Below are 268534 nucleotides of genomic sequence, written 5' to 3'. Positions count from 1 at the left end.
CAGCCCTGAGCAGAGTGACCGTCCTCTATTGACCAATCAACAGACTGCAGTGTTCACAGCTCCACCTTTTAGTACCAGATCTGTGTGCTAGGTACCCCAACAGAGGGGGGACCAAAAATGGGGACGGTATGGAACGGTTCAATTGGTACCATCCACAACTTTTCACAGTGGAAACGGAAAAAATGCATACTGAACTATACTATACTGCTTGGTGGAAACAGGGCTTTACAGCACAAACACACTGGGGAACAAACAATATACCAAGCAGCCAAGAATGGAGTCTATTACACGTCTACTCAGTGTGTGAAAAATGTGAGAATCAACATCCTTAATGAGCTGTAATGAATTGATTAGTGGGCATCAGTTCTCGCTGACCTCATGGTTTCCTCACTGACAGCAGAGCAGTCAGTGAGGAATGACTGCGCTTGACCGCAGACTGTTTTGAATCAAGTTATATCCTTCTTACTACTACAAACAAATTGTACAGGGCCACATGTTGGTCATGTCTGTCTGTTGTGGAACCTGAAATCCAGCTGGTTGATCAAAGCTGGCTGTCATGACTTTCATGGTGTTGGAAGGAAACTCATTAACATGTTACAGCAGTTTCAATTATTCCCTCTGTAATGAACAGAGTTGCACTATTACAAGTCTTTTGCTTTAAACCCCCCTTGATTTTAGTGGCTCCAAACGGTACAACAGTACAAACATATGCTGTTTGTGTGTGCAGAGAAAGATTGCCTTGCCTGCACTAAACTTTGACAGCCCCTTTGAATCTACTGAGAAAAAAAGATGACAAAACCTTCAGAGATATGACCACACAGAGGCAATTTTGGGCATGTGACAGGAAAGTAATATAAGACGCTGCTGCGCCTATCGGGTGAGAAGAAAAAAAGATATCTTAACTCTTTAAATGAGCAGCAAGTAATGACTTCAAACCTCAGGGATTTTAAACCCTATGGTGAAGCAGCACACATAGGGAGCTGGAGGAAGTCGAGACTGCAGTACAAACACAAACTCCCAAGAAGTTTAAAGTTTGAGGAAAACAGTCGGAGACAAACCTAAAGCTGGAGGGAGGGGGAGTTTCTCTCATCTCTGCCCCTAGTCGTCTCCCTCTGGGTTGCGGCATGAGTTACTGTATAGCTTCTGCTCTCTTGGTGTTCCCCCAGTGTCAGTATGGACCCAAGTTTACCATGCTGCAGCCGGCATAAATGCTTTTCTTCTTCATATATAAAGTTTGCAAATCTATCTCTGGAAAAACATTTTAATGGCCAGATCAGGGGTAGGAAACCCATTGCTCAGGAGCCACATGCAGCCCTTTGGCCCTTCTCCAGTGGCTCCCTGCGGTACTGACGAAAAATTATATGGAAATGAAAAGAGTTATTTTTTAACATTTTAATTTTCATTTATCACTGTTGGAGCCCTAAAGTGATTCTTACATTTTCCAGTTGTGTAAATGTGTAGCCTATTAAAAAAATGTTTCATCATATGGTCAACTATGTGCGCCATACATCTACAGCCTGGCGCCTTTTCCTAAAATCTGCTGAATTTCAATAGCGATGGCGAGTCTTCAGTCGACTCAAGACTTGATCGACTTCTAGGGCTGCCCCCTAAAAGTCGACCAAATGTTAATCGACCAAAAAGGTCATTAGTCAGCAAGATGTCATCGCTTGATCGCAGAAAAAACAAACAAACGTGAAACTCTATTAGGAGCTGCGCCTTGTAATAATAAAATCTAAACCTACATGACTGGACCATGTGGGAATTTAATTTGAAAGGATAGAAACAGGAAGTGGCCACGCTCAGCAGTCAGACAGGAGTCAGGTTAATTTCCAGGGCTGGTACCTGCGGTTATTCCACAGGCTAGTTAATAACATGTCGGGCAGGAAATCCAAAGTGTGGGATCATTTTGAGAAGGTGAAGGATGAACCCAAGGTGATATGTAAACTCATCTTCATTGGTCGACTACAAACATGACTGCCCAATCCCAAACCACTCCCTACCCACTACCACTTCACTACCGAGTGTCACTCCAAATCAAGTTACACTTGTAGCTGTGGAGGGCACTCCTGATTAAGGGGAAGTGTATGAAGAAGCCAAACCATGGGACACCCTCGCCACTCTACTGGAAGAATGAAGCAGATGTAACCATGGATACCGACAGATGCTTTGTGAAAGCAAAATAGAGCAACAAGCTATAAAAAAAACATTTAAATCTTAATTAAAATGAGTTATATTAAAAATAAACTTGAATAAGTCAGATAAGAGATACAGTGCAGTGTAATCAAAGTAATTAACTTGTTCATATTTTCTAGACACAGTTTACACATTTACAGATTAATTCATCTGGGCAATCTTACCTCCATCCCTGCTTTGCAGCATTCCTCTTTTTAGTGAAGAGACTCTGATTTTTAATCCATAGATCGATTAACTGCTTTGTTTTTTCTTCTGTCCCTGTGAACACAGAATTATATATATTTTTTTAAAAATCATGAGAATAGGATGAGGAATTTCTTAGACAGTTTTAAATAATTTATTTAAAGGGGCAAAAAGCGAAATTGTTTCACCGCTAGGTTCGCTGTTGTGCACTGCCTGTAGAGCAAAACAAAGTGTGTCATGAGCCATTCCTCCCTCTACCTCTGCTCTCCAACACCCCCACCCCCCCCACTCGCCTTGTCTGTGCCGGCGAGCACCGCAGCATCTCCACAGACTATCACATCCAGACGGTTCTGGTGTTTCTTCCGCAGGCTCCACTTCACTCAGCTTCACTCAGCTGCCCGATATACCCGCTGCTTCTTCCCACATTAACCTGAATAACAAACCAGGGCTTGGTGCTCCGGTTGGATCCAAACGGAGAGCAGCTACCGGAGGCTAACTGGCTGTGTTAGCAGCTGAGTGAAGTGGAGCATGAGGAGGAAGCACCGGTTATTCCCACTTTCACTTCAGGCAGATTCACTCGCCACAGGGGCAAGGAAATAAAACCTAAACAGCCAACTTAGTTTAGCAGTTAGCGATGTCTTTCACTCACTCTTGGTCTCTGCTGTGTTTAGCTATTTCCCAGCTTTCCTGTTAGCATTGACACTAGGCCACGCTAACGTCCCTACTCTTCTCCGTGAGCCGGAGCCATGAGCCCACGAGTCTGCGGAAGAGAAGAGTAGGGACGTTAGCGTTAGCACTAGTCGGCTGCCACGCTAACGTTCCTACTCTTCTCTGTGAGCCTGTGAGCCCGCGGCTCATGGCTCCGGCTCACGCAGAGTAGAGACGTTAGCGTTAGCTCCCAGAGTTAGCCCTAGAGCTACTACGGCTACTGGAGTAACTTACAGCTATGGAGCGCTTCTACCAGCTCTTCTAGTCAAAATAGCTAAACACAGCCCGCCAGGCTGCCCACCGGGCTACATTTTACAATGCTAATTGCTGCTAATGTTAGCTGGGCTGCCGGGCTACTCACCTAACACAACCGTAACGCCTGACCCATTGCTGGGACAGAGCCGCTAATAACTCAAGCTCCTGAGGATCTAAATGATGACTTTTGGTCAACTAGGAATATTCTTAGTCAGGGGCAACCCTACTAGATTGTTTACATCCACATTTGCTTTCTTTTTTTCAGGCTTTTTGTTGGCACATTTCTTTAAATGCTGCTGCCACCAACTGTCAGTGGAATAGTGTGAAACCGTTGTCAGGAAGGTGTATTATGTCATCTGTGAGCACATGCATGTAGATGTGGATGTTTGTGTGCATTGAAGCATGAGATACAATGAATGCGGATATTGATCCCAACCCTGGATCAAATGGTCAAAAACTTTTGCTGCATCTGGAATGACAGCACTGCCTCAATGGCTTCTCCCACAAAATCTTATTGTTGAAAACTGCAAGCAGCGACCAACATGTGACTGATGTAAGACAGTGAATGAATTTAAAATATTGTTTTTCTTTTTCAAACTATTGATGTCACTCTCATGTTTGTGTTTGCTTGGATTTGGGCTGTCTCCAATCATTTGACCGAAGCTTTACCAGCAAGCATTGTTCCCCTTATTCACCTTGTAATAAACAGCATCATTAAAAAGGTGGCAGCCATCCCACCACATCTGGACTTTGAATGATCTTGCTCTGACGCAACATGAAGTCACAGCCACATCTTAACACTGAATAATAAAACAGTTATACAGGAATGTTTTGTATGAACTTCCTTTTCGCATATATTGTATATTATTGTAAAATTTTGACACCTTTATTGATGCTGCATCTGCTGCTCAATTGATCAGATATAATCTGAAAGAATAATGCTCAGACACCTGAGTCATGAATCAAACTGACTCACTGATGTTAAAATATTTAAACATTATTTGTATTCCAGCGTTTGTTCGCTGCATTCAGTGCTGTCTGCCAGCAGAGGCAGGTGAGCAAACTGATTTGTTTGGAGACTAAATCTCTGTGTGTAAGTGTGTGTATGTGTGTGTGTGTGTGTGTGTAGAGACAATAACTGCTGTGATAGAGTCCCTCATCCCTTGTTCCCTCTGCCTCTTTCACTTTTCAACTTTCAGAGAATCCCTTCTTTTCTTTGTCTCACCTCCCATTACTCTTCTCCTCTGTCATCTTTAAACACTACACACACACACACACACATCCCAACCCCAGCACTGCAATGCTAACAGTCTGTCTTCCTTATTCCTTACTTAAGTGATACTGGATTGTTGTGTTACAACATCATCACTCACACAGTAACACACACACACACACACACACACACACACAAACCAGGCATAACAGCAATCCTCTTCTCAAGCCTCTGCCAATCACAGGTTGGTATCTCACACAGGTCACTATCATAGGTGCCAGTATTGATTGACAGGCTTCACAGCATCTAAAACACATGACTTGTTGCTGTAGCTGAACACATTTTTAACAGTAACAGAATCCATTCCTATAAAGTCACATCACCCTGTCTGTTACACTATCCATCAATCTGTGCATACCCCCTATTATAAAGAAAACCACATCAATCAATGAAATCTGAGCAAAATCCAACCTCCAACAGGTAGCCTGACAGTGAACACAATATGGCCTGGCAGGCTGATGTTAGGCAGCCTGCTGTCATAAGTCACCGTCCGATCCTTTTCATCTAGTGATTGCACATCATAGACATCATAAAGTTTTTCAAGAAAACACCATCTGTCATGTCGTTAGCAGCCGATGCATTCAGTGATCTGCCGGACACTATTTCAGGTGGGGGACTGATTTAAAAGCTGACTTCTTTGGCCTGGCCTGCCCTGGCTAACCATGATGACTCAAAACCATTGCCCTCGCGTAGGCTAACAAACTGCAAACAAGCTGCCAACAAGGCTATAGGCTAGCATAAGTTGTCACAAGAACTTATTAAATATCTCTTGATGTGAAACTGAAACCTCATCTAGCAACATTAGATCAGAAAAGTCACCATTATTAGCCATTTTCTGGCATAGACATCTTTGTCTTATAGCGTTGATGTTGCAAATAGTCTACAAAAGCATGACATTACCTGACGTTATGTCCACCAAAGATTTTAGAAATCCAAGAGTAACTTAAGAAAAAAAAAAAAATCCCTGGTTGACATGCTGTGTTAACTCAGATTTTACTGAAGTAGAATAGAAAGGTTACATTTGCTACGTTCTCATTACAAGTTTGTCTGCTTCCATCCTCTACCATCTGAAGGTTAGCGTTAGCAACGTAGCAAGTGGCTTGTGTCACGTTCTCAATCAATCAATCAATCAATTTTATTTATAAAGCCCAATATCACAAATCACAATTTGCCTCACAGGGCTTTACAGCATACGACATCCCTCTGTCCTTATGACCCTCGCAGCGGATAAGGAAAAACTCCCCAAAAAAACCCCTTTAACGGGGAAAAAAACGGTAGAAACCTCAGGAAGAGCAACTGAGGAGGGATCCCTCTTCCAGGACGGACAGACATGCAATAGATGTCGTACAGAACAGATCAGCATAATAAATTAACAGTAATCCGCATGACACAATGAGACAGAGAGAGAGACAGAGAGACAGAGAGAGAGAGAGAGAGAGAGATGCAGGTAATGACAGTAGGTTACAACAACATTATTGAAAGTAATAATATTATAGTTATAGTTCTGGCTACTGTGGTACAATATGTTGAAAGTATGTATCAATATCTGGCAGTATACATGTGTGACAATAGTCATATGTGTATAATAACAGTAGAAGTATGACTAATGACTAATGATGGCAGCAGCAGCAGGAGGCATCTGGCAGGACCACGGCAGCAGCACAACCACACACGTCACGCTGTCCAGGCACCGCTGCGATATGAGTTAATCTGAGAGACAGTGGAGCACAAAGGCTCCGGAGAAGAAGCCGAGTTAGTGACATCCAGAATGGCCGAGTTAGCAAGATGCAGTAATAGAATACGAGAGAGAGAGAGAGAGAGAGAGAAGGTGCCCGGTGTATTATAGGGGGTCCTCCGGCAGACTAGGCCTAAGTCAGCCTAACTAGGGGCTGGTACAGGGCAAGCCTGAGCCAGCCCTAACTATAAGCTTTATCAAAGAGGAAAGTCTTAAGTCTAGTCTTAAATGTGGAGACGGTGTCTGCCTCCCGGACCGTAACAGGAAGATGATTCCACAGGAGAGGAGCCTGATAGCTGAAGGCTCTGGCTCCTGATCTACTTTTGGAGACTTTAGGGACCACGAGTAACCCTGCGTTCTCAGAGCGCAGTGTTCTGGTGGGATAATATGGCACTATTAGCTCACTAAGATATGACGGAGCTTGACCATTTAGAGCTTTATAAGTTAACAGTAGGATTTTAAATTCAATTCTGGATTTTACAGGGAGCCAGTGCAGAGAAGCTAAAACAGGAGAAATATGATCTCGTTTCTTAGTTCCTGTTAGTACACGTGCTGCTGCATTCTGAATTAGCTGGAGAGTTTTTCAGGACTTAAGCTGTTCTGTAAGCCCCTGTTCCACGGCTGATTAAACTTTGACCCCTTTCTTTCTGTCACTCAACCACATCCAACATAAAGATGCAAACAAAGTATTAACAATGCATTGGTTAGTAATATGTTTGCATTGTGTTGATTTAATAGGCTTCTTTCAACATTCTTATTTTCCATAATTCAACCTAGTCTATACAAGAGGTCTAGGGTCTAGACAGATGCGCTGGACAGAGTAGGCGAACACTATGGCAGTGTGGTTCTGTGAAACACAACTTAGCAGTACAATATATATTAATCACTAAATGAAACTCACATGAAACTAGGGTTACTTGCAAGGCATATAAATAAAAATGCGTTTAAATTAGGTAACTAACTCCTTTACATCATAATCCAGATTATCAACAAAGGAGAAATATCAACTGTGCAAACAATGTAAAATGAGGAGCACATGTCTAGCCTAGCTAGTACATGCAAGCTAACATAGCTAATGTAGCAAATTCACTGTAACTAATTTACTGTTACTGAAACTCCTGCAGATACAGATTAACATCTACATTAAGCTGTAGTACTTAAATAAAGCAGTTTAAACATAAATACTCACATTAGTCAGGTACACACACTTCCCCAAACAGGAGAAATCCACACAGCTCTACACAGCTTCTCAGCAGACAGACTGATCAGCCTTCACAAGGGAAGTCAGGGAAGAGGAAGAAGATGATTCACAGCAAGGGGCAGCAGGTTGAGTATACAGTAACTTGAATCTATTGTAGGTCAGTCTCATATTTTAAGTCTAAATTTTGCCATTATAATTCCCTTAAAAGTCACCGGAAGCCATCATTTAAGGGTTTGTTTTTCAAAATTTTCTCCTGGGGCGGCATCAATCAATCAATCAATCAATTTTATTTATAAAGCCCAATATCACAAATCACAATTTGCCTCACAGGGCTTTACAGCATACGACATCCCTCTGTCCTTAAGACCCTCACAGCGGATAAGGAAAAACTCCCCAAAAAAAACCCTTTAACGGGGAAAAAAAACCGGTAGAAACCTCAGGAAGAGCAACTGAGGAGGGATCCCTCTTCCAGGACGGACAGACGTGCAATAGATGTCGTACAGAACAGATCAGCATAATAAATTAACGGTAATCCGTATGACACAATGAGACAGAAGGGGAGACAGACAGAGACAGAGAGAGAGAGAGAGAGAGAGAGATGCAGGACAGACGGTAATGGCAGTAGCCTACAACAACATTAATGAAAGTAATGATATAATAATATTATAATTATAATTCTGGTTATTGTGGTACAATGGGTTGAAAGTATGTATCAATATCTGGCAGTATACATGTGTGACAATAATCATATGTGTATAATAACAGTAGAAGTATGACTAATGACTAATGATGGCAGCAGCAGCAGGAGGCATCTGGCAGGACCACGGCAGCAGCACAACCACACACGTCACACTATCCAGGCACCGCTGCGATATGAGTTAACCTGCGAGACAGTGGAGCACAAAGTCTCCAGACCCCCCTAGTTAGACCACACTTAAGCCCCGGATGTCTACAATGTCTGACACTGCCTCTGACTGCCAGTCAGCTCTCTGTTGTGAGTTTACCTGTTCTGCTGCCTGTGATTTCTTGCACTGTGGATTACCTTACAGCATGGCTGCACATTCTGCCTTTGTATGTCCACCACAGAATCCACTCATTATCACCGCTGGTTCCTCAATGGTTACGACCTACCTACAGTCGGCTCCTCACAGGTGTGTTGGCTTCCCTTGTGTGTTCCCCTTGTATCGAACCCTCTGCTCATCTGATGCCACTTCCTGTCTGCTTCTTAAGTGTACCGCTGCACACCTCTGAACTGTTTGTAAGCATTCAGCAGACACCAGTGACTCACCAGCTCTCTGTTCCAGCATGCAGAGTATTGGACTGAACCTGTGCCCCTTTAATGCAGAGAATTCTCTGAATCTTTTGATGATGTTATAGATTGTTGATGGTGAAATCCCTAAATGCTCTGTAATTGTGCATTGAGAATAGCTGTTCTCAAACTGTTTGCCCACACAGTTTTTCAAAAACTCCATCCTTGCTTGTGAACACCTGAGCCTTTTTAAGATGCCCCCTGTACCTGTTGGTAAATGATACTATCATTTACCAATTAGCCTTATTACCTGTGGAATGTTCCAACAGGTGTTTTTTGAGCATTCAACAACTTCCCTGGTCTTTAGTTGCTCCTGTCCCAACTTTTTTGGAACGTGTGCAGTCATTAACATCAGAATAAGTGTATATTTTACAAAAACCAATACGTTTATCATTTTGAACATTACATATCTTGTCTTTGGACTTTATTCATTTTGAATATAAGTCAAAAAGGATTTGACTGTTATTATTTACATTTTACACAGTGTTCCAACTTTTTTGGAATTGGCGCTGTATTATGCAGCTATAAAAACTCCCACTGACAAATGCATTAAAATACAACCAACAAAATCTTAAAGTCCAATAGTATTTATTTTCTTTGATTTTCTTTTTGTAGTTCTCCCCAGAGAGCAAGCCATACTCTGGCACAATGCAGGACCATCTCCACAACTGTGGTGTCAATGCTGAGGAGATGAATTGGGTCTGTCCTGCTGTCCAGTGACTGTGAGGCGACAGTGGCAAGGAAAAACTCCCCACAAGAGGAAGAAACCTTGGGAGGAACCAGGCTCTCTGGGGGGGCCCATCCTCCTAAGGGCAAGGGAACCGTCAGCTGCTCCTGGCCACGGGACATCTTCTTCATTCATCCTCCAGTCGTCTTTCCTGGTCATCTGTTGTCCACCGTCACGTTGAACAACTGCACCAAGAAAACAGACAAGATTAGGAACTCACTTACCTTCCTTGTCCCGCGGCGGGTCTCCTGGCTCCATGATGGTCATCCTGTCTCCGTGTGGTGTATCCAGGTCCCTTAGTCCGACATCACGTCTTGACTGTGGCAGGTCCCTCAGTCCGACATCACGTCTTGACTGTGTCCAGGTGTCTTAGTCCGACATCACGTCGTCAGTTGGGTTACACTACTGAGAATGAAGACAACACACTTTATATAAACACTATGTTGGCGCATTTAAAAATCTCTCTCTTCTTCAGGACTTGAGTTAAGGATGTGACGGTGTTGTCCTCTTACTTCTCTTGTAGAACAGGATGTAAGCACCCCTCTTCTGCTGCTCACAGACTAACTTGCCGGACGTCTTAAAGACCATTGAATCATTGTAGGTGAGCCAATGATCACCTGGTTTGTCTGGATTGTGGTCTGGGTGGATGCCTTGGCTGATGTAGTGTCCTATTAAGAGAGAGATCTTGATTAATATCTTGAAACATAGTGGAGGTTATGAAGGTTAACTGATAACAGACAAAGGGGAATTTTCAGAATCACGACAGCTCGGCGTATAACTCACCTATAAAGCATTATTATTTATTTCTTAACCATTCATAAAACCATTAGTTACAACTTAGAGAGTGGTATCAAAAAGATTCTGAATATGACATGATGTTTAAAACTTTTATGGTTTTCTACATAAAACATAAGAAGGTAGCAGAAAAGAGTTCCAAATAAAGCAGAGCGCTAATAACTAAATTCATCAATCAAAATAGGAAAAAATAACCATCAATTTCACACAGAAAAGGATAAAGTTCCACTAAAACTACTCAGAATAAATAAAGTGAATAATTATAATTGGTTAATTCCATCAGGACCTGAAACGTTTCTATCTACAGCATGACAGAGGACGACAGACGGTCACATTCAGCCTTCAGTGTGTGCTTCTCTTACCCATTTCTGTGGAGCCAAAATGGCTGATGGCGCTGACCAAGCTGTAGCAGCCTCCATCCTGTGAAGGAACACAGTTCATAAGAGTTAGTTTCACACGTACACACAAAACAACAGCACACACTGTACACATGTTTACTTTCACGTGAGCCTGATTTTTGTGTTTCTGTTGTTCTTTACCTGTGTGGAGGAGACCAGCAGGTCCCTTGTCAGCCTGACAGGGTCATGAACCTTCTCAAGCTCAAAGAAGGGAGAGTAACGAAACCTCTTCAGCTGCAGGATGAGCACTCTGAAGGAGAAGGTATGAAAATATGAAAGGATTAATGTAGAGCCTAAAGACAAAGTGGAGCAACACATTCTCATCCTAACTCATCAGATACTGACGCTTTGTCAGTGGACCTACACCAAAATATGACACCCTAGGTACCCCCCTGCATCAGCTTTGGATATTCAGGGACGACACGATAATCTACGCTCCTTAGATGCATTGTGTCTTTTCAAAATACGCTTCTGTTTTCACAGGAAATGTGCAGTTTCTGCTCGTTACGTGCATATGTTCTCTCTCAAAATAAACTTGAAACGTAGGTAAAAGACTTAATTTTTATGTTTACTTCCTTTCTATTTCAGGTTTAGGCAACTAAAGTTAGATGTAGACAAAAACCAACATGGTTTGGCTTAAAATAGGTTCAGTCGTTACCAATGTCGTTATGTTACATACGTCACGTGACATACTTCAGTAGCGTAGCGTGCTACACACGTTAGCACACTATGTTATTATCAGAATAACTCCACTGATTTTGGTTTCACACTGAAAGTGAACAGTTGGCTCAGAGCTTAAAGTGACCCATTCACCTCCCCTCCTGTCTGCCCTATACAGACTTTCTTTCCCTTTATACTACAGTTGTTGCAGGCAGCGTCACAAACTGCTGCTGCCCGCTGCGTGTCATACTGCCACAAAGGGTGTCTCTGTGCGTCGGTGTCTGACGCTGAGATCAACTGACTCTCAACGGTCCCTCAGGGTCAGTGGACCCCAGTTTGGGAACCACCCAGGTCAGGTGACGATTTTATGTCAGATGTGATGTCACTTACTGTGGCAGAGTGAGGAAGGATGATCTGCAGCTCGACTTGTTCCCTCCGCAGTCACACCTGAACTCCACCTCCGTCTCCTGCAGAGCAGCACAGAGAAACAGGCTGTGTGTTATGAACACAACTACAACACGTCCACATGCTCAGACAGAGGCAGTGTGTGTGTGTGTGTGTGTGTGTGTGTGTTGCATGATGTTTTAGATCAGTCAGTGATCATGTGACTGAAGGAGGATTTGTGGATCTTACCTTAAGGTACTCCTGGAGCATCTCCTCCACAGAGCCTCCAGGGAGGAGGTCTAGAGACAGGTTTGTGGATTCCTGCTGTCTCACTGACTGTGCTCCACAGCTGCACATTAGAGACAATACACATTAATATTGGCTGCAGTGGTCACAACAAATTTTGTTTCATAACAGGACAAGAGCAGGGCTTATTCAAGACCAGATCATTAAGGTGGCACCATTAAAAATTGACTGTGTGTGACCCTGAACTGTGGCGTCTCACCTTTTGCATGTCCTGGTGTTCTCTATTGTGATCACCAGGTGATCCTCTACAGGGCAGGTATAATGTGTGCCCATGAAAGCTGCTGTCTCCTGCAGCAGAGGGGCCAGACCTCTCATCTGTTCCAGGACTGTAGTCAGGAACTCATGAGCGTCCTGAATACACAGAGAAGAGTTTAAACACAGAGCCCAGACAGTCAGGAGGTGAAACAACAGAATGTAAAGGCTGCTGACTCACCTTTTGCAGAGTGTCCCAGAACTCAGGTGCCTGGGCAGAGACCACATCCTTAAAGGACTTCAGGAGGGAGATTTTAAGTCGTGCGTCTATGGACGAATGAACGTCCCTGACATCCATCAAGCTTCTGCAGAAGGCGAGAGGAAAAAAAGAGACATTTTTGCATGTGTTTCATTTTGGTACTCAGGTTTGTGGAAAAACTTGAGAATGACGTAAGTGTGAATGTGTGTGTGTGGCTGCTGTACCTCATCAGTTGAGCCTCAGGTACTGAGCTCCAGACCTGCTCCATGCGACTGATGCCCCCAATGAAGTCCTTTAATGTTAGGAGACTCTGCAGGCTTGCGTTCATATAGCAGGTCTGCCCAATGTTTGGAAATCTGACACAGAAACACAGCGAGTCAAAACACACGTCAGTATTCATTCTTCACTGACCAATCACAAACAGGTATTTCAGTTTGATTTGACGGATTCATCTCTCGTTACAACTTTGATTCATGTGCAGATGTACTCACCCGAAGCACTTGATGGGGCTATCCAGAGACCTATCAGTGTCCCAGATGACATTTGTTAGGTTGCTATGGAGATAAAAACAACAACACACAAACACATGGTTAATAAACAAGCAAGAGGCTGACAGAGCAGAGTGTGTGTTTATAAGCTGCTGCCTATGTGACAAAGTTGGTTAAGTAAGCTACGCAAGAGGCAGAGCATACACAAAAAGACTCCCAGGTAAAATTAATAACGTAAAATATTTTAAGAATACTTTCGCTACAGAATATCACTGCAAGATTTAAGAATATTAGTCAGTGAATATAAGAGGAATTAAGAAAAATTATCAACTGTTTATGTTCCTGACAGACACTGAAAGCAGCATGGAATGAATGTCACTACCTCCTCTCAGGGTTTGGTGAGTCCATCTTTTTGTCGTTGGTGATGTTGACTGGTGAGACGCGATGTTTTCTCTGTTGGAGGAAAAACAAACTTGAATTGTTCAATAATGCAAACATAACAATTAACTATATCAGTACTCTCACTGAGTCCTGGCTGGTGAATATCTGGTGACATTGGCTCTTTACTGTGAAACATACCCCGCCGTTGATCAACAGCCAACGCCAAAAATTCCTCATGGCTTGCTTTTGTGACGCAGTTTGAGCGGCTGAGGCGGTGACAGTAGGTCTAAAGAGAAACATGGTTGGTTATTTTACAGAGATAAATCATACAGACACTCTGTGTCCTTGTGCTCATCTCTGGAGTATTGTGGGGAAAATTAAAGAGTTAGCAAACAACATGTCTGTAGAAACAAAAACGCACTCTGAATGAGCGTCTTACCTTTCCTGTGGGGCTGAAGGCCTCCTACCAGGAACACTTTTCTTCTGTAGAGTGAAAACCAAAGCAACATTATGAGGAAACTGTTTTAAACTTCTTTTTTTCGCAGCCATTTCCAACTAAAATGTTTAAATATAAATGTTACAGTCTACTAAAATGAGATTAATGTGAAGCTCTGACACTCTGACGTCAAACATACGTCAAGGTAACCGAAGAGGCGATTCCACCAGCTCTTCTTCTTTGGCTGTCGGTCCTCCCAAGCTGGCTTTGCTGAGACTGGAGCAGCAGGTACATCCTGGACACCTCCACTGGTGGTTAAGAGAGACACAGTTAGTTTTTCTACTTTCGAGGCCAGATAAATGAATCATAAATCATTTGCAAGAATTGTTTCCAGAAAAAAATCACTCTCAGTTAAATACAATCAGAAACAATTTGCATCAAACTTAAACACTTGACACTAAAAACACTAATCTCAGACAGTTTGTACATGTTGCCTGTATATTTATTATTTTATTTTTTTAGCGCTCCAAGATTTTACCAGTTAAAAAACAATGAGAATTTTGCTTTCAAATCTCAGGTCTGCAGCTCTGGCACTAACTCTTAAAGGTTTGGATTACTACCAAGAAACTACATACTAAAACATGTAAATACTTGTATTAATACTACTTTATTTCTGGTAAAATCCTTCTAAACCCTTAATAAAGGCAGCGAATGAAACAGACCACTGAAGTGTATTTTGTATTGAAGTGTATGTCCTTACCTTGTCTGATGGCTGGAGTGCTGTTTCTTCTCATCAGCCACAGTCTTCTTATGAGATCCTTGTTTCTTCTGTTAAGAATAAAGAAAAATAAGATCAACATTGACTGAAAATTAAAATGCCTTTATAGAGTAGTCTGGGAATGAGTCCTAAACCCTGAAAATGAGTTTGCATTTTTGCACACTTGGTTTCCTTGTCTTGAAGTCAATGCAGTTTTTGAATCTGGTTTTGGTTAGGTGCCTGAAATAAGGTCTGTGCTTAACACCACACCACATTTTGTTCTAGGACATAAGATATGTCAGCAAATATCCCACTTGTGAAATTTTAAGCCTTTAGGTGTCTTACAAAGGTGGTTGCTAACGAGTGATTAAATGAGACTACAGAGTGTCATCACGTTGACAGCTTCACAGCCTTGTTGGGGTAGTGAATGAAGTAATTCAGATAACATTAGCTTTTTAAATTCCGCTGATTACATTTACACTTCAAAAATCATAACAGTGGTGTAAGTATTTGAAGATTATTTGCTGTATAAAACACACAAGTATCATAAACTGTTGTTTTCCTGCAATAATCGAATATAAGGGGAAAATCCCCTCTGCTTTTGTCGAGGGAATCAGGGTAACACTAGCATCTGTGCTGAACTACAAAAAAACCTCTAGATAGACTATAATTTGACTGCAAGTATCGAAAAACACACTGAAGTCATGGAAACTTTTTCATTTCACAAGGTCACGTTAAAAGCCATGGATCTACAGAAAGAGAGATAGAGACAAACCTTTCGGCCAAAAATACGTTGTCCGAGCATCTTCGCGGTGTTGTGGATCTCTTTTGAAATTCGAGTCAAGTTGTGATGTCCGTCTGCACTGTTTGACTGCTGTAGTCAAACTGTCTGTTGCAACATTCCACTTGTACTTACCAACTTTTGGCCCCACAAAGAGGTTCTACAGAACATGACACTACGTTCTGTTCCGGAACACATTCTGCATCTTTTAATTTTCATAATGTCAGCATCTCTGTAATATATTCAAACAAAAACAAACCACAAGCTACAACAGTTTCAGTCTTCTTCACACTGACACAAGGAGTTGGCGACATGGAGTTTAAACAATGTACAAAAAATGTCAGGTATAAACCAGAACACAACAACACATGAGATACACGTCAAATATGTTGATACCACTCAAAATCAATGCAAATGGAGCCTCTTTGATTTTTCCTTCACCAAAACATAACTGCTCTGTAATAAGATTGATTAAACCAGAAGGAACGGCATTGATTGCAGAATTGTATTCATATAATGCGACTGGCCAGAACCTTTCATGGTGTTATGATAAGCCACCGGTCAGCCGCATGACACCTGTCACAGCAGAATGATATGTGGACAGGCGCCGTCCGATGGAAGTGTAGTTTGAAAAGACACAGTACATTTAACAGGCGTAAAATGACCCATCCCGAGATGCCAAGGCAGCTATGAACTTCATTAGAAGTGAACTATCCCAGTTGGCCGGAGACATAGAGTAATCCGGCACCTTCCCGCTTCGTCTCTGTGGGAATTGATGTTCCCGTTTTCTCCTTTTCTCCTTTTCCTTCTCCATTCACGGGGTAACGTGAGTTAAATGACCACTTGACCACTGATCTCCCCTGTAGTTTGCAGATGCTGTTGAGAGTTGAAAAGGACTTGAAGTAGTATTTTCTCTACACATTTAGTCTAGTGCACATTTATGCACTCACCAGATATGGTACCGTCTGTATAAAAAGAATGAGTAGGCTATCTGCTCAGGTCATACTTAAGGTGCCTACATATGTCAGTGGCATTACTTTTGGTAGGCTGCTACGGTTCGACTTAGTTTTGTCAGCAACTTTACTGACAGTTACGGACTATTAAGATTCACAGTGCGCAGTGTTCAGGGTTTGCGCAGGTTGGTAACGGTTATGCATCTCAGTTTTATTTGTGATTATTGCTATTATTATTTTTGTCTGGTTTTTGCTTTTCTTTTTTGTACGTCCAAGACAGTTTCGATCCCGAAAACAAGACATGGAACCTGCTCACTACCACAGTTATACATTTCTGTGCAATATAACAATGTCTACTCATAATAATAATTTGCGCCTAGCCACCTGGAATGTCAATGGTTTAGGAAACCCCATCAAGAGGAAAAAGGTCCTTTTCAGTTTGAAATCAATCAGGTATGATGTAGTTTTTTTGCAAGAATGCCATATGTCTGTGAAAGACTCCAAAAAATTACGGAGAGGATGGGTGGGATATGTTTTCTGTAGTCCCGGAATGAGCCAAAGCAGAGGTGTTATCACTTTAGTGAATAAGCATTTACAGTTTAAATGCATAAAAGAGGTAAAGGATGAGGAGGGGCGGTGTCTTATTATTTTAGCTGAAGTTCAAGGGAGAAAATTAATACTGGCTAATTCTTATGCCCCTAATGCTGATGACCCTTTGTTTTTTGCTAACCTTGAATGTAAATTTGCAATTGCAATTTTAGACAGAAGTGTCCCTAATAAGACTAGACCCCCAAAGTCACTTCTCACAGTTAAGAAACTGTGCTCAGCCCTAGGCCTTGTGGATGTGTGGCGTCTACTTAATCCCACGGGGAGGGATTATACCTTTTTTTCAGCAGTTCGTGGTGTATTCACCAGAATCGATTATTTTTTTATTTCAAAACAAATACTTCCATCTATAATGTCATGTGTAATTGGCAACATACTAATATCAGACCATACAATAGTAACGCTTGACCTGGTCCCTATTAATGATATGATGAAATCCCCAAGATGGAGATTCAACTCCTCCCTCTTGCAAGATGACGCCTTTAAGGCTACGCTGAAAACACAAATAGAGTTGTTTATCAAAACAAATATTGCCTCCGTCTCATCAGTAGGCACAGTTTGGGAGGCCTTGAAAGCCTTTGTAAGGGGTCATGTTATTCAATTTTCATCGCACGGGAAAAAACAAAACACAAGGAAACTTGCAGACTTGGAGAAGAAAGTGAGAGAGGCAGAAGACAAATTAAAGCAAAACTATTCCCCACACAACTTAAAAACAGTCACACAGCTTAAATATGAATATAATCGGATAATATCACAGAAGGTCGAGTTTGGACTCTTTAGGGCGAGACAAAGGTATTTTGAGTCCGGGGACAAAGCCGGGAAACTCTTGGCACGATATATTAAGCAACAGGAGTCCATGGTTATGATACCTGCTGTCCAGTCTCAAAGGGGGGGTCTTGTGACAAAATTGTCAGATATAAATGAGGCCTTTAGAAATTTTTACGTGGAACTGTACACCCCCACGTCCTCTTGCCAAAAGGAAGATATTCTTTCATTTTTAGCAGGGTTAGACCTTCCAGCTTTGAATATAGAACACCGCGAGATGCTGGATGCTGCAATCATGGCAGAAGAAATAAAGGAAGTTATCCGAAAGCTGCGTGCTGGTAAATCACCCGGACCTGACGGGTTGACCTCAGAATTTTATAAATGTTTTATGGATGAGCTCACTCCACTTTTGTTAAAAATGTATAACGAAGCTTTTGAAAGAGGAGTGTTACCCCCCACTTTATCTCAGGCTCTAATATCTTTGATTTTAAAGAAAGGCAAAGAGCCCACCGACTGTAAAAACTATCGTCCAATTTCTTTGATATCAATAGATACTAAAATACTTTCCAAAATCCTTGCAAATCATCTCAGCACTGTTATAACTACGCTAATACATACAGACCAGGTTGGGTTTATATGTAATAGATTTGCCTCGGATAACATTCGACGTCTGATTAATGTTATGTGGATGGTTAGGAATAACAATACACCTACTGCAGCCATCTCACTCGATGCTGAAAAAGCATTTGATTGCGTAGAGTGGCAATACCTTTTTCAAGTGCTGGAGATTTATGGTGTTGGGCAGACATTTCTAAAGTGGGTGAAACTGTTATATAATGAGCCTCAAGCAGCTGTACAGACTAATGGCATAATTTCTCCATATTTCAAACTAGGTCGCGGAACCCGACAAGGTTCACCTCTCTCCCTATTACTGTTTTGTTTAGCATTGGAACCTTTGGCTGCAGCAATTTGTAAAGACCCTAATATCCCTGGAGTCCCGATTGCGGGGACCACACACAAGCTTATGCTATATGCTGATGACATTTTAATATTCATTACAGACCCAGGCAAATCTATTCCCACGTTGCTTAAAATTATAAGATCTTTTTCTGGTTTTTCAGGCTATAGAGTGAATTGGACTAAGTCTGAGGCTCTTCCTTTGACAACGTATTGCCCAAAAACATTATTTTAAGCCGGATCACTTCAGTGGCCTACTAAGGGAATAAAATATTTAGGAATATTATTTCCTAGGCAATTAGACAAAATAGTGCAATGTAATTTCGAACCTCTCCTGGACAAAATTAACAGATTTGGAAAGGTGGTCGCCGCTTTATCTCTCACTATGGGGAAAAGTCAATATTATAAAGATGAACTGTTCTGCTAAAGTTAATTATCTACTTCAGTCTCTCTCACTGAATATCCCTGTAAAATACTTCAAACAATTTGATGCTCTGTGTAACTAGTTTTTTTGGAACGGTAAAAGGCCAAGAATACATCTGCGTAAATTGCAGAAGCCTGTAATGAAAGGTGGCCTGGGAATGCCAAATCTTTTGTTTTATTATTATGCATTCAATCTGAAGCATGTGGCACATTGGGCATTACCCCCGGAGAGAGCGCCACCTTGGTATGCAATAGAGCGGTCACTGTGTATTTCAATACCTCCATTGCTGTTCTTGTCGGCCAGAATGCCCCCAAATGCTCGATCCCATCCTATTATCTCTCATTTACAGGGACTATGGAGAAAGGTGTCTCGTATATTTAAGATTAACCCCTTTTTAAGTTTATTCTCTGGTCTATGGGACAACCCAAAACTCCTTAATGGTAAATCATCTCCTATATGGAAGGAATGGGTGATTAAGGGGGTAAATACTCTGGGTGATCTGTATAAACATGGTGTCCTTAAATCATTTGACAATCTGGTTGAACAATTTAAGCTAGCCAACAATCAATTCTGGAGATATCTTCAGCTGAGACACCTCCTCGTCACTACTTTTGGCTCTACACACACACCACCCCAGGGCATGGACTTCATTAAAGAGATTTTACGGATTGCAGGGATTAGGCATGGGGCCTCCCATTATTATTCTATGATTATGAGTAACTCTGGTTATCCATCCAATACAGCTCTGAAAACCTTATGGGAAAGGGATCTGAACATAACATTTACAGAAAACGATTGGGATACAATTGTTGGAATCACTAAACAAGTCTCCAGGGATATCAAAATAAGGTTAATTCAATTTAAAATCCTTCATCGATTCTATTGGTACCCAAATAGGTTATTCAGGCTAGGGATGAAAGAAACACTGGACTGTTGGAGATGTGTAGGCAAGTTGGGTACCCTAACACATGCCCTATGGTCGTGCCCAAAGATTCAGACATTTTGGAAAAGGGTTCATGAGATTATCACAGAGGTCATAAGAGCGGATTTTGAGTTCTGCCCCAGTCTTTACATATTAGGTAACCCTAAACCCATGGCCCATATTGTAAAACCCTTAACCAACTGGATTCAGACAAGTATTATGATTGGTAAACAGATGATAATGAGAAAGTGGAAAGATGCAGAGGGACTGGTGTTTCAAGACTGGCTCACAGAGTCAGGCAAAGTAGCTGCCTTTGAAAGAATATCCTATAGCATAACAAATGACATTGATAAATATAATGAGAAATGGGGAATGTTTTTAAGACTATACTCTTTACAGGGTAGCTAAAATATATCTGCGTACACTGATCATTATGGGCTGTTTTTGGGGGGCTGGCATGGAAATGAAGGTGAAGGTGGACTAGGTGTAATACAGGGATCTGTTTATTGGAAGACTGCCTGTGGGCAGTAATTTTCACATGGGACAAGGAATGGACATGTAACAGTGTGGTGGTTGTCTCCTGGTAACTGGACTGGTTAACATATTGAGCATGGACTAATTTACCTGTTTTTGGACTTCTTATGTACTTATTTTATTTATTGTTTTTACTTTTATGTTTTACTGTCATAATAAGAGTGTGTATCTTAATTTTGCCTTATTTTTTTATTTATTTGTTTTTTTTACTGGTTTTTAGTTTGGTCTTGTAAAAAATTTAAAAAACTCAATAAAAGTTGAATCATAAAAAAATAAAGAGATTCATGGGGTTGTTTGTTTCGTTTCCCTGGCCTGCATGTCTTTTGAAGCACTGGTCAGGAATAGCACTCCTGTTTCATTGTTTTCATTTAGTTTTTAATGAAATAAAGGCTCTTTCATATTCTGTTCTCCTCTGTATTTTATTTATTTTTCTACCTTTATATAATCATGCAGTGAATGAGGTTAAGGTCTCTTTTCTAAGAGAGACCTGAATAAGAAATAATTAACAAATAGCAACGAGAGAAGGCTGTGAGTGGCTCAAATATTGCTGCGGAGGAAGAGAATGTTGCTGACTGACTGCGGTCCCAATCCCGTGCGTCTCTCTTCCAAGATGCGCCCACAGACACTTAAGGGTCCGCTCTGAAGGCGCACTGGATGCGGGAATACTGAAGATGAAACGCGCCAGCTTTGAGAGCGCTGGGAAGTAGAGGGCTCAGTGCGCCTTCACACCTTGTTTGAGCTTCTTTTCCACATCATTTGTCAACTCCATCCTGTCGCTATAGGCTACATCCCGATCCGGCAGTGTGTTTTTTTAGCTGCCCGTTCCCGCCTGCAACAAAGTTCAAACCGCCCGCTCCCGCAAGATTTGAATCCCAATGCAGCTGCTCCTCTAATCCCAGCTGGCACCAGATGTCAAAAAGACGTCATAAAAATGTTGGTCAGACAGATGTTAAATTTTGGTTGGAATGAAAATCAGGTTGACAATATTTATGAGGTCTAATGTCTAATGACATTTCACACAATTTCATGTTGTGTGGACGTTAATATTATGTTGTTTTCCTGACGCTGGGTTTTGTTCTCCATACCTTACGACTAATGTCATCATTCTATGTCAGGATGACGTTGGCATGAGATATTTGGAGCATGTTGGATTTTGGTTACTTAACAACACAACGTAAAACAAAATATCACTGTCATCTGTTGTCAGTATTCTACATCAAATTGGCACATTACAACCTAAATTCAACCAAATATCAAGTCTAACAACGTTGGCGGCCAGCTGGGATCCATCAGTCTAATCTGATCAGCTCTGATCGATTCTACCACAAGCTGATTGAAAGGAAGTCTTAAATGTTAATAATCAGTTTGTCCTTCAATTCTCCACACATGCATCTTAAACTCAACAAATTGCTGCCAAGGAAAAAGAAAAGGTCATGAAAAGTTCTGCTTGTGCTGCGTTCATTGACCTGTAAAATCCTCCAAATTCAGAGAAGGGAAACAGAAGGGTCACAAAGGAAAACACACACACTCAAAAAAAGGAAAAGAAAAGAAAAAACAACTGAGAAGTTTGCTGACCCCCCCCCAGCTACCGCTACACATAGAATCTATTTCCGTGGGAAACACTGCAGTATATATATTTATCAGGTGATGATTTCTTTAGGGACACATTTGTTCTTAGCTTGCAAACTGGTCCCCTCTCCTAGACAATTTTACTGCTTAATTTCAGCTGGCATCTACATCTCATCCCCCGGCAGGAAATGATGAAATGGGATGCTTATCAGAGGAACACATTGCAGAAGTCGACACCAGACATCCCAACTCTGCAATCTTCATTCTCGCTGATTTGTGCTGGAACTGGTTACTTTTCTAACCCATGAGGACAAAATATTCAATCAATTTTTTTTTCTTTGCGTATTTTGCTTTATTAAGGGCACACCTTGCCTGAAGCAGTTCTGACCAGGCAGTTATTCAGATTGTGCCATCAGAATTTCAATCAAGCCAAACCGAAGTGAACCCCAGAGGAGAATGAACAGCTCGGAGACTGCAAACTAAGTGGGCTTCGCATTCCTGCACGGACACTCTCTGTGCTGGAAAACCCATCTTAATGTGCCCCTAGCATCTTATGCAATAGTCTTCCATCAACAGCTGCCATCACTTCACCCTCATCATCACTGAGGACAGCACAGCATCAGGAATGCAGGAAGCCTCGAATGCAACACCGACCACCATCTCCACTGTCTCCTGCCCACTAGCTCCTATTTAGTTTTACTGGAACAGTTGGAGGCTAGCTGAGCTAACCTCAGTTAAAATGAAGACAGAAAGAGCCCAACATTCTCCCGTCTGCTGAAACAGGTGATAGGTCAATCTCTACAATTTGCCCACATGGCAAAATTGTCAGTGGCTGTACCTGTCAAAATGGGTCATCACTTTACTGTGGAGTAACTGTTTCCTCCTGCATGTCTGAATCCTGCTTGTTGACTACACTGACGACACCTTCCATTATATCCCAGCTGATAAGGTACTGTACATTCTGGCAGATGGGAGGCAGTTTCGTCACCAGGAGCCACTCTGACCCCAAAGGTTTTTGGGTTCCAATCATTTCCTCCAAACACCAAGGTGTGTATCACCTGCCACTGAAGCAGTTTGACGGACAGTGACTTTCAGTAGACAAAAACACTTACCACAAAAAGATGACAAAATATCCACACACTGCTGTCTTGTTCCCAAATCCTCTTCTACTTCCCATGGCCATGGCTATGGAAGCAATTACGAGACATGAGTATTTGAATTTTAACAGCCACTGAATACTTAATATTGAAATTCAAACATCACTGAATTCATAGCATTCAAATATTTTACTTTGAGAATCATGTATTTTAATTAATTTTGTTTGAATTGGCTTCTTTGAAATTACCATAAAACTTCAATTAAGAGCCCGGGCTAATATTTGCTTAAATCACTGAAATCAACAGGCCCATATTGGGACAGGTCTTTAATTCCTTTCACACAAAACTGTTGCTCAGCAAAGATGGAAAATACAATCAAAGTGTTTATTTGAACCAGTATGAATATTACGTGTATAAAAATTAGGCTTCAGATAATATATCAGTTATGAATAACTCATAACTCATGATCTAGCTCCGACAGAGCGCATCAGAGAGAGTTACGACACTCGAGGGTTATGGCACCAGGCATACCGACACAACACCACTTTATACTGTTAAAACAACACTCGCAATTTGGATTATTTCTATGGAAAACCCGTTTGATTCTTTTGACCTGAGGACCCTTACAGTCTAAATAAATATGAATAACTTACAGGGTAATCAAGGAATGGACACTTAATTCGAGATCGCCAACAACCTGCTTTTATACATCCATTGAACCTCTATTAAAAGAAATGAACTGCTTGGCAACCAGAACAAGCTTCTAATAGAGAGGTGTTTATTTGTCAAAATGTGTAGCCACACCAGACTAGTAAAAGGGGCTGGGCCTTTAATTGAAGTTTTACAGTAAAATATAGATTTCTTGATTTGCATTAACAAAAGCAAAATTTAATTTATTTTTTCAGTGTTCACAGATTCTGATCCAAAACTACACGTTTCAGAATAAAAAACGAAAAAAAAAAAAAAAAAAAAAAAAATATATATATATATATATATATACATACATATATATATTCAGGCTGCTCAAATTGCATTCATCAAATTCAGACCCAAGAACTCATGCTGAAAAACGTTCAGCTTTTCAAACTGCAAATCAAGAAATGTAATATTTCAATTTAAAAGATGTGAATTCAAAACAAAAGTCCAGTCTCAATTAAACGCCCCTTTTCTTAGCCTGGTGTGGCGACACATTTTGACAAAACCCCCCAAAAAAGTCTGTCTCAATAATCCGTTGGAGCTATTTTGCCAACAACTCCTCGGGTCAAGTTGAGGATGGAACACACATGTATATGAGATGAGCTGTTACAACACATTAGACATTCTCTGTAAACTGGGGAATACACAGGTGAGGACAATATACCCAATCATTCACACAATACCTATGTGGAAACAGCACAGAGTCAAACAGCTGAATCTTTGCCAAGCTCTGTCGGCTTTGGTGAATTGGTTGAAAACGTCATTCCCAGCTGACTTATTGTTTCCTGCTGTCTCATTGTGAAACTACAACCCTGCCAAAGGTTCTTCAATATACAGTTGATGGATACATTATGATACTGTGCTGAAAGACTGAAGTTGAAGCTCAGTGTCCCAGGCAAAAAGTCAGCTTTTAATTAGTTGATGATTCATGAAAAAGACAAGACAAAAGAAAAAAGCAGCAACACTGTTCTTGCAGTTCAAGGAAGATCCAGTTAGCCAAAGAATTACAGTATTATAAATGAAAATGGAAATAAAATGTGATTTTGTTCCAACATAACACTGTCTGGATGCTTACTGTAGAAAAATACTATAGTGTTTGGTGGAAACGGGGCGCTCAAACATTACAGTAGTTACCTAATGATATACTGCATGGCCTTGGAAGTAACAAGCTTGTTAGCTAGGCATGCTAATGTTTGCAGGTTTTACCAGAGTAGACAAATACATTATTAGTAGGGGTGTAACGGTACACAAAAATCACGGTTCGGTACGTACCTCGGTACACAAGTCACGGTTCGGTTTTTTTTCAGTACAGTAATGAAAAAAATAGACAACTATTAAATATCTTTTACTTATTGGTAACCTTATTAAAACATACCACCACAGCAGTTAACTCTTTTTACACAATTTTTGAATGAAACAAATATATATAAAATCCTGCTTTTTCACATTGTTTGAATGAAAATAGAAATATAAATTTCTGCTTAAACAGTTTTACTCAATTAAAGTATAGTGCAGCTGGTCAGCTTTAAAGCCTGCTCAGATTCAGTTTTACTAGGAACTTACTTAGCTTTCCCACTTTGTTAAAGTGCAGTAAACAAAACATGCTTCAATATCTAAAGTGCAGCTTAAACAATTTTACTCAACTCCAATGGCGTTGGTTATTTCTTTAGTGCGATGGTCAGGGAAACGCTCTTTCTTTTTAAACGACGACGATATCGTAGTTTGCACCAGATTGCTTTTTCTAGTCGTGCCGGTTAACGTTCAAACTCGGGTGGTGTCGCTTTAGATGCGTTAGAGATACCTGTATTACAGTAGAACCTCATGCACACCGCTCGGCATGTGGAGCTTGACAGGTCCGCGAGCCACAGCTCAGCTATGATTGGACAATTGCTGTACAGGGAAGAGACTTACCAAACGGTCAGTCATTACCGAGCCCTGGCAAAGAATTTATGGGTGTCTGTGTGCACCCTGATGATTGCCTAAACAACTCACCACTCTTGATGACTGAGTGGATCACTTGTGTAGCTAGTTGTTCAAAGGCTAGTTTTATTATCACTGAGACCCTCTTTTCGACAGTAAAAAAGCTTTTAAATTATATTCTGCTTCAGGAATGATGGACATCCTAAACTCCTCAGTCACAGTCTGATTCACCGTCCTCCTCCTACTCCAACAATAAAAACTTTTTATGCTTACTTCTGATTTCAATCAACAACACAGCAGCACTGACATACCACAAATTAAAACAGCACTGTAGAGACGTACGTGTGTGTGTGTGTGTATGTGTGTGCGTGAATGCATTTATATGAGTTCCTCCCAATTATAAGCTGCAAAGCAGATAGCTGTATTTTAAAATGCAGTTATGGCCAAGTAGGTGATAACTAAATGTTACATTTTTATTTTATTTTTTTCAAATTTGCACAGTGGAGCTGTTTGTGTGAGTTTATGCCTGCTCTGAAAACATTATTAGGATGCACTGTGCTGCTGATCTCTGCTCTTATCTCTGGGTAAAAGCTGTGCTGCTGAATTGTGAAATAGTTGCAGATGAGAAAGCAGTTGGTGTTTATATTTGAAGCATGAAAGTATGGTCCTTACAAAAGGATTTGGAGAGGAGGGCGATGCAAGTGCCACAGCAACACTTTGGGCTTGATTCTTGAAATTCTGATGATGATCTCTTTTCCCTGTCAAACTTTTAATTAACATATTGAAAAAGTTAAACGGTAACAACCTGGTTTAACCCAATGTTCCTCTATTTTGTGTCTAACTGACTCATTGGAACAATCATTTTTTCCCCCAGTAATGACAGTGAGAGAGCTGCAGCAGTGAAACATTTTGCAATGTAGACCCTGCAGGCAATTCAGCACTGTCAATTTATTTCCACTGAAAGTGCTTGTTTTGGCTACTGACAGACTCATATTGTTACACAAAGTGTCTGACAACATTATTAAAAGGATCCCTACAGAGACAGACCTTTTTGTTATAGAGTAAGATCCTTTTTTGTTTAACCACCAACAGCCCTGAAATAGCCACCGTCAAACCCACCAGACTCCATTTAAATAAAAAGTAGTTTTAAAACCCACCTCAAAGTCAACAGAAACAAAATGAAACTCACAAAAGCTGTCTTGGTTCATCTGTCTACATTCACCCAGTTTGATGGGAAAATATCATAGACTGTATAAAATAATGGACATAGAGTCGCTGACCCACTGGTTTGAAGGCTCCCATTTCATCCTTAGGCTGGAGGGGAGAGTGGAGCTGTGGAGGAGTGAGGGGTGGATCTGATTCATAGACTGTGGTGATGCCTGTCACTCAAAGTGGCTCCGCCCTTAAATATGCATAACTTTGGACCTTATTCAAATGTAAAAGTTAAGTTATATAAACATTCACCCCTTGTACAGTTGCTGCTGTTTGTTGTCATTGTAATTGTTTGCTGCAAAGTTGGGCACTTTAACATGGGGGTCTATGAGGATTGACTGGCTTTGGACCCAAGTGGACATTAGAGGAACTGCAGTTTTTGGTACTTCATTTTTCAGCCCTCCAGATTGAGTAGTGTAGATGACCTGACATATGTGTGTAAAACAACACATACAACTGCATTAAATACAATGTAACATGATATATCAGTGGACTATATTTTGCCCAATATTTTGCTGTGATTTTTTTGGTATTATCATTTAATCACTTAGTGCAAAAGTACTAGCATTATTTATAATCATATACTGTGACGTATACACAGTTTCTAGGTGGTTATGATATTTCATGTATTCAATCCATCATATTTTAAGCAACTAAAGGATTGTATTTCTGACTTTTATTCACATTTATAAGCATATTTAGATTTCATGTTTTAAATTAAACAAAACTGCATCAAGCGAGTGCTAATGTTTGGTCAGGTTATATTTATAAATTGTTTTGAATAACCTATGTTAATTATAGAATGTGTTATACAGTCAGTAAATACAATATATTGAAACATATTAAGGAAGCCGTCCCAACAAATGAATGAATGATTAACATAGTAATATATAGTCAAGATTACATGACATTGGTAATGGTAAATGGACCTGCTGTAGTCCGACCACTCAAAGCGCTTTTTACACTAGTAAAAACACTAGTGAGTCACATTCACCCATTCACACACACAAACACATTCATACACTGGTGGCCAAGGCTACCATACAAGGTGCAACCTTTTTTAACACACTCAAACACCGATGGAACAGACATCGGGAGCAATTTGGGGTTCTGTGTCTTGCTCAAGGATACTTCTTCGACTTTGACTGAAAGGATACTTTGAGTTCATGCAGACTGGAGGAGCTGCGGATTGAACCGCTGATCTTCCGATTGGTGGATGGCCCGCTCTCCAAATCTACCTCTGAGCCACAAGTAGTATAGTGTAGATGTAGATAGTGTAGATGACCTGATATGACTTCAGTCGGATGATCTGACATGACTCTGACTGAATTTTGGTAGGTGAGCAGAAGCAATTGTTCGTAAAAACAACTTATCTAAGTAACAGGAAACAGCAGCTTAAGTGACAGGAAACACCTTTTAATGTGCATGGGAAAGCTTATAGGTGTGCCAACTGATACTGCTTGTTTGTCAGACACTATTAATTGTCATGATGTACCAATTATTTGTCTTTCTCTTGAGTAAACCCTAAAATGTCCAATACTATGTTTTGATTCGTGCTATTCCACAACGACTGCTGCATGAAAAGTCTGCTGGCTCTGTGAATGCTTAAATTATTGTTTATTTAAATGGAGTCTGATGTGTTAAACAATGGCAATATTCGGTCTGTTTATGATTAAACAAAATAAATCTTACACCTTAACAAAAAGGTCTATCTCCATAGGGATTCCTTTCGATAAGTTTTCAGACACTTAGGGCCCATCCCAATACCCCCCCTTAGCCCTACCCCTACATTTGTGCGTTCCCGCGAGGGGTAGTTGTGTCCCAATTCCTTTTTGCATGTAGGGGTAGGGGGCATAACGAGGGGTAGTGGGTATGAAACTAGCCCTTCGGAACGAGGGATTTCAGATGCTGACTTGCCAGCGAAGAGTAGACGTCGCCATGGCTACCACCGAGCAAGAGACGGGGAAAAAAGTTCATACATAGTTCACGTTACCGTCGTCTGGTTGCTTGTTAGCTAGCTAGTTAGGTAGCTCGCACTATCTGGGGTCTGTCATCTGTCCTGTTCTGCAAAACTGTTGGACTTTTCACATTACGATAACACGCCAACTAGTATAACTATGTTGCCTTGTAATGTTAGCTGGTTAGCTAGCTAGCAGAAGTCCCCTGTCGTCTGCCGTTCATCAAACGAAGCATGATGAATGCGGCAAACTCCATTGTAGATGCCGGTTGGAAATGTAGATGGCTCGCAACTTCCTGTTTAAAATAGTTACGTATGCGTGAACATAACTGTCGTGGTGACGTAGTGAGTCGTGTCCCAATTCCTAGGGAAAGATTTCTACCCCTACCCCTCGTTGCTTCATTTTGAGGGCTAAGGGGTAGTGGGCAAGGGGGGGTATTGGGATTGAGCCTTAGAATAACAATCTGAGCCTGTCAGTGGCAAAAAAAACCAACTTAAATTGATGTAATCTGATGGTGCTTGATTGCCTGAAGAGATTAAATTGCAGCCTGTTTGGTCTCACTTAGCACCAGACAAATTTCAAAAACAGTTGTGCCCATGAGTTATAAAAGACACATGAGACACAGAAACATGGGAAAATAAGATCAAGGTTGGAAAATACTGAAGGTATCCTTTTAAATGAATTCTGTAAATTGCAGCTGGTAGCTATACTTTTACATTATTTATTTATTTATACAACATTTAAGTATCTCAAGACAACTTTTATTAAGTTCTGTTCGGTGTTTACCATATGGTACACTAGGCCACTAAACAGAAGTTTATGAAACTTTAATTGCAACACTGAATTTAGAATTTATTTGCTTTATATTGAAATACAACAAAAGTCACTGTGTTCTCTGCTCAGAACATCTTTGTTCATATCTCTTTCCCACTGTTCAGTCTGATCAGTTTGAGGTGACCTCCATCTGCTCTGCGTTAGACTGTATGTGTTCCACTACGTCACCCCTGTTACAGATGTCTTCATTACTGCGCTTTGGAAAAACACATTTTGCACACATGTGCACACCTACATCCAGCTGATCCATGATGCTGATACTGTTGGACCATTCTAACACAGAATGAATGCTGCTGATACAGAATGAGCTTTTCTTCAAACTTTAAATTGCTCCTTTTTCTTGTGAATGTGATATGTAAATTCTTATTAACCCCAAATGACTCTTTCAGCCATTGTATCGCAGTGAATAAAAACCTCAAAACGAGAACAAAGCTAATAAAAAAAATTGCCTCAGTGCTGTGGCGGATCTGCATTGGCCTGTTTCTGCTCTGCCATCTGTCCATTTATTTCTGTCATGAACAGTGGAGTACAGAACAAAGCAGAACTGCGCAGCCTGCAGACTCGGGCTGACCTGGGCCCAGTTTCTCATGTTTAAGCACTGAGATTATCAAAGCTGCTCCAAGGGCACCAGATAAAGCAGATTTTTAGCTCTCACGAACTACAGAAGAGGGCAACAGAACAGAAAGTAGTCTACACATGGCCTGAGCTTCATTTTATGGTCATAAAGTAAATGTAACACAATATAGATTTTCACCAGAATATAATCAGAGCAGGAACAGCAATACCCTCAGAGATTAGTAGTACGCTACAGAAAATTATGACAATTAACTGTCTCATTTCCCACCTTGGGTACCTCATAATAATAATAAGAGATGCACAACTATAATGCGGTTATTTCCCATGCCAAAACTGATATCTGCACCTTTTTTTCGCATAACTGCAGAGAACATCGAGTGAATTAAACAAATTAAACAATTTGCACGAGTGACTTACAGGTAAAGTCAAAGGAAAGACCCGAAAAGATGCACATTGTCACTGGGTAGCATGATGTATGCCATGTACACGACGCAAAACACGCGAATCAAGCAACTACCACGATTCCGTGTCATACGCTCTGTTGCAAGAGTTGAAGAATCTGAACTTCAGTGACCGCACCGCGATAGCCAATCAGCATGAGATCCTCTGGGGATGTATGACACCGAGGACATATTGACAGAAGTTAATTCATCGATTCAGCAATTGCATGCACCACTAACACGAGTCAACGAATCAACAAAAATATTCTAGTGTTAAAACTCGCCCAAGTAATGCAGTAAAACATGGAAATTTGAATCACGTTTGAGCACAAATGAAACAATTTGCACGAGTGAATTACATGTAAAGTCAATGTAAAGACAAAATCAGATGCCAATTCCCACTGGGTGGCGCTACAGATGCAATGGACCCAACGCAAATGACGTGAAATATGCAAATTAAGCGGGGTGAAGCAAATGAAGCAAGTAACTCAATTTTGCTAATACATATCATATGCTTTTTCTGCGACAGCTGAAAATTCTGAACTTCAGTTGACGCCTAGGACGTACCGGTGGACATTCACCCTTTGATTCAGCGATTTCTCGCACAAATGAAGCAAGTGAGTTCAAACTTGAAGCGCATGGTGTTTGGCGCGAATAAAACAATTTGCATGAGTGAATTACAAGTAAAGCTAACATAAGGACGCAATTAGACGTGAATTTCCACTGGGCAGCAGAATGGACGCGATGGACTTGACGCGAATGACACGAACTACACAAATTAAGCAGTGTGAACAATTATTATTCATATGCTTTTTTCAAGAAGGACATATGGACTACCTTGCTTTGCTTGCTGCCACTCGGACTGGATGGATGGATGGATGAGGCCTCCAGTTTCATGCTTGTAAACAGGCTGTAACAGCCATTAACATCACAGCAGTGCATTTTCCTCTGTTTACACTGGACCACGTCACTTGGCTGGCTGTGTTGATCCTGATATTAGTGTGTTATAGATATTTCACCTGCTCTCGCTCTTATCTGAAGAGCCTCTTGATAGGACAGGCAGTCCTGATCAATACCATAACAAATCCCTGCTGCTTTAATGACAGAGAAACACAATAATCAATGACAATTTCACATTCAAGCTAATTGCCATTTTGTAATAACACAGATATTGGACTGGGTTGAAAAATGAAATGATGAAAATAAGTTTGATGGCCAGGGTTTTATAGTGAACATTTTAAACCAAGAAACTGAAGGCAACATGAGCATATTTTCTGCTGAATATTGGGGAGTACACAGAATGAAGCAGATGGTAGTTGTTAAGCATTGCTTTCTTCAGATACAGTAGATTGAGCAGTAGATTTCTAGCAACAACGAATGAAATCCCACGAACCAATCAAGCAACTCCCCATCCAACCCGGTTAAACAGAGCAGAACAGATAGAATTTGACACACTGTAAAACTCATATCTGCAATTACTAGTCTCCACACCATCCCGTTCTCATCTGAAAAGAAAACATAATTTAACTTTCTCAAACAATTACACTCGGGGGAACTTTGACAATGGAGAGCGAAGAACAGGCCTCGGGGACTGATGCAGCAGTTTTAGGTTTGTTTATCTACGCCATGCTTTATCACAGTATACATCACATTGTTGCAGCAGTATTTCACTTTGGTTGCCTGCAGCGCACATACAGTCTGCAAAAAAATATTGGTCGCCTGCAGAGATGCCATCGCTTTTAATTTGAAATCACTCTGCAAAAAAGACATTTTATCACACACATAAACTACACAGGTGTGGACTTTAAGTCTGACTGTTTTCTGTATTTATGGCTGTTATTGTACATTTCCTGTAACTGATAAGACCGCCTCGCTTCCAGCAGTGGAGGCTTTATATTACTGAAGCAGCCAAGCTGCTCTTTGCCTCCTTTTGGAGGACTGTTAGGAGCATGGACTGTTCATATGAAGGAAAAATACACCATAAAGCTGAAACAAAAGCTGTGAATCAACACGTTGTATCAATAAAACTTTAAATTCACTCTTGATGAACACTGCCAGGGCGATGAGGGCAATTAGGTTCCTGACAGTACTTGCAGTAAAAACCAGAACTAACAGATATCACCTGCTGTGCGCCCAGCATGCTGCCTTGCCCATGGGGCTCTGGTATCGATCAGTCTCTCTGTTTGACCACGCTACTCAAACCTCAATCATCTGTCTCTTCCTCCGTGTGTCTCCCTCCCTCTCTCAATGCCCCATTAGTGCTGTGAACAGCCGTCAGGGACGCCCGGGGCTGCTGGGTAAAACACTGCACAGAGCTGACAGCGGAGAGGGAGGAGAGGGCAGGAGAAGTAATGTAGCAGAGTGGTGAGAGCAGAGAGAGGAGTCAGGTAAACTGGATGGAGGCATCGTCTTGCCATGAGGATGTTGAAAGTGGTGAAGCAATATATCAACACAAGCTCACTATAGTCTACACTGTATCTATAGGTAGAGATAGGGAGCTGGAGCTCTCTGGGAAATTTTGGATCCTAATGTACTTTCTCTGCAACTTTTTGTGCTAGGACGCCTTCACTTTTTCAGTTTTTACTCAGACAACTCACTCATACTTGTCTAAATTGATGGAGTGAGTTAGACAAGTCAGGAAGAGTTTGTCAATGTGGTTCTGCTTTTTGTAAGACAAATTTGACTTTTCCCCCTTTTATTTCACCTCTCCATCCTGTTCTCTTCCACAGGTCGTCAATACTGACGCTGAGCTTACACACCTGTAGTTCGGTTCATTTGATCGCACCAGAAGGAAAAATGATCCATTGCTGCAGTTTAGTTTTGGTTTGGTTCCTGTTCACACTGACTTTTTGCAAACAAACCAAAAGGAGTAAGCATAAAGTTCTACCGACTGACAGGTAACTCTAGACTGCAAATCAATGGCATGTTATGAATAATGACTAACACAGAGATGGGATGAAAAGAAAACGTCTTGTACAGTAATGATTCAGGGCTTAATACTGTGGGATCACTTTAACAGCAAAATTCAGGCTGCAGATGACCATTCAAAAAAATATATGATGGAATATACTGCAGTAGGCTCAGATATTTACTCTCCTGTAGATCAAAGTTTCATATTTACAGTTATTCCTGCTGACTCAACATGTTTTGATGTGTAAAAATGAGGGACTGTGTGAGGTTGAAATGGTTCTGGATGTACAGAGTAGAAGCTGCTCTGACACACAGACTCTGAGGAAGAATTTGCAAACAATGACGTTTATATTTAAGAGAAAACCGCTGTGATTTCATTAAACAGTCGCACACACACACACACTAATTCTTATAATTATCCGCTAAAAACACTTTAAATATTTTTAAAGAATCCCACAGAGAACAGACGCCTGCAGAGGCTCCAGCTCCGCGTTCCTTCGCTCCTCCTCTGCACTCTTTGTGCACAGTGTGTGCAGCACCAAACCGCACATAAGATTTGTTTAAATGATTATCGGAAGTGCGGCGTGGAAGACTTAAACCTTATTTCAAGTTAAGGTTGGTCTCTAAAGATAAGTGGAAGTGTGAAAGTATTTTGGCATTTGTCTCCGCTCACACCGTGCAGTTAGTGAGCCCAAACTGACAGAAAGTCAGAGGAAGACAGTGTGATTTTACGCTAGACTAGCTTATGTGCGGTTAGGCTTAATGGTGGGTTATTGCCTAAATTTGTCTAACTGTACTAAGATGTTTTATTAACTGTTTAATCTCAAAACAGTGACAAACAACGCCGAGGCTTAAGGTAAACACTGTTGTTACTTCGCTGTCAATGAAGACAGGTAATGGAGATGTGATGCTGCTCAGCAGGGCGCTCGATTTGCATGTGTTAACTTGGTTGTGAAGTCGGTTGGGTGGAATTTAAAAACTAAAATGTAAAATTAGAAAAAGAAACAGGAAAAAAAATATCTTGGAAAAAGGACACTTATCTAGTCAGAGGGCAAAAGGGCAGGTGCTTGGGCACCACCTGGGGTCTATCTGTGTAGTGCGTGGTCAGAGTATTAACCAAAGGACAAAGTTTTCAGCTGCTGTTCAAGGTATGCTTTGGAGTTTTTGACCATTAGTAGCATCTTGGACTGTTTTTACAAGCGGGCTCTGCTAGGAAATGCTGCAACGTTCTAATAAGGCACAGAAGAAGACTGACAGCAAGTACACATGGGTGTAAACAAAGCAGGTTATAAATCTTTTTAAAAAATCCCCTTTGCAAATGTTTTATGAGAGAGCAAATACATTCAACAGATTTGTTAGACCTCAGTGATAAACGCATTTTGGTGAGTACCACTGAAAGTGAACAGAACTTTTGTTTTGTGTCTGTAGCTACAGTATGTGTTATTGTAGGTATGCTGGAACAGGAATATGTGCGTGTTTGTGGCTGTGACAGAAACCTAACAGAACTAATTTTTTTTTTTTTACCAGCCATCTGAAAATATCCCATCCTCGGCTGAACTTCAAATCAAAGCCTTACTAATGTTATCTATATGTATACTGTACACACAGGGGCTGCCTTAAGCATTAGAAAAAAACTATATGTGACATTTAATAACCCTACCTTCCCCTTCAGATGGAAGCTGGATGTGTATTTCTGGAAGTGTATATTGTCTGCACGTACTGTACTGTACGTGCTGCTGCAGCAGAGAGTGGATTGATAGGGCAGGCTCTGAAGGGAATACCGTTCCTCTCCTTTCTTCCTCTTTCCTTGCCTTTACCGTCCTTTCCTCAGTCCATGTTTGGCCTATCTTGTATTGTCAAGTTAAATGTCAGGTTAATAGCTGTTAAGTGTTGCTAAGGCTAGATAGCATGTAAATGATTTTTCTTTGACCTAGGGACTTTCTGCTGCCTGTGACCACTATTTCCTGTCTGAAAGACGGAGAGACACTCGTGGAGCAACATTTCGTCCACCACATATCCAGCCACAAGCTTCATAACTTTTTTGTAGCTGCAGCTGCCCACGATTAAGACCCAGTATTGGTTGTTTAGCCAGTGCAGGACTACAGCTGACCTCTGCGACTGAGGACGGCTCACCTTTGGTGGGGTGCATTACCTGGAGCTTCACATTGTTGTGCTGTCAGTTGTAGGTTTGAGGACATGTTTTTCACAGTGGAAAGAGTTTTAGTCTGACTACCTGCAGCAGCAATGTTCTTGTCATCTTTCCTCCCAGCAAAATCAAAGTCATGGGAATATTTCCAGCCACTAAGGTATGCGTTTCCATTTTCCAAACTGGCTTGCTGCTTTGTGACTTCCCTGCACAGTGTGACAAATATGAAAATGAGTGCGCTGATGTGATTGTTGTATTTCATGTCAGTAGTGATGTGATAACAAAAGTAAAGTTGTATCGAGTTGTTTGGTTTTGGGCTAACTGTAATATTATTGCTGAACTTTTATTAGTAATTAGTTACACTATTGGTTACTGGAAAAAGTAATATTATTACAGTAACGTGTTACTGTCCAACACTGGTCACATGTGCTCCTTACACATTAAACTGAACCTAACATCTGTCATGTGGTTCAACACACCCTCAGCAAGGACTCAAACAACTGATAAATGAGAAGCAGATACCAGATAAAGAGAGCTGACATGCTACAGGCAACAGTAAAGTAATAAAGACTGCTCATTAACAAGGGGTTAGATGACCTGCAGATTAATCAGTCATTCCTCTCAGGAAGCCCTCAGAACAGACTGTTAGCACTGACTGGATTAAAAGAACCAGAGGCTCTCGCTGTCTCAGTCTCATGATAGATATTGAGTTTGTAAAAGGCCTTGAAGGAGACACGTGTTTTTACGTTTTACGTTCAGTTGGTGTTTTGTAATATGTCGTAGAGAGCACTCAGAGTTAGCTGGTGAATGGTGAAGTACCAGAGCTGGCGAGCTAACCACTAACACCCTTGCATGCTCCCAGTAGAGTACACACCCAGGTTCACTCTATTTTGTCTGTGCTGGGCTGTGTGCTCTGCTGCTGAGTGTTATTGTTAGGATTGTACTTCATTTCATTCAATAAGGACTTACTGAAGAGGGTTAAAAAAGCTCTCCATGCTAACGAGCATGCTAACAAGTAGATTCTAGCCTTCAATTCCAGTTAGTGAGCTTTCTTGCTGGTGTTCAAGCTTGTTAGCTTATTGGACAATGTTCACACAGTTATTCAAAAGAAACATCCAAACTATCAACTTTTATTAACTGTCACCAAACTTCTTCTTATTTGTGAAGCAGTTTATACTCCAACAGAGGAGGTTAGGTAAAAGTGGACGTTGTAGCTGAGTCCATTTTGGACTCTCCAGCCAGCCAAGACGGCTTGCTATTGGGCAATGGTGTAAATTTCCATGTCAAATTTTACCAAAGCTGAACTTGATCAGTGCAGATGATTTTGCAGCAAACCTTCTCTTTTTTAAATACTGTTTCTGAATAATTTATCTGACATAGCCTTACCTTTTATCATCACTGTTGGCAGAAATCAGAATGTGTCCATATTTCGTCTTTTTAAAAAAAACTTTTAGGAATGAATGGTATTGATCATTACATCTGTCTGTGGGTTTTTTGTTTTTTTTTTTACAAATATAGATGTGGAAGTAAGCATCACACTGGTTTCACCATCAAAAACCCAATGGCACTTTTTCCATTGGATATTGGATTATTGCCAATAATAATATCTGTGGCAAACAAACATTCCTGATACTTACACATTTTATTCAGCAAGATAAGTGTCAGAAATAAACATAATTTTCATGATTATTGAAGCCTAAATGCAATCGGCAGAAGTAAAAAGCTAACGTTAGGCTATAAACAAACTACACAACTGTCACGTGACTTCACACGACATCGCCACTATAACAAGACTGTAAAGCTGCGTTCGGCGCAGCATGGCGTGATGATGTTCTGTAGTCCCATTTAGCCACCTGTCAGCAACCGCCTTTTTTAAGACACGTAGAAGCTTCAAAGTTAACGAGTGGGGTATTAACTGACGTATTTCATGTCAGAGAACAAAACATTAAGTCTCTTAAGCTTGCGTTAACCAAAGAATTTATTTTAGGCATCTAACCAAAAACCCATTGACTTTGAGACCTGGGAACCAGGAGTGGTAAAATGCTAACTTCTATCCGGGTTTTAGGACTCATTCCTGGCGGACTCTATTGGATCCACTGAATGAAGTGGAGAATTAGAGCCTCTTTGGTGCCGCACATAGCTGAGTTAGAGGTAAACAGTGACAAGGTGAATTTGTCGGACTTTTAAATAACAGACTGGTTGTTTGAATGTGTAGCCTACTCTATGAAGACTACTGTTACTAACTGCCACCAGCCTGCTGTGACCTCTGGCACTGGGGTTTAGTCTAGCTAAAACTTACTACAGCTGCTGCTTGGTCTGTCACCAGAGCTTCCACCCACTGTCCTGCCCAGCGAATAGTCTCCTAGCAGCGAGGAGTTATGCTGGGTTCACACTACATGACATTTTTGTCTGTTCTGACAGTCACTATTAGGTGATTGTGGAGTCATAAAATCTTCATTAATATAGGCCCATATTTTATCTACAAGTGCACGTCACACACTGAGCGAACCGCCTGTTAATGACGCTGTCGGCAAAGCAGTAATGATTGTGCTAAGTGGCTAATGGGCATGTAGCTACTTCCATGTTTCAGATGATACGTCATGTTTGTAGTCGACCAATGAAGATGAGTTTACATATCACCTTGGGTTCGTCCTTCACCTTCTCAAAATGATGCCACACTTTGGATTTCCTGCCCGAAACCCTGTGACTCCATTTGAGGTTGATTTTGGTAAAACATATTATAATGACGGGCGGCACGGTGGTGCAGTGGTTAGCACTGTCGCCTCACAGCAAGAGGGTTGTCGGTTCGATCCTGGGTGTGGGAGCCCTTCTGTGCGGAGTTTGCATGTTCTCCCCGTGTCAGCGTGGGTTCTCTCCGGGCACTCCGGCTTCCTCCCACAGTCCAAAGACATGCAGATTGGGGACTAGGTTAATTGGTAACTCTAAATTGTCCGTAGGTGTGAATGTGAGTGTGAATGGTTGTTTGTCTCTATGTGTCAGCCCTGCGATAGTCTGGTGACCTGTCCAGGGTGTACCCTGCCTCTCGCCCGATGTCAGCTGGGATAGGCTCCAGCCCCCCCACGACCCTCAAGAGGATGAAGTGGTTAGAAGAAGATATTATAATGACACATGCAAGTATCTGATTACATATACGGACTCAATACCAATTTTGACTGTTTCCTGAAAAGCTGTAGTTTTGGACATACAAGGTTTCCGACTGACAGAGACGATATATATCTAGGGGTGGCTGGACTGACCTCTCCGGGAGAGTAGGAGGAAAAGGACACCTCAAGAGATGCAAGGTTGATGAATATTACCTGAGTCTGTGTCCATGGCCATGTATTTGCATGCTAATAAGAAATGCTCATGTGCATATTTGATGTGTCACCTGATTCAACTTTCTCACCTTTGAACGTTAATCTTATTTTTTTTCACTGGTATCGCTTCAAATGCAAATGTCATTTTTGCTGCTCGCTGACTTTCAAGTTTGAAAAAAAAAAAAAAGAACGACTGGAAGAGAAAATAATTAAATAAGCGTGACTGAAATTTTAGTCTGACAGTTTTCTTCTCACTCTTTGGCCTTTTGCGTCCTCCCAACATGAAAGACTTCCATTTCACCCATGAAAGATCAACAATTTGAAAGAGATAGCTTATTCATTTTCCATTACGTAGTTCAACATTCAGTGCAGACAGCTCACCTTTCCCATCAAAGGGAAAGGGATGCATACAGCCACCTTTGACAAAAATCTGGTCAGTAATGAGTTTGCACATAAGGACAGAGTGTCAGAGACTGACCTCTCTCAGCACTACACACAGATGCTGCACTGTCTGACCAAGAGGGAAACTGTTGCTGGTTCCATCTTCAGCACAAATAGGAAGAGACTGGTAACTCATCTGGAGATAGTGCCCACCACAACCAGTGAAGTGCCCTTGAGCAACATATTGTTCTTCAGGGGTGTTATAGTCCACAATGTGCTCTGATTCCAAGTGTGGCTGACAAATAAGTTTCATTTGCCAAGTGCCAAGCAAAAGTAATGTTCTTAGCAGCCTATCAGCAGTACATCAAGTCTCTGTTTAGCTGCCTTACTTGCAAAGTGGTGTCATGGTGCATATTAACATCTAAAAACAGCTATCAGTCAACCTGGTTATGTTCTGTTCTCTACGTGAGTCTGGTGTTTCATAACAAAGGGGAAATGAAACAATACATCTCCCCCTCATATACATAAAGCCTGCATAACCATGGGTGCAGTTACCTTTGGAACTTCAATCGTGACTGACATTTCCCATGTGTACCTGCATGAATATTTCAGTGATTCTCATGCAGGTGTACCCCAGTGTAATACCAATACCTGTAGTCTCTCCGTCACAGTCAAGACGGATGCACTGGAGCAGGAGACATCGCATGTAGGGATCTACCACTTGCTTTGGCTCAGCGGCACGAGCAGTAGGTTCATAATCTGTCCCACAACTCTTCATACACCCACACTGACATACATACACATGCATGTGTTGCATGTGTTGCATGTGCACATGTGAGGCAACAGCTACTACACAATCTTTCCAAGTACCCCTGACAACTGCAGGAAGATCCCCTGTGGCACAGGTACCCCTGGATGAGGATCACTGAGAGGTAACACACGTGTGCTATTTCAGGGAAGTACACATGAGAAGCTCCAAAGGCAGTGATGTTGACAGGTACACGTCTTGCATTTGACACATTTAAATCTGTAGGGCTGCCCCCGACTAAGAATTTTCCCAGTCGACCAATAGTCGTCATTCAAGGCCATTAGTGGACTAGTTGCCCGCTTGTTTATTATATTAATTTAAATACATTTTTGGTGGGGCAACACAATGGTTTGAGTTGAAGGTGTGAGAAAGAATAGTATCAGTAACATTGTTAACACTGTGCTACATTACAGAGAAACACAAAACCGTACTAATGAACCTTCATTAATATAGGCCTATATTTTATCTACAAGTGCACGTCACACACTGAGCGAGCCGCCTGTTAATGACGCTGTCGGCAAAGCAGTAATGATTGTGCTAAGTGGCTAATGGGCATGTAGCTACTTCCATGTTTCAGATGATACGTCATGTTTGTAGTCGACCAATGAAGAGGAGTTTACATATCACCTTGGGTTCGTCCTTCACCTTCTCAAAATGATCCCACTTTGGATTTCCTGCCCGACATGTTATTAACTAGCCTGTGGAATAACCGCAGGTACCAGCCCTGGAAATTAACGTGAGAACTTGCCAACTAATGACCTTTCTGGTTGACTATCATTTGGTCAACTATTAGGGGGCAGACCTCACTATCAACATGTCCAGATGCAACAAATCTCTGTTAAATTCATAAAAATAAACCAGGGATGCATCAATTTATCAGCTTCACATTAGTATCAGCCGATATTCGCCTTGCTGACTGCCATTGGCCAATCGGCAAAAAGGTGACCTTCACTGATGTCAGTGGACGATGTTTTTCTCTTGTGTCACATCAATTTTTCCGCAGGCTAAAAGCAGGGCTCGAGACTAATGGTGTCCTGTCGTCCTGGGGACAATAGAAAATGTATCTGAGATGAAGACAGATTTTCCCCGGGACACCTTTGGGATGGAAGGACGCAGTGAACTCTTGTCACATCAGAGGATGCATCCTATTGCTTCCGCACAGGAAGCTCCATACAAGCTCCAACATATCACAAAAACTGAGGATTCCTAAATAACAGTTAGATCATCACATGACTGTGGAGACCCAGATTAATGACGTTCTTCTAAGGTAAACTGTCCTTCTGAAATGGAGTGACCTGACTTTGCTCCTTTTCAATGGCACAAAAAGTAGTCCGGCCTCTTGGGTGAAAGTCGGTGGTTGTTGTACCCATCCGCCACCCCTCGTCCTACCGTGTTTCCCCTTGATGCTCGCGGGTGCCTTTAAGCAATAACGGCAACTAGCTGCGTACTATGTAAAACGTAAAAGGATGGCTTTTCGTCGGTGTCTGGCGCCGGAAGTAACTGACCAAGAGTGGGATTTTGACAACTTCGGAATGAGACCTAACCATTGCCAGCAGACAAGAGTTGTGTACAAAATTCTGCTGAAGATGAGCATGCCTTGTTTTTTTTTTTTTTGTTTTTTTTACTGGTGCGTCATGTTCAACATCACAGATGGGCCGGAAAACAGGTTAGTAAACACTAGAAAACAGCATGGAGGTCAGTGAATATGTTTTGGTGGTTACTTCTTTTTATGTATCTCTTATTTATTCAGTCTCTCTTTTAAACTCGGTGCAGACTGATTCAGATCGATGTTTGAGCACGGTATTTTGTGGTGGCACGGTGTTGAATCTCGCTGATAAAGGGGCTAAAATGAGTGTATAAACCCAGGTGCTCGATCACTGCCGATTGGAGCCAGAGATGCAAAATACCCATGACTACAACAGACTCATTTGATGTGGGTGTGAATGCTGCTTATAACCTTTCCCATTAAATAAAAAAGCCAGATGTTAGGTGTTAGTGGGGTTTTTGTGGTGTTAAAGGGGCTCTATTTAATGTCCCTTTAAGTGAATTTTAGCTGTTTACCTGAGGAAATCATTGTTATATTCCCTTTTGTGTTGTTCTGTTAAAATAGATAATAATAATTATGGCCTGTTTAACCATAATAATGTTCAGAAAATGATGCCATCCATAACCTTTCTCCTTAATTTCACACACCCTCTCCCTCCTCGAGTACAAACAGTCTCTCATTATAGAGGAAGAGGACACTGAGTGACACACTGTAAGAGGGAATCAGCTCTTAAAAAACACATTATCTTTTTATTATTGTACAGTAAGGGCACATTTCCATTTGAGACTATCTGTGCTCTTGGGCTATAAGCAGAGAGTGGGGTAATAAAAATGATAAAGTTGCTGCAGTGAAGCAGCTGTTGTGAGAACAGTTTTTTTCTCTCTCTCTCTCTGGAAAATAAGCTTTGAATTTTCAACAATAAGTCCCTCAAATAAAAACAAAAACCCAAAGGATTTCAAACACAGAGCTGTGTGTGGATAAAATCTGAATCATGTTTGCTCCGTTCATAAAATTTTTGCAACTTTAATTGTGCCATTGCAATTACTCTCCATGTAATTTCCTCACAAAGGCTCATAGCTTGTTAGTGTGAATGTTATTTCCTCAACAACTTTTGAAGAACAGCTCTCTGACACCTGGAGCACATTTCCGTGGCTAATGGTTAGATAGCTGATGCATGATTCAATATACTCACACCGTATGAGATGTAATTTAAAATTAAGCCATTCTTGAGGGCTCAGCCTCCATGTGGAGAAATGTACACCGTTAATGATCCCTTATGCACTTTGCAACATGGGTGATTCTGCGGAAAAAAAAAAAAAAAAAGAAGAGAGATATATAATTAACGTTTGGTTGTGTCAAGCCTTCTGCAGAATGAAGCTTGTGTTTATCGTGGATGCAGTGAATTCACATGTAGCGTTATTCAAACTATATCCTAATCATGTTGGGCTGCCTTCCGCAGAATGAAGGGCCTCTTCATCTCTCACACACACACTCTCACACACACACACACACACACACACACACACACACACACACACACACTTAACCTAACAGTGCCAGACCTCGCAGACAAGCGAGAGCCAGGGTAAACATGTGAAATAGAATTCTAATTCAAGAGGTTTTTACCCAGGAGTCCTCCCCACATGCTTCCCACTGACACCATGATGAATGGCTTTGTGCTGGCTGGATGCGGTTGTCTATGTGTGTGTGTAATTGTGCGTCTGTAGCAAGGTTCAAGGAGGTTGTCACCCCTCAGAAAAAAACAGCCCCCTCCTCCCATTAAGCTGCCTGTGGATAATTAAACCTAGTTTTGAAGAGTGGCCGTTGCTATTATTTATTTACTTGTTTGTCTCAGATGATACATGAGAAGAGAGAAAATAAGAAGAGGCTCGGGGTGGATTTTGCCAAGCGTGGCATATTCAGGGCCATGCTCCCAGTTAATGGAATAAGAGAACAAGCAGAAGTCGTGCACTCTCGTATGTTCTGTGTTTGTACATCGCCGCTGCACTTCCAGCTGTGTACAAACAATACGTACTGGTGTGTTGGGAGTTTTGGACATTGATTAATTCTTCTCTGTAAGTAATATTAAAACCTCCAACTTGCTGTTATCCTGATAAACAACAATGATGGCCTTGATTCAAATCTGAAGCAGAAATGAATTTGGCCTGCAGGCCTGACTGCGGCAAAGAACCTGCTAGCTTAGCATTGTTAACCTCCACTCTCCTCAGATATCAGACACTAGCTCATGTCTTTCTGAGAAATTGTCTCTCTAGGGTCGACAGGAAGGATCCTGCCAAGACACATTTGATTTTTTAAAGGAATGAAAAGCTACAGTCTGTTGCTCAGATGACTCATACACTTCTTTTTAGCCGTATTTTTCTTCATCTCGTTTGACCCACTGTCTCCTGCTGAGGTGCATTTTTGATATCCTGTTTGAGGTTACAACACATTCTCACTCCCAACTCGTCACATATTGTTGCTTCTTCAGTGGACCTTTGACGTCGACGTATCATGCGCTGATATCCAAAGTGCGTCAGTTGTTGATGCTCTGGGACATTGTGCCAATTTACGCCTGTTACATGCATTGTGTCTTTCAAAACACACTTCCTTTCCCACAGGCAATGTACAGTTCTTGCTCATTAGACGAATACAGTCTTTGACTGAAACACCTTGTATGTCAGTGTTTTTCCTTGTACAACAAATGCACATGGTTAGGTTTAGAAAAAAACATCATGATTTGGCTCAACACTCATACAGGAAGCCAACAGCAGGCTCCTGGGTGAAAGTCTTGTGTTTGTTGGACCCCTTACGCCCGCTCTATAGGGACTTTCCAGCTCCTTAAGTTATGTCGTTTTCCAGCAGTGTTTCAAATTGACGCCATATGGCAGCATTATAAATTGTGCCCCCGTGGCATGACGTGGCATGGCTTTTCTCGTTGGTGTCTGACGTGGAAATCACTGACTTCATTATCTGACGACTTTGGAATGAGAACGGGTACAAAAAGGTGAAATGGACAAATGATAAACTTTGCATATGAACATGTATTTTGTGTATTATGAGCCACTTTCAACAGCATATATTTATAATATTATGAGACCGTACTCCCAAGAAAAACGACAGCACCCGCCGTTTCAGCAGATGCCCCAAAAAGACGTGTGTACACTCAGGTGAAAAAGCCTTTTCCCTCAGTAGTTGTGCCTCATGTCCTTTAGGAGCAAAGGAGGAAGTTGTGGAACATTACTTCAGCAGGGTTCTTACAGTTTAGGGCCAGTTAGACTTCAGACTTTTTAAATTGTACATGAAATGAAATTTAAAGAATTACTTCACCCCTCAAACGACCATCTGTATATCAATTACTCACCCTGTGTAAAACTGAGTTGGTGAAGAAACTGTTTTTCTCAGAGAAACAAAGAATCTAAAAACGGAGAGAATTCTTGATGAACTGAAGTCATAGGGGTCCACATTTAACAACAGCAATATATACATAATATATTTCAAACATCTGTTTACAAACTCTCACACAACTTCTGTAGTTAAATCCAATTTTCAGTTATTTGGTCGTCTGCTAAGCACTCCCCAAACAGACAACCCTTTCCGAAGGTAAACTGAAGTTAAAGTAAAACTTATTTATCCTCTCTTCAAAGTCAGACCCCTGTGATAAAAACAGCAATTTTACCTTGCTGAACACAGGAGCTGCTGGTCACCCGCTGCCTTGATCAGTTAGTTGGTTTGTGTTATTGTGTGACTTTGGTGTTTTAAAGAGTTAGTTCAGATCCACCAAAGTCACACAATGATACACACAAACTAACTGATCGAGGCAGCGGGTGACCAGCAGCTCCTGTGTTCAGCAAGTTAAAATTGCTGTTTTTGTCAATGAAGTCTGGCTTTGAAGAGAGGATAGATAAGTTTCACTTTTAGTTCAGTCCCCAGTCAGACAGAGCTGTCCGTACTGAGCATACAACTGGATAAATGAGACTTGGATTATACTGCACCAGTTGTGTGAGAGTCTGTAAACGTATGTTTTGATATGCAGCAGTTTATATTTCAAATGTATTTAAAAGGCTTAGTCACTTGAACGTGACTTTGTTCTTTGTACGTATGTGCAGCAGAGGATGCCATCAGAGGCGGTCCAGTACTCAGAAAGTAAGAGAACCACTTTCTTATGTGCTATTAGAGTGTGTAACATAATAAACATGTGACAAAATACATAGCATCTTAAAGGAAGTGCCAATTACCATATATGATATTTGTCCACATTACATAATTTGATGAAAAATATAAATTTCATCACCAGGTAACTGCACAAGCACAATCCCATTCTCCAATCACGATGCTCGTCGGAGCCGAGCCCACCAACCAAAGGTCACGGTGCTGTCAGGGACATTTTCATTTTCATTGACTTTCTTATTGATTTTCATGAGATTACATAACAGCACAGAGAACAGTGTGGAAAATAAACCAAGTACAGCTCATTATCAAACCCATTACTGTAACAAAAACTATTATGAAAACTGACTTTGATTCCTGGAGGCCAACGTAAGTCCACCTCATCAATTCACTTGTGTCAATTCCTCTGAGCGTAACAGAAGCTCATAGATTGATAAAACCTCCAACATACAGCAGATTCATTACTGTGACCCCAGACTGTAAATACAGAGTGATTAGTTGATGTTGTGTGCACACTGGGCATCCATAAGGGACAGCCATGCGCCTTAGGCACTCTATATGCTGAAGTGTTCCTTTGTGGCTCTACTGAACTGTATGTTTAATGCACAGCTCCCATGGTAAACCATTACTGTGTCTGCCTTCAGACACAGCTCCCACCCTGGGGAGAGCTGCAACCAATTAAAAGAACCCTCGAATGGGAGTTGCTCTCAGGGAGGAGTGCACGTCAGTCTGTGATGGGTGGACAAGGGTGCCATGTTGGGCTTCAGTACATGTGTGTGTGTGTTTTCTGGCGGAAAAGTGCTATAAAGAGAGAGGTTATTGTGTCGGAGTGTTTGCACATGGGATCTTTCGTTGTATCTGTGCCAGCTGTTCAGACAAAAGGAGCACGATCTGAGCGGTGGGGTGGAAAAAACATGAAATGGGACATCAACTTCAAGCTCCTGTCACTGTTATTTAAAAATAGCTTGCTGTGTGCATTTTCAAGGCTGATGTACCTGTCAGTCGCTCTGTGACAGTGAGTAATGAGCTCTACTCACCTCTGCATTTCATTTACTGGACAGACCTTCTTTCAATCCCATTGGAAGTTTCACAGTTGTTCCATATTGGTTTTATGACTAGTTAAAGCTCTTGGTTCTACGCTACAATAATGGCCACGAGTCTCTGCCATGTTTGTGCACATTTACTTGTTGGCTGTTTTGCATTTTTATGTTTAAATCCCTCAGGACATTCAGCAACAATGTATAAATATAAAAGATTACTCAAACGGTGTGTGTCCCAAGTGATGAGGCGGTGCAGGTCTTAAGCTTTGGATTGCTCCATATTTATTTAAAAAGATTGAAGAGTTATATCTTTTTTAAGCTTAACCAAAAGCATAAAAAGCAATTGCGTAAGTGTAATCTGGACTCGTAACCAAAGCAAACAGTGCATCATTATTGACAATGTAATGTTTTGGGTGACAGGTTACATTAACAATATGTATTTTACTTCCTCACTTTGTGGAAGCAGGTCTTGAATGCTCTCAAAATTTAGGCTAACATTAGTGTTTCCGTCCTGCTCTTTACTCAATTTGGAGAACTGCACTTTACCATCCCCACATGTGACCCAACCTTTCATCTGCCAAACACAATGGTTAGTCTTTATCCTAAAAGCCTTTTCTCTTATAATGTTAGAAGTGAAAAAAAAAAAATCTATTTGGTCCCATTGTTTCAAAATTACTAACAACTCTGAATCTGCCCTGACATTCTTGTAACTAAGAGGGCTTTCACAACAGGGACCTGGGTCTGGACCTGAATACAATTAACCTCAAAATCCAGTTTGTTTGATTAGTGTGAATACTGTTTAGAGTACCTGGGCATGGTCAGTGGACTCGGTCAGTGCTTGAGGCCACTTGAAAGGGTGGTCTCAAGTATAGTTCATGTGTACTCCAGTACAGTATGCATCAGCTGTGAACAAACTGTACCAAAACACGGACATGGACTGCTATTTATCACTACTACAAGGAGCATTTAACCAGTCAGGAGACACCCTCAGTTTAATACTCAGTATGTTTATATGACATCAGACAAAAATGATTTATTGTGTCAGTCCGACCAAAACCGGACTTTTAAAATACACGTTAACATGTTAGACCAACTGAAATCGTACCAAATGTGATTGGGAGTCAGAATACTCTCCGCCTATTCCACAGAAGCATAACAGAAGAAGAGAAGAAAAAGAAAATGTAAAGCGCACAGCACGTACGATGGTACAGAGATGTAAAGTTGTTCACAATGGTACCACTTTCCTGCTAGCTAAGCATAGCCAACTTGTATGACAATTGTGTGGTCTGTGACGCAACAGGTCACCCAGAAAAAGGTCCGATACTAACATATCGCCACCTATTGTTGTGGAGTCAGATATGCTTCTGTCAATAAATGGATTCCCCTCCTGTGCTTGTATAATGGGACAAGGACAGTAGTCCAATTAAATGGCCTAGTCGAGTTATGACCGTAGCTGTACTAACTGTGCATGTAAACGCACTGACTGACGCCTCTATATCAGATGGCAGCGCAGTCTGCTGCAAACAGACCCAGATCCAGCTTCGGTACTGCCCTCCACCTGCAGTTGGAGCTCCAGCGGGAGACAAAGAGCTCCACGCTCGACAGCAGCAGCTCCTCCTCTGGCCAGGAGCAGAGCTTTGCTCGGGCAGAAGTGTCTGTCTGCGGTGTAGTTTCCACCCTTTAGCACAACATAAATGTCTCATAGATGATGAAACAAGTGTACTCTGGTGTGGAAAAACAATACTAATGTGAAAGCTGAGGGACTTGGAAGTGGAGAGGGGGGACAAGGGCAAGGTACGAAGGCAAGGGTAGCAGGGCTGAACCAGCCAGTCCAATACATACTCGGTATCAAACAAGGATTGAAGTATAAACTGTCTTCACACTGAAAAAGTGAGAAAACCAAGTATATTCAAAGTTATCAGTGTGTGCGTTAAATTGTTAAAAATGTTACAAAGACAGGAAATAGAGAAGCTGCTCATTGCTGGGTAACTGTAATGTAGAAATTAAATATGAAATCTTCAAGAAAAGCTTTTAAAGGAAAGTACATTATATTCATGTAAAAACAGTCATTAAAAGGACACTAAAGATTTGTGTATAAACTACTACTGTGAAAATGCAGGTAAAATGTGTGCAGTACAAAGAGTTGCAACATGCACACGTTCATCACGTTGTAATAAAACGGGGGACTAAATCATTCAATCCCCCTGGAGGAAGCTATCGACACAAACATACATGTAAAGTTCATCATCGCATTGATGTTCCCTGCAGCACACACGCATCATGTATCAAATCCCCTCATGACCAGCTGCAACTTCCCCTTTAACTGGGGGGTTGTCTCACTCAGATAGCAGGTTTTGGTTGATTACTGAGAGAATATCAGTATCAGAGGATTTCAAAATACTGTAGATCAATGGTCAGCAACACACACATGCACAATTTGATGATTCACTGGGACCAGATGCTTCTGTTTATATCATTATCAGAATTCATCAAACATTCATATCGACTTGCACTCAAGTTAAATGATCAATTTTGTCCCAGGTGCCTAATATCTCACTGTTTGTCCAATTTGCCTCCTGCAAAACCTTAATTGATTTCATAGAAACCTACGGGGTTAACAGTTGGTGAGCGTTTAGTGTCAGGGTCAAGATAAAGTAACAGTTATGGTGTGAAACAGTTATATTGGTGATACACCAGAAGGTTTTTAGGATCTGTGAATCGTCCTTTAACACACTGGACCAGCCAAAGGGTCCAAATTTCTCCTTAGTCTTAGTTCAAGGTCCACACAGTTCATTATATTCACCATCATACTTGCGTTTGGCCATGTTGACAAGATAGTTTGTTGTCTGTGTCAAGAAGCTGTCCATTAGTCACTCATTCTACAACAGAAAACAGTACTTCGAAATAAAAGCTCTCACTGTACTCAGTACTCAATATGTTTCTTTTTTTGTTTTTTTTACAAAAATGTGTAAAAAAACGACACGTTTGTGAGTCACTTGTGGTCTATTCAGAATGGACCCACAACCAACTTTTGGACCCCAACCCACCAGTTTTAACAGAGTGGTACATAAATTATGTGATGTAGATCATCCATTGTGTTAGGGCAGTGATACACACATGTGAATACATGGCAAAAGGGACATACTTAAAATATTAACCAAAAAATATGGTGAAAATGGGGCAATATCAAAACATGGATGTAGCTTCAAGTCATACTGTGGTTGCAAATGCAGTGCAGGGGACCTGAGACTTCAAAGTCACCTGCAATCCATTCACAAACGACAGTAATCTGACGGAAAATCAAACCCTGAAGATCGCTACGTCCCCTGACTCTTCCTCTTGTATCATTGTGTCATATGGATTACTGTAAATTTATTGGTTGATCTGTTCTGTACACGACATCTACTGCACGTTTGTCTGTCCTAGAAGAGGGATCCTTCCTCAGTTGCTCTTCCTGAGGTTTTGCACCTTTTTTACCCCCCAGCTAAAGGGTTTTTCTGGGGTGAGGGGGAGTTTTTCCTTACCTGCTGTGAGGGTCCAAGGACAGATGGATGGTGTATGCTGTAAAGCCATCTGAGACGAATTGTGTTTGGGTATACAGGGACTTATAAATTAAATTTAATTGAACTGAACTGCCTCTTTCTGGAACAGAGATGTCTCTTGCGCTCATTATGTTCAAGGTCCGCCACGCGCCTTTCCAAAGGCCTGGATCACCCACACCTGACCTGCATCTGATAGTGAGTGGAGCTGTATGCACCTTATTCCTGAAGGTGCTACTGTAGAAATGATTATGAATGCAACTTCCAGTGAGATAGCAGAAGTATAAGTAAGCAGGTTAGTGGCAATGACTCTTCATGGGTAGTCCCAGTTGCTAATCTTGGTGTCTTATCACCAACGGCGGTTCTTTTTGAATGTAATTAGCCTAAAGTTTAGCAAATATTACTTTGTTTTTTAATAGATATTAAACTAGCACTTTAACCAATGGTACAGTTTCCGTTGCCAGCGTCCCATTTAATACCGTCCTGTTTTGAAAAATAAAATGCACTGTCCCTTCCTTAATCAATACGGGATGTGAATTGTCAACTTAAGAAATAATAAAACTAAAAGAGTTCTGAGAGGGGAGAAGTATTAAATCAGAATTTGTGGAAGACAATAACAACCTAGAATGACAGGTCTGTCACTCAGTGTCAGGACATGATATTCCTGTCTTTCCCTGTCTGACTGCCTTCTCAAACTACATTAGAAAATTGCCGGTTATATAATAAACTCAGCAGCATACCTTGAATTTAAAAATGAAAAACATGAACTTTCTATTATATAAAAATGATTGCCTTAAGTTATTCATTTTACCACTACTTTATATTGCTGACATTACTGAGGTCTGCGGCTAAACTCGGCATCGTGTTTCACTCAGTAGAACTCTGATTTAGTAAAATACAAGATATAAAAATATGTAAACTGTGTTGTTAAGGCAGATGTGGAGCATTAGCTTGGAAACATCATGTTAATATACTTTACATAGAGCTAAAAGTAAGACTGAATAAAGTTAAATGTTCGCTGAATGTGTTACTGTCTGTTTAGAGTCATAAGAATTCATTAAAAAGCTTTTTGAGAATGGCGATATCTGTCATTAGCTAACTTGGGCTACATTAAATTTAACATTACGTTAATGTAGCAAGGTCAGCTAATTGCTAACATGTTTGGTTAGAAATTCTGTTGTGATATTCATCGACAGGATCTCAAGGTGCAGCTGGGGGGAGGAAGGGGTCCGGTTTGGGGACCTCAGAATTGCATCACTGCTTTTTTTACAGATGTTGTTGTTCTATTGGCCTTATCATACCATGACCTCCAGCATGCACTTGGGCAGTTTGCTGTTGCGTGTGAAGCCAACAGGATGAGAATTAGTACCTCCAAGTCTGAGGCCATGCTTCTCTGCTGGAAACTGGTGATTTCTCCTTCTGGGTTGGGAGAGTTATTGCTCCAAAGGAGGGAGCTCAAGTTTCTAGAAGTCTTGTCCACAAGTGAGGGTAAGTTGGAGCATGAGATGGATCAGTGTTCTGGTGCGGCAGTGATGCAGGTGCTGCGCCGGACTGCCGTGGTGAAGAGGGAGCTGAGCTGGAAGGCAAAGCTTTCAATTTATCGATCCATCTATGTCCCAACACTCACCTATGGTCATAAGCTTTGGGTAGAGACCAAAAGAATGAGGTCATAGATACAAGCAGTCAAAATGAGTTTCCTGTAGGATAGCTGGGCTCAGCCTCAAAGATAGGGTGAGGAGTTCAGACATCTGGAGGGAGCTTGGAGTACAGCCCTGCTTCTCTGTGTCATAAGGGGCTGGTTGAGGTGGTTCAGGTATATCTGTTCATGATCTTCCTAGGTGCCTCTGGGCAAGTCCAACTGGTAGGAGGTCCTAGGGTAGACCCAGAACAAGTTGAAGGGATTACATATCTCCTCTGGCCAGGGGATGCCTTGGGATTGCTGCAGAGAGAGATGTTTAGAGTACTTTGCTCAGCCCCCCCCCCCCCGACTCAGCCCCAGATAAGCTGATAAAGATGAATGGATTTCTATGCATAATTTTCTGTAAATAAATTACTTTCATTGTTACCTTTAAGTGATTCAGCAGACTTTTTTGTCAAAGTTATTTGGTAAATTTGTTAGGTGTTCCGTGTGTTCCCCTTGAGTTAAGGTCATAACAAACACCGACAATAAGCAAAGCTGGATGCCATGAAGAAGATAAAGCGTTAAGCAGCTCCTGTGGTGATGTGGTGAGGACTTTCTTTTTATTTCACATTAACCTGTAGAAGCAGGTTCAGCATCAAGCACCGATCTGGAGATGAAGGGAGACTGCTGAGACAAAGAGAAGCACCTGGTCTCTGTCAGGCCTCAGACTCTCTGCTGTATCTCTGTACAACAAGAGGCTTGACAGACCAGAACACAAAGACTGTGGGTGTATTGTTTGGCATACTGTGACCCAAAAACATAAAAATACTTGTGCTCTCATCTTTTTCTGTGTCTCTGTGTCATACTCTCACTGGAATTGCTAGTGTGTTGTCAAATATTTTTGTTACAGGACAACTTTTTCCCCAAACAGTAACTGGGTCAAAAATCAGCACACTTGTCCATTATTGAGACATTTGCTATAATTCAAACAGAAGTCAGTCCATTGTTTAATAGTGACTTTGGCTTTAATTAAGACATGTCACAAAGTGATGCTGCAACACTGAATCACATCCAAGATTACTCTGATTATTTTGATGTAGTTTGGTAACTGTCAGGAAAATGTTTTCTCACAAAGTAATGAAGAACACATGGAAAATAAAATTACTGCCTGAAACTTGTATGCCTCTGTGAACCAGTCAAGTTGCACTTACAGTGCCCGTGAAAACACGGATGCTTCACACTCATCTTCCCCGGCTGCACAGAAGATTAGTGTCACCAACTAATAATGTCTCCCTTTCTGACATGACTGGCCAGAAAAGTGTTTTTGCAGAAAATTATAATGTCACAGTGACCTTTGACCTTTTGGATATAAAATGCCATGGCTTCATCATTTTATCCTTTGAGACATTTGTGTGAAATTTTGTCATAAAGTATGAATTCTTGTTGCGTGCAATCACAGTGACCTTGACCTTTGACCCCATATCACCTAATTGTAATCAGTTCATTCTTGAATCCAAGTGAGTGTTTGTGCCAAATTTGAGGAAACTCTCTTAAGGACCTCTCAAGATATTACGTTGACTAAAATGAGTTGGATGCAAGGTCACAGTGACTTTGACCACCTAATTCTAATCAGGTCATCGTTGAGTCCAAGTGGATGTTTGTCCCAAATTTGAGGAAATTCCCTGAAGGTATTCTTGAGATATTGCATGCAGAAGAATGGGACAGACAGTCCGAAAACGTATACCTCTGGCCACGGCTATTGCCAGCGTGAAGGCATAAAAACAATATACACTCATTGGCCACTTTATTAGGTACACCTTGCTAGTGTCAAGTTTGACCCTCTTTTGCCTTCAGAACTACTTTTATTCTTCATGTCACAGATTCAACCAGGTGCTGGAAACATTCCTCAGAGATTTTGGTCCATATCGACATGATAGCATCACACAGTTGCTGCAGATTTGTCGGCTGCACATCCATGATGTGAATCTCCTGTTCCACCACATCCCAAAGGTGCTCTATTGGATTGAGAACTGGTGACTGTGGAGGCCATTGGAATACAGTGAACTCGTTGGCATGTTGAAGAAACCAGTTTGAGATGATTTGAGCTTTGTGCGTTATCCTGCTGGAAGTAGCCATCAGAAGATGGGTACACTGTGGTCATAAAGGGATGGACACGGTCAGCAACAATACTCAGGTAGGCTGTGGTGTTTAAACCATGCTCAGTTGGTCCTAAGGGGCCCAAAGTGTGCCAAGAAAATCTCCCCCACACCATTACACCACCACCAGCCTGAACCCTTGATACAAGGCAGGATGGATCCATGCTTTCATGTTGTTTACACCAAATTCTGACCCTACCATCTGAATGTCGCAGCAGAAATCGAGCCTCAGTTTCCTGTTGTTAGCTGAGAGGAGTGGCACCCAGTGTGGTCTTCTGCTGCTGCAGCCAATCTGCTTCTGCTTTAACGAGCATTTGAACAGGTGGACCTAATAAAGTGGCCAGTGAGTGTATTCTAAAGGACGACACGTGAGCACTCTTTTTAGCTAAGGATAGATTGTCTGAACCTTCCAGGAAGAGAGAACTGCGCACTCGTAAGTCTAATACCTTTTTGTTTTAAGATGTGTTCAATCAATCATCAATCAGATCATCAGCATATTAATTTACTTGTCAGTTTCCTCAAGTTAAGTCTTTCTCTGCCTGTCTCTGCTTCACACACACACACACACACACACACACACACACACACAGAGTCATGCACTTCAAAAATTCAATTTACATTATTGCCTTTGAGAGGTGACGATAGGCACTTTTTAATTTCCATGAAAATGTGTGGAAAAGTGTTGAGCAGACAGCTGCCATCCTCTCATTCAAAACGACAGCGAGTGTGCACAGGAAGTGTGTTTTCACGCTGAATGTCATCATCACCCAACCTCTAGAATATGTCACCTCTTCACACACAATGATGCCACTGTAAATCTGGCTGCGGAATGTCAAGTATTCATATTTCAGCAATCTATGTGTTTTTCCAAGGTACATTATCTCTCCTCAGCCTCCCAAACGTCTCAAAGCATTTTTCTCTCCACTCTCTCAGAAGAATATATAGGTGGAAAAGGTGATTATCTCTCCTGCTTTTCTTCTCTCTTCCCTGTTTTCCTCATTTTTCCCATCAACCTTCCCGTCTCTCCTCCAAGATGCCGGCCATTGAGTTGAAGTGTTTGTCATTGCAAATGGTTTTTACTTGATTAATGGTGCATTTCATTGGAGCAACCTGACCTTGCCTTGCATGGACAGGCTTTGTTGTTTTTGTATAAATCAACTGAGAAATGTTCAAGAAAAAAAAAGAGGAAATTATCACATAACTGATGTTTGTGCACAGATACTTGCAGAAAAAAAGCTGAACATAAAAATGACGTATCTTTTTCTCCTCTCTAAGGAAGTTATAAGCAGATGTTTACTCAGACTCTGAAGTAAAGGTGTTACAAAGGGTTCCAAAACCTTTTAAGCATGCAAGATAAATTACTTAAAAACTTGTTTTCCTTTGTGTGACAGGACAAAAAAACCTGTGATTTTCTTTCCAAGCAAGCAATAGCTATCAATATCGAGCCTGCTTGTGTAATATGACAAACATGCCACATTTACATGCCATCCCTGGAGTGTGTTTTGTATCGAACTACATCCCATTCTTCTTTCTTTCTCCCTGGATTAAAGGGCGTGCCCCAGGGTAAGATACTAGGACCACTGATAATTCTATATCTTAATGTGTTTGTTAGAACATCAAATGCACTGAACAGTTTTTATGCCAATAATTTTATCCATTGCTCATCCCCAAACATACCAATCCTTACTGCAGTCTATCTTTGACGTTGTTCAGTCTTGTTTAACTCAGCTGAAGCTGTTGTTGATTATGGAAATACAAAATCATGCATTATTCAAATGGAAAGGAGTTGCAAACTAAACACACCCAAGCTCCTAAGTATTTAGGTATTATTAGTGATCAGAACTTGACACTAAATCAGACCCCCACGAAAATAGCGTCTTGTGTGCGATTTATCCTGGTATCATATGAGTATAATAAAAAGTCTGCTAATTTATACAATGTAAAATGCCACAGGCTTGTGCTGAAAACATTAGCATATTGCATTTGTTTGGAAAACCTGTTAAGTATAAGACATATGCTTTGTCTGTGAATTCTGTGAGTTATAAGGAAGCTGATTTGTGTACTTGTGTTTGAAATGGTCTCTATTAAGCCATGTTTAATGTGTGTTTAATGTCTGTTTTGGGTGTTTTGAATCAGCTAAAGCAGCACTTCACAGAACCTCAGCCGCTGACAAATGTTTTGGAGCTGTAACTGCAGAGTGACACAGACACACCACCGCACACGTACAAATGTTCACAATGGCGTAGGCCACGTGCATACTTTGGTGTAGGCTCTGCATAGAGCTGACGCACAAGTATAAATCCTGCTTAGAAATAAATCATTCTATTTCAGGGAAAGTAAACACCTGGGGTCAAAAACATATAACTCTGTGTAGATTCATGACTAAAACTGTGTATGCACAGAGGCAGAAGTGTGAAGATGGATTCTTTTCATCAGATTTATAAAGCTGTGTGTATATCTGATTGTGTTTTTTAAAGCCTGATCATCGTGGTGCTGGGCACATATCCATGCAACACATCTCAGTCCAACCTCGTGATGTTTTGTCATGGACTTTTCATGTTGAGATACAACGTGCACGGTACCCTGGGTGCACTGGTTGTTGATGTTCTGGGACGCCGTGTCAACTTCAGCCTGTTACACGCATTGTCTCTTCTCAAAATATACTTCTGTTTTTTACAGGAAATGTCCAGTTTACATACAGTCTCTTTCAAAATAAATGTACTATGTCTGTGCAACAACTTGAATTGATGTTTTTTCCAACTTCTATAACAAACACCCGTGGTTATGTTTTACCAACACATGCAATTGGTTGAATTTGGGAAAAAAGAACAGGGTTTGGAATTGCAATCTTACAAGAAGTGAACACCTGCCTCCAGGGTGAAAGTTGGTGGTTGCTTGACTCATCCACCATTCCTCCTGCCCACTCTACTTGGACTTTCGCCCCCTTAACTTTTGTTTTTTTTGTCCCATTGCGTTTCCTCCTGATGCTGCCAGGTGCTGTTAAACAATAACCCTGACTGGCTGCACATCAGGCCAACATGAAAGGACATGAACAAGCATGAACTGATGAAGCCTCTTGGATAAGAGGTGAAACGCCTTCTAAGACAAAACTAAGTCCAGCTGCATTCGATTCAGTTGCCTTGAGATATTCATGAGCCTCATTTCCACACCCACAGTTCACCATAAATGGACTTATAAATGGCCTTGAACATATATTTGCATATTAATACTTATGCACCTCCTGTCGGTCAAGCATACAGTAAAGAAAGTGCAATTTTACCAACTGTGTTGCATTGGTGAGTTTCTCCAACACTGCCAAAACAGCTGTTATTATGTACGGCTGCGGATATTTGTAGAGGAAGGCATTGATATGGACTCTCCTGGTGAACACGTTAAACACAAGCCCATTTAAATACAGCATTTGTTGATGATTTTGTGCTGCCCTCTTGGCCAAGTCTGGTGAAAAAAACTGAATCTTAATGAGATTTTTACCTTGTTAATTGGCAAAATTGAAAAATATTATAATGATTGTACCAAGGAAACCCCATGACAACTTAATTAATTTTAAGGTTAAAATAGTAAAGAATGAGGAAAGACAGATGAAAGAAGAGATGGAAATGTGTGGATTAAGCTCTGCTGAATTTCTTTCCATTTTTCTTCTTTGACATTGGGACTTTGTCATCAAGTCTTTTGAGGTTTTTGTCCCAGAATGGGACAGAGCAAACATTGCTAAGCATACCAGGTATAATCATTTTTCTCCAAAGCACATCTGAAATCTCATCCTGATCCATGAACATACATAGAATGTCAAAATAAATAACTTCTGTACACTCTCTCTGGCAAATTCACATTCTCATTAATACACCAAGATCTCTGCGGAGGTGATTGTTCTCTCTTCTCTGTGGGATTCATGTCTCCAGTGTATTATCCCTTATCCAGCCAACAGTCTGTCTTTGTATCCACACTGTGATGGAGAATACTGAAAACCCTGACAAATACTTCCTCAGACTGTTTTGTAAGTATACACCACACAAAACAATCATTTACACAGCATTACACTTGAGACCACAACGCATTCAGCATAGCAAGTAAACACAACAGGTACAACAGAGGCATATTTGTTCACTCAGACAAAATATAGTAAATTATGTTCTTACTAATTTGTTAACACTCAAGTTTTCTATGTACAACACAGCAGTAGACACCATTCAAATCACAGGAAAGACTGAGTTGAACCAAATATGTCGTACTCACCAAAGACACCAAAACACTAGAAATTATAATCACTTTTTGAGATAAATGAATGAAATAAAAATAAATTACTGAGAAGGTCTTGTTTATAGAGAATAAATGTCACACAGTTTTACACCTATAGTTGGGGACAACGGCTCCTCCCACACATTACAATAATATAATCTTCATTTATATAGCACCTTTCTTAACGAGGCTACAAAGTGCTTTACAGAAAAAAAAAACAGTAGATAAAAATACAATTAAAACAAAAGGGTCATTAAACAGCAGGGGGATAGAATAAAGTTAAAAATGTAAAATGGTAGTCTGGGAAGACAATATTAAATATTGTGAGGGGACTGCCTTGGTCAGGCACCCCGAGCAGTTGGGGGGGTTTGGTGCCTTGCTCCAGGGCACCTCGGCAGTGTCCAGGAGGTGAACTGACACTCTCTAGCTACCAGTCCATGCTCCTTATTTGGTCCAGATAGGGACTTGAACAGGCGACCCTCCGGTTCCCAACCCAAGTCCCTATGGACTGAGCTACTGCCGCCTCATGTCACTTTAAATTTCATTTAATTTTGCATTTAAATGGTGATTTAAATAACTGAATGTGAGTTAATGCTAAAAAGATAATTTAATTCGCCAATTAATTCTTCTATTTCCTTATTCTAAATAAAACGTCTATGGAAAAGTCTTAAATGCTATATTGTAGGCAACTGGACTTGCTTGAGTGTCTTGAAGTCGTTTCACAGAACTGAAGAAGCCTCTTGAATGATGGCTGAACTGTCTTCAACAAACTCAAGCAAGTCCAGTTGTCTACAATACAGCACTTAAGATTACCATGACCTGGAAGACTAGAATCTTCACCAACATCAAATTTAAAAGCCATTTATTTAATCCTTTATATAAGTTTTCAATTCCATGTTTCAGTGCAATTATCAAATTATAATTCAATTGTGGAGTTCCTCAGGGGTCCATTCTTGGTCCACTGTTGTTTTCAATTTCAGTTTAGACTCCCTCTCAGACAGGTCATCCAGCGCCACGGTGTCTCCCACAATTGTTATGCAGATGACAAAGAGCTATATGTCTGCCTATCACAAGTATAGATTGTTGTTCAGGCATGCTTCTTTCAGCTCCCTATACTCAATTCAAGATGTGACATTTGGATAATGTGTTGCGCATAGAGTGTACATAAAGATTCATATACAGTCTGTGGTTTTGTTAAATAAGTTTTTAGATTTGGGATTTTATTTGATTAATTTTCAGATACATTTCCAACATACAGTACAGGCCAAAAGTGTGGACACACCTTCTCATTCAATGCGTTTTCTTTATTTTCATGACTATTTACATTGTAGATTCTCACTGAAGGCATCAAAACTATGAATGAACACATGTGGAGTTATGTACTTGTTGGCCCCTTTGCCTTCACTCTGCGGTCCAGCTCACCCCAAACCATCTCGATTGGGTTCAGGTCCGGTGACTGTGGAGGCCAGGTCATCTGCCGCAGCACTCCATCACTCTCCTTCTTGGTCAAATAGCCCTTACACAGCCTGGAGGTGTGTTTGGGGTCATTGTCCTGTTGAAAAATAAATGATCGTCCAACTAAACGCAAACCGGATGGGATGGCATGTCGCTGCAGGATGCTGTGGTAGCCATGCTGGTTCAGTGTGCCTTCAATTTTGAATAAATCCCCAACAGTGTCACCAGCAAAACACCCCCACACCATCACACCTCCTCCTCCATGCTTCACAGTGGGAACCAGGCATGTGGAATCCATCCGTTCACCTTTTCTGCGTCTCACAAAGACACGGCGGTTGGAACCAAAGATCTCAAATTTGGACTCATCAGACCAAAGCACAGATTTCCACTGGTCTAATGTCCATTCCTTGTGTTTCTTGGCCCAAACAAATCTCTTCTGCTTGTTGCCTCTCCTTAGCAGTGGTTTCCTAGCAGCTATTTGACCATGAAGGCCTGATTCACGCAGTCTCCTCTTAACAGTTGTTCTAGAGATGGGTCTGCTGCTAGAACTCTGTGTGGCATTCATCTGGTCTCTGATCTGAGCTGCTGTTAACTTGCCATTTCTGAGGCTGGTGACTCGGATGAACTTATCCTCAGAAGCAGAGGTGACTCTTGGTCTTCCTTTCCTGGGTCGGTCCTCATGTGTGCCAGTTTCCTTGTAGCGCTTCATGGTTTTTGCGACTCCACTTGGGGACACATTTAAAGTTTTTGCAATTTTCCGGACTGACTGACCTTCATTTCTTAAAGTAATGATGGCCACTCGTTTTTCTTTAGTTAGCTGATTGGTTCTTGCCATAATATGAATTTTAACAGTTGTCCAATAGGGCTGTCGGCTGTGTATTAACCTGACTTCTGCACAACACAACTGATGGTCCCAACCCCATTGATAAAGCAAGAAATTCCATTAATTAACCCTGATAAGGCACACCTGTGAAGTGGAAACCATTTCAGGTGACTACCTCTTGAAGCTCATGGAGAGAATGCCAAGAGTGTGCAAAGCAGTAATCAGAGCAAAGGGTGGCTATTTTGAAGAAACTAGAATATAAAACATGTTTTCAGTTATTTCACCTTTTTTTGTTAAGTACATAACTCCACATGTGTTCATTCATAGTTTTGATGCCTTCAGTGAGAATCTACAATGTAAATAGTCATGAAAATAAAGAAAACGCATTGAATGAGAAGGTGTGTCCAAACTTTTGGCCTGTACTGTACATGAATAAAACCATAACCATATAACATCAAACATTAGTTTAAAACACAATATTTAATGTGGACCCTCTCAGTTTCTGAACACCCCCACCCCCTTCAGATGACCACCTGTGGGTCCCAGGTACCCACTATTGAAAACCAGTCATCACTGAATGGCCTTATTCCAAATTATATCAAGGATTTTTTGACCCCCTGTGCACCTGAGCATTCCCTCAGATCAGTGGTTGATCATGATCTCATCTTGTGACCAAAGGTAAGTGGGTCTTTGCTGTTTGAGCCTCCAGACTGTGAAACACTCCACCTATTGAGATCAGACATCATTTGCATCTTTTAAATCCCTTATTAAAACTTACTTTTATAGGAATGCATTTATGAATATTTAATATGTTGCTGGGTTTTATCGTGCATCCTCCTTTTATTCTACTTTTTCAAACTTTACTTTATCCCCCAGTGTTTATATGATGACTCTGTTTTTAGGGTCCGGGCAGCTAAGCTGCACTCACTAAACTTTGCACAAAGGTCCAGTCTCATGCCAGATATCCTCAGCTGTAAACTCAAGCCAATAGTCCTGATGGTGGCACTACAGCAAGTGTCTAAAGTTCAAAACTTTGAAAATTCATAACAAATCAACCATACATGCTACAACTTCACAACTTTCATCAAAATGTAGCCCCAATACTGAAGAAACGTTTGCAGAAACCTATTAAAAATTTTGAAGTTCATCACTGTTTTTTTTCAAAAACTGTAAAACTTCTTAAACCTATCTCCTCCCACAATTTTTGCTCAATTGACACCAACCTTGCTACAGAGCATCTTCAGACTGTCCTACAAAAACTACATTTCTCAGATTTTTGATTTATCAAAAATTGAGCCTACAGTGCATCAAAATGTTTGACTGTGAATGGTACTGTAAACATATACTTGCAAATTCTTGCTAAATAAATCTTCAATGTTCATGAAAAAAAATGACAAAATTCTAGAGTCATGGTAGATGATGTGTGGCAAATTTCAGAATTTTATCTCAAAAACTGAATTTTTGACAGCATTTTGAATTTTGCTCTAATGTGAACAATTGGAATCAATGCAAAAATGGCAATTTTAAACATCAGTTTTTCACTTATGGAGCCAATAAATCATTGTTATAAACAAATTACCAATATCTCCATGATGTCTAGATGCAATATGTGTATTTTCAGATTTATGTCTTAATAACTGAATTTTTTAACAGTGGTTTCAAATCTGCCTTTCCATGCACAGATGGCTGCTTTCCCACACAACAGTGAATGGCTTACTCAATTTGTGAAGCCACTGTTGAGTTGCTACTTGCCAATTAGCTCAATGCGGTAGATGACCGTCTTAGGTTCCAGAGGTTACTCAGAATTGCCTAAAAATGCCCGGACCCGACCCATCGCTGCGCAGCAGCTATAATTTTTTAATTAAATTGTCATTTTATTGGTGTTTTGATTTTTATCTGCTGTTTTTTTTCTGAAAAGCATTTGGAGAGAAAAGTGCTGTGTAAATAAAGTTTATTATTATTCTTTAGAAAACAGAATGAGGAATCACTAGACAAACGTAATGGTCTCATTATAACGTGGATCAAGGTCCAAGAACCCTGGATCTTACATTTCTCATAATGCAACTGGAAAGCATCTGTCATTAGAATTTCCCTGTCTGGTAAACATCCATGTATTTTAAATGCTCCGCATTGTCTACTACTGAACCACAGATGGTAAATGGATGACGCATCTCCACTTCCTGCCACTGTATAAAAAAATGAAGCCAAACTACCCTGGAAATAGGCGCTGCTAACTTCTGCTGGTGTCATTTGGAGCCAGAGTCTGCACAGTTGTGATGACAGAGGAGCTGAGATATCAAGTTCCTGCCCATAGACCTGTCTGACGTAATCCCTTGAAGCGCCAGTGATTGCAAGCACACACAGCTGTCAATCATGATGTCACACCCAATTTGCATAGCATCTGCTAACTGAACTTGTCTTACTTATCAAAACCCAATTTTTCAGAAAAACAAACACTTGAGCACATATCAGCATGAAAATGTATTTGTGGTCTACCCTGAATTTAATTTGGCCCACGTCCCATTTGCTAAAGGAGGGGGTGGGGTTTATTACCTCAACTGCAGCCAGCCACCTGGGGGCGACTAAGATATTTTGGCTTCACTTTTGGGAAGCTGTCATGTTATCCATCTTTATTATAGAGTCACTGGTCTGAACCAAACCACAAAAACCAGCAGAGGGTAGTCAGACTGCTAGAGGAGTGAAAAAGGTGACAAAATAGGAAACTAAAATCAGTAGTGTAAATAGGTTAATTTTGTCTACTCAAATTAGATTCAGTGTAGAAAGGTTTCTTTTTTTTTCAGACAATGACTTTTTAAGGAGATGTAGTTTACCTTGACATGGTTCTACAAACAGAACCATAAACTTCCTGGACATAAAAATTCATCACAAAGACGACGGCAGTATAAAAATCACAGTATACAGAAAACCCACACACACGGATCAATACCTTCTCTGGACATTGGAACACCCCACAGCACACAAACTCTCCATAGTCAGAACACTTTATGAACGGGCCAGCATCATCACCGAGGAAGAGGACAGACAGAAGGAGGAAAAACACATACGACACGCACTCACACACTGCCAATATCCAAAATGGGCCATAACCAAAGGGAAACAGCAAGTCAAAAACAAAGAAAAACAGAAAGAAAACAAAACAAAACCCAAACAAAAAACCGACAGCAGCTACAAAGACATGGTGACCATATTGTACATCAGGGGGATCAGCGAGTGCATACAGAGGACAATGAAAAAACACAAAATAAACGCAATAGTAAAACCTCACACAAAGCTCCGCCAGCTCTTGGTTCACCCAAAAGACAGGATAAACATGGACAAAAAATGCAACATAATATACGAAATCCCATGCAAAACGTGAAAAAACATACATAGGACAAACAGGAAGAAGCTTTAATACAAGAAAAACAGAACATAAAAAAGAATGCGAAAAAGAAAGATCACAAGATCACAAAAAGAAAAAGCAGAGCAGGTGAACCTAAAATCAGCCATATCAGATCACTGCAAAAGAAATAATCGTGTCATGGACTGGGACAACGCAAAAATCATTGGACTGAAAAACAACAAGTTCAAACGTTGCATCAAAGAGGCTATAGAGATCAGGAGGCGGGCCAGGAACACCATCAACCAGGATGAGGGGGCTTTCATGCTGTCACACACCTGGGACTCTCTCCTCCAAAAAACACCAGGCGGCGGGGGGTGTGACCAGCCTGGCAATCCGATTTGCCAGGCTGGTCACACCTCTGGGATACTACCAGCTGATAAAGACACTTCATGACGCACGTCAGATGACGCTTCTGAAAAAGACTGCAGTGACAGTTGTGTCACGTGTCGTGTCAGACATGTCAAGGTAAACTACATCTCCTTAAAAACTCATTGTCTGAAAAAAAGAAACCTTTCAACACTGAAACTAAAATCAAGTAGGGGGGGTTGGGGGGCATTCCTGCCCTGGATGAAAAGTCTAGTAATTTTCATATGCAAATAAGGCGTTTTGAGATTAAAACACAACAAGAAAACATCTTGTTTCGACACACCTCACCTATGGTCATGAGCTCTGGGTAATGACTGAAAGAATGAAATCTTGGATACAAGTGGCCAAAATGAGTTTCCTCTGTAGGGTGGCTGGGCTCAGCCTCAGAGATAGGGTTCCCCAGGAGGAGCTGCAAAGCGTTGCTGGGGAGAGGGACATCTGGAATACTTTGCTCAGCCTGCTGCCCCCACGACCCGGCTTCAGATGGAGATTTGCCAAGAAGTCATACTTACTCAGTCCCCACTCTCATTTTCAAAAACTTCTCAGATCTACACCATTCATGTGAATGATCTGTTCAACAGTAAAAACAGCAATTATTGCCAAATGGCGACAATTTTGTACCTATGGTAGTACATTTCGTCTCTGAGTTTTGCAGCATGCCTGGCTCGCTTCATATGGAACGAATGGTAGAGGTGGGAAAGACTGCCATATCAATTACTTTCTCAGAGATTCCCAGTTGTATTTACGACTTGGAAGTTGATGAAACCTCATAATTGCAACTCAAAAGTAACATGAAGGTGGCATGGAGGGAAGTCTTATCACTACAAAGTATTCAAACAGAAAGAGCCAGCCTTAAATCCACTCCCTACACCTCAATATTCTCTCTCTCACACACACACACTCTCTCATGATAACCCCCTGGGGTGATGCAGAGGCCAGATATGGTCCAGGCATTGAAGGACACGTGTCAGCTCCCATAATCACCAATTTTCTTTTCTCTGCTGTGTCAGCCTGTTGTGTGGACACGGGAACTGCACATGGCTCATGATCGGGATGAGTGGTACTGAGGAATCGTGTATGTGTGTGTGTGTGTGTGTGTGTGTGGGGTGGTCCCTGTGTGTAGGTGGTCTTGTTAGATGTAAGGAAAGGCAATCCATAAAGTCTCCCTCCTCCTCCTCTTCTCTTTCTGTGTCTCTGTGGTTACTGGTGAAATGGCCTTTTGCCCCGCTCATATCTGAGAGAACATCACGGCGCAGTGGACCATACGTTCACTCCTGGCACATGGAGCAGAGTCAGACAGTGAAATGAGGCTTGAACCATGTTTCCTTACTGTATACAGTACGAGTCCTTAGGGCAGCTGTATCGACTATCGACTCACACACAGCCACACAGACTAGCCTGTGCGTTGGAAACTTCTTCCACATAAAAGCAGCTTTTCAGCCAGCAATGTATCAAATGGAGCTTATTCTGAATCACTTTTAAAGAATCTCGTCTGTGGCAGCACACCGCAAGATGAGGTCAAATGCAAGACAGGAAAATAAAGTACTATTACCCTCTCTTTTTCTTTTTCAGCTCGGCATCATCACTCAGGTGTCTGCGCATCTCTGAAAAATCATCTTCGGAGTCCTAACTCTGGGTTGATTATGCTATTCAACCTGCCCGCCAATTTCACACCTTTTTGCCTCGCCGCTTTCGAGTGCTACTATTGATTCCTTTTGTCCTGCCAGCATGTAACTTTGCCATTAGCAAAGTAATTTTAGCTATTGCTTCAACAGGCATGCTAAAAACAAGTCATGGCTAATGTGTGCTGACCGGCTGAATGATTGCTGCTGAAGAATGCATCGCACAGAGGCCGCCCTGCATCAAACAAAGCTCGATCAATGATAGCAAACATGTCACAGATAAACACATGGAGAAGAAAAAGCATCTAAATTGGAGAAACGTGAAGGAATTTGTTATTGATTTCCAAAACAAAGCTAGAAGAGTGGAAAGATAAGGAAGCTGTGGAGTGTGAAAAAGGGTTAATAGATTCCACGTCACCTGTTTGCCCTTTGGCCAACTGGTTTGCTGCGTTGTATAAGGCGTGTTGATAAATGGTTGTTAACTACCTTTCTACCATCCTTACTTGCATTGATAAATCTGAACCTCCTGTTAAACCATTCTGTGAAAACAGCTACTAGTCCAGCACCCCCTCCTTCCTTCACCTCATTTTCTTTCTCTGTCACTCCCACACAGCCTCTCTCCGGGTGAATTTCCATGTTAAAAGAGGGGGAGTTTGATAAATGGCTGCATGCTTCTTTGATGAACTGGGGAATTGTCTACATTGTCCCTATTATATTCAGAACAGAGCAGTTAGCTGACATGTCTGGCCTTATCCTCGCTGTGGGAGTACAGCTGAAGTGTCCTCTCCCAGCTTGAGAAAAGGAAGAACGGACTCATTTGCCTGAGTCGCCTGCCTTTGTCATTTGTAACCATTTGTAGTAAAGTATTACACACAAGCCACTGCAAATGAGAGGCACATTAACTGTTACAAATCTATAGAAATTAAGGGATGTATTATAAAACAAAAAAACTCACTGTACTACGTGATAAAAAGTTGACGATATGATGGTTGAAAGACAAAGACAATGATGACTTAAGAAAATGTTCTTTATCATATAATGAATCTGATGTGTGTTTTCCCTATTTTCAAACACATTCTTGCTCCAACCTCGTCACATATTGACGTTTGGTCATGGACTTTTGACGTCCAGATACAATGTGCAAGGTACCCTGGGTGTGTTGGTTGTTGATGTTCTGGGATGCCGTGTCAAGTTCTGCCTGTTGTTGTGTTGTCTTCTTTCAAAATACACTTATGTTTTCACAGGAAATTTACAGTTCACACACAGTCTCTTTCAAAATAAGTGCACTACGTCAGTGCAACAATGCGAATTTACTTTTCTTTTCCCTCCAACAACTACCGCACATAGTTGGGTTTAGGGAACAAAAACACATGGTTGGGTTGTACGCAGAGTCAATTTATTCTTGTTTAAAATATTACGCAAAACAACACCACTGTGAAATGTACCACTTCACCACGTAGTAAACTGGTAAAATAATAATAATAAAAAAAAGGTCAATAACCAGTTTTCATATACTTAAGTATATAATTATATATAAAAATAAATAAATCAGTGTTGTGGCATGCCTCATGAAGTAGTTTAAGCTCTAAGCTCATTAACACCTGGCTCAAGGATTCCACCAACACAATGCAATGTGACACTGTAAAGCTGCGCTGGCTAATTAAATGGGCCCCCTTCAAAGGGTCACAAGATAAATCTGAGGGGTTGTGAGATGATTAATGGGAGAGGAAAGAAGAAAAAAACAAAGTTCAGCCACACAAATCTGCACCAGTTTCTAATTGTCTCTCTTTAATCTTTACGCTTTATGAAATATTGGATATTTTTACTTATTTGGGGTCTCAAACAGTCATTTAAATTAAATCAGTGAGAAGTCTAAAGAGGAAATGAGTCTTTGGTGGAACTGCTAACAACTCAGAGACATCTGTATTTTAATAATACATTGTCTTTCACAAGAAAGTTTTGTCTGAAAAGAAACTAATAACTAGCTGTCAAAAACATGTAACAGAAAAAAATACAAAATGTCCTTCTGAAATCTAGTGGAGAAGAAGTATAAGGCGCTGTACACATGCCACATTTTTTTGCGCCCTAAAATCCATTGTTTTTAAAGTAGACGTGCAGCAGGCATGCTCAAATGCCAGAGCAATGTCTCCGGACGCAACAGCTGAGCTCAAACCAAGGCAGCAGTTTTGGGCTCAAATCTGATTAAATATCTGATTTACATTGTAAAAAAATACCTTTTTCAAATGTTTAAATTTATTACAAGCTAAAGTCAACTAAAGTCTTTTCAGTGTGATAATGATTACAATATTTGTGACATGATCTCCGACATGCGCATTCTTCTACATGATGTGAAGCATAGGCCAAAACCTGTCATGTGATATTTATATATGTATATATTAAACAGAGATTGTATAACCAGTGTTTCCCACAACAACAGCAAACTTTCATAGGGTGGATAACTGATCTGTCGATCTGGTCAACTCTGATCAGATCAAATTGACTGATGAGAGGAGCAGCTGCTGCGAGTGAATTCAAACTTTTAGACCCAGCAAAATGAACAGTTAGCTTTCATATTCAATGCTACTGGCGTTCTGCTGCTCTGTCTGTGCCCAAATTGCACTCTGTTCTCCAACAATGTGGTGCTGTAAATAATCAAATGGTTTAAATATACCAATAACGCTCCGAATGAAGGGTCCAGCTCCAAAAGTAGAAAATCTATTTGTGGCAGCAGGGGTTTTAGTCTTGGCGGGTCGACACAAATAAATGAATGTGACTGTACTTTATTCATGAAATTACACTGACTATTAGGTCCCAATTTAAAAAAAATGCAGGGAATTGGAGCAAACCAAACTCAATTTGAAAACAGGTTGGGTCAGGCAGGGAATCCAAGCTCACAGCTGAAACTCTGTGACGTTATGTCCATTTCTCTTTTGATCATCATTGGACATTACTATTCTTTCAATAAGGTCACACATTAGTAGGATTTACCTGTGGTTGCTCATAATTGCCTGTGGGTGCTGTAGCTCTCAAGCACCCACAGGCAATTGGCAAATAGAATTCAGGCACCTGACTCTGTGCCTGTAGTGAAACATCTCCTCTAACACGGTTCCTTTTTGTGCCCAGTAACAGGATGATGCAATACTTGCCTCTTTTTGCAAAGCATTTATTTTCATTGGAGTGAGACTGATGTTAGCTAAACACAAACAAAGCATTCTCCCTGTGTGTTTCAATGATGATTAGTCTGTTTCCCATTTTCTAAATTGTTACCATTCCACATCACCAACTATCAAAGAAGAGATTACCTGTCAACTTGGATTTTACACCTTCCCATGATGCCCAGTTTTACAGATTGCCTTCTGCTCCTGAAATCACTGTGGCCACAGTCCCCAGCCCTCCCAGTGTCTTAGTGAAATCGTAGCCTAATTTGTTCATTTCCTTTCTTGCCTTTCAGTGAAAAGGTTTTAACAGTGGTAATGTCATAAATTTAAAATATCAAAGCTAATGAGGAGAAAGAAGACACAGATCTGCAAGAAAAGAGGATGCAGGGGGTCCACAAACACCCAAAATAATTTTACAATGACGGACATTGCTGACTGAGGCAGAGTGGTCAGGTAAGCTGCACACAGGCTGTGTGAGAACTGGTTCAATCACCTGCCCACTGATGGCTGCACAAATATCACTATTACTAAAGGAAATGTAGGTCTTCCAATTGGATTAAAAGTTGATTTTAAATCACTATCACTCGATCAATATAGCCCCTTCCCACTGGACAAAATACCCACTTACACCTACTAACTTTTAGCTTTTGTACAATCGGCATTCACTCCTGGGACAAATGACTCTGTAGCAGTCATTTGTATTTATCGGCTCCAGCACCAATCGGCTTCAATCAGCACAGACAGAAGTACAACACCCTGGTGGATGCACCAATTTTAGTCCATTTGCCAGCGCATTACAATGAGGGGCTGCCACAAAACACAATCTGTCTATGTCCAAGTAGGGGTGTAAATCACCAGTTTCATCACGATATGATATCATATTGATTCCTTGGACAACAATATGATATCTGCCGTTATTACAAAGTCTGCAACGATAATATATAAGTAATTGTAACCACTTTAGTGAAGTAAAGTTTACTTTGAACACACATAAAACAGCACGTGGAATAAGTGAACCTTCAGGGCTTTCTGCCAGAAAGACCACTCTGAAAGAAATGTTTTCATTTTAACCTAAACCATCATCTTTTTCATGAAAGCTAAGGACTGTCTGGCTTAAAGCCCTGAAGGCAAACATTCAGCTCAGTAATAACTGTCATGGTTCATGGACAAAACAATTGTTTTCTGTTATCAGTGCCTTCAGAAATTCAGTGTGTAATGTATAGGACTCATTCATTCATTTTCCATAACCACTTATCCTGTTGAGGCCGTGGAGGGGCTAGAGCCTATCCCAGCTGACACTGGGCGAGAGGCAGGGTACACCGTGTACACGTTGCCAGACTATCACAGGGCTGACACATAGGCCCTGTTTAGATGACAATGGTTTCTCTAAAAATGGAAAAGTCTGTCCTTTGCGTTTTAAAAAACTTCTGCGTTTATAGGACGACGTTATTGAAACAATCACACAGATAACTTTGTCTGGACGGACGACGAGGTGGAGTTGCTACAGTAGAGCTACACTTTGCTGGAGAAGCGTTGATAAATTCAACAGGGTGAGCAGCACAAACAGAGCTCGGCATTGTTGTTGTGATGGTCGACTTTCTTGCGCATGCCTAGTGACTGGAACCGTAATGCGCATGTGCGAAAAGTCTCAGTTTTCAGAGGAACTGCATATTGCAAGTTTACATGACAACGGAGACGGTGCCGTTTCCAAAAAATTGCACTCTGGAACCCGTTTTCAAAACGTTGCGTTTTCAGGCACCCAAAACGCCAAAATGCAACTAAAGTTTACCGTTTTCAGTTGAAATCGTTGTCGTATAAACGGGACCTTGGGACAGACAACCATTCACACTCACATTCACACCTACAGACAATTTAGAGTCACCAATTAACCTGCATGTCTTTGGACTGTGGGGGGAAGTTGGAGTACCTGGAGAAAACCCACGCTGACACGAGGAGAACATGCAAACTCCGCAAAGAAGGGCTCCCCTGTTGCGGGTTCGAACCAGGAATCATCTTGCTGTGAGGCAACAATGCTAACCACTGTAACACTGTGCACCCGTGATGTACTTCTAAACAGTGGTCAATATTACTCGTGAAGCACAATGTCTGAACAGTTTATTGCAGATAATAAACATTTGGATGTGTGTAAGAGATATTTAGTTGCCTGCTATGTGTGTATTTACACTTCAATAGTCACACCTTAGTCTGAGAAACGTGTTGTTTTGTTCCAATTCTCCCATCAAACCACAAAGTGCTACGTAACGACTGCTTTGCTTGAGCAGCTACATGTGTACGCTACACCAGAGGACTACTGGTATCAGTGAATGTGGAGTGCGATATGAGTCATCATAATTCTACTTTGAACTTTACTACCATCTACATACTTGATTTTAAGATGAGTGGCCTTTTTTTCACCAAGGTCAAATGCCTGATCTCACAATGTTAATAAAAGTGAAAAATAATTTGTGTATCCACCCAGTGATTCGGATTCATTCATTCATTCATTCATTTTTTCGTTGGCCCGTTCTTCACCTTTTGACGAAGTTTTACAAAAATCAGGACTGTCGTTTTTCAAAAATACAAACAAACACACAAAATCAAAAACATAGCCCAACCTTGGCGGAGGTAGGGCTTTTATAAACTAAAATTTACATTAGATTCTTTCTCCTTTGTGTTTCGCTGCATGTCTACACAGCAGGTGGGTCTAAGACAGAGTGAATGTAAGAAGCACAGGAGGGAGGGAGCTCTGAGGGAACTGTTTCATTGGCCTGTCACATAATTGATCTTCGGTAGTGGCTGGTGTTAATTTGCCACCCTGCCACCAAATCACTATTTTTAGACATACTGTATTCCTCTTTGCCATTGTGAGCAGCTACTATACCACATGGGAAATCATCCATCATTTAGCCTAGGGGCCAAATTACTTTCGCACTCAAATGTGCACAGCTGCTGATCTCACTTTGTATTGGAAGGTGTGGAGTTTGGAAACCAAGGGCATTTTTCCACCGGCTTTTCCAATCTCACCATCTGTGCACATGGTGATCTGAGCTGTTAACACGTGCTTTTCAACTACAGTAATTGACTGTCATTGTATTGTCTGACTGGGGCTGATCAGGGCCAACCTGTCATAGTCTCCTCCCTTCATCCAATCCAACCTTACCCTCAACATGTATCCTGCTGCCGCTCAGATGTCCCGCAATCACAAAATATCTCCCTCTGGTGTCCAAAACTTCTGTGAAATCTTAATCAACACAAATCATCTGTTACTCTGTACACTCATATTCTGTATTAAATATTATCTTTACTTCATTCTTCTATCTCTCCTGATTGAACTGTAGAAACACGGTCTCTGTAGACGAGGACCTGCTCCCTTTGTAGATTTAAACGGCTTATTCCGAGGTGCCAAAAACATAATTCTTATTTTTAGGTGATTATACACTAAAGAAAACTGTTCCTGTCGATATATCCCCCTAAATCCTACGCTCGGGACCTTTAAGTTACTGCCAACTGAACATTTCCTGCAGCAAATATCAGAGCGTCAGCAAATCTTACTTCAGCACAAAGAACGAATGTGAGCTGCAGTTACCTCCCTGACATATACCTGGCATATCAAATCAAGTAAAAGATTTCTCAGACTACTGATTAAAACGGCTGATGACTTGGTGAGGAGAGAAAAGAGAATCCAAACCTTCAGTGTGGAGAGTGCTCTATTAGCCGCCTTTCTAGTAGCTGCTTCCTGACATGCCCTGCAGTGGTCCGGCCTTGCCGTACTTTGACAAGTAATCTATATTCCATGACGAAATAGTGCTGCCAGCTGGGTTAAGGTCATCCACTTTTAGGGAGGTCAGGTCAGATCCAGACACAGGGCAAGAAAACTTTGCTGGTCAAACAACTCACAGGCCTGCAGATCAAAGACACCCTGCTGTGAACCTCATTACCCCTCTGGCTGGAGATTCATTGATGTCGAATGGTCTTTTTAACAAGGTCACAGGTCCTTTGCTCACTTTGTTTCATTATACTATCAGTGGATCCAACATGTATAACTTTACAAGTACTCACCTCTAGAATACAACCATAAGACAAATAGGGGAAAGGCAGAAAGGAGGACACCAGCACAGGGAAGTATACAATTTAGAAACTCCCACAACAACTGGGAAGATTTTAAAGTACAATATCTTTCAGTCCTCCTGTTCGCCAGCAACAACTGTGGTGTTATAGAGCCACAAAGAAAGGTAAGGGTTGTCACATTATGGCTAGTGCTACTAAAGAGAGCTCACATGTTCACTAACTACTGGGCCAAGAACAAAAGTACACAAGCTAAGCACCACGCCCAAGGCCAAAGAGGTGCCCATTAAAAGATCTATGGTTGACCCTTTAATGGGATCAAGTACAACAAATCACTGATAATACAAGTTATATGTATTTACATGATGAATAAAATATATATCTTTATAATTAAAACACATTTGTCATCTGATACTCCCACTAGGGATGGGTACCAAAACCTGGTATTAAATGAGCCCCTCGGCTAAATGATCAAAGACTGTAAAGACTGATAAGCTCCGATGTTATTGGTTCTTTTATTGGTACTTTTAAACATTTTGGTTCAATTCATTATCATCCTGCAGCCTCTCACCTGCGCTCTGTGCCGGGCTGACCTCCTCCACACACACACACACACACACACACACACACACACCCACACCCACACCCACACAAGACATGGAGTAAAGTCAGTGAACAGCAGAGAGGCTGCGGTGGAAATGAAGTGAACATAACTTGAAAATTACCAAGTTGGCGGCAGTTACGCTTGTGACTGTAAGTACAATTAAACCTTCATGAGTAAAAGGCTAATACTTCATCAACACATGTGTTCTGCAAGCATGAACTGATAAAGTGACTAATAAAAACTAGCCTGCACTTCACTAAGTGTTGTCATGTCAGAAATATTATTCATATAGTGATTCTGCTGTTGTAAAATTACTGTTGCTGCTCTAGAAACAACATTTAGTTATATTTAAAATATTCAATAATTCTGTTCTGAGTTTATTCCTCTTAAATTAATTTATTTTCCAAAAAGCAATTATCTAGAAGTGAAAAAGAACCATTAAGAGCACAGATAAAGCAACAAACCGATAAGGAGTATCAATAAAAGTAGTACTATCGATAAAATCTTAACAATACCCACAAAAAAAAAATTGCTCACTCCTGATTTGATCTTATGATTCAATACCTTGCAGTAATTTCTTCAATCATTGTTTGATATTACTTTTCTGTAATCGTTCACTGGAGGGCATATTTTCGGCCCAGACACACAAACACACACACACACATACACACACACACACACACACACACACACACACACAAAATTTTAGGGGGAGTGTCCCTATACAAATAAAATGACAAAATGTTGTCCCCCTGCCCGGATTTCCTAACAGCTGGCCTGGAGGATGCTATGCTTCTTGATAGCAAAATGACCAAAATGTGTCCCCTTTGTTAACCTGCCATCCCTCTCCGTCACCTGGGTCCAGAACCAGACAACATCCTATCTGAACCCAGACTCATATGCAATAAATTTAAAGAGAATTTTAAAATTTTGACAGAATGTTTCTATTTTAACTGGCGTAGCATTAGCAGAACTGGTTTACCAGAGTCAAAGACTAATTTGGCATACCTGCAAAACACAAAATGCGTCAAGTGTTAGTGTTAAAAACTAGGGGTCATAGCCGTGCTAGCAAGCAATGACTGTGCATTACCTTAAAGGTATAATTCAGTGTTTTAGTAAAAAAATTACTTTGCTCTCTTTAATGAGATGAGAAGATCAGTACCAATGTAACAGCTTTGTGTGAAGCGCAGTGCCAGAGTAAGGACGTAGTTAGCCTAGCTTAGCATAAAGACATGGAATTAAGAAATATGCCCGCCAACACCCATAAGCTGACAAATGAATACATTATATCTCATTACTTAAGTTATCATGATATATATCTTTTCTTTATCTCTAAGCCCTGTTTGTCAGGGCTGTGAGCGTTTGAGAAGTTAATACCCCCTAGTGGTCAGAAATTGGCTAAAGCAGTTTTAGGCACTGGCTTGGGTAGTATCACTGTATTACAGTATACAAATGTATTTAGAAATCCCAAAAATATGATTTTCAATACTGTCAAAAATACACACGATCCTCCTTATATTGAAGTGATACAGAGATCCTGTACTCAGGTGATGCAGTGCACAGCACGTGCTACCAGAGGTCAGTCTCTATTAGTGAATAGGCAACTGAGCTGAGAAAGATGGTGACTGCGAGTGGTGGGGATAATGTTACAGGACTAAAGCTCGCCAGCAACAGCTGAGGGAGACAGTGGGTTACAACAGCGTGTAGAGGAAATTTTCACATATAACTTTTGAACAAATCAGAGCTGGTAATTGCTGGAACAGTTAATGAGACAAACTGAGGGTTTGGGTGAGTTTTCAAATAAAGTGTGTTTTACGATGAATTAACAGGGCAATTAAGCTAGTCTTATTTCAGTGAAAGTGAGGAACTTGATTTCAAATGGTGTATGGTTGTATTTCTTTTCTGTTTAGTAAGTAAAATAGACCCTGTTACTGTTAGTAAACAGCATGATGTTTTTTGGTGGGTGGGGCTTAGCTGGAGGCAAAACCATTCTCTACAGACTTTAGCTAGTGCTAGCTAGCAAGTTCTGTTGGCTTGTTTTAGACAGTGGAGGAAGATGATGCGAGTGGTGCATTCAGAAATACTCTGAGTGCCGAAGCACACTCTCAGAATGGCAGAGCGCACTCTGGGCACTCTGTCTGGGGAGATGGCGCAGCAGAGCGCCGAGCAGAGTGAATGTGTTATTAACTTAACTGTTCGTTAATTCATGTAGGAATATAACGCTCCGTTTCTTCGACCAACAGGGCTCTCATTTTAGTGTAGAGCGTCAGACTGAATTTACAAACGCACCATGTCAGGTCACTCACTCTCTGGGACTGTGAGTGTTACTTGAATTAGTAAACACTGACCAACGGGACCAGACTGGCTGACCCGTATGCTCTCACTCAGTGGATGGATGATGTCACAGGAAGCTTTGTGGTTGATTACTATGCCAATCTTACAAAGGAGGACGACACTTGAACGGTTTCCTCCAGTTTGTTTTGCTATCGAAGCCAACGTTAGCTAATGCGCTAAAAAGATAGCGTTACAGAGAAATCCAATATAATACCTTCCCAACTTCTGATGAGGTGGACATGATAACCCTTAATACACATAATGTTATTCATCCTTACAACAGGAAATACTTTTTCCCTAACCTGATATGAAGTGTGTGCTGCACATGTGAGTATTTTTGATGATCGCCTCCGTCCAGTCCTTTCGTCTTATCACATGGCATTTTGTGTTTTCATACACAAATACTGCCATATACGGTATACCTTGGTGAAATGTCAGAAAGGTATGAAAAATAGATACCGCCCAAGGTTATCAGTCATCGTTACATCTTGAGACATGTACATACCATGAGAGATGGGTAGGGTCAGGTAGGAATGATTTGAGTGCTTTGAAAATAAGGTGGTATTCATGATCCACCCATGTTTACTCTGACCCCTCTGCCTCTGCTGCAAGTACACCACATCACTCTAATGAGCCCCTCCCTAACCCCTAACCTCTGGCTCTCTGGAGATTCTCCACTTCATCTTATCTAATCCAAATTCCACACAGTCTTCCAGCTCATTACAGATGCTGAACACGGTCCCACCTGCCTGACATAAACACACAGCAGCTCGGGCACATACAGGCACAAACAGACACCCCATTGTAAAGACTACACAACTGAAAAAATACTAACAAAAATACTTGAGTAATTACCAAAACCCCACTGCAAAGTTGCAGTGCATTAATCAGCTGTTAGCAGAATGATATAAAGTAGCTTTATTTGAATATTTTTAGAGCCACTTTAAGTACCAGCAAAATTTAAGTTGAAAGAAGCATGGAAGAGCTGTCCAAGGTTATCGTCTCTAATGTTCCCGCAGCAGCTGAGGAAAGCGTTGTTTTCAGACGCAGAGTTTACTTTTTTTATTTGCAGCCCAAGAATATAATTTTCTCATCTGGAGTCGGGTCCCTTTTTTACATAATGGACTTCAATCTGCAGTAATCACCCACCAGCAGCACTCCTGAGGAGGTGAAGAAGGCAGTCACTATGGCAACCTCCGAGACCTGCAGGTCTAATGGTCGTAATCCAAAATTTGTTTCAAACTGACAAACCCTTGAGGAGCACCAACCTTCACAAAACAGAAGGTCTTTATTTTCTCAGGGGTAAAGAGATAGTCGTGAGTAGTCTAATGAGTATGCGTATCAAACAATCAAGATCTATTTGTCTTTTTATTCTGTCGCAGCTGAACTGTTGATTTGCCAGTTTCATAAAGCAGTAGCAGAGCAGTTTTTAAGTGCAGATCTGGTGGAGCAGTGTAATATTAGTTTCCATTTTGGCTGGAACTTTTGTCTGTGTTTGTCTTTTTGTCTGGGGTAAACATACTTTATTTAGATTTATTTAAAATCACATTTCAATCAGCCAGTTTATGTGGAACAGATATATTCATGGAAATCTGCACTGACCAGATATTTGGCTCAGAACTTTTCCGACCCTTAAGACATACACCGAGTTCAGCAGAGATTGGGGAGTGCGATAAAAAACTTCCACAAAGCATACTGTACATACTGTGCCCGACGCCAGTTGTTATGTTTAATTCACTGTATGTCTGAGTCAGGCACAAGCCGCTCTCTGACCTTCCTGCTGCTCAGACCACAAAGGAAATAAACTAATAATATTTAATGAATGAATCTAAATCCAGCAATCCACCTGATATGCAGATGCAGGCTGATGCAAAGGATAATCATTGACATATGCATTTTAAAATGAAAGCCATAGACTGAAGCAGCCATTTCCTCTCATAACATGTTATGTAGCATTACACAGATATGAGCTTAGCTTGGCAGTAGGTACAGAGGCATCACCTCTTGAGACCTGAGCTTTTATTTGGTATGCATTTTGAATTTATCCTAGCCATCTTGGATCAGTAGGACCTGGTAAGTACAGAAAGCTGAGTATTGTCTTTGAACAGAAAGTATTTTTTGAAACAATGACGTCCTCACATGGGGACGATGGTTTTGATTTAATGGTCACTAGCAGTGCCTGAACATTGGTGTGTAAAAACACAATTACAAACAATGCAACAAATCTAAAAGCCTTGTGATTTGTTTGTTTTGTAACTCTGTATGAATTTTTGTTGCTCCATACTCCAAGCTAGTATTTTTTCTCTTTTTTCTGCAGAGACAGTCAGTCACACCTTAGCAGCCTGTGTGAAATGCTGCCCAATGTCCACAAACAAGTAGGGCTGCCCCCTAATAGTCGACCAAACGTAGGCGACCAGAAAGGTCATTAGTCAGCAAGATTTCATTGGTCGCTTAGTCACAGAAAAAAAAACAAACAAAAAAAGTGAAACTCTATTAGGAGCTGCACCTTGTTAAAATAAATCCATACCTATATGACTGGACCAGGAAGGAATTTAATTTGAAAGGACAGACACAGGAAGTGGCCACGGTCAGCAGTCAGACAGGAGTCACGTTACAAACCAATCACAGCCGACAGATATCTTTCCCTTCTTCTGTAAATATTCAGTCTGATACATACAGAAAAGTTGATCAGGTTAGTGCAGGGCTACCCAGAGCTTTACATCTGTCCCACAGACGATAGGCCCACACACTTATAAACAGCTCCTGGAAGAAGATCAGCTCTGCACTCAGGATTTCAGGTAAATAGGCTTTACGATGCTTGTTAAGGTTGCTTAGCAACCTCTGACGCAACCTGCCGCTGCGCTCAGGAAAGCTGCCACAGAAAAGGCACAAGAGTAGCACCCGGAGCCCGACCTTGCGTTTCCAGGCAGTTAAGGACGCGAAACTCAAACCATTGTGTTGCCCCGCCCAGATTATATAATTTAATGATTAAATCAATATCATAACCATGCGAGCAACTAATCGACTAATGGCCCTAAATGATGACAATTGGTCGACTGAGAAAATTTTTAGTCGGGGGCAGCCCTACAAACAAGTACTTCCTAATTAACAGTGTCACAGCTTTGTCAAATTTGTACCATATCAAACTACAAAGCCTTATTAAAGCATAAATAAAACAGTTTCAATCATAAACTTTGATCAGGTTTTCTCCACTTTTCTCTCGGGATCTGCTGTAGAATGATTTGGCAGAGATGGCCTCCATCATGTTCCCGCATGGATCAGTGTATTGTGCTTTTGCTCCCACTAAATGGCACATACAAGTGTCTATGAACAGGAACAACAGGTCATACTTAAGTAGAATAAAATACACCATGCAGCAAACCCAAAACATAATCATCATTCAGGGTCACAGGAACCATACCAGAGCTAAGCAGTCTAGGTGCCACTGATATTAAGAATAATAAAGCAAGCTTCTCTCTTATGCTGGGCTGAACATGAGGTATGTGGACAAAATGTAATTGTGAGTGTGACAGAAGCCATGTGGAGTTCCCTATGAAGCCAATATTACAGGTAAATATCTGCAGGTATATGAATGGGCTGTGTTTCCATCCCCAAAGCCAATAAACAATATATGCCTTTATGTGCCTTTGCACTGAGCCAGCAGAACCCTAAAAGCAACTGCAATTACTATTTATGCATCACCACCACATAAATCAACATCATAACATATGCGCTTAACAGCCACCACAAGAAAACAAGCTCAGCCACCAAAACAACCCAGTTCACAATAAATCCCAATGCAAACACTGCACATTAGGCAGATAGCAGCAGCAGCAGCAGCAGCAGCACAAGAGTGGATTGTAGAATTCAGCAAACAGCATGACATGGCCTACTGTACAAGCACATCCGCAGGACAATTAAACAGTCAGCACTGTGCAGCCTCACAGCTTACAGCATCGACTACACAGAGCCACAGCATCACATGCACGTTAACAGCACAGGCAGCTTTTTCTTCCTTGCTGAAGTGAGGCAGTGCTCCGAGGAGTATCAGCTGGGAATACATCCTTTAGTTGGTCCAGAGCCAAACCCAGAAAACCCAACACACAACTGGAGCAGCAGCGGGCACTGAGGCACAGGGATTTCCCTCCATAAAGCCATCGTTAAGTAGCTGTAGTAGGTGTTTTCAGGTAAGCAGTGTAGCACCTGGCAAGGTAAAGTGGGCAGAGGATGAAAGGCTTAAGATGGTTTTCATACATTACTGCCCAGAAATGAGCCAGTGGCTGCCTGGAAGGTAAAAAATCAACTAGAACGTTTTTGGTGTGCTTTGGAAAATGGTGTGGAGTATATGAAATGTGTAGTTTCTTGCCGTGTCTTCATTTGAAGTGATCTCACATTTGTACTGTTTGTCCTTGTTATCCATCTAGATCAGGGTTTCTACAGCTTAAAGGTCCAGTGTGTGGGATTTGTGGGGGAGGGGGGTATATTGGCAGAATTGTATTATAATAGTCATAACCATGTTTAAAGATCCGTGGGAACCCTGTGGACTGTTACAATATGTGACTATGTTTTTTGATTTTTTTGATGATGAATGTTTGTGTATCTGACTGCAACATAATTTTCCCTGGTGAGATAATAAAGTTTGATTTGACTTGGCACCTATAATTTCAAATGTGATTCATCCATTATTTTCATCTGAATTACTGTGTTTTGGAATTAGCACATGTGGTGGTTTGAGATGATTTGTTCTCTTCTGAGTGCGTTTTCGGGCCAAACAAAAGCACACTTGACAGCTGAACAATTCTCTCCATCTTCTGAGTGAGCACAATATTTACACAGTTGGTGTGAAAAAGGCCCCACGCTCACAAAGTTCACACAGCTCCTCACCTCTCCGCAGTCTCCTCCCATCCATCATCAGAGCTGTCGGCGTCACATCCTTACACATTATGAACGAGGGCTCCGTTCCGTCACCTCTCCGCCCGTCTCTCCATCTCTTAATCAGGGAGGAACCTGTGGGGGCGTAATGTGGACATAAGTCTTTTTCTTAATGCGGCACGCTGTGTGACAGGGGCCTTCAATCAAAGGAAGTCGACACACACTTGATGTACGTGCTCACATGTGGATGCACATATCCGGCACCAGCAGCCTCCCTCCAGAGCATCTTATGTAAATGTGCACACTTGTCACGCCTCTGTGTCGTCTGTCCTGGCACAGCTGATTGGGCAAGTTAATTAAAATTGCTGTAATCTACTTCTTTAGATATATCTTAATAAAATAAGAACCTGCACAGCTGTGGCTTTCCACTCTTCTGCCCAACAACCTATCACATAGAGAAACTACTCCTCAGAGCTCCCACTGGGAATTTGCCAAGGTGGTGCTGAGGCTCGCAGCAGTGTGGTTCTTACTGTACTGTATATTACGGCGTGATGGAGTATGGAGACAGACAATAAGACTGTCCTAGTTTTCAACCAAGTTTGTTAAATATGACCCCACATGCTGCCACTATATTTTTTGTACGAGTGGCAGCGCTAAAATTAACAAAGGGAAAAAGCTGAAGAAATCCTTTCAACCAATCAAACATCAACGTTGCAGATGCCCCACTTGTGAGCTTATTACACTTCCTGCGTGGCGCCTAATTAATTCACCGGGATGATATCCAACTCTATCAGGGGTTGTGTCCCTGCCTATTTACTTAATGGGCTTCTTCTACCTCTTTTTCACCACCTGTTATTCTTCACCCTATCCCTCTGTCTCCTTGTGTCCCTGAGGATGTGATTAGAAGTGTCTGCGGTCCCGGTGGGAAATCACTCATGTTGCCGCTGGTGTGTCTATAGTAACTGATTTGGCCCGGGACTCACTGGCTGCTAAATTACTCCGCAGAGCTGACCGGGTCCCGTGGAAAAGACGAGGTGGACAATAAGCGGGAGAGGGAGATAGATGAGACGCGAGAGCAAAAGGGAGAAGGAACATGAGGCTGATGTGCTGGAAGAGGTGTACAGTCAAGAGGGAGGACGGGAGGAGTGTGGAAATGGAAAAGCAAAAGGAGATGTTGGAGTAGTGTGAAGATGGGGTGACAAGAGAAGACGGAGAGAATGAGAAGGAGATATTGATAAATAGGTGTGGAGCCATGAGCAGGGAAAGAAGGAGATACATCGAGAATATTAAATAAAAAAGGAACAGAGAAAAAGGCGGCACGGTGGTACAGTGGTTAGCATTGTTGCTTCACAGCAAAAGGGTTCCTGGCTTGAACCCAGGGTAGGGGAGCCCTCCTGTGTCCATGTCAGCATGGGTTTTCTCCAGGTACTCCGGCTTCCTCCCACAGTCCAAAGACATGCAGGTTAATTGGTGACTCTAAATTGGCCGTAGGTGTGAATGTGAGCATGAATGGTTGTCTGTCTCTATGTGTCAGCCCTGTGATAGTCTGGTGACCTGTCCAGGGTGTACGCCGCCTCTTGCCAAATGTCAGTTGGGATAGGCTCCAGCCCCCCCTTAACAACCCCTCACAGGATAAGCAGTTACAGAAAATGAATGAATGATGGCACATAGACGAAGGAGAAAATGTACGGTGCCCCCGAAGGGTCACAACAAGTTTTTTCTCCTTTTGTTTGAGTTCCCTCTCAACATCTTTTGCATTTCCTTGCAATAAAATCTGTGTTACCTCACAATACTTTTGCATTCCCTTGCTATAGTTTTGCCACAGTGGAGAAGGTGAAAACAGCTGCAGTTGATGACACTTTATAAATGAGCATTATATATAGGAAGGTCTATGTACAGGTCGCACATAACAAGAGGGCTCCAACTCCTTTTGGCTCTAACCTCAATACAACATTGGTGAGATAGCATTAAAAATCTAATTTTAAACTAAAGTGTTTTTGCAGTGCTGCTATGTAAGTTCATTTTCTTCCAATCCAGCAGTATCAGTTAGTATGTTGCATATATAAGTTAGTTCTGTGAAGTTTTTTTGTCCTCCAAAAACAGTTCTATCTGTGCTTCACTATATTTACCTGAGCGGATCATCTCGTTATCACTGCATCTGTAACCCAAAGTAGCTCACAAGCACGCCAGTCAGTGAACGAGCTTTGATATTAGACACTGTCATCTTAAAATTAATTTGAGTTTATTTTCAGTAATTAAATAACTATACCTACTGAGCACTGTATCTGCATACTTAATGTCCAGTTCAAAATACAATTTAATGAGCTGATCCACAGTGGGGCATTGCACTGTGAGCAACTGAGCGGGAACAGACATATGGTTAAGAAGGAATGGATAATGAAAAGTTTTGTACGGTAGCACACACACACACACACACACACACACACACACACACACTAGAATTATTGCCTTGCGGGTGTATGGCTAACCCATCAAGTTGCAGTTACAGTTTACATCCATGTCTGTGAAAACATGGATGCTTCACACACCTCTTCCCCCGGGCAGCACAGAAGATCTATACAGTCAGCACAGTTTCAAGGTGGACACCCAAAATTAAGGTCACTAATTCAGTGTCAAATCAAATGACACCTTCTGTTCCTGAGATATGACGTTGAGTAATGGACAGAAAAGTGTTTTTTGCAGAACATTATCATGTCCGTCGCATTGCGTTCATGAGAATGAGAACAGGGCCATAGTGACCTTGAACTTTTACCACCAAATTCTAATTAGTTCGTCATTAAGTGGATGTTTGTGCCTAATTTTAAGAAAATTCCCTCAAGGTGTTCTTGTGATATTACATTCAAGAGAATGAAGGCCAAAACAAAATGGTGGCGAATGCCATGCATCAAAAAATACACCCGTGTTATTTTCAAAGTACGACCCCACACCAGGGGTGGCTAGATGTGTCAGAGCTGCTGGATGCGCACACCCGCAGCAATTCAGGCCACTGTCGTATATAAGCCTCGCCGCCCGTGGAATTAAATGCATTTTCCCCCCACTCACTCTGCTTGTACACACCAGCTCCCATAGCAGCTCTTTTTTTCTGCTCCTATGGCAGCTCGAATCTTTTCTTCCCCACTGACCAATAAAGAGAACTCTGTAACTGTTGCTGTGTCTCATGTGTGATGAAGAATAGATGGGGAGAGATTCGTTGTTGAGGTCAAGACATATTCGGGCTAAATGACTCACAATCCTGTCATTATAAGACAATGGCCAAAAAGATATTGCCTGGCAAGTCATAGCTCAGGAGGTTGGCTATTCTGGTGAGAAATCTGCTAGTAATGTCTTTGCATGGTCGTATGTTGATGCCTCTGGCCACAGCTATCAACAACAGGATGGCATAAAAAAATCTGGCTGTGACCCTCGAGGGGGGGCTCCATAAAAATGAGATGATAAATGAAAGAAGAACAACAACAAACGATTACTGAATAGAAAGCTTTTGGGGGTTGCAATTAAAAAAATGCTAGATTTGAAGTGTAACTGTAGACTTGAAATGTTAATCTAAAATATGTCTATTATTTGTTAACTGATTATATGAGATCATTGGAAAAAAAATCTAATAGGTTTCTATGAATAATTTCCTTTTTGGTGGAAATTGGTCACTGTAGGAATTCACTGTGTCAGTTCCAGTCACAGCCTCCATGCTCTGGAAGGCGACAAACTTTAAGTCACTCAATAATATTCAAAGATACAGATTTTAACTCAATTCTCAAGGAGTTTCCACACTGGAAGCAAATGCTCTGTCCACATTTCATTACATGAAAAACAGTGAGCAGACTCTAACAGCAAGTGATTAATTAAAACATGCTAAACAGCTGCTTTTATTGCCATCTGTTCGAACAACAAGAGTGGTCATTCTGAGAGGAAACTTTTGGTGCTGACTGTGTAATGAATGCACATACTGAAGTATAGTAGAAATAATACTGGAGATATCTCAGTCAATAAATGTGTCATGATCCCCCTGTATTATTAATGATGTGGAGATGAATAGAAGATGGACTGCTCTCCATTCAATTTTATATTCATTTGTTCATATCTCCAAAAGCCATTTAAAATGCATAGCTGACAGTGTAGACGATAGGAAAATTATCTGATTGACTGAATATTTGGTCAAAGAAAAATGAGGAGGTGGTCTCAGAGGCTCTCCACCAGCAGCTGCTCCAGCTGAGGTGCTCAGTGACTAACAGTGAAGACTGTGTTTTACTGGGCTGCTCCCACGTGTAGAAATGTATCGTGCTCACGTATACAGCTTTTTTTAAAATCTTTTATTTTAAACTATGCCCAGCCATCCTTCTGTTCATGGCACATATGCAGTACGCAATGCTCCTTGATATCAGACAAAGGTAGACAAAACCAGACTTTGGTCACACATATGCAAAATTAACACTGGCGAAAATCCCCCGACCATTCACTTCCATTCAATGCGAGCCAAGGGGCAAAAATTTTTTTTTGCTTCTGGTGGCAAAACAAATTCGCATCTTTGCATTGCATGGCATTCAACTTTGGTGAACCTTGACCAGCAAAGGTGCAGCCTCAACCAATAACAAAGAAGTACGTGTGGCTGACCACTCTTGTCTGTCATTGGCTGTAGTTTTCCGAGTGAGACGGGATGAAGGAGAAAGTCACTGCTGCCATGTCAACTCAGCCCATATTGTTTGCCATTGGCCATAAAAATACTGCCCCATGTGCCAGATGCTGCCTGGCTGGCAGCGGGACATGAAGACAGGCATAGAACGTATGAAAAAGCAAAATGTACCAGTAACAACATATTTGGTATTTACTGGCCAGCTACTGGCAAGATCTTTTTTTTAGCTAGCAAACTAGCTTTTCATGTTCATCACATCTGGCACAGCCCATATTCAGCACAAATAGCGCCTCAGCAGAAGATGGTCACTTGCCTGCATCGCTCATGTAGGACTGTGCCCTTTACGTTACAGGGGAAGGGCTTTCAGGATGAACAGATGTGCTTGGCGAGCACCACATCTCTAATAACAATTATGGCTGGGGTTGCTGGAGTGTAAATTTCCCCCCAAATACAATAATAACAGAGTTGCTGATGTTAGCCAAAACTCTTACATAACAACATGCAGGACCAGTTTCCACACAGTGGAGGAATACTACTCTTATCAGAACCCTCTGCAAACCACTTCAACATGTGGTGCGATCCAAAGTTTGACAGACCTGTGTCTACAGTACTTAAAGTTGCTAAGCTATCACTGGACAATTGCTGCTCAGGGGTCATGTATCCTCATACAGCAGTTCATATGACATTCTATGAAAATTCATATACAATGATTCGTATAATATCTTCTGAATTAGCATCTAACTCATTAGCCCCTGTACTGGTTAGGCTTAGGAAAAAAATCATTGTTGGGCGACGCTGCATTACCTACCTAATGTAAAGTTATTTAGGTTGGTTAGGTTACGCAGGTTAGCTTTAGGAAAGTAGGTTAAGTTTAGAAAAAGAAACATGGTTGGCTATCGCCACCTTATGTACTAAAAGTAAAGTTACAGAGGTTAGGTTTAGGAAAGTGAAATTACGTAAGTTAGGTTTAGTAAAGTAAAGTTAGGTAGGTTAGGTTTAGAAAATAAAAACTACATAGGTTAGGGTTAGGAAAGTAAAGTTGCGAAGGTTAGGTATAGGAAAGTAAAGTTGGGTTAAGGAAGACATATGGTTGGCTGTCACTATGTTACGCACTGAACATAAAGTTACATTAGGTTAAGTACAGTAAAGTTAGGTTGGTTAGATTTAGAAAAGAAAAGTTACATGGGTTAGGTTTGGGAAAGTAAAGTTACGTAGGTTAGGTTTAGGAAAATAAAGTTACATTTGTTAGATTTAGGAAAGTAAAGTCATGAAGGTTAGCTTTAAGAAACAAAAGTTACGTAGGTTAGCCTTAGGAAAGTAAAGTTACTGAGGTTAGGTTTAGGTAATTAAAGTTACGTTAACTAGATTTAGATAAGTAAAGTTGCGCACGCTAGGTTCAGAAAACTAAAGTTACATAAACTAGATTTAGATAAGTAAAGTTACACACGTTAGGTTTAGGAAAGTAATCTTGGTTGGGTGTTGTCATGTGTACTTAATGTAAAATCTCATTGGGTTTAGGAGAGTATTGTTACGTAAATTAGGTTTAGGAAAAGGCATATGGTTGGCTGTTGTCACGTTAAGTACTAAACATAAAGTTATGTAACTAACATATGTGGCGAGGTGTTAATATACCTTAAAAAAATGAAGTTCAATCAGATTCACACAGGAAACAATCATCATTCTCCTGGGGGGGAAGTCCTGCTTTTTTTGACCAATTAACCACCCAACCTTCCTTCTTAAGGTTCATTCTCACTGCCGCGATGCAGAAATGCCGGACGGATTTGCGGAATATTCGCGCAGCGCTTTTCTGTGCTCACACAGGCGCGGTACGGACGTGGTGCGGAATTTCGCGTTGTTGTGTTCAAAGTCCGCACTGCGTGAACGGGTATGGGTGAACATGGACGAGAGTAGCAGCAGCAGCAGCAGCGAGCTAGCAAGCTAAGGTTTAACAAGCGTCAACATCAACTTTCTTTAGCACTTACCACTCTCACCGCAGCCACCAAGCTGGACAATGGACTGCCAGACCTTGTCCTTTAATTCATTGTTCATAAAATCATCCCATCTGTTATCAAAAAGGACGCGGTGCTGTGAAACGGGGTTTATCAACCTTTCTCCCATGCTGTCCTGCCTGACTGGATTTCGGACTTTCCTGGGTCAGCGCGACTATAAACAAACAATTTCATTGGCCCAGCTGTGTAGTTCCGCCGGAGCTTTTATATTTTTACGCGAGAATAATCCGCGCGTATATTCGCCCTCAGTGAGAATGGACTTTTACGCTGACTTTTACTCTCTATACTACTTCCTTCTTTACTTCCGTCAGTGTATTCGTTAGATGTTTGCAGCCTTCGGGATTACATGGGTTATACATGATTTATTTTTTGTAGGTATGCATAGAAACAGTGCATGAGAACAGCCTGTCGGGGGAGGGGTTTAACGAACTGTCATTTTGTTACCTGGTGGCCCAGCAGTCTAAGACACAGACCATGTAATTTTGACATCCTAGTCCCTCTCCAGCTGGTGACCTTTGTTACTTGTCAGCCTCTTTTCTGTCTCTCCGTGTTTCCTGTTGTTCTTCTTTTAATTGACAAAGGCAAAGCGTTTGAAAATGAATAGCTGTTCTTAAAGCAGCAACAAAGTTAAAATGTTGTTTGTTGTATTAAAATGTTGTTTGTTGTATGCATGATGTTGTCTGTTGTATGCATGATGCACTTTACTATGGGCATTCGGCAATAGATTATCGCGCTTATTAGCACTTTATTACGGGCATTTCTGCAATATGAATCAGCACTTTATTATGGCCGGGCACCCTGCAATAGAATATAGAATATTTTGTTGTTATTGTGGTTGTTGTGGAAAGTTCCTATTGTCCTTCCTCCCTCCTCTTCTCTTCTTACACCTACCTGCCTATGGGACAGGAGATGGAAATTAGCCATACGGCTACAATCTCTTCTCATATTTACATTTTTTTTTCTTTTAAAATGTTCATTAATATGCATTGTCCCATTTCTAAATAAATAAACTTGAAACTTGAAGTAATTCAAGTGGAATTAAAAACAGAAAACTAAAACCATTTGGGAGGAAACCTACGGAGGCTGCATGCTGTACCAACATGTTTTCAAATGGGGCTCAAGAAGACGACGTGCATATTCATATTTCAAATGTTGACTTGTTAAGTGGTTTAGGGGTATTTTCATGTGGACACACAACATAGCAGCGCTCACTGAGCTTTGGTTCGTTACAACGGTCCCTTGAACAGACTTTGTTTCTGGCCTTTAACAACAAAGCTCTGCCACTCTGTTATTCTATCATGTGACTATTAATCTCAGCACCCAGTTGGATTCACACGTCCCCTGACAAATCACGTCATTCCTTCACTGCCAAACACCACAGCAGCACTCTCTAATTTCACACTCCCCAATAACCCTTGTGTTTATTAAGTGGCAAAGCAGCTCCCTCAGGTAAAATGATGAATAATTGCATCACACAGATGCATCACAGATTTGTGCTTCCTAGGCTTGTCACTTTGATAACTGTTGTTGATCTGTGATATTTGCAGGCGTGGACAGAGAGAGCCCTCACTGCGCATTTATTGTACCGCTCGCCTGGCTTCTCGTGTTGCCACTGACAAAGAGTAATGACTGTCAAATGATAAGATGATGTTTCAGGAGGGACATCGCTCCCATGAGGGTGTAACTGAAACATGTACTCCTGCATGCCAGAAGGCACACACACACACACACACACACACACACACACATCCCTGATGAGAAATGAGCTGTGCAGCATTTTCATCGATTCACTGGTTCCATAATAGTAACATTTCATTTAAATGGAAAGTGTGATTGTTTCATGCAGTTGTGATGTGTGTAATGCTGACTTAGCAGCAGCACACAGGCCCTCCTGCTGCCAGGTTACTGAAGGAGACAAAAAGCACATCCTCTAAACCTATTACTCCAGTTTTAACTCGGCTGTGTCAGCTGTCGGTTAACTGTGAACTGTGAACTGTGATTATATCATAATGCAGCCTGTGTGAGATTTCTGGCTTAAAGGGTAACCTCAATATTTTTCAACCTGGATCCTATTTTCCTATGTGTTTGTGTGACCAATGGGGACAACAATTTTTTAAACTGGTCTGGAATTGAAGGAGAGAGCTGCAGCCAGCAGCAGCGAAACACGCTGCAGTGTAACAAGGTGGGGCATTTGAGCACCATCAATTTATGTCCGCCAAAAGTGTTTGTTTTTGCTGCTGACAAACTCCATTTATTTTAAGTGTATGAGAACATTATGTAAAGGATCCCTACAGAGACAGACCTTTTTGTTCAAGAGTAAGATCCTTTTTGTTTAACTAGAAACAGCCCTTTGAATGAAGTGTGTTTACAATGATAAAATTACTGTTTATTTAAAGGTGATAGCTACAACTTTTTCATCAAAACGAATAATTTTTCAAAAATAATACATCCACAGAACGTCTAGAGGGGTGTAGAATAAAAGTATTAATTTTACTGAAAAAAAAAATTATAGTATAGAAATAATTGTTTTATAAATTTTGACGGGTCCAAAATATATAAATATTTACATCTGGTTACGTTGGCTACGTCGACATGAAATGATCCCTGAGCCAATAGCATTAGTACGTTGATGTCACGTGAGGCGGAGCTCAGGGGTCGCCAGATCATGATAGCTCTGTGGAGAAATGGCATCGTCTCTGCGTTATATGTCGCAAATTTGAGCAGACCAACAAGGAAGCAGGACTAGAGTAAAACTTTCTTTTAAAAGCATAACTACGACTGAAATGCCTTTTTAAAGATTAAGTGTATTTTCGTTTTCGGGTCAAAATGCCCTTTGAATGGGTTCCGTAGCGGCACTAACGTTACTATAAACACATCAAAATAGCTATTTTTAATAATATAAAAATAATTTAATAATAATAGTTTACTAAAAAGAAAGGTTTTGAACAACTCACGTTAGCAGTTGGCATTAGCTAGCTACTGATATCTCCTTTGATGGAACTGGTAGCATGATGCCTCTTGAGCTGGATTTACCGGCTCTATGCGCTAGCTACTGAGAGGACGCACTGTCACTCGGCTACATTTACTCCTCTCAACCACAACGTATCAGCACATGATTTCTCCTCTCTCTATAATAAACATTTTAATTGTTGTGCTGGTCCGAACTGAATGGGATCAATTCACCACTGCATTGATGGTCAGGGATGTCTACTGAAATCTTTGCCAAATCTCCCGTCATCTTAGATGCTACCACGCGCTGAAAGGCTCATAATGTTGTTACTGACAATATCAAGGAATGTATCGCGATGGGATATTATTACTATTACTTGCTCCAGAATCCTTGGCAAAACAGTAGTTTTTGGTCTTTTATTTATTGTTAGGCTAGTAACTATCCACTTTGTACAATTTGCAACAACCACATTGTTTGAGATAGGCCTGATGCGTGTCCATAGCCTACTATTTTATCTTGATTCTCATAGATCCTGTCTGAACTTTTTATCTAGCTTTCAACTGTAATGTTTTCTTGCCGAAATAGTAACTTCATCTAATATCCACAACCTCCTCTTCTGATTTCCCCCTCCTTTTCCAACATTTTGCCATTATAGACATGATTCTGATGAACCTTCTGGCATCAATGCCCTTGAAGAAAAGGAAAGGCACCTTGACACCTGCACCAGCCCTGTCTCCTGTCTCTGACTCCTGCGGCCCTCTGATCACCTGCTACAGTGTTTGCTCTTTTGTTATTGCTCTGTTGCTATGTTATGCTTGCTATTATCTAACACCATTGTTTCATAATCCAATACTATGCAATTTTATTTATGTTGCACATTTTATGCACAAAGGCAGCACAATGTGCTTAATAGTCAAAGTTATAAAAACAGCCTAATTTTATTTATATAGCACATTTCATACTAAAAAACTAACACCATGTGCTTTATAAGCGTTCAAACAAAATGTTTGAATTATATGTTTTATTTGTAAGCATGTCTCTGTCTTCCATAGTTGTTGAACCTCATGAAACTAAAAGGTTGCATTGTCGAGCTTTGTAAAAGCAGAGACTTGTTTGGTTATTCTTTGACCAGTCAGTGTATTTTTGCCTGTGTAGTAGGCTTTCACTGTTATATACAGTTTCAGTATAAGAGGTAAAACAGCAGCTGGCCCTGTGTAGATCCAGGACTTCAGCAATAGGTCTGTTCCCAGACTGCGGCAGAGAACACTACAGTTTAACAGAGCTTCCGAGTGTTGATGAAACTCTCCCCAAACCGCTTGTCAAAAAACAGGTGGAGGAAGTGGATGAAGCTCTTTCCCTTTAGTAAGTGACCACTGGATACATATGTACAAAAAAAGGACCTCCACCTTTCTTCTCTATCTGTCCTCCACTGCTCCCTAAGGGGTATTTCACGAAGCATGGTGACTTTTTTTTTTATGAAACCAGTTGAAATTATTTCATGGACTGTATCATTCCCTTTTTTGTGTTTTGTATTTTAATTTCTAAGCATTGCCTGTACCCTTGTGCTACCTACAGTTTGTTATTGATCGTTTGTCATGTAGGCAAGGTGGAAACTAACAGTAGAAATGAGAACCATTCATCAAAAGTATTACAATGTCCAAAGGTGACCATCAAGATTTTTATTATGATGACGTGATATTTGTATTATTCCAATTTCTATTCAAAATAAAAATGGACTTACTTGACCTGACATTTGGCCGTTTTTCATTTTATATACACCATAAGGGTATTGATGTGTTTATTATTTGAAAACGTGCGCAATTCTGATATGTGTGAAGTCCTAAGGCAAAAGTCCTAAGTCCTTATGCAATGCTTAACATTTGTCAACAATGAATCATTGTTTCATCTTCAGTGAAAATTGAATGTGCACACATGATCACACTGCCACCATTTTACAAAATATATATATTTTAGTGTCAAATCATAACTAACAGTCAACTGCATCCTCACTTCGACGTGAACCTCTGCCTTGCCCTCTTCCTCCTCTTCTTCCACCTCCTCTGCCACCTTGACCTCTGCCTCTTCTCTGTCTTCTCTGTACAAGTAGAATCTAATACAAATCCTAACAGCACAGCACAAAGCTATATAATAGTACTTAAAAATTGCCACATGGATTTATTACACTACCAACAGAGGTGTATCTGTCAGGAAACAATCAGATGGGTGTGGTGCTGTTATAGAACCAGCCAGATTAGTGTGACTGGTGTTGATGCTGATATAGTAGGAACCAGTGTCTGCCTTACTCTTCCACCGGCAGCAGCCCCCTGGCCTCTCCTGCCTCTCCCTACACCTGGGCTGCCCTCACTGGAGCTGGATGGATTTCCTTCAGGCTGGATAATAAATAGTTAGCTAACATGATCTTTCTTAGGCAAACTAAAACATCTGAAAATGAATAAACAATCATAATTATAGAAATAACAGGTTCAATCACTGATGAAGTAAAAAAAAAAAAAAAAGCACACCAGCATTCACCATCATATAACGTCAGTCAGCTGTTTAGTTAGCGATCTAAACATGTTTTACAAGGAGACTGTTACAGTGTGTCAAGGCGTTATAGGGAACACAAGAAAGGATTTATGATTTAATCATTAATATACGGTACCACGGAAGACTCCTCGCTTGACATCTCTCTTGCTGATTTGGCCAACCTGGCAACCAGTACAATTGAAGGTTGGAACGAGAGCGGGCGAGTGTGAGTGCGACACCTACTGGCCGGGAGGAATTAAACTTGTAGCTATCACCTTTAAATGGAGTCTGGTGCTTTTGGCAATGGTGATTCCGGGTCTGTTTCTGGTTAAACAAAAAGGATCTTAATCTTTAACAAAAAGGTCTATCTCTGTAGGGATCCTTTTTATAATGTTGTCAGACACTTATTGTAACAATCTGAGCCTGTCAGTGGCAAAAACAAGCACTTTTAGTGGACGTAAATTTAAGGTGCAATAAATGCCCCAAGTGGTTACATTGCAGCATGTTTCACCGCTGCCAGCTACAGCCCTCTCGCTCAATGCTGGACCAGCTTCAATAATTGTGTCAATTAGTCACTTGGACACAAAAATGTGGGAACAGAGAGTCCAGGCTGAAAAATACTTAAGTTAACCTTTAAACAAGTATACATTTTAGCCCATTCAAACTCCTTCACCTGCTCTCTAAGTGCGTTCCTTTCTGAGAACATTTCTTGCTTCTCAACAATGCACAAGGCCAGCAGGGAGCAACCAGGATCACAAGGCCTTTTGTCCTCAAGCAATAAAAGCAAACAACAAAGCAGTATTATTGTACAGTGTTACAGCACTTAGTAAGATGATAAATCACCTCTGAGATCTTTATGTCTTCACATCTCAGCTGTAATTAGCATGCGTGCTCGGCTTTATTTTGAGAAAAAGTTAAGTGTAATATTGATGTTACTTCTGTCAGCGATTCATTTAACCATCCACCCATCTAGCCTGCCAACATGTGCTGCATGCTTTTTGCTTCATTGTGCTTGTTTTGCTTTTTCCCTTCCTTTTCTCTTATTTCCATTTGTAAAGCATTTTTATACTTTCAACAAATGCCAGATAAGTACACTCACGTCTGTCCATTTGTATTATTTGCAGCCTGTCATCCATTCTCTATCTGACACACACACACATGCACAGTAAAAAAACTATTTAGTGTATAGAAAAGATGTCACAGATTGGGCACTGCTTTCTGTCTGGAATCCAATCTCAGTGTTCCTCAGTGACTCTAGACTGGTGGTTCATCAGTCTGTAGGACGAGCGATGGATCATCTGAATTGGAAAGAGACACTGACAGCTGAGACACATCGCTCTTCTCACCTGTGTTTTTTATGCAGCTGACCACTTCTTTTCAATTTTTGTTACTGCCTACATCACTTCCACTAGAAGGTCAAAGGTCCCTGTGCACAGTTCTTATGTCCACACTCACCACTCTGGTAAGTGGTTGTATCAGTACAGCTGGAGATATTGCTGTCAGCAGAATTCAACATGTCTTCATCCAAAACGGTCAAAGGGCAAAACAATGGACGGTCAGGCAACACTTAGTCGAACTTGTTGTAAAATGGGTAAGTTAATTGAATGTTGGCATGCTGTCACCAAAACAACCACTACGTCCTGGGGATGCATCAAGACGCATTAGTGTTTACACTGCAAACATGGAGGAATTGCTGAACAGGCTTACTGTGCACAGGCTCAGGGGCCAAAAGTGTCTGGGGGCCCACTGGCCTTCACCTGCAAAATGTCACTCAAACTGGACCGACCAGGAGGTAACTCAGAGTAACCACAAAGCAATACTTAAAGACCACAAAGAGACACATAAAAACAACAAAACAACCAAAAAAAGATACAAAATTACCCCAATAAGACACAAGACTACCTCAAAGAGACCCATACAACTACAAAATAAAACATACACACAAAAAAGATGCATAATGACCACAAAGAGATGAAAAGGAACAGTGAAGAGACCCAAAATTACAACAGGCAAAACAACCACAGAGACACAAAACAACCCAAAGAGACACTTAATGACTACAAAGAGAAACAAAAGAACCACAAACAGACACTTAACCACTATAAAGAGACACAAAACAACCACAAAGAGACACTAAATGACTACAAAGAGACAAAGAAAAACACAAAGTGACACAAAATGACACAAAACATCCAAAACAGACAATTTACCCCAATGAGATACAAATCTACCTCAAAGAGACCCATACAACTACAAAATTACACATACACACACAAAAAAGCATAACAACTACAAAGAGATTAAAATCCACCACAACCACCTTTGTGTCTTGCTCCTGAGTATTAGAGGTGGTGTGGCCCTTTGCATATCTGTGCCCAGTGGCGCACTGTCTCATAATCCTCCCATGAATACATAAGATATGAGGTCAAATGAGTCCAGACCAACGTGGTAAGTGGATAGCTGAGTCGAATAGTTAGAAGCTTTGCAGCTTTATTCTTGATGTTTACATTCAAATTCTAAATCACCATTCAAAATGAATAGGAAAAAGACAGATGTAAGATTTCCAAAATTTACAACACAATTTTATCCGATGAAATATTCTGCTTCAATCCATATTTGTTGGCATTTAGCCATTAAACATAAAACTGTTGCTCTCTGGCCTGCTGCACACAAAGCAGCAATTTTACTAACAAGTGGTTTGAACAATCGGATCGCAGTGGGTCTTAGCAGTTGTTCACAGTTGTGATACCATCACCTAAGATGCATTTTAAAACCAAGTGTAAACAGGCTCATTGATGATTTAATAGTGAGGTGGCAATTTTACAGTTTTCATCTTTCCATCCGTCCATTGGTCTAAAATATCATGTAACCTGAATTGCTGTATTGCATTAACAGCAACTTCCCCTTCATACATCTGTCCCAGGTTACCTAATGAATGATGTTAAATCAGATGGACTGATAATGTAACGACCTGATGAAGACAGGTGTAATAAATCACATTCATACGTCATTAGTCAGCTGTGGACAGGAGGGAGGCTGATTGGAAAACTGGCACAGCACGGCTTTTTTTCTGTCCTACAATCACTTATCAGCCTTTTCAGATCAGATCACTGTGTTACACATTCTGAAGGACACACACTATAATGGGTCAGGTGGTCCCGGTGGTCATTTTCTACAAGTCAAAGCTGTAATTCACATGCTAACATGTCCTTTCTTCAACAGACAAGACTCATCAGCACTTAAAGGCCACATTTAGAGATTTTGTCTGAAACATCTTGAGTTCAGTTTGTGAAGACATGATGTATGCTTCATGGAAAATATAAAAGAAGTGACAAAATGATTAATAAAAAAGATGTTAACAATATGATTCATTTAAATGTCTTTTTTGGATAATTACTGGGATGAGCAACATTCTCTGAGGACAATGCACAAAACCCACGTCACCCATGCTGAACCAAAACTTAGTTTCTCTTGCATGTCTCTACGGTGAACCAAGGATCCAAAAACAGAGGAAGTACTTGATGAATTGGAATAAATGTGCAGCCGTGTTTAAAGACAGCAAAACAATATCAAATCATCCATTCACAAACTCTCATACAACTCATGCAGTATAACCTAAGTCTCATTTATCCAGTTGCCGGCTCAGTACCTCCCAAACACATGCATTTTTGCTAAAACCCTACTGTTTAAACAAGTCACACAGGGATGAGTTGTGCACCTGGGCAAGCACATGGCATTGAGCTTTGCTCAGTGGAATTTGTGAGCAGAGTTTAAATGCACCTACTTGCCCAGGTGCACTACTTGTATGTGGAGGTGTTTTATATACACTGCTCAAAAAAATTAAGGGACCACTTAATGGTAACAGTACAACACCAAATCAAATAAACTTCAGGGATATTAACCTGTCTATTTAGGAAGCACAAGTGATTGTGAATCAGTTTCAGCTGCTTTGGTGCAAATGAAAGTGACAACAGGTGCAACGGAGAGGCAAAAGCAAGACAACCCCCAAAAAGGGAATGGTCATGAGGTGGTACCAGGTTCCACAGGTAGTCCAGCTCCTCCAGGATGGCACATCTTTATGTGTGGTCACAAGTAGGTTTGCTGTGTCTCCCAGCACAGTCTCAAGAAAATGGAGGAGATACAAGAAGACCGGCTGTTACACAAGGAGAGCTGGACAGGGCTGTAGAAGGGCATCAACCCAGCAGCAGGACCAGTATCTGCTCTTTTGTATGAGGAGGAACAGGAGGAGCACTGCCAGAGCCCTACAAAATGAGCTCCAGCAGGCTACTGGTGCATGTTTCTGACCAAACTGTCAGAAACAGACTCCATGAGGATAGCATGAGGGCCTGACGTCCTCTAGTGGGACCTGTGCTCACAGCCCAGCACCCTGCAGCTCCATTGGCATTGCCAGAGAACACCAGAACTGGCAGGCCCACCACTGGCCCCCTGTTCTCTTCACAGATGAGAGCAGGTTCACATTAAGCACATGTAACAGGCATGAAAGAGTCTGGAGACACCGTGGTGAACGTTATGCTGCCTGTGACATCATCCAGCATGACTGGTTTGGTGGTGAGTCAGTGATGGTCTGGGGAGGCAGATCCTCAGAGGGTCGCACCTCTATGTCATAGCCAACGGTACCCTGACTGCTGTTCCTCCTGGTGCAGTGGGCCCTGGGTTCCTCCTGGTGCAGGACAATGCCGGCTTCATGTGGACAGAATGTGTAGGCAGTTCCTGGATGACAAATGCATTGATGCCATTGACTGGCCCTCTTGTTCTCCTGATCTAAATCCAATTAAGCGCCTATAGCACATTATGTATCTCTACATCTGACGCCGCCAAGTACCGCCACAGACTGTCCAGGAGCTCAGTGATGCCTTGATCCAGGTCTGGGAGAAGATCCCCCAGGACACCATCTACTGACTCAGGAGCATGCCTAGAAGTTGTCGGGAGTGCATACAGGCACACAGGGACCGTACACACTGCGTCACATTATGAGTTGCTGTGATGAGATTCACACAAGTTGGATCAGCCTGTGATTTAAATTTTTTACTTTTATTTTTGGTGTGATTTTGAATCCAGCCCTCAGTGGGATGATGATTTTGGTTTCCACTGACCGTTGTTACGTCATTTTGTTCTCAACACATTATATAATGTACATCAGTAAAGATTTGACACTTGAGTAATTCGTTCATCAAGATCTAATTTGTGATTTAAATGTTCCCTTTTTGAGCTGTTTGGGAAGTACTGCGCATACGACTGGATAAATGAGACTTGAATTATACTGCACTAATTGCGTGAGAGTTTGTAAACAAATGATTTGATATAGTTTTGCTTTTGTAAAACATGGAACCCTATGACTTCAATACATTAAAAATGTTCTCTGTTTTTGGATTTTCCATTCACCTTGAAAGCATGTGAGAAAAAAACGAATTCAGTGTTACACAGGATGAGGAACTGATACACAAATGATCATTTGTGGTTGAAGTATTCCTTTAAAACAAAGGCTGCATGGAGTTGCGGGTTGGGATTTTGAAAGGACTACAGGTAACAAGAAATCTATGACAATTACCAGCTCCTATTTAAGATCCTGCATCCTTTGTTTCACTCCCTCAGTGTGGAAGAAGAACCCAATACAGACAGGGGTTTCTACTCCAATGGAGAGATCAATCATCAAACTCCTTCCCATTTAGTAAGTTATCCACTTAAAAGCTGATAAATGGAGTAAGAAATGGTTACAGGATTCACACCTGGTTGCGTTTGTTAGAGGGGAGAAAGACAAGACATTTAAGTTAGACTTAAATTTAATTCAAACACATAGTAATTCATTTGACCTTTTATATCTTTTTTTAATCTTTACTCTTTCATTGTAAATCTGTATCCTTTGTGTTTTATATCTTATTGCTCTGTAAAGCACTTTGAATTGCCCCAGTGTATGAAATGTACTACACAAATAAAGCTGCCTTGTCTCGCTTTACATTCTTCCTTTTAAAAATGCAGCATGTATTCTAGACTTCACTGAAAAGTGGTGAGATGAAAGGGGGTAATGACTCCCTTGGTTCTCGCTGACTTTGTTGGTAACAGGGTTGGCTTGTAGATCTACTGCTGCTGGTGTAAAACAGCTCTGCAGAGGGAGATTCTGGACCCCCAGTGTGGAATATTGACACTATCACTGCTGACACCACACTGTTTTTTTGTTTGACAGAGAGAGATTCAACTCTTTACTAAAGGGAGAAGCAGTGACCGGCACAAGATGGACCGACGAGGCTGTGCAGAGAATGCAAGGGTGCTTTGAAAACACTGATTAGGCAAAAACAGAAATTGTGTTAGACCCTCACCCTCGCAATTTACATACAGGCACTGCAGACGAGTAGATAATGCTTCTCTCAAGTACTCAGTTTCATAAATATCTGGGACCATCTTCCATTTCAGGAATTTTCCACATGATTTGCCTCCATTTAGCTCCATGTTTGGGCCATAAAAAGTGTTGTCCTGATTTAACTTAGATTGTAAAGCGAAGACTTTATAACTTTTGTGAGAAGAAATAACACAGTCTTCCCTTACAAATGAAAAGTTGAATTCATAAGCAATAAAATGCACTGATGGATCAACACATTAAGGTGTTTTTTTTGCTGCTGTTTTCAGCATCCGAGCAGCCGACAGAAACAAGTCGGGCTGCCCTCCATTTCCACCATTTTCTTTATTCCTGTTATAAATAGTTTTGTATTTTGGTCATTTTGAAAGAAGACTTGGTTTGTAAATGTTTACAGACTGCCATGTGGTACAATAATGCAGCTAAAAAAGAGTGATATGATTTGACTGACAACTCTGGGGCTTCTTCACCAATGATTCAAATCATCATCATTTACCGGGCAGCATTACTTTGATCCCCCAAAAGCATTTAGCATATAGCATTATCCCATAAATTGAGCGTTAGTTCAGGCATGACATGATGTCAAGATCAGTTCACATCCCAGCTACATCAGCTGATCTCAAACAGCCCAATCAACTGATGGAGCAGCTGATTGATGGAAGGGAGTCAGCTGATAGATCACATGATTCCTTTCTATGCAACCAACCAGTGACTCTCATTCAGGACGCCCTATTTAAACTGCTCTGGCCTGCCTACTGTTGCTGCTTCCTCTGCAAGCCACTTTGCAACCTGCCTCCACTCCAGCTCCTACTTTTCATGATGTGTCTGACTTATCAATGTCATTTCCGTTTGTCATTGATGCTGCTCTGTTCTGTTCCTGGGGGATCTTTGCTGCTGCTCTCCCTGCCTTAAGCTTTCCATGTAGGCGCATGGAAGGGCAGGGAGGTGTGCTCTCTCTACCCTAGGCTTTCCACGTAGGTGCGTGGAAGAGGCTTTCTATGAACATGTAGGCTGAGAAAAGGCAGAGAGGCCCCAGAACAGACTCATACAACCAAATATAATACTTCAAATGGAAGTAAAGTTTTCTTTGACAAAAGTGATTCTGAGTGAGCTATCACTTGTTGCTGCAGGGGAAACTGTTCAGTAGAAGTGAGATCGTCTCGTGTTAATCTGTTCGGCAATGTCGTCAAGCTAGTTTGCTGTTTCTGTTAAGTAGCTGTCCATGATTCACTCACTCTACAGCAGGAAATGGCACTTCAAAATAAAAACTGCACTGTACTTCAAAATGAAGTGTGTTTTTGCAGAATGGAACCGCGACCCACTTTTAGACCGCGACCCAGCAGTTGGGAACCACTGCATTAGAAGAGTGTCAAAAGACTTAAGTCGGACACCCTGTGACATCTTAACACAATATGAGTTTTTAGTCACAGTCTGTAACATTTTGCAAAGACTGCAGCTAGACTCTTTTGTAGATTATTTTCCATCCTGCTTCTGGTGGAAAATACTATGCCAAACTCCCTTTACAAAAGCTGACATATTAACAATTCCTTACGTGTCTGAAAAACACATAACTCTAAATACACAGGATAAAAGGCGTCATATGTCGACAGTGTTCTTGTTAATTCCACATCAATATAATACATAAAGATGAACCGTTTTTGTGTACAAACCTAACATTTTGGATTTTGTTGCTATTTCAGTGGGAACAGACTGTGGGAATGAGAGGCTAACCGTTTCAAAAATTAAGATTTCTCACTTAAATACTCTCACTGGTCACTTTACTCATTTAAACACCACAGCCTACCTGAGAATTGTTGCTGACCATGTCCATCCCTTTATGACCACAGTGTGCCTATCTTCTGATGGCTACTTCCAGCAGGATAACGCACCATGTCACAAAGCTCAAATCATCTCAAACTGGTTTCTTGAACATGACAATGAGTTCACTGTACTCCAATGGCCTCCACAGTCACCAGATCTCAATCCAATCTGCAGCAACTGTGTGATGCTATCATGTCAATATGGACCAAAATCTCTGAGGAATGTTTCCAGCACCTTGTTGAATCTATGACACCAAGAATTAAGGCAGCTCTGAAGGCACTAGCAAGGTGTACCTAATAAAGCGGTCGGTGAATGTAGGTGCTGGTTGGTGGATCAGATACACACTGAATTACATACAGACTATTGTTCACTACACAACTTCACCAGTTCCTTCTCCTTTTTCATGGAAAATTCTTGCGCCCTCCTGGAGTCTGCTTCATTTTTACTGTCTACCTGGTTTACTGTTTCCTGTTTGGTGCTGGAGAGAGTGCAGCCATTGGTTGTTGACAATGTTCACATCATTGAGCTTCAGTACTTGCAAGAGCCAAGACTAAAAACATACAATAACAATCAACAAGTTTGGTCTTATCGGAACGTCAAGACAAAAACAGACTGACCTAAGACAGCTTGGACTGAGTTTTATGACCACCTTACATCAAACAGCTAGGATCACAGGAATGTGCCACAATGGAGGTAAAACTCCAAGGCTGGCGTAAATTGCCAAAAATGCTGCGCCACATCTTAGTGCACTTCAAAGCTTTTCTTTTGTTCACACTTTAAACAAAATAATTAAGGCAGAGAACATCAGAAAGTTTGGCTCAACTGTTGTCAAAAAACAGGAGCTGATAATAATATGAGAAGGGAAGAGCGTGTTCCTCGTTATTATTTGCTCTGTAGTGTTCAGTGGTGCCAAAAAGGTTGTTTTCGCCGATGTTCTCTGGCTGTGAATGGCTAAGCCAATAATTTAAAAGTGCTGTTATAAAAAGGAGGTGCAGAGTCCAAATATGTCATTACAACAAAATGTGACCCCAATGACGCTCCACGTGTTGTCTGACTCATACTTACACAAACATAAAGAAGTGTTTGCTTTTGACATGGTGCCATATTGTAATGTGACGGGAGCTCTTGAAAACGCACTGAAAAAACTATGTTTTGATGTAGCATGAAAAGAGGTTTTCCTACAATTACCACCCAGAGAGCACCTCTCAGTGCTTTTAGCACCCAGACTGTAAAGTGAGGAGCCTTTCTCCTTTTGGTTAGGGCTAACCTGAAAAACAGTTCAGCCGACACAGATTTATGAGACACTTCATAAGGGTGATCTCTGAAAAGTTTTTATGACAGAAAACATAATGTGCCTCCTCCTGGGGTAAAAAAATGTGAGGACTATAATTGAGACACCTAAAAGCACAGATATGTGCAAGTTAAAGATTTGTGTCACCAAACTTGCCTGAATTGCTAAACAGCATAATGTGTGATGTTTAAAAGCTCAAAACACATGTTCACATAATGCATGAGAGTGGGTTGAGTCTGGAGTCCTGGTATTTCAAAAATGGCTTGGAAAAACAATAATTTATTTCCTTTCCCCCAAAATATTTTTAAAGACTTTTGAGCTTCAGTTGCTGTTGGGTTATAATGTAGGGGAATAAAATATTTTTTCTACTCACATGGTCTCTGGAGTCCAAACAGTGACCTAGGTTCATGTCCTTGTGATACAGCCACCCATCACATGACATATATAATACAGCAGTGATATATACACTCACTGGCCACTTTATTAGGTACACCTGTCCAACTGCTCATCAACACAAATAGCTAATCAGCTAATCACGTGGCAGCAACTCAATGCATTTAGGCATGTAGACATGGTCAAGACGACCTGCTGAAGTTCAAACTGAGCATCAGAATGGGGAAGAAAGGTGATTTAAGTGACTTTGAACGTGGTATGGTTGTTGGTGCCAGACGGGCTGGTCTGAGTATTTCAGAAACTGCTGATCTACTGGGATTTTCACGCACAACCATCTCTAGGGTTTACAGAGGATGTTTCGAAAAAAGTGAGCAGCAGTTCTCTGGGTGAAAATGCGTCGTTGATGCCAGAGGTCAGAGGAGAATGGCCAGACTGGTTCAAGATGATAGAAAGGCAACGGTAACTCAAATAACCACTGGTTACAACCAAGGTCTGCAGAAGACCATCTCTGAACCAACAACACGTCCAACCTTGAAGCAGATGGGCTACAGCAGCAGAAGACCACACCAGGTGCCACTCCTGTCAGCTAACAACAGGAAACTGAGGCTACAGTTCACACAGGCTCACCAAAACTGGACAACAGAAGATTGGAAAAACGTTGCCTGGTCTGATGAGTCTCAATTTCTGCTGCCACATTCAGATGGTAGGGTCAGAATTTGGTGTGAACAACATGAAAGCATGGATCCATCCTGCTTTGTATCAACGGTTCAGGCTGGTGGTGGTGTAATGGTGTGGGGGATATTTTCTTGGCACACTTTGGGCCCCTTAGTACCAACTGAGAATGGTTTAAACACCACAGCCTAACTGAGAATTGTTGCTGACCGAGCAAGGTGTACCTAATAAAGTGGCCGGTGAATGTACACTTAAATATCCATTAGCAAGGCAAGGCCTCTAAACAAAGTATCCTCTCACAAGGGTTCAAATGAGATCTTATGATCTTACGAATTACCTTTACCGGTTAGGTTTAGGACAAGAATCATGGTTGGGCGTTGTCATGTTACATATTTAAAAAGATAAGAGGACTCCAACATGACAACGTGGCATGATGTTATGTGCGTTGACAACAGCCTTTGACTTTTGGTTTCTCATGGGACACAAACACTGGTCTCCTGGGTCAAAGTCCTGTGTGTGTTTGACCGAGCTGCCACCCTAATGCTGTGTCCACGCTACAAGCATCACAGCAACAGGCTACAAGTCATTTTCAGTGGAAGCTGGACACATGAAGCCAGAAACTGACACCTGACACTTGTCGATGCGAACGGGCGTAACATGCAACAAATCAAGGTCGACTTGGCCTCAACCTTTTTCTACGCTTCAAAAATGTGACGAAGCGTCAACCAATCATATATTTTTGTTGCTAGCTGTGGTTCTGTGTTATTTATTTAGTTAGTTGATGCTATGCTGACTGCAAAAAGCTGGAAAAACAGCGATAGATTGCACAAAAAACACAGCCATGTGTTTCCAGCTGCTTTTGAACAGTGTTCTCCATCTTGGTAGGAGTCCTACCTGGTGACACACCATCCAGCTTTTCTCTCAACCAATGACAAAGTCAGCTCATTTACTACATCACTTTAGAAATGTTATGATACGTATAAAACTATTTTAGCGAGGACAGCACATAGGCTACATGATCAAAGCCTCCTGGCTCAGGATTATGTGGGTTATATATGAACTGTAGTGCAATATTTCTCTTAGGTTTACAGACAAACAGTGAATGAGAATAGTGTGCGAACCATCTCCAGTGTTTCTATTTCTAGGCTCTTTGTGAAACACAAAAGAGTCATCAATTGTGTGTCACTTCCCACATTTATTCCAGCACTGGCTGAAGCTCTTTATGGTCCAAAATGTGGCCTCTCATCAGGATACCTTTAATGATCTGGCTGATTAACCTGCAGAGTCTGTTCTCAGACTGAATTACAGGTGTTCTTTTATCTCTAAATCCACTCTGACCCTGGTTCTTTGTGTTTGCGCCCTTACATTTCTAGAAATAACTATCAAAGTGCTTCTTTATACGGAGGATTTTTTTAAAGCCTTTGATATCCATCTGTCTCTCAGTTCCCAGTTTCTTTAGGCATAAAGACCTCCACATGCTGCTATCCCTTATCTTTGACTCAAGCTTATTTAACAATGACAGAGCTCGCCATGTTTTAAGAAGAAACCGCCTGTGGTATGGTTTGTTTTGCCAAGAGCCATTTACCCTTGGCTCAGTCTCATATCCACTGGACTGCTGTTGGACTAATGCCCAACTGCGCTGTAACACCTGATAATGTTGCGATTTTCTTGTCTGAATGTGATAAAATGTATTTTAAATTGGTGGGAAGTTAAATTAAGCTAATTTACATGATGGTTAATGGTGCTTTTAATCACTGAGGGGTAAGCAGAATGGCTCAGTGGTCACCTCACAACAATGTGATCATGAATATAAATGTGGGTGTCACTGTACAGTCTTAATTTACCTAGGGTATTTCCCAGAGCAGGGACCTCCGGGGGTCCTTGAGAGTGTTCGAGATGGTCACCTGAAAAATGGCAACAGTTTGTTTTTACTATTTAAAGAAGTGAGCCCAGTGTGAGTAAGAGCTGTAACAATGACTATTCTGATCACAGTGTTCACTTCCTCTATGGTTATCTCCTTAACTGCAGAATTCTGTGGCCAGTTGCACGAAAACACCTTAGGTTAAGATTTTCCTTAAAGTCCTAGTTAATGTTTTCTCATAATACAATCAGTTGCACAAAACGCCCTTAAGTCTTCTCCTTAAGGTCTCCTTAAAACGTTCACTTAAAACTTAAAACTGTTGATGAGTTCAAGTATCTGAGCTTAACATTAGATCCAACTCTCAGTTTTAAAAAACACATAAAAAGGATGAGCCACACCTTGAAATATAACCTAGTTAGTTTTAGATATATAAGAAACTCTCTCACAGACGAGGCAGCTAAGACCTTTCTGCATGCAATGATTTTGTCCTACTTCTCATATTGTATAACTTGCTAGTCCCAAACAAATCGTACAACTCTTATGCCACTTGTACCACTCTACAAGCAAGCGCTGAAAACATTTGATAAGAAAACGCGAATGTATCATCACTGTAACATACTCGCTAAACATAACATGATGAACTTTGAGAACTTCGTGATATATGCCGATCTATAGCTGGTTTTTAAAATTGTCCATGGTACTGCACCTCCCCCACTTAAAAAATTCATTCAGCTCACTTTGGAGCAGTCAAACAGAGCCACAAGATCAAGCTCAAGGGGACAGTGCAGTATTCCCAAATGTAAAACGGCTTTTGCCCAATCATCATTCTCCTATAAGGCAATAAGAGAATGGAACAAGCTCCCCACAGACCTGAAAATCTGTGTTAGCATTAAGGACTTTTCTAGAGACTTAAAAAAATACATTCTGAGTAAGCAAATGTGCCAGCACTGATCTGGATGCATCATAACGTTCTCATTTGTGATCCTAGTTTATAACTGTGTGGGGCTACTGGGGGGAGGGGTGTTGGGGACGGGTGGGGTGGTTGGGGGGATAGATGCAGCACTTTAGTGGGTCATGGGAGGGAGGTATGAATCATATGCACTTTAGTGGGGGGGTATCCTCCCGTTTTATGCTGCTTTGTCAACTGTGTGTGTGTGTGCGTGTGTGTATGTGTATATATATACATACATATATATATATATATATATATATATACAGTACAGGCCAAAAGTTTGGACACACCTTCTCATTCAATGCATTTTCTTTATTTTCATGACTATTTACATTGTAGATTCTCACTGAAGGCATCAAAACTATGAATGAACACATGTGGAGTTATGTACTTAACAAAAAAAGGTGAAATAACTGAAAACATGTTTTATATTCTAGTTTCTTCAAAATAGCCACCCTTTGCTCTGATTACTGCTTTGCACACTCTTGGCATTCTCTCAATGAGCTTCAAGAGGTAGTCACCTGAAATGGTTTTCCAACAGTCTTGAAGGAGTTCCCAGAGGTGTTTAGCACTTGTTGGCCCCTTTGCCTTCACTCTGCGGTCCAGCTCACCCCAAACCATCTCGATTGGGTTCAGGTCCGGTGACTGTGGAGGCCAGGTCATCTGCCGCAGCACTCCTTCACTCTCCTTCTTGGTCAAATAGCCCTTACACAGCCTGGAGGTGTGTTTGGGGTCATTGTCCTGTTGAAAAATAAATGATCGTCCAACTAAACGCAAACCAGGCATGTCGCTGCAGGATGCTGTGGTAGCCATGCTGGTTCAGTGTGCCTTCAATTTTGAATAAATCCCCAACAGTGTCATCAGCAAAACACCCCCACACCATCACACCTCCTCCTCCATGCTTCACAGTGGGAACCAGGCATGTGGAATCCATCCGTTCACCTTTTCTGCGTCTCACAAAGACACGGCGGTTGAAACCAAAGATCTCAAATTTGGACTCATCAGACCAAAGCACAGATTTCCACTGGTCTAATGTCCATTCCTTGTGTTTCTTGGCCCAAACAAATCTCTTCTGCTTGTTGCCTCTCCTTAGCAGTGGTTTCCTAGCAGCTATTTGACCATGAAGGCCTGATTGGCGCAGTCTCCTCTTAACAGTTGTTCTAGAGATGGGTCTGCTGCTAGAACTCTGTGTGGCATTCATCTGGTCTCTGATCTGAGCTGCTGTTAACTTGCCATTTCTGAGGCTGGTGACTCGGATGAACTTATCCTCAGAAGCAGAGGTGACTCTTGGTCTTCCTTTCCTGGGTCGGTCCTCATGTGTGCCAGTTTCCTTGTAGCGCTTGATGGTTTTTGCGACTCCACTTGGGGACAATTTTCCGGACTGACTGACCTTCATTTCTTAAAGTAATGATGGCCACTGGTTTTTCTTTAGTTAGCTGATTGGTTCTTGCCATAATATGAATTTTAACAGTTGTCCAATAGGGCTGTCGGCTGTGTATTAACCTGACTTCTGCACAACACAACTGATGGTCCCAACCCCATTGATAAAGCAAGAAATTCCACTAATTAACCCTGATAAGGCACACCTGTGAAGTGGAAACCATTTCAGGTGACTACCTCTTGAAGCTCATGGAGAGAATGCCAAGAGTGTGCAAAGCAGTAATCAGAGCAAAGGGTGGCTATTTTGAAGAAACTAGAATATAAAACATGTTTTCAGTTATTTCACCTTTTTTTGTTAAGTACATAACTCCACATGTGTTCATTCATAGTTTTGATGCCTTCAGTGAGAATCTACAATGTAAATAGTCATGAAAATAAAGAAAACGCATTGAATGAGAAGGTGTGTCCAAACTTTTGGCCTGTACTGTATAATAATTTTATTTAACAGGGACCATGTGTTATAAACATTAATCTCGAATCACAAGAAGAGATGCATAACACCAGATTTAGCTGACATCTAGTTTCCATCTGCGGTCCCCACATAGAATAACAAATAACAAAAAAAAACAACAACAAGCCATATCCCACCAACTAAAGTGCTTATGGCATATAAACCTCCATTTATACACATATAAATACCCACACACACAAACACACATGCACATATATATACATATATACATATATATATACACACACACATATATATATATATATATATATATATATATATATATATATATATATATATATATGTACGTACATACATATACATATATACAGTACAGAAGGTAGAACATAAAAATGCACATTTAGTGTCAACGCTTGTGATATTTTTTCAATCTAAATCTTTACTAAAAGGCGGTAAAATCTTATCAAATGGATGTCTGTGACCTGATGTGTAGCAATTTAGGCAACCGTGACACAAAAAATTGAAAACCACTGTCCTAGACTATGAATAGATATCCAGTGCCAATCGAATTTGCATACATGCACTGCACAATGGTTCACTTCACCAACAACATCACAGACAATAACTTAGTACTGTCACAGCTGCTGCAACCTGTTCTTAAAAGTTATGATTCATTCCCATGTATGCTGATTAGGGTTTGAAAGCTATCCAGTAGACTGAGGTATGTCATCCAAATCTGCATTAATCATGGAGATGATAAGTGGGTCAAAAACATAGCATAGCAAAGCTAATGCTAACCATTTCATGTAAGTGGATGGAAGATGCTAACCTACTGACCTTCTTGGTCCGGGAGGTAATAAAAACACAAATATGGTTGGTCTACCCCAGTCTGCCGGGTAGCCGACTAATCAAGATAACTAGCAGCTAATGTGGAAGTTGATAATTATGCTGCATTCCATTTCATTCAGAAATTGGAATGACATCACGTCTAGAGTTGACTCAACCCAATCTTACTCCGAAGTCTTCGAAAAAACGGCGCTTGGACAGAAAAAGCCATCCTTTTACATCGACATGATACGCCGCTGGTTGCTGTTACTGTCTATTGGCAGAAGTCGCCATTATTATTTAACAGGCAGAAGATAACACACAATGTCCCTGAACGTCAACTACCAACACACCCAAGGTACCTTGCACATCATATCTCAACGTGGAAAGTCACTGACCAAACTCAGCGTCAAACATCAGCTGAATCAATTGATGGAGCAGCTGATTGATGGAAAGGAGTCAGCTGATAGACCACATGATTCCTTTCTATGCAACCAACCAGCTCATTCATGAATCTCATTCAGGGCGCCCTATTTAAACTGCTCTGGCCAGCCTACTGTTGCTGTTTCCTCTGCAAGTCGTTTTGCAACCCACCTCCACCCCAGCTCCTCCTTTTCATGCTGTGTCTGATTTATCAATGTCATTTCTGTTTGTCATTCATGCTGCTCTGTTCTGTTCCTGGGGGGTCTTTGCTGATGCTCTCCCTGCCTTAGGCTTTCCATGTGGGCACATGGAAGGGCAGGGAGGTTTGCTCGCTTTGCTTCAAACTTTCTTTGTTTGCACGTGGAAGGGCAGAGAGGTGTGCTCTCTCTGCCTTAGGCTTTCCATGTAGGCGCTTGGAATGGCAGGGAGGTGTGCTCTCTCTGTAATAATAGTTCTTAGAAAGAAAGAAAATTGGAATCGTCCAATATCAGTATCAGCAAGTTGGAGTTTTAAAAAATTGGAAATGGGAATCGGCCAAGAAAACTGGTGCATCTCGAGTGACGAATTTGCAAGTATAGAAAATGAATCAATGACTTACATTAACAGGTGATTACTTTGTACAAAACATAGCACTGAATTTCAGAAATCAAACTCTCCAGACTCTTCCACAACTTAAATTTTTTTGTCAACTAGAGTCAATGCACAAAAGCAATCAGTCAGTCTGACAATGATCAATGAACAACAAAGATGAACCAACGTGAACCAATTCACACTGAGGATAAAAGCCAATCCAAATAAATCAGATAGATCTTTTGGTTTGTCTTGGCAGAAACAATACAACCGCAGCACAATAGCAGCAATAAAACAACATAAGAAATAAAAGTGACAATCCCGAGTGCCTTACCAACAGACCAGTAAAACCGAAAAACTGTTTATATGGACTGCATTTAAAGCACTTAACAGTTCTCTCATTCACCCATTCCCACACACAAACACACACTCCCACAGTGGCCACACACCATGCAAGGCACTGGCCCGACCATTTGAGGTCAGTGTCTTGCTCAAGGACACTTTATTGCGAGGGCAGGAAGAGCCGCCATCAGACCGCCACACCTGTGATTAGTGGACGACCTGCTTTACCTCAGCTCACACCATCAATACACACACTGAGGTATTTATAGCTGAGCAGAATCTGATTCATTTATCCACCGTGTGTGATTGATGGTTCGCTGTAGCTGAAGCTGTTTTCGTGCTGACTCCTGCAGTCAATTGTTTACTAAATTGCAGAATGGACAAACAATGGTGGGAGGAAATATGCTGATCCCACACTCAACTGACTGTCACCCTTTAAGATCTAATGTGACGAGAAAAATCTGAAAGCCATCCAGCTAATAGTCAGTCTCATGTTAAATGGGCAATTATGATAATGAACAATCTGTACAAATTAAATGTTCTCACCTTAAAATACCCTACTTAACATCAAAACAAAACAGAGGCTGCAAACCACAGAATAACACCAAATCCCACACCAAGAAATCGGCTGCTGCAGGGCTCATAGACAGGGCTCCAGAATCACTTTTTACAATGGTCACTGATGATGTCAGGTCTGGGCCTTCCAGGGCCAGGGACAGGCTTTACAAGCACCACAACATTTTTACTGGTGAAAATAAAAAAATACAATAAAAAGTTCACCCATTCCTGAGAACTGGGAGTAAAATGGATGGTAAATGGACCTGCACTTGTAAAGCACCTTTCAAGTCTTCCGACCACTCAAAGCACTTCATACAGTACATGTCACATTTACCCATTCACACACACATTCATACACTGTTGACCAAGGCTACCATTCAAGCTGCCACCTGCTACTCAGTTTTTAACACACTCACACACTGATGGAGCAGCCAGCGGGAGCAATTTGGGATTCAGTATCCCTTCACTGGCTCCCTGTTGAGTTCAGGTTCCAGTTCAAAATTGTCATTCTCACTTACAGAGCATTACACGGTCAGGCTCCCTCTTATGTTGCTGAACTACTTCACCCGTCTAGACTCCATAGGAGGAGTTCCCTGATCTACTACGTCTTTACCACCCTTCTGTAACATACGACATCACGATGGGGTCAAATCGCCAAAGACTTTTGTGCACATGTAAATAAATATTCTGTTCTCTCAGAACAAGTCTCTCCTGATTGAACTAAACTTGCCATGTGCCAGAAAAGAATTGTCCCAGACAAAAATTCACAACTTCAAACAATTAAAAAATGTGCTGAAAGCCTTCATAATCTAAAACTAACAGCACACACTGATAACATCAGTGTAGAAATGCACTGCTATAATCATCTTTGTTTTTTTTTAATTTTGTCATCTCCTTCAGATTTCTACAAAAACAAAATTTAATCAGGCATAAAAGGGGTTAGCGTTATCCTAAAGACTCTTGGCTCACTTCATGGTTTCCGGAAACGTGGGAATGCTGCTCAAGTACCGGTAAGCTTTCTATTTTTTTGTTAAATTTATTAAATAATATTGCTATCGGGTGTGTCTAAACCTAAGAGGTCAGCTCTGTAGCCCTTATAAATCAAAACTAAATAAGAACTCTAACTCTAGCTACTCACTATGACCGCTGTGAAATTAATAAATATCTAACTTTTTTTCAGTACTGTGAGATGTCATTGACTCTATCAGATCTTACAGCTGACATTGATTATCTATGCTATTTAAGAAAGACATTAAATTAATGGGAGGTTGACACAAGGTTTCTCTTCATTTCAAATTGCCTGTATGTTTTCAGGTTGTAATGTCGCTCGAGATGAGTGAAATGTTAAAGGGGAACTAATGTTGGGTTAAGTGGTAGGATGTTCAGTATGTGACATTTCTCCAGTACAAAGCTAGGGCTGACCTGCCTGCAGCCCGTGAGCGTGCGCTATATTAAACAATAGGGCACTCAGACCGCATCAAACAACGTCAAAATACGTCCTCTAAAAGTGCATTTTTTCCACACAGATAGGCTCGGATTGTTAGTATAATTATCCGACAACATAACAGAAAGGAGAAATGAACGTCTGTGTTTACCTTTAGCTGGATTCAGACATGTTCCTCTGCTTGTTGCTGCTCCCTCTCTCTCCTCATCCGCTCTTCAGTTTCAATGAGCTCTGCATCCGTGTACGCCCATGTACTCCGTGTTCAAATAAATATGGGTGGTCATCAAATTCAAATGGCTCATCCAGATCCAGTTGGTCAAAATTGGGTAAAAATTCGGACATGTTTGTTGTGGCAAGTCAAAAGACTCACTCAGAGTGAAAGTCTGGCTCTGAAATCTCACGTCTCGCGAGATTTGAGTTGTTGCAGGAAGTTACCGTTGGAGTGACCTTGCAAACGCAAGGAGTTACTCTGTTTGGAGTAGTCATGCTGAATTTTTACAGGATTTTGACCAACTGGATCTGGATGAGCCATTTGTGTTTGATGACTGCCTGTATTTATTTGAACACGGAGTACATGGACATACACGCACGCAGAGCTCATTGAAACTGAGGAGCAGACGAGGAGAGAGAGGGAGCAGCAACAGGCAGAGGAACATGTCTGAATCCAGCTAAAAGGTAAACACAGACATTCATTTCTCCTTTCCGTTATGTTGTTGAAAAATTATACAAACAATCCGAGCCTATCTGTGTGAAAAAAAAAGCACTTTTAGTGGACGTATTTTGACTTTGTTTGATGCTGTCTGAGTGCCCTATTATTTAATATAGCACGCGCTCACGGGCTGCAGGCAAGTCAGCCCTAGCTTCATACTGGAGAAATGTCAAATATTGAACATCCTATCACTCATTTAGACAAAAGTAGATTGGAAAATAGGGCCCAGGTTGAAAAAAACATTAGTTCCCCTTTAAATGGACTGCACTTGTATAAAGCTTTTGTAGTTTTCCAACCATTCAAAGCGCTTTTGCACTACATGTCACATTCACCCATTCACAAACTGTGGCTGAGGCTACCATACAAGGTGCCACCTGCTACTCAGTTACCATTCACATATACTCACACACCAATTTGGGGTTCAGTATCTTGCCCAAGGATACTTCAACATGTGGACTAGAGGAGCTGGCGACTGAACTGCCAATCTTCCCATAAGTGGACAAGCAGCTCTACCTCTGGACACAGTTGCATGGTATAGGACATGTTTTCACACTGCACTGCATGCCCGGGGAAAAAAAGCTACACTCTCACACACACACACACACACACACACACACACACTTGCTAAATGTCAGGCATACTGGGGCAACCAATGAAAATGTTTAGTCGCACTTGATAGTCGCACTCTGGAGCTCTTTTAGATTGAAACTGTAGTAGCAAACACAAAACCTGTGTCTACTTAGGGTGAGATGAACAGCACTCATACATGTACTTCATTATGTTTTGGCAGCTATAAGCACATTTTAACATGATGCTGCTTTTTTCTGCGCAGTGATACAGTTGGCAGGTGTTGTTTGGTAGAAAGAAAACAGTTCCTACATGAAACTGCTCACAACAAGGTCTGTGGATTATCTTGAGTAACCAGGTCATGATTTCTGGAAAGAGACATTGATGTTGAGCTGAGTGCCATCTAAGTTCCATTATATGTTAGAGAAGGCAGCTGATATCTCCAACACTCGACAACTCACACCAACACAATCTAGACTGATAAGCAGCACTACAGGTGAGAGGGAAGATGTGTATTTTTGATTTTGGGATAAACCGTCTCTTCAACCTCCTCAAAGAGAGATGGAAATGATCACAGGAGCAGAGCTGTAACACAGAAGGTAAACCTCCCTCTACATTTCTGTACAAATGCTACCAGCTTTCTCAGAAACTGCTGATTTAAAATTTGGGATGTTTTCACTCAGCATGTACAGAGTCGGTGCCACTTGTTTGCACCGTCTAAATATCAGCCTGTAGGCTGCACCTCAGGGGGTTTACACCTCTGGCAGGTGTGACTATGCCTGCACACTTTTCACCCCAGGGAGCCAGATGCACTTTAACGGTAAAAGGAAAGGGCCAACATTCTGTTTAACTTCTATTTTTCCCATATTTATGTCACATGCTCCCCGGTGCCTCTCCTGTCTCTGTGTGGAGTGGGTTGACTGACCCTTTTAGGAAATCTATGAAACCACAAAGAAATCCAATGAAGTGGAAGCTCATATGCTGTGTGTCCTTGTCTTCTCTAACCAATACAGACTTGAGCCACGTGAGGCTGTAATGAAAGAGAGTGCTCTAACTGCCATTGATTTGCGCACATATCAACTGACCTGCAGAGATGGATATGAAATCAAGCTATTTGTGTTTATCCTTAAAGCTGCACTAACCAATGTTTTTATAGTAACAATAGATTGTATGAATACGTTGAATGGGGCTGAGAATCAGACCTCAATACCTTTAGAGATATCGACTAAAATAATCAAGTACTATTGAAACTTCTCCAGTCAAATAACATCTTCATTTGATTCTTTTTGTACCCAGAGAAGAAAAAAATGATTATTGGTATGGTTTTGCTGTCAGCCAATTACTGCAAACGGCCTTCGTTTTAATGTCACGTGTGATTGGTCCACTATCATAGGTGCTACAGCTCAAACACGCTGCGCTTCATTAGTTGTTCAACATGCCTTCATTGACTTCCCCTCTGCACTTGCCCCCAGCAAATCCCCGCCGCCATCATAACTGTGGTTTCATTTGTCTGAAGTGAACTTGATGAGATCGACCCAAGGAGGGCTGATGCAAAACTCTGGTCTCTGACCACCGAAGAAGGAGAAGATGAATACATTGGGAAATAAATAAAATGAAAAGTAAAAATAAAATGAAATAAATTCACTGGCTTACATGCTTTTCATTTTTTTGTAATATATCTTATACATAGGTCTGTATAGGTAGCATGTCGGTGAAGATTCTCAGTCATCCAGGTCATGGCAATCATAGGACATCCAAGAGGCTTATTTTGTTCTAACAGACTGCTGCGGAGTCGCAGGCACCACAAGCACATGGCACAACAGAGGCCAGCTCCTCAGGCCAAGACTTGGCTCATCTAAATCATCTAACATCTAAAAGATAGGGGGCATTCTCTCGAGGACAGCAATGATCACATCCTGGCCAGAGAGGACAAATGGTTTGAAAGAGGCATGAAAGTAGCCATCTACGGCACACTGGAACAAGCATCGTTAAACAGAGGAGGTGGCCTTCGACCCTTAAGACAAAATCACTTGACGACACCGACTCCTGTGTGTGCACGGTGAGAGAGGAGAGGGAGAGACACTGTGCTGCTGCCAGAGGAGCCGCTGAATGAGTTCCCTCTGAGCGGTAAGACACTAAAAGAGTCTGAGAAGTCCGGGGCTGTTCATAAAACATTCAGGACGCCACAGTTTATTCCACACTACTGAAGCTGCTCCTCTTTCTGGAACCACCATGGAGTCTGTAATAATTTCGCTTACAAACGTGCTTGTTGTTGCCGTGGGTAACAGTATGATGTCAATATGTCAACAAGTCGAAATATCGCGAGTATCATGATATGAATTTTTCATATCATGTTAAAAATTAAACTGGTATTATCGTGAACAAGATGATATGGCACACCCCTACTTGGGACACTGACACCAACACTCTCTCACACACACACACACACACACCAGCTTAGGCCTATAACCGATACTTGCGTATACCAACACTTTCCCCTTTCCCTTTGTCTCTCTTACACACACACACACACACACACACACACACTGTAACACTGAATGTTTCCGTTCACATGATGTGTATCTAATGATGCAGAATAAAAGGTATCAGATGAAGTACTTGTTGTATTGGTATCACTTTAAAGGCACTGATACTTAAATGTTTCAAAAAATACCCAGCCCTGATGGTACATGGATCACAGTCACCAAACCAATTTGTAATTCAACAGGAAAGTGAACGTTAGACTTACATTTATCAGATGAACAAAAAAGTAAAGTAATTTTCATGGTGGGATGGTCTTGTAAGGGCTGGTCTTTTTCCCCACATCCCATCATCATCAACACTCTTTATTAACAACTTATTCTGAAAACTGGACGCAGTCACATGTGTATCCTTTGGCTGCACTACAGTTGGACCATCAGCTGACCATAGACCTTGACCACAGTTATTTTTAGAACTTGCCCTGCTGGTGAGTCACTGGCTCCCTCTGGGCAACCCAGCACTCGAGGGCACCGTGTTGGCTACCCCAGATAGGGCATTTAATATTTGATAGCCAGCCCAGCAATAAAAGGATGTGTTAAATACTTACTCAGTGTAAAGTATGGAGTAGTGTACAGTGTGCTGTATGTGAATATGTAGTGTGAATATTTGGTGCTCCTGTGGAGACAGTCTGCTGGTTCTGATTTAGTTCAGAGTGTTTTGCAATATTTTGAATAATAAAATTCTACTTAACTTAGACCTGTTGTCCTCGTTCATGGACACTTTTTGTGCCACCTCGTGGTAGTAAGAGCACAATACACTGATCTATGTAAATACAAGATGGCAGTCCACACAAAAGTGGACAAGGTCCAAAACCTGATCAAATTCTATGGTTGAATATCGTTTAATTATGATTAAAGTTTGTAGTTTGATATGGCAACAAATTTGACCTATTTTATCAACAGTAACAAGCTAAGACACTGTCAGAAAGTACTCGCTTGAAGACACTGAGACTTTATTAATGTCTTGTTTAAGGACATTGGGACTTTATTAATGTCTCGTTTAAGGATGTTGGCACTTTATTATCATCTCGTTTAAGGATGTCGTCTTCTTTAAGGACATTGGGACTTTATTAACGTCTCGTTTAAGGATGTCTCGTTTAAGGACATTGAGACTTTATTAATGTCTCGTTTAAGGACATTGAGACTTTATTAATGTCTCGTTTAAGGACATTGAGATTTTATTAATGTCTCGTTTAAGGATGTCGTCTCGTTTAAGGACATTGGGACTTTATTAACGTCTCCTTTAAGGATGTCTCGTTTAAGGACATTGAGACTTTATTAATGTCTCGTTTAAGGACGTTGGGACTTTATTATCATCTCGTTTAAGGATGTCTCGTTTAAAGACATTGAGACTTTATTAATGTCTCGTTTAAGGATGTCGTCTCATTTAAGGACATTGGGACTTTATTAACGTCTCCTTTAAGGACATCAGGACTTTATTATCGTCTTGTTTAAGGATGTCTTCTCGTTTAAGGACATTGGGACTTTAATAACGTCTCCTTTAAGGACATCGAGACTTTATTATCGTCTCGTTAAAGGATGTCTTCTCCTTTAAGGACATGGGGCTTTATTATCATCTCGTTTAAGGATGTCGTCTCGTTTAAGGACAATGGGACTTTATTATCGTCTCGTTTAAGGATGTCGTCTCGTTTAAGGACATTGGGACTTTATTATCGTCTCGTTTAAGGATGTCGTCTCCTTTAAGGACATTGGGGCTTTATTATCATCTCGTTTAAGGATGTCGTCTCGTCTGCTTTAAGGACATTGGGACTTTATTATTGTCTCGTTTAAGGATGTCGTCTCGTTTAAGGACAATGGGACTTTATTATCGTCTCGTTTAAGGATGTCGTCTCGTTTAAGGACATTGGGACTTTATTATCGTCTCGTTTAAGGATGTCGTCTCGTTTAAGGACAATGGGACTTTATTATCGTCTCGTTTAAGGATGTCGTCTCGTTTAAGGACATTGGGACTTTATTATCGTCTCGTTTAAGGATGTCGTCTCGTTTAAGGACAATGGGACTTTATTATCGTCTCGTTTAAGGATGTCGTCTCCTTTAAGGACATTGGGACTTTATTAACGTCTTGTTAAAGGATGTCTTCTCGTTTAAGGACATTGGGGCTTTATTATCATCTCGTTTAAGGACATTGGGACTTTATTAACGTCTTGTTTAAGGACATTGGGACTTTATTATCGTCTCATTAAAGGATGTCTTCTCGTTTATGGACATTGGGACTTTATTATCGTCTTGTTTAAGGATGTCGTCTCCTTTAAGGACATTGGGGCTTTATTATCATCTCGTTTAAGTTTGACGTCTCGTTTAAGGACATTGGGACTTTATTATCATCATCTCATTTAAGGATGTCGTCTCAATTAAGGACATTGGGACTTTATTATCGTCTCGTATAAGGATATCGTCTCGTTTAAGGACATTGGGACTTCATTAACGTCTCGTTTAAGGACATTGGGACCTTATTATCATTGACAGTGTTTTGTTTTTTATGCTCATCAGGTCCCACTGATGCCAAATAGCTAAGTGACATTAAAAAATGCGTACCAAACAAAAGTATGGGTCTCTGGATGATAATACAAATTAACAGATTGTGTTTTTTTTAATGAATTATTAACTGATTGATAAACATGCTGTGTTTGAATGTGATGTCCCAAACTGGTGTGGCCTGAGAGCAAATTTCTGGGCTGCTTTTTGTTGTCACAGTGCCCCGGACAAAAACACCATATAATATGTTTATGGCAGAGGTGAGACCAAGTCATTGTTTCACAAGTCACAAGCAAGTCTCAAGTCATTGTACAACGTCCCAAGTCCAGTTTCAAGTGAAACAGGCAAGTCCCGAGTCAAGTCAAGTCAAGACTTACAAGCAGGGATCAAAATTAGCAGTCGCCAGTCACCAGAGGCGACTAATTTGAACCCTTTGGCCAGTAAATGAAGTCACCTAACCAGCCACTCTGGTGAGTGAAAAAAATAGGGCCAAACTACTGTTATTGTTGTTTCTCCCGCCCCTGGCTGTGTGTATGTGATGTCATTGGTTGAGCACCGGTGTCATACAACAGATCTTCAAGCCCACAACATGCCGCAAAGTGGGAGCTAGAACGTGAGCTTGTAGTTGGAGATTTGCAGTCCGCCATTTCCACGCCCTAGAAAGGCTGATAAGATCCACCGGCACACTGCGTGTCTGTGCTCACTGGCTGCAACAGTTGGAAACACGGAGCGAGGGAATTTTAAAAGCCTACAACAAGAAAGAGGCCAGTTAACCAATGTAAGCGTTCCCGTTTGAGAATTGCTTGAGTGTATTATAGTAATAACACATTGAAAATATACCAAAATGCTATTTATGATTTTTGGCTAGTGAAAAAAAATTCTGGCCAGTAGATTTTTAAAGCTTACTAGCCACTTGACTAGTAAGCCAAAAAGTTTGAACCCTGAAAGTACCAAGTCAAGTCCCAAGTCCTAACCTTTGAGTTTCAAGTCTTAAATAAGTCTTAAATAAGTAACTCTTCACCGAATGTAGTGCCTTTTTTTTTCCGGATTACCATGTAATTTTTGTACATGAACAAATTTATCTTTGGTATCATTTTTCACTCAGAGGTCATCATGGTCAGTGACATCCGGCATTAGACACCAACGAAAAAAGCCGTCCTTTCATGTGGGCATGATACGTGGCTGGTTGCCGTTATTGTGTAACGCCGCCCAGTGGTGTGAGGGGAAAATGTGGTGGGACAACAATGAAGTTAACGTGGCGGAAGTTTGGGTAGGGCAGGCGGGAAGGGTGGTGGATGGGTCCAACAACCACGACTTTCACCCAGGACGTCGGTGTTCACTTCCCTTGTGATTGTAAAGCCAAACCCTGTTCTTTTTTCCTAAACCCAACCACGTATGTGCGTTGTTGAGTTACAGTGAAACTAGCGGTCAAGAAACCCCACAGTGTTCCTTTAAAGACACATTCGTCTTCATTGTCTTATGGCTCGGGACAGTTAATGTTCTAAACCTGGAGCTGGGGACAGACGTGCGGGGACAAACACTGCATTTGACACCTGTCAGTCTGCCACAGGATGCTGCGCTGCATCATGGATCGCCTCTCACCGGCCTCTCAAAATGTATTCTCAGACAGCTTCTCCTCCCCACCCCTCGTCTAAGATATATTCCCTCCTCCTGTAACATGCCATGACAGGCGGTGTGGAGCATTTAAAGCATGGGGCTCGAGTGACACACGTGTCCAGATAAACTAGGAGCTGTGGCGGACCGTACGTATGAGATCTGTGGACAATAAATCTATATGATGCATGGCATCGCACCTCATCGGAGCTTTCCTCAAAGCCTCGGGCATATTAAGTTGCAGAGCAGCAGTGGCCGCTCTCCCAAGGTCAATGTCAGAGGGGAGGGCAGTGGTGATGAAGGAGGAACTGGGGGGGAGGAGGAGGAGGAGGAGGAGGAGGAGGGCGAGAGTGGAGAAAGGTAGAACAAAACGCCGATGTGATGGGGGTTTAAAATACACTTTTTACAGGAGAAAAAATGTTGAGTAACAAAAACTTGCTGTAGCAAACTCCTTTGACACAGCAGCAAACCCCTCATGTTTGTTGACCTTTGGTTCGTCTCTCTACACCTGCTCTCTCCGGAGCTCCTTTGTTCTCTGTCCATTTCCTCTCCTTGACTCTGTGAGATGTCACCGTGTTTTCAGTCTCTGACAATGTGGCAGTAGTTGGACCCTTTGCATACAAAGTTCTACTGTACACCCTCTCCTTTCAGATTATTTGGATGCACGGCAGCGATACCTGGTGATACTTTAACCTTGAGCTGGGCACCCTTTGGGGGCAGCATAATGTCAACACAAACAAAGCACCGAGGCCTCCATAATCTCTCTGGGAGGCAGGATAAACAAATCAAATGTACTGATTCCAGGCCTGATACTGAAACAGTGACAGTCTGGAAGAAGAATTATAAAGATTTATATAACAATACAAGGACACCAAACCAGACTGAAGAGCCTTTTTCCACTGAACCACATAATCTTCAAAAACAAGAAAATAAACATCACTGGTAGTCATTTTATCTGCGATCATTAAAGGTCCAGTGAGGAAGATTTAGAGGGATTTAGTGGCATCTAGCAGTGAGGACTACAGATTGCAACCAGCTGAAACTTCTCCAGATTAGAATTCCTTCAGTGTTGATTGTTCAGGTGGTTTTTACAGGTAGCTGAATTATCCACAGAGGTCTCTTCCTCTTAAAAACAAACAGACCCAGAGATTTAAACCTGTAGAAAACTGAATAAAGCAGATTCACATAAAAATGGCTACAAACTATGGTGGCTGTCGTGAAACATGAATAGCCCTATCTAGATCCCATGTTACGTTTGTCCATTCTGGGATACTGTAGAAACATGGCAGTGCAAAACGGCGACCTCCGTAGACAAGGAACTGGGGCTGGTTGCACAAAGCTGTTTAAGTTAAGATTATCCAAGTTAAGGTTTCCTTGAAAAAAATATCGGTTACACAAACATCCTCAAGTGGTCTCCTTGATGTTTCGTTAAAATGTTGATTTAAGTTTTTCTTCTTATCTTGGTCTTACACTTAATGAATTGCTTTAAGTTGCTGGACCTTAGTAACCAAAGTAAGGACAGAAACATGACATACCTCTGTCATGGTTGAGTTTATAGAGATAAATGAGAAAAAAAAAAACAAAAACAGTAAGACTCGATGGAGACGCTTAATGACGAGCAACTGACAACAACAGCAAAGGCTCCATCACCCCTGAGCTTGAATCTGGAGCGTGTGACAGAAAGGAACAAGGGTAGAATAAGGGGTTAGGGGGTCTCTGCAATGTAGGATGGGGCCAGACCATTAAGGGCTTTGTATACAAACAGGACCTTAAAATCAATCCTGAACTTTACAGGCTGCCAGTGGAGAGAGGCTAAAACAGGTGTGACATAGTCTTTCTTACGGGTACCTATGAGGAGCCTTGCAGTGGCCTTCTGAACCAGCTGGATGCAGGATGGAGAGGACTGACTAATACAGGTGTATAGAGGGTTACAGTAGACCAAATGGGAGATGAGAGTGTGGGACTATCTCCAGAAATGGCTTGATTTTGGATATGGTGCAGAGTTGGAAAAAGCTGGCTTTTACAACTGCATTAATTTGCTTGTTAAACTAAAGGCAGAGTCAAATATCACGCCACGAATTTTGACATTGATGGAGAGGCTGCCTAGCTGGTCAGAGATCTCTTTGATGGAGTCAGAGGGGCACAGAAGACAACTTCTGATTTGTCCTCATTCAGCTATTCAGGTAGGAAAGTTTCCATCTTTAGCATTGCACTTGATGAGTGACTGTGAGCTCTGCTGCTTAAAACCAATGCCTCGAACAACAAAAGGTCACATAGCATAGCATGGAGAATTTTAAGGAGCAAGGGACTGACATCATATTGATATGGCACACTGATAAAGAAGAAAATTGAACAATGGTACTTCATCAGAAAAAGGTTGTTACTCCTATTCTAAAGAAACAAAAACACAACTCCTATTTTCAGGTTATTTTACACCAAAGAAACTTATATCATATTCCATTCCTGTCAATACACCCCCCTGATTCCTGCACACTGGACCTTAGAAGTTGGTGCATATATCAGTTTGGAAGACATTAATGGGTCTGGCAGCAGTTGTATTATGTTTGCAGCCTGCAGCTTTGCCTCTGACTCAGACTTCCCATCCTCACTGTGGTCCTCCTCACTTACATAACTACCGGTATCGAGGAATGTAATATGACGATGACTAAAAAGCTGTTTGTCATCCAAATGTTCTGTGTGTGCACTAAAGCATAAACATCCAGCTGGTCTGTCCAGGTGGTTGGGCTGAAGTTTGTCTGCAGTTGTTGTCCGGTGACGTTAATAATGAGCATGTCAGCGGCATGTTGACGGCGTGAATTCTTGAAATCTGTTGATGCTGCTGTTGGTAGCTTTAGTGGGATTATATTTAATTAGGGATTAGATATGAGGAGACACAACATGTGAACAGGGTAAAACTTTTAACAGTTGATTACTTTCAGTAAGACAGTTATCTTTTGTTTTACAAGTTTTCTGAAATTTCATGTTTAAAATGCAGTCACCAATTAACCTGCATGTCTTTGGACTGTGGGTGGAAGCCGGAGTACCCAGAGAAAACCTCCCTCTTGCTGTGAGGTGACAATGCTAACCACTGCAAAGTTTGTAAAGACAGTCTTTATGCTATATCCATTCACAATTTTCTCTCTGTCCCACTCCCACTGTTTCCACCAATCAGCTGACTATGGCCAATCAAACTTTGCCACGATCTCCTTCCACCATTCATGTTGCTGCTGCCAAACTTTAAATCTGTTCTCCTCTCTGCTCCTGTCAGCTGTCATTTTGGGCAGAATCGTCGCGCCTTCCTCCACCCCACTCACATGCAGTCACCTTATCCAGAGCCCACTCCTCTTCACATCCAGATCCTCAGCTCCCTCTTCATCTCATCTCATCACCACCACCAGCGTCTAGACTCCATAGGAGGGGTTCCCTAATCTACTGCGTCTTTACCACTGTTACATGCCTGTATGTTTTGGGCCCACCCTTTTTTTTTCAGTATGCAGCTGATCTCCATCATTCCTCATCAGCGAGTGTATAAATGGATGAAGGAGGAGCAGTGCCGGTGCCAGTGGGCGAGAAGGCTGTGACAGTTGCATGTCTCTCAGACATGGGTAATAAGTAAAAGTCTGGGCTACGTGTGGTGATATTTGTTGGCTGTGTTTAATCTTTTCTTTATTTTGTGATCCGATTCCCTTTTGGAGCTCGTTTTTCATTGGTGGTTGCTTTTCCCATTTTCATTTTGACTAAGCTTCTTTTAAATGGGTGATTAATTTTGCTTGCCTTTTTCTTTTTAGAAAGTTCCCTCCATTTTACTGTTACTCCCTCCTTCCCTGAGATCTCTGGCGGGGATGTAACAACCACCCTCCTGGGATATACAACATCACGATGGGGTCTAACCGCCCAAGACTTTTCAAACTTCTCATACTTATGTGCAAATGTAAATAAATATTCTTTCCTCTCAGAACGAGTCGCTCCTGATTGAACTATAAATGAGACAGATATAGACTCTGTAGGAAGAACTAAGGATACTACCATCTTGCATATGTGCAGCTATAATCAGCTAATACTGTGTGCTGGGAAAGCAGCTACCTCCAGGGCTGAAGAATGAAGCCAAAGCTGTAGTGCCAAAAACTGCAGTTCCTCTAATGGCCACTTGAGGCTGGCTCCAAGAGCAAGTCAGTCCCCATAGACCCTCATGTTAAAATGCTCAACTCTACAGCAGAAATAAACATGTTTACAGCCTGGTGCAAAAACTATTTTGGTCTCTATGACTACTAAACAACAAACTGTCCAGTTTTATATAACCCACCTCTTTAAATGTTCTTAAGGCATTATTGTATACAGTCTCTGGTGCTGGGCTATGACTTTTTGTAAAGATAAAGTCGGATCAAATCCACAAAAACAATACAGCTCATCTGAGAGACAATGCAAAGTTCAGAGCAACAGGATAACTGGTGATATCTCCACCGGAGACACAAAGAGCTGCACTGCCTTTGGCTTAACAAAATATAATTGGAGGCTGAATCTGTGGCTGTTCTCTAACTTAATTTTAGGTTCAAATCTTGATCTGTAATTGCAGATTAGGCTGCGGGAAAGCACGGGAGGCTACATAATCACAACAAACAGGGTGAAAAATGCAGAAACATAGTACACTTTAATGAAATATATTAGCATGCTGACTGCTGGTCAGTCAGTTGTGTCATTATTGTTTAAATGCCTGTGGATATTCTCATTTATCCAGGTCATAGTTATCTCACGGCAATTGAATGGAATGCAACTGGACTTCGTTCTCCTGGGCAAGGATGAAAGGACAGCATTATGTCCTTTCATCCTTGCCCAGGAGATTTAACAGCTTAACCTCTAAAAACAACGGTCGTTCACAAATGGCCTCATGTGACTCTAATGACTCCAACGACCACGGGTGCAGCAGGAGTTTCAACAACCGTCATTGACACACCATTGGAGCACTAACAAACCAGTGACATCATTGGCCTTGTGAAGACCTTCCCAGAGGTTAAATACCTGGGTGCTCCCACACCAGTTTGTCAGACTAGTTCCAGCCTAGTCAGACAAGCATGAACTGATGAAGCCTCTTGGATAAGAGGTGAAACGTCTTCTAAGACAAAATGAAGTCCAGATGCATTTGATTCAGTTGCCTTGAGATATTGTTTAAATGTTAACTCTAGCAAACGTCGGTCCAGATGGGACCTCTCTGTGCACATGGAGGCAGGACGTGTGGCACTTTAATAAAAGTTACAATCTTATTCATCTCAGATTTGGAGCATGAGATGAGACGGAATTAATAACACAGTATGATAATAACAGCCCATAAAAAAATTCAATACGTGGAATAATAATAACCATAAAGCAGCATTGTGGTTGCACCTTCCCTCTGATTTACACAGATCCACCGTGCTGCCCTTCTAACCCCATTTGTACTTTATTTTCATGAACATTTCCCCAGAGTGCCGCCACCAAGTTGACCTAGAAATCCAGCTAAATACCAACTGCACAGTCCCAGTGAGATGATTAGATGGGGGTGGTATTCACAATAGAACCCAAGTGTCTTAATTTAGCCCAATTACAGGTAGGACTGTATATGGGGAAGATGTCAGAGTAAATGTCACTGTACAGTTTTCATGGGTAATTACCTTGCTTCACAGTGACAAGGGGGCTATTTGGTGGGAGGGGATTAGACCAGAGAATGAAGGAGGAGAGGAAGTTTCCCATCTGATTCTTTCTTACTTTCCAGAGGGCATATTTTTACCCGGCCACTTGTAATTAAGAGCACCACTTTAACACCAAATGCCAGCGTTTGACCACGTGGAGTTGCATTTAATTACCAACTAATTGCTGACATTGTGACATGTGCTTGACTCTTTTGTTGGTGGATCATCTTGTAGGTGTCTGTGCTTTATTGCCCAATGGTCGGAGCAGATACAGCATCCAAAAGAGACATCTGTGTTACCTGCTGCCAGGTACAAACTGTTCTGCTAGGAAGTCATTAAAGCACTCCCACATCTGCTTACTGTTACTTTAAAAAATTCATAGTCTTAATATGCGACCACCTCATTAAAATTAGGACATGCTGTTCGTACTGTCTACATCTGGTCGCACTTAAACTGTCACCCATGTAAAGTAGTTAGCAGATGAGAGGGTTGTTTAGCACTGCAGCGGAGCAGGTAGCTGGTCCAGATTGTGCTTGTTTGACTCAGTCGGGAGCAAAGGTTCAGTAGCACAGGGTGTGCTATCTGCAAAACAAGGCTCGCTGCTTCTCTCAGCCTGTGCTAGAATATGTGGACACCATGAGGGTAGATGCCTGACACTCATCATGTTTTAGCATTTCTCTGCTCCTCATTATTCCAGTCTGAAGCTGCCATATCTGGAGTGTATGTTTTCACTGCTGGCAGACGGGGGGAAAAAATGATGATTCAATTTCACAGATAGAATCAACCAAAACAGAAAGGAAAAAAGTCATCGGACAGCGGAAAATCTACTTAAATTGATTCCCTCTGTGGGTAAAAAAGCAGCTTACATGCCAAATATCCAAACCTCTAGGTAACGGTGACAGCTCGGAGTCATGCTGAGTTTACTTCTGCTTTGCCGAGTGTTACTCAGCGCCCCAAAGTGACCTCATCTCCATCTTACGGTCTGAAACAACACCAAATTGAGTCACCTGGAATTTTTGACATGAGAGTGATTCTGACTATTGTGTGAGGCTAAATCCAGACAATGAGTCAGCAGTGCCTCGATTAATTGTTCCTAACTAAAAGTACAGCACTATATTCTTAAGACGTCCATTTGTGCCAAAAAATGGACAACGTTTCATTTTAAAGCAAACTTAAGGTGTGATATATGCTGGCCTCACACCAAATGACTTTTAAAGCAAATTTTACTGTCACAGACAGTTTTCAAAGGTTGGAATAAAATCATGAAAGTTTTACCTTAGGTGGTGAACACTCATGTGATCTCCACTGTTTGGTGTACAGTGTAAGGTGGTCATAAAACTCAGTACGAGTTGTCTTAAAGGTCCAGTGTGAAGGATTTAGAGGGAGAAACTGGCAGAAATGGAATAAAATATAAGAAGTGTGTTTTCGTTAGTGTGCAATTACCTGAAAATAAAAACCGTTCTGTTTTTACTACCTTAGAATGAGCCGTTTATGTCTACAAAGGGACTGTGTCCTGTCATATACACTCACCAGCCACTTTAATAGGTACACTTGTTCAACTGCTTGTTAAGCAAATTAATCAGCCAATCACGTGGCAGCATCTCAATGCATTTAGGCATGTAGACATGGTCAAGATGCCCTGCTGAAGTTCAAACTGAGCATCAGAATGGGGAAGAAAGGTGATTTAAGTGACTTTGAACGTGGCATGGTTGTTGGTGCCAGACGGGCTGGTGTGTCAGAAACTGCTGATCTACTGGGATTTTCACACACAACCATCTCTAGGGTTTACAGAGCATGGTCCAACAAAGAGAAAATGCCTTGTTGATGCCAGAGGTCAGAGGAGAATGGCCAGACTGGTTCAAGACGATAGAAAGGCAACAGTGACTCAAATAACCACTGGTTACAACCAAGGTCTGCAGAAGACCAGCTCTGAACCAACAACACGTTGAACCTTGAAGCAGATGGGCTACAGCAACAGAAGACCACACCAGGTGCCACTCCTGTCAGCTAACAACAGGAAACTGAGGCTACAGTTCACACAGGATCACCAAAACTGGACAATAGAAGATTGGAAAAATGTTGCCTGGTTTGATGAGTCTGGATTTCTGCTGCCACATTCAGATGGTAGGGTCAGAATTTGGTGTGAACAACATGAAAGCATGGATCCATCCTGCCTTGTGTCAACAGTTCAGGATGCTGGTGGTGGTGTAATGGTGTGGGGGAGATTTTCTTGGCACACTTTGGGCCCCTTAGTACCAACTGAGAATGATTTAAACACCACAGCCTACCTGAGTATTGTTGCTGACCGTGTCCATCCCTTTATGACCACAAGCAGAGAATCTACAAAATAAAACAACAGATGAAAGAATGAAACAGATTAAACATGAATGAATGAATGACATGAAACAAGGAAGAAGACAAACAGAAAACCCCAAAACAAAGTCCACAAGGTAAGAGAATATAAACAAAAATCCAGGATCATGACAGGTCCTCGTCCATGGAGATGACCATGTCACACAACCATGTTCTACCGTGGCCCATTAAAGACAAATCAAACACTGGCTCTAGACAGGGACATTTGCATTTTCGTGTCAGCCACCGTAGGTAGCAGCCCCTCCACGACAGGCAGCGTCTGTTTTTGTTGTTTTTTACGTGAAACTGCTTTATTCAGTGTTTTTAACGATCTAAATCAGTGGGTCTGGATCTGGATCATCTGGATCTTAAATTATCAGAGAAAAAGGTGAGCTCACATTAGCAGCAGCTGAGCCAAACAGCACCGGAGAAACACTGATTTGTAACGTGAAACTGCTGTCTCCAGTGTTTTTACTGGTTTAAATCACCTGGTCCGTTTGTTTGGAGAGGAAGAGACCTCTGCACAGAGGGGACTCAGAGGAGGCACAAGAACATGAACAAGCCTCAGTTTTCTGGTGGGAAAATGAGGAAGAGCTGGCGGAGTGAACAAGAGTCCATGTTTAATGGGACACCTGGTGGCTTAGTGGGTGAAGCAGGTGTCCCATTAAAGAAAGCAATGTCCTTGCCGCATGTCATCCCCCCACACACTTAGATTGCCCCATCTAATACAGGCAAAAAGCCAAAAAAAGAATCTTGTTGACATATTGACGTCATACTGTTACCCACGGCAACAACAAGCATGGCTGAGAGCTAAGTTATTAGCGACTACGTGGTGGTTCCAGAAAGAGGAGCAGCTTCAGTAGTTTGGAATAAACTGTGGCGTCCTGAATGTTTTATGAACAGCCCCGGACTTCTCAGACTCTTTTAGTGACTTACAGCTCAGAGGGAACTCATTCAGCGGCTCCTCTGGCAGCAGCACGGCGTCTCTCCCTCTCCTCTCTCGCTGTACGCACACGGGAGTCGGTGTCGTCAAGTGATGAGCTGTTTCAATGTGTAATTTGTGGTAGATTTTATTTTGTTGAACTATTAATATTGTAAACAGAATCTGAATCTCACTCTGAGTTACTGTTGTTGTTCACAAACTACAGACATGAGAGATCATTTTTGTTTAGTTTTTACTGAATATTTGAAGCAAACTGTATCACTTATTTTGTTACAATTTAATCTTCTTAAATTTCTATTTTATTTCTCATATCCTCAAGAATACCGTTATCGCAAAAATACCCTGAAATATCAGGACATTATTTTAGGGCCACATCGCCCACCCCTATTCTAGACGTGTTTTTGCAGATAGGTAAGAAATTAGTGTTCTGTCACATTTCCTATAGGCACTTTGGCGTAATAATTTCCACCAGGAGCAGAATTAGAAATAATCTTGAAAGGAATCTAGTTACAGTCTTGCAAATAGTGACCCTGTAAGCTCCCCAGTCTTTGCATAATCTTAGATGTGAGGGCGTCAGACTTTATTCTTTTAAAAGTCTTTTCAAAGTCCTCTGTGGATGGTAGGTATTCATTGTATAGTAAATGTCCCTGCGCTCATATTTAATGACCTGACTCAAAGATATTAATGCGCACAGCTTTGCACTCTTAAATCAATTTTATGTATTTATTTCAACCCTGCTATTAAAATACAGACGGACCAGAGTAAACAGCTGATGAGTGGAGTTGCTGCTGATTCGCTCCCCAGAGACTGTGTTCAGCACCACGGACAGAGGCGAACGTCAATATGTGCTCAGCACTAGGAGAGAGAGGGAGAGAGACAGAGACAGAGACAGGGACAGAGACAGGGACAGGAACAGAGACAGAGACAGAGACAAAGGCAGGGGGAGGGAAGGGAAAGGGAAAGGGACAGGGACAGGGAGAGACAGGGACAGAGACAGGGGCAGGGGCAGGGACAGAGACAGAGACAGGGGCAGAGACAGGGACAGAGACAGAGACAGAGACAGGGGCAGAGACAGGGACAGAGGCAGGGACAGAGACAGAGACAGAGGCAAAGACAGGGGCAGGGGCAGAGACAGGGACAGGGACAGAGACAGAGACAGAGTCAGGGACAAAGACAGGGACAGGGACAGGGACAAAGACAGGGACAGGGACAGAGACAGAGACAGAGACAGAGACAGGGACAGGGGCAGAGACAGGGACAGAGGCAGGGACAGAGACAGAGACAGAGGCAAAGACAGGGGCAGGGGCAGAGACAGGGACAGGGACAGAGACAGAGACAGAGACAGAGTCAGGGACAAAGACAGGGACAGGGACAAAGACAGGGACAGGGACAGGGACAGAGACAGAGACAGGGACAGAGACAGAGACAGAGACAGGGACAGGGACAGAGGCAGAGACAGAGACAGGAACAGAGTCAGGGACAAAGACAGGGACAGACAGAGCAGCTCCTGAAACTTTAAGCCGGACTGTCTTCCAGCAGCTTGAGTGTAGCAGCACCGTCTCTGAGCCACATGATCACGGTCTGATTTCCACGCTGCTCCCCACTGAACCTGCACCGTGCTCCGCCTCCGCCCCCCCTCAGCCCAGACGTCAGCTGCAGCAGAGCGGGCAACAGTGATTTAAACACGGCCAGAGAGGGAAGGTGTCTGTGTGAGAGACAGGAGCGCCTGTGGAAAGAGTGAGAGTGTGCCACACGGTGGAGCAAAGACGAACCAAATCTAAATTTCCCCTCCTCCCCCTGAGCGCAACAAAGTTTTGACATCCCCAACAAACAAACTTTTTTACTGTCCCACATTTTCTCTTGGCTCAACTTTTTCCACATTTCTTACAGCAACAAGTGTCGCTGGCAACCAGCATCCAGCAACCAGCAACTGGCGACAGCTTGTCTTTACATTATCTTTCCACACACAGAAAAAAAGAAAAAAAATGGCAACGACATATTAGCTGTCGCTCAGTGCGTCGCGGCCACCCAGTGTGCCACCGCCGTGACACCGGACTGCCATGATCGTGTCCAACGTGAGCCTGAGCGGCTGCGCAGGGGTCAACAGCGCTCTGTGCGCCGCAGCCGGGGAAGGGCACTTGGGGGGAGGCTCATACCGGACCACCCTCACCCCGACGGGGCACCTGATTGTGGCCGTGTGCCTTGGCTTCATCGGCACTCTCGGACTTATGAACAACCTGCTGGTGCTCGTGCTCTTCTGCCGCTACAAGATGCTGCGGTCGCCCATCAACCTGCTCCTGATTAACATTTCCATCAGCGACCTGCTGGTGTGCGTACTGGGGACTCCGTTCAGCTTCGCCGCCAGCACGCAGGGACGGTGGCTCATAGGAGACGGCGGATGCGTGTGGTACGGATTCGCCAACTCCCTCTTTGGTGAGTAGAAATGCGGAATCTAATCGAGCATTGACAGTTTATTTTTGCGTTTCTGTTCCATTTGTAGGTGACTGTGTATTTGTGGTTGTGAGCGATGTTGCGCTGCATGTGGATCCTTCTCGGAGCACTGCGCTCGTGTTAAGCCTCATTTCTGGGCACGAAATTGAGGATTTTGGCACATTAGAAAAATATTTGACTCTCTTTCTGTATAAGGCACAGGAGCTGGATGATTTGGACAATGAGAAAATGCGTATGCGCCAAATTCCTCAAACCTTTATATTACTCTGCATATTCATCAGTGATTCATGCCTCCACACACTTTGACACTGTCCTTCCCGTCTCTTAAGCTTCCTCTCTTAATTTTGGGTGTGATCATCCTGCAGTCTGCCCTCACAGAGATTGTTAAGGTCTTGGTAAAGGCGCGGGGTACCTTATTATCGCTAATTGCGTAAAAACGCGCAATTCACAGTATGTTTGGGGAAGTTGCAGTTCACAGACTCGCAGGATTCACACCCACTGTCCCTGATGGTGCCCCACATGCAGGTGTGCAGGTATCGTGCAGGTGATGAGTTGTAAAAAGCAGTCTTGTGTGTCATTATCTCTGGCTGGTGCTGCATGCCAGGCTGTTGAATCACTTCCAGAGCTGCACGTGCATGCATTTTCACGGCATATGATCGCTGGGGGTATTTAGGAAAGCATATGGTGCGCTCTGTGCTTCCTTACAGACGCTTAGTCATTTGTTCAAATGTCATTAGGAACTCTGAGAAGCTGCCACGCAGGACTGTCAGCGGGTGATTTGGCTGCCGCGCGTGCTGGACGTGAATGTACAGCCTGCTATTAAATGGCCGCTAAATGCTTGTTACCGTACAGCTGAGTGACTGTGCCCGGGGCAAGGGAAGCCTCATCACTGTTCATTTAGCTGCCCGTGCAGATCTGTGGCGGGTTTGTGAGGGGACGCGGTCTCAGTGCCTGCGCAGAGCTGTGGCAGATGCAGCGGCAGCATTTGTTGCGGGATAAAATCGCCCGGGGGAGATGTGTAATGAGGAGGGAGAGTCTGGTCCCACCTTCGCTCAGGAGTGCTGATATCGATGCAAATGGGGCACAATGATGCAACTGAGGAAAAGGCACTAACTCAGTCAGCTGGAGCAGAGCCAGGCTGGGACACTGAGCTCCAAAGAAAAGCTTAGTGTTCATTATTTGGAGGGTTGCTATGTGAACACTGCAAATAATAAGTTTTGTATTGAGCATAAAAGAGAGAATACTATTAATTTCCCCTGAGCACCGTATCAGTCAATGCTTCAGATGTATGTGTTTGAGTAATTTGGATGAAATGATGCCAAAGCTGAGAGGGAACTCATTTACAGAATTCTCTAAACATAAAAATGTTGTGCTCTTATAAGGAGTGGTTGGCCTGATGCCTGATTTGAAGTTCTTTAATGAACAGGCTTTCTTGCTACCAGTCCCACTAATTGCTTTAAAAGCTTCCCAAAGCATCCAAACAACCTTTGAAGGTCAGGTGGCCTGAGAGATGGGGTTTTTAAAAACATTAATTTCTCCACTCTTTGACATGAAAACAATGTTTTAACATTTGCACCGGTGTGTTTTATACAAGTTCCAATTAAAGTGAATTTTTAAAACAATATTTGGCAGATTTAAAAGTTTTTCAACCGAGGATCAGCCCACTGCTGCTCAGCTTCATAATCTATTATTAACACTAACGTTTCCATCCTCCTGGACTTTCGACAACACCATTATTTCAAACATTGCGCTTACACAGAAACTGCCCCTCCCATTTCACCAACACATTCTCACTCCAACTTCATCATGGACTTTACACGTCAACATTATGAAAGGTACCCTGGGTGTGTTGGTTGTGACGTTCTGAGACACTGTGTCAAGTTGAGCTTGTTGCATGCATTGTCTTCTTTCAAAGTACACTTCTTCTTTCACAGGAAATTTAACGTTTACATACAGTCTCTTTCAAAATAAAAGCACTACATCGGTACAACCACAAATTTATGGGTTTTTTTTCCTTCAACAACCAAAACACGTGGTTAGGTTTAAGAAAAAAGAACTGGGTTTGGCTTTGGAGTCTTACAGGACACAAACACCGCTCTCTTGGGTGAAAGTCAGTGTCCGTTGGACCCGTCCACCACCCCTCCCGCCCACCCCGCTTGGACTTTTGCCACCTTAACTTTCGTCCTTGTCCAGCCATGTTTCTTTCTGTTGCCGTTTAACTATAACAGCAACCAGCCGCGTGTTATGCTGACATTAAAGGAAGCCTTTTTTCATTGGTTTCTGATGCTGCAAGTCACTGCCCAAGCGCTGGATTTCGACAACTCTGGAGTAAGACTGGGCTCATTTCACAAGCGTGCATAGTGTGAGGGAATTAATCAGCTGTGGGTGTGTTTCTCAATAACTGACAACATGTCACATATCCCACAAACGAATGAACCAGTACCTGTACTACAGAGTTAGCGACGTAACTTCAGGGTTAACTCTGGGTTTTCAGTACTACAAAGCTGGTTCTCTTTTTACTGCAATCACTGTGGTAACTTATGCTAAACAACTAACTTGCTCCAGAGCAGGTTAACTTCAGGGTATTGGATCACAGCCTGTCAACATACCGAAATCTGAACAATCAGATCACTGAAGAAAAAAGTAGCCATGGACAAAAGTCCAGAGTCGCAGGTAAAAAAGAGGAGCCTATATATTGTTATAGGTCAGCAGAATCATTTCATTGTTCCAGGGCTCTAAAACAGAGTGTCTAACAAACAGATTGTTTACAAACTGAACACATGATTTGAACTTATGCAAAGTTTATTTTAGTCCACAGTGACAGTGTTGATAATTGACACTCCGATTCATCACTGCAGCTCAAAATAACATGAGACACCTGTGTGATGAGAAATAGGATAAAACAGATAATATTTCATTAGTAAAATAATCCACACTGTTAATTTGCTCCTGTTATTATAAATGGAACATTTCAGTCAGACAGACCTTGTCAGTCATTAACTACTTTTACACTCTTTACTTCAGCAGCAGAAACAGTCTGGTGTTACTCTAAAGTGTTTTATGTGACAGATTCAGGGAAGTTTCATCATCATCCAACTAAACAGCAAAATATACTCTATTCTAATGTTACTATGTAATAGCTATGATATGAAGAAACCTACTTCATTCATGGTTCTGATTATGTCGCTCATAACTAACACCCCCGCCTCTTTGCTCGTGGCTGGATAGAAAAACCCAGAGTTGACTGAACTGGTTGATAACCAGCTCTGTAGTGTTGGTTATCCAGACGGCCGATGTGACGGGTTAGTCAAACCAGATAATGAGAAGATAAACTGGGTAGGTTGAACTGGCTTTGTAGTACAGGCCTCTGGGAACAAGAAAAACAGAGGGAAAACGAGCCAGGTCTCACTCCAAAGTGGTCGAAATCCAGTTGCCGTTATAGTTTAACAGCCCCTGGTGGCCTCGGGGAAACACAAAAGGACAAGGATGAAAGTTGAGGCAGCGAAACTCCGACTGGGGCAGGTGGGAGGAGTGGTGGATGGGTCTAACAAACACCAGAGACCAGTATTCGTGTTCCATAAGATTCTAAAGCTAAACCCTGTTCTTTTTTCCTAAACCTAACCACGTGGTTTTGTTGTTGAAGGAACCCAGGGTACCTTGCATGTTGTGTATGTGGATGTGGGAAGTCCACAACCAAAAGCCCTCAGAGTTCTCCTTGTTCATACTGAGCGGCGTGCTTGACTGATCAGATGTCAAAAACTTTTATTCATTCACATATCATCTCATATCTATCGTCTAGCTAACAACTTCACTGAATCAGAAGTTGGTTATACTCGTATAGATGGCCAAATTATAACAGACATGTTTTAATAATCTGTCACCCCACTTTGTTTCAGGCGATATGGCCCAAAGAAATGAACGCAGCCGCTGGTATTCATGGTCAGCTTCTTTTAAAAATGACTTCCTACAGTTCACTGATCACTGGAATAAAACATGCCAACTTTCTGCACGGTTTTTAACAGGATTACCTCCCTATACAACAGCACACTGACTGCATACTGCACTTTGGACGTCCTTAATCAGCAGCCGTAGCTTTAGTCTGATGAAGTTTATTAAAGGACCTATAAATCTAACACAAGGGTTCTTCGTCAGTGCATCTAATCTCCTGATGCATAAAACCTATGGGTAGCCATGCACCCACTAACAAACACACAAGCCAAACGTCATGGCTTCTAAAACCTGCGGTAACTAAAGATTTAGACTGTTTGTTGTATCTAGAGCAGGACTATTACCTGCTGTACTTGGTGAAAGGTGATGTAAGAAAAACCTTCTGGGACAGAATTTACAGCTGATTTGTTGCTTCCCTGCACCTCTGTGACTCTGACCACTGGGACTGTATCTGCACAGTGACAGCAGACCGTGGACTGACTGTGAGACAATGGGCTCCTGGACAGAGACATGTGAACTGTCCCCTGACTCCTAGAGGGGCAGGACACCCAGTCTGAATGAGACACACTCTGTGGCTATTTGCATGAATGTTTTGGGAGTTTTGTATCTCTTTGTGGTAGTTTTTCATCTCCGTCGTAGTTTAGCAACTTTTTGTGATAGTTTACATCCATTTGCAATAATTTTGCATCTGTTTGTGTTTTTTTATTCAATTGTGGTAGTTTTGCTTTTCTTTGTGGTAGTGTTGCATCTCTGTGGTATTGGAATCTCTTTGTGGTAGTTTGGTATTTCTTTAAAGCAGTTTTTCATCCCTGTGGTAGCTTTGCATGTCGAGGTAGTTTTGCATCTCTTTTTGGTAGTTTTGTATCTCTGTGGTAGTTTTATATTTCTTTATGGTAGTTTTGTATTTTTTTATGGTAGTTTTGTATTTCTTTATGGTAGTTTTGTTTCTCTGTGGTAGTTTTGCATGTCTTTATGGTAGTTTTATATTTCTTTATGGTAGTTTTGCATTTCTTTATGGTAGTTTTATATTTCTTTATGGTAGTTTTGTATTTCTTTATGGTAGTTTTGTTTCTCTGTGGTAGTTTTGTATTTCTGTGGTAGTTTTGCATCTCTTTATGGTAGTTTTGCATTTCTGTGGTAGTTTTGTATCTCTGTGGTAGTTTTGGATCTCTTTATGATAGTTTTGTATTTCTGTAGTAGTTTTGCATCTCTTTGTGGTAGTTTTGCATCTCTTTGTGGTAGGTTTGTATCTCTGTGGTAGTTTTGCATCTCTTTATGGTAGTTTTGCATTTCTGTGGTAGTTTTGTTTTTTTTGTGGTAGTTTTTTTGCATCTCTGTGGTAGTTTTGCATTTCTGTGGTAGTTTTGTATCTCTGTGGTAGTTTTGCATCTCTTTATGGTAGTTTTGCATCTCTGTGGTAGTTTTGCATTTCTGTGGTAGTTTTGTTTCTCTGTGGTAGTTTTGCATCTCTTTATGGTAATTTTGCATCTCTGTGGTAGTTTTGAATCTCTTTATGATAGTTTTGTATTTCTGTGGTAGTTTTGAATTTCTTTAAAGCACTTTTTCATCCCTGTGGTAGCTTTGCATCTCCGAGGTAGTTTTCTATCTCTTTGTTTGCTGAGGTAGTTTTGTATCTCCTTGTGGTAGTTTTGCATTTCTTTGTGGCAGTTTGGCATCTCTTTGTGGTAGTTCTGCATCCCAGTGGTAGTTTGGCATCTATTCGTGATAGTTTTGCATCCCTGTGGTAGTCTGGCATATTTTTGTGGTGATTCTGCATCCCTGTGTTTTTTTAATCTCTGTGGTAGCTTTGTATCTTTGTTTGCATCTCTTAGTGGTAGTTTTGCCTCCGTTTCTATTTCTTTGTGGTAGTTTTTGATCTCCAGGGTAGTGTTGCACCTCTCTTTGGTGTAGTTTTGAGTCTGTTTGCATTTCCTAGTAGAAGTTTTGCATCTCTTGTCATAGTTCTGTGTATCTTTGAGGTAGTTTCACATCTCTTGTGGTAGTTTTGCATCTCTTTGTGGTAGTTTGTATCGTTTTGTGGTAGTTTTGCATCTTTTTGTGGTAGTTTTGTGTCTCTTGGAATTCATTTTGAAACTCAGTATTGTTTTGTGTCTCCTTCAGTGACATTTTGCAGGTGATGTTTAGGGGGCCTCCGGACTCCATGGGCCCCTGGGCCTGTGCTTGTTAGGTCAGTTAAGTTATCCATGTAGCAAAGGAAGGAACTAAAGACTCACACAAATTACACTCAGTGAGTCAGATTTATGATGCATGTCCCTCCCTGACTTTTCTCACCAGGCAGCCCTGTTGCTCTCCCTGGTCTACTGCTACAATTTTCACACAGTATGTTCAATTTAACTAAATTGAATTTTCTTTTGCTTAAGAGCCTCTTGAATCTGTCAAACTTTTAAATTGGAAACAGACTCACAAGCACTACTTCCACTTCCTCTGGGATAAGTTGGCAATTTCCAAAACAAGATTACTACGTTTAGTCATATCACTGAGAGTAAAGCGAGCCTCCGACTTTTCTCAGTATCTGGATGTACTCTGATTGTATCCGCTGCCTTGCTAACCCTAGTGTTGTGTCGAGACTTAGCACCATCAGAAGATGTGTAACACTGACATCCACAAGGACCCAATTTATTAAAATCTGTCTGACAGGACTTTGGCGTCTACGAGCTAAAACAGAGCAGGAAGAGGAAACTGTTTGAGAGAAAGAGAGAGAAAGAGCGATGGCTCCAAGACATCATTAGAACCTCCATTTGTTATGGATGAGTAATTCCTCAATGGCCTCATAAAAACAGAGTGAAAGAAAGAGTGAGGGAGGGTCAGAGCAAGGAAAAGTGAAATTGATTGTTTGGATGAATAACGCTGGGTGCAGCTTTGACAAAGTGACTGTGTCTGTCTTCACCAAATCTCTGTAAAGCTTTCCTGAATGATCGATGCTCCTTCGTATTAGAGGGCATCACTGTCAATGACAAAAGACATTGTTAGCTTGGTGTTGGGACATTGTATTCCTGCTCCCTGTTGACATTGATTTCTACTTTATGCTCTTGCTTTTAGCCCATAACTTCTTAGATTTTTGAATGACTGAACAATTGAGGCTCCACCGCTTTGACTTTATGCCAAGAGCACAAACTGAAGACAATTTGTGGAGACATGTGTGTGCGTGTGCATGCACAAATACTCCCAACACCCTGTACTTTTTCCTTTGCCATCAGCCTCCTGGCATCCATTTAGCCGCTTCACCTCTTTTGCCCGCCTCTTTGCATTTTCCTCTCTATCTCAGTGAACTTTTGTCTTCCATTATCCCATGGATGAACAGGAGAGGATCTTCATTCTGTCTTTATTCGACACCCGGTCTGCGTGATCCTGCATACTGTTGGCTGCCTCCTCCTGCCTCAAGTGGACTCTGCACACAGTCACTGGATTAACCTTGCACTGCTGGGCCCACTCGCTGCATACTGAAGTTAGATTGCCCCCCCACACACACGCTCACACACAAACCAGCAGAATCGGGCACAGCAATGGATGAACATGTACAGAGGAGAGGAAATGCATAAACATGTGCGTCACACAGACACAGGCAACACCTGGCCTGAGTGATGTTAATTTGTTGCGACGGTGAGGAGAAGTCTCAGTGGGGAGAAAGAAAGCAGAACAATGCCGCTCCGCCATAAAGGTCAGAGGGAGGGAGCCAGCTAATGAGCCCCTGTAATAAATAGTGTGCGAAAGCAGAGACAAAAACGTGTATTGTGGGTGACGGGTGTCTTTGTACACAGACAGCGACACGCCAGAGCAGTCATCCTTAATGTTAGACAGACACTTGCAATCTCATCTCTTATTTTTTTTACTTGCCGGTGCTGTCACAGTAGTTCTGTGCACCTGTGATGACTGAGGGAAAAGACGCCGGGATTTATGGAGCAAACACAGCTTTATTTGATCCTGTGTTTTTCATTCAAACTGCCTTTTTATGGATCTACAGTATCAGACAAGTGATACCAAACCAGATGCTTTTAAGCAGACAAGACAGAAACAGTGAGGGAGTATCACGGAGGCAGCAAAACAAGGATGTTCCCTCTTTTTTTATTTCAGATATTATCAGATCATAAGATGTTTCATTTTGGAATATTAGATTCAGCTGCTGCCTTTGATCCTGCCGGAGGACTGGAGGATGGACGGAGGTCGATGTTAGATTTCAGATGCTGTGATGTTACAAAGTTCTGTGGGTGTCTTTTAAATTACGTTGCCTCAAATAAAGATTTACTTGTCACCCACGTTCTGTGTAACAAGAGAAAGGGCTGTTCTCATCAAGAAGGACGACATGTGATGAGATCAGCTGACATAATCAAGTTTTCATATCAAACATCATAATCAGCTGCAATGCTTTTGTAGAGCAGAAGGTTGCTGTCAATTGGTGCAGAAACATGATGATTGCCAGTGTTAAATTTTGATGCCTCTGTAAGCGTCATGGAGGAGAGCTGCTAATTAGCTTTTGCAGCTTTGAGAAAGTGTGATGTGATTTGGCTCCATTTATTCAAGATGTAATCAGTCTGTCTTAAAGATGTGCTACACAACATGCCCCCATCCTGGGTGTTGGGATGGGAGGCCGCACACAATCCACTCAAAAATCAACTTCTTATTGTCGCAGCATTCTTTGCCTCTTCTTTTCCTGTCAGATAGGAAATCTAGGAGTGTATCAAGCTTTCAACATTAGAGATGCATCAATCCAATACACCAGATCAGTATGTCCAATACTGGCCTCATTAAGGGATCCAGGTAGTGTTTTTGCTCTAGCTACATTCATACATTCTGCTGACTCTTGGTGCAGGTGTAAGCCCTGGCCCCACATATAACCCCAATGAGTTCCACACTGTGAGGCAGGTCTAAACATTAAAGACTGTCCAATTGCCCTGGGCAAATATAAGGCCACATCAGACAGGTCAATCTAGCAACTTACTTCAATCAGGCAAGTGATAAAAAATAATGAAACACACTGTCTTTTCCAGAGCTGATGATGAAAGTTGCTAAGGAGTGAGAATCTCACTTCCTCATCAACTCTGTGTAGAGTTGCACATGTGCAGTACTGATAAGGCACTTTTCTAAACTTAGCTGTGCAGTTTTGTGTCCTGTCCAACTTGTGTCCTGGTTCAAAGAAGAGCCACTTGGTTGGAATCAAATTCAAGGGCTTTTTTGACTCATCCATCCACCCTGACCTCCTCTCTAGAAGATTTAGGAGCGCTACAAGTCATAAGTGACACAGTTTTAGGCAACTGAACTACTGACAAATGCTTTTGTTTGAATTTAAAGGATAGCTAAACTGTTGGCACCTAGCAGTTGCTTCCACCTCTTCACATCCCAAAGGTGCTCTACTGGATTGAGACCTGGTGACTGTGGAGGCCATTGGAGTACAGTGAACTCATTGTCATGTTCAAGAAACCAGTTTGAGGTGATTTGAGCTTTGTGACATGGTGCGTTATCCTGCTGGAAGTAGCCATCAGAAGATGGGTACACTGTGGTCATAAAGGGATGGACACGGTCAGCTACAATACTCAGGTAGGCTGTGGTGTTTAAACCATGCTCAGTTGGTACTAAGGGGCCCAAAGTGTGCCAAGAAAATATCCCCCACACCATTACACCACCACCAGCAGCCTGAACCGTTGATACAAGGCAGGATGGATCCATGCTTTCATGTTGTTTACACCAAATTCTGACCCTACCATCTGAATGTGGCAGCAGAAATCCAGACTCATCAGACCAGGCAACGTTTTTCCAATCTTCTATTGTCCAGTTTTGGTGAGCCTGTGTGAACTGTAGCCTCAGTTTCCTGTTGTTAGCTGACAGGAGTGGCACCTGGTGTGGTACAACCTTGGTTGTAACCAGTGGTTATTTGAGTCACTGTTGCCTTTCTATCATCTTGAACCAGTCTGGCCATTCTCCTCTGACCTCTGGCATCAACAAGGCATTTTCTCTTTTTGGACCATGCTCTGTAAACCCTAGAGATGGTTGTGTGTGAAAATCCCAGTAGATCAGCAGTTTCTGACAGACCAGCCCGTCTGGCACCAACAACCATGCCACGTTCAAAGTCACTTAAATCACCTTTCTTCCCCATTCTGATGCTCAGTTTGAGCTTCAGCAAGTCGTCTTGACCATGTCTACATGCCTAAATGCAGTGAGTTGCTGCCACATGATTGGCTGATTAGCTATTTGCTTAACAAGCAGCTACACAGGTGTACCTAAAGTGGCTGGTGAATGTGTGCTACAAAGATTTTCTGCCCGCCTACATGAACACATCTCCTGGCTTCAGAAAAATGTACGAGCTGCACTTCACCACTTCCTGGTGTGTTTTCACACAGCACAGTATACTTGATACAGAATGTTGGCTGAAGCACTGACCAGTACTATGTTAGATAATTTTAATGGATACATCCCAATGAATCAAAATACAGAGTTGTTTGTGGCCAAATTTATTAACCAATCCGGTAATCACAAATCCAAAATAACTTCTATCTGCCTTTTACCACCTGCTCGACAATATATTGAGTAAAGGCTACTCCTGTCAGGCTGTGGTTCAAGATAACAAGGGCTGCAATTGCACCAGTGTTTACCTGTCTTTAAACATTATTACACACATTTTAGCCTGAGATCACCCCAGCCCACCTGTTGTGAGAGGACAGTCCTCCTACTGTTTGTCTTGAAAGTTAACAGAGTGTAGACGGAGGATAACGAAGGGAAAACGACAGGCCAGATGAGATGGGACAGCAATGAGTAGGGCTGAAAGCATCTTTTGTCAAAATATCTGGTAATGTGTTTGGGATTGGTTGCTATGAGTCAGTTGAGTTCAAACAGAAACACAAGTGGGTCGTTGTAAAACTGTGTTGACTTTGCAGTAACAGAGCTAATAAAAGCCCGGAGCTAAGCAGTGTGTGCAGGGAAAGCAACATGAGCGTAATATCTGGGGGCAACAGACAAACATCACACGCTGTGCACTTGCAGTCGGGGGTATGTGCAGTGGGGTCAATGTATTTGCATACAGACAGAGACACACACAAAAACCTTCTGCAGAACCATCATCTTCAATCACAGAGCTAAATTTGTTTCCATGTTGTTCAGTAACTTTTTTCCCCCTCTGTGCTTTTTTCCCATTATTCATTCATCGTGCAGCATTGGCACCTCAGTGAAAGGCTTGGACCGCCTTCGTGACGGAGCGTCCAGTCCATCTTTGCTTCGTTGCAACTGAAAATCAATAGGCATGAAAGACGGCCCCATGGATTCATAATAGCTTCAAAACAAACAGCAGACAGGATAAAAAAGGCTGAGGGGTCAGCGTGAACACTGAGCTTCAGGCTCCTGCTGCTGTGCCTCTGAAATACTGAGAAAGAAAAGCACAGAGAGAAATAAGAAAGCTTCTCCTCATCTACTGTTGTTGTTTTTTTAACCGCATTCCTCCTGTCAAGCAGAGACACTACAGGTAGAGCTGCAGTTTATGATTTACAGTGGTGTGTATCTGCTGCAGGCCCTGCCGTGTGAACCGAAATATTTGATGACTCCAAAATAACATTTGCTGTAGTTTTATCATGCTGCACGTTTCACTCTGGCAATTATTTTTTAACTTCATAACCCATCCTCTCTTTGAAGCTGAAAACCATAAAGCTCCTTTAAGCTGCACTCTTAACTTTGAAAAGAGCTGTGAAGCTTAATATCACTCTGACTGTGCATGTTTTCCTCACTAGAGTAGATAAACATTTGGACAGGAAGTGCACTGGTCTCTATTTGATGGCCCCATTAAATGTGAAGTACAGTAGTCGGGGTTTAATCAGAAGACCACACCTGCACATGCTGTCTACAGTATTCTGTTAGCCTGTGTTCTGTATTTAACTCCTTGAGTTAAAGGGACAGTTCACCCTAAATTAAAATATATATTTTTCCTCTTACCTGTAGTGCTATTTATCAGTCTAGATTGTTTCGGTATGAGTTGCAGAGTGTTGGAGATATCAGCTGTAGAGATGTCTGCCTTCTCTCCAATATAATGGAACTAGATGTCACTCAGCTTGTGGTGCTCAAAGTGCCAAAAAATCCATTTTAAAAACTCAACATCAATGTCTCTTTCCAGAAATCATGACCTGGTTACTCAAGATAATCCACAGACCTTGTTGTGAGCAGTTTCATGTAGGAACTATTTTCTTTCTACTGAAGTATACCTGCCAACTGAATCACCACGCAAGAGGAAGTGTGCAACTACTGCTAACTCTTCCCTCTGTGCAGTGATACAGTTGGTGGGTGTAGTTCAGCCATCTAGTTCCATTATATTGGAGAGAAGGCAGACATCTCTACGGCTGATATCTCCAACACTCTGCAACTCACACCAAAACAATCTAGACTGATAAATAGCACTACAGGTAAGAGGAAACGTATGTGATTTAGATTTTGATTGAATTGCCCCCTTAATTGTTATATATTTCTAGATACTGTGTGACTCAATCTATCTTGCATGTTTGTATCCACCCTGTAGGCATCGTTTCCCTGATCTCCCTGGCTGTCCTCTCCTATGAGCGCTACAGCACCATGGTGGCCCCCACTGAGGCTGACTCCTCCAACTACCGGAAGATCTCCCTGGGCATCATCCTCTCCTGGGTCTACTCCCTCATCTGGACCCTGCCGCCACTCTTTGGCTGGAGCCAATACGGCCCAGAGGGACCCGGGACCACCTGCTCTGTCGACTGGACGGCCAAGACGGCGAATAGCATGTCTTACATCATCTGCCTGTTTGTCTTCTGCCTCATCGTGCCATTCCTGGTGATCGTGTTCTGCTACGGGAAGCTGCTGTGCGCCATCAGACAGGTGAGGGAACATGGGGATGGGCAAGGCCTCTGCTAAACCTGCACAAAGGAGGCTACTGTAGGTGCCTCTGCAGTGGTGGGATTTTCAACACTAAAAGCACATATTCCACATCCCATAAACCCCAATACTTAAGGAGACAGACTGATAAGTACAGGCTGCATTAAACCAAGACACCCAGCAGAAACAGAGAACATAAAAACTGAAATATATTCCCATTTTTTCACTTCCAGCCTCATTACAGACAGTCTTCCTTTGTCGACAGAAACTCAGCAGATGTCAAACAAAAGCTAAATGATAAATAAATGGCTGCTTTTACAGAGTACAGCACTTTTATCCAACGCACTTTACAATTTGCCTCTCATTCATCTATTCACATCTTCCGAAGGTGAACCAGTGTGACACAATGCAGTATACATGAGTCATTGTTTATGGTAATCACACCATCTTAAAGTTGGGTTAGGCAGAAATCTAGTAAGGCAAGAAAAAAAGAAAGAATCCAAAAATATTCCTCCTCCTCCAGCTCTCCTCTCTGCCCAAGCCCCTCCCACCTGATGACCACCGGCATATGCACGCTATATGCAGCAGCTTGGGAGACTGACCGGTTGGTGGCTGTGGTAACTGGATCTGACTAGCGCAAACCCACCAACTCTGGGTGTCACAGCAGGCTGGTAGCCAGCAGCAGTGCTGGGTCGAACCTGTGTAAAGGCAGCAATAGAAAGTTTGCTGATTTACCAGAAAGTCAGGGCTGTCAGTCCCCTAGAGCTGGGGCTTGCACTGGCTGGATTCGGGTTGCTGCAGCCACTGACAAGGGGTCTGTCTTCCTTTTCTGGGTTACTTTGCAGGGTAGACAGTTGTGCTAATGCTACAATAGCAACTCTCTCTGCAGAATTCTCCGCCACTGAATCAGGTTTTCACTTGAAGGGACGGGCAAGCACATCTGTATTTGCAGAACAGCCAATAGGAACGCCCTCTTTCTGAAATGACCTTTGATTTTCCTGTCACTTTCTAAAGCCTGAAAGCAGAGCCAAGAGGAGGTGCAGAAGTCTACTGTTCTCTCAGTCCACTTGAATTAAAACATGCTGAAAGTTTACTATAGGAATTTTCCCCAGTGACACCAGAGTAAAACTGCCTACCCCAGCTTTAAACATCTCATTATTGGTGATTTATTGAGGTTAAAATGTAACACCTTGCACCTTTAATTTTACAAACTAGTACACAGAGATATTCATTGCCCAACTATGCAGTTCTTCTCAGCTCTGTGAAGCATTTAAGCCTCTTTCAGCTCACTGCTCTGGTTGTACATCCAGCAACTGTACGGCTGTTACTGTTCTCATTAACCAGAAGAAAAGCCCAAAGCCCTTTGTATACTACCTACAGTGGTGGAAAAAAGTTTTCGGACACCCCATGCATTTGTGAAATATTGCATTAAGAACCACTCTTATGTCTTCAAGTGCAATTTCTTTTAGTACAGTCACAGCCAAAATACTAAATAAATCCTAAAAAAGCCATTAAAAACTTAAAATTGATTGGTTCCATAAAAATACATAAGAAATTTTGAGTATTGGGTCATTTTGGTACCAGTGATGAAGGTCGTTCTTTTTATTAAAAGACACAATTTTTGTTGCCAAGCTTCGTGTCTACATAAAGCCAGCACATTTGAAAGTTTTCAGACACAAAAATGGCTAAAACAAGGAACCTAACGCAGGAAACACGCCTCTACATAAAGCCAGCACATTTGAAAGTTTTCAGACACAAAAATGGCTAAAACAAGGAACCTAACGCAGGAAACACGCCTGAAGATAAAGATTCTCAGTCAGGAAGGGTACAGCTGCCGCCAGATAGCCAGGAAGTGCAGATGCAGTCCTTCAGCAGTTGGATACACTCTGCAGAAATACAGACGAACCAACAGCTTGGAAGACAAACCAAGATCTGGGCGTCCAAGGGTTTCTTCAGCAAGAAATGATCGCATCCTGATCCGCATGTGCAGGCAAAACCGCCGAATGACATCACAGGAGCTTCAGCAGCAGTGGTCAAACCAAACTGGTGTCCAGTGTTCCACCCGCACTGTACGTGGCCAACTTTTAGATCATGGATTAAGGTCCTACAAGGCTATCAAGAAGCCCCTGATCAAAGAGAGACAGAGGTTAGCCCGGCGTCGTTGGGCCCAGGCACACAAGAACTGGACAGCCAGGAATTGGAAGAAGATTTTGTGGTCAGATGAGTCCAGTTTCCAGCTTTATCTTCCTCCTACTAATGTGAGGGTACGCAGAAGGCCAGGCGAAGCATTATCTCCAGCATGTACAGTACCTACTGTCAAGCATGGTGGAGGCAGTATCATGGTTTGGGGATGCATGAGTGCTGCTGGTGTTGGTCATCTCACTGTCTGTGATGGCACATTGAAGTCTACCAAGTATTGTACCATTCTCAAAACCCACATGCTCCCTTCTGCACGTGCACTGTTCCGTCGAGGTAAAAACTGGATGTTTCAACAAGATAATGCCCCTTGCCACACATCCAAGGCCAGTAGAACTTGGCTGCAGGAGCAAAGTATCCAGGTCTTAGAGTGGCCAGCTCAATCCCTGGACATGAGCCCCATTGAAAATCTGTGGTGGATTATCAAAAGGTCTGTTTCAAAGCATAAACCAAAGAATTTAGAAGAATTAAAAGCAGTAATTCAAGAAGAATGGGACAAAATTACCCCTCAACAGTGTGAAAGGCTCGTGGGGAACATGCCAGCCAGGATTAGAGCTCTACTACGTGCCAGTGGCAGGACTACTAAATATTAATTTGATGATGTGATGGTTTATTTATTTTTTGTTCAGTTTTGAACACATTCTCTGTTATTTGTTGACTTTGATACCAACAATGTTGAGAACTGACATATTGAAACTGTCAAGAATTTAGTTTTGTTAGTTTTTCTTGTAAACAATAAACAAAAAAATATAATTTGTATTTGTTTGTATTTGTCTAATGCAGCCACACCTTTTGAAACACAAAAAAGATTTTTCCACAAATATTTCATGATAATATTTGAGATTGTGTAAAATTTTAAGGGTGTCCGAAAACTTTTTTCCACCACTGTACTAAGCACCAAACTATAGAAAGACACAGATAGTGATTATCTGGTGAACATAATGGGGCATTTAGCCGCTAAAGAACAGATAATTACATCAGGAGTTGGAAGAGACTAAAGCACAGGCAAAAGGAGAGTTAATATTGGACTAACATTGATCAGGTGCCCAGAATGAATGCTAACATTGCTCCATGTCTACTGAATATGTAAACAGGCAACTGTTCACTAACAGCTTTGCCATATTAATTGAAAATGTAGTAAAATGTCATGTTTTCTGATACAATAATGCTAAAATAAAACATAACGCTCATGGGATGGCATCATTACTTTCATGCCAGCTGTTTCAGCAGATGCTGTGTATAACACTGTGCCAGTGTAACAATATTAACTGCAGCTCAATGCATCTCAACTTAAGAACAGAAGCAGCAACACTGGAGACAGAGCTAAAGTCTATCAAAGCCTCTACATCAGGGCTGTCAAACATACGGCCCGCGGGTCATAAGGGTCCAATGTGGCCCACTCAATGAGTTTGCTCAGTGTAAAAATTGCAGAGAAGCCGTTAATATTTCAATTAAATGTACTGCTTTTCCTGTTTGTCCAAATGGACCAGTTCCTGTTTCTACACAGAGGTAAATGGGAAGCCAGTGTGTTTGGTATGCTCACAGCACCTTTCAGTGCTCAAGCAATATTATATTCAACACCACTATCAAACTCATTATGGTAAAAAAATACAACAACTTGCAACTAAGAGCAGAGAAGATAAATTAATTGTTGGCCAGTTTGAGGAAACATAAATCTGGTTTTAGTTTTAGCCCAGAGATCCGCACTGCAGCTGTGAAAGCTAGCTACCTTATTGCTAACAAAATAGCATCAGCATCAAAGACACACACTGAGCCAGAGTTTGCTCCGGTGTGACCTACGTGTACCGCTCTAGTTTGGAGAACATGAGACAGCAGTCTTCAGTCCTCTGTGAGATAATGTGCCGTTATAGTCACATATGAATCCAGTGACCTTGAAGCTGAGGCGTCACAAGTTAACGCCACCCTTCTTGATGTACTCAGATTCCTCAGCTTTATGCTTCACTTCTCTGTAGAGCTTGGGTACAGCTGTGTCGGTGAAAAAACATCAGGACGGAGTCACATACTGCCGAGTGTTTTTATGTGTAACAAAAGCCTTGGTTTTCAACAGTGCTGTATGGACGCACGTTATATTCTTAGCTCTCTCAGAGTTGGATGGTAGTTTTGTCAAGCTAAGTGTGTCCAGGGTGCATTAGCTTGGCCGTCAGCGGCTAATGCTACCTCTGGATGGTGGAGTGTGAGGAGAGCCCTCATGTTTATCGTATTCCCAGAGTATTCTCATATGACACGGCTCGCAAATCACGTGTCATATCCAAGTCCTCCAAGTCCTTTCCTCCTGTGTTAAAAATTCAAAATACGTCCAGACGTTTGATTTAAACGCACACGGCACATTTCTGATCTTTTCTGTGGTGCCTCCATCTTTGTTTTGATGATTTTCCTGCCAAATGCTGATGACTGAGACCTCTGCTGACCTCACCAGGAAAAACACATCATCAACAAAAAGCAATTTCTTCCGTTATTCTAGTACCAAAAGATACTATGTTGATTGATTTTTTCCCCCCACCCCTATCATTTACAGGTATGTTATGTTATGTTATGGTTTTACTGGTGTGGCCCACTTGAGATCAAATTGGGCTGTATGAGGTCCATGAACTAAAATGAGTTTGACCGCCCTGCTCTAGATGCTGGATACAGCTGTAAATAGGACAACAAAAAAAGCTAAAACCAATATCTCTTGCAATCTAAACACCACAAGAGACAGTGTTTTTGTCTTTATTAAGACAGGTGTTTCAGACTCCTAAACAGTGTTTGCCTCTGCAGTGAAAGATGTGTGCCCTGGGCCATTAAACATTTTCACTGGGTTCAGGCAGATCTTATAAGAGACAAAGTTCAATCAAAATAAGTAAACAGTTATATTTATGTGCAAATACGCATCATTAAATTACATTACACACACACAGATTCAATATTGTAGCACATTAACACTCCCTTATATTGTCGAGTGACTAAATCTAAAAACAATGCTTTGCCCACTCTGTTCTCCAGCTGATTTCCGGCAGTTAAACATTTTTCAGTTCAAACTTCTTTTCTCCCAGAGCTGTGAACCAGTGAACCAAAAACCTGCAGGTGCATTCAGATGGCTGTTTTACTGCAAAGCTAATTACGGTTATGAATCATAAACTGGGGTTTTATTGTGCTGAAATTACGGTTGGTGCTGTCACTGTAAGTCCATAAAGTCAGTCTCTGGGTCTTTGTCAATGGAGCTACATTCTGATGGGTCGCGCCACACACACCATTTGGTTCACACAATGATCTAAATGACTGGAATGATGTGTTAAATACTGGGCTCAAATTCTGAATGAGATGAGCCAGAGCCTGTATTTATCAAGCTTAGTTTAAACAGGTTGGCCCTTCTTTTAGGACTAGGATTAAAAGCATGAATTCAATAACTCACTCTTATCTATACTAATATGTACAAAAGCTCCAGAGGTGCCCTAAACTGCCAGGAGACACCAGGCGTACAGTCAGAGAGACACATATACACAAGAGGAAAGACCTTCACTGATCCCATTTACACCTTGAAATAAACTGCGCCAGATTGTATCCACACTGTAAACCCCAATTTGTTCACTCAACTTATTATTTTTTTTTTTTTTGCAAACAGCTTCCACTCTGAACTTTAAGTTTAGTGCAAAACAGTAACATAAACATTTTGCATACACCAGACACAATAAATGTGTCACGTGACCCTTGTCTGACAGGAATTTTATGTCAGTTTGACACAACGTTTTTTGTTTTTAAGCATTTTATTCTAATGAACATAAAAACATTGAGGACACATTTTATAACAATTTCTTTTTATTTCATTCAACTACAAACATATATTGTGGCAAACTCAGGTTTCTCGACTGCTCGAATTAGGCAAAGACATGAACTCTGAACCAGGAAGTGCTCTTTATTTTACCTCAGCACAACTTTGTCAGACACTCTAATATCCACACAGGCGGGAAATCACTAACTGTGTATACGACTTTACTGTGTCTACATGTAAAATGTCCTACCACAACATTAAAGGCGCTGTATGTAAGAATGTGGCCAAAACGGTTACTGCACTCAAATTCAAAATACTGCCACGAGTCGTGTCCGCCCCCCCCTCCCCTACAGATTCGAGGTTGCTGGATAGCGGCACGCTGGAGACTGATTTGTTTGCCCACGGGCGGCTGCCGTGGCAGGGCCGCGTCGCCACGTCCTTGATCTTCGGTTTTCCAGCGGACCATTCGAGCAAGTCTAGCTTCTCTGCTGCTAATGCTGCTGCCAGGATACAGCTGAGGAGGAGCCGGCTGCTAATGCTATGTACTGGGACACTGCTAATGCTGCTTGCCATGCTGCTGTAGCTCAGTCATAACTGTACCTGATGCTGAGACTCTACTGACTGCGTGACTGGTAGACGGCGGTGGGTGGTGCAACAGGCAAAAACACAAATTCAAAACATAAACATGATTTGCGGACCGTAAAAATTTTTTTTAAATGCAAATATTCTGGCTGTACTATTGTTGTCGGTGAGATCAGTATGTTACATGACCATTATTCCTTAGTCTCTGTGACATATTAGGATGATTTTACGACTATTTGCTTTAGATTTCTTACATATAGCTCCTTTAACTGTGACCCAGTAGAGCCACTGTGAAATACATAAACATTAATCACTGTGAAACGGGTAATGTGAGGGAATTAGAACACATTTTTACAGTGTTCTTCGGCTCATGGCCTCAAACACATTGTCTCAAGGCATGCTGGGAAACTCCACCCATTTAGCCCCAACACGCCACCATATTTTAAGCGCACTATGATAGCGTTGTTTAGTGGCCGTAAACTAATGAGGTAAAATCGGCTTTATACATTTTAGTCACATTAACTTCAAAACTGTTGACTTAACATAAAAAAGTATGTTAAGCTCACAAGGGATGAGTTTCTGTGTCAAGTGATCATAAAGTTTTTAGGGTGGTGATGGAGTCTCCTGCAACTCAGCTGGTCAAATCGCGGGCAGCTGGTTTTAGAACATAAAGCTCGTCATCTGTTTCAACAGTCAATCGGCTTGTCGTAAAGTCCGCTGGTCAAGTCAAAATGGCCACAGACGGTGTGTCCGCTTGCTGCAGCAGGTGTTCCATTCCCACCGAGTCCTATGTTTCCGTCCTCACAGTGTGCTGGTGTCGGATGGTAGGTTGCCCCAGCTGCTCACTGTATGTGCTTATGCCACCCCCCCCCCCCCCCCCCCCCACACACACTTTCTCATTGACAGATTAATTGGCGCTGGAATACAGTCCATCTGATGCTTGTTCTGTTTCTGTTTTTCTCCATTTTATCACTACTACAAATGCAACTGTAGCCAGTATCTCACTATCACTATCCTCATTCATATTTTAAGAAGCTACAAATTGCTGGAAATCAGAACAGAAGTACAGAGAGTTGTTGCATAGCGATGATACATCATGTCATGTAGTTGCATTGGTGTGAATCGGCAGGTTTTAAGAATGTTGCAGAACGGCGCATTGCAAGTAGCTGATTGTTTCAACTTGTCTCGTCGAGAATCTTTGGTCTGAACTGGGCTGTAGATATAAAAAAGTGATGCTATGTTTTTTTGCATTTAGAATTTTAACAGTGTATAATGCATCAAACCAGCAGGAAGTAGGAGTAGGAAACCTCATAAAGTCATAAAGCGTGGAGTTGTTCACTTCCACCCTGATTCCTCAGATTCTGAGAAGCGAAATAAATACATGCCCAGATTTGTTAAATATTCAGCAGTAGTTGTCTGCTGTGACTTGAGGAGGACAACAGATCATACACTGGATTTTTAGTAGCTGTGAACTGTTGCATGAGGTAACCGATGTTTGGCTTTTCACACACTGTCCGACACTTACTGACTGGAAGAATATGAGGGGAGACAGTGTGGAAGGCTCTCTCCGGGGAAGCCCCACACACACACACACACACACACACACACACACACAGTCGCACATTTTCGCAAGAGCAGGCCCCAGAGCAAATTTTCTAGCATTACAAGTCACTCAGACTCTGTGTGTGTTTGCATGGTTGTGCTCGGCCTGCTCAGCAGCCTTGTGTATGGCATTGACACAGCTGTGAGCAAATAAGAATAACATTAAATCTAAGAGCAATTTCATGATCCTCAGAGGCCTGTACTACGAAGCAGGATTTGGAGTTAGCGAGGTAACTTCAGGGTTAACTCTGGGTTTATAGTACGGGGAAGCTGGTTCTCTTTAAGGGTGGGCGGATCAATCCTAGAATAATGATACTCTCAATACTATGCTTTCATTTTTAAGATTGATTCGAGTGTCAATAGGATCGATACCAAAAAAGGGATGTGTTTCCTCTTCTTCATCGTACATATTTGTATTTCAAGAGTAAAGCTGTCTTTGCAAACACGATCTGTTGTCGTGAACACATCTAGTGCATGAGTGGTTTTACTTTCACCCAATGTCCGCAATAGGAGGACGGTAAGCTCACCCTCCCACCCCCCGCTCACTGCTGTGGGCTGATGCAGACCCTTAACTGTGCCATGAATACCACCGCGTGTGCATCCATGTGACCGTAGCTGTCTGTGGACATTCAGTGCAGATAGTGTCCAAGCCTGACTAGTTTTATCTGACGCATAAAAGCAGTGATGACTTAATGAAAGAGGAATAAACATGAGAAAGAGAACTTGGAGCTGCAACCAGAAAGACAGGAAGAGGAGAGAAACACCTCAGCATCCAGACCTTTGACAGAGACAGAGGTCAGTGGCAGAGTTTGTTCAGAGAGACTCAGACAAGTAACATCCAGGTATCAGATCTTTAGCATTGGTTAATGTTACACTGTCAAACTGTAATTCGTCATCACTCGCTGTTACTTAAGCACATTGATTACTCACCTCATAAATCATGACACACTGCTCTCCCGCACATTAAAAAAACAAACAAACCCTGTATGGCCCTGTATTACTCTGTATTGGATTGAAACCAAATTCTGTGGTATTGCCGATCCCTAGTTTTCTTTTTACTGGGATAAAACACTGTGGTAACTTATGCTGAACAACTGACCTGCTCCAGCGCAGCTTTACTTCAGAGTATCAGATCTCAACCTGTCAACACCCCGACCTCTGACCAATCAGATCACTGAAGAAAAAAGTATCCACGGACAAAAGTCTGGAGTCTCAGGTAAAAAAAACAGAATAGCCTATATATTGTTATAGGTCAGTAGAATCATTTCATTGTTCCAGGGCTCTATTTCCACTGGCTTTAAAACAGAGTGTTTAACAAATCATTTACACACTAAACACATGATTTTAGCAGGATTTTAACTTATGCAAAGTTTATTTTATCCCAAAAGTGACAGCTGACACTGATGTTATTTTTACACTCAAGAGTCTGTCACTGCAGCTCAAAATATCATGAGACACCTGTGTGGCGAGAACTTGGAAAAAATAAAGATAATATTTCATTAATAAAATAATCCACACACTGTTAATTGGCTCCTGTTATTATAAATGCAACATTTCGGTCAGACAGACCTCATCAGTCATTGACTACTTCTCCACCCTTAACTTCAGCAGCAGCTGGTGTTACTTAAAGTGTTTAATGTGACATATTCAGAGCAGTTTCATCAAGGTGTGAGAAAGAATAGTATCAGTAACATTGTTAACACTGTGCTACATTACAGAGAAATACAAAACCGTACTAATGAACCTTCATTAATATAGGCCTATATTTTATCTACAAGTGCACGTCACACACTCAGTGAGCCGCCTGTTAAGGACGCTGTCGGCAAAGCAGTAATGATTGTGCTAAGTGGCTAATGGGCATGTAGCTACTTCCATGTTTCAGATTATACATCATGTTTGTAGTCGACCAATGAAGATGAGTTTACATATCACCTTGGGTTCGTCCTTCACCTTCTCTAAATGATCCCACACTTTGGATTTCCTGCCCGACATGTTATTAACTAGCCTGTGGAATAAGCCAGATAACGAAAGATATCTTGGGTAAGTTAAACTGGTTTCCTAGTACAGGCCTCAGGTCTCTGACAAGGTCTTGTGTACAATGTTTGTCCACTGTCTTTATTATTTTGCATCCTTTTCACTTTGTTTTTCTTCTGTTGCCTCTCACACTTCATCTGTTTGCCATCTTTCCTCATCAGATAACACACACAGGTCTTTGTGCATATTAGGTGGGACGCCAGGGAAATAGTGTCTCGTTCTCTTGCTCTCTTTGTCTCTGTCAGCCTTTACCGATCTCTCTTTCTCCTCCTTCCAGAGTCTTTCTCTTATAGATCTATTACATGTCGACTGCAGCTTTGTTGTCCTCTTTTCTCATCCTTTATCCTTTCTTTGTGAAGAATTACATGTGCATTCTTTATCTTGCTGTGCTGCTCAGGGCTGTTCTCTCACTGACACTGCTGTGTAAAGTAAAGGCTATAGTTCTCTCCTGTCACATTATGTAAGGTAACACCACCTGGGACAAGTTAAAGTAGTTGAGAAACTTGTCAGCTGAAAACTGAGAGTTGAGCTCCCTTATCTAATAATGTGCTGCTCGATTGGGCCGTCCACTCAGGAAAGATTGAATCAAGTTTGGGTTCTGTTTAAGTCGCTGAGAATTCACAAATAACCAGCCGTCAGAGGTGGTCCAACAACCCCCAACTTTCACTCAGGAGGCTGGTGTTTGCTTCCCATAAGACTGCAAAGCCAAACCCTGTTCTTTTGTCCTAAACCCAACCAGGTGCGTGTGTTAGCAATACGTAACCACACGTGTTTGTTGTTGACGGAAAAAAATGTCATTTTGCAGTGTTGTACCAACTAGGGGTGTAAATCACCAGCTTCATCATGATACGATATTATATCGATTTGTTTGGATAACGATACGATGTTTGCCGATATCACAAAGTCTGTCACGATACGATTTCGATTCGATTCGATTCAGGAGCCTGCGATCGATATGACGCAATATCATATGCCCATCAAACACAATCACTTACATCAACTCACAAAAACAACTAGAACATGATTTGACCATTTTATTTCTGAGCTCTTCCAGGTATCAGGCATTTAAATTAAAAACAGTATTCTTCTGTAACAAAAAATAATAAAAATAGACCTGTTAACTAAAATGGTGACACAGATGTGCTATGTGAATTTCAAAATAAAGGTGTATCTTTAAGATGACGATATGGATTGATGTTTTCATTTTGCATCGATGTAACTGGATCGTTAATCAATGAATCGATGTATCGATGTGGATCGATGTATCGTTACACCCCAGTACCAACGTAGTGCCTTTATTTTTAAAAAGACTGTATGCAACTGTACATTTCCTGTAAAAACTATCACTGACTTTCACCAAAGGACAAAAAAGTGCTGTTATTACAAAGTAAAATATCATGATGTTGTAATAAAGTTACATGAAGTACTGTCACAATAAAGTTAAGTAAAGTACTGTTACACTACAGTTAATTAAATAACAGAATTAAATAAAGTACTGTTATATGGAAAAAATCAAAGCAGAACCACTGGTGCTGTTACTCTGAAGCACACGTCTCGTGCTGGATTGTACATATTGATGTTTTTGCTGTGAACGTGCAGTTTCAGGTCAGCAGTTGGAGGTGAAGTAAAACCATTACAGGGGCATAGTTAAACGTGACAATGTATTCACTGTGAGCTGAAAACACTCTAACAGCTCTCCAGTTCAGTTATGAATAATATTTGAAAGTCACACTGGTGCTCCATGGTAGCAAAATGTGACTAAATGGTGGCGGTCTGGAACACACCTCGCCTGCTCACACATTGTCGCCAAGGAGAGAGCGGTCTGGATGGGCGGGGAGTGCATGTGACGTATCATGCTTGTAAGTCTCTCTTTTTTTTTTTTTTTCTTTTTGTGTCTGTGAGAGGGAGAGAGCCACAGGAAAGAGCGAGACAACCAAAATGTGAAAGCCATTCTTGCGCCGGTGGCTTGAAAAAGACCTGACAATTTACACCTGATGTTCACGATATAGCCATTTTATACATCCCACGTAGAACAAGCTGCACTACGTCGAGTATAATCTATATATCGCTCACCCCTAGTATGATGCTAGTTTAGTGGGATGCAGCTCTCTATCTTTTATAGGAAATTATTGGCTTAGGTATATCAGTTCACTTTAGTTAAATGCTTGAAAGGGGCAGCTGTGGCTCAGGAGGTAGAGCTGGTCCTCGACTAATCAGAAGATCAGCGGAACAATCTGAGGCTGCTCCAGTCTACATGTCGAAGTATCCTTGAGCAAGATACCGACCCCAAAGTGCTCCCGATGGCTGTTCCATCAGTGTGTGAGTGTGTTAAAGCTGTGTAGCAGGTGGCACCTTATACGGTAGCCTTGGCCCCCAGTGTGCAAATGTGACTGGTGGTGTAAAAAGCTCTTGGAGTGGTCTGAAGATTAGAAAGGCGCTATTCAAGTGCAGTCCATTTACTTGCTCTGATGTAAAAATGTGCTCCTTGTTCACTCTAACTCTGCATCATCCCGTCCATCACATGCTTGCTGGTGGGTTTTTCATAAAAGAAACGGACAGACAGACGGAGAAGACAGGCGGACAGAGCTCTTCTCTGCTTGCTTACTCATGCTTGCAAGTGTCTGTCAGTGTTGTCATGTTTGTATGTCTCTGTGGTGAGAAATCGAGGTCTTTATCAGTGCAGAAGACAGGAGCTGTAAAAGAGGAGAGTTTGTCCTTTCACAGGCACTTCAGTCAGGGAACATCTTAAATCAGATACATGCTTCAGAGCTCTTCTGAGGATTGTTGTATAAAAGCAAAGGAACTCTGTTAATGTCAATGACGGTCAATGTGTCAATATTGGTGAAAGTTTAATGTGATATTGAATGATCACAAAAGTATTGAGTTGATGACAGTAATGCATTTATTAGAAGTGTATGATGCTATCTGCTTCATATACACATTAAATGTGCCAGAGTTAATGAAAATTAGTCTGTACACATATGCAGCATGCCACAATATGAAGTTATATCCAACGACTCTTCTGATAACAACTTTCACTGCACTGTTATCAGCAGTTTATCTCATGATACAGTGAAATCTGCTGATGATTTCAATATAATCAATGCAACTACCTTTACACACAATATGAAGATAATTAAGTTGAATACATCTTAACACTCGCCTGCCACTTTATTAGGTACACCTTGCTAGTACCAGGTTGGACCCCTTTTGCCTTCAAAACTGCCTTAATTCTCAGTGGCAAAGATTCAACAAGGTGCTGGAAACATTCCTCAGAGATTTTGGTCCATATCGACATGATAGCATCACACAGTTGCTGCAGATTTGTCGGCTGCACATCCATGATGCGAATCTCCCGTTCCAACACATCCCAAAGGTGCTCTATTGGATTGAGATCTGGTGACTGTGGAGGCCACTGGAGTACAGTGAACTCATTGTCATGTTCAAGAAACCAGTTTGAGATGATTTGAGCTTTGTGACATGGTGCGTTATCCTGCTGGAAGTAGCCATCAGAAGATGGGTACACTGTGGTCATAAAGGGATGGACACGGTCAGCTACAATACTCAGGTAGGCAGTGGTGTATAAACCATGCTCAGTTGGTACTGTGTGAAAATCCCAGTAGATCAGCAGTTTCTAAAATACTCAGACCACCCTGTCTGGCACCAACAACTATGCCACGTTCAAAGTCACTTAAATCTGAAATATATTTAGCATCATACTTGCGTTTGGCCATGTCGTTGAGCTAGTTTGCTGTCTCTGTTAAGTAGCTGTCCATTAGTCACTCACTCTACAGCAGGAAACAGCACTTCAAAGTAAAGGCCTCTGTGCTGCAAATCCACTGTACTTCAATACAAAGTGTGTTTTTTCATAAACTTGACAGGTTTGCGAGTCACTTGCGGTCCATTCAGAATGGACCTGAGACCCACTTTTGTACCACAACCCACCCGTTGGGAGCCACTGTTTTAGGAGATTTCCATTAAAACTAAATTAAGCACAGTTTGCAAATGTGTTCCCCTCTCTTTCATTTTACTTCACGTTGTTTTGTGCACACAGAATAATGAAAACAATGGTGTAAACGTTCCAAAACAAGCAAATTACTTAAAGCACGCTCACATTATATATATTTGTGTGCATGCAACAACATCTATTGCCTCAGATTTAGCGAACTGTAGTCTCAGCTCTGTTGCTCTTGCAGGCACTGTTGGGCTCCTTGGCCCTTCAACATGACGTGTTGCTCCCATGACCTCAGAAAGTTGTTTACAGATATTGTACAAGTCACGAACAAGGTTAAACCAACACTTCAACATGTAAGTCCTAGAACTGCTCGGTGTGAAATCACGTTTTCAGTGAATAACAATGAGAACGTGGGCATTCAAAACTGTACGGCTCGGGTTCAATTTCATTTATAAACTAACATCCCATTGTTTCATTTCATTTTCTTGGCACTTAAACAGCAACGTGCAAGAAATCTGAGCTCACTGACAGTGACTGATGGGATGGCATTTTCATCCCTGACAGCCACAAACAATCAAATCTGCAACATGTTATCTGGTTAATTAACGATGAATTAATTAAACAGCAGCTGTGTTGTCTCCAGCTGCCAGTGCAGGATATGTAAAACTGGCTAAACATTAAATGATCTGTCCAGCGCTTAATGCTTACTTCACTTCTTTTACAATAAACAGCTGCAAACTGCAGGGCGCGGTGAGTGTTGGTATAAGGGAGAGCATGTTGTGGTGTAGGTGGGGATCTCCTGATCCCTGGGCTGGGATTAGGAGGAATAAATTACACCTTCTCTATTCCCTTCTCTTTAAAAAGAGAGCTCTCAGCACCAGGATAAGGTCATACTTAGTTCATCAGGGCAACAGCAGAATGTATTGCTTTGTGTGGTGCAAGTTTCGTGACTTCAGCTGCTGGCGAACGGCCCAATTACACACCACAAACATCACCATCTGTTGAGTATATTATGTTGGCTTGTTTCACTGTGATATAATGCTGCAATATAAATCTGGAAATGCAGACATTTTAATGAGTTTTAACAGTGAATATAAATGTCTCCAACAAAGCTGCAGTTGTGCACAATTAAGTGTAAAAACACGTCTCCACATATTGTGTTATTAGTCAGTCCTTGAAGGCTTACTAATTGATGTGCGAGTACATCTCGCCACATTGGCTGATCATCTCTGAGAGGTTAGCACAACATACTGTATGTAGGAGGGTTTAGTGTGATTTTACAGAAGCCTCAGGTGAAACATCACCGTTTTCAAATTGCACTAAACATGGGTGCAACTTGCATTGTGGTTTACTGAGCAGGTGTGAACAGGTCACAACTTTTCCATATCTTTTCCAGGATATTTTACCCCATCTCCATGACTTAACTCAAGTAGTTATGAAATAGCATGCTTGGACATCTTTCTGACAGGAAGTGGTACAAAGTAGGGTGCAATTCCAGATGTGAAGAGGTACGCATACTTTATTAACCCACAGCTAATTCAGTCAGGACCACTTCAGTCAAAGAAAACTTTATTTCCATTTGCAGTGTTATATTTGGCTGTATGTCTCTGTTCTGGGGCCTCTTTGCCTTTTCCTCTGGCCAACGCAGAAAGCCTCTTTGACGTGTTTACTTGGAAAGCATAAGGCGGAGAGAGCTCACCTCTCTGCCCTTCCATGTGCCTACATGGAAAGCCTAAGGCAGGGAGAGCAGCAGCAAAGGAACTTTTTACCGGGAGCCGAATGATCTGCAGAGGTCTCTTCCTCTCTAAAACAAACGGACCAGGTGATTTACACCAATAGAAACACAGAATAAAGCAGTTTCACATTACAAATCAATTTTCTTCAACGTTGTTTGGCATAACCAAGCCAGGCCATTAGCCTTGCAGCAGCTAATGTATGCTCACCCTTTTGTGAAAATGGGAAAGGCCCTATCTAGAGCCAGTGTTTGGCGTGTCCATACTGGGCTACTGTAGAAACATGGGGGCTACAACATGGCAATCTCCATAAATCAGGACTTGGCCCCTATGTAGATATAAAAAGCTCATTCTAAGGTAAGAAAAACACAATGATTAGTATTTTCAGGTGATTATACAAGAAAGAAAACATATTTGTTGCCAATATATCTCCCTTAATGCTACACACTAGACCTTTAAACAAAAGCTCAAAACTTTTCAAAAACATTCTGTTAATTCCATTTCCAGTCCTGGTTTCTTATTTCATAACTTTCCAGGAATGTCATAACCAAGGAAACCCTGAAAAGGCAATTACAAAACATCACAGGAAACTCTGAAAATGGCAGTTTTTGGCACAAAGGCACGTCATAAAAAAGAAAGTTTTTCAGAGTGACTGCCTTTGACTTATCACACTTTCACATAATTTGGTGTCTAATTTGATATTTAAGATTAAATAAAAAAAAATCATGAAATTAGATTATCTGGATTTGGTTAACTGCAAATATATTGCTCTGTTGCCGGCGCATGAAGCCAATGCTTTGGTTTAAAGCATGAATCATCAGAGCTGTTAGATTTCCTGACCCAAAGACTGTCCATCCAGTATCTGTCCTTCATTTAGCCCTAACAACTAAGTCGGATCAAAATAACAGTAAAAAGCAGCATCCTGTGGTTTACTGCTTCAACACAGTGACATGGGATAAACTATATCCATGACACTCGAAATTATTTGCATAATTAAATAAGACAAAATATGCATGTGTACACACACATACACACACACACACACACACACACACACACACATCATCCCTCTCTTGTCTCAACATCTTTACCCTTGATCTGAATTCATTATGTGACTCATATGTCCCTGTGGATATCCTGCGATCCTCTCAAGTGCTACAATATTTCTCCAACATGCTGTAGGCTATGTGGCACAGAGGTAGAGCAGGAGAGAGGGAGGGAGATGAAGATATCAAGAGGAAGTGAAGGAGGAAGGGAGATGAAAGGAAGAAGAGGAGGGGACGAGGGGGAGAGCGACAGACTGTGACTGCTGGGGTCCAATTTTGAGCTGGTCCACATCAGATGAACCGACCTTGCACTGGTCGTGAGGTAATTTCAGCAGCCAAAAGCAGATTTCTTTCCGCCTCTACCCATTTGGTAATTTCGTGACCTGCTGTCATACTTCACAAAAATAGGTAGGAGTGCACTAGAGGGGAATTTCAATGCAAATTAGGTGGTGCAGTTTGGATTAAGAAATTACACTTCTCTACCTACTTTGCTGGCATCCACAAAAATACTGTAAAAAAATTTCTTATTCTCAGGCCAAATTCCATGTCTTACTTTAACCCCTACCCCTCATTTTCATGTGTCCCTTTGCCCCTTTGGAACAGAGTTTCAAGGGGTAATGGTTGAAATCTTCCCTTATAAAATGGGACAACCCTTCAAGACCCTGATACGTGATCTGATAGTCATCAATGGCGTTACGTTAACAGTCAGTCTCCTGTCAGCTAACAACAGGAAACTGAGGCTACACTTCACACAGGCTCACCAAAACTGGGCAATAGAAGATTGGAAAAACGTTGCCTGGTCTGATGAGTCTGGATTTCTGCTGCCACATTCAGATGGTAGGGTCAGAATTTGGTGTAAACAACATGAAAGCATGGATCCATCCTGCCTTGTATCAACGGTTCAGGCTGCTGGTGGTGTAATGGTGTGGGGGATATTTTCTTGGCACACTTTGGGCCCCTTAGTACCAACTGAGCATGGTTTAAACACCACAGCCTACCTGAGTATTGTTGCTGACCGTGTCCATCCCTTTATGACCACAGTGTACCCATCTTCTGATGGCTGCTTTAATTTGATTTAATGTAACAGTTAATTGATTAATTGTTAAAAAAAAATCAGCAGGCTATTTGATAATAATAAACATTAGCTGCAGCCTTAATGTTGCAGATACAAGAAAAGCTGACAGTTCAGATAAACATTGTACAGTATAAAAGCTGGTAACTGCACATGCTATTCTTGAAAACCCTCCACTGCTGCTGTCAGAATCTGCTGCTGACCTTACTTTACAGCCTGATCCTCTGACCCGCATCACTTACATGCTTCATTGCATCTTGTGGACATGTAAATTAATAAAACAAACTCTCCAAAGGAGCACAGATGCAGGGAAACCATCATGTGCATACAAACAAAAAAGCAACTACATGTGCTCCTCGCTTAAACTAATGCAGTCTAATACAAGAGCACGGCAAAAATCCTCCCTTCATGAAGGTTATCAAGTTGAAACTGTTTTAGAGAGGTGGTGATTTGCATTTCATTGCACTGGAAGGTATTGCTTATATTTTGTCCGACTGTTTTATATCAGTAAAGGTAGACTGAATATCAGAAACACCTCTCATAGCTGGGATGTTTTATTAGACTGCCTTAGTTTTAGAGGTTCTAAAAAACTGGCACTGAAGCATATAAGTGGTCTTACTGGTTCACAGAACAAGAGTAAGATATGTTGGAATATAAATCTGAAAGGATGGCCGACATTTTTTTTGCATTTTAACAGAGGCTATAAATGTCCCCACTGAAGCTGCACAACTATGTGTCAAGACACAACTGCACAGATTGTATTATTACTCATTCTCCAAAGGCTTACTGATTGGTGTGCGATTACCTTCCACATTGATTAATCATCCCTAAGAGGTGAGTGTAACATACTATATGTATGAGGGTTTAGTGTGAGTTTAGAGAAGACTAAGTTGCAACATCCCCATTCACAAAGTAGGGCTACCCCCGACTAATTATTTTTCTAGCCGACCAATAGTCATCATTTAGGGCCATTAGTCGACTAGTCGCCCCGTGATTATTAAATTACATATTTTGGATTGAGTTGAAGGTGTGAGGAAGAATAGTATCAGTAACATTGTTAACACTGTGCTACATTACAGAGAAATACAAAACCGTACTAATGAACCTTCATTAATATAGGCCTATATTTTATCTACAAGTGCACGTCACACACTGAGCGAGCCACCTGTTAATGACGCTGTCAGCAAAGCAGTAATGATTGTGCTAAGTGGCTAATGGGCATGTAGCTACTTCCATGTTTCAGATGATACTAGGGCTGTCCCGAATGCCATTTTTTAACATTCGGACCTTCGGCAGAATTTATAACAAATATTAGAATATTCGTTCACGGCGGGCGGGCGTTGTGGGGGGGCTGCTATGGCCGTGCTGCGGCCGTGCTGCCTGCTCTCTCTGGTTTTACGCCAGGCTCGGCTCCTTTCAAAGACTCCTTGCGAAGCGCTCCTCCGGGGGTTTTTCGGACCTAATTGTATTGCGGAGTTTTGCACAGCGGCGACCGGATCTTTGCTCTCAAACCTCAAAAAAATGTGATGGCACAACAGTCTCCTTCAGTACATTATTCTATGCTTTCTTTTGATTTTCACATTGGCTAGTCATCCTGTTTATCTTCTGATTAAATCGGAACCGTTGAAACAAGTTGTAGGAAGCCTCTACAAGTAATTGGTTGCTGGCAGACAGCTGCAATAAAATGGTTAATCAGCAGTGCCGTGCACTGTAGAGCTGATGCGCTGCTGGCTCTGTCAGCCTGAATAGAATATACTGTCTATAGCCTTACTGTTGTGCACAGCATTTATAGACTGAGCTGAGTAGTGATGCGCAGGTCGACCCGTAACCCGTGGGACCCGCAAATGGACCTGCAGGTCGGGCAGCAGTGATCGTCTGTTAAATCGGTCTGTAAATGATATTTTGACATTAATGGCTATTACTGTCATGGCATCTGAAGGTACTGATGTGTTGAGCAGGTGACAGTCCGCGGCCGTTTTCAAAGCACACTTGTGTCATGCACTCCAAAAGAAACTTGTGGAAACTTTAAACAATAATTTATTGTACAAAACGGGGGAAACAAACGTTGACAAAAACGTAACATAATTCATATTAAATTCAAAAGATAACGAAAAAACAGCTACAAGTTAGAGGGAATAGTGATAAAGTGGTAAAACATGGCATTGATCCACAGCCTCAGACAGATGCACTCAAGCGTGCCGTGCGCACAAGCTCAGTTGGTACGCGATACTATATTTTCACATTTTTAACAATGCAATTTAAAAGGTTTGATTTTTATTGATAACCTACATTTACCAACAACAAAAAGACTACATTTAGCACCAAAAAAAATGTAAAAAAAAAAAAACAAAAAATGAATATCGAATACCAAATTTTCATAACAAATACCTACCCACAGAAACGAATATTCGAATATCCGAATATTTGGGTACAGCCCTAGATGATACGTCATGTTTGTAGTCGACCAATGAAAATGAGTTTACATATCACCTTGGGTTCGTCCTTCACCTTCTCAAAATGATCCCACACTTTGGATTTCCTGCCCGACATGTTATTACCTAGCATGTGGAATAACCGCAGGTACCAGCCCTGGAAATTAGGGGCCGTACACAAGCCACGTCTTTAACTGCTTGGAAAACACAAGGTCGGGCTCTGGGTGCTACTATTGTGCCTTCTCTGTGCCAGCTTTCAAGAGCGCGGCGGCAGCTACTAATAGAGTTTCATGTTTGTTTTATTTTTTTGCTGCAACAATCAATGAAACTCGCCGACTAATGACCTTTCTGGTCAACTAAAGTTTGGTCGACTGTTAGGGGGCAGCCCTAATTTAAAGTGACACAAATTGCACGCAACATGAGCGCATCTCGCACTACTGACTACTGAACAGGTCATTGTTATTTTTTTACACCAAGACTTGCTGTTCACTGCCGAACTGCCTACTGTGCTTCTCTCCACACATTGATGCATATCAAAGTATATAACAGGCAAAATGAGGCAGAACCTTCACGTTGCACAAGGGACAATGGTACTTTTCCACCACACAGGTACATCATGAGCTGTGCCCTTTCTTGGAAATGGGTTCCTTTATGTAAACCCTGACAAAAAAGAAAAAAACATACAAGACACAGTTTTGCAGAGCCATTTCCTCTGAGTTATGTAATTTTACATAATGTGGTGTCTTGCTTCATATTTCCAATGACATCAAGATAATAATCACCAAATTAGATGCATATCATTTGGATTTGGTTAACTACATATTCAATGCTTTGTTGCCGGAGGACAGAAGGCACAGCTAAGTGGCTAAAGTGATGACCCATGGCTTCAGTGATTCAGCTGCACCCAGTGCATCAAAGTTATTTGACAGGAAGTGAGATTTGAGCCAAGTGACAGCATGGATGAGTATCAGGAAGGCACAAGACTGTTCACGCTGTTTCCAACATTTGTGCTTACTGGAGTCATGACTCTTCGTCAGTGTCTGAGTTATTACATGTTCCACCACAGAGTGATGTTTCCATCTCAGACTGTTTCATCATCTCTGCCTGGAGGGGATCATGCATTTGGTCATGTGCGTGCATGTGTGTGTCGGACATCTGTTTGTGCGAAACTAATCTGACACACAACTACATCAATCAGCCTAATATTTGGCGCACACATTTACGTCCGTATGTTCAAGGACCTCTGGTGGTTGACGTAATTCTCAGTGGTTGACTGTCGACTCCTCACTCTTCTTAACCTGCTGATAGGAGCAAAAGCAGAGAGCAAGAGGCATTTCGTGGCTCTAAAAGTGACGCCCATGGAAAAGTTTGGACTCATTTTGAACTGGAGCATCTGCGGATTAATTACGTATCCAATGACAATGATCCAATGAAGTTAGGCACGATAAAAGATGTAAACTAAAATTACCACCTCATGGTTATATGTCTCGTCAAAGCAGTCAAATTGTTCTTGCATGTCTGTCCAGACACATACATGGTCTCTACAGTTGACAAGGTGTCAAATATGGATGTTGCTGCAAAGAAGCTACAAATTCTAAAACGTCGATGCTTCACACACATCTTCCACCCAATGGACACCCACGATTAGTGTCATCTGACCAATTGTTTCCGCTTCTGTTCCTGAGATAGGACACTGAACAATGACCAACAAAGTGTTTTGCAGAACATTAGGATGTCAAAGTGAAGTTCACCATTGACCTTTTGGATATAAAATGTCATCACTTCATCATTTTAACCTATTAGAAATTTGTGTGACATATGATTATTAGCGCAGGAATTCCTGAGTTATGGCCAGAAACATGTTTTGTGAGGTCACAGTGACCTTGACCTTTGATCACCAAAATCTTTGGACTGTGGGAGGAAGCCGGAGTACCCGGAGAAAACCCACACTGACACAGGAAGAACATGCAAACTCCACACAGAAGGGCTCCCCCACCCCTGGTCCGAACCAGGAGCCCTCTTGCTGTGAGGTGACAATGCCAACCACTGCACCACCGTGCCGTGCAACGTTTTAAAAACCTGCCAGTTCACACCAGTGCATAAGATGAGGTGGTTTGTCATCTCTACGCAACAACTTCTGTTCTGATTTCCAGCTTTTCAGGTTTATTTTGTATTTTAATGCGGTACTAGACCTTCATCAGGCAAACAGACGGACAACCCAAAACATAAAGCCTCAGGACAGGGCTATCACTGATGCTGAGGCATAAAATCCCTGGTTTTTGTTATCTTTGCCACCATCCTGACTGTAAGGGAGCATGTAAGGACAATTCAACGGGGCACAGCTGTGATGCGTGCATTGTCCAGAGTGGCTGCGATCAGCTCCAGCGGCTGCATCACAGCCAGAATACGGCCACCTTGCAGAGATCTGCACTCTACTGAGTGCACTTTTCTAGTTTTGTCTTTAGTGTCCCACAGATCTCCACAACAACAAGCTTCTCAAAGCTCCAGGACCAGTATAATCAGTCCAGTTTAATACCAGCTCTGTGACTCTGGTCACACATTAAAGACAATCTGCTGCCCATGTCCAATTCTGCTGTTGCTACAAATCTGTTTGTTTCATTGTTCACTTCAGGGCCCCTGATGTTACTCACACCAAAAACTTAGCCCCCCCCCCCCCCCCCACACACACACACACATTACACACACATTACACAGAAACAGAGAGGTAGAGAGGAGACACAGCTGTGAAAACACTTCTTAGCAACCCTTGGAATGAAAATTGCCAGCACTTCTGTTTGATACGAGCTCGGTGGGGGAGTGTCGAGATGCTGGAGGGCACGGCTGCTGCACTGCCGAGCGGGCTGCACGCTTAAAACACAAATTAGCTCTCCGTTAGACTGGCTCCAGGATGAAGCTCTTGTTCTCTTTGTTTTACAAGTGCCTTGTCTTTGCTCATTGTCTTGCTGGGTCCTTGATTTTTTTTTACTTGTTTTATTTCTTCTGTGGGATCCTCCTACCCTCTGAGCAGCCACAGCTCCAACTCTGTATCCCTTTTATGACAAGACTATAACACGTATCTTGCTTGTGCGTGTTCTTCTGTCTCACTCACATTTCCACACATTCACACCCTGATTGTCCATATCAGTGCTTACTATTCTGAATCTGTGAACACACACACACACATACACACACACAATGGCTCATTTCATTGTCTGCAGTGACTGCTTCAGTTCCGTCTTTCTCATTCCCCTTTCTAAGCTCTCTTTCTCCATCTCCCAGCTCAGTGTGTGCCCTCTTCGCATATTTTCTCCCCTTTCACTGTGCCATCATCATCCATCTTTTTCACCTTGGTTGTCTCGGCTGTCATTATCACTTCCATCCCATCTCCACCCCTCATCACCTCTTCAGAGAACAGCCCAAAATGTGCCTTTATTTCGTATAACAATGAGAAAGATGTTGACATCCGAAGGCAAGTAGTTTCTTGTGCATACAAAACAAGCCAAACAAAAAATGAGGTGGGAAGCCTTTGTTTTGAATGATGTGCACATGCTCAAATGCTCTGTTCACAGTCACAGTACACCCTCACCGCCGAAACAAACACTGAATATCCAGCAGAGTTAAGTTTTCTATGAGGCTTTGGAGCAAAGGAAACAAACCATAAGCGAGTGGTGCTTTCAGTTTAGAAAGAACCTGGACATATACCAACATCTGTATCAGACTGTTCCTCCTCCTCCTCCTCCTCCTCAGTAGTTTATGACCTGCTGACTCAAATGTCCCATGAGGCAACCTAACTCTTCAAATAATGACACTTGGTCAGTGGCCACCACCACAAAGAGCGAGAGATTCAAAACAACCAGAAGGCAACTCAAAAACAACCACAAAGAGACTCAAAACAACCACAAAGACTCAAAACAACCACAAAGAGACTAAAAACAATCACAAAGAGATTCAAAACAACCGCAAACGCTCAAAACAACCACAAAGAGATTCAAAACAACCACAGAGATTCAAAATTACCACAGAGAGTCAAGACAACCACAAAGTGTCTCAAAACGACCACAAAGCAACACAAAATTACCACAAAGAGACCAAAAACAACCAGAAGGCAACTCAAAAACAACCACAAAGCAACTCAAAATGACTACAAAGAGACCAAAAACAACCAAACAAAGACTCAGAATGACCAAAACAAACACAAAGAGACTCAAAACAACCACAAACAGGTTCAAAATAACTAGCTACAAAGCAACTACAAGGAGACTCAAAACGAAAACAAAGATTTAAAACGACCCCAAAGAAATTCAAAATGTCCACAGGAATCAAATATCAAGGAATCACCAAAATTTATATAATTCATCCTTAAAAATAAATGTCTGTACAAACTTTTATGGCAACCCAGACCAACATGTCATTTCCAGCAGCATGGTACTAGCATGGTTAAAAGCATAGACTAAAAGTTGACCCCAGAATGCAAATTACATATTTTTTTCTTCTACCTGTAGTTGTATGTATCACCCAGGAGAGAGTGATGCCCAGGGAGATCTTCAGGTAGTTGGAGGAGTCGGCCTCAGTGGGGGCCACCATGGTGCTGTAGCGCTCATAGGAGAGGACAGTCAGAGTGCTCAGGGAGATGATGCCTACAGGGTAGATACAAACATGAACCATTACACAATCTAGACTGATTAATAGCACTACATGTAAGAGGAAAAATATGTACTTTTGATTTTTGGGTGAACTGTCCCTTTAAGACAGTTGTTTTTTTTTTTTTTCAAGCTTTATATACAGTCCATCCAACAGTCATGTGACTTACAGATCAACATACATACTTAATATACAAAACTACATTAATCACCTATTTTTTAAATAAACAGCTGTTACAAAACACAATGTCTCAGCGACTTGTAGTGAAGCTCACTCTAGTCTGCAGCTCACAGTGTGTGTGGTGTTGAAGATATACACTTTACAGAACATAAATATGAGATTTTGGACATCATTATGTTTCATATGCCACCGTTAAGCCCTGATGAAAGGTGCAGGTAGCATCATTTGCTGCGACTGCCAATAACTGCAGGTACAGAGCAGCACCTTTCAAGTACTCCAGCTTTGGGATCCTTCACATCTGCCAACCCCTCACTAACAATCTGTGGACATATTGAGAGCACATGCAGCCTGCACGTACATCCAAGCTGTGAACCGCCATCAACTAGACCCTGCTGATACTTTAACTGATGGCCTCACTGAGGAACACTTCCTCCAAATTATGGTCAAAAGAACAGACAACCTCTAAAAACCATTAGGAAACATGAGACAAAGATTTAAACTGGAGGGACGGCGCTGTAAAACTGATAATGTGCTCATCAGTAGCTGCAGTCCGGTTTTATATGTTTAAAGCAGTCCAGTGTAGTGGTCGTTTATGTGGCAGTAAAACCACATGGAGCCTCTGTGCATCAGAAGATGTTTATTGACGTTCAATGTCACAATAGCCCTCACAAGGATCAAAGGCTCAGTTATAGTGTCCTCAGAGACAATAACAGTCCCACAATCAGATCTCTACAAGTGCACAATTACTCCAGCTCTTACACAGAGGTCACTGAGTTCAGACCACTCTGACTAAAGCCACCAGAGTCTGTGTCCATTTTTATCTTAGGAAGCCAGAGAGCGCTAACAAGCACTCTGACCATTTTATCACTAATCAGATCTGGTCTTGAACTGAGCGGAGAAGTTATATCATTTTAATTTGTTGTCACAGGCACATTAATTATTTTTTAATATTATTTTTATATTCTTTTTGCCTTTATTTGATAGGACAGCTTAAGAGTGGAAGGGGGAGAGAGTATGAGATGCAGCAAAGGCCCACAGGTTGGAACTGAACCCAAGCCACTGCTGTAAGGATGCAGCCTTGGTGCATGGGGTGCCTGCTATACTAGGTGAGCTACTGGGTTCCCCAGGTACATTCATTTTCCGTGTCCGCTTATCCTTTCAGGGGTCGCAAGGGGGCTGGGGCCTATCCCAGCTGACATTGGGCGAGAGGCAGGGTACACCCTGGACAGGTCACCAAACTATCACAGCGCTGACACATAGAGACAGACAACCATTCATGTTCACATTCACATCTATGGAAATTTTGGAGTCACCAATTAACCTGCATGTCTTTGGACTGTGGGAGGAAGCTGGAGTACCCTGAGAATACCCATGCTGACACAGGGAGAACATGCAAACTCCACACAGAAGGGCTCATGCACCCTGGGTTTGAACACCCACCCTGGGTCCAAACCAGGAACCCTCTTGCTGTGAGGCCACAATGCTAACCACTGTACCACTGTGCTGCTGCCCCAGGTACATAAATAGTAGATGTAGGAAGGTTTAGTGCGGTGCCAGCAGTGACGTGGGCGTTGCACCCGACCAACGTTGTCAAGAGGGTGCTGAGCCGGAAGGCAGAGTTTTCAATTTACTGCTCTGTCTACATCCCAACCCTCACTTATGATCATGACCTTTGGGTAGTGACCAAAAGAACGATATTGCAGATACAAACGCAATTTTGGACGGTCATCAAATGAAATCACTCTGATTGGCAGGTCAGCTCAGTGCACAAGAAAAGGTAAGATTATTTTTCTTTAGCCACTGAGCTCTTCAGCAGAAGGGTTTCCTGATGGTTTGTGTCACTGTTCACTGGTGCACGGTAAATATGCTCTGTTCTTTCAACATTGGATTGTGTTGTTAATGTGCTAACTGGCTAACTAGCATCAAGACACTCTTCTGGTTTACCTTTCTAAATGATGATTACAGACTACTGCCGTCTGCTGGTGTGGAGACTTATTTCCTCTCATGCAGGCGCAGAACATATGTGCTGGTTGGCTATGGGCTGGAGTCTTTGCGGTGTGTTAATGTATAACTTTATGGCCAAGATACAGGCAACGTAGCAGAGGGCACTTCCTTGCGCTAGTTCTCTTAACTTAGTGTGCTGTGTCTGGGCCTTTAGAGAAAGGGTGAGGACCGCAGACATCAGAGGGGGCTCGGAGTAGAGCCGCTGTTCCTTTATGTACAAAAGGGCCAGCTGAAGTGGTTTGGGCATCTGATCAGGATACCTCCTGTGTGCCTCTCGTTAGAGGTTTTCCAAGCACATCCAACTGGTAGGAGGCCTGGGAACAACTCGGGATCCCCAGGAGGGCCTGGAAAGCCTTGCTGTAGAGAGGGACATCTGAAGTACTTTGCTTAGTCTGTTGCCCCCACAGCTCAACCCCGGATAAGCGGATGAAAATAGAAACATGGGAAGGATTTTATCTAGTGTAGACAAGTATCAATTATAACTGCTCAAGCTTTCATCACTTTCAAATTTGCACCATTGACTCCCACCAAAAACAGTTTCTCAAATGGGGTGTCTGTGTGTGACCAACACTGTAATTACACACCATGTTTGCCCTGTATTTACTCAGACAATCCACACACAACAAAATGTGCGAAATTTGATTTCATTTAAACTGTAAGCATATGCTGCCTTTTTGTGCGCAGACGCACTGTAAAACTCCTGCAGAGTTGGGAGACCCCTTAATGAAGCTGGCAAAAGCATGTATCATTAGTTTAATTCATAACTGAGATAAGCGCATTTAATATCAGCTCAGGAGCCATTTATTTTACTTCATATTAAAACCAATTAGAACAGATTTGAAGGAGCTAATGTTTCTCACGGCTGCCAGAATAATAATATGGGCAGAGCTAGATGGTGAAATAGAGGGTTAATTTAGGTGGGTGGTATTAAAGTGTAGAGGTAATATATACCATGAGCCTACTTTATCTTCAGTCTCATGTGAATGTCCCTCATTGACCTTCTGCTGAAACAGTAGCAAGATGATTAATCATGGTGGTAATATTTGAGAATACAGCATAATGAAACTGTTTCCAGTAGGAGTGGACGGCATGGCCAAAATCTATCAGCGTATATTTAATTCTATATAATGGTAACAGTTCATGATTGTTCTGTAAATGTAATTAAGAAATTGTTTAAAAATAACCATACTTCATCACATTTGATTATTTTCTTCTCTTATTTGAAACTTCCACACAAACAGAAACTACTGCCTGACATGAGGCAACACTCGAGTTACAAAATGAAACAAAAGACTAAAAACAGGAAAAACAAACTTCTCTCAAAATGGAAGCTTAAGGGTTTCTGAGAACAATAGCTTTAAGTATTACAGGTTTCTATATTTACAACTTTACTTTCGTCCTTCATGTCTGCCCAAATCACGTTACCTTGCTAGTCAGCTTAAGTAGGTATAGCTGCGGTTGGAACAGCTTCCTCACACCACCCACTGTACCTACAAAATCAGCCCCCTTTGTCCCTACATTCAAAAGCAAAAACCCGGAAGAAAATATTATGCTACTATTCATTTAGCTCCAAAATGTTAGGTTAAAAGAGAGGTGGTTAAGGTTGGGTTACATCTCGCTACTTGTAAGGTGAAACAAGCCTCATATTCATTCATTAAAATGTCGCGTTGTAGCAGGGTTCAAATAACCATTGGTGGGTTTGTCTTATACTGGTGGTGGGCGTGGTTTGTCGAGACGTTTTGTTTCTATACATGTCTCAGGAAGCTGTAATTGCAAGATCACAAATGAGAATCACACGGGAATCTCAAGATTACAAGATCATGTGAGAATCCAGCCCTGATTTGCTACAAAGCCTGCCCTGAATAGAGTGCTGCAGAGCTGATGTGTTTTTTTGTAGTCCAGCCCGGAAGTTAACATCCTCCTGGTTCCCTCGACAAAAAGCCAACGGGATTTTTCCATTGGATTTTAGATTACTGCAGAAAATAAACTCTGTGGTAAACAAAGAGAGCTTGTAAAGCTTCTGTAGTCTCATTTAGTCACTTGTAAGTAACCGCCTTCTTTAAGACACATAAAAGCTTCAAAATTCAAGAGTGGGGTTTTTACTGGTGTTTTTTAGGTCACAGAACAAATCAAGAAAAAATATCTTCAACTTGTGTTAACCATAGACCTTATTTATTGTATCTAACCAAAAACCTATTAAAAAAAATAGAGCTGTATCCAACTCCACACTTGGTGGTTCAATACAAATATTGGCGGCACAATGGAGAAACTTGGGAAGAAATTACCCAAAACTTAGCAAGAGCACTAGTAAGCAAGCTAACTACACTAACGACGACTGGAAGTATACAAAAGCATTTTTTGCGAACACTAGATATCAAAGCCAGAGACTGTATCGCATTAAGTTGCTGTGAACTGAAAATTCAACACTTCCACACAAAAAGCAGTGTTTTATTGACTGTAGACATAATTTCAGTTACATCAACATACATTTACTTATGTAAAATTGGATATGCTGTAAATTCAATCTTTAACTTGCTACCTGGTAAAAGTTGACAGAGAAAGAGCTACTGACCCATAAATGTGAAATGTCCATATTATTTTAACACAAAAGCTTTCCTGTGTGTATTAGTGACCCGGCAGCTTAAACCACTTAAACCAAATGGGTAAAATTATTAAATTATTCATCATCAGTATGTTAATTATTAATATTTGAGCCATAGCTCTGTCAGGAGTTTTGACGGCTGTCATCAAAATGTCATACTGTACAGTAAATGTGCATCTTCTAATTCCCATTGCATTTGCTTCCAGAGTAAACTGGGACAGAAAGATCTGAAAATATCAACCCCAGTTTTTCACTTATAAGCTTTCATGTTGACATCCCAGAGGAAATCAAAGTGCAGGCATCAAAGTTACTGACAAACTGTAAACCACATACTGGCAACATGGCTGGCTGTCATAGAATCAATGCAAAGTGTGGCTGGATCTGAATCACGCATCTAAATAGAGCTCTGAGAACATTTAAGCCCAGTTCAGACCAAAGATTCACGACAAGACAAAACTGTTTTAGAATGATGCAGAGAAAAGTTACAGCGGTGCTGGCCCATCTCAGCTCAACTCATGCTGGCTGATGTTGTTGCCTGTGACTCAGCTCGTCAGGTCGCCCATGGCTGGTTTTAGAATGTAATGCACTTCACCTGCTTCAACCTAAATCTGACCTGAGTTTGTGCCCAGTCACAGAGCTTAGACTGATTTTTTTTTTTTTTTTTTAACCATAATTACAATTCAACCACTGTTGCCATGTGCAGATATTTTAGGAAGAAAGTATTTGGAAAAAAAGGTTTCCAGAGTTTTCAGAGGAATCCAAATCATGTTTTGGTCCAGTGACAGGGATGGGATTTACCAGATGTCTTCGCAAACTGCATTTTGCAGGACCTTTGAGATGGGACAGCCCCACCAACCCAATAAAATTTATGAAATCATGATGTGGACTTTGAAGGAGGAAGCCCTGAATTGGGACACACAGCTTAAGGCTGTCTTATTAAAGCTATGCCCGAAAATGACGTGATGTGATCTGATTAAATCAAAACATGACCTGTCGTTTCTTGTGCAGCTCCCAAGCTGAGCCAGTGGCTTACAACTGTGGTAGTCTTCCTGAAAACATACAGTGAACCTTTGTCTTTTTAAGATGAAGTGTCATGTCTCCTTAAGGAGCTGTCTTCGGTTGAACCTAAATGGTACCGACACTGGAATGCAGAGCACGTTTACAGACCACGACCAAAAATTTAATGTAGCTGACTCAAGAATTAATTGAATGTAGATGATAAATAACACCCTGAGGCGATGGTTATCATCTGACAAAACTAATAGATGCCAAAAGTTGGCTTAAAATGAGAGGAATGTGTTTGTGAGCTGCTGTGTATGTATGGTGGCCATTGTTTCTCTCCTTGCTAAAATCCTGGGCTCGCCGCCTGTCCTGACCCAGTAAGCAGTGGCCTAATTGGGGTATTTGAATGTGAGACAGCCTCTCATCTGGCACTGCCAGCCTCTGCAGCCATCTGTCTGTAGGATGTAGCAGCATTTCACTGTTGGCTGAGACACATACAGTCACACTGATTCATCCAGCAAAGCAGTGATGAACACTGATGCGTTCCTTGAAATTATAGAAGTCATTCTTTGCTATATATTTCAGGACACAGGTTTATTGAGGATGGATGCTTATGACAGTTTGTACTTGCCCCGACTCTGCCCCGTCTGTGTTTCTCCTCGGGATATAAATCTAACACACCTCTTGAGGATTCTGTATTGGAAATGGGGCAGCAGCCACAGATATATTATCGCTTTGAGTGGGTTCCTCCTGACCTATTTTTATGTGTTCACTTGTTCTCCAGCCCTCCCTCATCAACCCAATCACCAGAATAAATGTTGGCATTGAAAGTTTCATTTGTAGGTTATCATATAGCAGATATGTTGAAACTTTACGTTTCAATGACAATGTGTGGTTAGGTTTAGGCACAAAAAATATTTGGTTATGGTTAGAAAAATAAATATATAAAATATCCAATTTTGGTGGCAAATTTGCCACTGGAAATGCAGTGATGGCTTGCTAAAAAACACCTGCTTTTGGTGGCACAATCCCCGCTAGAAATGTAGTGATGACTCCATTAAAAACGCTTGCTTGTGGCACATGTCACTGGAAACAGCGATGGCTTGCTAAAAAACATCCACATTTGGGGGCACAATCTCTGCTGGAAACACTGTGATGGCTTGCTAAATAATACTTACATATGGTGCCGCAATCCCTGCTGAAAATGCAATAATTACTCAGAAAAACACATGCGTTTGGTGGCAAAATCCCTGCTGGAAATGCAGTGATGGCTCACTAAAAAGCACTAAGTTTTGGTGGCAAACTTGCTGCAGGAAATGAAGTGATGGCTCCAATAAGACTTGCTTTTGGTGGCACAAGCCCTGCTGAAAACACAGTGATTACTCAGAAAGACCCCTAAGTTTGGTGGCAAAATCCTCTCTGGAAATGCAGTGCTAGCTCACTAAAAGACTAAGAAACATTCGCATTTGGTGGTGCAATTTCTGCTGGAAATGCAGCAATTGCTTGTTAATAAAACAGCTGGTGTTGTTGTGTGTTGGTCTCAAATAGTGGATTAAAGCTTGGCATCTGTCTCGCCTAGGCATCACGCCACCCACCATCTCATCCACCTCCCAGTGACAAAGCCAGTTCATACATATTACTCAGAACTATGTCAGTTTATAAATGTTGACAAATACAAATATAACATATTAACGGTTTGCAAAAAATGCCAACATTTCCCTCTGGTGACTGGGCTACCCTATTACATCTAGTTTGCTTATGGAAATATGGACATCTGCTGGAGCTTCCCATTCCCAACAACAAAGGTTTATAATAAATAGCTCTGCAACTTGCTCTCTGCTTTCATAGTTTCTTGCTTCTTTTTTTGTTACCATAAGTCTGCTATTTGTGACTGCTCCTCTTAGAATCTCTTAACTTCTTCCAAGTTGGTTCTGTAGGATTTTGGCTCACATCCTTCAGCTGTAATGCAGCTGGTTACCTTTAAAGTTTCCCATCTGAATGCTTGGCAGCAGAAAAGTTCCCAGGTCTACAGCCTCAGGGTGGGACTGCAGCACAGTGACCTGCGTCATCAGGACTCATTGATTTCTGTTGACTCTTTACAGTCCATCTTCTCTTTTTCATCAAACTTTATGTATTGATTAAGGAACCAGAATGTAATCTGTCACCAGTCAGTTGATACTGTACTTTTCTGCAATATCACATACTGCAGTGAACGATAGAATATCTCTTAATTTTAAAACAGATGTATTGGACTTATTTTTTAGTATTTTCTTGGAATGCACAATATTGGATTTTTGTCAATATGTCAACATTTTTCCAACTCATTTTGGTTGATTGCTGATGCCGATACCGATATATGCACTGAATTATTCCACCTAATTAGAGAGAACATCAAGTCTCTCCACTCTAACAGGCTTAGATTACACTCTCCCTGAGACAACCCTAACAATAGTCACAACCAGGGATAATTTGATCTATTTTAACTAATTAAAGCATCGCCTTATAGGCCTGGCATTTAGGCAGAAATGTTCATTTCAGGCCATCTGCAATGTCTCACTCTAAAGCCTTAGTCTGCCGGTACCGATTGACGTGCTGATATCAAAATGCGTTGCCTTTTTTTTGTATTCTAATGTATATTTATGTCCGGTGACCTTCAGCATGCACTGGGGCGGTTTGCACCTCCAAATCTGAGGCCATGGTTCTCTGACAGAAACGGGCAGATTGCTACCTCCGGGCTGGAAGAGAGTTACTGCCTCAAGCAAAGGAGTTCAAGTATCTCGGGGTCTTGTTCAGGAGTGAGGGTAGAATGGAGTGTGAGATGGATTGGCAATTTCGTGCGGCTTCTGCAGTGATGCAGGTCATGTACTGAGCCGGAAGGTAAAGCCCTCTATTTACTGGTCCATCTACGTCCCAACCCTCACCTATGGCCATGAGCTTTGGGTAGTGACCGAAAGAATGAGATCGCGGATACAGGCAGCCGAAATGAGTTTCCTTCTTGGGGTGGCTGGGCTCCGCCTTAGAGATAGGGTAAGGAGCTTAGACCTCCAGAAGGAGCTCGGAGCTGCTGCTCCTTTGTGTCGAAAGGAGTCAGGTGAGGTGGTTTGGGTATCTGATCATGCAAGTGCAGAATGTATGTGCTCCTTGGCCGTCAGCTGTCGTCTTTGTGGTGTGTTCGTGTGCAACTTTTTGGCCAAGATATGGGCGACATCAAGTTACATAGCAGGAGGCCTTCCTCGCCGCTAGCTCCCTAAAGTTGCTTTGTTGTGTCTGAAGACTTCAGACATCTGGAAGGAGCTTGGAGTAGAGCTGCTACTCCTTTGTGCCAAAAAGGGCCAGTGGAGCACCAATTCAGCACAAGAAATTCCTTGTATGTGGAAAAACCTACTTGGAGATTAGGCAGATTTTATGATAATGATTCTCAAATTCTGTATATTGGTATTGGCACTGCTGTGGCTGTGGTTACATCTTTGAAGAGGAAATGAAAAGCCTGATCTGAAGAAAAGAGACAGACAACTTGAGACTCACCTTTTATTTATTTCTAATCTCTATTATTTCTAAATTGAGTCTTAATTTTATGTCTTTTTATGTTTTATTGGGAAGAACTTAAATAAATATATTTCACTTACTTATTGCTCCTCATTTTCCTCCATCTCTATTTGCTCATGCAAAGTTGTATACTGTGTTTATCTGGATTGTTGTTGGCAGCTACTTTGTGTTGCTAAAATATCTGGGGCTGTATTCTCTAAACAGCCAAAGGCTAAAAGTAGCTCCTGTCTGCCTGAGTTAGGAGAAACAGGCGAGCCAGTTGTAACTTTAAGACTCCTTAGTTTTTGGTCTAAGAGGATTTCACAAAGCATTTTAGTGCTAAAACTAGCTCCTGAGTGTGAAAGAAGTTAAAGGGTGCTCGGAGGACTCCTAAGTCACAAAGATGTGCTTCATGTCGCGTCTGGCTTGTGTCAGCGTTTTGGGAAAATCCAAAGATAATACTCCCCTGTGTACTGATGAATATTGCATTTCACATTCACCGACACAGCCAGGTCACCTTTCCACCATAACTTCATTCATAAAAAGTAATGTCATTCATAACAGCAGGGTGTAGCCGGTCCCTCCTCTTAGCTTTGGAGTTTTCTCAGCTCAATTAGTGAAAGTTGCTCTCTGGAGTTTTGTGAATACGTCCTCAGAGGACACATTTAGGAGGGCTCCCAGTGTCAGATAAGACACTGTGCTGTGATGTGACTAACAGCACGTCCATAAACAATTTAACTTTAAACAGATTGTCAAGTGGTACAGGAGCAGGGTCTGGCATAATAAAATGATGGCACATGTAGGGTTGTGTTTGCATTAAAAAGAGCATAAAATTAAAATACACCACTGAAAACTAACATTGAAAAGTCTTTTGTAACCCTGAGGCTGGAGGAAATGTAAATCTTAACATCTGTAGGATTGTACATTGGCTAATTGCGTTTTCTCTCACTATATCTGATTAAATATTCATGTGGATAATGAATCTGCTGTTGGAATTTAATGTCCCCTTAATGCATTAAACTGGAGCCATACTGGGACAATAAATAATATTTCTACTGAATGTGTTTAAAACTGTATGGAGGGGAATCCTCCTGGTAAGGTGTGTGTGTGTGTGTGTGTGTGTGTGTGTGTGTGTGTGTGTGTGTGTGTGTGTGTGTGTGTGTGTGCCTGGTGTTTTAGGCAGTTCCAGGACACACTGATTGATGAGCTTTTGCCCCCTGCTGCTAACTGATGAAACACAAGAACATAACAGTCTCATGCCTAATTTATACTTCTGCTGCTGTGCACGTACGATTCTGTGCCAGAATCCTGCACCTGTCATTATGTCTAAGTCAAAGCCACATCCGTTGATAAAAGTCCCGCAACCTGACCCCCACCTATGTATAAATACACACAGGCTACAGTCACTCACATTAAGCTGGATTCTCTGTTCTTGAATTTCAAATCCAGTGGAGTAAAAGTCTCTTTCACTGGTTGTACTCGATGCCGGGATGGTGAAAATATTCCAATCAATCACTGCCAGGTTAGGAAACATTTTAGCATGCAAAGCTAATCAGTCAATCACATGGCAGTAACTCAATGTACACTGCCTGGCCAAAAAAAAAGTCGCCACCTGGATTTAACTAAGCAAATAGGTACGAGCCTCCTATTGGATAATTACTGCATGGGCGATTATCTTTCAGCTGGCAACAAGTTATTTAACCCCAACTGGTGCAATGAGTTGCTTCTCATTTCCTAAACAACCATGTCGAAAGACACATCCCGTGGTCGTGGAAAAGATGTTAGTCTGTTTGAGAAGGGTCAAATCATTGGCATGCATCAAGCAGAGAAAACATCTAAGGAGATTGCAGAAACTACTAAAATTGGGTTAAGAACTGTCCAACGCATTATTAAAAACTCTAGGTTCAGCAACAGTATGTGCTCAAAGAATGAGGTCAGCTGACTACCTGAATATACTGAATGACCAGGTTATTCCATCAATGGATTTTTTCTTCCCTGATGGCACGGGCATATTCCAAGATGACAATGCCAGGATTCATTGGGCTCAAATTGTGAAAGACTGGTTCAGGGAGCATGAGACATCATTTTCACACATGGATTGGCCACCACAGAGTCCAGACCTTAACCCCATTGAGAATCTTTGAGATGTGCTGGAGAAGGCTTTGCGCAGCGGTCAGACTCTACCATCATCAATGCAAGATCTTGGTGAAAAATTAATGCAACACTGGATGGAAATAAATCTTGTGACATTGCAGAAGCTTATCGAAACAATGCCACAGCGAATGCGTGCCGTAATCAAAGCTAAAGGCGGTCCAACGAAATATTAGAGTATATGACCTTTTTTTTGGTGGTGACTTTTTTTTTGGCCAGGCAGTGTATTTAGGCATGTAGACATGGTCAAGACGACCTGCTGAAGTTCAAACTGAGCATCAGAATGGTGAAGAAAGGTGATTTCAGTGACTTTGAACGTGGCATGGTTGTTGGTGTCAGAAACTGCTGATCTACTGGGATTTTCACACACAACCATCTCTAGGGTTTACAGAGGATGGTCCAAAAAGAGAAAATGCCTTGTTGATGCCAGAGGTCAGAGGAGAATGGCCAGACTGGTTCAAGATGATAGAAAGGCAACAGTAACTCTAATAACCACTGGTTACAACCAAGGTCTGCAGAAGACCATCTCTGAACCAACAACACGTCCAACCTTGAAGCAGATGGGCTACAGCAGCAGAAGACCACACCAGGTGCCACTCCTGTCAGCTAATAACAGGAAACTGAGGCTACAGTTCACACAGGCTCACCAAAACTGGACAATAGAAGATTGGAAAAACGTTGCCTGGTCTGATGTTTGGATGTCTGGTCTGGATTTCTGCTGCCACATTCGAATGATAGGGTCAGAATTTGGTGTAAACATGAAAGCATGGATCCATCCTGCCTTGTATCAACGGTTCAGGCTGCTGCTGGTGGTGTAATGGTGTGGGGGATATTTTCTTGGCACGCTTTGGGCCCCTTAGTACCAACTGAGCATGGTTTAAACACCACAGCCTACCTGAGTATTGTTGCTGACCATGTCCATCCCTTTATGACCACAGTGTACCCATCTTCTGATGGCTACTTCCAGCAGGATAACGCACCATGTCACAAAGCTCACATCATCTCAAACTGGTTTCTTGAACATGACAATGAGTTCACTGTACTCCAGTGGCCTCCACAGTCACCAGATCTCAATCCAATAGAGCACCTTTGGGATGTGGTGGAACGGGAGATTCACATCATGGATGTGCAGCCGACAAATCTGCAGCAACTGTGTGATGCTATCATGTCAATATGGACCAAAATCTCTGGGGAATGTTTCCAGCACCTTGTTAAATCTATGACACCAAGAATTTAAAAGGGGGTCCAACCTGGTACTAGCAAGGTGTACCTAATAAAGTGGCCGGTGAATGTATCTGCCTGTAAGTGTCAGCACACGTCATTTTATGTTAAGCAATGCTAATTTCCGTTAAAGCATGTTAAAGGTAACTCCCATTATGTGTTGTTGTATCGAGCTAACGGACTAAGCACTATTTGTTATTTGCCACATGGTTTTAACAATTAGAATCTGAGTAAGGTTTATTAACACGTAGGTTTTCACTTATAAGGAATATGTCTTAGTAATACAATAAACATATTAAGAGGAAATAAAATCGAAGGCAAAGTACTGCAACAGTCAAAAACATAAATACAGAACAGGAACTAATACAAATATAAAAGATGTACTATAAAAATATTATAACATCACAAAAATATGTACAATATAGCTGTTTCAGCTGTTATATTAGGAGTTATTTCAGCATTATACTGTACTGATTGAATATCAATCAATCAATCAATCAAACTTTATTTGTATAGCACTTTTCATACATTAAAAATGCAGCACAAAGTGCTTCACAGAATAAAAACAAACAAAAATAATATATACATATTGAAAACCCGCCCCTCCCACCCCCACATATAAACACACACACACACACACACACACAGTCAATATAGTCAATAACATGGCTGGGCACTGAGGAACCAGGTGAGGAAAGAACCACCTATGGGGAGCCATCCACACTGAGAGGCACTACAGCCCACAGCCACAGGGAGCGCCGCCACAGAGACCACCCTGACCCAGACAGACCGGGGTGGACTCCACACATGGTGTGGAGATTAGGAAAAATTAAAGAGTTAAAGATTAAAATAATATTAATAATAATAATAAATAAATAAATAAATAAATGAAGATTTAGAAACTAAAATGCATAAAGATTTCAAAATAAATCATTTAAAAGCATTAGAAAGTAAAAAGAACACAGAAGAATTACAAGAGTAAAAGAAATCAGTTAAAAGCTAAATTAAAAAGGTGAGTCTTGAGCCTCCTTTTAAAAACATCAACAGTCTCTGCAGTCCTGATGCTCTCCGGCAGGCTGTTCCATAAGTGAGGGCCATAATGGCTGAATGCAGCCTCCCCGTGGGTTTTTGTTCTAACTCTTAAACAATTAAAAGGCCGGTGCCGGAGGACCTCAGGATCCGCGAGGGTTGATATGATAAAAGCAGGTCAGATAAATAAGATGGCCCAAGGCCGTTAAGACATTTAAAAACTAATAAAAGAACCTTAAAATCGATCCTGAAACACACGGGGAGCCAATGCAGCGATTGTAAAACTGTTGAAATGTGCTCCCACCCTCTGGTCCTCGTCAGCACTCGTGCGGCTGAGTTTTGGAGTAGCTGCAGGTTAGAGATGGTCTTTTTGGGAAGACCAGACAGCAGGGCATTACAGTAATCTAAACGACAAGAGATAAAAGCATGCATCAGCACCTCCGTGTTAGCCTGAGAGAGAAACGGGCGGACTCTGGCTATATTCTTAAGATGATAAAAACCTGTCTTTGTTACATTTTTGATGTGTGGAATAAAACTAAGCTCAGAGTCAAAAATGACGCCCAGGTTCTTTACACATTGTGAAGGTTTAAAATCTTGTAGTTTTGGTAAAAGTTTTTCTCTCTGGCCTTCAGGACCAATAATTAAAACCTCTGTTTTGTCCTGGTTGAGCTGTAGGAAATTCACTGCCATCCATGACTTGATATCTAAAATGCAGTTAAAAAGGGAATCAACTGTCCCTGTGTCATCAGGAGACATGGCGATGTACAGCTGTGTGTCATCTGCATAACTGTGGAAGCTGATGCAGTGCCCCCTGATGACGTCCCCAAGGGGAAGCATGTATAGATTAAAAAGAATTGGACCTAAAATTGACCCTTGGCTTGGGAATATGCTTAGTTTTTATACACAATTATGCTGTTCTACTATGAATAAACACTATTTTTTATTAGTTAAAAACACAACACGGTGAGTGGGATGGGACAGGAAGAAAAAAGAAACTACACCTGTATTGCCCCCTAGACAGTACTCAACATGTAATTAATGTCTGCATTTTGGATAATGTCTTCTTTGGCTCAGAGGGGAGCTTTTTAAAGTCTGAGAAAATAACCCAGATGATGTCATCAGGGTCTAACAAAAGACGCTGCTGAGTCGCATTATGGGAATTGCAGGTGCCCAGTGTTTTCAGAGCTTTACTCATACTACAGATGAGGATATCAGGATATCTCGACCCCTGCTGCTTTGACTATGACCACCATCATCTTCCAAAGTAATAACAGTGCCATGCTAAATCTCTGGAATGTCCCTTTAATATCCTGCTGTGTTTTATAACCATATTTAAACAGCATATCTAAGTAAAACCCTGACAGTGTACATGCCCTTCTGCTGTTTCACTCTTGCTCTCATTACACTGAAAACACTGTGTTAATTGGGTGCTTAGGGGCGTGACCGTCGAACCGGACTCCATGAAAGCTCGCTGACACTCAACAAGGTCATTAAGTCTCTGTTTGCAAGGTGCTGCCAAACTTCTGTGGATTGTGTGTCTTTGGCAGTCTGTGTGTGAATAATATAGACAGAACAAATTATCAAGAGACGCCTCCGCAGTGTCAGGAAAAGCTTGAACTTTACCGACAGCCTACCTCATTTATTCCTCCCCGATGCCAATTTTTCTCATTTACACATTTCGCACCGCTGTTGTATCACAGATGCCAACATTCAAATTGCATAAATGGAGGCTCTGTGATATTTAAAGGGACACTGCTGATTTTCAACTAGCTTTGTATCAAAGCAATTTGGGTTGTATGTGTAAATAATCTTCCTGCATCTTGGCAGCGCCCAGATAACCCCTGCTCATCTCCCAGAGTTTCCAGTGTACTTCAACATTTTCATGTGTCGCCACCAGGGACACAAAGAGCATAGAAGCAGATCAAACTCTCTCTCAAACTCAGATCCTATGGTAAAACTAGGTAGTGCTGATCAAATACAAACCAAGAATATGTTACTGTATTGCCTTTTACTCGCCTAAAATGTCTTCAGAAACATATTTTAGTGCACTGTTTGGCTGTAATATGAGGATTTGTGAACAGGAAGTGGGCACTATACTGGATTTTAAAAACAGAGGCTAAAAATATTGAGATCAAATGGTAAACCTAAGCAGTGCTGATAAAATACGAACCCAAATCTTTTACTGCTTTGCCTTTTTCTCGCCTGTTAAGTTTTTAGAAACATATCTTAGCTCACTGTTTAACCCTTTGTGCAGGAGAAATGGTCCACCAGTTCCTACACTGGTATGTTTGCTTATTGTGATGTCATTTCTGTGAGTATCTTCAAATGCTTTTGGGCCCTAAAATTTGTATAACCTAAGCTTAAATGCTGTGTAGGTCAGTAATCAATAAAAGTACTGAAATTGCATCATAAAAAATATCAGACGTTTTATCATCAAAATTTAAAAAATAAACGTTATTTGAACTGTGTTTGTTATTTCGTTTTTGAGATATGTTTACCATAATGATGTGAGGATGCGGAAGATATAGGCCTTTACTCTCAGCTGCAAAAAGAATGAATGCTCTAGCTTTTATATTTTTCATTTTAGATCAATATATACAGGATCATGCAAACAACAATCTCCCATGGCCATTATGGGGAAATACAGGTGGCACTGCACGTTGTCACCATGTTTGCACTGCACCCAAAGTAAAGTAACGTAATGACATAGTGATGGGAAGGACAGAAGCCTTAGCTTTCTGCTGCAAAAACAATGAATACTCTATTTTATTTTAGATTGATATATACAGGATCAAACAAATCAATCAAACAATCTCCTGCTGCTGTTCGCTGAGCGTCTGTTTTAAAGGGTTGACTGTAACAAAAGATCATTTTCTGTTTCAAAACAGACAACTGCACATTTCGTCACACACCAGCGGGAGCTTTAAAATGCCCCAAGAATAAGTCCAAAAGACCCAGAAATGAGTTTGTGTTTTAGCACTCCCGCGTCCTTCGTCTCAAAGTCAACGGGTTTTTTGAATGGGTTTTTGGCTGGATGCCTGAAAAAGGTCTGTGGTTAACACAAGCTTAACAGACATTTACATTTTATACTACCACATAAAATGTGTCAGTAAATACTGAATTGCTGAATGTTGAAGCTAGTGCTGCACGATTGTATAAAAATGTGCGATTGCAATTTGAGTGGACAATATCGCGATTTGCAATTGCGATTACAATATAATACATAAATGGTATCATTAGTCTTCTTGTTTGATTCAGTGTTTCCCCTACATTATATCAGGGGGACACTGACCCGACCTGACATAGTTACTGTTATGGACAGTGTGTTAATAACCATCAACAGACTGAGCACAGTCAAATACGCTGCTCACACAGCAGCGCAGCCTGGCACTGTACGCACAGTGGAGCGAGCCTGTGTTGCGTTCAGGCGTTGTCACGTAAATGACAAATTCCATCACGCCGTAGCACAACACAGCAGCATGTCAAGTGGGCCGAAACTGAGCAAAGTTGCTCAGTTTTTCATTTGTTATTATATAGTTTGTTATGGAGTCCGTGATTTCCCTGTGACACTTACAAATGTTTGCTTAACTGTGCTTGGATGTTGTTTTATGAGGCTCTGGAGGCTTTCAGTTGTCTCTTTGTCTTTAACGTTGCACGGCTCGGCTTTCTCTCACATGCACTCTTCCTACTTTTCCCTGTGCTGTCTCGAGTGCTGATATAGATTGGTCGTGTTGCCGCGGGACGTGGCGACTTTAACTTTTAAACTTTTACACAGCACGTCTTTCTGTTCAACATTGCCGTACCTAAATCCAAAGTATCACCATGTAACAGACGTTTTTTTCACCATCAACTCAGCCTGTTCATGGTAGTGCTCATGCTCTTCTTCAGCGTCTGTGTTGGTCACTGCTGCACGCCGGCTGCACACACCTGGATAGCTTGTGGGCGTAATGTCAGCAAACTCCACACACTACAAAAGAGGTAGTCACGTTCACAGGCACACACATTAACATTTATTTACATTAAATCGCAAATCGCAGCCTTTTATGCGGTTATTTAATCGCACAGCCTGACATCGCGATTGCGATTAGATTTATCGTGCAGCACTAGTTGAAGCTTTAATTCCAGTTCTGACCAAAGATTGGCAACGAGATGAAACTGTTGCAAGTTTCAGCAGTGTCAACCGGTTGGTCTGAGCTCGACTCACGTAGAGTCAGCTGGTTTTAGAACATACTGTAAAGCACATCACCTGTTTCTACAGCCAGTCGGCTTGTAGTAAAGTCCACTGGTCAAGTCAAAATGACCACAGACGACTTGTTCGCTGTATGCGCTTATGTCCCGCCACACACACACACAATCTCATTGACTGATTAATTGCAGCTGCTTATTTATATTATTGAAGTGTATTTATTGTGAATACAGTCTATCTGATGTTTGTTTTGTTTCCGTTTTTTTGCCGTTTCATCACTACTACAAATGCAGCTGTAGCCAGTATCTCACTGTCACTATCCTCATTCATATTTTAAGAAGCTACAAATTATATTCAGCCACAAAATAAACCTGAAATGCTGAAAATCAGAAGAGAAGTTTAGAGAGTTGTTGCATAGAGATGATACACCATCTCATCTTGTTGCATTGGTGTGAACCGGCAGGTTTTTGTCGCCAATATTTGGTCTGAATTGGGCTTTATATTTCTTAAAGAAAAGCGGTTGCTAACAAGAGGCTACATGAGCCTACAGAGCTTAATCATGCTGACCACGGCATTACAGACTTGTTGTGGTGGCATCATTAAGTCATGCGACTGTAGTCTAGTTCACAGTCCAAAAGTGGGTTGCGGGTCCATTCTGAATGGACCATAAGTGACTCATGGACATGTCAAGTTTGTAAAAAACAAACGGAAAGCTACCTGACAGAGACAGCAAACTAGCTCGACGACATGGCCAAATGAAAGTATGACACTGAATGTATTGAACTGTGTGGACCTTGAACTAATGACCAAGGATAAATCTGGACCCCATGGCTGGACCAGTTGGGAACCACTGATCTAGTTCATTTATAGACGTATGCTGTTTACTCCTGATGATTCAATTAAGCTTCAAAAATCATAAAAATAGTCTTCATTTGTGAGGATTATCTTGCTGAACAAAACCTGTACAATTATTTTTTGCAATAATCCAATGTACAATGCCAAAATCCCACAGGCTTTTTGATGAGGGAACCAGGGGTACAAAAACTTCCACTCTATTGGTCCAGTGCGGTGCAGTTCATTCTGCTAGTTGTAGGTTTTCTACCTCTTCAGCAAAAGCAAATTACACAGTCATTTTGTCCTGTTTTCTCTGGTCTTCTAGCACCAATTATAAAAGTATTTGTGTTTCACTACTGCAGACATTTTATAAAAAAGACAATCATTCTTGAAGTGAAACACTTCTTTCATGGCACTGACTGTTGAGCAGTTTCTCTATTTTATTTGATTAACTTCTGAGTGAGTGTGTCCATAACCGCATGCATAATATTAAATGTTTTGTATAACTTTATGAATCTGAGTCAGTCTACTTTTGTCAGTGAGTTTGACGGAGCCAGCCGGTTTAACTCAAACCAATCAAATGAGGAATGGAGTTGAAATAAAACACTTACTCTTTCAACAAAGCCTGTCACACAAATAAAAGACTCAATTTAATTCTGTGAGGCGACATTTTCCCCATAGATTCTGACTTTACATCAAATTTAAATTCTGCTGGGGTTCTTTTCTTCAATTTAGAGATTCAAACTGAGTATTTTAGAATCAGGATGCGAGACATTCTTGATGTCACATATGTCACTCGTATTTGCTGAAAGCAGGCATGTGTAAGGGCTGCAATAAACTCATCTTTTGACACCTTGCTCACAGCTGGCAAATGTAATTCATTTTGGTCTCATTGGTCTCTTGATTTTTTTTTTCCCCCTCTCAATCTTGAGCCCCTTTAGAGCTCCAGGAGGCAGGACAAGAGGCAGGATCTTCAGACGTTACCAAAGGCAATCTAACGGACAAAAAACACCCTTTAGGTCTACAGTTCAACAAGTCAATTCCACGTCGCCTCTCCAGCGCTCTCCTCTCCCTCAGGTCCTTGGAGTGTTGTTATTCCAAATGAAAATGAATGTCCTGGCACTCCATCTTGGTGTACCTAAACACACATGCACCAACCTCGCATTCACTACATCCGCTCCTGAATTCCCCCGGCAGCCCGACAGAGCCTCACCCTCAATTTGATTCCTGATTCCCTCCCTTACAAGTTGTTTGTCTGTAGAAAGCAGCTGGTGATGCTTATTCCCCCAGCGCTCTGCAGATTTACTTGACTCTCCCTCATTCAATAAAAGTTACAATCACACTCCTTTTCTGCCCGACCTTGCAGGCACCTCCATGTGGCGGCGAGGGGGAGGGGGAAGATGGAGCAGGTGGAGGGAAGGAACGTGGGGATATGGAAAGGTTGAGAGGAAGAGGAGGTGGAAGAGGAGGAGGAGGGGGGACAGTGAGTGTTTGTAAAGCGACTCAGCAGAGCGTTGAGGATTCTTGCTGAGAGAGGCCCTTTGATGGGCGACAGGCAGGCGTAGTGTTTGGCAGGCCACAGGAGGCTGGTGGTGTACAGGACTAATGCGGCAGACACAAATCCTGTGATCAATCATGTTTAGCGGCCAACAACTGCGCTGGCAGAACCCTCGGGCCGACTCATGAGCTGGAATGCTGAGGCACAACAAGCCAGTGGAAAGTGCTGCGCTGGTGTCTTTTCCCCTCTGGATGATGTGTGTTTGTGTGTACCCGGCGCCCAGGTGTGTTTAAATGTAAACTCGTGTTTGAGTTGACTGCCTTAGGTTTGTATTTTTTATATCTGGATGTCTATTTTAATATAAAAAAAGTTTTTGAGATTTGCATGCAGAGTGGATGTATATATCTGTACAGTATCAGTGTGTGTGTGTGTGTGTGTGCAAGCCCTAAAGCACCGTCAGCATAAGACCGGAGTTGTGTACAGCTGATAGGCTTCAAGAACCATTCTCCTCCTCTCTCAGCCACTTCAAGTAAGTAATTTCAGAGGAGAGATGTCACTTGTACCGCTGACATGTTTTAATGTGACTCTCGGCATTAGCTGAACGTCTGGTCTCGGTGACTGCACTTTCCCACCCTCTGGCAGAGCAGTGGGGGAAAGATGATGGAAGGGTGAAAAGTGCGATCAGATTGGTGAGGATGTAGCTTTCTGAGGCGTTCATGTTCTGGTGCCAGGAATCGACTTAGCTTTGATATGGTGGCGCAGTTTCAGCTGTCACAGCCCCGCCATCGGCTGAGAAATCATACAGAGGAATCTTCCAAGCCAACGCCAACCAGGCTTTTAAACTTGTGAATATTCCGCAATTACAGCGACGCCTGAAACAAAATGAGCCACTTTTATTACATTTACAATCCTTGTATTGTAGGTCCTGTAAAACCTCGGCTTTCAGTTAGAAGCCACAAGTTGGGGAGTTTTTGACAGCGACACATGCTCGTGTTTAATAAATCATCAGATAAAGAAACTCAGTTATAAGGAATCAGTTTTTATGAGGCTGAGTTTGAGTCAAGAGCTGTGGCATTAGAAGTTCCTCCTCATTAAATGAACTTTATGAGAGAGTTGCCCACAACAGATCACATATCTCCCATTCTCCTCTCCACATAACTTCAGTCACAATCAGAAGTCACCAGATACGTTGGCTTTTAACTTTTCAAAGTTAGATGCAGCCAAGCTAACTAATGTCTATCATATGCTTAAGGACTCTGAAAAGACTTCAGAAATACTTTTAAAAGACTAAAGTCTGACAAAGAAAATGTGAGTTTTTAGTCATGCACGATAAACTTTTTGCAAAGACTGAGAATCTTAAGGGGTCACTATTTGACAACAACTAGATTCTTTTTGAGATTATTTCCCATCCTGCTCCTGGGGGAAAATACTACACCAAACTGCTTCTAAGAAATATGATATATTAACAATCCCTACCTTTCTGAAAAAACACATTATTCTAGACTAGGGCTGACCTTCGACTTTGAAAATCGAAGCTTCGGAGCTCAGATCGATTTTAAATCGAAGCCTTCAACATCCAAAAAAGTTAATAACTTACAAACTACGGTGAAAAGGTAGTTTGTTGCAACCCTAGAATTAAGATAAAAATATTCAAAAACGAATAAACACTTCTGGTTGCTGATAAGTATTGTTTAACTTTTGATTTAACACTAAAAATTAAAACCCTGGCGCGCACTGCAGCACAAGCAGACAGATGGGCGACTCAGAGCAGCATGTGTCACTGACACCAGACTCAGAGCGCAGCAGACCGGAGGCAGATGTCACCATCAGCATATTATCTTACATCAATAAAATGTATCATTATTTTGAGTCACATTGTTGAATTTAGTTGTCTGTGTTCAAGCAGGATAATAGGTCTCCCATAATAGGTCTTCTATGCAACCAGTTGGCAAATCTCATTCAGGGCGCCCTATTTAAACTGCTCTGGCCTGCCTACTGTTGCTGCTTCCTCTGCAAGCCGCTTTACAACCTGCCTCCACCCCAGCTCCTCCTTTTCATGATGTGTCTGACTTATCAATGTCATTTCTGTTTGTCATTCATGCTGCTGTTTTTTGCTGAGAGGTGTGCTCTCTCTACCTCAGGCTTTCCTTGTGTGCACGTGGAAGGGTAGAGAGGTGTGCACTCTCTGTCTTAAGGCTTTCCACGTAGGCGCGTGGAAGAGGCTTTCTGCATAGGCCTTGGAAAGGCAGAGGGGCCCAGAACAGAGCCATACCGCCAAATATAATACTGCAAATGGAAATAAAGTTTTCTTTGACTCAAGTGTTCCTGACTGAATTATTATTGTTACCAGTCAGAATGACTCTCACAGGAATGAAAACAGTGGGGTTATTTTTGGTTGAACAAACACTTTAGAACTGGAACTGGAACTTTAAATATACTTGAAAGTATGTAATAAAAAAACTCTCCCTAAGTCTGGTAATAATTCAAATAAAAGTGAGATTCTCTGCTTTTTTCAATACTGTAGATGAGCAAATGTTTACTGTATGACAACCATCAATTTTCATACCATGGTATACCTTGAAACCGGTATATCACTGGAACCCTAGTCAGAATATCAAGAAGAGAAAAGACTGACTTAAGACAGCTTGGACTGGGTTTTATGACCACCTTACACCAAATGATTAAGATCATGACCTCACCAACTGATGTAAAACTGTCATGATTTTATTACAGAATTGGAAACTTGTCTGCAACACTGAAATCACTAAAAAAAAGTGGGGAAAAGGTTTGTGTAAAAGATAGAAGGAGATACAGAGTAAGAATTTAAAGTAAAGTCACTGAGAAAATTGCCTCTAATCTTTCCCTCCTGGTCGAGGTGGTGTAGTGCTGCAAAGTCGTTCCGCTTCACCTCTCCCAGGAGTGTCACGAGTGTTGACGGTGCATTCTCGCAAAAAATTCTCCTGGCGTGGTAGATACTAATTGCTTCAAATGATTTGGCTTGGGTCTCTACTTTTCCAAAAAGTCTCAGAAGGTAGGAGCACTTAAAGAAGACAGTCAGATAAGGTTATTTGTTTCGGCTTGCTTAGCTGAGTGCACTTACATGACAGTCTTGTCTTTAAAGGCTGTGTGTGCATGTTTGTCTAACTGGCGAGGCAAAAATGGCTGCAGCCGCCACACGTCTACAGCCAGGGGAGCGTTGGCCAAGCTGGAAGCTTCAGCTGCCCATTATCCAAAATCAGGATAGAGAGAAAAGCAGGAGAGGGGAGCTTTAGTCTTCCTGCTGATTTGCCATTAGCAACTGGACTCACAGTTATAAATCTACCTGGTTGCAGCTCTTCCCCATACGCCTCCATTTCTCCTCTTTTGGGTTTTCAATCTCCCACCTTTCCTCTTTCGTTTTCTCTCTGCTGTACCAATCCCACTCCTTCCTCCTGTACGCTTTTACCTCTCAAACAACCTCTCGCTTCTGTATCTCACTCTCTCCACTCCTCCTCTGTCTGTTCTCACCCCCATGTCTGGCTCCTACCGACTGCTACAACGCATCGCCACCGCCACCAATCTCACAGTGTAATAGCCAGTGTCTGGTGCTGCTGCGGGCAGGGAGGAGGGCAGGCAGCAGCTGGGGAAGGAGCAGGAGGTACGGACTGCCTCCAGCCTCCCAGGGCTGAGGTGATTTTCAGCAGCCGGTCTGGCAGCCGCCCCCGCTACATCGGTGTAATCCAGTTAGCCGCCAGAGGACTCTGAATTAACTGATTATGTGGATTAATTAAAACACTTAGAGTGTGCTAATACGGTTGTGTGCGAGTGGGGCGGAGACGTTGAGGGCATCTAACGTGATTGTGGTGTAAGTTTGGGTCACTGGCAGTCTTTATTTTTTCTCAGTGTGTAACTCCCTGACTAAGAAGCACTTAAGTGTTGAATGTTATCAATGTTTTTGCTTCAGTTGGCTTTTTTTTATGATGCAATTATGGAAATCGGTGAATGAGCAGAAAGAAAAGACAGAGGTGGGAACAGACAGAAGAGCCTCTGATATTGTGAGGCAGAGACAGAAGAGAGATTTTTTACAGGAACATCTGGACTTAGATGAAACTGAAAAAGTGGAGAGCCGAAAGAGAGTTGACAACAAAGCAGGAATACAGAGTGAATTTTGTAGTGTGAGGAAACAAAGTTCCTGAAGTTCCTGTCAGAGCAGTTTCTGAATTGGAAACATGCTTAGAGTTGTGCTTCGATTTATTTCTGCCTTGCTAGAGCACTGCTGTCAGTCTGTCTCCTCCGTCCACCTGCAGACCAATTTTATGTGTGTTTGGAACATGCTGGAGGTGACTTAGCCTCCACACTGGGGACGTCACACATGCCTGCTGGCCAGGTATCAAATAACGATTTATGCTTTGCCCTGATCCTCCTCCAAAAACCACCATAGCACTAAACTTTAGCTAAGAAAGTTGAAAAGTTGTCCTCTCAACAAAGGTCATCAGATCATTATAAGGTAATTATAACAGCATAATATATTACAACTACAATCTCAAAATCCATCCATCTTTCTGACTGGAGGAAAACAATCCTGCTCAGAGTCGATTGCTTGTTTGCAGCTCTGTCACTAACATTAAGCTGATGAGACAATTTGATTACACTGATATAAAAAGCAGCTGATGCCACTGGTGTGTCACTCAGCTTCAGAGAGGACTACTACAGGAACACAGATGAATACAGAGGCTGAAGGTCCACACTGCTTTCTAATTCCAAGCCCATAATTTGAGTCATTCATGCGTGCTTTGAAATACAATGCTGTTGTTTTCTCTTTCGCCGCCTGCCTCCAAATAAGGATTATCTGGTGCTCAAACCTGAAAAATTCATTTTTTAACCGGAACAGGATATCATGGCAGAGATACACAGTTGGGAATTAATGTGGCGTGAAACAGGACTTGGTTCCAAAAGTTTAAAATCCAACTCTGCACAGTATTTTTATGGGGTTCTTTTCAAATAGTGTATAACACTTCTACTGAAATTGCTGAAATACTGAATGAAGCTGAAATGGCAGCTGAAATTAAAATGCTAGATTTCAGAGTTTCAAGCCATTAGTCGACTAGTCGTCCGCATGTTTACGATATCAATTTAATTATTAAATTAAATATTTTGGGCGGGGCAACAAAATGGTTTGAGTTGAAGGTGTGAGAAAGAATAGTATCAGTAACATTGTTAACACTGTGCTACGTTACAGAGAAATACAAAACCGTACTAATGAACCTTCATTAATATAGGCCTATATTTTATCTACAAGTGCACGTCACACACTGAACGAGCCGCCTGTTAATGACGCTGTCAGCAAAGCAGTAATGATTGTGCTAAGTGGCTAATGGGCATGTAGCTACTTCCTTGTTTCAGATGATACGTCATGTTTGTAGTCGACCAATGAAGGTGAGTTTACATATCACCTTGGGTTCATCCTTCACCTTCTCACAATTCCTGCCCGACATGTTATTAACTAGCCTGTGTAATAACCGTAGGTACCAGCCCTGGCAATTAGGTGCGTACTTTGTAGCTTCTAACTAAGGCTGCACGGTATATGCGGTAGATGGTAGAAATAATATAAATTTGGCCCACGGTAGAGATTTGGGCTCTACCATCCTATCGTCGATGACGTCATCGCACCTGCCTCAGTGTGAAAATGGCTGCGAGCACAGAGACAGTGGAGCAAGAGGAGCTGGTTCACGTCCGTGATTTAGCGTAGCACGTGCAACATGTGTTGCTGGAGAACTTGTGAGTGAGTGAGTTAATGTCTTATGAACAGCCCCGGACTTCTCAGACTCTTTTAGTGACTTACCGCTCAGAGGGAACTCATTCAGCGGCTCCTCTGGCAGCAGCACAGCGTCTCTCCCTCCCCTCTCTCGCCGTGCGCACACGGGAGTTGGTTTTCGGCAAGAGAGTTTGTCATAAACCTTTGGTAATGTAAACCTATGTGACGCTAGGGGCTCCACAAAAAACTCCATATGTGAATGAGTGATAGTTGTGGTATCATAACAGCCTGTCACAGGTTACAGCGTGATGATTAGAGGAGAAATGGCAGAGCATAAAGGTCCAGGTGGAAAAAACACAACTCAGTCATTTAGGATTTTGCTAAAAGGAAATTACCTTTTGATATAGATCCCAGGGGACATTTTGCACCATAGAGTAAATAAATGCTCTAAAAAATACATTATATCTTTGCTTTTTTTGTTGTTGTTTTTTTTTTTTTTTTTTAAATCAATTTAGCTTTGCTAAGGGACTACAAAACCCATTCAGAAACACTTCTATTATAACTTTTACACTTAAATTTATACCGCGATATATATCGTTACCGTGAAGGGATTCGATTTATACCGTGATATAAATTTTAGGTCATACCGCCCAGCCCTACTTCTAACTGAATCTCTGCAGTTTGGAGTTTAGTTTCTACTTAAGATATCTGCTTTATTTTACTGTTTAATGTTCGTTCTCAGCCGTATAGGAGTCTTAAGTTACTGCTGATGAAAACCCAGCATTTACTTATTTTGCTGCTTTATACATAACAAAATAACAGGAGGACTTTTATTGTGTATAATCTATAGGAAATTAAATGTGTTATTACTGCAAATATAGCAACGCCAAGCCGTTAAGGCTGAGGTTTGGGCTTTCACTTTCATTGGAGACAAACGGGAGCTGACATTCCTGCAGATTATACCTTTAAAGTTTCAGATTAAATAAAGCGTAGCACAAGTTGACGTGTCAATTTAAACATAAAATCTGAGTAAATTATATGTAAAAGTATCGGTGTAGATTTTGAGGGAGATGCAAGGACTACATCAACATAAGAATGTGCATTTTCTACAGCCAATATTGGGGTGAACTGTCCCTTTTGAGTGCCAGACGAGGTGTACATTTTAAATTGTGCTGAAGGAATCATTTAAGGTGGAAGTCCTGAAAGAAATGAATGCAGGTTCAAGTGTATAAACTGAAAGATGTCACTTCAAGTGTCGAGAGGAGGCACTGAAATGGTTAAAATGTCAGTTCAAGTGTTGGTGATAAATTTAGTTGGAAGTGTCAGTTGAAGTAGAAGTCTTGAAAGAAACTAATATCAGTTGAAGAGTACAAACTGAAAAAGAAATATGTCAGCTGAAGTGTAAGTACTGGGAGCAGTTGTGAAAGTGTGACTCCAAAGAGCTGAGGAAGATTGGTTCGAAAGGTGAAAATCTGAGACTTGAAACCGTTGTGTCAGTTGAAGGGTAAGCATTAAAGGAGCTGAGACATTCGTCAAAGTGAAAACACTGAAAGCAAATTAAGTATAATTAAGTAGGTAAAAAGTCAGAAATTTATGTAGTGAAGCTGCTAGCTGAGTCAAAGCAGTCGAAGCTAAACTAATATGATGTACTGAGCACAATGGTGGAGATTGGTTTAAAGTCTGCAGCCCCTCTCAGGCTACACTCAGCCACAGGGTAAGAGAGCTGTTACCTGGGGCTAAGGAAGCTTCACACTGATACATCCCACAGTGGGCTAACCCTGACTTAAGCCCACAGCTCTGGAGCAGGGTTATCTCCTGAAGATCAACTAAACACAAGGCTAAACATTTCCAGTGTGAACAGTTACTCTCTTGCTCATTTTCTAAGATAGCATGAATGCAGTGGTATCATGTGAAACTAGAAGACCTAAGGCAACCACTGGTACCAACCATGTTGGCATAGCTTGTCAGGAAGGGAGCTAAATAACACTCAATAATTAGGCTAAATTTTGGAGAGGGAACAACTGGCATGGCCATTTTCAAAGGGGTCCCTTGAACTTGAACTCTCACCTAAAGATATCTGAGTGGAAAGAGTTCAACAAAATGCAAAATGCAAAATCTTAACTGTAGTGGTAATAGTCTCTGCACATCTGATAATCAGTTATATTAACTGTAAGATAAGAAACCACAGTCTTATATTGACCTTGTTTTCAATTAGCCTGTATGCGACAACAGCCACCACTATTTCCTTCCATGCTTCATCCTTCTTTTTGCGATCACAGTAAGAGCTAGAGGACACATCATACAGGCAAGGCTTCTGCTGCCACAACTCCACAAGGTTTTCGTCTTTGCTGGAAACTGGCACATTTCTTTAAGCATGTTTTGCCTCCATGGCGAGCTGCTATCCATCTGTTTGATTGAGTTTAGCGCCAGTGCGTCATTTCATGCTGCATTTCTATTGGTTGGTTAGTAGGCATAGGTCGTAACAGCAGTCACACTGTGAGATGGTCATCCCAAATTTCTGACACCGTCAGAATTTTATCCCAGACTGTCTTTGACTGCAAGATCCTGACAACGGCCATCCTTGAACCTCTCTCACTGTGAAACACACAAAAAAAAAACACACCAGCGCCGTATGACGCACGTCAAAACCGCCGCCCCCATTATTTTCTATTTACAAACCCACACCGGCGGTGACTCAACGTGCGTCGACGTGCCACACCGCGGCACTTCACGCTATTGTCCTATTTTTTCAGCGATGCACCCTTGAAAAAATGCTATTTTGTACTTCCCAGCTCCCGCGGACTGGAGTGTGCAATAAAAATCCGGTTGACGCCCCGCAGCGCGACGCTTTTTGTGTGTGCTGGGGGCAGCACTTGACTCGCGTCAACGACGCGACATCATATGAGGCCGCCGGTGTGTTTTGGCCTTTAGGACCACCATTTTAGAGCCACGACCAAACATATCACTCCGTTTCTTTCGAGTTGGTCATCTTTCCCCCCATACAAAGTTTCTGGGAGCACCTTTAAGTGTGAAGTGAAGCTAATGGAATTTGTGTCACATATTTGTTGTCCAATCACATGTCACATCATGTCATCAGTGCCCACTGCTTTATGGTTACGTTGTAACCATGGTAATTACTACTAACCGAGGGAAACCTTGCTAACTTCAAACAAACAATACGTCCAGCGTCAGACTATCGCGCCACATCTCGTAACATTGAACACTCTCTGTCCACACTGGATCAGTGTCTCCAGTCTCCGGTCATGCCATGTAAACAAACCACTGACCCAGCAGCCGTGGTCTCTGAGTAACCACTGAAACGAGTACGAACTTCCTTATAATTCATACTCACAACAACACTATCACGGGTATCTTACAGATATCATTGTTGATACCAACAAGTTAGCTTGCTAGCATCCCTCACAATCTTTACCAGACACTCTCAGCTCCGTGGCGATCTCCCTCCAGACAGCTGCCAACTTATTTTGGTTTTTGTAGTGAAATAAGGAGGTATCCTATCTGCAATTCCTCATTTCAAGTCAGTCCTCATTCACTGCAGCACTTTCAATGTGAATGACAGAATTAAAATAACCGTCCCACAAAAGTTTAGCTCTAAATGGCGCAACGCATTGCTCTGCATCGCATCACTCACGGGCAGTTAGGACAGTCTAGTAGAAAACAATGCAATCAAACTGATTTAGTTGCTTACGCTTGCTCGCATCATATCCACTTAAGACATCTTCTTTTCAGTCCTTCCTTTCTCTAGTGTTCTCTCCTTTTGATGTCTCAGCATTGCTCTCACACTAAGCACTGCTAATGGCAACATTTAAACGTTGCTGTTTGCTTTTAAGGAGTAGTTACATGTAAATGTTTTATGTAAAATAAATAGTCACTTGTTCCAACATTCAACCCACAGCTGATAGAAGTGCAGTGTGAACCCTATAGCTCTGGGTTTAGGTTAACCCTGGATAAACAGTATGTGAAAAGCCACTGACTGAAGTTTCAAGGTGAAAGTATAAAAGAGTATAAAAGGGCTGAAAAGCGAACCCTTCCATGGTCATTGAGAAATGGAAGTAAGGCTGTGTCAGTTATTGTAGACTTCTTATTAGATTACATATTGTCTTCACTAGATTATATCTAGAGAGGACAATAATAGCCAGCTTTGGAGGGTATATTTTCCAATAAAAACATTTTCCTTCTGACCTGGCCTGTCCTCATATCCAGCCCTCATAAACCAAAGTTTTATGGCCGATTCTAAAGGGCAGTAGAGAGAACAGTAGGTGACCAACACATTACCTCTTGCTAGTTTTCTGTTATTGATTTAGCTTGTCCGGCAAATTAGACCCAATATAAATGTTCACTTTAGCATTCCTCTTTGTGTGTCCCTCAGCTTGAGCTCAAGAAATGAAAACACTTTTAAATGTTAGATAAATGTGTGCCACGTATAGACTGCAGAATGAAGCAAGAACCATTGGTTTAATTTCTGGCCGACATTCAAAGCATTTCTCTATTTCCAACTTTCCCCAGTGTGTAATTCAATATACCAAATATGGGTTTTGAACTATTCTCCTTGAAAACTAACAACACTAAAAAATAGATAGCACAGATGTTAGAACTCTGTGGCACTTTTTCCATCCTGCTAGACCTTTCCATCACCGCTGACAAGGCCATAACGAGTCCTGCCTGAAGCCTGCAGGAGCCCTGCTTTGATTTTTAGACAAGAACTGTCATACAAAGCCCACAATGCAGCCACAACCCAAGAGCAGGGGTTCACTCTCCCCCTAAAAAAATCCATAAAATCTGATCCTTCCTCACCCAGGAATCTGCTCAAACTTTAATCATCCCATGCTTTGACCACTGCAACACCAACTGGAGTCAGGCTGCTGAGATGTTCTTTTAAACTGAAACCTGTCAATCATCCCACGATTCTCGCACGTCCTTCGACTATTCCCTCCTTGAACGAGGATGATAATAATGGAGCTGTAGCCTTAACAATGCAGCTTATCGAGTGCTCTAATCTATGCCACTAACCGCTGCTTTCTCCTCCCTGAGACGACTGACCATCACTTCTTTTGGCTCTGCTTTGTCTGCCTCGCCAGAGTAGAGTCACCATTCTCCATTCATTTTTAAAATCTCTTCAAAAGCATGTGCTTCTCTTCATATCTGTCCAATTTTAACTGTTAAAGGCTTGTACCAGAACAGAGTTTCCCACTCACTCATTGAGACGACCTGACCATTAGGGATGCACCGATATAGGTATTTTCAACTGATACCGATAAACGTCAATTACCTGCTTCTCATGACCGATGACCGATACGATGACCAATAATTTCACATTTTTGTATTTTAGAAAGAAGTCTGTAACCTGTAGTTTATGAACAACTGAGGGTAGGAAAGGCTTTGATGTAGTCCCACAATCGACTAGCCTACAGCTACCAAGTAGAATAGTGATAAGCTATGGATTCACCTCACACATTAACACTCAACTCAGACGAACAAGTAGTTGTGTCTCACACACACACAGTCAGAGAGGTAATGATACAACAAGTCGCTAACTGTAGCATCACATGGCTAGCGGTTATTAATAAGTTTAACAACAGTCAAGCCTTTTAAAAGCTTGGTGTTGGATGTAAGCTGCTGCTGCTAATTAACTTGTGCCAACAGTCTGCGGACGGTCCATCAGCGCTTTGTCTAACCTATTCAGCAGTTGGAGATCAGACCCTTGGCACAATCCTGTCATCTTCCTCTGGATCTGAGAAAGATGTCCACACCGTGACATGTGTTACCCTCTAGACAGCGTGCTGAAGTTGTTGTTCTTCTGTGTTTATTGGCAGCTCACAGATCAAGTTTAAAGGCACATGTACCACCACCCACTGTGTCAAGTGTGTAGATGCAGTCCTTGTTCAGTCAATGAAAGCAGTCTGGCTTTGTATTATCAGAGCTATTTATCAGCTATAAGTTTAATCATCAGAATAATTATTAATTCTAAAAGTGTCCCATTATCTGTGGATAATTTATTGACCCGATATATATCATGCATCCCTATAATAATGGATCTGCAGCCTTAACAATGCAGCTCATCAGTGCTCTAATTTATGTCACTAATGGCTGCGTTCCCCTCTGTGAGACAACCTGACCATCACTTCTTTTGGCTCTGCTTTGTCTGCCTCTCCAGGGCGGAGTAACCTTCTGTCTCCATTCAGCAAAGAAAAATAACTTGAAAATCTCTTCGAAAGCATGTTCTTCACTTCATATCTGTCCAGTTTCTAACAGTTTAAGGCTTGTACAAGAACTCAGTAACCCACTCACTCATTGTAAAATCTGCTCCTCGACTTGACATGAAGCTAAATGCCTACAATAAAGTGTAACTGTCACATTTCTCAAGTGGCACGGCACACAGTTTACCCGTCTCCCTGGCTTCACACACCATTATTCATCCTCTTACATGTGACATGCTGCGATTAGAATAGATGGCTTTGCCTACAGACAGGAAATTTCTGCAGTACATGTCAGTGTGACAGCACAAGACCACGGAGTGTCTGTCTTCTCCCACAGAGACAACATGACAGACACATACTGAAAGCAGGTCCTTAATGTCAAATTCAGTGTCATCTGGAAGAGCAGAAAGTCTGTGTAGCAGAAAACACACACACATTCAAACATTCAGGCAGGCTCAACGAAGCACAAAATACAGTCACTGTCCTACAGATATTTTATATGCAGGCAGGTACGCTCACACAGTTTTAAAAATGCAGCAGTGTACAGTTAATATGGGGGGCGAGCAGCATGTATTTCCTCTTAAATCAGATATTTAACAAGTTTTTTTTTTGTGCTTTTCAGTAGAAATGTTATTCAACCAAGGCTAAATATAACTGCATCAGATTTTTATGCTGATTTCCCAAAGCACAGTCGTCTTTCCTGCAATATAGCATGTTTTTGTTTGCATGGGCCAAGCAGTTTCCTTTACTACTGGCCATGCTATGTGCCACTACCTTACAATAATTTACGCTGTTCTATGCTAAAAACTGTCCCAGAACACCCAAAATGCATCAGAAATAGTCCCAAGACAATAAGCCTGATGTCAGTGTAGCTGAGGTCTAAATTGGTGGTCACATAACACACTGGGCATCAGTACAAGAGGAACAGCTGTAAAACTGCTGCAGTGCACATACTGAGAAGCCCCTCAATCATCACAACTTGATCCATTAGGTCCAACAGAAGGTGTCATTTTCATGTCAATCACGTGGCCCAGCAGGAAACACAAGAAGCAAGAGATGGAAACTTTACACACTGAGGGAGAAGCTTTCTTAATAACTGGCTGCCATGTGTGGATACTTCATCTGATGTTTAATACATATGACACTGGCTTATATTGAAGACATTTTGACATGTGACAGTAGGGGTGTGCCATATCATATCATTCATGATAATACTGGTGTTATTCTTAATATGATATGAAAAATTCATATTGTGATACTCGCAATATTTGGACTTGGTCATACTGAAGAGGCAGATACAATTTTGGCTTTCTTTAAAAATATTTAGAGGGCTAGCTCCTCTGATATATTGAACATAGCGTTAGTTCAAGCAGGACCCGATGTCAAGCTCAGCTCACACCCCAGTTACATCAGCTGATCTCAACAGCCAATCAACTGATGGAGCAGCTGATTGATGCTGCTCTCCCTGCCTTAGGTTTTCCATGTAGGTGCATGGAAGGGCAGGGAGGTTTGCCTCTCTGCCTTAAGCTTTCCTCATTTGCACATGGAAGGGCAAAGAGGTGTGCTCTCTTTGCCTTATGCTTTCCATGTAGGCGCGTGGAAGAGGCTTTCTGTGTAGGCCTGAGAAAATGCAGAGAGGCCCCAGAACAGAGCCATACCGCCAAATATAATACTGCAAATGGAAATAATGTTTTCTTTGACTAAAGTGGTCCTGTCTGAACTATAGGTAGTGTGTTCCATATCTTTGGGGCGTAACTGACTAAGGCTGTATCCCTGATCTTCTTCCAGCTGTTGCTGGGAACCTCCAATAAACCAGCAGCAGATGATCACAGTGTTCTTAGGGGCAAATAGTTAACAAGGAAGTTAGCAATGTAGCTTGGTCCGAGTCCATTTAGGGCTTTGTGTACAAGAAAAAGGACATTAAAATAATTTTGTAACACTGGCAAAATTACCCTTTGAATTGTCAAATATTACATGTGTATTTGATTTAATATATCACTGTTGGTTTTTATGGATTTTTTTTTTTTTCAATAATTTCCATGCAGTTCAAATTTAATACAGAAATCTAACACTACACAGCAAACACCTCTTCATATGGGATTTTAGTGCTTCATCTATTTCATATATTTTTCCAAATTAAGAAATAATACTAATGGCTTAATATTGACCTCTACAGTTCAATTCCCAAATTCTCATGATTACAACAGTAACCTTAAGTGCTATATTGTAGGCAGCTGGACTTGCTTGAGTTTCCTGAAGATGTTTCACAGAATGGCGACTCTGCACCAGTCCATTAGATTTGAAGAAGCCTCGTGTATGAGAGGTAAAACAGCTTCGAGAAACTCAAGCAAGTCCAGCTGTGTAGGATATAGCACTCATGATTACCATGACCTGGATGACTGAGAACCTTCACCAACATGAACGGCTTTCACTGCTGCTTGTGAAGACAAAGGAAACTAAATGTGACACTGGAGGTTTTCAAAAAAATCATGAATTTTCCACTTTCAGTGTCGTCCGTTCACACCACAATGTTACCAGTTTTAAATTTGTTTTTCATCAAGAGAAGATGGACATGTGGCGTGAGAGCATGTGAAAAGTGTCAATTGCGCAAGTCAAGGTCAATGCCTGAGAATTGGAATCGTATTTTCTGTACCGAGTATCATGCACCTGTTTATGTAGAGAGTTAGATGAAGAATGACATGCACCATCTTAATTAACATGCACAACCATGCATATGCAGGTGGTATGTTGAGCCCTGTCAACATTTACCGCACACTCACACAACCACTGTAAATTTGGATTTGAAAATGTACTTCTATGTGTGACAGGAAAAAGAAGAGCAAACTTCAAATATGGGCAAACTAAGCAGAGGCAGACACGAGGAAAGCACAAAACCATTTCACGTACCAACAACTTAAACTTTATTCCATTTACAGGCAGGTGCTTTTAGTTTGGTTTAAAAACTAATTTCAACATTGCAGCACAGTGGCCACGTGATCTGTCTGCAAAACTGACAGCCCACCAGAGACTCAAGAGGAGACAATGCTCCTTCTGTTGTCGCAGAGGAAAATCAGCCATCGCATATATAATTAAGTCAGTGAAGTGTTGTGATGATATTCTCTCTTGACAAACATTTCCCGTTAAACAGTCCCTGACAAATTCTTTCCCACTCGTCGTCCGTCCACGCTCTGTGAGCATCAGTGCTGCATTGGACGACTGCCCATAATCTACAGCTCCATTTCAAACTGTCATGACGCAGAGCTAAAAAGAAAGGGGCTGCTGTTCTCAGTTCACTGCCTGCTTAGTGCAACATCATGTTGTCCATCATCTGAAACCTCCTGTTATTTTGATGCTCATTACCGAGCTTGTTGTCCTGTCGTTTTGACAAAAGGCTGCAACAGATTTGTGCCGTCACATGGACACGGCACATAAATATTAATTATACGGCTTTGGGGATTGCTGTTTAGCATATGAAACGGTCTCTCTGTTAGGGCAGTCAATTAGTAAGCTAGCTCCTTTCACCAGCCACCCAGCCTTTGATTGCAATCATTCAGCACTTACTCTCCATTTCCTCAATTTGTCTGTGATCTCTGCCACTTCATTTATTTAATCAAAGCCAAGATTGAGGCTATTAGCCACCTATTCTCCAGAGCTGACAAACAGAAAGACTACAGGGAGGGAAAAGAAACTGAAATTTTACTCAACCAAAATCCAGCCTGCTTCTATGAAAGTGCAAAACCATGCACTGCTCTATCATTTTAATATTTAACACCTTCAGTTGAAATTTAAATACTAAATAATATGATAATCATTCATAATAATGCCACAAAAGAATAACTGTAATGTATGCTATTCACCAAACAGTAATTAAATGACATGTGCATTAGTCATATGCGCATCACTGTCATAACAGTCCATCATCATTGCAGGTGTCATGTTTGTGAACAGCTGTAGTCACATGGATGTACACACGGTTCCATCTGTAGAGTCTTAATGGACTCTGAACAGCGAAACAGAATTTATTGTGGTCCAAAGACTGAAATCAACTCTCCGAGACAAATGTCACTGGATACATCCTGGAATGTAATTTTGAGACAAAGGTCACTGGATACATCCTGGAATGTAACTGGAGGACATATAGCCATTGCAAGAACCAGGAACCATTGCAAATAAAGCCAACTGTTACTGAAAAGGAACGGTTCAAAGTCATTAGATACTGCTACAAATGTGTGCCACACTAATTTGTCACATTTTAAGCGCGAGATTAGCTGGAATTGCTTAAATATGCACAATCCTGCTGTTCATGTACGTACTGCATCTTGTGTAGTTACAAGCAAGCACATAAGTACATCATAATCACTATCTATCTGCCTTGTCCAAGAAAGCTTAGCTGCCACACTGGGTTATGATATAACAAAACACCAGTCTGATCTTACATTTTTCCTTATCAAGATAAATCATTTCAGCCTCTTTGTTGCTTAGAAATGTGAAACCTGCTTTTGTCTACCAGTCTAAAATCAAGGACCCCTTGTTAAATAAACTAAGAGAGTAAACACTTCAAAGTTTGAATAAAATGGTCTAAACATGTTTTGTATTCCCAGAGTGGTGTTAGCCTCCTGGGGATAAATGAGCTAAATGTAAAGAGTCTGTCAGTCACGGGCACGGCTTGATTAGCCACAATGGAAAAGTATTTATTTGCTTTGTGTCACATTGTGGCAGTAATGCAAACACTCTGTCTGTCTGCTGAAAGCTGAGCGCTGTATTAATGTGTAGATTCATGCAAATGCCTCAGTGTGACTGACAGCACAGGAGTCTATAGGAATGCATGAGATTCCAACAAGGTCAGTATAATGTGAAGTGAACAATGCTGGGGCAGAGCCGAAACACGGTATCATTTTATTGGCCCGTAAAACATACATAAACATGTACACACACCATGTATGTAGCAACACTTAAAATGGAAATGTCTACATGTGGTGGAGATTTGTGCAAATACAGAGGTTTCATTAGGAGCTCAACATAGAGAGAGACAGAGGGACATCTGAAATATGTTCAGCCCCCACACCAGTGATAGCCATGGCCGGAGGCATTATGTTTCCAGGTTGTCCGTCCAACCCATAGACATATATACGTAGACGCTGCATCGACTGCCTGAGTGCATCCTGCACCACCGCCATCTTGGATGGGTCTCGCTTCGCCTCCACAGTGCATTCACTTCTATTGAGGAAGGAGCTGTATGCACAAGTAAAATAGAATAACTCACTGAATTTTCAACTGTTTTTCACGCGGTTTGGTTTGTTACAAACGGCACACATGTAGTTATGATACAGGATGCTTTCGTACATTAAAAATGTGGGATTTCATGCTTTAATACTTTCTGCAGATAGCAACAGCATGTTATTTAGGTCACAACACAGTTCTTTTATTCACCTCAACCCGATAGTGGGATGCATAAACATAATATACACAATACAAAACATAGTATAGCATATTAATAAATTTATTAATATATTTTAATAAAGAAAAGCTTGATTGTTGATTGAGTTTATTTCTCACACACACTCACTCTCTTGTATACCCACAGCCAGACTTCATAATTCTATGTTAAATAGATGATCTTACAGACTTGTTTGAAATTTCCTTTGGGGATTAATAAAGTTCTTCTTATTCTTATTACACTGACTGCTGTGATCCCTCAAAAGTAGTAAAAAAACATTTTCAATATTTACATAAACACTGAAATTAATTTTGGTATTTGTATTATAACTATGAAAATGGGACTGTGGTCAATAATTTGAAAAAAGATACAGAAGGATGAGCAGCAGGGGATATTTGCAGCACAGTTGGTGGAAAAGTGAATATGTGCACAAAGGTGTGTTATACATAATATGCTATCCTATGTTTTGTATTGTGTATATTGTGTTTATACAGTATGTTTATACAGTATATATATACTGTGTGTATATATGTACACACACACACACACACACATATATATATATATATATATATATATATATATATATATATATATATATATACACACATATATATACATATATATATATATATATATATATATATATATACACATACATATATATATATATATATATATATATATATATATATATATATATATATATATATATTTATTCGGGATATAATGATATGGAAAATTTGATATCTCGATTATAGTGACCAAATTATCACGGTATACGATAATATTGCGATATTTTTTAAAGCGCTGTAAAATGTCCAAGAAATAGATACATTGAAATAACTTGACTAAATCTTGTAACTTTCTTATCATACTAAAATGTTAACAGTCAAAATCTTATATTAAAATGAAACTTTCACATTAAAGGGGCAAGGGATTGGCACAGCAACAGAAAATTTTATTTTAAATTAACAAAATATGTAAACACATTACAGGAGCGAAGCTTATTTGTCTGGTGCAACAGTCAGCAAAATATGTAAACAATTTATATATTATTTATTTATTAGCACGAGAGGAAAAATATATATAAAACAAAACAATGCAAGAGTAGAACAAAAGACATACAGTATATAGAATAGATATCACAAATGTGCAGGAGAAACCAAAAAAACCCTAAGGACAATGGTCATCATTACACAGAATAATTCACACATTAGAAGTGTGCATGTGAGTCAGAGGATTACCTGTATGAGAAAAGGAGTGCATGCTCTCGGTCAAAGGTTAACACGGCAGCGTTTTATGTTGTTTCCTTGAGCTTATGTCAAGAAAGCATAACTGGCCGTCTATATCGATTCTAGCTCGCCATACAATCACCATAATCATAGTGATTCAATCATAGTTGATCTCAATAAGTGTTACGTTACGTCGGTTTAAACACTTAACGTTAGCAACATAGCTGTTAATACAGCTATTAGCTAATCAGCTAGTATTAGCTCCTAAGTGTCTTAAACGAAAACGGAAAACCTAGTCGCCGTTTAGGAGGACAGATACGGCTCAAATGTCCTGTATACGTCGAGAGTTACACATTATGACAATCTTAGTAAAACCGAAGTCCTTCACACAATAACTGACGTTTGCATAGCATAACTTGCATTGGTTGTAAAGCTGTGGATGATGGTCACGGAGATGAGCCAGCAGATTTGTAGCGTTGCTACCCTTCGCAGCAACTTTCTTTCTGCATGTTCTGCACACAGGATAGTTGTCCTCCACCAGCTGTCCCTCAGCATTCTTCAGAAACCCAAAGTACGCCCAGAGTGCGCTATCACCACCTTCCGCCATGTTTTCATTTTGTGTTTACACATGCTACGCATTCACGCAGCGCCTGCATCGCGAGACTTGAATGAGACTGTTATTACATGTCCTGATAATCCACCGCGATAATGCAATTAATTTAAACATAAACGGTAATTCTTACCGTGTAAAAATTAACCGAAATTTACCGTAATATCGGTAATCGTTACATCCCTAATATATATATATATATATATATATATATATATATATATATATATATATATATGAGGTGAAAAAAAGAACTGTGTTGTGACCTAAATAACATGCTGTTGCTATCTGCAGAAAGTATTAAAGCATGAAATCCCGCATTTTTAATGTACGAAAGCATCCTGTATCATAACTACATGTGTGCCGTTTGTAACAAACCAAACCGCATGAAAATCAGTTGAATATTCAGTGAGTTATTCTATTTTACTTGTGCATAGTCCTTCCTCAACAGAAGTGAATGCACTGTGGAGGCGAAGCGAGACCCATCCAAGATGGCGGCAGGCTAGGACGTCGGCTCCAATAGGCAGCGGCAGTCAATGTGGTGTCTATGTATATATGTCTATGGTCCAACCCACCTGTCCATACATCCTGTTCTCGTGAACACAATATCTCAAGAATTTGAAGAATTTCTTCAGATTTGAGAAAAATGTTCACTTGAACTGATAAGATTTTGGTGAATATGGTCAAAGGTCAAGGTCACTGTTATCTTGCATGCTTCTCATTCTCGTGAATGAGGTATCTCCAAAACACCTCAAGGGAATTTCTTAAAATATGGCACAAACGTTCACTTGTCTACACTCGACATCCTGGACTTAAGTCTGGGATGTACTGATTAGATGTCAGTGGTCAAAGGTGAAAGGTCAGGGTCACCATGACTTCGTCTGTCGCATTCTCATAAACACAGTATCTCAAGAACAATTTAAGGGAAATAACAACAGATTAAAATTTTGGTTGTCATAGGCCAAAGGTCAAGGTCAATGTGACCTCACAAAGCATGTTTTTGGCCATGCTCAAGAATTCATACACTGATTAAGACAAAGGTCAAGGTCCCTGTGACTTTGTCTGTCTCATTCTTGTGAAAGTTATATCTCGAAAACAAAAAATCCCTTGAGGGATTATTTTTCATATTTGGCACAAACATTCACTTTGAGTCAAGGATGAACTGCCTAGATTTTGGTGGCCAAAGGTGAAAGGTCAAGATCATTATGACACCATCTGTAACATTCTCAAAAACATGGTATCTCAAGAACACCTTGACAGAATTTTTTTTGATGACGTCAGTGACCAAAGATCAAAGGTCAAAGTCACTGTGACCTTGCATCTGTCTCAGTCTTGTAAACAAGATATCTCAACACCTTGAAGGAATCTCTTCAAATCTGGCACAAACGTTCACTGTGAGTCAAGGATGAACTGATTAGAATTTGTTGGTCAAAGGTGAAAAGTCAAGGTCACTATTACCTCGTCTGTCGCATTCTCATGAACACGGTATCTCCATTTGGACTCAACCACGAACTGATCAGATGGTGGTCAAAGGTCAAGGTCACTGTTCCGTGCTTCCTTTTAATTCTTGTCAACGCAAAATTTCAAGAAGCCTTTGAGGGAATTTCCTCAGATTTGGCACAAACGTCCACTTTGATTCAGTGATGAACTGATTAGACTTTGTTAATTGAAGGTCAAAGGTCAGGGTCAGTATGACCTTACAAAAATGTTTTTGGCCATATCTCAAGAATTTATTCACTAATCATAACAAAAATTCACACACATTTCTCATAGGATAAAATGATAAAGTGATGAAATTTCATATCCAAAAGGTCAAAGTTCAACTTCACTGTGACATCATAATGTTCGACACAAACACTTTTCTATACCATTATTCAACATCAAAACAAATCAGAACAGAAGGGGACGCATATGATCAGACACTGAATTAGTGACCATAATCTTGGGTGTCCATCTTGAAACTGTGCCGATTGTATCTTGGTTCATGTTTTCACAGACACGGATGCAAACTGTAACTGCAAGGTGACAGGTTCATGGAGGCAGTAATTCTAGCTCTTCATGATTAGCTGTTATGGGAGTGATGACGACTGATCACTGGACCCTCAGGAGTTTTTTTGTTCTAAGTCATGCTGTTTTTCTGCCTGAGTAATTTACTTGTGTGTGTGCATCAGTGTACACAGTATATTTTTCATAGAATACCATCGCTTCACTTCACCTGCTGTACAAAAAAAAAGGAAAGGAAAAAGAGAACTTGCCACAGCAGGAGCCTTTTGTGAAAGCAGCTTCCTGTCGGTGTGTGTCTCCATGGCGATGAAGTCAAGTGACAGCTGCTGACATGTGGCCATGAGGCAGAGACACACATGGAGACTCCTCAAGTTTGTGGAGAGTTAAGTTGTTTGTAAGTTTGCAAGTTTGTTCATGTGAAGGTGACTGGCTGTACTTCAGTTTTTTTCCACCTGGAGTCCATTTTCCTATGTTTTTGTGTCTAACTGAGTAATAGAGACAACAGTTTTTGAGACTGGTCTAGAATTGGGAGAGAGCGCTACAAATGGCAGTTGCAAAACGGGCTGCAAACAATTGTGCACCAATAATGTACTTCCATTAAAAGTGCTTGTTTTTGCCACCGACTAGTCTCACATAGCCAGATCTATCTGGTGCTGTGTCAGCACTGGAGAAAGATCAGGCTGAACCCATTTTAACTCCCCACTCAGGGAAAGAACACTTGGAGTCGTTTGTGCTTCTTTAAACCCTTCTTTAAGTCCGGTATACACTGCTCGATTTTGGGTTGTCCCAGACGAAAGATGACAAACATGGAAGAAACGTGGCGATATCTTTGGTCGTGGCTCTAAAACAGCGGTCCTTAGTCACACAGTGAGAAAGGTTCAAGGATCTTCACAGTCTTGTGATCAAAGACAGCCTGGAATAAAATTCTGATAGTGTCTGAAATTTGTGATGACTATCTCACAGTGTGACAGCTGTTACAACCTACATCTACTTACCAACAAATAGAAATGCAGCCAAGTGTCGCTGCACTAAACTTATCAGATAGACATGAAATAGTAGATATCTTCTTCTGTATGTATACATGTCCACAAATTTCAATCTACTGCCTTCCTGGTTGAATATAATCTTATTACAGATGGGAATGATGGACAAATTTACAATAAACCACAGCTATAATAATAATAATTTGAGAGAACAACACTGTGTGTGTGTCAGAAAACAGTGTGTGTGTTTCCGTCTATTGTATTGCACCACTTAATATTTGTGTTGTTATTCCGTCTTTTTTGATTTCCAGGAAATGTCAAAGTGCTCTCTGTCATTTTCTTGTTCTCCTGCCTTCTGTCTCCACGCTGATTTGAGTCCCTCTGTAGATGTAGAGATGAATTGCCCCTTCCTGCTCTTCTGTCTGTGTGCCACTCTCTCTGCCTCTCTATTCACCTCTCAATCTCTCACTTCACCCTGTCTGACCTGCACTCTATTCTGTCACTCCTGCATTTCATTTCCTAGACTCTCCTCCTCATCCTCCTCCAACAACTTCTCCCTCCCATCAGGGAAATTCAGATGCCTCGTAGCAGCAAAACTCAAAAACCGCTTGTGTTTTCTCATTTCTCATCCTCTTCTCCTCTTTCTCTTTTCCTCGCTGTCTCCAGGTGAGCGGGATCAACGCGTCGATGAGCAGGAAACGTGAGCAGCGTGTGTTATTCATGGTTGTGATCATGGTGATCTGCTACCTGCTGTGCTGGCTGCCGTACGGCATCATGGCCCTGCTGGCCACCTTCGGGCCGCCCGGCCTGGTCACACCTGTGGCGAGCATCATCCCCTCAATCCTGGCCAAGACGAGCACGGTCATCAACCCAGTCATCTATGTCTTCATGAATAAACAGGTGAGGAGGGGGGAGGGAGGGCTGTGGCTCAGGGTCAGTGCTTTTTACCTTTGGCTGTCAATGAGCAGCAGGCGGAGATCATCCTGCCCACTCAGGCAAATCATCTGGATTGTTTTGATTTGATATCATGGAACCGAGTCATTGTTTTATTCTCCCGTCAGCTGTTATTCCAGCACCTGCTTGACACTGAATAATCTAAATCATGTACCTGTGTGCAGATGATGAATAAGAAGGTGGTTTCTCACATATGAATTTGGCGGTTTGTTTCAGATTTGAGGAAACAAATGTATCAAGCAGCATCACAGGGTCCAGTATTCAGCTGTCTTATAAAACATCAACAACTCCATAATAAGAGACAGGTGTCCAGGTCCTCGTGTTGCATTTGAGGTGCATTTCAGGCCACGTTGGACAAATCTAATATACTCCGTAATCACCTAACCCAATCATGTGAACCTAACCAGTTCCTGGTACGTACTGGCTGTTTGTCAAACCACAGGAGGTATCTATAGTGTCATGAAGGCACCCATCGTCTGAAGTGTTAATAATTAGTCTCACAGCAGGACTCAATTAACCTTGGCCTGTGCCCACTTTAGACAGTGTGATGAATCATGGGAGTTATTATCTTTAATTTGGAGCTCCTATTTTGAGCTTGTTGTTATAAGCAGCCTGGGACGGTTATTATGTTTATCTCTTCTACTACTTAATTATATTTAATTATAATTTGTCTGTGTGGAGGTAAATAAAACTGACCCAATGAGCACATGTCACATGACTGGCTCATTTTTCATCAGGCGCAGGGCTCTAAAATGTGCGTATTTCACTTGCATTCGCCCCTAAATGTAGATATGTGCAAACCAGAAAAATAATTTACAAGCACAGTTTGAGAGTAAAAATTACAACCTATAAAACTACAAGTCCCACAATTCCACAAGTCATAATGCACCAATCACAGAAAAGAGAAAAGTGAACAACACTGAAAAAAAGTAGTGGTACGACAGACTATGTGTTAACGTTATAAGCACAGACATCCTGAAAAAATGAACCCCAAGGTCAATTAATGAGGCTTTACATTACTTAAACTGAGGTAGCTAACGTCAGCATTAGCATAGTGGCTAGTAACAACAGGGTGGCTGAAAACAACGTTGGCGAAGCTACAGTGACCTCCGCGGTCACTTTAATGTCCACTAGAGTGAGCGGAGGGAGAACATATAAATTTATTGCAAACTGGCGCAAAATGTTGAAAACAATGCCATGTATGTGCTAGTGCACAAATAGTAAACACACATACACACAGTAACATCATGACTATGATGTTCAAACATCAGCCATTTATCACCAGTTTTCAAACGCGACCTCCCTGGCATACATTCTCATGTCAGCACAGTGGACGCAGAGCCTCCAAGCTTTCCTATGAGACAGCGCTGAGCAGGTTTTTTTCATGCAGCATAGCGAGACGGTCATTGGATAAATGTGACAAAATCGACATTTCCAGGGAGGCTCAGCTTCCCTGGGACCTAATGGAGCGGTAGGTGGGAGAGGATTCTCGGTGTATGCATGATAATTGGAGGAACTGTCTAAGTCTGAAACCCTTTGTGATTGACAGCGCTTTGGAAATACACACTGACATCATCGCATTTTGAGCTCAGTCCCATGCGGATATTTGCGAGTGGAGTCTTCTGACAGAGTGCCGTCCGGAGTTCCTTATTTCCATAAGCCATATAGTTCATTTTCACCGTTTGTAAACCCATCTGAAAATCTTTGAGGTGTGTTTTACTGTGGTTCTATGGCATGAGTGTGGTTGATAAAGGGCTTCAATTAAATGTTCCTTTTAAAAGTTACTGCCTCGCTACAATATGACAAATTTTATGATGTAAACTTAAAGTGAGCTTCCCCTGTTTGAAAGACCAGCAATCACCACTGGGGTCTACACACTTTCACTTCCATAGTCCACTGGTTTTTACATCATAATTGCACACAAAAAGAAGGGTCACATAAATGCACATGCAATATTAATATGTATGTAATACATTGTTTGTTATTAAACTCTGTGTTACTTGAACTGTGCTCTAAATTGTTTTCATTTAGGAGCACATACACTCCTTGGGGAAAGACGTTAGCATAGAGCCCTGAGGATTATCTCCATTAACAGCTGAACATAACACCTTTTCTCTCAGTTTGTGCATTAATTTAAAATGTGACACTTCATTTGTATAAATATTAAAAATGTGGCTTCATATCAAGTGTTTCAAGGATTTACATGCAGAGATTCCAGGAAGTTGCTCTCAACTAAGAAATAGTACAACACATAACCCTGTGTAAAGCATCTGCATTTCTACATTTTAATATCTATTCATCAGATGAGATATAATGTGTTAATGTGCTTTAGAGATGCCTGAAGGTGGTAGTGATGGGCATTTAAAGTCATTTTCATGGTCAGTACTCACTTTAAATTATTATAGATTATTATACACAGTAAAAAAAAGTCTGATGTAAGAATACACAGTAAATGGACCTGCCCTTGTGTAGTGCCTTTTTAGTCTTCCGACCACTCAACGTGCTTTCTACACTAAATATCACATTCACCCATTCATACACTGGTGGCCGAGACTACCATACACAGTGCCTACTGCCTCACCATTAATATACAATCACATACCAACAAAACAGCCATTGGGAGCAAGTTGGGGCTCAATATCTTGCCCAGCAATACTTCGACATGCAGACTGGAGGAGCTGTGGATAGATAGAAGCACTGATCTTCCAATTATAGGATGACCCACCTTACCTCTGAGCCAGAGCCACCCCAGAGTAGCAATGTGAATTGGCCAACAATGCAAAACAAGTGCATGAAAACTAAGCAGGAGCGCTGCTGGTGTCCCTCAAACCAACAGTGCTTCAAAAACAGAGAAGAAAACTTATTACCAAAAACAAAAGGCATAAATAACCTCCTCACACCCTGAAGAAGGCACAAGCCAATACCTGATGGTGTATTTTTAATGTTTCTAGCCTGTTGAAATAAAGGCCTTTTACATTTTTAAAACCATCTTGAGTGCCTGGACCTGGATTATTTATGCCTTTCTTTTGCAATAAGTTTTCCTTTCTTTTTCTGAAGCAAAACAAGTGCAATTTGAAATTCAGTTACTGAACAACCAGCTTTATATTAGACCATTCATTCAAAGTTAACATAAGAAACATCTGCAAACTTTCTGCTAAGTTAGACGCAGCTCTACAAGATCTTAGAGCCTCTCTCCTCTGACTGGTTATCATGAGCTAATAAAGCAGCAGCAGCAGCTAACATCCGACACAGAGCCGTTTACAGTTTACAAACTCACTTCAAAATTGAAAAAGCATCCGTCTGTCGTTAAACCCGTTAATAACTGTTAGGTAACATTAGCCATGTGATGCGAACAGTTAGCCCTGTCACTGTGTACATCCCTAGTAGGCATATTGTGTTACCTTTGAACAGAGCCAAGCTAAGCTAAGCGGCTAAGCTAAGATGCTCCTGGCTGTAGCCTAATATTTAATGGATATGTAATAGGGGTGGGATATTTTTGCGTGGCAATATCGTATTAATACACGGATGCTAAGTATGTTTTTTTTTTTATGCTAAAAATTACTAATATTACAAGTACAACTTTAACCTTTGGTGGCCTACTAAAATAATAAAATCAAATGATTTTTCAGGCCACACCATACATTTTGCTGCAATAAAATAATTGAAGTGAGACTGACAGACTTTTATATTACATAAAACAGATATTAATAAAGCAAGTATCATGATAATATCCTATTGTGGGGCCTCTGCTGATTCCCACCCCTAATATCTAACACATCACATCAAATTATCCACCAGAAAGCTAATAAGTGTATTTCCCAAAATATCTAACTACTCCTTAAAATATTCTTGACTAATCTGCCTTAAGCGGGATTTATACTTCTGCATCAGGTCGATGCAGAGCCTACACTTACGCCTATATTTATATGGCATTAATACTTGTGCAGTGGTGTGTCTGTGTCACTCTGCAGTTACACCTCCAAAACAGTAGTTGTCCACAGGGTTTCTGTGAAGTGCTTTAAAGTTTAGTTGATTGAAAACACATCCAAAACACACAGTAAACACTGTTTAATAGCGACAATTTCAAACTCAAGTACACAAACCAGCTTCACTATAACTCGCAACATTCACAGACAAAGCACTTGTCTTTATCTGGACACATTTTCCCCACAAATACAACATGCTAGTGTTTTTAGCACAAGCCTATGGCATTTTACATAAATTAGCCCAGCTGCTAGCGGAGTTTTCCTCTTTTCATATGAAGCCAGAGACAACAGCAACATTTAACAAAGGTAACGTTACAATATTTGGCTCCATTACAACTCACAAGATTCACCGACAAAACAACTGTCCTATACCAAACACGTTTTCCAAACAAATACAACGTGCTAACGTTATTTGCACAAGCCTATGGCATTTCACACTGTATAAATTAGCCTAGGGACTTTCCCCTGCTCATATGAAGCCAGGATTAATCCCAAAGTGTAAATTCCTGAAGGATAAATCACACACAAGACTTAAAATGCTATTTTTGTGGAGGGTTTATTGTCTTCACAATTTATTGTTTGTAATCTGTTAAATTAAAGGGAAATTTAAAGCTTTGTTTCCACTGAGGGAAATGGTTTCAGCTTACAAACAGACAGAAGGTCTGCGTCGCCATGACGTGTAGTTAAATTTCTGGGGAGGTGCACGTCAGACTACAGCGTTGGCTCTGTGTCAATGTAGATTAGTTTCAATGCAGAAGTATAAATCCTGTATTATCAGGACTGTGTGTGTGGTTAATCAGATCTGACTGACATTCAAATGGTGTTAAATCCTAATAGGTGCACAGAAATATGCAATATCAGTTTGTTCTCAGTGAGTCCTGCCTACTTCACACCAAATGAAGTGCAATAAGAAAAATAAAAATCTGAGATGTTAAATGATATTAACTGCTCTAACTTTTGCAGAACATTAAGTATTCATGGAGCATCACATAACTTACAGTTAAAAAAATTGTTTTAATAAAGTACACTTTCAGGGCCTTAAACCGGTGGTCACATATACCTGAAAGTTCAGTAAAACAGTGAAAGAAATGCTCCAAACTCTCAACTGTACATCTGTGACAAGTTTGAGTGAAGAGACAGACAAACTTTTGGGGCCATCAACTTCCAAACTAGACAGCGCTGGCCCTTCTCGTGCTTTTTTGGCTGGAGGGCCAGAGAGACAGGAGACAGGATGAAAGCCATGAGGCAGTCAGGGGTTGGGAAGTGAACTCCAACATCAGACATGTTTCATCAGTCAGTCCTCGGGTTGTGCCACCAGTGGCCAACATGCGGAGATCCACATCTGATTAACAAGTAGATGTACATACACACTGAATTATTGATCATGAACTTGGGGACACACAGCCTTTGTATGCAAATAATTAATTACAGCAGACCTAAAGTAGAGTCACATCTATTGTGCAACTCTGGCCTGTTTGTGTTATTTAATTCAACTGAGGGAATCAACAAAAACAGGCTTGTTTCCTTCGGTTGAGGCTTTCTAATTTAGTAATTTCAGGTTCAGCCAAGACGGAGCTTAGAGTCCATAACAGTGGTGGAAAATGGATCCAAGATTCATTTAACTGAAAATTAGATTAGGCTATTTCTAGCGAGGCCTTTGGTGAATTCAAATCAGATTTAATGAGACACATTGCCTAACCAGCAGGAGCACAGATGCAGTTCTGCCCCAGAAGGATACACTGGGAAGACAGGTATTGTTTAATGGATATTTCCAGTTACTTTTAACTTGGCCTTAATTTTCTTGTGTTTTCTATGATGATGATTAATTCTGTTTAAATCTCTTGTTTCACTGGAGAGCTATAAACAGAGTAGCTGGAGGTCACTTCTGGGGCAGCTACAACAGTTTAGTCCTGAAAGTGATTCAAACACCTTATTCTAAAACACATTTGTTGACTTGACTGATTAAGTATCACAACATTCTAGGTCATTAAAAAGGGACAATAAATCAAAAATACAATGTCTCTTTCCAGAAATCATGACCTGGTTACTCAAGATAATCCACAGACCTTGTTGTGAGCAGTTCCATGTAGGAACTATTTTATTAGTACCGAACAACAACCACCAACTGCATAACCCTGAAGAAAGAATAGTGCATCTACTCATGGACATGGCTTGTGTTCATGACAGCACGCGATGTAAACCATAATGGCATCCTCAGCTGAGCTGTAACATTAGTTGGCTCAATAATGCTATCTAGCCTTGTAGCATCGAACTATTGCACGCTTCCCTCTGCTCAGTGATATGGTTGACGGGTGTAGTTCTGCAGAAGTAAAACAGTTCCTACATGAAACTGCTCACAACAAGGTCTGTGGATTATCCTGCGTATGACTTCTGGAAAGAGACACTGATGTTGAGGTTTTCCAAATGTATTTTTTTTTGGCACTTTGAGCACCACAAGCTGAGTGCCATTGTTCTAGTTCCATTATATTGGAGAGAAGGCAGACATCTCTATGGCTGATATCTCCAACACTCAGCAACTCACACCAAAACAATCTAGACTGATGAGAAGCACCACAGCTAAGAGGAAAAATATGTATTTTGGATTTTGGGCTGAGCTATCCCTTTAGTACTTATTGAATATAGTATAACAAGGCTGGACAGAGTGCTATTCGGATGATGCTTTTTGTAGGCAAACATAGAAGTTAACATCACTCTGGTTCCCTCATCAAAAAGTCAATGGTATTTTTCCATTGGATTTTGAATTACTGCAGAAAATAAGATGTGTGGCAAACAAAAGTTCAGCAAGATAATCTTCACAAATGAACACCCCTTTGATCATTTTTGAAGCAAACGCCAGAGGTGAAAACACTAACGTTAGGCTATAAAGAAACTACACCATGGTCGCACTTTGCTAAGCTTCCAACTTGTCATTCAATTTTGCAAGCTCACCTCTTCTACAAAATTCTTTCCTTTTAGTGTGACCTGATCTAGCAAGTGGTCAAGGCTGTGTCAATTGATAGTACCGCATCCTTTTCTTTAAAGCCGACCAAATCAGTGTAACCCAAGTATAAACACAAGGACCCAGCCAGCCACAAACACCTTAGGTTTTCAGTGTCCAATGCCAACATCAATTTGATGTAGAATACTGCCTGTAGATGACAATGATATTTTGTTGGTTTCAAGTTGAACAAAAATCCAACGTCTGCCAAATGTCCCATCTTGACATACAATACACATACAATACAATACACATACATTTAGTCATAGGGTATAGACAGCAAAACCCAACGTCTGCATCATAATGGTAACATCCACACAACATGAAATTCTGATGTCAACAGACTACTGATGTATCTTTTGTCGTAGAACAAAACGTGAAAGTTTCTTAAGCTTGTGTTAACAGACCTTATTACAGGCATCTAATCCAACACCTATTCAAAACACCCCACTGACTTTGAGACACTGCTGTTCTATAAAACTGCTTTTGTTTGTTTTCTTTTTTGAAATTATGGAACTTTTTCCTCTTCAGGCCTCAAAAAATCATTCAAATGGAACGATCTAATGGAGGGGTAATGAAATCACTTTTTGGTTTAATTGATGTCAACTCAAGACCGAACTGAGGTCATAACCTGATTACAGCTGGTGCCACAAGTACACTTGGCCTCATTTAAAGGGGTCACAAACCTAAAAGGTGGGGAGTAATTGCCTTGGGTTTGGCCTGAGGGCTTCAAGTTAACTGTGTGGCAGCTCATTTGTGATAATCTGATCGACTCTTAATTTGTATGCACCACAAAAACACAATATAAACTGCAATCATAAAGGCTTTAAGTTGACACCTGTGTCGGTACCTAAATTTGAGGCTCCATTCTATTGAGGACTTTTTTATTTCTGTTTTTACTATGCTTGCATGTTGCTTATTCCTAAAGAAAAGTCTAACTACCACAAACTTATCATTAAGTATTTAATAACACATACATAATGCACAGAGTGAAACAATGGAGAAGCCAACAGTTCATTTTCACCCTGGGGCCCCCTTGCGTGTTAATTCAACCCACTTGTTTAGATACTTCATAATTAACTTTGCTTACTGCCTCTGTGTTGTTTTCAGGTTGGTTTTGCTTTAGTGTTAAAGCGTGTGTTAATCAGTGGAACAAAATTATTTATGAATATTAAAACAAATTCACTACAGCAATTATTCCAATAATGAGTTGCCAACCTCAGTGAAAATAAAGCTACTGTATGCTGTCTACCTGTGTTTGTACATCCACTTCCCCACGAGTGTGATAACAGCAGCTGCAAAAACGTCCACAGATCCTACTTGTTATTCCCAAAGGGAAGTTGACACGCACAAATTTCCCTGCCGACAGATTGTATTTACAGAACATGTGACGTGAACGCAGCACCAGCATACCTAAGCAGATGACAGCACTTGTCAGAAACCTTATGCTGCAACGTCTTAAGCGACGGCTAATCAGAAATTGGATTTTGGGGTTTGACTGCTGGAGATTGTTCTGGCTGTCTGGGTTTGTTTGCTTGGAGAGCAGCACCGAGCGTCACAGGGAAGAACTGGAATTTTAACAGGATTCGTCCACATCATAAAATGAAACTTGGAATAAAACATCCTGGTTGAAAAAAAATAATAATTAAACTTTGTTTGTTTCCAATAAATATTTTTGCTTCACAGGATCTTATCATTTGCAGAAAGCTTATGACTGCATTCACCATAACATTGACTATTTGTGTTTCTACCTGGTGTATTAAAGGAATACTTCATTTCCCAAAGGACCCTTTTTATACAAAATACTCACCCCAATTTATGTTAAATTCTTGAATGAAACTTTGTTTTTCTCACACGCCTCCATTTAACAAAGAATCCAAAAATGGAGAAGTCATTCAAGTCTTCTTTCCAGTTTGACAAAATTAAGGACCTCCCTTATCCATACAGTGTGAAGGAGGTACTGGGGACTTGCACTTGAGTAGCACCAAATGTCTGGCTAGTAAGGTAACAAAGGCAAAGTTGCCTAATTGGAAGAGAGTGGTACTGTGGGTGGAGTTACACTAGGGCTGTGATGGTATGTATTTTTTCCTCACAGCGGTGACAGAGTGACATATCATGATGGATATCATTGCCTACAGTAAAAGTGAACAAATAAACGTTACAGAAACCCTGAAGCTGGCATTTCTGCACGTGCATTTAAAATAAACATGTTTAAACATTAATTCAAAAAAACGAGAGTCCTTTTTAGTCATTTTAGAAGAAGTTTGATACACGGAACTATAGTGTGTTTACGTCCAGCGCGGAGGGATACACCGGTGAACAACAGCTGCAGCTGGCTCTGGGACAGGTACACTAGGTCATCCGGTAAAAGGAAACGAAGACATGACACGGATGATATTATTCACTCGACTGAAAGCTGTCCATCAGCTCCTGCAGGCCTGGGCATTATTTCCAGTTTAACTGGAGTGATTGCTGCAAAGTTTTCACTCCTTGTGATGCACTCTCTACGGCAGTTTTCCTCCTGATGATATATCTCCCCAACGATGGTAGCACCGAATCCCATTCTGTGCAGCAAAATGATTCCATCTCTGTAGGAATATGTTAGCTAGCCCTGCAGCTACAACACCAGTCCTCCCCTGACCTCCGTCACCCCTCGGCCCGTTGCTGTTCCATTGCCTCGGAGGATTCAGCCTCTCTTCTCGCCCATTCAGCATCCAACACCTGGGAGTTCCTCATCTGTATGCTCCGGCTCAAACAGGTATGGCTCTGGATCTGTGTCCGCTACAAGAAACTCTTCAAAATCGCGTTCAAAGTCGTCCATTGCAGCTACTATAGTCCAGAGATATCGCTAGGCTAAATAAACAGCTGAGTTTTGTCTACAGGCTACGTCTGTGCCTGTGCCTGCTCACCGGTGTATTCCTCTGCGGATCACAGCGCCGGACGTACTGACCCCAATGCTAACCGCTGAGACCCAGCCACTGGACGTACAGACACAAAAACGATATCCATCATGTTGTCTCAATATGAAAATGATAACATTTGGCTTGGGAACCACATCCTCCGCCATGGTGAATCAGCCCCACAAGCCGTGGGGAATGAATTTGAGCATATATAGATGACATCATGTCTTCCAGAGTGGAAACTGGCTTAAGGAATGTGACTTAAAATGAATCAACTGGCAATTTAGGGAACTGAGGAAATACTACGACTAACAAAACTAAGAGTCTGAAGATATTTAAAGAAGTCAGTTGTTTAATGGATCCCTATAACTTTAAATTCATCAAGGATTGTCTTCATTTTTGGATCTTCGTTAACTGCAAAGACGTGTGAGAAAAACAAGATTTTCTTCAAGAGTTCAAAGTACCACAGGATGAGTAATTGACCTGTAAATGGTCATTTGGATACTGAAGTACTCCTTTCATTTTTCCAGCTGACTTACATTCCTAAAGTGTAACTCCTCAGTAAAGGAGACCAAAGTCGATGAGATGATGAAATATATGAGCTTCCTAAATGAGTTTTTAAGAACTTCAGACCCATTATAAAAGTATCAACACAAATCCAAAGGTAACTGCAGGCGTCTTTTGTCCTTGGCTGACAGATGATGATATTATATTAACAGGTTGAACGCCTCAGCGTTTAAGACATTTAATGCCCATTACTTTGATATAGGTTTTATGTTTTGGATGTAGAGTGGTCTGGAACTTAACTCCTAAAACTTAATGCTTATCGAGTTCCTCTCTAAAGTAAAACTCTTTGTACAAAACAATACATTTACAGTTAAGATTTAAGATGTTTTGTTCCTTTCTGAGACACAGTTCATCATGGTGAGAAGAAATAATCGTAGATAACCAGAGGATTGTCCTCGCCTCCCACCGAGGGCACACTGATAAAACTTTTCTCCCCAATGTAATCTTTATCATCTCATTCTTTTCTTTTAAGTGAAGCACAAAATGCTGTGTAAGGTTTTATAATGGATTCTCTTCAGACTCAGTCAGAAGGATTTCAAGCACTATACAGAAAATTATATACAGTACTGTATACTGGAGAGTAAATCTTATCACAGCTTCAAAGCCACTCAGGTGTTAAAGTTTGCTTTGAAGTTTAAACTTTTCTCACAGTTACTGTCAAGAGTTATTTTATTGTGAAGTTGGAAATCAACACAAAACAACACCCTGCTCCAGCTGTTGTGCCATCATCTGGAGGTACAAGAGCCTCCACTACACTCCTATTTGTTCCATCTTTCACTCTCTTCCTAATCAAGCTCCCAGCGCAGCTTACGGGACCTTTTAGCCCACAGATCATTGACCTCACGACAGCGTGAGAGCGCCAAAGTGGGAGACAGGGACACCGAATGTCCTGTATGTCATTTTCAGTCTTCAATTCCTCCCAGCCCGTTACTATGGAAACTGTGAGTTGAGGCGAGTTGAAGACTAAAAATGCTGTACAGATACAAGTAGCAGCTGGTGTGTGTTTGTCCCATCAACGATGAATGGCGCTTGCAGCCAAGAGGCCGAAGGTGGATGTCAGGTACCTGCATGGATAAACACAGGAATTATGGGTAAGTTTACACTGAATGGTATTTTTATCTCATGTGATACGGTAGTTTGTCCTGTGTGTCTGCCTAAAGATCAACTCATCACTAAAAGTGTATGTCATCTAAGAGACACAATAAAAACTAATGGAATGGTCAAAGTTGTCATATTGAAATTGAAGGTTTGCTGATGGATTCATGTCGTCAATCCATGTATTGAGCAACAGTTCAAGTAAACGTTCCACCTTAAGTTGCCGGCTGTCAGTCTACAGCAGCTGCAATGACCAGCCACAACTCAGCTCTGAGCAGAGTGACCATCCTGTATTGACCAATCAGCAGACCACAGTGTTCACAGCTCCAGCTTTTAGTACCAGATCTGTGTGCTAGGTACCTCAACAGAGGGGGGACCAAAAATGGGGACGATACAGAACAGTTCCATTGGTACCATCCACAACTTTTCACAGTGGAAACGGGAAAAAAAAAAGCGCATCAAACTGAAAGAACCGTACCGGACTGCTTGGTGGAAACAGAGGTTATGGCTGGCTAATTCACATGAAAAACACAGACATAAGAGTACAATCAATCTCTCTGCAAGAAAATAATAAAGCAGATTCAAAATATCAAACTATGTCTTTGACAATTTAATCATTATTACAAACAGTGTTACAAGAGAGTCTTGAATTGGGTCAAGTACCAGTAAGTAGTAATTTTTAGCACTGGAACTTTTCATCACACCATGAGCTTCAAAATAAGCTCTTGATGCACCTGCAGTTTGTGCATCGTCCTCGAATATAATTGCTCATTGTCAAGAGGATCAGTCTCATAAATGATATGTCAAACAAACCGACAGGTGGTATGAATTCAACATCATTTCCCTGCGAATACTTCATCACCACTGACAGTTTGACAGGCTCTGTGATTTACTCCATCACTGGTTAAATATTTGGGTCAGTAAAAGTCTCACGTGTATTCATATTTATTTCTAACATACTCTCTTCACTCAAGTTCATCCCATCATATGGTCCCTCTGTCGTCCACCTGGTCAGTGTGCAGCTACTGACCCATGATTAAAGTCTTTCTGCTGAGTTCATCATGACAATAAAGACAAATGTCAGATTCTTCATCACTTTGACATTTTAAATGTTTCATTAGCAGGAAACAACAGACCACAACACATTAAATGTGCATGTGCTGACTGATGATTCTCAAACATCATCATAGCTAGTCGGTTAATGCAATAGCTTTTTTGCACGACATCATACATCATGTCCAGATGGAGGGCAGGCAGCTGGAGGAAAGACAGCAACACTGAACAAATTTCGATTATGATTTGCACGTTAACGGCCATTCCAATCAATCGAAGTGGTTGAAAAGAAAGGCCACTTTCAGTCCTAAAAATATTATGATGAAAGGGAGGCAGCAGATGTGAATCAAAAACCTCTATCTTCAGTCTGGAGGAGTGGAGTCAACTAATGTCAAACATTTAAGTTAAGGCGCTGTGTTGAATTGTGTTAAACTGTGTTAAACCCAGACTAAGGGGCCATACACAAGCTGCGTTTTTTGCGCCCTCAAATTCACTGTGTTTAATGTAGACGCATGGCAGGCGCGCTCAAAGACCAGAGTGACACCATCGCAGCATGCATGCATTCCTGAGCACCTATTTTTAAGGGCACGACACCTGCATCCTGAGATAAACAAAGTTTAACTTTAAGAATGCAGCAACATGCACCAGATGTCACGTGACAAGGAACAACCAATCACATCCAACAGATATTTCCCTTGTGTAAATATCAGTCTGTGATAAATATGAAGAAGACGTTGATCATTTTACATTTTAACATCTAATTTATGGTCACTTAGCAACCTCAGACACAACTGCCTCCACGTCCTTGAAAGTTGGCACAGAGTAGGCACAAGAGTAGCACCCAATGCCCGACCTCGCATTTTTCAGGCAGTTAAAGCCTAATAATCCAGAGGTTTTTGCAGGTCCACGATCACAGCACAGGCAGAACTCGAGTTTTGAGTTGCAGGGTGGATAATTGATTAGCTAATCTGATCAGAGTTGATCAGATCAGATCGATGAATGAGAGGAGCAGCTGCTGCACAGGCGAGTGAAAGCAAACTTTTGGGCCCAATTCCAATCCCTTACAGACTCACTGACTTAGAGGCGCGTTCATGTGAAGTGTGTGAGTGTGTGAGGGCTGACCCATTGTCAAATCGTCAAGTCAGTGAGTCAGTGAGTGAGCCCTTTATGCCCCCTTACCGTAGGTCAGCATCGATGCGGACTTACGGTAAGGAAATTACCCACAGTTCATAGCGTTGTGACATCAAATACAGGGGTTGCCCTCGGAACACCGGAAGTAACACGGTCGGCAGATATGCAAACATTAACGTTATGGAAGGAGAGCGAAAAAACAGATGGATAAACAATGAAACATTACATTAACAAGGATTTAAGATGGTACATAAACACACATGAAGTCAGAGGAATACCAGTGGTTATATTCCACACACAAAGAATATCTATATATATAGATATATAGATAGATCGATAGATAGATAGATCTATCTATCTATCTATAGATCTATATAGATATACAGTACAGGCCAAAAGTTTGGACACACCTTCTCATTCAATGCATTTTCTTTATTTTCATGACTATTTACATTGTAGATTCTCACTGAAGGCATCAAAACTATGAATGAACACATGTGGAGTTATGTACTTAACAAAAAAAGGTGAAATAACTGAAAACATGTTTTATATTCTAGTTTCTTCAAAATAGCCACCCTTTGCTCTGATTACTGCTTTGCACACTCTTGGCATTCTCTCCATGAGCTTCAAGAGGTAGTCACCTGAAATGGTTTTCCAACAGTCTTGAAGGAGTTCCCAGAGGTGTTTAGCACTTGTTGGCCCCTTTGCCTTCACTCTGCGGTCCAGCTCACCCCAAACCATCTCGATTGGGTTCAGGTCCGGTGACTGTGGAGGCCAGGTCATCTGCCGCAGCACTCCATCACTCTCCTTCTTGGTCAAATAGCCCTTACACAGCCTGGAGATGTGTTTGGGGTCATTGTTCTGTTGAAAAATAAATGATCGTCCAACTAAACGCAAACCGGATGGGATGGCATGTCGCTGCAGGATGCTGTGGTAGCCATGCTGGTTCAGTGTGCCTTCAATTTTGAATAAATCCCCAACAGTGTCACCAGCAAAACACCCCCACACCATCACACCTCCTCCTCCATGCTTCACAGTGGGAACCAGGCATGTGGAATCCATCCGTTCACCTTTTCTGCGTCTCACAAAGACACGGCGGTTGGAACCAAAGATCTCAAATTTGGACTCATCAGACCAAAGCACAGATTTCCACTGGTCTAATGTCCATTCCTTGTGTTTCTTGGCCCAAACAAATCTCTTCTGCTTGTTGCCTCTCCTTAGCAGTGGTTTCCTAGCAGCTATTTGACCATGAAGGCCTGATTCGCGTAGTCTCCTCTTAACAGTTGTTCTAGAGATGGGTCTGCTGCTAGAACTCTGTGTGGCATTCATCTGGTCTCTGATCTGAGCTGCTGTTAACTTGCGATTTCTGAGGCTGCTGACTCGGATGAACTTATCCTCAGAAGCAGAGGTGACTCTTGGTCTTCCTTTCCTGGGTCGGTCCTCATGTGTGCCAGTTTCGTTGTAGCGCTTGATGGTTTTTGCGACTCCACTTGGGGACACATTTAAAGTTTTTGCAATTTTCCGGACTGACTGACCTTCATTTCTTAAAGTAATGATGGCCACTCATTTTTCTTTAGTTAGCTGATTGGTTCTTGCCATAATATGAATTTTAACAGTTGTCCAATAGGGCTGTCGGCTGTGTATTAACCTGACTTCTGCACAACACAACTGATGGTCCCAACCCATTGATAAAGCAAGAAATTCCATTAATTAACCCTGATAAGGCACACCTGTGAAGTGGAAAACCATTTCAGGTGACTACCTCTTGAAGCTCATGGAGAGAATGCCAAGAGTGTGCAAAGCAGTAATCAGAGCAAAGGGTGGCTATTTTGAAGAAACTAGAATATAAAACATGTTTTCAGTTATTTCACCTTTTTTTGTTAAGTACATAACTCCACATGTGTTCATTCATAGTTTTGATGCCTTCAGTGAGAATCTACAATGTAAATAGTCATGAAAATAAAGAAAACGCATTGAATGAGAAGGTGTGTCCAAACTTTTGGCCTGTACTGTATATTCTTTGTGTGTGGAATATATGATGACAATAACCGATAAATGATCACGCCCAGAGCCGCCAATGTTAACAACATTTTGTAGAGAGAGGGATAAGTGCTGTCCCATTCCTATTTGTAGCATCCGGAGCCCTTTCAGACTCAATCACTTAAAGCTGACGTCAGTTAAGTCAGTGAGGGTTCAGGGCTTGAGTCTTTAGGAGCCGGATTGGAATTGGGCCAAGCGCAATGAACAGTTAAGTTTTACTTTCGCTTCGCCCAATGTTCTGCTGCTCTGTCTGTACCCAGAATACGCTCTGTGCTGGGAAAGTGAGCAGCCATGAATAACAGTATATATATTCCAATAGTGCGCCTAATGAAGGGTCCAGCTCCAAAAATAGAAAATCAACATGTGGCGGCAGATGTTCTAATCATGGCGGGCCAGCACAAATAAACAAAAGTATGGAAACCCCACAACTGCACTTTAAATAGTACGGTGCCGTACACATGCTGCGTCTTTAACTGCCTGGAAAACACAAGGTCGGGCGCTGGGTGCTACTTTTGTGCCTTTTTTGTGCCAGCTTTCAAGAGCATCGCAGCAGGTTGCGGCTGAGGTTGCTAAGCAACCCCAACAAGCATGGTACCATAGCCCGATTACCTGAAATCCTGAGTGGAGAGCTGATCTTCTTCCAGGTGCTGTTTATAAGTGTTTGGGCCTATCATCTGTGGGACAGATGTAAAGCTCTGAGTAGCCCTGCACTAACATGATCAGCTTCTCCTCCATATTTATCACAGACTGATATTTACGCAAGAATGGAAAGATATCTGTCAGCTGTGATTGGTTGGTCCTTGGTACATGACATGTGGTGTGCGCTGCTGCATTCCAATAGTTGAATTTGGTTTATCTCTGAGCCCAGGTGTAGCGCCCTTAAAAATGGGCGCTTGGGAGCACGTGCACACCGCTCTGGCATTTGAGCGTGCCTGCTGTCCGTCTACATTGAAAACAATGAATTTGAAGGCGCAAAAAACGCGGTATGTGTACCGCCCCTTACAGTCCACTAGACTCTTGTATGCTTTCATCGGCTTGCTGTGTAACTTTAGTAACGTCAGGCGGTCTGGAGGACAGGGTAATTTGTAGGAAAAATGACTGCTTCATTTTGTATGAGTCACATCCAACATGAAGATCTGCTGCCTGTAGGTTCATCCAATCCTTTTACGTGGTCACAATCTTTCATTTCCAGTGTATAAATTTATCACTTTGTGCCCTCCATCTCAATTTTGTCATAAAGTCATTATTGCAAACAAGCCATGGTTCAGAGCAGTACAGATTCTGTGTGTTGAAGTGGTAGAGTAGAAGTTTTGCTTGGCCTTTTCACAGTAGTGAGTTTTCTCTCAATGGGCAGTTTGTTTGCTGTTATGCAAGAACCAGTTTTGTTTTTAAATTTTAATTTACTTTCTGTGCTCAGAAAAAAATCCCAGCCAGTGACCCTCACCAAACCAGGATAATTAAAACAGCAAAGTCAGCCAATCAGGTGGAATCAACAGCTCCGCATTTTTGTTTTTGTTTTAATTAGATATATTTTCATGCCCTACGCTATGACTCTGCCATTTTCCTGTACCCTTCTATTCCTGTGAAACTGTGGTGTTCCTATAGTGTTGTCTGTCTGGTAACCCTTGAAGGGGCCCTCTGAACTTTGTTTTGCCTTTCTAATTTCGTGGACTTAGTGTTTTAGGAATTCATTTAAAAGAGAAGATTACAGAGTGAAAAGAGTGCTCCGAAATGCTTAATTATATAATTAATTCAGTTTGACATAAATGAGTCAGTTATATAAGAATATGTAGAAAACATCTGACATAGATCTGTGCCCTGTTTTCAATTAGCGCCAGCAGGATTTATTTTTTCCTTCAGCAATAGTTGGTTCTAGTGTGCTACAGTCTTTAAGTGTAAAGTACTGCGAAATGAAAAAAAAAGGTTCACAGATGTATCATGGCAGAGAAGCTTGTTGTGTGTTCTGTGTAATATTTTCTGAGTCATTAGATGTTTGCCATTACTGTATGAGGAGGATGGACAACTGGATGTTAACTTGTATTTAGTTTGCTGTTTGGGGTTAACTGAATTATTAAATATCTTGAAGTTTAACCAGCCATTCAGAGATACACTTAAACGGAAGTAAAATATATTTGTGTGAATGTGTGATCTCTGTTTGAGAGAGTGACAGAAAAGAGAAATAGTCTAGTGTGGTGGATTTTTGGCTGCAAAACTGTTCTGTTAACCCTAGCATAAGGCAAGAGTCGGCAATACTGCTGATTTTATTCATACTGTAGTTTTATTATTGGCAATGAGGATCGTATCTGACAATTTTGTCAGTTTTAATGAGTACAATCTTGGGAACTGATGAAGTCAGATCCATGGCATGTACTTTTCTTGGTGCTGAGGTGATGTTGCCGTTTGGCAGATTACTATGTGGATTACTTCCTTGTAGGGCTGTCAACGAATATTCTAAATTCAAATTTAAATTCGAATTTGAAAAAAAAAAAGGACCTTCAAATGTGAAAATTGATATTCGATTGTGGAGGAAAAAAAAACACCACCGCAGCTGTTCTCTTTGCGAGTGGGCATGGCCTGGGCCGTTGCACTGAACGCATCGCATGACGGGCAGAGAGGGGGGGGCAAGCGAGAGGTCCGCGGTCGTTTATAATGTAATGTTATAGATAATTGTTTTATGTGTTTTAATGTGTTGGTATGTAAATGTTTTCAAAGACATTTATGTTGAAATAAAAATACCTACAAGTAGTTATGTTTCCTTGTATTAGTTTGCCCTCTTGTGGACATAATGCGAAAAAACAACAACATTCAAATGGTTCGAACCTAGTTATTTTTAGAAGGAATATTCGAACGTCATTTTTGAACAATTTTGACAGCCCTACTTCCTTGCATGGCTTTTAGTTTCTTGGTGCTGAGGTGATGTTGTCGTTTGGCAGGTTATTATGTGGATTACTTCCTTGCATGGCTTTAAGTTTCTTGGTGGGAAATAGGGCTGCCACTAACGATTATTTTCATTGTCGACTAATCTGTCGATTATTTCTTCGATTAGTCGACTAATCATTTCATCGAAAAATGTGTTAAAATGTTGAAAAATGTCGGTCTGTCTCGCCCAAACCCCAAAATTACATCATCTAATGTCTTGTTTCATACTCACGCCAAAGGGTTTTAGTTCACTGTCACGGGAGAGTGTGTAAAGCTGCCAATATCTGAACGTAAGAAGCTGCAATAAGAGTATTTTGGGGTACTTTTATAGTACTTTTCTATGAAAAATGACTCAAACCGATTAGTCGACTACTAAAATAGTCGCCGATTATTTTAATAGTCGATTAGTCATCGATTAGTCGACTAATCGTGGCAGCCCTAGTGGGAAACAAGGCTAGTAGGCTGGGTGTGGTGATCCAGCCCAGTCGCCAGAAGAGAATGTTGGCACTGAGCATTTCAACAAACTACAAATACATTAAATCTGAACGTTTCATAAATATCATAGTAACATTTCTACTGTAACGTAGTATATGAGCCGACTTTTTCATTAGCAGGTGGAGGGGATTGTGAATGGCATGTCACCTAGTTGAGCAACTGCCAAGCTGCAGACCACTGCTCAAGGCCAACAAATGACAAAACAAGTTGTTTTCCAGGGAGTCATTGCTGTGTTTTCATCAGGTTTTTATGCTCCAAATGTGGGTGTTCTGTAGTGACCAGTCCCTGTGTTTCAATCAGCTTTTTATGCTCCACACATGGGTGTTTTGTAGCGACCAGTCAGTTTGTTCTTATCAGTTTTTTAGGCTCAAAACAGGTGTGTTTTGTAGCAACCTGTCATTGTATTTCAATCGGCCTTTCAGGCTCAAAACGTGGGTGTTTAGTAGCAACCTGTCTGTGTGTTTCCATCTGCTTTTTAGGCTCAAAACATGGGTGTTTTGTAGCAACCTGTCACTGTGTTTTCATCAGCTCTTTAGGCTCAAAATGTGGGTGTTTGGTATTATTCTTACAGATTATAATGCAGGTATACTAAGCGACTCTGATGAGCGATCAGCACATTGCACTTCATGGTAACAGACCGTTGGGGCATAGTTGTCAGCAGTTAATTACATAGTTTTCAGAACTTCAATCATCATTTGACCTAAATGCAAAATTTGTGACATGGTTTTAGGAGCCTTTAGGCTGATTTAACTCACAGCTGTATCGCCTTATATTATGATTATATAATCATGTTTTTAATTGGAAAGTTTAAATAGAACCATACTGTGGTTTACCCTTTTGGAATTACACATAATACTGTGTACACACTATTGCCTTTTTTGTTAAACTAATTTCCTACTTATTCCTACTTAAAAATATTTATACTGTTTTTCAGTGAACTTGAAAGAAACAATGAGTTGAATGACCGGACTCCAAATGATCCAAACTATTATTTTCTGGCAGTAAAAGTACAGCGTTCCTCCTTCGGTGTTTAAGCCAGTCATTCCAGCATCCTCTGAAACCTATTAAACAAATGATAGGCCCTAACTCATCATAGAGTTCTGAAACCTGTCACTGCAGATGGAGACTACATGGATGACTGTATTAACAAGGCACAGCGGCAATAGCATAAAAAATGCAACTGCCTTATTGATTCATTTCTGCCTCCCAAGAACTCTGAACACTGCTGAACATTCCCTATAAAATATCTCTTTTATTACATGAGAAATAGACAAATGTTTCAGGCCCAAACTTGGCTCTTCATTAGGTACGCAGGTATTAAAACCAAGACCAAGACCAAGAGCTAAATGTCGACTCAAATTTTGTACTTTTTGTAGTGTCATTAAAAAGACATTTCAGTGTTCAACAGTGCTGTGAGTCCTTGAGAGGCAGAAATTATTGGACTCAGCACCTGGATAATGAAAGCTTACTTATTCTGGCCTTAAACCAAATGACTTTTTAAGCAACCTCACTGTCACAGACAATTTTCCAATGTCTGTATAAAATCATGAGAGTTTTACCTCAGTCACGTCAATCGTTTGGTGTGAGGTGGTCATAAAACTCAGTCTGAAATGTCTTAAGTCAGCCTTTTTATGTCTTCCGACAACATAAAACATGTTTACTATTATAGTTTCTAGTCTTGGCTCATACAAATACTAAAGTTTAATCATGTGAACATTGTCAACAACTGGCACCAGACAGGTGGCAGCCAACCAGGTGGGCAGTAAACATGACTTTGGGGAGGTACAAGAATGTGAACAAGTCTGTGGAAAAGTTTTTATGCAAATACAGTTTATCCTGATAGATTATATCAATGTCAAATTCACAAGAATACTGTCGACATGTGACGCCTTTTATCTTGTGTTTCTAGAGTTATATATTTTTCCAGATACGTAAGGAATTATTGATATGTTGTGTTTCTTAAAGGGAGTTTGGCATAATTAGGGATGTCACTGTTAACTGGTAAACCACAGACAATTTTTTTGACCGGTTACGTATGTTGGCCTATAGGTTCATTTTGCTACTCTTCAGTTGTCTGTACTGTGCACTGCTCAGGGCTGGTGGGAGCTAACGTTAGCTAGTGGCAATGCTCATTCAGCGATTATCGTTAGTAATGGAGACTCAGCCAACAGATTTGTTGTAGAAACATTGTGCCCACCCTCAGGTCTCCCTCCAGGTTTCCCTGGTGAACTATTTCTGCATGTAAACTCAGCTAACTGCCTGTCTGTCAGCAAATCCAACCGAAAAAAAACAAGGTATTTACATCACACAACATTAAAATAACGTAACATAACACTGAGATTGAAGTTATTATGGGTGAAGCAGAGGTTAAAAAGTGTTTTACTGATTTTTCTTAAAAAGACCAATCAGCCTTCCTCTTCGTCGTGCAGCACAACAAATTACTCCCTATCACGGCTACACATAAATAAAACTGACACATTATTATTATCCTGGTGTGGTGTGACAGGGACAGGTAAATCAAAGGCTTGAAAGAGCTAATGGATGCCATTTACTCAGTGTCCTCTGTTGAAAGAACTATCCAAGAAGTTAAACAAAAATGGTTTGCTATGAAACTTGATGCAAAAAAAATGTGTACACACAGGCTCTTTCCAGTCATGGACAAGTGCATTGCTTGCATCATCAAAGAGACCTCTGTCAGGAATAATTCCTAACATACTGATTGAATGCCAAAATATACGAGCAGGCAGTTTACATACAAATACTGCTCACATTTCATGAATGAGACCCATTGTCCTTAGATGTGAGAGGGTGTCAGACTTTGGTCTTTTAAAAGTCTTTTCCATGTCTTCTAGTATTTGGTAGGCCTTAATAGACTTATGTAGCTTATAGGTAGCTGACTGTTGTAGCTGCATGTTGGCAGGGTGCCCCTGATGAAGTTGTTATCAGTTGTAAACAGTAACCCTCACCATCAAGCAGAACCAAAGTTATTTAATCATTTCACAATCATCTCACTCCTCAGGCCACTTCAAACAGGAACTTGGGTTGGATTTGTTTGCAGAAAACGAATGTTTGAAACAGGAAAGTGATCCGTTAGAAAGTGTTAAGTCAATGGCTCTCCCTCATCACAGAAATGAGATGTTGCCAGAAATCTTAACTGTGATACTTCAAAGTTCCAGCCACTGATTGCAGTGTGGAAAAGACTGATGCACACAATATAAACACACCGCAGCCCGTTGCCGAATTGACAATGTGCCATGAAATCCTGAGAGGAAATCAGATGATTGTCATTCTGTTCACATGTTCCTATGTGGCGCTCATTATTTTTTCAGCTAAAGCTCTCAGATATGTTCATTTTTATATTACAGTCTGTGGTCCGCAGGATGCTTCACAACACCGGGGAGTTTATTGGATTAAATTAAGTCATGCAATTGCCAAATGAAGTCGGGGTTATGCGCTGATGCCTATAAAAGGAGTGTAATGCTTCCTGCCATTGAATGCATTTAGATCCCTTAATGTATAATGTACTGAATGATTGTCTGCAGTTGAACTCTTCTCAGACTGTCCTGAGAACACTGCAAAGTTTTGGATATTAGTGTCACATATAACTCTTTTAACCCTCTGAGACCCAGAAAGACACATTTTTGTCTTTTATGGAGGGGGCAGGGAGTCTGCAGTGTAAGACTCATAGATGTGGTTTACATCATCTGAAAACTGGGAACCTGGAGATTAAGCACTGTGCGTCAAGTTTTTTCTAGCCATTAATTTGTAACAGGCATTGTGTTTTTGTTGGGCACCTATTAAAACTTTAGTTTAGCCTGCATTGGGGCTTAGAACATTATGATAAGAGTATATGATGATCATCTCCATACTCAATTATGTCTTAAAGGTTGTTTAAGCATTTTTAACCACTCGAGAATCATTAAAAGATGTCAAAATCCTTCCAAAATACCATGTAAAGACACCAAGACCTTGAGGAACACTGTAGAAATACCCATGCTGTGATTTGGTATCAAAAACTTTTGACATTTGGAGATCTCGGTAAGAACTGCATTTTTTGGTGATTGGATGGCAAGCACATCTGTTCTGGAAACTGCTGAAGAACCACCTTAGTGTGCATATACCTAAGAATGCCATACATCCTCTGAATGCTCGAGGTCTATAGTTTGTAGCTATAAAGTTTCATGAGGCTTGGATTATCCTAAGATCACAATAGGTCATTTTATATAGTGATGTACTGTCCATTTCAACACAACAAAAAATAGCTACTATGGGCCCTAACGCCATCATACATGAATACATTTGGGCTTACTGAATCCACAAGAGTCAATTCATGCAGTTCCAAGACTGTTTACTGACTACAGTATGCAGAAATATTCAATACAATAGGCGAAAATGACACATTCATACCAGAGCATGTGAGCGGAGCCGGAGCGGGAGGATTTTGTGTTGAGCGAGGAGCGGCTATTTTTTTAAAAGGTGGAGCGGAGCCTTATCTCTTGCTCCAATTTCGTTCCGGTCGCTCATGCCCCACCCAGAATGCATCTTTGCACCTGCACACACCCACACTATTTTCTTTCAAAACTATGGAGTTTACTGTGTACTTCAGAAAAGAAACTGAGAAGAGAAGCAGCGGAACCTTGGAGAACGGTCCCTAACTGCGGCAAAAGGCGAGAAGGCTTCAGAGGTCGGCCGCTTAACCTGGTCTGTCTAGTCCACACTTTGACTATTTCCACCCTGCCAGCGGTACCATGTAGAATGGTCCCTAACTGCGGGGAGAGGGCTTCCCCGGAGAATCTACCAAGCTCATGTTTTATTGGTGCCACATTGTTCCGACCTCTCATTAGTCTGACGTCCTGTTGTTCCGATATGTGATTATTAATAACCTCCTGTTATTAACTCTGGGGTCCGGGTTGTGTGGGGAGCTCTCCGCAGTGCTGAACGGCTCTCGGCGGGCGTATTTCTGCCTTGATGGTGCGCCGCAGCCGGGCAGCTGGGAAAGGCTTGAGGCGAAGAAAAGATCATGGTGTGGCTAACCAAGTGGTTTTTGTGCCTAAACCTAACCAGACCTTAACCACAGGGCATCATGATGATTTCGGAACAACGGGACTTCGGAACAATGGGTTTAATATGGTCGGAACAATGGGATGTTGGACCAATGGGCTATCAGAAAAATGGGCAGACCCTGTTTTATTTGTGAATAGAAGATTATAGGTTAGGGTAGTACGATGCAGTTTCTTTTGAGCGGAGTGGTGAGCGAGGGGAGCGGGATAAAATTTATGATGGAGCGGAGCGGAGCGAAGAACGCGCAGAACCAAGTGGAGCGGACGAGCGGTGCAAAATGACAGGTCTGCGAGCGAGGAGCGGAAATTTTCACCCGCTCCGCTCCGCTCACATGCTCTGATTCATACTGCACGCAAAAAGCTGCACAGTTTTTGCCCACAACTGCATGGGACTAGTATAAAGAGGACACGTCTTCAACCCAAGACGGGAGATGCCTGGATACACGTAGAACCCATTTTAGATTCAGTGATCGGCTGCACAAAACACTTGAAGTTTTCTCCTTCAGTATGACAGTATGAAGGCATAATTTCTCTGTAGCTGAGGGACTTGCACAGTTGCACAGAATCCCTTACAAACCAGTGCAAATTTCTATGGAGATTGTTTGTTTGCTTGCTTGGACTCACATTTGTGATGCCTGTAATTGTCTCAAAAAGTTGGCTTAGTGTTAGATAGTGAAAAAATGGCAAGAGGAAAGAGAAGACAAGAAAATCACATTGGTCTGAGGAGGAAATGGTTATACTTCTGGGGGAATACAATCACAGAAAGCACAAACCACAAAGTAAATCTGATCCCAAATACATGAAAACGGCTGTAGGAAGAAATTGTAACCAAAATCAATTCAGTCAAATCGAAAGTTTAAAATCAAAAGCATATCCATTGGCTTCTCCTGGTCGCACAACACTCTTTTCAGGGTATGTTAGTTTTTATCATTTATCACCATAAACTCTATCATGTTGCAGTTAAGATAGAGTCAGAGGTACCTTAAGTTGTTGTTTTGTTTTTTTTTACCTTGCTTTGGTTGCTAAGGTCTTTTGTGCAACGGTCTAGGGATTCCCTAACTATAAGACCAAGACAAAGAGAAAACCAAAAATACTTCAGTGAGCATTTGAAGGAAACCTTAAGGTGAAGACTTAAGGGTGTTTTGTGCAACTGATTTTATTATTAGGAAACCTCAACTAGGACTTTAAGGAAACTGTTAACCTAAGATGTTTTGTCCAACCGGCCCCTGATATGTTGAGGTAAAAGGTCAAGGGACCCCCGTGAAATGGCCTTGCCATTTTCCCCTCACCAGAATTCACCCTATTTTTGAGGCATGATTTTGCTTCCTTCCTGACAAGGTAGCATGGTATGGTTAGTACCAATAGATTCCTCACTTCTTCTTGTTTCATATGATACCAGGATCATCACTCCAGCTAGAAACTCAGCCCATTACAGCCTTTAAAAGTTAAGAATGTTAGCTCAGCCCGGCAGGTCTTCTGGGATTAAAGAAGAGGGATCTATTAATTTTTGCACATATACAAACACTCAGGGTGCTTAGGGCTCTAGTTTCCCGGCGCGGCGCAGGGTGGCGCAGGGTGGCGAACCCCACGCAGAGCTAGTTTCGAGCAGCGCAACCCGAGGCGCGCTCAGTTTGGTTGACCGGCGGACGGTGCGCACACGTCACCAAAACCTCACAGGCAGGTTTCCAGAATGTCAGGCACATTAACAATGCAATAAATACCCACAAAACACTATTCAATGCAACTATCTACAATCAGCACATAAATGTATCTCTATACCGACTGTCCCGTCACATCTAATGTCAATCAAAGGGGATTGGCACCGTTTGGCACGTTTGGCACGCGTAATGGAAACCCAACCTGATTTGATTAACACAGCTGCAAACTAATGAGTTCACATCCCTCTCAGCCAACCACAAACAGCCACAGCATCAGATAGGGAGTATATATTCAGCATCTGTCATCTTAGAAAAGTCAAAAGAAAAGAAACAGAGTGAGACTGCGAGAGAGAAAGAAAGAGCACGCGCGCACAAGAGAAACGCAACATTGATTTACAATTGTGGTGACCTCCTCCCAGGCTATCTTTGCATCATCAGCCCGTGGAGGTCTGCTCGCAGTTCCGTATATTCGGACACTGCGAGCTTGGACCTCCCAGACTAAAACATCAGTTTCCTCCTGGGAGAAGTCTGACCATCTGACGCTGCCGCTCTCTTCTGCCATGGCGAATTGAGTGCGCTGCGCCCCCGCCTCACCCGGTCTGCGAAACTAGAGCCCATAGAGTTGCTTTGGTCCGAATCATAGACTAATTTTGTTGCAAAGTTGCATAATTGCCTAGAGTTGGTTCGTGTTCTCACAGCAGCATTTACAAGATTAGAATTTCCATGCAGGAAAAATCCAGGAAGTAAACACAACGTTGAAGAAGAGTACACTTGCAAGATAAATGTGACACTTTCTAATGTCACAATGGAGGGACAACTACGCAGGTTGATTTTAGCGCTGCTCATCGTGGACTATATTACTGTCATTGTTCATTTTAGTCAAACCATACAGTTTGAAAACGAGGCGCGGCTCCAACTAGAAAACAATGTTTTGATGCATTGGATGTGCTGAATGTGCATATTAAGGCAGTACAGGAGGAGGTGCACATTAATAATCCTCCAGGACTGTAACATGCTCATGTTTAACCCAAACAATGTGTCATGTGACTGCAGTTTTTTTGGGAATTTGTTCGACTTTATACAACAAACAAAAAGTATGTCTCCTCATGCAGAGTCAACGTGTGTGAACTGCTAATAACAGCATGCTTGTGCACAGTCACATAGAAAAAGAAAAATCAAAGCCGACATCCCATGTTTTAAAAAATAGATGAGCACCTTATTGCCTGAGATGATGCCCGACATTTGACCCTCTTGTTGCCATCCCCTACCACTAAAGCATCAGCCCAGATCATAGAAAGCATCCCCCAAACCTGATGTGACCAGTGTGAGATGACACTTCTTGACTCATCTCCAACCCTCTCTCTTTAAAAAACAGTCAGTGTGTCTTGCTCCTTCCATCTCCCTGTCATGCTTTATCTATTTATCTGTCAATGCCTTCACCTTCCTCTTGAACTTGAAGCCCCCGTGTCTTAACTAACTTCATTCTCTACCATTTGTCTGTTGTCTCCATCTCCCTCTCCTCCATCTGTGTAACACTCCTCACTGTGTTGTTTGGAAAGCTGACGGGAGCAGGGAGTGTGCATTAGCACCACAGAGAGGTGTTGATTGTCTCGTTTCTTTACATCTCCGCACTAGCCCTCACTCTTCGATGACCTATAGGTTACGCATTGACCTGCAAAGGGTTCGGATGTGTTGCTCAGAGATAGATCGTGAGGAGAATATTTGGCTATGTCCTGAGGCATTCTCTCTCTCTCTCTGCACCTCTTCATACCCAGCAAGCTTTTGACAGACAGCAATATGCAGGAGAAGTTCAATGTCGAGTCAAATGACTGTGAAATTCTCACGAGATGAGTTTGAGAGATGTTTCGACTGAAAAGTACTTAGTTTTGTCATGTTAAGGATCATGAAAATCAAATCAAATCAAATCAAGTTTAATTTTATAGCACATTTAAAAACAACCACAGTTGCCCAACAATTCTGTACAAATTAAATGAATGGCACACAAATATATAAAATATGTCAACATGTCCTGTGTTGACATCTTCAAAGGTACATTTTGTCTAACCAGCAGTCCAAAAATATATTACTTTATAATCATGTATGACAAAGACAAGCATCAAAGTCTCATATTTAAGAAGCAAGAAACCAGCAAATGTGTTTTATTTGCTTGAGAAAAAAATTACTAAAACAATTAGCCTATACGATTATCAATTTTTTTTGCCAAGTTTCTGTCCATCGACTAATCGATTAATCAACTAATCGTTGCAGCTCTAATCAAGACCTTACCTTCTTCTAGCCTGTCAATAGCTCTCAGTCCCAATCCCATTGTTGAAGATGTTAATATCTAAATTCAGGTAGGCTAAATAGTGAATTTATTGTGGACTATTTTCAGCTGCAGACTTTGTGTGCCAGAGAGCAGGGATGCCATGAGAGGAAATTTTTGCCACCGGTTAATAAACTTGTGCAAACAGTGGTGTTACCAATCACACAGGACATTTTATATGGAAAGATTTTTGTCTTTAATACTAAATATCTGTAAAATGCTGTATTAAGTTACTGCTAAGATAAACTGAACATTTCTTGCTTCCGCAGCTTCACATTAAAATCATTTAACAGGCAAAACATTAACGTTATAAGTTTCCTATCGGACTGGGTTTAAATCTAAAATATTGCCAATTAGGCACTTTTGTTTTTTGCTTTAAGACCAAATCCTCCACCATCTTGGTGTTGGTCAACTCTACTTAGGGCCTGTATCCACATAATGATTTTTTCAGAGCATCAGTATCTTTTTTCAGAGTGCTCTGGAGTGTTTCTAGTTGGAAATCTCTGAACTATTCTGAAAGCCGCTGGCATTGTCACTGCCACTCCTTTAGCTACTGTCTATATTGAGCTGTAGGGTATGATATGTCAGTCAGAAACTAACACAACAAACACAGAAAAGCCTTTTTGTGCTAGCAGATTGTCAGGGCACTGGCTGACCCTGGGAAGTGCTGTGCTTTCATTACTGTACTCATTGTAAGTTTGTTGTTGACTGTGTAGTCAACCCTCTGTTAACGTCGTGTTATGTTAGATACCTTGCTAAAGTCAAGATATTGTCATAGACACAAAACCCATGCATTGTGTATCATTAAATAAAGTGCTAGGGGTGCCATTTTTATGAAGCGCTGGGATGAAGCACCCTGCCACTGCTTTTCTGCTAAAGAAAAAGTGGACCCTAGCCATTACTTTTGTCAAATTAAAAGTGAAATCTGACTCTGCTACTCTGTGCTGCCTAACGGCAACCCATCCATTCATCCACTTTCATCTGCTTATCCGAAGCCAAGTGGGGGGGGGGGGGGGGGGGGGGGGGGGGGGGGAGACAGGCCAAGCAAAGCTCCCCAGATGTCCCTCTCCCCAGCAAGGCTTTCCAGCTCCTCCTAGGGGATCCCAAGGTGTTCCAAGGCCAGATGAGATATGTAATCCCTCCAGCATGTTCTGGGTCTGCCCTGGGGCCTTCTACCTGTTGGACCTGCCCAGAATACCTCTAATGGGAGGCACTGAGGAGGCATCCTGATCAGATGTCCGTACCACCTCAACTAACCCCTTTCGACACGAAGGAGCAGCAGCTCTACTCGGAGCTCCTTGTGGATGTCCAAGCTCCTTACCCTATCTCTAAGGCTGCAGCCAGCCACCCTTCTAAGGAAACTCATTTCAGCTGCTTGTATCCGCGACCTCATTCTTTTGGTCATTACCTATAGCTCATGACTATAGGTGAGGGTCGGGATGTAGATGGACCAGTAAATCGAAAGCTTTGCCCTCCGCCTCAGCTCCTTCGTCACCACTACGGTCCAGCGCAGCGCCCGCTTCACTGCAGATGCTGCTACGCGTTGTTGGGCGTGCATGGGCATCAATGTATGCCCAATCACTGTTTAACACACAACAAGTGTTGAGTTGTATGGCACAGATGAGAACAATACATCAGGCTTTGCTACATTGTGAGATTTGGTGACACTAAAAAAATATAAACTACTGTCAGCCTTATTCTTTAGCAAAACAATGCTGGTAAGAGTTGCTGCACAAAAGGTTAATGGACATTGTCCCAACGAATTTTGGTACAGCTTCTCAGCGCTGACACAAGCCCTGATGAACCTCACATCTCTTGACTGTTACAAAGTTTGCTTGGCATATTATTTAAGTGGACTTCATTAATCTGTTTTGATTAATCATGTATCTATTGACCCTTTGTTTTGTCTCTGTCTCTTGTTATCTGTCACTACATTATACTGTTTACAGCTGCTTTCAGTGTTCGACCTTTGTGGTGTCTCCACTCTAACCAGATGCTGTGAAAGGGTTTCATCATGTTTTGCGCTCATGAGAAAATGTAGTAGACTATAAGTATACCTGAAATTCTAAGTATACTAAGTATACTACGTTTACTCAAGAGTGGCATCTTCAGACTTCACATAAAGAGCAGCTGAGGAAGGAGGACTTGAAAATGGCCTAAATTGTGGTCCAGTGCCTGCCTGTGTTGTGAATACATCCTGTATGTGGCTGTAAATGTCTGGAATTTAAAGTATAGCCAAATATCCTGAATGCATTGTTATGCTTTCAACCTCCTGCCGGGGTCCTCAATTATTCGGAATCTTCCTACCTGTCCATCAGCAGGTACTCGCACTTTGAGCTGGGTAACACAGGGGCTCTGTGATGTGCAGAGGTTGGTGTAAAACAGGAAGATCTGCATGAAATCATAACCCTGAGACTTCCAGATCTGTTTCTTGGATTGAAAAATGTATCCGGGGGTCCATTCACTATTTATCATACCCTGACAGATGGTGTATACATTTCAATGCCTTTCCTCTGCGCCTTGGAGACAGCCCGTCCTTTCTTTCCACAAAATATTTTCATGTGCTCCGATTCTCTGTGCTGGTTAGAATACAGTATTTATGGTGGTGTAACCCGTCTCTGAAACAATGTTATCAGTTTGAGGAAATGGGTTAATGGTAATATCTCTTATCTGATCATGCTGAAAAATCACTGACAATTTTAATCTTACACATTAGAATTTCAAACTAAGAATTTCCTATTCAGCTTAATACTTTGGTGATACTGATCTTACTTGATGGTTTTACTGAGTTAATAATCTGATGTTTTCTACAACAACTGGTCGCTGGAAACAGTTTGAGATGCACGTTGATGCCGTGTGTGTGTGTACATACTGATCAAACAGGTGATGCTTCTTCAGTTGAGTCAACAAATTCAGACTAAAACTAAGGAATTAACTGGTTTTAAGAGGCTTTATATTTTAATTTGATTAGACAGAAATCTAGTTCATCGTTGTTCTTCAGCTAGAGAAGCTTCTCAGAAAGTTGACCTCGGTCATCTCACACCAAGTGGCTATCATCATGTAAAATCCCAAGAGTTAACATTAAAGGTTATTTAGAACCCTAGTTCTATAAACACCTGAAACTTGAAACCAATCCTTTCATCAGAAAAGAGCATTAATATTCAATGATTCTGCAATAATAATAATCTCTTAATATACCTCCTCTTAATATTTCTGATGAGGTGGACATGATAACGTAATGTTATAACTATAACTACTGTTCCCTGAAGGAGAGGAACGAGGTACAACACACAGTTGTATATGGGATATCTTGCTTTCATCCCCCTTGGCTGAATACACCTTTAATCACGCCTGTAGGCAGATGGTGCGTGACGATGCATGCTCTTTGCGTGGCCCCGCCCGCGCATAAGAGGCCGGTCGTCAGCTCCATCCCCAGTTCGACAGCTGCATTTCACCAAGCCCGGCTGCGCCCTCTCCTTCAGGGAACAGTAGTTATAGTCATAACATTACGTTCCCTTTCAGTCGATTCACTCGGTACAACACACAGTTGTATATGGGACCTATGATCGCGCCCCGCAAGCAGCTATCAGAACCGTAAAACCTCCCCCAGCGCACTAGGGTGCACAGCCGGCTGAGAGGACAGAATGAGCCACCGAAGGGGCTGTCACATCCAGACGATAGAGCCATACCCCTAGTGGAGTGAGCTCTCACACCCTGGGGCAGCTCATGGCCTCTGCTGCTGTATGCAAGAGAAATCGCTTCTACAATCCAATGGGAGAGACGCTGTCTAGACAGAGCTTTACCCCTAACCGGATTGGCGAAACATACAAATAGCTGGTCACACAAGCGCACATCCCTGGTACGTTCCATGTACGAGCGCAACGCACGCACAGGGCACAAACAATGCAACTTCCTCTGCTCCTCAGTGACAAACGGAGGAGGACAGAAAGCCATCAAGTCAAAAGCCATGGAGCAATAGTCTGCAGGGATAACCTTAGGTAAATACGCAGCGTTAGGTCGTAATGTTACCTTGGAACCATCTGGGGTGAACTGGGTGCACGAAGGGTGCACAGAGAGCATGGAGGTCACCCACCCGCTTAGCTGAGGCTAACGCGAGGAGAAGAGCAGTCTTATATGAAAGGATCTTCATATCTATCGACTCAATAGGCTCAAACGGAGGCTCACAGAGAGCTTCCAAAACCAAAATCAGATCCCATGAAGGAACACCAGGCTTAACCACAGGCTTAAGCCGGCGCAAACCCTTCAGAAAACGCATGGCAAGGCGATGAGCCCCTGCATCAAAACCAATATGACAAGTTGAAATAGTGGCCAAATAAACTTTAATAGTGGAGAAGGACAGCCCTTTATCTGACAGTTCCTGTAGAAATGTCAATACATCCACCATAGAGCACTGGAAGGCGACCATGTTACGTTCCTGGCACCATACCTCAAATGCACGCCACTTATAGGTGTACAAACCTCTGGTTGATGGTGCCCGGGCACTCTGGATCGTCTCCATGGAAAGCATGCAGCCGCCACAGCTCTGGGCGCGGGTGTAACACCTCTCCTCCCCCCTGGGAAAGGAGGTCCCTGCACAAGGGGAGCTGCCAGGGTCTCTCCGCCAGCAGACTGATAATCTCCGCGTACTACGTCTTCGTTGGCCACTGTGGAGCCACCAAAATCAGAGTTAGGCTCTGGCGCCGTACTCTGTCCAACACTGGCAGTATCATTTCCGCGGGGGGAAATGCATACAGGAGGGTGTTGGGCCATGGGTGAGCCAGCGCATCCACTCCCAGAGGTGCGTCTCAATCTCTCAGAGAGAAAAACAGAGGACAGTGAGCATTCTCTTTGGAGGCAAACAGGTCCACCTCTGCTCTCCCAAAATACTCCCAAATCTGACCCACCATTCGTGGATGCAATCTCCACTCGTTCGCCAGCGGACCCCCTCTGGAGAGGAGGTCCGGTCCCAAGTTCAGGTGGCCTGGTATGTGCGTGGCCCTGAGGGACAACAAGTGAATACTGCACCATGTTAACAGAGAGTGAGCCAACTTCAGCAGGAGAAGGGACCGAGTCCCCCCCGCCTGTTTATGTAGGAGACCACTGTTGTGTTGTCCGTCCTGATCAGAACGTGTTGGCCTGTCAGGGCTGAACGAAAGTGCTTCAGCGCCAAAAAGATGGCCAGCAGCTCCAGATAAATGATGTGGAGCCTGCTTTGCTCCTGTGTCCAGACCCCTCTCACTGCTGCACCGTCGCACAGAGCCCCCCACCCCCTTAGGGAGGCATCTGTGGAGACGACCTTGTGGGAAGTCACCCTCCCGATAGGCGAGCCCACACACAGCAGACCGGGTTCCCTCCATGGGAGGAGCGCAGTCATGCAGGTGGGAGTTACCGACACTTTGCTTTGAAGGTGACGCTGAGGGTGCAGACGAAGAGCACGAGACCAGCGCTGAAAACCCCTCATTTTCAGCAGTCCCAGCGGTACCACTGCTATCATGGAAGCCATCATGCCCGCTAGTTGTAGGACTGTGTGGTAGCGCAGTTTGCGTTCCAACTGAAATTGAGCCAGACAGTGCTGAAACGCGGCCACTCTGTGTTCTGAGAGGTGCGCTCTGCCAGAGGCGGTGCATATTTCCAGCCCAAGGAAAGAGAACTGCTGGCTGGGAGAACTGCCTCCCTAAACACTCTCTGGGGCTTGCGATCAAAGCCCAGTCGTCCAGATATGTCAATATGCCGACGCCCTTCACTCGCAGCGGGGCTAGAGCCACCTCAACACATTTTGTGAATGTCCGATGGGGCCAGGGAAAGACCGAATGGCAGTACGAGGTATTCGTAGGCCGTCCCCTTGAAAGCAAACTTCAGAAATTGTCTGTGGTCTGGATGTATAGCTACATGATAATAAGCGTCGGTCAAGTCTATTGACGTACAAAAGTCCCCCGGATTGATAGCAGCTAGCAACTGCTTTAGTGTTAACATCTTGAACCTGTATTTCCGCAGGTACGTGTTTAACACCCTCAAATCTAAAATCGGACGAAGAGCTCCCCCTTTCTTCGGAACAACGAAATAGCGGCTGTACCAACCTTTGTTTGCCTCTGAAGGGGGAACCTCTCGTATCGCTTTCTTGTCCAAAAGGGATTTTACTTCCTCTCTCAGGACCACAGCCGCGTCGCCATTCACCACCGTGTTTACGATTGTGTGTAACCGTGGTGGTCTGACCCGGAACTGTAGCCGGTAACCATTGGCAACGGTTTGTTGTACCCACAGGGAGGCTGCGCATGCGCGCCACTGAGGGAGATGCACTGCCAGTCAGCCCTGGAAGCCCGTTGCACCCTCTAGCGGGCCGGGGTGGGGTGACACTACCAGACTCGTCTGGTTTATTATATTTTGATTTATTGTTTGTGGTGTGTGTTTTATTGTTGATTCTGTACAATGAACATTTACAACACTTGTACCATGAACAATGTGCACCTTTATTGGGGCATTGAGAACATGAACATTTGGGGAACACACAGTGTTTAACTGAACATTTTGAGCACGCATAGTGGTCATACATGGGGGGGTTAAGTGCTTGGGAGACTGAGTGGCAACAGTACAGCGTCTTTTGAGGCTGGGAGACTGAGCACGAAACAACCGCAGCCTTTTTAGCAGCGAAACGAGGAGGGAAACCGCCTCTCCCTGCGGCATGTAGCCCTCCATCCCTCTCCCTGAGGCTAGGATGGGGGATTAATCTTCCTCCGGGGCGCTGAGCCCTTCAGGCCCGGTGGTGGACCCTTACTCCAGGCTGAGGGACGAGAGGTCTGGTCCGATGTCGGTTTAGCCGGGCGGGGGCCGGAAGAGGCCGAGGAGTCTCTCCTCTTGGGGGGAGGAGGGGGGCCCATGGGCTTGCGAGCCGCAGCTGGTTGCCTGGGCCTGGCATCACGTCTGGGGATAAGATTCCGTAGAGCCTCCGTCTGCTTCTGCCTGAGCTCAAACTTGGCCTGGATGGCGTCGAGTGAGGAGCCAAATAATCCCGCCGGTGATACTGGCTCATCCAGATATGCGACCCTATCCCTGTCCAGAATATCGGAGAGACTGAGCCACAAATGACGGTGCGCCACCACCGTGGAGGCCATGCCCCTGCCGTGGTAGAGAGCCGCAAAGCGAGCCGAGCGAAGGATGTAGTCCGTCGTAATTCTTAGCTCCCTTATGGCGGGTGTCAGCGGGCTGTCGGGAGGCAGCCAGCTGTCAAGCTCCATAAGCTGGATAGCCTGGTAAGTCAGGAGCATGGACAGGGGATTGGGGACACGCGCGGCGCCCACTTGCACCCGGTAAATCTTGTCCAGCTGACCGGCGGAGAATCTGCAGTGTTTAGACGGCAGGGTTGGGCCGGTTGAGCCGGGGTTGCGTGACGGGGCTAAATAAGGCGCTAGCGAGGGCTCCATAGGCGGGGAGTTTACCAAGCCGGCCGCCTCCGCTCTGTCCAACTCCGTGAATTGACCAGAGCCGGGTACGGTGACGCGGGTGGACAATGGATGGGACCAGGAGGAGGTTAGCTCGGCCATAAGATCCGCGTGCTGGGGCAGACAATTTTTAACCTTCGTGGATTCCCGCAGGAGATAAAATCCGGCAAAAGAGGACGGCTTCTGGCTTGGAGGGGGGGAAGGCCACTCCACCTCCAGCTTAGCTGCAGCATGGCAGCACAGCGCGAAAAAAGACGTATCCTCAGGGCCAGCTGACGCGGCCGAAGCGACGCTTTGGGCTGAGGAGAAGGCGTCTTGTTCGTCGTCGGAAAATGCCTGGGCATCGAGACCGAGGTCCAGTACATCGTCCTCCGAATAAGAAGTGGACATGTCGAGCTGAAGCTCGCCAGCAGCGCAGGATGAATACGCCGGTTCGCCCTCCATGGGCTCGCCGGAGAAAGCCAGGCTGTCCCACTCACTTGAGGGGGGTTCACCCGGGAGCTCCTCGGGCTCAGAGGCGGACGAAACCGCATCAGCCGTCTCAGAGAGCAGAGGGTCCTGCTTGCTAGCAGCTGCGGAGCCAAGGACCTTAAGCACGAAAACCTCCAGCTTCTCGAGTGTTGTTCGCGGGAGAAGGTGACAGCTATCGCACTTCTCCGGCTCAGCCAACGCGGTGCGCGCGTGGACAACACCGAGACAGACAGGACAGGCATCGTGTAAGTCCTTACGGTGTAAGACGAAGCCGCATCCTTGGGGGCAAGGCCGATGAGCCGACTTCTTCTTAGCCTTCTTAGGAACGGTACTCATCATGCGATATTTCCCGTTAGCGTAATTTGGTGGAAAAACTAGCGCCCTGTGGGAAGCTAGGCTAACACCAACAGAACAGTTTAGCTAGTTTTCCGATAGCCGATAAGCTAAATTACCTGAAAGCTAGTAGGCGTTGCAAGGTGTTCTCTGCAAGGTGAAATGCAAAAGAACTGGGGATGGAGCTGACGACCGGCCTCTTATGCGCAGGCGGGGCCTGCACCATCTGCCTACAGGCATGATTAAAGGTGTATTCACCCAAGGGAGATGAAAGCAAGATATCCCATTTACAACTGTGCGTTGTACCGAGTGAATCGACTGAAAGGGAACCCTTAATACACATAATATTATTCATCCCTACAACAGGAAATACTTTTTCCCTAACCTGATATGAAGAGTGTGCTGCACATGTGAGCATTTTTGATGATCGCCTCATGCCTTTCGTCTTTGCGCATTTAACCATAGTTGTTTTAGTTGATGGGCAGTGGCGGCTGGTATGAGATAAAATTTAAGTTTTCAGCCATTACTCCTTCTATTCTGGCTCCCAGTAAGACAACATTTTAAGACTCCTGTGTAGCCTACAGCCCTGTGGTGGTGTGTTGTGCTTTGCCTCCAGCTAATAAAATGACGTCTTTGTGGCGATGGTCCTAAAGGGTCTATAACAGAGACGTTCTCTCCCTTACTTCCTACCTCACTACATAAGGTGCAGAAATACCTCCTGCTTTGGCACTGAAGGTTGGCAATGACTGTAATTCATAAGGTGCAGAATCGTCCGTTAAGGACACAATTATCTGGATATTAGTGATGCACTGATCGACTGGCTGGTGGCCAGAATAGGCTGATTTTCAGCTTGATCAGCCATGACCTGTCAACGGCAGGTCAGTCTCAGATGAAGCCAACACTTTGCCGCTCACATTTACATATATGTGCCACATGATGGTACACGTCGCACCTACAGTGGTACAGTGTAACTATCACAGATGCTGCAGCCCATTTTTGTTGCCACTTTAACAAATTTAGCCACAAATCAAGACTATGAGGGAAAAAGTTGTGATTCATTCCCATGCATGCTGCTAAGAGTAATCACAGTGAGCGGCTCTTCTTCCAGCAGCACAGGGTCAATCCTCTTCCTCTCACTCTGTACACACAGTGTGGTGCAGGCAGGAGGAGAGAAGACGCTGCTTGCTGCAGCAGTGGGAGTTAATTTATCAGCCTAATGTACACACAACTTTACATTCTTGTAAATAGATACTGATTCATATATTATCTTCATAAAATAGTCATATCTATATTATAAGCCTAAACACACATGCGGTATAGAATAATATTTTCTACAATTCCTCTTCTTTGATATGTAAATAATTCATTTGAGCATATATAAATTTCTTGCACCTGTTCTCTTTTGGGAAAGAAAAACATTTTAGATAAATTAGGATAAACTGCATTCCATTTTTAATTGGATTTTATTTGTGCAAAATAAGTTTTGTGACCTGAAGCACTTTTTATTTTGAGATTTGTTTGAGTGAGAGTGAGAGAAGTTCCTGTAACCTGGAGCACTTTTGGAGAAAATGTTATTTAAAAGTGAATATTTTATTATAAACAATTTAACTTTCATTAGAGAAAAGTTTTTTTGTTGCTGTCAATTCTCTTTTTTAGAGAGAAATAAAATCAGAATAGGCAGGCCAGACTTTTAAAAACCCTGAAGTTGGATCTGCCAAGAAAATTGCATCAGTACATCTCTAGCTGCTGTAACAGGCACAATGGGCTTCACTTCTTCACTCGGCATGAGCAACACACTGGGTTCAAAAGTCGGCTTCCAGCTGCAGTCTGAGCAGGTACCAGGGTGGTATCGACAGACAACAGCTTGCTGCTAATCCAGTCAACACAATTAGACTCTTATAGGAGAGCAATGAGCATAGCTGGAACATTGACTGGCAAAGTGCTGACTACCCTCACAAAAAAAAACCCTTGTCAAGGGATGGCTGTGGCTGACCAAATTTCTCATACAGAAGCCCACACGACAGGAAGAAACCACTGACACATAGAAGTTACGCGAATGTGACAGGCCCAAAAAGACTCCACAAGACTCTAATGAACAGCTCAATGAGTTTAAACCTCAGACCACTGCTGGAACCCAGAGTATTTTGCAAGGTGAACTGAGCAGACACACTCTGAAGGGTGTGTACTATGGATCACAACCACAACCATGTCAAGCATTGTCACCCAGGTCCTCTACTATCAGTGGCTGACTAGGGCAAGGCATTCGTATCGATCATAGCATTCTTCTATGATAGAGCTTCCCAGAACCAGCGGGCTGGTCAGGTGGTCTCATCCTCAGTTGGATCAAGGAGTTGGGATGAACCAATCCAATACTGATATCGGATATCACGCAGATACTGACTCAACTTGCTGTCTAATGTATCAGTGACAATGGGGCCCATTTTTTCCATTCAATTCTATGTTTAAGTCTAATAAAGCTTGCATGTACTATGTCATGCATCAGCAGCTTGGCGATAGACCGCATTTTGTTCTAATTTTATACTGTTTTATTGCTTTATACTGGACTTTTAATTCCTGTTTAAGAGGTTTACACATTTGCTTGTTAAGTTGCTGGTGTACGGTTTATTACTTTAATAATAAATAACAATAAAGTAGATTTATATCCATCTATATAGTTGTTACATTTTGTTTTAGTTAGGAAAGCAATGTTTAAGTCAGGCCTGATGTTGCCAGCACACAAGAGAATGATCCCAGTCACTTCCGCCATAATGAGGCATAAAGCTAATTAATTGAACACTGGTATCAGATCAGTACTTGGTATCAGCTGGTACCCAAAGTCAGGTGTACTGGTTACTGTAGGGGGACTGAAAAAGTCGGATGGGTGCATCCCTATCAAGGAGCTACCCCAAACTTACAGACATCAGATAAAGAGCCTTTTGTTAGCTGATTTTTGTGTGCCAACTTGTTCAGTCCAAACTAGAAATTAAACTGTCTCGGGGGAGAGTGAAAGTTTTGTTGGGTTGTAAATCCAGAGTTGATATACAATGTACAAGTGTAGTCACCACTTGTCCAGTGATAAAGGAGGGCCTGGTTACTGTAAATGTTTGCCCAGACCCAATACCCCTGTTTTTCTTGTTGTCTACAGCACAGTTCTCAGCCCTCAATCAAACCACCAGAAACTAAAGCACAGTAGTCAACAAGTGGGCCACTTTGATTGACTGCTGACATGCAGCAGAACCCTGACCTTTGTTTAACTTTTCATTAAGTTGATACAGTGCAAATCCAGAGTGGGCTTGCTCTTCTCTCCCTTGACAGAGTCTTTGTTCATACAGAAAGAGAGGGACACCCAAGAGCTCATCACTGTCTCAGCTCCAAAGGGTTGTTAATTATATAGTTAACCATGGACACACAGTGAAAGCTGCAGCCACTAACCAGTGAGAGCTCCCATTCCACTGGTTGATGGTGCCTAGTATTTAGTGTCCAGTCTGTCAGCGTAAGGCTGCACCAGGGTTTATCTGGGTGGACAACAGAACAAAAAACTACTGTTTGTACAAGAAAATCAAACCCAAAAAAAAAGCCTAAATTCAGGGTGCTTTCAGACCTAGAGTTGTCTTGCTTTGGTCCGAATCAGGGAGTAATTTTGTTACAAAGTTTTATAATTGCCTAGAGTTGGTTCGTGTTCTCACGGCAGCATTTACAAGCAGACCAGATCAAATGCCTGCACAAGAAAGCTGCTCTTGATTGGTCAGAATTTCCATGTGGGAAAAATCCAGGAAGTAAACATAACATTGAAGAAGAGTACACTTGCAAGATAAATGTGACACTTTCTAATGTCACAATGGAGGGACAACTACACAGGTTGATTTTAGCGCTGGTCATCGTGCGTGTTTCACAGATTACAGATTGTTATTTTAAGTGACTGCTTACTAAATGGATCCCTGCAGAGATAGACCTTTTTGTTAAAGAGTAAGATCCTTTTTGTTTAACAAGAAACAGCCCATCTATCGCTTTTAGCAAACCCACCAGACTCCATTTGAATAAACTGTAATTTTATCATTTGAAAACAAACTTTATTCAAAGTCGATGGAAACAAAATAAAATTCACAAAAGCTGTCTTGGTTTTTCTTTTCACTGTTCCAACAATCACTAACCCTAGTTTGATTGAAATGAACTTTTAATTCACCCAGTTAGATGTGAAAATATGCTGGCTCTGTACACGCTAAAATTACTGTTCACTTTAATGGAGTCTGGTGTCTTTGGTAACAGTGATTTTGGGACTGTTTCTGGTTAAACAAAAGGATCTTACTCTTAGTAAAAAGGTCTTTCTCTGTAGGGATCCTTTCCATAATGTTGTCAGACACTTAGAATGATCATTTGAGCCTTTACATTGTGGTCTCGCTCAATACAGAACCAATTTCGAAAATTGTCTCCATAAAAACACGGAAAAATACAGTCCAAACTTACCCTTGAAGGTAACAGCTTTTACTCATTTGACACATAAAATTGTCCTATGATTATTATAAACTAATAGGGCTGTCCCGAACCATGGACGTACACACACATTAATTCTTCATTTTTTCGGACCTAATTGTATTGCGGAGTTTTGCACAGCGGCGACCAGATCTTTGCTCTCAAACCACAAAAAAATGTGATGGCACAACAGACTCCTTCAGTACATTATTCTATGCTTTCTTTTCATTTTCACATTGGCTAGTCATCCTGTTTATCTTCTGATTAAATCAGAACCGTTGAAACAAGTTGTAGGAAGCCTCTACAAGTAATTGGTTGCTGGCAGACACTCTGTGCTGCAATAAAATGGTTAATCAGCAGTGCCGTGCACTGTAGAGCTGATGCGCTGCTGGTTCTGTCGGCCTGAATAGAATATAATGTCTATAGCCTTACTGTTGTGCACAGCATTTATAGACTGAGCTGAGTAGTGATGCGCGGGTCGACCCGTAAACCGCGGGAACCGCAAATGGACCTGCGGGTCGGGCAGCAGTGATCGTCTGTTAAATCGGGCTGTAAATGATATTTGTTGAGCAGGTGACAGTCCGCGGCCGTTTTCAAAACACACTTGTGTCATGCACTCCAAAAGAAACTTGTTGAAACTTTAAACAATAATTTATTGTACAAAACGGGGGAAACAAACGTTGACAAAAACGTAACATAATTCATATCAAATTCAAAAGATAACAACAAACAGCTACAAGTTAGAGGGAATAGTGATAAAGTGGTAAAACCTGGCATTGATCCACAGCCTCAGATGGATGCACTCAAGCGTGCCGTGCGCACAAGCTCAGTTGGTAGGCGATACTATATTTTCACATTTTTAACAATGCAATTTAAAAGTTTTGATTTTTATTGATAACCTACATTTACCAACAACAAAAAGACTACATTTAGCACCAAAAAAATGTTTACAAAAAAAAAAAAAAAAAAAAAAAGTAAATAAAAAAACGATTATCGAAATCCAAATTTTCCAAATTTTAACAAATACCTACCCATAGAAACGAATATTCTAATATCCGAATATTTGGGTACAGCCCTATAAACTAAATGGAAATTTTGGGCAATTTTACCAAAGAGAAAATACCAAAATAGGTGAAACTCTCCACACTTCACCACACTTTATAAGCACACATTAAAAAATTACTTATCTAGTTAAAAATGCAGTAATGGTTCGCACTCATGATTGAGAATGTAATTAGTTGAACATTTAATTTACTTTGGAAACTTTAGAAATTATTTGTGTCCCCTGGCGTATTGTTCCACATGAACAGACAGGCGACACAATAACCTCATTGACAGAGTGGTACGGTGGGAAGCAGGGGTACAGAGCAGGGCAGGAAGAGGGAACACGGGTCTGATCAGTCCTAATTATCTGGAATTTGCCTAAAGGACCACCAGAGAGAGAGAGACGGAGAGATACAGGAAAATTATGTGGCAAATTAACTTCCTGTTACTAGAGACCACAGCTTGAATGAAATTCATGTTTAGGCAATATGTGTTGTGGATGTAACATTCATATTCATTGTTTTCAGACAAGATCTGGCAACAGTTTTACAAAAATAACCTTCTTGGCTACAAGGTCATCCTCTGTGGTGTCTTGAAGAATTTTGCAGCGCAGTATATTTCTGATGTCTGTGTTGTGTGCTTGCCCCAGTTTTACAGATGTTTCCAAGCCCTGCTACATTGTGAGACTCCGCGACGAGGCTCCAGCTTAAAGAGCTCCTCCAAGGTCGCCACCAAGGCCGTAAGAGGCGTAGCAGTGACTGGTCCCCGCCGCACCAACGACTTCCTATTTATGGTAGCCTCCTTGGGTCAACCAGCAGCCACCATCCCCCAACTGGACCCCTCAGTGGAACCCACCATTGACGTCACCAAAGGCCCCTCTTCAGACATCAACAAACCTGTCGTAGTATCGCTAGTGGCCCACTTTGACGGCTGATGATCAGCTATAACCACAAACTCCCAAACTCCCCAGCCAGGACATCATTAATAATGAGAGAGGTGGTGTTACTGAGGCTTGGAGAGTAGCAGCGAGTCCAGGTGGATTTTACGCGGCTGTTGCATCAGCTTCACCCCAGCTAGTAGACATGATGGACCAGTAACAAAGGCTTGGACTGCCTCTGGACAATATAAACCTGCAAGAGGTGGGCATGTGTGTTTCTCTGCAGAGAAAAAGTATATATCTGTCTTGCAAGGGACAAGCATTTAAATGATGTTCTTATCACAATTTTGGGAGAAAGCACTGTTGGATAAGATCAACCGTCAGAAATGTGCTCAGAGTGCAGGAGGAGGGATAAGATGTATTTTGTATTGATTGGTTACTGGCTGTGGTTACAAAGTGAGGTTTAAGAACACAAGTTGTTTATCACCCCGAGCAGTTTAGAATCTGTTCAAGAGTAGAAAAGATTAAAAGACAAAAGAGACAAGAAAGAGTGATGAGAGCGTGCTGGTAATTATTTTAAAGTATCAGTCTTTTAGCTTTCATTCTCCACCATTAATCACTTTAAATGCATAAGTAGTTTTCATTTAAGTGGTTTAATGTGTGGTTTGTTGGACAAGTAGCATTGCTAGCATGCTAGCTACATTACAGTTTTTTCAGGATTAGTGACTTAAGAATAGTGAAATAGGTGCATGTTGGAGAGTTACTGTATAGTTTCTTCGACGTGAAAAAAACGATGTGCACGTGCACTGTTGCAGCACACAAATGAGTTTGAAGAAATACAGTGTCTGGTGCTACTTAGTGGATAGACTTGATACAGATACTCAGTGCTGGCAAAGCCGCCAACAACAGGGCTGAACTGAAGCTTAATCTGTCATAGTGGTCAAACTGTGGAACTGAAACATCTGGGTTGGTCATGTAATGCCACTAGGCTCAATTGATAATTTTTTGAGCATCTCAACCCCTGCAAAATGTTTTGTCTCACTATCAAGATTTTATCCATTCACATTTCTCAAGTGTAGAAGAGCAACACGATACAATCGTTTTAATTTCAATTCCAGTTAGCAAAGGGCTAAACCAGCAGTTAGCCACTCAACCACCTGGTCTCTGGTGCACCCGCTGTGTATGCTCAATGATGCAGGAGCTGTATCCAGTTCTCTTTATACATTCATGGCAGTGATCAGAGGTAATGTTTTTCTATCATTAGCCAGTCAGGCAAATGGGTCAGTAATCTAACTGCCTGGAGGAAATTTTTACTTTCTTTTTACAAATAGTTGTATTTATTAGTGGTTATCAAGTTATTTGTCATGAAAAATGACTCAGTTTACTCACCTTGCAGCCAACTGCACAATACATTGCTGGGGTTTCATCCACATCCTCTTCACACCACCTGAATAAGCTCCTGTCTCCTGGATAATTTAAATACTCGCTTTTGCCTCAGCTCAAAAACTTTGTCTTTACCCTTTGCCATTTACTTGCAAGTGCCCGACTGCCCTTTTGCTAAGCCCCTCCCCTTTGTGATGGTCCGACAAGCTGTCGAAGTAAGCATGGAGCCCACACCGTAACTAACTGCACTCCCTAAAGACATATTATCATATTTTGGAAAAATGAAAGAGTGATTCCAGAGAGAAGCAGACAGAGGGGTCTACAGTCTGTGTTTGAAGGATATATCCAGGATGTCAAACTGACTCAGCAGCAACAACAGGTTAAAAAGACAAAGATAGTTAGAAGCTAAAGCCGAACTATAGGCTACAGATCACAGTGTAAAAGTGAACCACCACATCACTGCTGATCGACACAGAAGACAATGAATATAAAGGGAAACTTCACCGATATTGAACCAGCTGTGTGGCATCGCAGTGTGTGCAGATGAACAGTGTTTGGCTTCGTCCCTGTGACACTGCCAGCACCCGGTAGTGATGGCCAAATGAATCCTCATGAAGCATTTTCTTTATTTTCTGAGCCCACTATATTTGATGTCATGGTTTAAAGAGAGAGGCTCAAAGAATTGCAATTCAGTATGCTTTCAACCTTTTACTGAACACCAAGCACCATCTAGTGGGCTCAGAAAATAAAGAAAATGCTTCATGAGGCTTCATTTGGCCATTACTAGCACCCGGACCTCCACTGCCGGACGGGCAGGGATGAAAAAAAAAAAAATGTGATGACACACAGCTGGTTGAATATCAGCAAAGTTTCCCTGCTTCCCTTCACTGAATCCTGTACAGCAGGGTTGGTCTTTTTTTCACTGTTATAATCATTCAAATCTTTTTCCAACCTCTCCAGGTAATGAGTATCATTAATAAACGACGTGCCCCAGGCACAACATTTAGCTCCTAATCCACAAAACCAGCCTGAAAATGAAGGAAATCTGAAACGACTGCGTTAGAGTAAATGGAGTACAGCTGTGTTCCCTCTATATATTTATATTAGTTTACTACAATGATCACACTGATATAATCATACGCATCAAAGGGTTAAATGAAACAATTAATGTATTTTAGAGAAAATATAAAAATATGAAGATATATATCATAAATCGCGGCATACCCTAAAAACTCTGAGATATTATTTATAAGCCATATCACTCAGCCCTGCCTCTCTGGACTGATCTTTTCAGACAGACATTCCTACATGTGCTAACAGCTGTCAAATCAGTTTTTTAACTGTGCTGGATTTGGTCAACACCCAATGTGCAAGGTGTCCCACAGGCCCTTTAATGTGAATGATCTTCGGTCATCTCTAAAATTATAAGCGGTTCAGTGCATTGCACATGGGCACACAGTCAGTAGTGCATGTGGACAGGCATCAGCCTCTTCTCAGAATTTCCACAATCTCCAAAAACTATTTGCCTCCATCAAAGCCAGCCAACAGTCTTTAAATATCAGAGGAAATCCTAACCAGAGACACTAATTATTTTCTGGTATTTTCCAGGAAAACATAACAAAGAACTTCACCCGAGGCAACAAATATCTTTTAGATGGAATAAGTTTGTTCTGTATATATTGTTTGCCATGTGCTTGTCTGCATCTTGTTAAATTTTTTGATAACTGATACAGCTGCAGAGGATTACAGCATGTGCAACCTTTTTGTAATTCACTTTGAGCACACAAACTGTTTTCTATGTGCTGTTTAGATCTTGTATACATGAGATATACATGATATACATGAGTTCATACCAAAGCTACAGAAATTTGAATATTTTTTGAGGAGAGCTGTTCAATAAAGGTTTTTTATGCAAATGTGGTGTTTTATTTGTGAGGTGGTCACTATTAACGAGGCTAAAAGTGTGACATTCAGTATACAGAAGATTCATTCATTCATTCATTCATCTTCTAACCGCTTCATCCTCTTGAGGGTCGCGGGGGGCTGGAGCCTATCCCAGCTGACATTGGGCGAGAGGCAGGGTACACCCTGGACAGGTCGCCAGACTATCGCAGGGCTGACACATAGAGACAAACAACCATTCACGCTCACATTCACACCTACAGACAATTTAGAGTTACCAATTAACCTAGTCCCCAATCTGCATGTCTTTGGACTGTGGGAGGAAGCCGGAGTGCCCGGAGAGAACCCACGCTGACACGGGGAGAACATGCAAACTCCGCACAGAAGGGTTCCCACACCCAGGATCGAACCGGCAACCCTCTTGCTGTGAGGCGACAGTGCTAACCACCACACCACCGTGCCGCCCATACAGAAGATTAATAGTTGATATTTATATAATATGTCAGGTAACAGATGTGTTATTAACCATTTGCTACACTATGATTAATCAATCATTGTTTGGGGGAGGGGCTTAGTGGCCATATATAGAGTTTGAGGGTTGGTTTATTTCTGTGTAACCTGTCTAAAACCAAAAATAGAAAGGTAAACATTGATCTAGTGGTGTGTATGTATGCTCTAACTTAAGCTGCAAACACAAGTTGTAAATTTAACTTTTTTGTCCACTGTGAAAATGGCTCATCAATAGGACTGAGCTGAATACTTGGATTAAATGAGTATCTGGTACAAATAACATACTTTATATGAATGCAAGTACTATACCAGTAGAATCTGTCAATATCTGTGCTCCTGATGGGGGTAAACCCTCATTTAGGTACCTGTGTTTAATGCTCAATTCTAAGATTGTTGTATCTGAATAGTGTTATAATGAATTATAAATATAGCAACTTCTGATTAACCCATACCAATTTCAGGCTTAAAATAAAAAACTGCTGTTTTGGTCCCACCCAGTTTCAAGTTAACTTCCACCCACTTTGGAGTCTAAATGCCGCCCATTTCGAGCACAGATACAGATACAGTTAATTTAGTTGCTTAAACAATTACAGACAAAGATACAGACAATGGTGCACTCAGGCATCCCTCCTAATCTATTCAAAACACAAAAGAGAGAGAGAGAGAGAGAGAGAGAGAGAGAGAGAGAGAGAGAGAGGAACGACATGCAGCAAAGGGCTGTGGGTTGGAATCGACCCCGCTGCGGCAACAACACAGCCTTTTATTAGCCAGCTAGCTAAAGCAAATAAAGTCTGTTAGCAAAAGCTGTCTTTTTAGCGTGCATGTGTCGATCTCTATCTGAAATTAGCAAATTATTATTAAGAATTACCATGAATTTTTTATTGTGGCCTTGATGGCATCATTTTCCATAAAAGAGAGGACACCTTGAAAGGTGAAGAAATGTTTTTTTAGAGGGACAGTTCACCTCAAAATCCAAAAAAGACATTATGTAGATTGTTTCGGTGTGAGTGACCGAATGTTGGGAGATATCGGGCATAGACATGTCTGCCTTCTCTTCAATATAAAGGACCTAGATGGCACTAGGCTTGTTAAGGTCTTTGCACACTGAGTCTGTTTTTTTTTTTTCATCTAAAAATAAATACAACCTCACGGTGTGTCAATCAAATCTGTCTTTAAAGTTTTCAGAACACCATTAATGTTTACATCTTGCGCTGTCATGAGCACGAGCCTCTCATTCATAAGTAGATGCACGCTTCCTTCTGCACGATACAGTTGGTGGCTGGAGTTCAGTAGACAGAAAATATTTCCTACATGAAACTGCTCACAACAAGGTCTGTGGATTATCTTGAGTAACCAGGTCATGATTTCTGGAAAGAGACGTTGATGTTGAGTTTTTAAAATTGATTTTTCTGGCACTTTGAGCACCACAAGCTGAGTGCCATTTAGTTCTATTATGTTGGAGAGAAGGCAGACATCTCTACAGCTGATATCTCCAACACTCAGCACCTCACACCAAAACAATCTAGTCTAATAGAAAGCACTACAGATAAAAGGAAAAATCTGTAGTTTTGATGTTAGGGTGGACTTCCCTTTAAGGGGCAGGAGCTTCATAAATGGTTATAAACAGGCTTTAAATCAGGGTTTCCTGGGGTGAAGCTAGTAAGCAGCTAATTAAGTTACTGTCTATAATGTAATAAACATTGATTTCCCAAGGGGGATATTACGTTACGCTACGTCCAACCTGGTCACAAGATGGTGTTTCTTCACTGGGGAGTCTCTGTCAAATCAGATGTACCACGAAGCCATCCCACGATTTAAATTCACACACAGAATCAAAGGAGGAGTCCTATGACTATCTTATCACCCAAACTGTCCTGTATAACGGTGCCAACTTTCCAAAGTCGAGAATATCTGTTTTCATCTCCAATCTGTTGTCTTAAATCTTTTAAATCAGGTTATAAAAACACATTCTTCATCTGGATACAGCCGGGGTGAGAGAAGGTCTCACATCAACACAGAGCAGAGAGCAGCCAAGCACAAATACAGTTTGGTGTTTTTGAACCACAGAGTAATTCCTGCGGGACGGCTGGAGATTAAGTGCCTACAGGGCAACTGGCAACAAGTATTGAATCATGTATGATGGACATCTTGAAATGAATCCATGTTTACTCAAATGACTGGAAACAGTGAATTGTTTGAATACATAATTACATAACTGTCTCACTGTGGTAATTCAGTACAGTTATTACCATAACAGCTGACATTACGTTAATTATCATAACACTGGACGGAAGTTTTGGCAGCCAGTTGTGGACATCACAAATCAATGTGACTGACCCAGTTATATCACAAATTAATGGATTCATCCATTAATTCATCCGCAACATGATGACTAAATTATATTACTGTTACATAATGAGCAGTAGATGTGACATTATGGACAATATGAGAAGCTGTCCTTGTGTAACCTTTGTATTATGAGTGGATAACAACCAAAACATTTACAGGAACAGTAAAAACTAACCCACAAGTCGATCCACTGGAGACTGAACTTAAATTGGTAGAGGGACTTCACTTTGAACAAATCTGTTCTCAGCACTGATTTAAAATCTCTTTCAGGCTTCGGTGCACCTTTAGGGATGTTCTGCTAATTGTTTTTGTGTAATGCTTGGTCCTTGGTCTCTGTTGTTTACTATAAAGCCCCTGGTGAGCACAGATAAGAGACGCCCAAATAATCAACATGGCTGTGAGATGGCATTGTGGCGATGGACTCCATTAACCAGAGGCTCAGGGCGTAATGTCTGATTAACCAAATGAATAGCCAGAAGACTAGACGGAAGCTGGGATGAGTTGAATCCAAATGACCTTTTGTTGCCAACCCTTTCAGCTTTTGTCAGAAATAAGAGGCAGTCAGTTGTCGTGATAAACAGTTGCCCACTAAGGGCCTCCGTCAAAATTGATTTCCCTCTCTCTCACTTCCAACACCTCTCCCTCTACGTCTCTCTGTCTCTGACTTTTAGCCGTGGATAATGTCAAAGAGCTTCTTTATTCATGGAGCCAAATGAAAACAGATGGAATGGGATGAAAAGTTGAATCCCAGCCAAACAAAAGATTTACCCAATTTGAATGTAGTGGTAACTAACTCTGAGCAACAACAACGATACAGCGTTTTTTTTCTGCTAACTTTAAAAACCTTAATGGGGTTACTTTGGTCATTTCCAAACTGGACACCATGTTTTGTGTCTAAGGGTGCTTTCAGACCTAGAGTTGTCTTGCTTTGGTCCGAATCAGGGACTGATTTTTTTTGTTTTTACAAAGATGCATAATTGCCTAGAGTTGGTTTGTGTTCTCACGGCAGCATTTACAAGAGGACCAGATCAAATGCCTTGTGTGAGAAAGCTGCTCTTGATTGGTCAGAATTTCCATGCAGGAAAAATCCAGGAAGTAAACAAAACATTGAAGAAGAGTACACTTGCAAGATAAATGTGACACTTTCTAATGTCACAATGGAGGGACAACTACGCAGGTTGATTTTAGCGCTGGTCATCGTGGACTATATTGCTGTCATTGTTCATTTTAGTCAAACCATACAGTTTGAAAACGAGGCGCGGCTCCAACTAGAAAACAATGTTTTGATGCATTGGATGTGCTGAATGTGCATATTAAGGCAGTACAGGAGGAGGTGCACATTAATAATCCTCCAGGACTGTAACATGCTCATGTTTAACCCAAACAATGTGTCATGTGACTGCAGTTGGTTCAGATCAAGGTCGGAACATGTTCTCACCACAAACGAACCGCACCAGAGTTCGTTTGTAACCGAACCGAGACCACCTCTTCAAGAAGGTCTCGGTCCTGTTGTTTTGGTGCACACCTGACTGCGATTGCTGTGTTCACACCTGCCCAAACAAACCGCACTTAAGTTCGATAGAACCAAACCAAACAGAGGTGGGTGTGAAAGCACCCTAAGTGGCTAATGGGAGCAACAATTTTGGAAACTGGTCCAGTATACAGCAAGAGCACCACAGCCAGCACACAACCAGCTATAACATAATCCTTGCAGGCCACTGAGCACTGTCTCTGTACATCCACTGAAAGTGCTTGTTTCTGCCACTGACAGGCTCACAGATATTGTAGGTATCTGGCATCATGATGGAAAGGATCCCTACAGGGACAGACCTTTTTGTTAAAGAGTCGCTATCACCAAACTCACCAGACTAGATCAGCCTTAGATCTTACTCTTCAAAAAACAGAGGTCGACCTCTCAATGGATCCTCTCTGTCATGTTTTCAGACAAGCACTTTTAATAGACGTTCACCGATGGTGCATATTTTTCGAAGCAGTTACATTGCAGCCTTTTTCTCCCTCAATACTAGACATATTTCACATATCCTTGTTGCAATTATTCACTTAGACACAGAAACCTGGGAAATAGGGTCCAGATTGAAAAATACCAAAGTTACCCTTTAAAACATTCATTTTCACACGTCACAACAGAAACAGGATAACTCTACATCTCCTTTGTTCATTAGCTTGTGCCAGTGGCAGCGCTGGCAGTGGGCTCTCAGGAAACACTTTTTATTCTGTTACCTTTCTCACTCACACTGGAGTCTATGATTGTATTTCTCTCAGCAGTGCAGCATGATTAGCAACAGTTGGTTCACATTGTTGTTGGCTCTTGTCCTCGTAATTTGTGGGGACATTAGCGTGCTGTGCAGTAGCCCAGTGTTTTGGTGTCAATAAAGCAATGCTGGACAATAATTATGTGCTCTATAAAAAGTCACAAAACAGGGAAAAAAAATCTCAATTTCTTACAATCTGATATCCGAAAGTTCAACATGATGTCACCAGTTTTGTCTGTTGAGTCTAAAGTAAGATAAAACTCCAACGTTTCAGCTCTAGACTACAATTCCATTAAGATACTAGAATGTAAGTAATACCAACTGCTCAGTGAAGACTGTTACATCCAAAATGCCCCTCTTGTGGCTGTGCCATCCATAGTTCAAAAGGTGGAGATGTCAATTCACAGAGCGTATTATGACTCTGCAGGTTCACTGGGAGTACGTGGTGCTGCATAAGGAACACTCACTCCTCCTTCACAGCTGCACGTTAGTGCTGCTCCAGCTCAATTTGAAGAAAATCGTTAGCAGCATATTTAAGTTTTTTACAGACCTCTAATCTTTCTGCCTACAAATGGGTTACAACTTTAACATAAATCTTTTGTCTGGCCTGAGAAATCTGCTGCTGAGAAAGTCTGGGAAAGGCAGGGCATACAGTTGGCAGCTGAGAGGCGATTGTGCATCGACTGATTTATGCAGATGAAGAACGAAGCAGCCACAATTTATCAACATCATCTTGGTCTATGCAAAATGAAGACTGCTAACATCTATAAGCTCTGAAAGCAAATTACCAGAAGAAATCATGATGGGTCGTTAAAGGGCAAGTATGATATTTTTCAACCTGGATCCTATATTTCCCATGTTTTTGCATCTAAGTGACTGGTGAGAGCAATAATTACAGATGCAGCCACTTCAAATTTCCCAGGCCTACCGAAAGCCTACCAATGTCCTCCCAATTTCCCTTACACTTCTATTGCTCTACTTTTATCTTAAAGATTTAGTTTGGCCTATGAGTTACAGTACTATTGTACAATAATAGAAATTTGTTGCTAGGTTATATTATGACAGGTTACAATAAGCCACCCAGCAGTATGTAAGTTATTAAAATGACCACCTTTATCTGCTGCAGCATCAGTGTTATAAACACATTAGTTATGAAGGAAAATCTAAAATGTTGTTACAATTGGCCCAAGTTTTCCCTATCTTAAAATATTAGACTTAAGTAGCTGGCCCAACTACACATGCACGCCATAACATTGATGACCATTTGAGTGCGTTCATGTTATTTTATAATGTACTGGACATGGCTGCACTGAAAGCCTGGGTCCTGTACTGGCGCTGGATGGTTGCCAACACGACCCGGTGGCTCTTTCTTCTGGAGCTCTGCAAACAGCTGCATAGTGAGCATAGGGGTGTGCGATATGGACAAAAAATAATATCTCGATATTTTGGGGGATTTTGAAGATAACGATAATTAGACAATATTCTTTTAAATATGTGTTTTTAACAGCCTGAGTTATACCTCATTAATTGTTTCTCATGGATGATATTAATGGACACAATGTTTTAAAGGAAAAATGTTCTTAACATTTCTTGCTGCTTTTTTACCTGCTCTCTCTGTTTGACTCTGGTGACGGCCTTTTGTAGCGTCAATTCCAGGTCCATTTGCAACTGTTCAGGTAGGCGTTTGTCCCGCAGACTCACCACAAGCCTGTCAATCACCATCTCATCATGTAGAGCCCCGTAACCGCAATGCTTCGCCAGGCAGGCAGTGCAGCGCCGCAATGAAACTGTCAGCCGTCTCGCCCATTACTTGATGCCGCTGATTAAACTTTGCTCTCTCAAAGATCACATTCCTGCGATTCTCTTCTGCTTGCGTCTCCAATCCAGAAGCAATGCGGAATCTGTCGAAGTGTTTAATCCATTTAGGCCAGTCTTCAGTCTTGAAGGTGAACTTTTCCGGCAGGGAGACATGAAACTGTGCCATGTTGCTGCTTCGTTTAGCTAACTGTGGCTAGGCTAGGTAGCTCCGTAGACGGTCTTCCAGTACTGTGAACTTTCTCGACGTACAACTAGACACTTTTGCATGTCGCTATATGCAGACTAAGTCACTAGTACTGTCGCTCGTGTCTGACTTTACTTCTGACACCATGTTCAGTTATTTATTGGTATAACCGCAAACCACTCATGAATCACGCAGGCTTCAGGTACTTGAGCAACTCTTTAATTGTTCCCCTGCAACACAATACAGCATGAGTTCCCACCTTACAGGCTGGGACCTATCACTACAGTTGACCCACATCTTCCGAAGCTGCTGAAGCATCCGTGGGCGGTGTTGCTATGTTGTCTCGCTAATGTTTGTTTAGCAGCAGGCTAACCTGCCGGGAAGGTGCCAGTGAGAGATCATGTGACCACCTAGGCGTACTGCGGCGTGCTGCTGCACGCAAGTTACATAACTCTTGTTCGGTGAATGTGTGGGGTTTCAACCTGGTTTCAACGTGTGTTTTCAGTTGTTTTTGTGAAGTCATTTACATACTCGATAACGTAAATTTGCATATTGTTAAAACAATGACGATATTATCGTTAACGACATATATCACCCACCCCTAAGTGAGCACATCAGTGCGAGTCTTCTGCATGCGCCAGCACAAGCTGCAGTGTGCTGACATACCAGCAACATTGGACTACCTGAAATCTCAGCAAGAAAGCTGGTGTGTGTCTTTTGCCTTCCTAAGTACTGTCTTAATCAACTAAAGACATGACTACAAAGAAATTAGCAGAAGACATGGAGGAGGTTAAAAAATCTTTGAACTTCATGTCAGAGGAGCTAAGTAAGGTCGCAAAGCAACAGATGGGCCTACTGGACTTAACTGAAGAAGTGAAACAACTGAAGGCTGTGATCAAAGAAAAAGACAAGAAAATTGAAGAGCCTGAAATAAGAGTAGATGACTTGGAGCAGTACACAAGGATGGACAACCTTGTGATATCTGGACTTGAGACAACCGACCGTACCTATGCACGGATTACAGCAGGTGACAAGGAGGGTGAGGATGCACCAAGAGCTGAACTACACACACTTGAGCAGCAAGTCATCAACTTCTTCAACAGCAAAGACATTTCTATAGACAGTCAAAATATAGCTGCTTGCCACACTATACCCCAAAGACGAGACAACAGGCCCAACAGGTCCAACATCATCATTCAATTTGTGAGTAGAAAACACAAAACTGAGGTGCTAAAGCAGGCAAAAAAATTAAAGGGCACAGGGGTATACGTAAATGAGCATCTCACAAAAAGAAATGGTGAAATTGCAAGACAAGCCAGAATCCTGAAAAAGGAAAAGCGGATTCAAGACACTTGGACAAGGAACTGCAAAATAATGATACGACTAAATGGCACACCAGAACAGGCTAAAGTGATAGCCATCAGAGACATTAAAGAGCTGGATCGATACAAATGAAAATGATGAATCACATGGTAGAGGAATGGTGGAATAGTGGGGAAATGTCAAACATTTATTTTGTGTTATGAAATACAGGTACATGGCGAAATACTGCTTGTGAGTGACAAATATGGTAAAAATGTGTGAATATACAGATTTTAAGTCTTTGGACTTTCAAGATCACAAGCTTTATGAGTTAGATAATGACATTGATCCAGAGATCCACTTCTACCAGAACACTGACATGAACTGTGAAT

General features: G+C 41.7%; 1 protein-coding gene across 1 annotated transcript; it reads left to right on the top strand.

Moving 5' to 3' along the window:
- Nucleotides 1-131564: 131564 nt before the first annotated feature.
- LOC117271534 (vertebrate ancient opsin-like) lies at nt 131565-259700 on the top strand. Its single transcript, XM_033649753.2, has 4 exons — nt 131565-132295; nt 144771-145099; nt 213278-213511; nt 256194-259700. Exons 1-4 carry the CDS (start codon nt 131923-131925, stop codon nt 256476-256478), a joined length of 1221 nt encoding a protein of 406 aa, XP_033505644.1. The 5' UTR covers nt 131565-131922; the 3' UTR covers nt 256479-259700.
- Nucleotides 259701-268534: the final 8834 nt, after the last annotated feature.

Source organism: Epinephelus lanceolatus, chromosome 12 (genome assembly GCF_041903045.1).
Source record: "Epinephelus lanceolatus isolate andai-2023 chromosome 12, ASM4190304v1, whole genome shotgun sequence".
Lineage (NCBI taxonomy): Eukaryota > Metazoa > Chordata > Actinopteri > Perciformes > Serranidae > Epinephelus > Epinephelus lanceolatus.
Note: the sequence above shows the minus strand (reverse complement) of the source record. Positions and strands in the feature narration are given on the sequence as shown.

Excerpts from the sequence above, each read along its gene's own strand:
- LOC117271534 (XM_033649753.2), top strand. The coding sequence starts at position 131,923 with ATGATCGTGTCCAACGTGAGCCTGAGCGGCTGCGCAGGGGTCAACAGC. Across the intron at positions 145,100-213,277 it reads TGCTGTGCGCCATCAGACAG|GTGAGCGGGATCAACGCGTC; the intron begins GTGAGGGAACAT and ends CGCTGTCTCCAG. Across the intron at positions 213,512-256,193 it reads ATGTCTTCATGAATAAACAG|TTTTACAGATGTTTCCAAGC; the intron begins GTGAGGAGGGGG and ends TGCTTGCCCCAG.